General features: G+C 48.7%; 9 protein-coding genes and 1 non-coding gene across 19 annotated transcripts; 6 read left to right on the top strand and 4 right to left on the bottom strand.

The window, feature by feature from the left end:
- Positions 1-3527: 3527 nt before the first annotated feature.
- Positions 3528-19465, bottom strand: OPN1SW (opsin 1, short wave sensitive). The gene is made up of 6 exons (XM_032866593.1): positions 19179-19465; positions 6606-6952; positions 6140-6308; positions 5465-5630; positions 4824-5063; positions 3528-3697 (listed from the first exon to the last, which is right to left on the bottom strand). Exons 1-6 carry the CDS (start codon positions 19463-19465, stop codon positions 3578-3580), a joined length of 1329 nt encoding a protein of 442 aa, XP_032722484.1. The 3' UTR covers positions 3528-3577.
- On the top strand, positions 13259-13330 carry TRNAP-AGG. Its single transcript has one exon. It is a non-coding gene; the product is annotated as a tRNA-Pro (tRNA).
- On the top strand, positions 19397-46688 carry CCDC136 (coiled-coil domain containing 136). Of its 4 annotated transcripts, XM_032869684.1 has the most exons (19): positions 19397-19515; positions 20290-20397; positions 22437-22685; positions 22763-22837; positions 26630-26953; positions 30129-30240; positions 30823-30991; positions 31262-31402; positions 31738-31896; positions 32201-32371; positions 32786-32971; positions 34633-34827; positions 35319-35540; positions 36219-36227; positions 37181-37675; positions 38008-38235; positions 39262-39543; positions 40223-40528; positions 46347-46688. In XM_032869684.1, the coding sequence occupies exons 1-19, from the start codon at positions 19464-19466 to the stop codon at positions 46455-46457; spliced, it is 3594 nt and encodes a 1197-aa protein (XP_032725575.1). In that variant the 5' UTR covers positions 19397-19463; the 3' UTR covers positions 46458-46688. The 4 variants fall into 4 exon arrangements, with proteins under 4 accessions (XP_032725575.1, XP_032725585.1, XP_032725559.1 ...); XM_032869694.1 differs by lacking the exons at positions 39262-39543; positions 40223-40528; XM_032869668.1 differs by lacking the exons at positions 34633-34827; positions 35319-35540; positions 36219-36227; ... (2 more) ...; positions 39262-39543; positions 40223-40528 and adding an exon at positions 42339-42445 and having other exon boundaries at positions 46347-46452.
- A 4912-nt stretch (positions 46689-51600) lies between these two features.
- FLNC (filamin C) lies at positions 51601-78285 on the top strand. Of its 2 annotated transcripts, XM_032869591.1 has the most exons (48): positions 51601-52292; positions 56726-56974; positions 58525-58622; positions 58772-58922; positions 59018-59136; positions 59342-59419; positions 59619-59781; positions 59939-60139; positions 61290-61427; positions 61808-61934; positions 62077-62213; positions 62402-62595; positions 62688-62801; positions 63408-63551; positions 63756-63879; positions 64075-64235; positions 64444-64534; positions 64629-64798; positions 65016-65133; positions 65223-65485; positions 65864-66461; positions 66901-67074; positions 67197-67359; positions 67660-67820; positions 68460-68627; positions 68712-68835; positions 69333-69489; positions 69565-69754; positions 69938-69961; positions 70074-70321; positions 70770-70844; positions 71124-71223; positions 71484-71624; positions 71857-71985; positions 72077-72250; positions 72635-72796; positions 72887-73090; positions 73527-73679; positions 73764-73886; positions 73994-74236; positions 74413-74682; positions 74777-74914; positions 75198-75313; positions 75835-75967; positions 76064-76240; positions 76419-76637; positions 77429-77638; positions 77756-78285. In XM_032869591.1, the coding sequence occupies exons 1-48, from the start codon at positions 51938-51940 to the stop codon at positions 77941-77943; spliced, it is 8157 nt and encodes a 2718-aa protein (XP_032725482.1). In that variant the 5' UTR covers positions 51601-51937; the 3' UTR covers positions 77944-78285. The 2 variants fall into 2 exon arrangements, with proteins under 2 accessions (XP_032725482.1, XP_032725473.1); XM_032869582.1 differs by lacking the exon at positions 70770-70844 and having other exon boundaries at positions 51602-52292.
- A 3587-nt stretch (positions 78286-81872) lies between these two features.
- On the top strand, positions 81873-84365 carry ATP6V1F (ATPase H+ transporting V1 subunit F). Its single transcript, XM_032869654.1, has 2 exons — positions 81873-82104; positions 83901-84365. Exons 1-2 carry the CDS (start codon positions 81947-81949, stop codon positions 84100-84102), a joined length of 360 nt encoding a protein of 119 aa, XP_032725545.1. The 5' UTR covers positions 81873-81946; the 3' UTR covers positions 84103-84365.
- A 112-nt stretch (positions 84366-84477) lies between these two features.
- ATP6V1FNB (ATP6V1F neighbor) lies at positions 84478-87490 on the top strand. The gene is made up of 2 exons (XM_032869640.1): positions 84478-85351; positions 86976-87490. Exons 1-2 carry the CDS (start codon positions 84634-84636, stop codon positions 87083-87085), a joined length of 828 nt encoding a protein of 275 aa, XP_032725531.1. The 5' UTR covers positions 84478-84633; the 3' UTR covers positions 87086-87490.
- On the bottom strand, positions 86832-92867 carry LOC116874714 (collagen alpha-1(VII) chain-like). The gene is given in 10 exon segments (XM_032869627.1): positions 86832-87404; positions 87488-87612; positions 87615-87881; positions 87975-89123; positions 89432-89499; positions 91086-91189; positions 91539-91606; positions 92346-92507; positions 92585-92671; positions 92739-92867. Coding segments are annotated over 10 exon segments (2259 nt in total). The 5' UTR covers positions 92865-92867; the 3' UTR covers positions 86832-87301.
- Positions 92868-94570: 1703 nt separating this feature from the next.
- On the bottom strand, positions 94571-119324 carry KCP (kielin cysteine rich BMP regulator). Of its 2 annotated transcripts, XM_032869614.1 has the most exons (42): positions 119197-119322; positions 117298-117464; positions 116555-116744; positions 116389-116465; positions 115589-115673; positions 114044-114111; positions 113790-113886; positions 113573-113655; positions 113233-113326; positions 112275-112357; positions 109523-109616; positions 109300-109379; positions 109130-109223; positions 108705-108790; positions 108550-108631; positions 108174-108326; positions 107965-108071; positions 107794-107887; positions 106923-107096; positions 106694-106776; positions 106505-106598; positions 106223-106411; positions 105773-105943; positions 103949-104125; positions 103195-103280; positions 102836-102926; positions 102625-102707; positions 102443-102536; positions 101443-101616; positions 101120-101202; positions 100371-100491; positions 99409-99488; positions 99094-99193; positions 98484-98572; positions 98042-98144; positions 97809-97951; positions 97349-97521; positions 97155-97266; positions 96955-97056; positions 96126-96290; positions 95145-95451; positions 94571-95013 (listed from the first exon to the last, which is right to left on the bottom strand). In XM_032869614.1, the coding sequence occupies exons 1-42, from the start codon at positions 119273-119275 to the stop codon at positions 94763-94765; spliced, it is 5058 nt and encodes a 1685-aa protein (XP_032725505.1). In that variant the 5' UTR covers positions 119276-119322; the 3' UTR covers positions 94571-94762. The 2 variants fall into 2 exon arrangements, with proteins under 2 accessions (XP_032725505.1, XP_032725495.1); XM_032869604.1 differs by having other exon boundaries at positions 113233-113655; positions 119197-119324.
- A 13604-nt stretch (positions 119325-132928) lies between these two features.
- On the top strand, positions 132929-148113 carry IRF5 (interferon regulatory factor 5). Of its 4 annotated transcripts, none has more exons than XM_032869551.1 (9): positions 132929-133263; positions 142467-142672; positions 144494-144683; positions 145086-145198; positions 145636-145669; positions 145853-146125; positions 146366-146758; positions 146844-146962; positions 147263-148113. In XM_032869551.1, the coding sequence occupies exons 1-9, from the start codon at positions 133251-133253 to the stop codon at positions 147509-147511; spliced, it is 1590 nt and encodes a 529-aa protein (XP_032725442.1). In that variant the 5' UTR covers positions 132929-133250; the 3' UTR covers positions 147512-148113. The 4 variants fall into 4 exon arrangements, with proteins under 4 accessions (XP_032725442.1, XP_032725432.1, XP_032725451.1 ...); XM_032869541.1 differs by lacking the exon at positions 132929-133263 and adding an exon at positions 135043-135185; XM_032869560.1 differs by lacking the exon at positions 132929-133263 and adding an exon at positions 138100-138205.
- A 1839-nt stretch (positions 148114-149952) lies between these two features.
- Positions 149953-232823, bottom strand: TNPO3 (transportin 3). 2 transcript variants are annotated; one of them, XM_032869528.1, is made up of 24 exons: positions 232531-232644; positions 220634-220794; positions 207011-207211; positions 205974-206047; positions 204351-204507; positions 193922-194065; positions 190525-190700; positions 189915-190053; positions 188146-188292; positions 185889-185996; positions 184087-184178; positions 181751-181890; positions 178991-179182; positions 175991-176082; positions 175041-175117; positions 173487-173547; positions 171574-171714; positions 167636-167752; positions 166269-166363; positions 164755-164911; positions 163197-163364; positions 158682-158794; positions 151839-151930; positions 149953-150273 (listed from the first exon to the last, which is right to left on the bottom strand). In XM_032869528.1, exons 3-23 carry the CDS (start codon positions 207131-207133, stop codon positions 151870-151872), a joined length of 2574 nt encoding a protein of 857 aa, XP_032725419.1. In that variant the 5' UTR covers positions 207134-207211; positions 220634-220794; positions 232531-232644; the 3' UTR covers positions 149953-150273; positions 151839-151869. The 2 variants fall into 2 exon arrangements, with proteins under 2 accessions (XP_032725419.1, XP_032725411.1); XM_032869520.1 differs by lacking the exon at positions 220634-220794 and having other exon boundaries at positions 232531-232823.
- Between the last annotated feature and the right edge of the window lie 12147 nt (positions 232824-244970).

Raw genomic sequence — 244970 nt, 5'->3', positions numbered from 1 at the left:
ATCCCTGTGCTGTCAGAAAGCTTGGCTCGACTTGATTTCGTTCAGTTTTTTCCTTCCCAGTAGGACTAGCTGTTTGCTAATTTTGCCAGGCACAGCTGTGGTGGGAAGAGTTAGGGCCAGTGTCTTGAAAATCAATCAAGTGAGTGTGATCTCTTTACAGAGCTATACATAGAAACAGCTGGAAAACTAAGGGAAAAATACAAGTGTTTTCAGGGCACACACTTTCTTTTGGGTGTGCATCTGTTGCAGTGCTCAAGACTGTCTTGCCTATTGAATCACTGTGAGTGCCCCGTTCAGCTCCTATTTCCCCAGGTGTTCCTAGGAATTAATCTTGCTTTCACTACAGTTAAAATGTACTCCTTTCCAATTATGTCATTTCATTGAAAGTGCCTTTAATGAGAGAAATGATCACCAAATGAGGGTTTTCTTGAGAAACCCTGAGATGAAATAAAGAGTTTATTTGGGCCACCTTATATGACACTTACAACCTCCCAATGTGTTGGGGATTTTTTTTTTTTTTTTCCCTTCTCTTCCCTTTCTTTTTCAGACAGTGGTTAAATAGCAGTATTAGTTAGGAGCTTGGTTGCAGTGTTCTTATCTTGTGGGCTGGTTTCCAAAAACCACATGCTGCTGAACTTACCAGGGATCCTCATACCTCAGAATGCTAACCACTTACTACCAGGCCTATTTCTGTGTCAGCTGAAGAGCTTGAACTCAGACTCAAAGATGAGAGGGCCTACTGAGAGGACTCTTTGGTTTGAGGACCGTAGCTCAACCTTCTTGCCTTTGACCCATGGCCCCCTCTCTGCGCTGCCCCCAAAAAAGTTTATCGTGGATCAGCAGGTTGCCAGTCCTTGTCAAAGAGAGGGACGTTGTAGAAAGAGCTGAAGAAGCCGCCTTCTGTTCCCAACTCACCTTTACCCATAGTTTATGTAACACGAACTGTCTTTTTTGTCCTTTTCTTACAGATGGACCTCTTTTGAGAAGAATTGTATTCCAAACCTTTTTAGCCCTCAGGTTACTAAGATAAATATATGTATATCTAACCTTTATTATTTCATATATCTTTCTGGATAATACATTCAGGTGGTGCTGGGTGATTATTATAATCTGAACCTAGGTGTATCCTTTGGTCTTCCATGATCATGTTGAAGTGGACTACTTGGCCTGGTTAAAAGCCAGACTATAATGTAATTTGATCCTGGCCTTTGCATTGAGCTCTTGAGAGTGGATACACTCTTTTTAACCCCAGTATAGGGGAATGTAAATTCTCTGCTCTCCAGATTCCCCATTTTTATCATTCAGAAGATCAAAGATGAGAACATCAACCCAGGATTAGAGAGGGCACATCATGAACTGTGCAGCAGGAGGGCCTTGCAGCTCCCTAGGTACAGAGAACCCAGGCCTGATGTTAAAGTTACACACTTAGAAAGCAAACCTTCATATGCTGAAATGGCAAGTTCTGGATACTGGGTGCTCAGCAGCAAGCATACTCTAACCTCTGATGACCCCGGATTATCTTTTTGGTTTCAGTCAAGCCTGAGGCTGGTGAACAGTAGCTACACACCCACATTGTGTGTTCTGTGAATGCTAGCTCTCTTAAATTTGGATACTGGTTATTTTTTATAGAGTGTAAACCAAGTTTTATATTCTATAATGCAAACAGGTACCTATCTGTTTCTAAATAAAACTGTTTACATTCATGGTGGGGTATGAGTATGTCCTTTATTCTCTTAAGAAATGGAATTCTTGCTTAGAAAGATGGGTGCTATAAAATGTCAAGAAAAGGAGGTCTAGAAGTTTTACCATGCTTCCTCCCCATCCCAGAGAAGTTCTGCCTTCTCCCAGATTAGCTATTCCTTTTTTATTTCTGAAATTTTCTAGCATCTTTCTCACTACAGCTGTAACCCTTCTTTCCCTTCTTTGCTTTCCTTGGGCCATATGACTGGAGAGGAGTCCAGCTGCTCATTACATAATTATCTGATACCAAACACAAGCCATTCCTGAATGTACACACAACATTTATCTTGACTTTTATTTCAACAAGGCTCTTTTTCAGGGGGTGTAGAGGGGAAGCATAAAGTAAAACAGTTTTTTTAACATTTTGGTATATAGCTTATAAATGATATTAAGAGGTACATAGACATTTTGAGAACATGAAGGGAATTAACTGTTAACTTTACTAAATAATGGAGCTTAAGACAGATGTATAAGTTTAGCCAAATTTGGTGGGAGGAGCTCGAATAATTAATGCTGGCTCAGGATCTTCTGGATATGGCTGTCCCTGCCAGAACTATTGGGTTATTGGCTGTGGTGGCATAAAGACAGTCTTTCAAACTCATATTTTGGGCCTACTCAAGGTTTTGTTTTTTTCTTTATATCTCCCATTTCTAGGGTGTTTAAGTTTGTTCTAATTCCAAATGTATCATCTCAGAACAGATCCCCCAATAAGGAAAAAAAAAATCACAAAAAAGGAGATAATTTTTTTATTTTTTTAACATCTTAATTTTATTTTATATTTTTCAGCGTTCCAACATTGTTTATGCAGCACACCCAGTGCTCCATGCAATATATGCCCTCCTTAATACCCACCCCCAGGCTCACCCATACCCACCCCCAACCCCCACCAAAACCCTCAGTTTATTTCTCAGAGTCTATAGTCTCTCATGCTTCATCTCCCCCTCTGGTTTATCCCAATTTCACTTTTCCTTTCCTTCTCCTAATGTCCTCCATGTTATTCCTTGTGCTCCACAAGTAAGTGAAACGTGTAATTGACTCTCTGCTCGACTTATTTCACTCAGCATAATCTCTTCCAGTCCTGTCCATGTTGTTAAAAAGTTAAGTATTCATCCTTTCTGATGGATGCATAATACTCCATTGTATATAATGACCATATCTTCTTTATCCATTTGTCTGTTGAAGGCCATCTTGGCTTTTTCCACAGTTGGCCATTGCTGCTATGAACATTGGGGTACAGATGGCCCTTCTTTTCACTACATCTGTATCTTTGGGGTAAATAACCAGTAGTGCAATTGCAGGGTCATAGAGTAGCTCTATTTTTAATTTCTGAAGAAATCTCCACACTGTTTTCCAAAGTGGGTGCACCAACTTGGATTCCCACCAACCGTGTAAGAGGATTCCCCTTTCTCTACTTCCTCTCCAACACTTGTTATTTCCTATCCTGTTAATTTTGGCCATTCCAGCTGGTGTAAGGTGGTATCTCAATGTGGTTTTGATTTGAATTTCCCTAGTGGCTTATCCATACACTGAAAAACCCATACTCCTTTATAGTGGCCTCATACTTAATCAGTTCTCCAAGTGCTATGAATGATGCCACTTAGGCGTAGAAATTGAGGATTGTTGACATGGCCTTTGGAGTGACCTGAAGTAGACCCAGTTGGAACAATAGCTTTGTAGGTAGGAAAGGAGCAGTAGGAAAATGGAAAGTTGACTCCCTGAAATCCCATTATTCCCTTCCCATCTTACTCTGCATTTGTTAGTTTGGTGTTTGAGAGAGAGAGAAGAAATTTCTCTAAATGTAAAATCCTAATTGCTGCAGATAAGCCAGTATGGCTCCTTAGTTGGGGCCAACTTGACTGGGAGAGACAGAAGAGACTTCTGTTTTCTGGGAGCTGGACATTTCAGAATCATCTGTCATGGGCTTCCCACACACCATCTCCATGATGCAGGCTCGGAACTGCAAGGAAAGGGCAGAATTGGAGCTAGCCCCTTGTGACCAGTACAGAGGAAGTGACATCAAGAAATATGGGGGACAAAGAGATCTCTTTGTATTCCCAAAGCCTTGTGCAATACCTTATACCCAGGATCTCCTCCAAACATGGTTTGTTTTTTGTTTTTTGTTGTTTTTCTTTTAAAGATTTTATTTATTAAAGAACGAGTGGAGGGAGGGGGACAGAGAGAAAAACAGTCCATGCTGAGCGTGAAGCCTGACACGGGGCTCTATCCCAGGACCGAGAGATCCTGACCTGAGCCAAAGGCAGACGCTTACCTGAATGAGCCAGCGAGGTGTCCTCTCCTCAGGTGGTTTTGAATACAAATGCCTAATCCTTAGAGCTATTCCTGGGTCTACATTAATAATTCCTACATATTTTGGCTCAGAGGCTTCACTGTCAGGAAACCTCCAAGCAGCACTTGCCTCATCAAAATACTCAAAAGCAAGGCCAGAGTAGGCCTGCCCACCCACCCCACCATTATTAGGGGGTGCTCCCAGTTGGAAGGAATTGCCAGTTTTGTTCCCATCCAGAAGTTTTGAATCCGTCTTTGTGGACTGAGGAAACAAAATAGCTATTAATTCTCAAAGCAGGGAGTTTGCCCCACAAGAGAAGAACTCTCTTAGATTCATCTAAGTTTGAGTTTTTATTAGCTCAGATACAGAATTTGGGATAGGAGGCCACTTGGTACCTTCAGGTGATAAGCTGTGTTAGAGATTTATGAATGTGTTGGATTCCTGTGCTTTTGTATACCCTCTTGCAAGCTGGCAGTTGGAAGGGAAAGGATTTAGAGCTTCTGAAATGGAAGGAGTAGGAATTTAGGAGAATGATTATTAGTTTTTCAGAAAAACTCCTTTCGCTTCACATCCTGCCCCTCGGAGCAAACTGATTTTTATGGCTCAAGTTCTGTTTTCTCTGGATTCTATTCCTTTGTTTCGGTAACCACACCCATCTCCCTGTGCTTACCAAGGGCTTCCCTTGTTCACCCCTCAGAACCTTTTGAGTGGAGTCTAAGGTGCTCTGAATCAAAAGTTGTTAGAAAAGAACCAAGTCTTAATGGGGTTTCATAGGAGTGTAAATAGAGAGCTTTACCTGCTTATTCATGAAGCAATAGATGATGGGATTGTAGACACAAGCACTCTTGGAGAAGAAGGCAGGAATGGTGACCAGCCGTAGGTCCACCCCGTGGTTCCGGTTGTTGATCAAGTACATGGCCATCGCAGCATAGGGCGTGTAACAGAAACAAAAGGACCCCACCATCACCACCACCATCCGGCTCACCTCCCGCTCAGCCTTCTGGGTTGAAGCAGACTCCTGTTGCTGGGCTGCAACCTGGGCAGAGCACAGAGAAATATTCTCTTCTCCCTGGCCCTTAACTTCCACATCTCCACCCTTTCCTACCAGGGGGGCATCCCCTCCAATGGCCGCTCTTCTGTCCCAGCTTCTGGCCTAGTGCCTCTTGCTCTCCTTCCCTGAGGAAGGCAGGTGGAGATGGCTCTCTGGTCTATGACTTTGGAAGGGATCACACGAATCTCTTGCCACACATTTGAGCCCTACTCTTCCCATCATTCCATCATACTCCCTGCCCCCACTTCCTTCACTACTTTTAGATATCCCCTCTACCTGGCTGTGGACGTTTCCAGATGTCTCCTGTTCTAAAGCCCTCACCCACTCTTCCCGCTCATTTGGAGCCCCCTGACTGCCCCCTCCCTAACCTCACAAAAATCACTCACAGCTCGAAGGGCTCCCAGCAGCTGCGAGTAGGAGAAGCAGATGAGGGAGAGAGGCACAATGAAGCAGAAGATAAAGAGGAACCAGGTGTAGTACTCGCTGCGGTATTTGGTGCCCACGGTGTACCAGTCGGGGCCACAGGAGCACTGCAGGCCCTCAGGGATATACCTGCAAGGGACCAAGCACTCACCCACTGGACAAGCACTTACCCACTGCGGGGCTCACCACAAGAATGAGTGGAGTGGGAGCTGAGATTCTGGACTGTGCTCTCCACTTAGAGGTTGCTCCAGGACTCCCTGCAGGGGCAATTTCTGCCCTTACCAGCTGAGGCTATAGCAATTCCAACTGCAGGGTGAATGTTAGCACTTGCCTCCCACAGCCTCACCTACTCCACCGGCTCTTTAAAAGTGGAAGTTAGGGGCGCCTGGGTGGCACAGTTAAGCATCTGACCCTTGGTTTTGGCTGGGTCTCAGGGTCATGAGACTGAGCCCCACATCGGGCGCCACATTCAGGGCAGAGTCTGCTTAAGACTCCCTCTCCCTCTGCCCCTCCCCGACCCCCGCCCTCTCTCTAAAAGAAATAAATTTTAAAAAGGTCAAAGACTAAGGTCATACCCAACTCTTTCCACCCACACCAACTGGAGCTCCTAGCTCAGCACCATTGTCCTACACCCTCACCGGCTCCAGCCAAAGAAGGGTGGGATGGAGACGCCAATACCAATGGTCCAGGTAGCCAGGACCACCATCAGTGCATGCTTGGAGCTGAAGCGGAAGTTGCCGAAGGGCTTACAGATGACCAGGTAGCGCTCAAAGGCCAGGAAGGCCAGTGACCAGCCTGTCACCAGACCTGTAGTGAAACATGAGAGTAATTGGGGTAGACAGCCCCACCCAGCCTGGCAGGCAGAGTGGCTTACAGATGGTGGAGCAAGAAGGGGTAAAGAAGGGATTGAAATGATGGTTGGTGTGGAGTTTGGGACTCAGTTAAACTAGTCCCGGCTGCTTTGTACCCCAATGATAAAGAGCACCAAACTCCTTTTTCCCCGGGCTCCTCCTTTAGGGGCCCACTCTAACCCAACATTCTGGCCCCTGCTTCCGATCCTGAAGCAGTCCTTTGTCTCCCCCAAGTCTCCTTCCCTGGCAGTACCTGCTGTAGTGCCCAGGAAGGCCTCCAAAGCACAAATATGGTGCCCAAAGATGAAGTATCCGTGACAGCTGGCGATGAAGACGCTGGACACAGAGATGCAGTAGATGAAGCCCCCCAGGGACACATTGACCAGAATATAGTTGAGTGGCTGTCGCAATTTTTTGTAGCGGAGGGTGGCCACCAGCACCGTGGCATTGAGTGGTGTCCCTGCAAAGAAGACAAAGCCCATGAAGACTGCCTGGAGGCGGAAGGCCCAGACCGGGGCAATGTGGTACTGAGGCCCATCCCATGGCCCCACCAAGGAGATGTTCTTGAACAGATAAAACTCCTCCTCCCCTGACATCTTACTCACGGGATGTCCCCCACCCTTTCTGATTCCTCTTATAGGTTACCGTCCCACCACCATTTCCCCCGCCTCCAAAGCCCCTTTCTGGCTCCCTGAATGATCAGTACTGACCCTAAGCCTCCTAAGGATGAAGTTTGAGATTAGAGATGTGCAAGCCCCCACGATAAACCTTTTGTGGCCCCAAAGCCGATTGTGTGTTCTGGAGAGGATAAAAGACTGGACTCAGAATCGACAGGCAGTGCTGGGTGCTGGAATGAACAGGAGTGGGCTCACGGCAGCTGAGTGCTAAATACGTGCTGACCCATATTTAGCGGAGAGGTGTCCACTTCCTGTGTGTGTGTGTCCTTTCAATGGAACTATTGAAGGTCCGCCTTTCCGTTTGGCTTCTGGCGTGACTATATCCCCATACGTTTCTGTGCCCTTCTGCTCCCTTGTGGAAGGTGCCCCCTGAGGGTGCCCCCTGAGACTACCCCTCCAGAGATCTTGGGCTCACAGCCAGCCTGGGAAGCAACCTTGGGCCACAGAAGGACCAGGGAATGGGGAGCACCCAGGGTGGGAGCACCTCAGTGAAGGGCCTTCACAGATCAGTACAGGGGCAACGGGACAATGCTGCCGCTGTTTCTTAATGTGGAGTCTACGCAGGGAGGTTTTCTGCTCAGAAATCCCGACTCCCAGCCAGGCTGAGGTTGGTTGGCTCTCTGGCCCCCCACCTTGAACTCGGCAGTGCCCAAGTCGCCACTGTGTTGCCCTGTCTGGTCTCCAGTCCTGCCCAGCTCTCACAGCCTGACTCAAAACCTGGCCTGTGCAGCCTGCCCCAGCGAGGCCAGCTCTGCCCTTAGTCCTGTAAATGTGTCCCCTGCCCCACCTCAGCGGTCCCTGAGCCCAGAGATAAAAGCGATGCACTTTAAATACAGGTATAAGGGGAAGTGAAAAGTGGCCCCTGTTGGCACCGTTGTTTGTATCCCATGAATCCCCCCACAGGGAAAAATTATAAACAAAATATGAAAAACGACTCCTGGAAAGCACGATCAAGTACCCCAAGGCAGGGCAGCAAGGGAAAGGACCCAATCCTTGATTGAATGAAGGGAACCATCTACGTGCAAATGGATTATTTACTGAGGGCACTTCCCAGTCTAAAGGGGCAGGAGATGGCTGAAACTCCAGTGGAAAGTCCCAAACTTTTTCCCCTGAAGAGTCAGAGGACAGAGTCTGGGACTCCAGAGTAGCTGAAGATGGAAGGTGGGTCCCCTGGAAGAAAGGATGCCCCAGAAGAGGAAGCCTTCAATTCCGAACACAAACTCCCCTCCAATCCTAGGCTGCCTGCCTGCTGAGCTATGCAAAGAAAAATGTCCCAAGAGCCCAGCAAAAGGTAGGAGCTGGGGCGTCTGAAAGCTGAGCAGAGGTTCGGGCTGCTATCCAGGGCCATAGAGAAAGAGTCTGAGTTCGATTCCTCCATGTTAGAGGAGCAGGGCAAACCCTTCTGGCTTTCCATCTGAAATTCCAAAAGGCCACACCTTAGGACTAACATCTATGTTTCTTGAATCCTGAGCTAGACATGGCCTCTCCTAGGTCCATCCTGAAACCTTTCCAAACAGTCCCTTCCCACCTTATGACACCCAACCTCAGATAGAGGGCCAAGGGGCCCAAGCTGAGAGCAACTCAGCCCTAGGTAAGATGGGGCTGGTGGGAGGGGTGGCGACAGCTCAGGCCAGATAGAGCCTTACCCAAGTATAGGGTCTTATTGGTACTGACGCAGGAGACAACAGACTTTCAGAGTCAGTGAAGCCATGGAGTAGAGAGCAGGAAGATTTTGAGGATGGGGCATAGGGTAAAGGTGGAGGGTAATGATACAAAAACGGGAGAAATTTTGAGTACATTTGACATACACAGTGCCCTTTTCAGGTTTAAAGTCACTTTATTAGTTTGGGAAAGTGATAATATACGAAGGCTTTACAAAAGATTATGTCAGAGAGATTTAGACCAGGATTTCTCTTCCTCCACACTAGTGATACATTGGATCAGACAATTCTTTGCTGGGGGAGGGCATGCGGCCGTCTTGAGCATTGTAGGATGCTTAACAGCATTCCTGGTCGCTACCCACCGGATGCCAATGGCACCAGCACCGCCTCAGCTGTGAGAAAGAACCAAAATGTTTCCAGACACAAATATCCCCTGAGAGGCAAAATCATCCCCTTTTGCCCCCTCACCTCCAGTTAAGAACCACTGACTTAGGGGCGCCTGGGTGGCTCAGTGGATTGAGCCGCTGCCTTCGTCTCGGGTCGTGGTCTCAGGGTCCTGGGATCGAGCCCCACATCCGCCTCAGCATCCCTGCTGAGCGGAGAGCCTGCTTCCCCCCTCTCTCTGCCTGACTCTCTGCCTACTTGTGATCTCTCTCTCTGTCAAATAAATAAATAAAAAATCTTAAAAAAAAAAAAAAAGAACCACTGACTTAGGGGCGCCTAGGTGGCTCAGTGGGTTAAGCCTCTGCCTTCGGCTCAGGTGCTGATCTCAGGATCCTGTGATGGAGACCCACATCGGGCTCTCTGCTCAGAGGGAAGCCTGCTTCCCCCTCTATCTCTGCCTGCTACTCTGCCTACTTGTGATCTCTCACTCTCTCTGTCAAATGAATAAATAAAATCTTAAAAAAAAAAAAACAAAACACTGACTTAGATTTAGACATATAAATGTCCTGAACCAAATGGAAGAAACGGTCAAGAGGGCATTTGTTTTCCCAGTCATTCTCATTGTCTAGAAAAGGGGAATTTTTATAAAGACTTATTTTTTCATTTTATTTTTTTTTTTTCAAAGATTCATTTATTTATTTGACAGAGAGAGATCACAAGTAGGCAGAGCAGCAGACAGAGAGAGAGAAGGAAGCAGGCTTCCCACCGAGCAGAGAGCCTGATGCAGGGCTCTATCCCAGGACCCAGAAACCATGACCTGAGCCGAAGGCAGAGGCTTTAACCCACTGAGCCACCCAGGCACCCCGATTTTATTTATTTATTTTTAAAGATTTTATTTATTTGACAGAGAGAGAGCACAAGCAGGGAGAGCTGCTGGCAGAGGCAAAGGGAGAAGCAGGCTCCCCGCTGAGCAAGGAGCCCCATGTGGGACTCAATCCCAGGACCCTGAGAGCATGACCTGAGCCGAAAGTATACACTTAACTGACTGAACCACCTAGGTGCCCCTATTTTTCCATTTTAGAGAGAGAGAAAGAGAGAGAGGAGCTGGGGAGGGGCAGAGGGAGAGAGAGAATCCCAACAAACTGTGCTCTGGGCACAGAGCCTGATGCAGGGCTAGAGCCCACTACCCTGAGATCATGACCGGAGCTAAAACCAAGAGTCGGATCCCCAACCGATAGAGCCACCCAGGAGCCCCAAAAAAGAGGATACATTTTGAATAGTTTCAGTGTTTTGGTTTTTCTTTTTTTCCCCTATTCTCTTCAGGAGTTCATTCATTTATACGCCTACCTTTTCCAAAAGTAATTTAAGGGAAGTTTGTGGGAATCTATGGAACACAACAAGAAGTCATGAATCAAATGTGGGAGCAAAAAGAAGAGAACAACAGCGGGGAGTTCAAAAGTCAGGAATTAAATTGAAATATGACCACACGTTCATGCTTTCTAACTGCTAGAGTGGATTACAGGTATGTCCAGGATTGAATATTCAGAAAGTACAAAGGAATATACAGTGAAAATCAGCTTATCTCGCAACGCAGTTCCCCTCTCCCAAGGCAACCAGTGTTGGCTTTCGCTGTGTTGTTGATACGTAGGAGGTGACAGTGAACTTGAGATTTGTGTTGTGACAATGTTAAATCTGTTGAATACAGACCCATAAGGGTTCTCCAGACAAATGAGGAGATAAGAGAAAAGGTCTACATTCTGACATGGATATAAGGAATCATCAGAGGATTTTTGCCTGACCAAAAGCCACCCTCTCTTGGGAGGAAAGGGAGGAAGCTCTGATTTCTCTCCAGAGAATTCCGTCTATGGCTTGTTAAGCGCAGACAATCAAGTCATTGAAGGCCCAAGGGCCCAGTGCCCACCGCAAGGCCACAGTAATTTTAGCCTGAGGGGAAAAGCATATGGCAGGAGCCAGTGGATTCCTCTCCCCAGACCCCTGCCATCCTGGAGGAGGCGGAGTGTGTTGGGGGGGTGGTTTATGACTGTCTCGGTGGTGAAGAAAGGATTACTGGTATTTAGTGGTCAGGACACTTCCAGACAGGCCACACAAGGAAGAACGATCCTGCCTCAAATTCGAACAGCACCCCCTAGAGAGAAGCACTGGCTGGAATCCAAGCCCCGTCTCATCCCTGAAACATTCTTAGCCCCTAGGAGCCTCTCTGGGAGCCACCTCACTTCCTGGCACATTTACCAAGAGGAACAATTTAGGGAATGCTTGCTGAGGTAATGGAATGACGTGTTGTCGGCAGTGCTATTATTTATAAGGCAGTTTAGAGCTGGGGAACAGCTTCCCAAAAAAGTCTCTTTGGTTTTAGAATAGATGAGCTGTTGCCTTTGTCCCTGGCCACGATGAGTTAGCAGAACCGGTTGTCTGGTCCTGCCCTCCTGGATCGAGACCATGAAACTTCCCCAGATACAAACGAATGCTGGCCAATCCTCTCTCTAAAAAAGTGAGGGGCCATTCTTCCTGCCTATCCAAGAGGGGGCTGGGCTCATGAGGAAGCCTGCTTTAAAAGGATGGAAGGCAGGAGGCTTTCTTTGGGCTTATGGTTTCCACTCAGAGCCAAGAGATGAGAATCAGCCCAAATATTTGTTGCCACGAGTGATGTTTTTTGTGTACTCCCCTGAGACGTTTCTTTCACATACTCACTCACTCATTCCACAGACATTTGCTAAGTGATGTCTACACTAACGGTCGTACTGAGAAGATGAGATTAATTTGGTGAAGTGATTACACAGAGCCCAGCGCATAGGAACACTTGGGAGTCTCTTGTCAGCAGGACTGCTAAGTGCCAGACACGAGGCTAGACCCCAAAGACCAGCAAAACAGGGCTCTGCCTTCTGCGGCCAAGCAGGGCCCGGGGGTAGTAGGTGGGGAGGCGAAGTGATGGCTATGGTACAATCAAGAATGAAAGACAGACCCTGGCAGGGCCCACTGGGTTCGCCCACAAGACCCCAGTTTCTGAACCTCCTCCTCACTCTCACTGGGAAACTCCCAGCCAGAAGGAACCCACCCAAGCCACACTTAGCCTGTTGGCAGGTTTTTTCCCTGCAGCCTCCTGGGCAGGATGAGCAGGGCAGGCTGGGGTGTGGGAGGGAGTGTGAGTATTTACAGGATGTATTCCATCTCTAGTTTTCTAGAAAGTCTGGGCAGCAATGTCTACTGTGTTTAAAACAGCCTTCGGATTTAGATAAATGTGCCTCTTGTAAGCCAAATGCAGATTGATTTCCTATTCTTATGATGGGGACAGGACCTGTCTCACACGGTTGTTATAAGGTTAGATAAGATCTGCAGAGCAAGGACACCTGGGTGGCTCAGTTGGTTAAGCATCTGCCTTTGGCTCAGGTCATGATCCTGGGGTCCTGGGATTGAGACCTACATCAGGCTCTCCGCCTGTTTCTCTCTCTCTGCCTGAAATATATAAATAAAAAAATCAGCGAAGCACAGAACCCACCACTCAGCCCATATTAAGCATTAAAGAACAACTCTCCTATTGAGTATTTCCCCCCACCCTCCTCTCCTTTGTACAGCATCTTACAATTTGCAGACCGCCTTCACTTCACGGACATCATCGTGCCTGTTCCCCAAATTACCCTGCAAGGCACACAGGACAAGCGTTCCTTCCCCCACTGACAGATGAAGAAACTAAGTCAGCAAATGTCTTCCAGTCAAGGTGATGTGGGTCAGGCTTCTCCTTCCTCATCCAGGAGGCTGATGATGTAGAGGTTTTATTTTCTGGTGGTCTGATCATGAGGAAAGAAAGAAGGGTTGTTCTTCACGGGGTGTGGGCTCCCTCTGACCTGGGGATCCCTGGGAAAGTAGAGGTTGCTGGACCCTGGCTTCTTCTCTGCCTTTTCTCACCAGCACCCCCACCAAAGTCCACGTGGTAGCCCCGCGGAAGAACCGGCTAGTCCTGGGGAGGGGGCCCTGCCTGGAGCTGGTGCATGGCTCCACAGTGGGCCAGGGAGGGCCGGAGAGAGCCAGGAGAGAGGCAAAGCCTGCTGGAGTGCAGCCTGCCTGGGCTGGTTGCCAGCCTGGGAGAACATTCCACCTCTAAGAACCACAAACCGAGCCTGCTGCTGATGTGGCAAGGAAGGCACATCTGGCCAGACATAAGCATCAGTGGCTCGTTGGTCTAGGGGTATGATTCTCGCTTAGGGTGCGAGAGGTCCCGGGTTCAAATCCCGGACGAGCCCTTATTTTCCCGATTTCTTTTTCCTGCACCCCAACATACACTGCCTGCCCCTTTTAGGGTTGAGGCATAAAGACAGCCTAGTGGTGAGTGGATAAAGGACCCTAAGGACAAGCTGCCAGTCATTCTCCCCATTAGCCATGGCCCACATACACCCCATTATTTCCTCTGAGGCCAAATGGAGAGGGAGGCTACTGGCATCAGGAGCTGAGCTAGAGAAGGTAAGAGTCAAAGAGTTGTATTATGTTAGGCAAAAAGAGCCTTTTGGAGGGCCTCAGATGAAGGGTAAATAATCAGGACAATTTGGGGGGTGGGTCTGAGCCCAAAGTCAAGAAAAGACAAGCTCCTTGTATAAAACTCAAGCTATGAAATGCGCTGGATTTGAAGTCCAAAAGGTAGGATTAAAGTTACAATTTTGAGTCTCAGGTTTCCCATTGGTAAAATGGGGACAGTAATATTTTTTTCTTAGAGTTTTTGGGAGGATTAAAGCAGAAATTATATTCGAAAATCCTTTGTAAACTAAAACTATAATGCACCTTACAGACATAGGGATTATTTTAAATAATGCTAAAGATAAAGTAAATGTAGGGGCACCTGGGTGGCTCAGTGGGTTAAAGCCTCTGCCTTTGGCTCAGGTCATGATCCCAGGATCCTGGGATCGAGCCCCACATCGAGCCCCACATCAGGCTCTCTGCTCACCAGGGAGCCTGGTTCCACCTCTCTCTCTGCCTGTCTCTCTGCCTACTTGTGATGTTTGTCTGTCAAATAAATAAAAATTTTTAAAAATCTTTAAAAAAAAATAAAGTAAATGTAGAGACCAACTCTGGAAACACAACAGACTAAACTAACGTAGCTATCTCCTCACCCAGTGTCCCTAAAACACACACACAGAAAGGTTGAATACAATAGGATTTAAAAATTAGTATCAGAGTGCCTGGCTGGCTCAGTTGGTAGAACATGTGACTCTTGATCTCAGGGTTATGAGTCCAAGCCTCACATTGGGTGTAGAGATTACTTTAAAAATTAAAAGAAAAAAAGAGCATTGAAACAAAATTAATATTTGGATGGGGCAAAAAATTTTCTTTAAAAAAAAAAAGAAAAGAAAAGAAAAGAAATTTCCTGGGTGGCTCAGTTGGTTAAGCATCCAACTCTCCATCTCAGCTCAGGTCTTGATCTCAGGATTGTGAGTTCAAGCCCCACACTGGGCTCCATGCTAGGCATGAAGCCTACTTGGAAAAAAAAAAAAAAAAAAGGAAGGAAATTCCCAGATATCAGAATTAAAGAAGGAATACAAAGCCAAGGAAAAGAGAAGTAGGGGACTCTTGGGTGGCTCACTTGGTTGAGTGACTAACTCTTGATTTCAGCTCATGTCATGATTTCAGTGTTGTGGGACCAAGCCCCGAGTGGGGCTCTGTGCTTAGTGTGGAGTCTGCTCGAGATTCTCTCTCTCTCCCTCTCCTCTGCTTCTCCCACCACTTATGCTTGCTCTCTCTCTCTCTCTTTCTCTCTCTAAAAATAAAATCTTCTAAAAAAACAAAAGAGAAGAGAAGAGGAAGCTGTCACAGTGGCCCATGGTGGGTTTCAGAAACAGATATAAACCCAGGGACCTGGAGCTGTGTTTTAGTGCTTCTAGTTATAAGATACATTACTTCAGCCCACCAGAGACGAGAAGCTGGGTCTGAATCCCCTACACAAAGCTTAGAACATCAAAGATCTACTTTGTCCATGGAAAAAAGATGAAAAATGATGCACACCAGTCCAAGGAACCAACGAAAAGGAATAGAAACACAAGTCATCCCAGAAATTAAAGTCTTGAGCCTGAGCAGATGCTTGTATTGCATTGGATTTATGTTATCTATATGACACTCAATCTCCAAGCAGAGAAATTAAATCTAAACCTGGTTCAGTACACTTGGAATACCGTATAGCCTCACAGAAGCAAGAGAGATCTCTGTCATTGAGACACCTGAGTGGATCGGTTAGTTAAGCAGTGACTCTTGATTTCAGCTCAGGTCGTGATCTCAGGGTCCTGGGATAGAGCCCTGCACTTGGCTCCATGGGGAGCCTGATTGAGGATTGTCTCTTTCTCCCTCTGCTCCTCCCTCTGCTCTTGCTTGCTCTCTAAAATAAAAAATTCCTTTTCTTTTTTAAAAAATTAAAAAAGAAAAAAAGCACTCTGTTGCAATGTTTCATAACATAGGGCATTGGAACTCTCACTGAGGAAACAAACACCTACTGAAGAAGTGTTCACAATAAAATATCAAACTAGACAAGGAAGCAATCCACCATAAGGAAGAGTCAGCAACATAAGGAAACAACATGAAAAACACTATATAGTAAGTATACTTAAAATTATTAAAGACAAGAAAATAAACCATAATGAAAATGTTGCACTGTTAAAAAAAAAAAAAAAGCACCTTATTTAGGGAAAAAAATAAAACACGAGGAAAGACACACCATTGAAATTAGACTCAATGACGCATTAAAAAGTAAACTAGACCCAGCTGATAAGAGAATTGGTGAATGGAAAGATAGAGCTGGTGAAATCACTCAAAATATGGAGAGGGGAAAGTGATGAGATATAAAATATGGAAGAATAGTTAAAAGATACTAGTGAAAGCATAAGACAGCATTAGCAACAAAAGACTATAGAAAAAAAGAGAATATCTTCCAAAGGTCAAGAGAAAGCTGTCAATCTAAAATTCTATGCCCATTACATTTCTATTTAAATTGTATGAAATAAAGACATTTGAGAATGTTCATCAAAGACTTTCACTGAAATGCTGCTAAAATATACCCTTCATAAGAAGGGAACAAATAAGGAAGGAGTGAAATGCAAGAAGGAATGGTGAGCAGAGAAATTTATAAATACATTAGTGACTTTAAACGAGCCCTGAAAGCTACTGTTAGTGGAAGGTAAATTGGTCCAATGGCTTTATGGAGCCATTTGGTAAAAATCAGTAAAGTTTAAGGTGCACATATTCCATGACCCAGAAATTCTACTTCTCGGTATCTACACTAGAGAAGTGCTTACGTATATGCCAGAGACACAGGCACAGCACTGACCACTAAAACATTGTTTTCTTTTTATTTATTTATTTATTTATTTATTTATTTGAGAGAGCGAGCACCTGCAAGTGGGGCCAGGGGAGGGGCAGAAGGAGAAGGAGAGAAGCAGCCTCCCCACCGAGGGCCAAGCAGGAGCCCATGTGGGCCAGTCTCGCAACCCTGGGCACCTCTGAGGTGTTGTTTTCTAACACAGAAAAATTGGAAACAGCCTGGATGCCCATTAGCAGAAGAACGAATAAATTGTGATATATTCAAACACTGAAATAATATTCAGCAGTTAAAATTCATTAATTAGTGCTAAATGAAATACGGATGTATGCTTAAAAAAATGTGGAGAGAAGAAGAAAGTTTGCAGAATGTTTATTTATTTTTAAGTTATCTCTAGGCCCAAAGTGGGGCTCAAATTCTGGACCCGGAGATCAAAGGTCGCATGACCAACCAACTGAGGCAGCTTGGAGCCCCCAGAGAGATTTTTTAAATACACGAATCAATATTTTGTTGTTTGTGGATACAAACATATAAAGTAAAACTGTAAAACCATAAATAGAGGGGCTATCTCTGAATCAAATACATGGATTTCAGTGGTAAGTACATGGCTATTTGTTGTTATATTCTGTACTGTGCTTTTCTGCTTGTTTGAAATATTCACTTTCTTTTTTTCTTTTTTAATGGGCCTTTCGAAATAAGGGTAAAGGGAGATAAATGGCTGCATTGATCCTCAGAGGGGATGATCTGATGGGATGGGATTAGGGGGAGGCTGAGTCCAGAGTACAGGGATTACAAGGATTAAGTCAGATCATCCCCCCTAAACTGATTACCTGGCTGGCATCCCCACCACTCCAGGGCCCTTCACATATGCATCCCTGGACCACAGTCCCCTTCCACCCATGCTAGCTAAGTCTTTACCTCCTGCCTCCTAACTTCACCCCCACCCTCAACCCAGTACGGATCTGGCTGGGATTTGCCCAAATTTGGGTCCTGAAAACAGAGTGGTTCAGGTCTCTCCTGAATGCTCCCCAAATCAAGGGTGAACAGTGACCTGCACCCCAGGAGCCAAGGAGAGATTAGTCCTAATACTCAGGATCAGAACTCCCTGAGGAAAGCCTAGATCACTGGATGTCATAGTGGACAACTTCCTCTCCTGCCCCTCCCTCCATGAACCAAGAAGTTGACAGTCAAGGTCAACTGTTAACTGAACTTGCTGGCTGAGCCAGGACTACAATGGGCTGTGCTTGGGAAGAGCAAATAGCCATTGCGCTTCCAACCTTCCAGATTGTCAGTCTCCAGAGCTCTATGCCCCCATCTTGACACCCTGCCACCGCCATGCCAGCCATGTTTGAACAGGCCCGATATTCGCAGCAGACTCCCTGAATGGGGTCTTTGTGGGCTTGTTCAACAGCCTTTCCCCACACCTAGATCACCATGACCACAGGATCTGGGGTGTAATCCTATCTTCTGAGGAGCAAATGAAACCCTCTTGATCTGAGCTCCTCATTTCTCAGAGCACCAAGCTGGGGGTTTGAGAGGGAGGAAAAAAAGAGGTGGGGGGAGGGAGACATTTATAGGGCAACATTATGCTTAATAGGTCACATTTAACTCCATGTGAAATCATATATTGAATGTTAAGAGCATTCACTGGGTAGTTGAGAGATTTACCTTTCTCATTCATTGTGTCAGATACTTCGTCAGATGCTGGACATACAAAAATGACTAAAGTACTTCCCAATCTTCCAGAAGTTGGGCAGGCACAAGAGTATACACCTGACCTTGACACCTGAAAGTGACAGGGGCTGCCCTAAAAGGAAGGATGGGAGGGGCACTGCTGGCCTCTCTACTGGTCTAAGGGTGGGCATCAGGGAAGGCTGCTAGGGGTGACTCCCCATGGATGGCTGAAGAATAAGTAGGGATGTCCCTGCAAAAAGGGCCTCTTTCCTGAAGAATATGGAGGGCTCCTGAACCTGGATGCCCGTGGGCGTGAACACAGACAATGTATGTCCATAACCTGGTGAGTGGATATGGAAGGAAAGGGATTGGTGTGTGTCCCTGGCTCAAGCATCTCCTAATACATTTCTGGATGTGTTGGGACTGCCTGGTTCTCGAGTGTACTCACTTCTTTACTGGCTGAGACCTGGAGAGACGTGAGAACAATTGCCTCCTTAAGATCGCACTCACCAGGTAGATGATGTTCCCTGAATGAATGACTAAGTGAAATAAGCCCTCTGGTTTCCACATCTCCTTCGTGTGAGAGCGAAAATCAGTAGTGCTACAGAGGCAGGGTGAGTAGGGGTGGTGGCTCGAAGCTCAGAGGGTGTGGGGCAGGGTGGGAAGGCAGAGCGGTGGAGAGAAGAGGTCTTCAGGCAGCGAGGAGTGCGTGGGGCCAAGGAGCGGCCCTCCTGAGAGAGTCCCTGGTTCTTGCTTGGTGGCGGCGCGAGGAAAGCAGAGAGATCAGGGCCCTGCAGTTCACGGATCTTCGCCTTGACTTCCCTTCTCCTGCCTTCACGCAACCCTGGGACGCAAGAGGCCACCGCACAGGAATGGGGCTTGGTGGCCTGGGGTCCGCGTCCATTGAGGAGGTGGAGGACTCGGGTCCTGCTTGGTGGGCGTGTGTCTGAGCGTTTGGAGGAAACAGGACCAGAGGATTCGTCCCGCTCTGTCCTCCTCCCCCATCGCTGCGCGGGACGGGGCTCTGACACGGGGCGGCGAGGGGTCCCCCCGAGAGCAGCCGACTGGGGGCAGGACCCTTCGCCAGAACCAGGGGATCTTGTGGCCACTCCTGGGGCAACCTCAAGCCCCGAGTAGCTCCCGTCCGATCCCCCTCTCCCACGCCCGGGCCCTGGGGTGTGTCGGGGGACGGGCTCCCTTGGCCTCTCTGCGCCGGCTCGCCTCCACCAGGTCCCGGAGCTCGGTGCAGGGAGGGCTTCCGGGCGGGGGCGGTGTCAGGTGGCCGGCCAGGCCCCGCCCCCTCGGCCCGCCCTCCCTCCCCCTGCGCACCCGGCTCCGGGTCCCCGGCCTGGAGGCTGCGGCGTCTCCTACCTGCGGCGGCGGCGGCGGCGGCGGCGCGAGCGGTCATGGAGGCGGGCGCCGGGGCCGGCGCCACGGGCTGGAGCTGCCCGGGCCCAGGTCAGAGCCGCCCCTCCCTCACCTCTCCGCCGCCACTCCTTCCTCTTCTCCATCTCTCCTCCCTCCAGACCCCCTCATTCTCCCCCCCACCCCACCCTCCCTCCGCTGCTCCCACCTTTCCGTCCCGTCTTCCTCCCTCCATCCTGCCCCACACCCCGGGCCCGGTCTCCATCTTTCCGGGTTGGGTCTTCCCCACACCGGTCGCATCCTCCCCCGGCGGTCCTTCGCCCCGAACCGTCCAGCCCTGGGGGCCCCAGACCCTGCGCCCACTCCGGACCGAAGGCTTCAAGCGCAGGGCGAGGTTGGGGTGGACGAGGTCCAGGGGGAGAATGGACAGGAGGGGAGCGGCTCCGGCCCGGAACCCCTTGCCATACGCCCCTCCCTACCCACCGCATCACCTCGTTCCCCTTCCACGCGCCACCTCACCCTTTCAGCCTCATCTTCCCTGGCCCTTGCCCTCGCTTCCATCCTTGCGGGTCTCCTCCCTGTCCCCTCCCCGCTAAAGAGACACACACCCTTTCTCTCCGTGCTGGGAAAGGAGCCTGGAGCAGGGGATGCTGCGAGGGTTGGGCAGCACAGGGCGGGGTCCCCTTAGGCCCCGCTCGAGAGGCGGCTGAGGGAGGAAAGTCGCAGCCTGGGCAGAGTGAGTCAAGCACTCACTTGGGATAAAAAAAGTCCGGGGCTCCAGAGGGCTGGAAGGCACGTCCCCTTCTCTCTCCTGGGCAACCCAGCCCCCCAGGCAGCCCACCGCACCTCCTCTCTCCTTGCTCACAGGACCCACAGTGACCACTTTAGGCTCCTATGAGGCATCTGAGGGTTGTGAAAGGAAGAAGGGCCAACGCTGGGGGTCTCTGGAGCGGCGGGGGATGCAAGCAATGGAGGGTGAGTTTTCCAAAAAAAGCTTTGTTTCTCTCCCCTCAGCCAATTGCCCCTCCCTCCTCCTTACCCCATCTGGTCCTTAGAACTCCCAGCCAGGAAAGAGCCCTTTCTCTATCTCACCTGAGCCCCCTCCACCCTTTAGGTCTGAGTTCTACCCCTCCTCAGCGCTCAGGCTTTGAGGGAGGTTCTGGGCACATCCCTTTGGGGCCCTAATCACCAGCTAACCAGGTTGTGGGTCCTGGGGGAGCTGCCAGACAGAGAAAGAGGCCTCGTTGGACAGGGCTTTGAAGCAGCCTTTCAGCAGGGGGTTTGTTCTCACTGCCACCCGACCCAGATCCCAAGCTGTCTCATATTTTTGAAAAGCAGGGAAGTGAGCATGTGAAGTGAGCATTCTCTTTCTGGTGCCACCACCACTAACTTTGAATGTAAGCCTTTTGGCTTTGATTCTCTAGGATCTCTTCAGGCCTGAAAGAATTGCCTGGGATGGGGCTGGTGAGAAGGCCAACCTTCCACACTCACATATCCCCACCGCACCCCTGTGACTTGGCAGTTGCTGCCAACACCAGGCCCCTGAGAGGATGCCGGTCCGCTTCCTGGGACTTCTTGTGAAGTGTCCCGAGGTCCACGTGCACACTGTGTGGGCAACCCTGCTCCCCTAAGGGGGACAGATGACGCAGACAAGGGGTCCCAGATGAACCTTGGGCTGCTGTTGTGAGACCAGGGATTCAGAATTGTAAAACAAAGCAAATAATCAGTGTTCTGATAAAATGTTGCTATTTCAAGGAACTGCATTGCAGCAAAGGAGGGGGTACTCACCAACCAGAGGCTAGGGACCACTATACCCCAGTTTCTTGTGCATTAAAATGGTAGGCTTTCTTTCTTTTTTTTTTTTTTTTAAGATTTTTATTTATTTATTTGACAGAGAGATCACAAGCAGGCAGAGAGGCAGGCAGAGAGAATGGGGGAAGCAGGCTCCTGACCAGCAGAGAGCCCAATGCAGGGCTCGATCCCAGGACCCTGAGATCATGACCTGAGCCAAAGGCAGAGGCTTAACCCACTGAGCCACCCAGGTTCCCTGGTAGGATCTCTTTTACACACAAGTACAACCTTGGACTTGAACGTGAAAACTGCCCTATGGTCAGCGTGGAGTGAGGGGCTTCATAACAGTCATGGAAGGGCGAGGCCTCCTGACACTCTGCAGAGAAAAGAAAGGTGGACCTTGCAGAAAATTTCAAAAAGGCTACGTGAAAATACATTTGAAAGGGCCCCAAGGGCGGGTGCCTGGGTGGCTCAGTGGATTAAAGCCTCTGCCTTCGGCTCAGGTCATGATCCCAGGGTCCTGGGATCGAGCCCCACGTCCCACGTCGGGCTCTCTGCTCAGCAGGGAGCCTGCCTCCACCTCTCTCTCTGCCTGCCTCTCTGCCTACTTGTGATCTCAGTCTGTCAAATAAATAAATAATACATAAATAAATAAGAAAGGGCCCCAGGATTTTTCCGTTGAAATACTTAGAATCGTTTCATTCAGATGTTTTCTTTTCTCTAACTACTGATAGGCAACTAACTCTTTCTAATTATGGAAAGGCTAATTTTTCCCAAGCCACCTGGATAACTTTTTAACTTTGGACAAACCTCGAACTGTGACCCTTGCCCCATTCAGCCTAAAGACATACCCAGTGTCTTGAATCCTTTCTTGAGTACTTGTCCCACACCGCAGGGACCACCAGGACTGGAAGAAGCAGGTATCCTTGTGCCAGCTCACATGGCTAACCTGCCCCCAGCTGCTCAGTTTGCCCGAAGGCACTGATAGGAGGCCACCTGGTACAGTCCCGGTCCAGAAAGAGCCTGGGCCAGGTGGAGGCTGGGTGACCTTCCACCTGAGGACTCATCATGAGTGCAGGTCCTGCCCAGGGGCTCCTTGGGGGACACCAGGTGGCACTATTATACCATCCCTGCCCTGGGACCATGAGCTTTCCAGAGTTCCTTGAAGGACTCTGGAAAGGAAGTCGATGCTGAGCGCCTGGTGGGGTGGGTTTCTCCTCCAGGGGAAGTGTTGCTCCCCGCTCTCTATGAGGAGGAAGAGGAGGAGGAGGAAGAAGAGGTGGAAGAAGAGGAAGAACAGGTGCAGAAAGGGGGCAGCGTGAGCTCCCTATCCGTCAGCAAGCACCGGGGCCTGAGCCTCACGGAGACAGAGCTGGAAGAGCTGAGGGCTCAGGTGCTACAGCTGGTGGCAGAGCTGGAGGAGACCCGGGAGCTGGCGGGGCAGCATGAGGATGACTCCCTGGAGCTGCAGGGTAAGCGCCCGGGAGGGGGCCGGAAGCCCTGGGCTCCCTGGATCCCAGGATCACGCCTGCTCCCCCTCTCCCTGCAGGGCTCCTGGAGGATGAACGGCTGGCCAGCGCCCAGCAGGCAGAGGTGTTCACCAAGCAGATCCAGCAGCTCCAAGGTAATTCCCAGCACTCGGGCTGGAGGGCAGGCGGCCATCCGAGTGCTTCTGTCCTGAGGGCTTGGCTGAAGCCTAGCAGACAAATGTAAACTAATTCAGTCCTTTCTCCTCATTTTCTGCTTACTACTCTCACTTTTTTCTCCTCTCTCCATTCTCTTCTCTACCTAATAGCTGCTCTTCTTTGCATCACTGCCTGGCTCTTCTGCCCTCCCCTGCCCTTTCTTGCCCTCCTATTTCACATCTTCTCTCTCTGGCTGACAAGCTCCCTTTTCTCTCCTTCAGCTTCCTCCCTTCACACCTGTATTCCTTTCCCTTTGTTCTGGGATGGGGGGGATCAGGTAATTAGGGCTGAACACCAAACCAGACTACTTTTCCCTGTCCATACAAGGACACCATGGGAAGAGCAATGAGCCAGTGAGAGGGGACTGAAGGGGACTCTGCATCTTTTAAGGGAAGCAGAATGAGAACTTGCTCCCTAGGACCAAGCTTATGGCCCCAAATCCCTTTCTTCTAACACCCACATCCCTTTGTCTCTGGAAAGCAGCAAGGCAGGTGTCCCATATTCCACTGCATCACCAAAAAAAGAGGCAGCTTTTGTTACTTCCATGGGCTTCCAGAAGGTTTAGGGGAACTGCCCTAGAAAACAGCAGGGACTCTCCCAGGAGAACTGAGATGAAACCAAAAGAGAAATATAAATGGAGAAAAAAGCAAGGCTGGGAACCAGGCCTGGGGAGGAACAAGCAAAGGTGTAGGAAGGGGAGGAAAAGAAAAGCGAAAGATATAAGGCAAGGTAAATGCAGGAGAAGTAGACAATGAATGGGAAGAGGGTGAAGGAGAGAAATGGCTGGAGATGTGTTGTAGCTGGGAAAACTGTGAGCATTGGTCTCGGATCACCTAGATTCTTGGGTCCAACTCTGCCATGTAACAAGCTTTAGGATCTCAGCAAGTCACTTTTTCTTTTTCTTAAAGATTTTATTTATTCATTTTACAGACAGAGATCACAAGTAGGCAGAGAGAGAGGGGGAAGCAGGTTCCCCACCGAGCAGAGAGCCCGATGCTGGGCTCGATCCCAGGACCCTAGTATCATGTCCTGAGGCTTTAACCCACTGAGTCACCCAGGCGCCCCCAGCAAGTCACTTTTATCTTTCTGAGACTCAGTTCCTTATCTGTACAATGGTGCTAATTTATTTATCATTCATTTATTGAGTGCCTATATACTTGGAGGACAAGCTATGAATAAGACAGACCAGATCCCTGCCTTAATGGAGAGTACATTCTAATGGGGAGAGGCAAAAAATAAACAACATAAGTTCAGGTGGCAATAAATGCTATGAAGACAACATAACAATATGATATAGAGAGATGGAGTGAGATGGGAAAATTTTTTTGATGGGGCAGTTAGAAAAGTCCTCTTTGAGAAGGTGACATTTGAGCTAATAAGACTTGAATAATGAGAAGGATCTGAGGGAAGAGCATACCAGGCAGAAGGAACAGCAACTGCAAAAGCTCAGAGGCAGGAATGAGCTTCATGTGTTTGAAGGACGGAACAAAAGCCATTGTGGCTGAAGCAGAGTGCATGTGAAGGGCCCTGGTAAGAGAGAGTTCTGAGAAGCAGGCTGAGGCCAGATTACAAATGGCCTTACAGGCCGGCCGGGAGGTTTGGTTTTTATTCTAAGTACGGTAAAAAAGACATGGGAGGGTCTTATATTGAAGGTGAAGCCCTCGGGACTTCTGATGAATGGATAAGGTGGAGGGTGGGGGAGGAGTGGGAATAGGAGAGATGTGAAAGATGACTTTGCCTTGAGAAACTGGATGGACAGTGTTGTCATTTACTGGAATGGGGAAGACTTGGCAAACAACAAGTTTGAGGGCTCAGGGAACCACTGAAGACATCTTTTTACATGTTGAGTTTGAAATGACTATTGACATCTAAATAAATATGTTATAAGGAACAGCTGGATATATGAATCTAGAACAGGGGAGAAATCAAGGCTGGAGATATACATTTGGGAGGCATTTGAATCCCTGAGAGATCACCATGAAATCACAGGGAGAGGTACAGGAAGAAGAGAAAAAGGCCTAGTCCCAGGGATATTCCAATATTAAAGGTCCAGTAGAGGAGATAGGAACAAAAGAGACTAAGGTAGGAGGGACCGGCAGAAGCATTTCACACCCTGGCCACCACGAGGAGAAAGTGCTTTAAGGAGATAACAATCAGTGTCAAAAGTTGCTAAATCAAATAAGATGGCCATTGGATTTGGCAAGATGGAACGCTCTGAGGTATTTCAATGAAGACAGAAACCTGATCGGATTGGGATTAAAGTGGAAAGGGGAGGAAAAATAGAGAAGGTTAGTATAGATCATTACAGCAGTCGTATTTTGAAGACAAGCAGAGAAATAAGGGGAATGGAAATGAAGGGAGAGTTTGTTGGGGGCGGCTTTAAGATAGGACTCATTACACTAGATCATGTTTGTATGATTGAAGGAAACGATCCAGTAGAGCAGAAAAAGACCTTCGCTTGGGGAAGGGACATACTCCCTTACAAAGAGGAGGTAAGTTCGTAGAGAGGCAGGTAGGCAACTACTTGGGAAAACAAATTCTGGAGCGACTCCTTACTCAGTAGGGTTGTTTCTATAGAGCCTTAAGCAAGCTAGGGGCTGCAGGGCTGGTGAAGACGCCCCCAAGCCCCACCCCGCAGGAGGAAATAGAGACCGTCCTTGCGCACGCGCGTTGCCCGTTTCCGCCAAGAGGGGGCGCGCGCGGCCTCAGAGGTAGCTGGTGTAGACAGGCCGTTCCGGCCGGCACAGCCCCGCGGGGGCCGGGACCGGCCGGCGACGGGGGGGGCCCCCAGGGAGACCGCTTGCAGGGGGGCCGACGAGATGGAGGCCATAACCAGTGAGTAAGAACCCGCTTCTCTGTCCCACAGCCCGTCTCCCGAGCCCTCGGCTTCGGCCCGACAGACCCACACCCCCTGTCAACCGGCGCTGGGTCTTCGGAGTCCGGGACCAGCCTTCCCAACTCCCGGTCAGGGTCCGCCCCGCCCAGTTTTCGACAAGCCCCTCCCCCTCGGGCCTGCAAGCCCCGCCTCTCCACCCTGGGCGGGCTCTGCCCCTTTGCGCTAAGAATTGTGAGCTCGCTTGGGGGTGGAAGACTTTCCTCCATTCTCCAGTGGCTCTGAGAAAGCCGTTTTTATAGGGCCAGACCTTAGAGGGGAACCTAAGGGAAGTTAGAACCCTAACGAACAAGGATGTAGTAGGAAAGTGAAGGACATAACCGTGTTTGGTTACCATTTGATGAGCCTACATCACACAGCTGAAAAGCTGTGAACTCAAAATACAATTTAGGGGCTAGTACTTACCACACAGGAAGCTCATGGGAGCCGTGAGGCTCCGTGATTTCTAAGCTTCCAGACCGAAGAGATGAGAATAGCCTGTGTAAATTTTTTTAGTCGGGAAATTTTTGGAAAGACTCAGTGCATCGTAAAATACTGTACATGAGTTTCGGTCTTCAACGTAGAAGCACTTAATACTTTCTGTTTGCAGTAGCCCAAGGTGTTGCTTTGGTGCCAGAATCTACTTTTCTACCGCACCTCACTACATGGAGTCCCTCCATTCTCTTCTTAGGTATTCCTTTTATTCCATAGCGGATGAAGCTATACTTCGTTGATGGGGTAGAGAGACTAGAGAGACAGTAGTTTCCAAATAATAAGTCTGCCTTTAACTTTCTGCCTCTAGAACATGGTAGATTCGTTCGCTTAACCTCTTGACCATCCCAACCTCTGGGCTTTGCAGGTGAGCTGCGGTCTCTGCGTGAGGAGATTTCCCTATTGGAGCGTGAGAAAGAAAGTGAACTTAAGGAAATAGAACAGGAGTTGCACTTGGCCCAGACTGAGATCCAGAATCTGCGGCAAGCAGCAGAGGATTCCGCGACCGAACATGAGAGTGACATAGCATCCCTGCAGGAGGATCTCTGCCGGATGCAGAATGAACTCGATGACATGGAGCGCATTCGGGGAGAGTATGAAATGGAGATCACCTCCCTCCGTGCAGAAATGGAAATGAAGAGCTCTGATCCATCCAATAGTTTAAATCTTTCCGATTACTCTGAGATGCAAGGTATGAGAGGGCAAGTCTTTTTCCTGGTCTATCAGTAGAGCCAAGCAGAGGGAGTTTGTCTCCAAGAAGATGGTCGAAGGTGGTCTTAGATCATGAATTGGGAACCTCTAGAGAAAACCTCCAGGTTGAATTCAAGACTATAAGGGTGGAAAACGTACCCAGACGTCTCATAACCAGTCAGTGGTGGTATAAGAAATAGCACTGCGGGGGCACCTGGGTGGCTCAGTGGGTTAAAGCCTCTGCCTTCGGCTCAGGTCATGATCCCAGGGTCCTGGGATCGAGCCCCACATCGGGCTCTCTGCTTAGCGGGGAGCCTGCTTCCTCCTCTCTCTCTCTCCGCCTGCCTGCCTACTTGTGATCTCCGTCTGTCAAATAAATAAAATCTTAAAAAAAAAAAATAGAACTGCGGAGATGTACCCTGAGAATTTTTCTCAGAGAGCCATTGATTTGTTGATTTGACTGTGGGAAAGCCCTTCCTAAAAAGGTCTCCAGTTCCAGGATGGGAGGGTAAGGTACTGGTCACCTTGGGAGACTCCTACTGCTCTGGCATGGCAGTTTGCCTGGCCCATGTTTCTTTTTGGGGGGTGGGAGCTCCAGTCCTCCTTCCAGGTCCCAGGATGCTAATGCTTAGGCTCCTTGAGCCCTCTCCAACGTAGAAGCTTTAGGGACCAGCAAATCAGAGCACAAGACAGCTGGAGAGGAAGAGAGGTTATTTCCAGTAATACATGAGATACCAAAAAGCTTAGAGCTCTGCTTTCAGACAGTGAGTCTCCCAGCTAGTTGCTAGGATTCATGACATCAGAGAGTCTGCCTTTATTCTGAGGCTAGATTTATGATCTGGGTATAATGGGAGGCCCTGTATTAGGCCAGGTCAAGCAGAGGCAATCAACAAGGAATCAAAGAACTGCAAGTTTTCTCAGCTGTATCAAGCTTCTCAGAAGAACCTTTGGACTGGTGGAGCCAGGAGAGTGAGGCCAGCACAGTGGGAAAGCTTGGGTTGAAGTTAAACAGACCTGCGTTCAGAATCTCAGTTGTGCTAATTAGCGGGATGAACTTGGCCTGGTTATTATCTCTCTGAAACTTAGTTTCTATATCTGTAAAAATTGGTTAATAAAACTTTACAGCCAAAGGGGATCCTTTAGGGAAAACAGGAGAGAAATCTGAATAAAATGTTGAGTTTAGTTAACAGTAATGTATGAATGTTGATTCCTGAGTTGTGACAAATGTACCTACGGTAAGATGTTAACAATCGGGGAAACTAGTTGAGAGCCCTCCTGGGGACTTTTGCACTATCTTTGTGAATCTAAAGTTATAAATTAAGAGTTTATTTTAAAAAAAGAGAAAGAAAACCTTACAGGGCTATTTTCAGGATTAAATGAAATGCCTAGTATGTTGAAGTACTCACAGACTAACTGAATGTGAGGCTGAAACCATCAAGTCTAATGCTTAGCACGTGGTTGGCTTGTATTAAAGATTAGTTTCCTTCCTTCCATGATAATCTGCAGTATTCCAAGAACTTTTTTTTTTTAAGATTTTATTTACTTATTTGACAGACAAAGATCACAAGTAGGCAGAGAGGCAGGCAGAGAGAGAGGGGAGGAAGTAGGCTCCCCGCGGAGAAAAGAGCCCGATGTAGGGCTCGATCCCAGGACCTTGAGATCATGACCTGAGCCGAAGGCAGAGGCTTTAACCCACTGAGCCACCCAGGTGCCCCCCAAGAACTTTTGATTGGAATAAAGAGGGAACATTAGACATGAATTTCAGGGTGTTGAATCTTAGAGCAGATAAGATAGGCCTTGTGTTAACTTGGAGCAAGTTAACGTTCTTTAAATATCAGTAGAATTGGTATTCTAAGAGATATAATTCTTTTTTTTTTTTTAAGATTTTATTTATTTGAGGGGCACCTGGGTGGCTCAGTTGGTTGAGCGTCTGCCTTTGGCTTGGGTCATGATCAAACCCCACACTGGGCTCTCTGCTCCGTGGAGAGCCTGCCTCTCCCTCTCCTTCTGCTTGCTGCTCTGCCTGCTTGTGCGCTCGATCTCTCTCTCTCTCTCTGTCAAATAAACTAATACAATCTTAAAAAAAAAAGAAAACAACTATTTTTAAAAAAAGATTTTATTTATTTGAGAGAAGGAGAGAACACAAGCAGGGGGAGCTCCTGCTGAGCAAGGAGCCTGATGCAGGGCTTGATCCCAGGACCCTGAGATCATGACCTGAGCCAAAGGCAGGTGCTTAACTGACTGAGCCACCCAGGCTCCCCTAAGATAAATAATTTCTTAATCAGGAAGAAACAATAGTTGGGGTGTTTATATGATTGCAGCTTTATTTTTTTTTTTAAGATTTTATTTACTTATTGGAGAAAGAGAGCATGAACATGGGGAGGGTCAGAGGGAGAGGGACAAGTAGACTCCATGCTGAGCAGGGAGCCCGATGCAGGACTCGATCCAAAGACCCTGGTATCATCACCTGAGCTGAAGGCAGTCGCTCAACCGACTGAGCCATCCAGGTGCCCATGATTGCAGCTTTAAGAAGTATTGGTACCTGGTACTTAAGAACATGTGCTGGGGCATTTCAACAAGATCTGTGCCGATGATTGAGGATGATATATGGGTCTGGTTGGGATGGGCTCTTCTGTCAGCAGATAAAAGATCATTAGAATTCTTGACCACATGCTGGCTAGTGTATTTGGTGTGGTGATAGAGTAAGTAAAAGGATGTTTGAGATGCCGGTGTTGTCTCCAGAGGGCCAGGACTGGCAGTGTGACATCTGGCAGTTCACATCCCTCAGATCTTGTACTAAAAGAGTAATGGGAAGGTAATCATAAACAGTTCAATGGAAAGTTAAACTATGATAACCCAGAAACTCAGTGGAAACCTTCACAAGCTCCTAAAATCTCAAGACTCTGCTTTGGTTGAGGTTTTGAAGATGGGCACCCGGGGCAGATCTTCTAGGCAGATGAAAAGAAGGGCAGCTACCTGAACGAGGACACAGACACAGAGCAGTGTATAATTTTGGGGCCTTGTCTTCCAAGCCGCTGCACATGGTGTCTCTTCTGTCTTTAGGAAAAGAGAAGCTATTCAGCCTTCTGTGGTCCGATTTTTATGCAGGCAAATTAGGGGCTGATTAACCAGTGCTTCTTCCCTGGGATCTCGCATGTCTCCATTGTCCCCTGCAGAAGAGCTGCAGCAACTGCGGGAACGCTACCGCTTCCTGAACGAGGAGTACCGGGCCCTGCAGGAGAGCAACAGTAGCCTCACGGGGCAGCTTGCGGATCTGGAGAGTGAGAGGTACAGCCAGCAGGCTGGGGGTACTCTGCAGGACTCCATTTTGGGCTTGTCTCTTGAGTAGAACTAGTGAAGGCAGATGTCCGGCTAATGACTGTCCCTCTGCTCCTAGACAGCGGTCCTTTCCGTGGTATTATTCAAAGGGTACAGATGCCACCTAGAAGCAGGCATGGAGATCCAACTGTCTCGGACTGGGGTGCTAAAATGTAGTTTTCTTCCATTCTAGAGATTGAGGTTTGGTTTGCTCTGCCCTAGAGTTGATCAGAAGTGGTTCCTTCATTATCGGCACAGCCTGGATTCAGTCTAATAGTGTAGGGCCTCCAGATTAGAGCTGGCTCGACACAAGGTCCAGCCTTGAGCCCAAGTAGACTAACACTCTTAGGTCTCCCAGAGCCAAACATGCCTTGATTGAGGTGCTGGGACCTTTTTCTTTACCTTCTTAGTATGTTTATTTGGGAGATAAACCACAGTAGAAGGCTCTTTACCATCTTTGCCTAAAATAAAGACATCAGGACCAAGCACACTTAGCAGGTGATGCCAGGCAGAGCCCTTACCCAAACATGGCTCTGGGGTTCTGGATCATAGGACACGAAGAGCAACAGAAAAGTGGCTGGAGTCCCACATGCTAAAGGATATGATGTCAGCAGAGTCTCAGACTTCAGAAGTGGATTTTCTAGAACCTGATCCTGAAACCCAGTTGTTGCGACAACAGCTTCTGGGAGCTGAAGAGCAGATGCATGACATGCAGAACAAGGTAGGGGAAGGCAGGCACCTTGGTTGTCTCTCTTTTACCCTCTCCTGGCCTGTGGTAGAAATGCCTCCTTAGACACAGGGCTGGCAAAGGGGGCATGCACTGTGGCAGGCAGAAGCACTCTGGGGTTTCGCTTGCTTGCCTGATGTGAACATTCCAGTGAAACGAAGGTCATATTCTCTCCAAGCTGTTCTTTGCCCCCTGCCAAGCCTGTTCTCAAAGGGCACATGGCACCTGTCCTCAGTCAGCCTTTCCGTTCCGTCTCCTGCGCAGTGTAAGGAGCTGTGTTGTGAGTTGCAAGAACTACAGCATCATCGTCGGACCAGTGAGGAGGAGCAGCGGCGGCTGCAGAGGGAGCTCAAGTGCGCGCAGAACGAGGTGCTCCGGTTTCAGACTTCCCACAATGCCACACAGGTAACCATGGCCAGGGGACGGGCGTCTGGGGAGGGCAGAAGGGCCTCCGTGGAGTTGCGGCTTCAGGGAAGGATGGACGCAGGGCAAGGCTATGCTCTGCTGACTCTTGCCCTCAACTGAGGGTACAGTCTGCTGGAGACCAGCTGGAGAAGTCATGTAGCGCTGCATTCTAGAGATGGTAGTCATTACCGAGTGTCTGCCTCACAGAACAAACCTGACTGTAGACCTGTTGGAGCTCCTCAAGATGTCTGCGTCTGGAAAGGACCCAGACTGGTCTGTGGAGGGGTCTGCTGTTTCTCGAGAGTAACTGTTCTGCCCACATCCTCCCACCACAGAACGAGGAGCTGAAGACCAGACTCTGTGCCCTGCAGAAAAAGTATGATGCTAGCCAGGATGAGCAGAATGAGCTCTTGAAGGTGCAGCTCCAGCTTCAGTCTGAGCTCCGGCAGCTCAAAGTCTTGAAATCCACAGGCGTAGAAAGCCCAAGTGAGAAGGTAACAACAAAAGGAGGTGAGGGGCAACTGAGATGCTAAGAGGTTTTGGGGAAGGTGGCCCAGAGCGGAGTTAGACTAAGGGCGGCTGCCCGCCGGGCCGCACCCCCGACAGGGGCCTCCAGCCTCCCGCGAGTGCTGCGCCGGACGAGAGGACAGCCGGTAAGCCAGGGGCAGGGAGAAGGCAGGCCTTAGACTGGCCGTGCCCGAGCGGGGCTCGGGCGGAAGAGCGAGCGGGTTGCTGACCCCCGAGGTGCTGCCCGCGGCGGGCCCGCTGCGCCCACTGCCACAGCCCCCTCCACCGCAGGAGTTACTCTGCCGGCTCCAGAAGCTGCAGCTCCAGTACCAGCACATCACGTGTGAGAAGGATAAGCTGCTGGAGGTGCAGCGCCAGCTGTGCGGGGACCTGCACTACCATGAGGCTGAGGTACAGCGCCTCAAGGACATCGTGGCCTCCTTCCAGGAGAGCAGTGAGAAGGTAAAAGAAGCTCCAGGTGAGGGAGAATGTAGCCAGATGGAATCTTCTGTGAGAGCAATAGGACTGAGGAGGGGACTTTGTAGGAGTTCTGTGGTCCAGTCCTTGGTGCGGGGGACAAAAAGGTATCTAACAGAAAGGCGATCTCGGAGAGTCATGACACTCTCCACTTCCTTTGATTTTAGATCAGAAACTCAGCCTATAAAAAGGTAGCTCTCTTTCTTCCCCACCTGCCTGAAAAGGAAACCCCAGAAGGTCCCTGTGTAGAGCCTGTTAGGGTCTCTCTCTGGAAGCCCCCAGTGGGATGAAATTGGGACCAGAAAGGACCAAGCAGATCCTTTAGCCCCCGTCTGAGAGGAGAGAGTGCAGCTGCAGGGGCTCCTGGGATGATGGCGGGGCCTGCCTCCCCTACCCCAGAATGCAGAGATGCACGCCCAGCTTCAGGAGATGAAGCGGCTATACCAGACCAGCAAGGAGGAGCTGGAGCGGCAGAAGTACATGTATGATCAGCTCGAGCAGGACCTCCTGCTCTGCCAGCAGGAGCTGAAGGAGCTCAAGACCACCACACCCATCCCAGAGGACAAGGGGAAGTGTGCTAATAAGGTAATTGTACTTAAGAGAGGTGAGATCTCCTGGGTACTTCCTCTGGAGAGAGGAGGTGTGAGGGCAAAAGGTGAAGTCATCTAGCCAAGGGGCTTGATGAGCTCCCTGTCCAGTCACAGCTGAGTGTGCCAGTCAGGAAACGGAGGCAGAGTCCCACCGTTAGCTGTTAACTTTTAAACAGTTTGCCTTGATCTTGACTTTGGGACCAAGCTACAGCTTAGTAGGATCACTACAGCTGGATCCAGTCTGAACACCTGAAGATTTTGCACTTGATTCCATGTGTGTCGACATTTATCCTTCATTATTACAACTTCAGTGATATCTTGTCATTTGTGGAGAAGGACATACACAAAAGCCCACATATACAGCTTTTTGCATTAGACCCAGAAAAAGAAGGTCCAGGTTTCTCAGGCAGTTGCAGATGCTCTTGTCAGATGACGTGGTCTTGTGCCCTGAGTGCTGATTGGGTGTTCAAAGGACTTAGGTGCTTCCAGGATTTACTCTCTGACTTCAGAGGAGCGAATTTCTCTAAACTTGAGCTTTACCCTTTTTAAATTGAACAGAATACTATTTTCTTTGCACTTGGCTTGTAGTAATAAATCCTGGTAGTGATAAGTAAGGCCTTCCTTATTCATTTTCTTTTCTTCCGTAGCGTGTAAAATGCAAGCCATTATCAGTTACCCTGTGTTGAGTACTTTCAGCTCCTGATCACTGATAGGAAATGGAAGGTGTTGAAACATGATGGAGAAAAGGCACAAGATTCTCAAAAGATGGTGGAGCAAGTCACCTCCTGCCAGAGTACTCAGTGGCTCCTCCTGCAGCCAGCAGCAGGCTATGTCCCTGGGGAAGGGCCTCTGGAAGACCCAGAATGGAGAGGTGGTTTTGACCACTCCCAACAGCCCGCCTGCCTTTCCACACCCAGGCTCACGTTTCCACACCCAGGCTCACATTTCCTTCTCTCCCTGCTCAGTGTAGAGGCCAGAGTGTCCGTGGCTTTGCTCATGCCCTCTGCTCCTAGTAGAAGCAGCTGCGGAGCAGGAGAAGCAGGCTGACACGGAGCCAGCTTTTCCCCTTGTCCTAAAAACAGCATTGAGATGAGTTTGATATTAGAAGGTCTGAGTTCTTGGAATCATGGGATAATTTAGTCTTCTCAACCCAAATTCAGCAATAGCCCATATTCTTCTGGAGATTTAAAAAGACGATTATGAAAACAAAAATGGGAACAGATCAGGTGACGTTTTTATTGGTAAGGAGTATAATTAGGTATATAACCAGTTGGGGTTGATGACAGCGACAGGAACTAGAATTCCCAGCAGGGCCAGAGAATGGTGTGTATCACAGGGAAGGGCCAAAAGGGCAGGGGTCATGCGAAGGGAGGGGTGTTGGTAACACCGCCCTCACAGGGCTCTCAGAAGGACCAGTAGATGAATCTGTAGCACAGCCAGACGGTCCTGAGCAGCCTGCTGGGGTTTCCCAAGTTCGGCGTCTAAACCTGTATGGGCGCGGCGTGGCTTGGGATGGTCAGTCCGAGGGGACTGTACAGGGAAGGAGCCCCCGGTGAACCACAAGGGCCAGGAGGGCACAGGAGGGCTCTGCCGGCTGGACGGTGCGGAGCAGTGGCTCATCAAGTAACCGCCCCTCCGCGTCCGCCCCGCCCACAGTGTGACGCACTGCTGTCCAGACTGACAGAATTGCAGGAGGAGTACAAGGCCAGCCAGAAGGAGATGGGGCAGCTGCAGATGGAGCAGTGCGAGCTCCTGGAGGATCAGAGGAGGATGCAGGAGGAGCAGGGGCAGCTGCAAGAAGAGCTGCACAGGCTCTCGTTCCCACTGCCCAAAGCTGGGCTCCTCCCGAAGGTAACCCTGGCCGGGGAGCCGTGGCTAACTAGGGAGAAGCTGCTTGGAGAAGGTTCCATGGTGTGACTACGCCTGGGAAAAAGAACAGGGTGGGGACTGAAGCTTCTCCTTGCTGTCTCAGCCCCTCCTTGTCACCAGTCTCTTTAAACCAGAAAGTTCAGTATATCTGATTAGTGTTTTAAGTCTTAAAATACATAGTATAGTCTGGAATCTGTCCAGCATTTTCTCTCTAGGTATTTAGTCCCTCTGGAGAAAATATACTTAGAGAGAACTTTGTAAACTACAGGATACCTGCAAACGCATGAGATCGTGGCTACTCACCTAGCAGGTTCTCCATAAAAGACCGCTCCCCCGCTGTGACCCGTCCCAGATGGCCGTTCAGAGCCAACCCAGAGACTCCTAAGGGAAGGGTTCCCCAGAGGAAGGAGGCACGGGTCTTCCCCTGTAGCTACCACAGTTCCTGCCCGCTTCCTTCCCACTCCACCTCGCAGAGTCAAGAGCTCCTTACAAAGTTACAAGACCTGTGTGAACTACAGCTGCTCTACCAGGGTATGCAGGAAGGGCAGAAAAAACTGGTGCAGAATCAAGAAAGCGTGCTCAAGGAACAGTCAGCTCTGCACGAAGAGCTGCATTTTTTCAAAACGTCTCGTTTCCGGGATGTGTTGGAGAATCCCGATGATTCCAAATCACCTAAGTCCTCCAAGTGTGACAAGGTAACAGAGCAAGAGGCAGGGAGACGGTTCTGGGGCCAACAGCATGGAAGGGCAGAGGGCTCCAAGGACGGGTCAGAGTTAGGAAGGTCTGTCTGACCAAGAGTAAGGATGAGACTAAGGCCCCCTTCTTCAGCCATGACCACGCATGGGCTCATGAAGATGTGGCTTTAGCTATGGCCTGAGGCCCTCAGTCAGATACACACCCAGCTGAAGCTCTGCGAACACTGAGCACCAGGCTGACTCGGGAATCTAATCGCCTCATGATTTGATGCCCCTTCAACATCATTTTCCAGATTTATACTATCAACTTAGTGTTTGTCTGGATTCCTTGAGACCAACTGTAGGCATATCATCCTTTTCTCATGAGCTGGTTGATAATTGAGAAGTACACTTTCAGCCATCAGAATCTATAACCTTTTGGTGTTCTATCTGAGACAGATCTGGGGCCGTTCATTTCCAAGGGAAGAATTCCTAGCCTGTGGCATTCCTGCTACTGGCCACACTGTCTTCATTGGAACTTTGATGGCAGTAACAGCCGGGTCAAGAGCGTTAGACTAGGGAATCCATGTATTGCAAGCACCACGAAGGGGTCATGCCCCTGAGGTCACACTGGTAGAGATTTCCCCATAAGTCTGGGGCTGGGGGATGCATTTGGTCTGAGGTCTCAGGGTAGGCAAGGAAGAGCAGGTACACAGTTTCAATTTTTTTTTTTTAATTTATTTGACAGATCACAAGTAGGCAGAGAGGCAGGCAGAGAGAGAGAGAGAGAGAGGAGGAAGCAGGCTCCCTGCTGAGCAGAGAGCCCAATGTGGGGCTCGATCCCAGGACCCTGGGATCATGACCTGAGCTGAAGGCAGAGGCTTTAACCCACTGAGCCACCCAGGTGCCCCCACAGTTTCAATTTAAGGACAGCCCTATTCATTCAAATATTAGCCTGGATAGGGAGAACCAGGGAATTGCAGAAGTCCAAACTGAGACTTGATCAGATTCCAGGAGCCTCAGATTTCAGCCTGGATAACACAGAGACCAGGAACCAGGTATAACTATTTCCTTAACCGATCAGATCTCATCCTGGGCATCAGCAGCCAAGAAGCCAGGCCCAGAAGCCCTGGGAAACATGCCCAGAGGCCAGATTCAGAATTGGGGCAGGAGGTACAGGAACTCGTAGTGAGACCTTAATTCCAGGTTCACATCTTCTGAGGGAGGGATTCTTGCAGGCTCACAATCAAGGCTAGAGCTGATTTTAGAATTGGGGGCAAGGGAAGGGCCTGAGCCCCAAGGTCAGGATAATGGGTATGGCCTGACTGTGAAGAGGGTGGGGTAGGGAGCCAGAGTGTTGTTGATACTCTTCCAGCTCTGCCTCAAGGAGAGAGGGACGTACCACGGTTTAGAAACCAGCAGAAATGGGAGCCTGGAAATTGCACATTATCTTTCCTGAGTGGATTTTCCCCCATGAGCAAGTGTCTGACACGTGCCAGTAGCTGCAGGCAATTACAGACCTAGGCTCTGGGGAGACTGGGGTGTAGGCTTGCCAGTGTCTGACGCGGGCTCTCACACATCCGCCCCAGGAGGGGTGTGTCGAGAAGGACGGCAATGTCTAGAGTAATGGTAATGTCTCCCCACCCACCCCCACCCCGCAGTCCAAGCTGATCATCGCCCAGATGCAGGCTCTGCAGGTGCTCTACGAGGGCACACAGGCTGAGCAGGAGCTGCTGCTACAGGAGCAGGGCAGGCTCCTCGAGGAGCGGAAAAGGCTGCAGGCCGACCTGCAGCTCTGCCTGGAAGAAATGCAGCTGCTCCAGGTCCAGTCCCCCTCCAGCAGAATGAGCCTGGAGAAGAACTATGGCAGCGTGGCCTCCAGCAGCGAGAACTATCGCAAGAGTTACGGGAGCAGCATCGAGGAGAGCGAGAGCTATCACAAGAGCTACGGTAGCACCCAGGCCAGCAGTGAGAGCTTTCTCAAGAGCTATAACAGCAGCAGCAGTGCCCAGGAGAGCAGTGAGAAGAATTACGGCAGCAGAAGCAGCAGCGTCATCTACAAGAAGAGTTACGGCAGCAGCACTAGCTCAGACACCGGTCACAAGAGTTATAGTAGCAGCACCGATGGTGAACCCAACGAGCCTGAAGACATGGAGGTAAAAGTAGCCAGTTGAGAGGTCAGACAGGGAGAGAGAAGCCTCCCATCTTACTAAGAGATAAGTCACCAGGGAAGGGTTCGAGAAGTGAGGAGGGTGGCAGGGTCAGAGCCAAGCTGTGTCACCGGCAATGGATGAGGCACCCCGTCTGTCTAACATGGAGATGCTCCCATCACAGCGATGGTGCTTTACAGGAACAAACGCAGAATTAGCCCCAGGGCGGCTTCAGATCCTTGCCGCATTGTTCCGTACCCAGGATGGGGCCTAGGGAAGCGAGTGGGCCGGAGGGCAGGTCCTTCTCCCCGCGGTCATTACTCCTTCGCCCTCCGCAGCGCTGTGAGGACATGGTCGCCAAGGTGGTGATCAAGCTGCAGGGTGTGCAGGCCATGTACCAGCTCAGCCAGGAGGAACACGACCGGCTGCAAGACCGGATGCAAAAGCTGGTAGACAGGCAGAAAGAGCTGAAGGAAGAGCTGGCCGCCTGTGAAAAGGAATTCAAGGAATGCATGGAAAGTCTTGAGAAGCCCACTCCCTCCCCCAACGACAAGGACAAGAGCGAGGTAACTGCTATCTGGGAGGCAAGGTTTCTTCTAGGAGTCCCTAGAACCAGAGCAGGCCACAGGCCCTGGCCATTTCAGGGAGGCTGAGGAAGGAGGGCTGAGAGCCCACTGCCTGCTCTGTGTCGTTGCTGCTGCCTTCTTGGTCAGAGCAGGGGCGGAATCCTGGGGGGCCAGGTGCCCTGCCGTAGCCCTGGTGGGCGTTGCTCAGGTACTTGCTGTGTTCAGGTGTACTCGTCAGCAGGACTCCAAATAATTTTTCTCTTTTTCCTTTTGCCACTTCTCTCTTTGGCTGTGTCCCAGAGCACTTCTACAGAGATGTATTTTTTCACCTTTAGTTATTTTGGGTGTACTTGTCTCTTCAACTGGACTGTAAGTACCTTGAGGGCAGAGCCTCACCTCCTTTCGGATCCCTTACGATGCCGAGAAGGGTGCTCTGCCTCCGTGAGGGATGGGACAGAAGGCGTGCTTTCTGCCCAGGAGTAGTCCACAGTCCAGCGGGACTCACTGTGTGCACGGGAGAGTTCGGACCACAGTGAGTCCGAGGGCCTCGCTTGCTTAGTATTGTCACCTACCAGGGAGACTGTGATGCCGGGAGTCAGGGAAGACAAAACCAGAAATTAGGGAGCAGGGTTGGAATTTGCCTCTGTTTCCAGGGTGAGGTACAGGAACCCAGGCACAGTCTCAGGAGTGGACCGCACATTTCCTCAGGTAGTCGCACCTGGCAGAGAAATAGCTTGGGCGAAGTAGGGGCTTCCATCAAAAAGCTGTCCAGACAGGTCCCAGTGGAAATGTAATTTAAATCATCCTTTTTTGACCCCATTAGATGTAAATCGTCAGCTACCTCACGTAGAAGCTATTTCTGAAACCGCCTTAGAGGCTCATAGTATCCTACAGTTTAATGTTTCCTCTCTTGTCTACTGCCCCGTGGGCCTTAGCAGGGCAAACTGTGAGGCAGGGACCCAAGGGCAGGGCCTCGGCTGACCGGCCGGGCGGCGCTGGAGGTGACCGGCCATCCGCCCCCCGCAGATCAAGGAGCTGCAGGCCAAGCTGCGGGAGCTGCAGCTGCAGTACCAGGAGAGCATGGACGAGCAGGGGCGGCTTCTGGCCGTGCAGGAGCAGCTGGAGGGCCAGCTGCAGTGTTGCCAGGAAGAGCTCCGCCAGCTCAAGGAGAAGAAGCCCTCCGTTGCCAGAGAAACCAGGGGGAAAAGTGGCAACGAGAATATGAACAAAAATGCCAACGGGGTTAAAAATAAAAAGGGGACCAAACCAAGCCTGGCCGATTCTGAGGGCAGCTGTGAGAACGAAAAGGTGAGTGATAACCTTAGGAGCCTGATAAGCAGAAAGGCAGAGGAGATCTTAGAAAAATCACCACCACCACCATCCCGGCCAGATGAGGTATTTGTAGAGAAGCTTCTGGTCTCTTTCCTGTAGTAGGTAGTTCCTGCTTGGTAGCAATTCCATACACCCTTTTCCTATGAAGTTAAGGGGAGTGGAACACAGACCACTCATACCTGGGGACACAGCCCCAAAGGACCACAGCCCCCAGGATGGACGATGGCTCGCATGAGCTCAGCCCCATCTCCTGGGCCCCTTTTCTTCCCGGGTTACATGCCCAAGACGGGGGCCAAATGCATGAAGGGAAGGAGCGTATTCGAAGCAGTGGCGTACTCAGACGCGAGAAGTGAGGAGGAGAAGGGGAAAGTAGGAGTCGCCATCGCCCTGCAGGGGTCAGAGTCGGTGGTTGAGGGCAGAGCCCAAGATTGTAGCTCTGGTGGCTGTCCGAAATGGCCAGTGGCCCGACGGCCATGTGGGTCCAGAGAGGCCGGGCATGACTGCCCTCACACGCTGCACAGGGAGAGACGCGGTGCCGCCTGCGCACTGTGCCAGGCTGGGGACCCGAGCGCTCTTGAGCTAGCCCGGCTTTGTCACGAGGGTAGGCATCTTCGCGATGACTGCAGCCCCCATCCTGCCCTGCCTCCACCCACAGAGTCTGGAGGTGGTGTTGCACTACAAGGCCAGCCACACGGATTTAGATGGTCTACTACAAGAGGAAGTAGAGGAGGAAAAGGAGGAGGAAATCAAAAAGGACACGAAGCAGGACTCCTGCAATGAACTGGTTTCTGTGCCGTCAGAGCCTACGGAGATGAGGTCCCCAAAAGCTGAGGAGGGCTGTTACGAAGAGTCCCAAGAGCAGGAGGGCAAGGAAGAAGACCGCAAAGATGAGAGCGACAATGACACTTGCCCTGAAGCTTCAGAGGGAAACAACCCCCTCAAGCTTTCTGAGAGCAAAAAGGTAACCACGGTCGGAGGCTGGATCGAGTGGGAAGTGGGCTCTGGGCCTCAGGTGCCCTGGTGTGGCGGGGTGACCCGGCCCGAGGACAGACTTCTGCAGGAGGGTCCAGGCCCGCCAGCCCTGAGGCCCCGCGCTTGGGAAGAGTGGAGATGGAGCCGGGAGTGCTGGAAGTGGGCCCTCCACGGCCGGTGGTGGGCTGAGAGCACTTTGCTGTGGACCCATCTCAGAGATCACCTTTTCTGGGAGCCAGGGTGGGGCCGTTGCAGTCCTCCCTCCTTTCGCCTCCAGTCGCCCTCGTTCCTTCCATCAGGAGGTTCCTCACCCCTTACTTGGTGCTGCACCGAGGAGCCCACGGTGTGGGGCCCGCTTCAGGCTCTTGGCCAGCCTGTGTCAGTCGCTCGGGCCTGCCTCCTGGAGCTGCCCTGCTAGGTTGACCTTTGTTGGAGTGTGGGGAGGCAGGTGTGGCTCAGGGCTCTGTGGATTACAGGGCGTGGTGGGGGGCTGTCCGAAGTAATAGAATGTTTTAGTCTGCACAGCAGGGGCATGGGCCAGTCTGGGGAGAGCAGCCAGAGCCCTAACCCTTTACCTGCTGGATCTGAGAGGTTGGGATGAGAGTATTCTGGGTAACGTACCAACCGTACAGAAGTATGTCTATATTTTAACTACTGGTACTTCCGAATTCCTGCACTAGTTGAGGTTGACTGGGGGCTCTGATTCCCTGAAGAGTGAGTACTTCCTGAATCTCAGTTTTGGTACAGGCTCTTTGCGTCTCTCTAAACACAGGGGAAGAAAATAAGTCTCTTGTGGTGGGATGTCCCAGTCAGCTCTGAGGCTATCTGGAATTTTCCGGCAGCTTAGTCTGCGGCAGTGGCTAAGGATCTAGCGTGCAGTTCTCTGTTAACCTTGTGGCAGAGGACCATTACTTAGGATGTAAAAAGTAGGAGCAACCGCAGCCTCTTCCCCAGTGCTCCTATTTCTTCGAATTCATCATATTTCACCACAACTGGTTCAGAGCCTCTGCAGTCTCCTTGCCTTGGGTGCCACATTTCTGAACGCCAGGTGGATCCTTGTACTTCAAAGTCAAGCGCATTCCTTGTGTCTACACGTGGAGGCATCCCTTTGCCTCCTCGGGTCCTGCATCTTTTGCGGGCCGCTCTAATGGTGTACGTTACTGTGTGTGAATTCACTTTCTCTCTGGAAGATCGTTGCGGTCGAAGAACTAGCACTTCTCCACTGTCAGCCTGTTCTAGTGCATTTTGTCTCACAACAACAGCATTAGACTCCTCGGGGATCGCAGGGACCAGGGCCCAGGACATGGGAGATTTGGTGGAGAGCGGCCAGAGCATGTGGGCTAACGGAGGGACAGGTGGACAGGCAGGAGACTGAGTGACCCAGGAGAAGTATACGTCCTCCTCATCTGGAGAGCCCGGCTTCACTCTCGGAGCTTCCCTTTTTCAGAGTTGCTGACCTGTAAGAACGGAATAGTGCAGATCACCCCTGCTTGACAAGATGTGCGAGGGGTGTGGCAAGCCAGGGGACTGGCCCCACCACCTGGTTTGGCCTGAGCAGCTGCTTAACCCATTCAGGTCTGCATTCTCCACAGGCTGCCAGTGGGAAGATCCAGGCCTGGGCACAGAGGAGAGATATGGCTGCCCTCACTGCCTGTTGTTTAACCTCTTGATCTCTTTCTCTTTTCCCTTTGTTTTCTCATCTTCATTATCCGTTGGACTCATGTGTTGCTGTCTTTTTATACCACCCCCCCCATCTCCTGGCCTCTCCTTGTGCTTCCTTCTCATTTGATATGTTGCAGCCATCCCCTGCCCCCGAGCCCCCCATCTTCTCCTTGCCTCTTGTAGGCCTGGTGGTCATATCGGCTTTGCTCTGGTGCTGGTGGGCTGAGACGTCGTCCTAACACAGGTACTGGTATCGAGTCCTCTCCTTCCGAGGGGTAGAGGGAGGGTGCAGGTTGCCCTGGCCTCTCCTCTTTCCCGCTTTCTCTCACTTGCTTACTTCTTGCTTTTAGCGTTTGACAACAGGATACTCAGGGCTGAAGTTTAGCCTTGGTTTCTCCTTGGGCTACTGCAGAGCCCGTAGCACCTCTGAGCATGTCTTCCTAACATACAGTGAGTTAGAATGCATACTGCTGACACGGTTTGAATTTCTGTCCTGTGGCTGAGAAGACTTTGGATGATCTCGGCACTGTTGCTACTTTGAAAAATGCCTGATCGCTTCTGATGAGCTGATGTCTGTCTGTGAGGCTGCCTGAGTGCTCTTTGTCTTTGGCCCCAGAACCAAGCTCTCACTACCTTCACCACCCAGGATGGCAAAACAAGGCATCACTGCCTCCCCCGTTGGTTGAGAGAGGAATTCTGGAGCACTGTGACCCAGCCGCAACCCTAACCCCTGCCCAGGGGCTGTGTCTGAGGGCAGGCTCCGTTTGTCCTCCAACGTGGTGAAAATGGAACAGGGACCACTACCATGTTGTGTTCTTTCTACTGAAAAGTTCTCTGGTGTGGGGCTTCTGGTCTTCAGAAGAATCAGGAAATATTTTCTAGTTCCCTTTTGGGTCCAGACTCTATTGTAATTGCCTGCCCAAGCCAGGCTCTCTGGACAGAGTGTGGCACTGGGGAAAATAAGGAGACGCAAGTTTTCTCAGGGCACCAAGGCTGACATATTCTGGGCACCTTCCATTTGGCCTCGGTCCATGTAATCTGGTCTGTCAACAGGATACCAAGTTTAGGAGACAGAATGTGGTCTTGGGGCCCAAGATAGAGCCCTAGGGCTCTTCCACCTGTCTTTGGAACCCATAAAGTATTCTCTCCTGGCCTGTTCTGGCTCCTTTCTCCTGCTCCCCTGCTCCCTGCCTCCACTTCCCTCCCTCCCTTCTCACCCCTGCAAATGGAGTGCAGCTGGCTTAATGCACAGGTTGGGGCAGTGGCTGATGCGTATGTTGGTAGCGCTCACCAGCCTCCTTTTCTCCTTCCTTCTCCTATTTTTTCCCCTCTTCATCCTTTCTCCTCTTTAAGACGTTCCACTTACTCCCCAAAACAGTCTGACTCCTTTAGCAATAGGGTCCCTCCCTATACCTGTTCTTACCCAGTCTGCATCTAGATTTCTCAGTCCCTAGAGGAGGAGACCCAAAGCATTAGGCTATAAGCTTTCTGCTCCTCAGCCAAGCCCACGCAGCGTGAGAGAAGGAGCTCCAGAGTTAGGGTGCTCTTGGGAAGCCTGGCTGTGCCCCACTCTGCAACTCCCAGTCTCGGAACTAAGGCAGTGTAGCGTGTAGGAAGTGTGGCTGACAGGTGAGAACCTGGCCCTGTCTGTCTCTGCCTCTTACCGCTTAGTCCCAGTGGGCAAAATGCGGAACGGGAAAATTAACTTCTTCAAATGACAGCAAAGAATGGTAAAACCTCTGCCTTCCTCACATGAGGATCACAGGAATTCATGTTTATGAAAGTGCTTCATAAATGATAAAACACCTCGTAAATGATTTAAAAAGCCTATACTTACATTCTACATACTATGCACCTGGCACTGTTCTAATCACCCTACATGTATTAACTCATTTAATCTTTGCAAGAACCCAATGAGGTGGCTTTTGTTATAATTTTATATGTGATAAAGCTAAGGCATGGCGAGGTCAGGTCATACTGCCAGTGAATCGTGAATTGGATTCTAAGGACTAATGTTAGCAACAACTAAAATTCCAGCCTTGCTTCCCCCTTGCTGTCTCTCCTCAGTTTGAACAGCTTTCCATGGTTGCTTCCACGTAATTAGGAAGACTCCACACTTCTCTTCAGACGGTCTCCAGTGGCATCAGCTCTCTTGACAACTAATGTCATGTTGTTAACTCTCTGCATGTATTGTTTATAAGGCCCCTTTGTGTATCGCATATGCTAAGTGTCCTCTCCCCATTCTCTCCCTGCACTTGACTTTTTGGATCTGAGGCAGAATTTTTTATTCATTCCTATTAGGTATACTAACATGTGGAGTTTGGGTTTGTTTTTTCTTTTTTTAATCTTGACCTTGTAGTTTCAAATTATTCATTTCCCTGCCTGCTCCACATCCTCCTCAAGGGCAACCAGCCTACCTTCATATGTTCATGTGCATTTTTTAAAAAGTTTTATTTATTTAAGTGATTTCTACACCTACCTAGGACTTGAACTCACCACCCTGAGATCAGGAGTCCATACTCTTTCAACGTAGCCAGCCAGGCCCCTGTTCATGCACATTAAAGATGAGGGCCTAGCCTCTGGGGTGTTGTCTCTCCAGGCTCTCTTTTATCCAGTTCACTGGTCCCCTAACAAATGGTCACACAGCCGCCTGTGCTGGGACCATACTCTTACTTCTTCTCCTCTCCAAGGAGATCATGGAAGATCTGTCAGATGTCTTGATAAAATTCAAAAACATTTCTTTTATCTGTCAACTTAGTTACCTAGTCTAAAGGAAAGCCTGATGTGATTTACACCTTTGGGACCAGTCCTCCACTCAGCCATCCGGAACTTGCCTCTGACTGGTATAAAGGGTACCAGTTCACATTTATAGGTCTAACTCTGTCCCTTTTTAAAAAAAAATTAATTTTATTTATTTAAGGAGGGGGGCAGAGAGAGAAAGAGAATCCCAAGCAGGCTCCATGCCCAATGCCGGGCTAGACCCTGAGATCATGACCTGAGCTGAAATCCAGAGTCAGATGTTTAACCCAATGAACCACACAGGCGCCCTGCTTTGTCCTCCTTTAGGAACACCGGAGTGACGTTTTCAGCAGTGTGCATTAGGACATACACATCTGAGCGTGTAAATGCTTTTTCTAGCTTCCTTTCCAGTTATTATGTAAATTACTCTGTATATCCACCTCTAGCATTGTTTCGCTTTCCATTTCATTTGTGCTGCTCTTTTTAGTAACCGTTTCTACAAACGTAGACTCCTTTGCTCTTTGTAGAGGGGTTAAAATCCTCTTTTTAGTTCCATTATTCTCTGAGCAAATGCCTTCTTAGCATCAGTACTCTGCTCTGCTCTCACCTAAAATCATCCTTCTGTTAGTACGCCATAGCTTACGACTCAGCCCAAATCCCGTCTTTCAAGTAATACAGTAACGAAAGTAATAACAGAAACTATTTCCCCAAGTAGGTATTGCCCACAATTTCATGTTCCCTAAAGGATGCTACTTTGTTGTCCCACGAGTCAGCGGGATTCGCTGTGGCCTGAAGTGTCTGGAGGCCTCAGCACACCGGCCCGTGCTCAGGAAGTCCGTCAGTACGGTGGTGCCTAGGGGTCTTTTAAGGCATCTGTCTCCCATGGCCGGTGATTGGCTTCCTTGAGTTTCCTCAAACCAACATCACTGTCCAAAAAAGGTTTGGGCTGCCCAAGAACCTCCTGTTTGCCTGCGCTCTGTGGCGTGCTTTCTTTACCGCCCCCTGGGTCTTATCCTTTTGACAGAGCTTGTGGCTCCTGCAGGAAGCCGTTCAGGCTTTTCCCAAAGGCCCCAGTTGACCCTCTTTGTCTTGCCGTGGCGCTCAGGCCTTTCTCATTGCAACCATCGGATGCTCTTTGGTCTGCCTCCCGAGCTCGCTCCTGCACCCAGGAACTGGTATTGTCCTCATTCCACGGGGCAGGAGCACACACAGCCACCTCCGGTGATACTTCCGGGTACCTAGCTCCGCCAGAACTAAGACCACATTGACTCTGGTTTCCCAGGAGGTGAGGGAGACCAGACTGTGAGGTCTCTGATGTCTCTCCAGTGCTGGTAGACAGGGCACTCTCTGGCTTAGGGAAGGGTTCCAAAGGCCGGGCACTCACCATTTGTCTTTGGTCCCCACAGAACATGTTTGGGATGTGGAAGCCTATGGTGTTCTTGGCTATTGCGGCTGTGGCTCTGTATGTGTTACCCAACATGCGACCGCAGGAGTCAGAGTTCTGCCTCATGGAGTGATGGCAGACCTGGGCCAGCCGAGGGGGCAGATCCCCAGTGGCCACTACCCTCAGCTTTGGGCAGGACACACTGTGCCAGAGCCCCCACCCCACCCATGTGTCCCATGTGTCCCCCATCTCCTTAGCCTCAGTCACCCAGGCTGGAAAGGTTATGGGGAGCTGCTGGCTGCCATCTCCTGCCTTGTATAAGAACCTGGGTTCTGTGTCATTAAATATCAACCTAATTACCTGAGACTCTGTGGCTTTTTCTTTGTTAAACACCTCAGAACACAATCAGGACAGAGCGGTTCCCCTTCCACCAGGGATCTCACGTAAGGATCTGGTTCCTCAATATTTCTCACCCTACAGATGACCTCAGGGATTGGGGGGACAGTCCTTGTGCTGCCAGCCAGATTGCAGACCCACTGGTCTGCACCCAGAGACCCTGTCTCCAGGGTCTCTTCCAGGCACAGGAATGGAATGAGCTGGGTTCTCTGTGTGAGGGGGGTCAAATGACTTGCCCCGGGGCCCATGCCCACACCCATCTGCAGTGAGAAGAGCGCCCTGAGAAGATCTGCTTGCAAGCCTTCGTGGCTCGGTCCTTGTGACTCCCCATGGGATCCTCAGGACTTACTGATCATGTAGGGTCACACAGTGAAGAGGTGACACACTCAGCTTGAACTTGAAGAGGGCTTCTTGAAGGGACTCCGTACATAGGAAGAATTAAGAGAACCAGCAAGGAATAGTGAAGTCCCCGGGGCACCAGCCAGTGTCTCCCATCCTGGGCCCGAAGGGGGGTGGAGGAAGCAAGGCCTAGAGGCCTGGAAAGGGACCCCAGACCCACAGGGAGGGAGGTACAGCCCTTGTCAGGGCCTGACACCCTCTCTTCCCACCTGCCACATTCCTCTTGACCCCTCTCACTGGCTAATCCCAGATGGGAGCCAGAGAGCCCAGGTGATGTCAAGTCAGTCCCCTGGAATTGAGAGCAGGGCAAAGGATGGAGAGTGGATCAAAGTGGGGACAAGCAGAACGATGTGGATAACTTCTGAAAGTCCTCGTTTGCCTTCCTTTCTGTGGAACCCCTTGTGATCTGCTGTTCCGTATGAATGCTTCCATAGGAGAGGCCCCAAGGGTATTAATAAGCCACCGTGGGCGAAACAGCTCTGTGACTGCTGCTTTCCTAGAAGCCTTCTCTCTGCCTCTTTGCTGCCTGGCGCCAAATGAGCTTGTTCTATCAGCCCAAATACCCAAAGCCACACATACCTATAGGATGAGGCACTGTGGTGGGCACCGCTAAGCAGGAAATGAATTCACTTCTTGCTTGGCCTTTTCCTAAGGGGCCTGGGGCCAGTGCTAACATCGTGACCAGCCCCTATAAACATGGCTGCCCCCGGGGCAGCCTTTTGCTTCCCTTTTAATGACTCCTCTTGGAAGACCGTACTGATTTAGCCTCACCTCTTGCTGCTCGAAGGGTGGTCCACACACTAGCATGGTCAGCTTGTTAGAAAGGCAGACCCTCAGCCCCCCTCCCCAGACCTCCTGACACAGAATCCACATTTTAACAAGATCCCCAGTTGATTAGTATGCACAGCAAAAATTCGAGAAGAACTGCACTCGGTCACGTTAGGTGGTGTGTTCTCAGTTGTAACCTAAATTGGAGAAATTCTTTCACAGCCCACTGGGTACCACTGGCCTCTTGCTGTTGAGTGTAGTGAGACCCTGTTTCTGTTTTTTTTAATCCACTTTACTCCAGCCGGAAGTTGGCTGGAGAACGTGTGGTGGAAAGGGCTGGAAGATTACCTACCAGTGAGGATCAGTGACTTCACCTGGAATTAGAAACCAAGACGGAGGTCATGGTCTGGTAGGTAGTTAGCCTCCAGTTGGGACTTTATCTGTTCCTTCCCAGGCTTGAGCCAAGAGCCTGAGCAATGGAGGGAAAGTGGTCCTGCTTTTCCCCAGCCTTTTTGCTTAGAATACAGAACTTTTCCCATTAGGACACTTGCCCCACTGGCTCATTTTAGAAAGCTGTCCCCTTCGTCACTGGGGGCTTTGTGCCTCCTGGTCCTGTTGATACACCATTGCCAGAGTAAAGAGGTCTCTCTTCACATGTTACCTCTTTTCATCTTTAATTAAAAACAAAACAAAACAAAAAACCCCTATGAGGGTACTACTAACTCCATTTTACAGATGAGAAAACTGAAGCCTTAAAGAATTCTATGACCTGGCCAAGGTTGCAGGAGCCAGAAGTGAAGAGGCTAGAACCAGCCTCTGGCTCTTTCCAGCCTCCCGCAGAGTCCCTGGCACGTACGCAAGGGCCACAGTTGGTATCACTGATTGATCAGAGTACCAACTCTGAGTCTGGCCAACCTGGTATCATCCCAGGTGTCTATGGAAATGACCCTGGCTCCAGAAAAACAAGATTTTCAGACATGGCCCATTAGACCTGGTCACTTCGATTCCACTCAGCCCAAGTTAAATATGGCCAGTGTCGGTGGCTGGTGTCCCTTGATGGGAAAGGCAGGGGCAGGTGAATGGCCAGGCAACCTGGTCTCCTGAGACAGGTCAGTGGGTGGTGAGTCAGGGGGCTATAAACGGCCTGTGGCCCCAGCCAGCACTCCCCAAATACTCAGCTGATGAAACCCCCTGTAAACCCTCTCTGGGCCCCTGCCTGCCTCAGGGAGGAGCACATCAGCCCTTCTCAGGGAGGGGGGCCTCACTTGGCAGGCCCCAGGACCAGCATTGTGCACGGTCTGTTCCAGCTTTCATGGCTGGGCCCAGGCTCATGGGCTATATTGGGGGCTGAGTCACCAGCCTGCGCCTGGGTCAGGCTGACTGTGACTGGCTGGCTGGGGCCTGAGTCAGGCCCCAATTTATCCTGGAGAGCAACAGGTTCGGGTTTCTGTGGGAGGGGGTGAGAAGGATGCCGGGAACCATCCTTGGCACTGGGCACCCTTGTCTGCCAACCATTCACTTACTCCCCTGGAGCCACACACTAACCTCTCTTGTACAGAGGGAAGGAGAAAGGGGAGAGAGAGGAGAGAGAGGGGAGAGAGGGGGGAGGCTATACTTGGGAGTTCTTTTCTTCACTCACTGGCTTCCCCTCTGAAATCCCCCCGCCCCTTAAGAGGTGCCCTTAACTTACTGGGGGACCTCAGGTAATGCCCACAAAACAGGACTGTGAGCCAGTAGAGTTTGTAAAGAGCCTGTCTGCTCCAAGCAAACCCACCCTACCCCTTCCTCTCCTCCCCAGGAGCGATGTCTCAGATCTGTACCTTAGCTTCTTCATCAGGGCTTCAAAGACAACCTCACTGAACCCTGAGCTGGCACCTCAGACCGGGTATCAAATGTCTACCTTTTTACACACACACGCGCGCGCGCACACACTTCACTGTGAAACCCAGCTATGTGTCATGTGTCTCCAGCTGGGCATCCCTCCACAGGAGAGCTCAGCCTCTCAAGCAGACGGTCAGCACTGATGCCCAACGGTTGGTTTTGGACAGGGGACAAAGGTGGCATGGGGGAATGAGCGTTCTGGAGATGGGGGGTGCCAACAGGAGAGTGGAATTCCTGAGCACCTCGTCACAGGCAGCCGACAGAACATGAGCCGCAGGGCCCAAGCTATTTATACCTCGCCTGTCACTATCAGGGCCCCCAGAGCTTCCCCCCTCCCAAGTCACACACAGCAGTTCCCTTTTCTGTTTCTGGTCCCTTCTCTGCTCCTCCCCCTCCCTACCTAATGAAAACGGATAGAAATCATTCATGGACACCTTTTACCATAAGCACTGCCCCCCACAAAACCCCTGAACTTGTTTCTGAGCTCCGGAACAGGGACTGCCTTCATTCTGCCCTTGAAGAGACAGCCCTCAAAGATATCCTCACTCCTCTTTTCATGATGCCTGGGGGTAGAAGAGGAATAAGAATGATTCACCGAAAAGGTCCCAGAACCTTCCCAATTCCAATCACCACACAGTCTAAGTTGGGGACTATCTGGCCCAAACTTACTGGGTCAAGAAGGATGGGGCAGCTGAGGAAGTTTGGCCTAAAAGGGGCACCAGGCCATATGAAACGCATGTACGCTACAGAACTGCAGACCACATATTCTCCACACAAGTCCGTTCTGCGGCGCTTTCACCTCGCTCCAAGCAGCTCTGCTGTCCGAGTGCCTCAGTTTCCTTGCTATCACCATACCGTAGGCCTCCAGCTACCCTTGACTTACCCTGAGCCCAGTCCTGCCTAGGCTTTCTGGCTAGCTTGCTTGGGCTCTCCCTGCCCACCAGCCTTGTCACGTTTCCCCTTGGCTGTTCTGGGCTGGGTCTCCCTGTTTCTGTCTGGCTAACCCGCCCTTTTGCTGGAAGGATCTGCCTATGGCCCAAATGGGCACATTGCCCAGGGGGCTCCCTGGCACAATGGGGCAGAGTCTCTCACTGCCCTCTCATCACCTTGGTTGAGTCAGACATGGGGGGAGTGGGGGTAGACACAGTCTGACTCACCAGGTACTCTTTTCCTGAGCTCAGCTTCATTCTGAGAGGATGAGGCCAAGCGGGCTGGTGACAGGGACACTGAGTCAGGGGCAGCCTCAGTCTTCCCCCTGGGACCCTGGGTTTGGGCTTCAAACGAGGCTTTTCTACCTGTAAAGTGGAGCACCCCCAAGCCTTCTCCCTGATTGGCCTGGGCAGTGTCACTGCTTCCTCTCAGTCCATCTGTACACAAGCACACACACTTCCTTTCCCCTGCAGGTGGACAATAGCCTGGGCCAAGAGCCAGGACTCCCAGGCCCTGTCAACGGCCCTGCCACCAATTCATCCAGAAAAGTCTGTCAACACTAGTTCAGTGTGTTTGGTTCCAACCACTGGCCTCAGTTTCCCCATTTATCTCTTTGGTTCCAGAGCCTCTGAAAGGGGTGTATTTCATCTCGCCCGGGGCAATGCTTAGTTTGGGGGTACTGCGTGCTTTCACCCCTCGCCTTCCATCTCTGCGATCCACGTCCACAGCGCGGCAGTGGCGCGGGGACCGAGCCCCGCCTGGGCCGCAGACCCAGGCCAGAGCGGGGGTAGGGGGGCCCGAACCCCTCCCGCCACCACCGGGACCGCGTGGGGGAGGGGAGGCAGGAGGCGGGGCCCGCCCGCTCGGCGCGGCCCCCACCCGCGGGCCGGGCGGCATTCCTGGGAGGCCGGCGCTCTGACGTGGACTCGGGGGCCGCAAGCGCGGCGTGGGGGGGCCGCGGCCCCGGGGGCTTCTTAAACCCCCCGTCCCGGCCCGGCCCGCACTTCCCGAGCACCGCTCCGCCCCCGGAGGGAGAGAGAAGGAGAGAAAGAGAGAGCGCGACCGAGGAGCGGAGGAGGCCCGCCGAGTCCCGCCAGCCAGAGCGCAAGAGAAGTTGATAGCGCAGCGCAGAGCAGCGTATCCCGCGGTCGCGCCCCGACAGCGCCCCGACAGCGACCCGGCCCGAGCTCAGCCCCGGCCCAGCAGGCAGCCCAGTCCCCGCCCCAGCCCCGCGCCAGCATGATGAACAACAACGGCTACTCCGAGGCCGCGGGCCTCGGCCTGGGCGACGAGGTGGACGACATGCCGTCCACGGAGAAGGACCTGGCGGAGGACGCGCCGTGGAAGAAGATCCAGCAGAACACGTTCACGCGCTGGTGCAACGAGCACCTCAAGTGCGTGGGCAAGCGCCTGACCGACCTGCAGCGCGACCTCAGCGACGGGCTGCGCCTCATCGCGCTGCTCGAGGTGCTCAGCCAGAAGCGCATGTACCGCAAGTTCCACCCGCGCCCCAACTTCCGCCAGATGAAGCTGGAGAACGTGTCCGTGGCCCTCGAGTTCCTCGAGCGCGAGCACATCAAGCTCGTGTCCATCGGTCAGTGCGGGCGAGCAGGGCGCGTGCACGGGGGGGAGGGGGACCTGCCCCGAGGATGGGCAGGCCCGTGGGGGCGGCGGACACAGGGGGTAGGTGGGCGCGGGGAGCTGAAATGGAGCAGAGGGAGACAGGGACAGGTCGCTGGCCCTGGCTTGCTTCCCCACCCATCCACGCAGGCCACAAGGGCACTGCTGCACACAGGTCTGTCCCTATAGCAGCGTCCAGGGGTGTCCAGGTGCCGGGGGTCCCGACCTTACCGTTCCTAAGTCCTCCAGCTCAGCCTTCCCGCACACACTCCCATCAACCCGACTGACTCATTGTCCCCTTTCTTGCCATTGGGCCATCCCAGCCCATGCTTGAGAAGACAGGGTCGGTGCCCAATTACTGATTCCTGGGGGTGTCTACTCCCTAAACAAAACAAATAGCTTCTTTGCCTCCCAGCACCTCCACAGGGGAAGGACCCGGCTGAAGACAGGTCCCAACCACTGCGCATCCAAGGGCTGGGAGGCAGAGGGAGAGCTGGTGACCAGGCAGGCATGGGGCTGGGGGCCCTCTGTAGGCATGTGCTCAGCAGCTGGGTTCAGGCCCCTGGGCCGGGGCAGGCCGGGCCCAGCCTCAGAAACCTAAAAAGGCACTGAGCGAGTGCAGAGAATCTTAACCCCTGCCTGTCCACCTCCTGCTTCAGCCTGCCTGGGAGGGTGCTCCCCCAAGTCCGTGCCAGGCCCCAGCCCACCCCCTAGGCCCGGATTGGCTGCAGCTAACCGTCTGGGTTGAGGGGAGGGAGGAGAAGGCCTGTAGAAGGGAGGAAGTCATTGAGTGTAACCAGATTTGGAAGGTGTATCAGTGCTGGTGGGGGTGGGGAGGCACTCCAGGCTTCCAAGCCCAGCGGGGGATCTAAGGGTGGCTCTGAGTGGCCCGAGGCTGCTCCTCCCCTTCCAGCCCCGCGGTGCTCCCTGCTCGATTGAAACCTAGGAAGACCCTTACCCTCTACCCCTGGGAAGACCCCCTACCTCTCACCCTGTGGTGAGCTCTTCCTAGTCTTGCTGTGATTTATAAGAAAGGGCCCCTTGGGGTGCATCCCAGGGCCCCAGGAGAGGAGATTCACACAGGGTCAGGTGCCTTCCCCCACCAGGGTACCCCAGAGACTTCTCTAGATAATTGAATGTCTGTCCACCCCCACTCTCCGTCAGGGCATCTCGAGGCCTCCTGAATTAGCAGCTGAAGTCAGTCCGGGGCCCTTTGCCCTGTCCAGTCCCTTCTCTAGGCCTTACCCCTCCTGCCCCAATACTGCCCCCTCACCCCACCCTCTCTGGCCTGGAAATAGCCCTGCCTCCGTGACACAGCAGATGTCTCTGAGCTTTCCAGAAGGACAAGCCTGAGGACAGGGGGTGGGGGAGGGGGCCCTGGTGTTTGTAGTGGGGCTGAGGGATGCATGAGTGTGTGTGTGTTTGGGGGGCATCAGACAGTGTGTGGGGGAAGTCAGAGACAAGTCCGCTCTGGGGCTGTCATCCCCCCTGAATGCTGGGATTTGATGACGGGACTGACTGTCCCAGGTGGGGTCTCAAGGGGGGTGCCTGGGGCCTTACCAGGACTTTATAGGAAACTGCAGCCTTCCCCTCCCTTCCCCACTGCGGGGGTGGCGGGCCCCTCTCCAGGCCTCATCCTTCCTAAGCACACCTCTCCCCTCCCCCATGACGGTGCCTGGCTTGGGCCCCTTGGCTCAAGTGTGGAGAGGCCGGCTCAGAGTAGAGGGGGAAGAAGCAAAAGATGGTTTGGGGGTGGGAGGGACACTCCTCCGTTCCCGCTGAGAGGAAGGGGAACTGTTCCCCATTTGGGCCAAGTGGCTGACTCGCACTGATGAGATAAGCTGTCAGCAATTCGGGGCCGGGCCTGAGGCTAAGTGAGGGGGGAGGGGGCACCGGCAGTGGGGCTGCTCAGCCCTGCGGGGAGATGTAAAGGGATTCCCCATCAGGGGTGGCATTCTGCTTCTTCTGGTTCTCTCTGGCCCACGTAGTGGTGGGAAGGGACTGGCCGGGGGGGTGGGGGGGTGGGGGGGCTCCGCTGGGCATTGTCTCAGGACTGAAATGGAGCATCTGGGCACCCGGGAGGGGGTCAAAAAGACTCCCCACTTATCTTTCTAGGACTAGCCTGGGATCTGGGAGCCAAGAAGTCCACCTGAGGAAGGGGTGCTCAGCCTAGGTTGACGAGCTGTGTGCCCTTACCCCCGTACCCCGACCCGGCCCCCACCACCCCCTCGCCCCTCCAAACAAAGAGGCCTAATGAGCTCTGTGCCACAGCTGTTCCACAGTTGCTATTCCTTCTAGAGCCAACAGCTGAGGGAGGGGCTGGAGGGGGCAGCAGCTGTGCCGGCCCCTCCCTCTCCCAGGCCCTCTCTCCTCCCTCTCCACTTGAGGCCTGGGGTGGCCTCGGGGACTGGCTGTCAGGTTCCTCCCACACCCTTGGGGGTGTCCCCAGGCCGGAGACAAAGTGGTGGCTCCGGGTGTGAGGGAGGACTCCTGGCTTGGTTGGAGCTCCCCTCTCCTGCCTGGCCTGGGGGGCGGGGGCGGGTAGGGAGGGGAAGGTCATTGCTTCTGAGCGAGACTCCAGGCCCCTCTCCTGCCTCACGCCAAAGTGGACCACTTGCTGTTTGGCCCAGGGCCAGTTCCTGGGGAGAAACTTCTCCCTGAAGCAAATATGAATGACACCCCCTCCCACCCCAGCAACCTCAGGGCCTCCCTCCCAGAAACCTGGCCCCAGTTTGCAAGAAATGCTCCCGGGTGTGTGCGCACTGGCTTTGGAGGCTGTCGGGGTGGTGAGAGGTGGCGGGGCACTGGGTGTCAAGACTGTGTGAAAGTCTTGCGGGCCGTGTGTTTGTGAGAGCGCCGCCGGAGCACCGGGAGGCCGAGAGGGAGTGTGTCATGGAATCTGAAAGCTGCCAAACCATTGTGCTGCGGCCGAGCCAGGGTGGGAGTGGGGGCGGGCTGGGGAGCTGCCGGGGAAGGAAGGATGAATCAGTGAAAGGGTGGGGGAGCCAAGGGGGCTAGAGCTGGGGGCCAGAGGGACACACAGGCTGAGATTCTCCCTCCCGGGGGAGGGGGGTGTTGGCGGGGGGGGTGGGGTGGGGGACTCTGGAGTTCCACAGGCCTTTGGTCTCCTAGCTGCTTTCTCCCAATATCCAGAGGAGAAGGAAAAGATGTGTTAAGGGGCGGGGGGGGGGGGGGGCCCCCCCCCCCCCCCCCTATCTCTCAGGCAACACCAGTAAACAAGGCTGACTCTCCCCGCCCCCGCCCGCTCCTAAGTGGTGTTCAGGGAAGCTGACGATTTCAGTCCTGCATTGTCCTTACATATAAGCTGGTTTGCAAAGATCTATGCTCTAGTCTACCTTGGCTCCTGGATCTTTCTTTCTGACTGTGGAAGGAGAACTAGGTCCCCCAGATCTTGGGGAGTGGGTTCTAGCATTCCCCCAAGGAGGGGATGGGTGGGGAGTCTGAGCTTCCCAGACTTAAGTCCACATGGGTGACATTCTTCTGGCTCGTATGAAACCCACCGGCCCCAGCATTTAAAAACATGATTTTCAAGCCTTACCCGAGTTTGCACTGTACCCCCTCCCTCCTTCCCGAACTTTGTTCCAAACACCTTTTACGGTGTTCAGAGGAGAGTTTGGCTGGAACCAGGTCAGCTTTATTCCCCTCCAAATTAAGTTTTTAAGATATGCATCCATTCAACCAGTATTTATTGAGTATAAGTAAATACTGATAAATAAATAAATACAGCTGAGCATAGAGTAATAAAATACTATCTAGTGTGAAAGAAGCCAGACAAAAAGAGCACATACTATAGGATCCCATTTGTATAAAACTCCAGAAAATGCAGATGAATCCATAGTAACCAAGGGCGGACCACTTGTTGCTTGGGAAGGAGGGACAAGAAGGGGCAGCCGGAGGGATCACAAAGGGTCTCGTGTGAGGAAATTTGGGGAGAGATGGGTATGTTTATGACGTGGTGATATCGTTAGGGGCATGTACAGTTGTGTACTCGAATATGGGCAGTTCGCTGGGTGGCAAGCATACCTTAAGAAAACTGTTAAAAAGTGAAACAAAACAGTGTTCTGCCCCCAGGAGGCTTACAATCCCTGATAATCTCCCAGGTGCCTGCAGGCTGATGGAGGCCTGTGTCCCACAGGTGAAAGTACCTGTTGCGGGAGCACATTGGGAAGCAGCCTCACTGAGAAGGGAGGGACCAGGCAATGTTAGGCTTCTGGGTCCGGCCTCCTCAGAGGGTGAGACTTTGGTAGGCAGAGAAGAGGGCAGTTTCCAGAATCAGGCGTTCCGGCCCCTTGCCCCCAAGCCCCCAGGGCTCTAAGGGCAGCTTCGGGAGCCGAGCTGTGGAGGGCAGCGCCCTTGCTGAGCCCCGCTGTCCTCTCCGCTCTGCAGACAGCAAGGCCATCGTGGATGGGAACCTGAAGCTCATCCTTGGTCTCATCTGGACGCTGATCCTGCACTACTCCATCTCCATGCCCATGTGGGAAGACGAGGATGACGAGGATGCCCGCAAGCAGACCCCCAAACAGCGTCTGCTCGGCTGGATCCAGAACAAGGTGCCTCAGCTGCCCATCACCAACTTCAACCGCGACTGGCAGGACGGCAAGGCTCTGGGTGCCCTGGTAGACAACTGTGCCCCTGGTGAGTGGGCCGGCAGGCCCATCATGGAGCCCTTTGCTGGTGGTGGTGAGGCATGTGCTTGTCGGAGTGGTGGTGTCAGGGCTGGGGGAGTCGGAGCGCCTGGGGGGCTTGCCCCCTGCTCCAGCCGAGAGTCCTTGCTGGTGTCAGGCCCTTCGTGACGGGTAGTGTCAGATCCCGTAGCTGCAGTGAAAGGTTCAGCGTTCCTCCTTTTACAGACAGGGACACTGAGGTCCAGAGAGGGCCAGTGACTCGTCCAAGATCACACAGCTTATTTGTGGCAGAACCAAGCTAGAGCCCAAGGCCTCAGCTTCCTCCTCCATGAGCTTCGTACTTTGCCACAGGGGTACCATTTCTGCTGAGCTGAGAGAACAGAAGTGTGGTAGAACTTGTAGCAAGAAGGCCAGGAGCTCAACCCTGGTTCTTCTTTGTGAGACCCCAAGAGACAATTGAGGGGGAGCCGAGGCTGGTGGGGCACCCCCTGGTGGCCAGTGGCCCGGCCCTGCCCTCTCTCACTGTAGGCCCTGGCCTAGTCAGGTGGGGGCAGCTCAGGGCCCACGAGGATACGGAGGCATCACAGAATAGTGCCCTGCCCCACAGGCAGCTCTGTCTCTGACCGTCACCTCCCAAGCAGATAGGTCATCTTCTAACTCGGCTGGATCAGCTGAGCTACTAGCCCCTTGGGAGAGTCCTCCCCCAGCCTAGGGTCAGCCTGGGAGCAGGGGGCGGGAAGTGGGGCCACTAGCCACTTGGGAAGCATTCCCAGCTGCTGAGCCATTGCCCACAGCTGGTGAGGCCGCCAGCAGTGAGCTCAGCTGTTCCGGCGGTCATGGATTCCAGCCTTTGAGCCGGCCCCCTCCCAACCAGTGAGCATCACCTCTTCTCCAGCTCTGGCCCAGACCAAGCACCCCCTCACCTCTGCACCCCTCGACAGGAGTGATCTGGAGCCACCTTAGCATTCTTCCCATCAGGAGGAATGGGTCTTGGCTGGCCAGAGAAGAGAACCCATTCTCTGAAAACATGCCCTTAAGTGCCTCAGTTTCCCCAAGTGCTCAGTGAGGAAGGAGAGGGTGTCTCTTGCCCTAAAGCTGATGTGGGAAGTGCCTGGGACTCTAGGACTTGAGGCCGGCTGTGAGAAGGCCTTCTGGGGGGACAGGTCCAGGGCATGTGCAGGATGGGGCCTCTGACCTCCCCTATGCACTCCCGGGGCAGCTGGGATGAGGGGGAGTCCTCACAGGGTCTGTGCTGAGACCTGGGCAGCCAGGAGGCTGTCTGGCAGGGCCGGTGCCAGGCTGCGTCAGCCAAGGCAGAAAGGCCTCATTGTTGGTGCTCGGGGTTGCGGGGGGGGGGGTGTGTGCCTCTCAACAGTGATGGGCATCCCAGCCGATGGACCCAAACATAAGGGGTCAGCAGGAACCTGGCCTGTCAGGGGCCTCAAGCCGCGTGGTCGTGGGTGTGACTCTGTAGCGTGTGAGACTCTCGGATGTGCAGATGCTCTGCATTCTGGCTGGCTGCTCCCCCGTAATCGTCATCTCCTTCTGCCATCTCTCCAGGCCTCTGCCCCGACTGGGAGGCCTGGGATCCCAACCAGCCCGTGCAGAACGCCCGGGAGGCCATGCAGCAGGCGGACGACTGGCTCGGGGTGCCCCAGGTACATGAGCAGATGGGGTGGGGGGAGAGTAGAGGGCCAGAGGGCCCCGGATGCATGTTGGGTCTCTGAGGAGGCCCAGTCAGGCCATGGGAGAGAAGCAAGGTTGCTAGGCCAAGGGCACCCTCTAACCCCCTTCCTCCCTGTGGCAGGTGATTGCCCCCGAGGAGATTGTGGACCCCAATGTGGATGAGCATTCTGTCATGACTTACCTGTCCCAGTTCCCCAAGGCCAAACTCAAACCTGGGGCCCCTGTTCGCTCCAAGCAGCTGAACCCTAAGAAGGCCATCGCCTATGGGCCTGGTAGGTGCTGAGCCCCCTGACCATCTTCTTGGGTGGCTGGGGACACCCTAGGGTGGAGTGCCCTAAGTACCCCGGCCCTGCCTTCTGCCCTTCAGGCATCGAGCCCCACGGCAATACTGTGCTGCAGCCCGCCCACTTCACCGTGCAGACGGTGGATGCCGGCGTGGGAGAGGTACTGGTCTATATCGAGGACCCCGAGGGCCACACTGAGGAGGTATGGAGAGCCTCTGGGGACAGGAGGGATTGGCATGGGCTTGGAGCCAGAGACCACAGGCTAACAGGGATGGCCTGGAGTTGGCTACCAGCACTCGCTGTTGTGCTGGGGACTCGGGGAGGCGTCGCCATGGGGGGCGCCAGGCACTGTGGAGGCAGGAGGGGCTACGGCCACTGTGACTTCCAATCTTTTTCTTTCCCAATAGGCCAAGGTGGTTCCCAACAATGACAAGAACCGCACCTACGCGGTCTCCTATGTGCCCAAGGTCGCTGGGCTGCACAAGGTAGCTCCCAGCAGACCCTCCCCATTCCAGTCACATGCTTACCTTTGGCTGAGTGGACCCCCCTCCCCACAGTTTGCACCATCCCTCCCCCCAGCACACCCAGAGGCCCACCTCTCCCCAACCTTGGCTCCGCTCTGCCTGCCCACCCCCTCTCAGAGGTGCTTTCCCCAAGAAGCTGAAGCTTGCGCCCTGTCCCCAGGTGACTGTGCTCTTTGCCGGCCAGAACATCGAACGCAGCCCCTTTGAGGTGAATGTGGCCATGGCCCTGGGGGATGCCAACAAGGTGTCAGCCCGTGGCCCTGGCCTGGAGCCTGTGGGCAATGTGGCCAATAAACCCACCTACTTTGACATCTACACAGCAGGTAAGGACGGGCCCCAGCAAGGTGGCGGCCTGGCAGTCCGTGACCACATGGGGTGACATCGATGGGGACCTGGGGCAGAGGGGGTTGGGTGGGCCCAGGGCAGGGGAGCTCTGTGTGCCCGGAGTAGGGGTGCTAACAGCCTCTTTATTCCTGGCAGGGGCTGGGACTGGTGATGTTGCCGTGGTGATCGTGGACCCGCAGGGCCGGCGGGACACAGTGGAGGTAGCCCTGGAGGACAAGGGTGACAGCACATTCCGATGCACATACAGACCTGTGATGGAGGGGCCCCACACTGTGCACGTGGCCTTCGCCGGTGCCCCCATCACCCGCAGCCCTTTCCCTGTCCACGTGGCAGAAGGTAAAGGCCCTTCATCCCCATAGTCCTGCTCACTGAGGCCAGGACATAGAACTGCCACCAAATTCTGGGTCGGAGTGCTTATGGGAGAAAGGAGCAAATCCAGGGATGGGACGGGAGAGCTGAACCTTTGAAATAGGTAGAGAAGCCATGGTGGGGGGGAGGGGGAGGCGTAGATCTGGAGAGGCCTCGCCCGCATCATCTCTCCACACACTACCCCTGGAGATCCAGGAGACCACAGCAAAGCTTGTCAGACAGGGACCACCTTGGGACGGTTGCAGAGGCATATGCGACAGGCCTCAGGTGGGGACTTCTGCCACTCGGTTCTCTCCCTGCCGCTCAGAACCTTTGTTGCCAGTCGACCGCTCCATGCCCATCCTCCCCCAGGCTGAGAAGGTGGTGGTACTATCCGGGAGAGGTGGGGTCGGCGTGGCCATAGGTGACCCGCCTCACCTGTGCTGGGGGACAGGGCCCAGGCAGTGTGGAACTGCCCCCCTTCCATGGCATTCTGTGCAGGCCCCAGGTTCCATGCCATTGCCTGTGCCCCATGCCAGCCCCCCCACCAGGGGTTTGAGTCCAGTTTATGTTCCGTGGCAGGCTGAGATTGCCATTCTTTGGCCCGTGTTTAGCAGCGAGATTTGGGTTCATTGCCATTGGTAGTCTTCTGTGGCAGGTTGATCTCCATGCCTTGCCTGTGATCTGTGGCAGGCTCCCTGTTTCGTTGGTGTCTCCTGTTCTGGGGCCTTGCATAATGTTTTGGGGCATGACTTAGTCCTAAAGCTGCTGTGGAGGGTCTGACTGGGAAGGCTCAGGTGGCTGTGGGTGGGTGCCCTTGGGTGGTTTGGGGGCCTTCCCCTAGCTCTCTTTGCCCCCCTCTCTGCCCAGGCTCTGCCATGTGTTTGTCCCAGGCAACACTGACTCTGAGAAGCCCAGCGGGGACGGTTTCTTATAGCTGGCTCCCTGTCCCGGCATGGCTCCCAAAGGCCCCAGTTGTGTCAGGGGCTCCAGAAGGCGGACAGCATGAGGCCCGAGCCCATGCCTTTGAGGATGTCAGGGAGACTATGCCCAGGGAGGTGGGGGGGAGGAGTGGTGAGAGGCTGAGGCTCTATCTCAGGCCCCTCAGCAACCCTGATCTTCTCTCTCGAACCCCCAGCCTGTAACCCCAATGCCTGCCGTGCCTCGGGGCGGGGCCTGCAGCCCAAGGGTGTGCGTGTGAAAGAGGTGGCAGACTTCAAGGTGTTCACGAAGGGTGCTGGCAGCGGGGAGCTCAAGGTCACAGTCAAGGGGCCAAGTGAGTACCAGGGTCCAGGACTGGGGAGTGGGAGAGCAGGGAGGAAATCTGGTCAGTGGGTCTGACTACCTGAGGGCAGTGATGGCCAGCACCATGCCTGCCACCCTGGAGAGACTCCAAAAAGAGGCTGACCAAAGGCACCATGGAGTCTTAGGCACATTGTCTCTTCTCTTGCACCAGTTTCCCGACTACAAGCCGGGAAGGATCCTCTCGCCCCTCCATGCTACCCTGGGGGTTGTGCAGAGGGAGGACATGTGATCTCTGCCTGAGCTTCAGCTCTGCCCCCTAGTAGCAGTGCCCTCAGGCTAGGCCTGGGTCCCCAGGGCTCCTTGAGGGGACTGAGGAACTCTGACCCCCTTCTCTTCCCCCCATCTCCTCAGAGGGCACAGAGGAGCCGGTGAAGGTGCGGGAGGCCGGGGATGGTGTGTTCGAGTGTGAGTACTACCCAGTGGTGCCTGGGAAGTACGTGGTGACCATCACATGGGGTGGCTATGCCATCCCCCGCAGGTAAGCCATGCACCCCGTGCCTTCCTGTCTGGGCCCTAACGGGGTGGGAGGAGGACGAGGGGCTACCTGGTACTCTGAGGGGAGGGTGGTACCTCTAGTAGAGGTACTTCCTAGCATGGACGCCAGATTCCTCTTTGCCCAGCCCCTTTGAGGTACAGGTGAGCCCAGAGGCAGGAACACAGAAGGTTCGGGCCTGGGGTCCCGGCCTAAAAACGGGCCAGGTGGGCAAGTCGGCCGATTTTGTGGTGGAGGCCATCGGTACGGAGGTGGGGACACTGGGTAAGTGGCTGGATTGTAGCAGGTGCGAATGCTGGGGAGTGGTATATTGGAGGGACGTGGGAAGTGAATGGGGGCACAGGAGGTGGGAATGCTGGGTAGCATCAGTGGGACACTGGGGCGACGGAGGGAGTGATGGGAGTGTCCGAGCTGCCTCTCATGGCCTCTGATCTTCCCTACCTTGCACACAGGCTTCTCCATTGAGGGGCCCTCACAGGCCAAGATCGAGTGTGATGACAAGGGGGATGGCTCCTGTGATGTGAGGTACTGGCCCACAGAGCCCGGGGAATATGCCGTGCATGTCATCTGTGATGATGAGGACATCCAAGACTCGCCCTTCATTGCCCACATCCAGCCGGCCGTGCCCGACTGCTTCCCAGACAAGGTGCGGTTGGGGACCTGCATGTGGGCCCGGGATGGGGCCAGGGGGCCCTCCTCCAGTCCCTGTCCTAGCTTTCTGCTCCTCCCCCTGCACAGGTGAAGGCCTTTGGGCCTGGCCTGGAGCCCACTGGCTGCATCGTGGACAAGCCTGCAGAGTTCACCATTGATGCCCGTGCCGCTGGCAAGGGAGACCTGAACCTGTATGCCCAGGTGGGGCACCGCCCAGCCCTGTCACCCCCCACTGTCCTGGGCAGGAGCCCTGGGAGGGTGGGGGCAGGTGAGAGGCAGAGGAAACTGTAACATCTCAGGACTGACTCTCGTGGATCCAGGAGAACTATGCAAAACTGAAAATTGTGTGTTTTCTGATGATAATCTTAACATATTTTACCAAAAGTGTATTTGGTTGCACTAATAATTTTTCATTTGAAAGATGATTTGATTCAGACATCGGCTTCCCAGATCAGTTCCTCAAACCGGTGTCCACCAACCCCTAAAGTTAATGAATGTATTCTTGGGTCCAAGAGGATGATTTTTCTTTAAAGTGTTCATTGTTCAACTTTAGAAACGTGGATTTAGCCCAGCCTCTAGCCTACTAACACCTTTCAGCTGCCTAGGCTGGGAGGTGAGGGGGCCTAGATGGTTTCCAGACAGATTCCAGGCTCCCTGGGTGTGCTCTGTCCCTGGGCTCTCTTGGCCTAAGGTCTGCTGCGAGCAGCGTTCGGCGATGAGTAAGGAGGGCGGCCTGAGGCCAGCAGAGGGCGCCAGTGCTCTGAGGAGGCCTTAGCACCCTGAGACTCTGCTTGGTGTTGCCCACAGGACGCTGACGGCTGCCCTGTCAACATCACGGTTATCCCCAATGGTGACGGCACCTTCCGCTGCTCCTATGTGCCCACCAAGCCCATCAAACACACCATCATCGTCTCCTGGGGAGGTGTCAACGTGCCCAAGAGCCCCTTCCGGGTGTGTCCTCCTACCCTGCCCCTTGACCCTGGGGTCCCAGAGGGAGGGTGGAGGCCTGGGCAGGAGATGCTGGTTGTCCCTGGGTCCTTGTCAACACTCTCCACCCACGGAGGCCAAGACTGGTCCCAGGGCTAGGCTGGTAGTGCTGGGGAAAGAGACCTTGTGGGAGGGGCAGTGTGCTGAGCATGGACCCTCTCCCCACAGGTGAACGTGGGAGAAGGCAGTCACCCTGAGCGGGTGAAGGTGTATGGCCCAGGTGTGGAGAAGACGGGCCTCAAGGCCAACGAGCCCACCTACTTCACGGTGGACTGCAGTGAGGCTGGGCAAGGTGCGCCGGGCTGTGGCTGGGGACGGGTGTGTGCGGCCTGGGGTGGGGTCCCAGGCAGGGTCTGCGTGGGTCTGTGTTGGTGGGGTACCTGCTCTGGCTAGATCCTGTTTCTGGGCAGAGTTCAAGTGGGACTAATTAAGTGGGGGTGGGGGCTGTTGGGACCTCACTCATGGCCTCGTGCCTGCCGCCCCTCAGGTGATGTGAGTATTGGCATCAAATGTGCCCCCGGTGTCGTGGGCCCTGCAGAAGCTGACATCGACTTTGACATCATCAAGAACGACAATGACACCTTCACAGTCAAGTACACGCCCCCAGGAGCCGGCCACTACACCATCATGGTGTTGTTTGCCAACAAGGTACCCTACCTTGGCTTTTGGCAATCATCGGCAGCCTGCACCCTCCAAGTCTCAGCCAGTGGCTTGACATGCTGTCATTTACGGACAAGATCACAACCATCGCTCAAGCCCTTCTTGTGTGCAGGCAGTGTGCCTTAGAAGGCACAAAGCGGAGGGCTTTTTCAGAAGCTGCCTTTGCCTACCCTCACCAAATCTTTCTTCCATCCAGGAGATCCCTGCCAGCCCCTTCCATATTAAGGTGGACCCATCCCATGATGCCAGCAAGGTCAAGGCTGAGGGCCCTGGGCTGAACCGTACGGGTAGGTGTCTGGGCAGGGGCCGGGCCGGGCTGGGCTGGAGTTGGGGCTGCGTGTCCACCAGACCCTCACCACCATCTCGGCTGGGTCCCCCCAGGTGTGGAAGTTGGGAAGCCCACTCACTTCACGGTGCTGACCAAGGGAGCTGGCAAGGCCAAGCTGGATGTGCACTTTGCTGGGGCCGCCAAGGGTGAGGCTGTGCGGGACTTTGAAATCATTGACAACCATGACTACTCCTACACTGTCAAGTACACAGCTGTCCAGCAGGTGCGTCCCACCCCTTCCCTGCCTCACCCATCCTGGCTGACAGGGTCCTGCATCTCCTTCCTCCAGTCTCCGAGGGCCACTTCTGAGTGTTGGCCCCTTTCCTGCCACCCCTGTGCTATGGCTGTGCCCCTCTGAGCCTCGAGTCCATGGCCTCGGGCATGTTGCCAGGCTCTGTTGTCTAAGCCACCCAGTTCTGACCTGCTCTTGTACCCAACAGGGCAACATGGCAGTGACAGTGACCTATGGTGGGGACCCTGTCCCTAAGAGCCCCTTTGTGGTGAATGTGGCACCCCCGCTTGACCTGAGCAAAGTCAAAGTTCAAGGCCTGAACAGCAGTAAGTGGGGCAGGAGTGGACCTGGAAATGACAGGGATCATGGGGTGGGCCGGAGCCCCTGTTCACTGTGCCCCTCGCCCTCTCCGCAGAGGTGGCTGTGGGGCAAGAACAGGCGTTCTCCGTGAATACCCGAGGGGCTGGCGGTCAGGGCCAGCTGGATGTGCGGATGACCTCCCCCTCCCGCCGACCCATCCCCTGCAAGCTGGAGCCCGGGAGCGGAGCTGAAACCCAGGCTGTGCGCTACATGCCCCCCGAGGAGGGACCCTACAAGGTGGACATCACCTATGATGGTCACCCCGTGCCTGGCAGCCCCTTTGCTGTGGAGGGTGTCCTGCCCCCTGACCCCTCCAAGGTGAGGAGACAGGAGCTGGAGGGAACTGGGATTCAGGGGTTTACAGGGAAGATGGAGGAGTCACAGGGGCAGAGGCCAGATGGCCCCTGTTTCTGGAGTGAATACCAAGGGGATACCAAGGTACCCCCCCTGGCCCCGGACCTGCCTCTGAGATAGCGTAGTTATTAAGAGTGTGGCCTTTGGTCGCACCTGGGTTTGAATTCCAGGGATAAATGATTTGGGCTGTCTGCCTGCACTTCCTCACCTGGAATTGTTCTAAGAAGGACTCAATCTGTGGTGGTTGCTCCATTTGAAGGGGCAGAGCTGGGTGGGGAGCCATGGAAACCAAGCATGGGAGGGGCCCGAGGTAAGAACATCATATCTGTGCTCCTCTTTTAGGTCTGTGCTTATGGCCCTGGTCTCAAGGGTGGACTGGTAGGCACCCCGGCACCCTTCTCCATTGACACCAAGGGGGCTGGCACAGGCGGCCTGGGGCTGACCGTGGAGGGCCCCTGCGAGGCCAAGATCGAGTGCCAGGACAACGGCGATGGCTCATGCGCTGTCAGCTACCTGCCCACGGAGCCGGGCGAGTACACCATCAACATCCTATTTGCCGAAGCCCACATCCCCGGCTCGCCCTTCAAGGCCACCATCCGGCCTGTGTTCGACCCAAGCAAGGTGCGGGCCAGTGGGCCGGGCCTGGAGCGTGGCAAGGCCGGCGAGGCAGCCACCTTCACTGTGGACTGCTCAGAGGCGGGTGAGGCTGAGCTGACCATCGAGATCCTGTCGGACGCTGGCGTCAAGGCCGAGGTCCTGATCCACAACAATGCCGACGGCACCTACCACATCACCTACAGCCCCGCCTTCCCTGGCACCTACACCATTACCATCAAGTACGGCGGGCACCCCGTCCCCAAGTTCCCTACCCGCGTCCACGTGCAGCCTGCTGTCGACACCAGCGGAGTCAAGGTCTCGGGCCCCGGCGTGGAGCCTCACGGTGAGTGAGAGGAGGAACCGTGAGGGAGCCATGGTCATCAGCAGCGGGGAGGGAAATGGGGCTGAGGGCTTAGGGAGGGCCACGGTGGGGGTGAAAGGAGGGTTTGGGGGCAGCCGTCAAGTCCTGAGGGCTCGGATACCCCAGGGAAATGGCTAGGCATGGGGGTGTAAGGTACAGGGAGGCAGAAGACCCAGACATAACCCTTGCAGCTATGGGGCACCTGAGGTGAACAGAGGATCATGGGTTGGGGGTGGGCACAAGGCAGGGGCCATGGGAGACAGGCCTGGAGCACACAGGGATGCAGAGGGAGGTTGGGCTCAGGCTGGGAAGTAGCAGGTGTCTGGAAGGAAGAGTCTGGGAGCTGGGTAGAGTGGAGGCGTGAGTGCCCGTGGGAGAGCTGCTCTGGCCCCACACTGAGTGCCCCTCTCCTGGGCCCCAGGTGTCCTGCGCGAGGTGACCACCGAATTCACTGTGGATGCCAGATCCCTAACGGCCATGGGTGGGAACCACGTGACCGCGCGTGTGCTCAACCCCTCGGGGGCCAAGACAGACACCTATGTGACGGACAACGGGGACGGCACCTACCGGGTGCAATACACAGCCTATGAGGAGGGTGAGGGCCTGGCGGAGTGGGGCGGGGGTTGGGGGGCTGGGGATCTGATGACACTGCTCCCAGCACGGTTGCACCCTTGGGGCCGTGCACATCCCGACCTGCTCCGTGTGGCTGGCTTCCAGGCGTGCATCTGGTGGAGGTGCTGTATGACGAGGTCGCTGTGCCCAAGAGCCCCTTCAGAGTGGCTGTGACAGAGGGCTGTGACCCCACCCGTGTGCGGGCCTTTGGGCCAGGCCTAGAGGGGGGCTTGGTCAACAAGGCCAACCACTTCACCGTGGAGACCAGGTAACCTCCCCCTTGCCCGGACACAGAGGCTGTGGTCACCCTGACCTCCGCCCCTTGCCCTTTTCCTCTGTCCTGTGTGTACCTCATGCCAATCCCCTCTCAAGGGTGACCAGGAGCAAACCTGTCCTCCCCTAAGCTCCCTCCTGCCCCAGTATCTCAGATCAACCCCTGTAGCTGGTCCCTCTTCAGCAGGGCCCTGGCGGCCTGCCCCCCTTCCTCCACTCCCCCCATTCAGCCGCTCTTCCCTCTCCCCACTCGCTCACGGTCACTAGCAGAACTGAGGAGGGTGTCACCTTGCAGGGGAGCGGGCACTGGAGGCCTCGGCCTAGCCATCGAGGGACCCTCGGAAGCCAAGATGTCCTGCAAGGACAACAAAGATGGCAGCTGCACCGTGGAGTACGTCCCCTTCACAGCCGGGGACTATGACGTCAACATCACCTTCGGGGGGCGACCCATCCCAGGTGCGTGTGGAAAGAACTGCAGGACCGTCCAGGGGCTGTGGTGGGCTAAGCAGCTCCCGTCCACGCTGCTAATACAGTTCCCAACTCATTTCAGACAGACAGAGAGCGAGAGCATTAGCAGGGGAGAGGCAGAGGGAGAGGCGGAAGCAGACTCCCCGGTGAGCCGGGAGCCTGATGCGGGGCTCCATTCCAGGACCCTAGAATCACGACCTGAGTCGAAGGCAGGCGCCTAACTTTATTTGAGCCACCCGGGCACCCCAGAAGTGGATTTTATTTTTTAAAATCCATGTTTTGCATTTTAGTTAGGACTTTTTTTATTACTTTTTAAAAAAATTAACATATAGTGTATCATTAGCCCCAGGGGTACAGGCCTGTGAAATGTCGGGCTTACACCCTTCCCATTGGCAGGACTTCTTCCAGGCGGGTGGCTCAGCTAATGAGGTTTGCCCAGCCTCAGTCTGCAGCCAAGTTTATCTGTCCCTGTTTACATTTTCTTAGCAAGTTCTTAAGTGTTTGCACACGTTGGTCTGGCCTCCCTGGGGCATTTCGGAGGCCGGGAAGACCTCCTCCTGCCGGCCTCTTCAGTGTCTGTGACCCTCCTGGGCAGGTGGACAGGGGCTGATGTCCTTCTCCTTGCAGGGAGCCCGTTCCGGGTGCCGGTGAAGGATGTGGTGGACCCTGGGAAGGTGAAGTGCTCGGGGCCAGGGCTGGGGGCCGGCGTCAGGGCTCGGGTGCCCCAGACCTTCACAGTGGACTGCAGCCAAGCTGGCCGAGCTCCGCTGCACGTGGCCGTGCTAGGTCCCACAGGTACAGAATGTCAGGGCAGGGCAGAAGAAGGGATGGGAGGATGGGGTGCTGGGAGGCTCTGCTGACCCTGCCCCCCTTGCCCAGGTGTGGCAGAGCCCGTGGAGGTACTAGACAACGGAGGCGGCACCCACACGGTCCACTACACCCCAGCCACCGATGGGCCCTACACGGTAGCCGTCAAGTATGCTGACCAGGAGGTGCCACGCAGGTAACTACTTTGGGGCTCCCATGCTGTGACCGAGCTGGGGGGGCCCTCCTCCTGGGGCCATACTTGCGGGCCCCTGCCAGGGCCCTGGGGGTGCCCCTTTCACCTGTCTTGGTCTCAGCTGGTCTCAGTCACCCCAGCCTGCTCCTCCGTGGGGCTCCCTACCTGTCACCACAGAGAGGTAACACAGCCCCTGGGGCTCTCCTTGGCCCAGGCTTTCCCACCGCATAGCTACAAAATTAGTGCCTTGGGAAAAGACAGGTGTGGGGAGAAGGCAGCCCCTGGCACCCTCCTCTTTAAACTGACCCCAGCATCTTCCTGGGGAATGCAGAAATGCTCAGGGTCCATCCTGGGCGTCCTCAAGTGACCCTCCCACAAAACTCAGGATGTGGTCTGTTCCCTTCTCCCTGCCCCAGAGAATCCTCCCTCCTTATGTGTGTGGGGAGGACTCCCCCCCCCCCAGACCCCCAGCAAACTGTGCATCCTTTCTGCCCCTCAAGCCCCTTCAAGATCAAGGTGCTTCCTGCCCACGATGCCAGCAAGGTACGGGCCAGTGGCCCCGGCCTCAATGCCTCTGGCATCCCTGCCAGCCTGCCTGTGGAGTTCACCATTGACGCCCGAGATGCTGGGGAGGGTCTGCTCACCGTCCAGATCCTGGTGAGTCCCTATGTAGCTTGTCTCCCCCGCTAGGGTTTGGCCACAGGCAGGGCCTGACCTCTGCTTCTCTCCCAGGACCCCGAGGGAAAGCCCAAGAAGGCCAACATCCGGGACAATGGGGATGGCACGTACACTGTGTCCTACCTGCCAGACATGAGCGGTCGGTACACCATCACCATCAAGTATGGTGGCGACGAGATCCCCTACTCACCCTTCCGCATCCACGCCCTGCCCACCGGGGATGCCAGCAAGTGTCTTGTCACAGGTGGGTGTGCGCCCCCCACGCTCTGCCCCTGCTCACCGTCCTGTACCCCTCACAGCTCTTCCAGGTCCCTGGCCTAGTCCCTAGGGGACTGCCAGTCAGAGCGGCCCCCTGCCCTGCCCCCCCTCCCCTCGCCCCACCCCTCACCCCACGGCTCTGTGGCCTCACACTTTTCTCTGTTTCCAGTGTCCATTGGAGGCCATGGTCTGGGTGAGTGCCCTTTCTCTTCTCACTGTGGGCTGAGGTGATGAGGGCAGCTGGGAATGGAGAGGGACCGGGCACAGCTCCCACCGACCCTCAACTTGGCTCTTCTGGGTGGCAGGTGCCTGCCTGGGACCCCGCATCCAAATCGGGGAGGAGACCGTGATCACAGTGGATGCCAAGGCAGCAGGCAAGGGCAAGGTGACGTGCACAGTATCCACACCCGACGGGGCAGAGCTTGACGTGGATGTGGTGGAGAACCATGATGGTACCTTTGACATCTACTACACGGCGCCCGAGCCGGGCAAGTACGTCATCACCATCCGCTTTGGAGGCGAGCACATCCCCAACAGCCCCTTCCACGTGCTGGTAAGCTCCATGGCCCCGGACAGTGGTTGGAGAGATGGGCCCTGTTAGCAGCAGCAAGGAATCCCAGAACCCGCCCCTGTCTGATGGATTCTGGGCCCAGAACGTTCTGGAGTCAAGCCTTTGGTTTCCCACAGCCTCCCAACTTGGGAGTTGAGCACAGCCCATTTTCTGGCCTCCCCAGTGGTCTGTCAGTTTTCTCTGGAGGAGCTGGCCGTGTAGTTCTCCAACCCTCGGGCCCAGAGTCCCTCGACATTCCCCACATCCCCCGCCAGGCGGCCCTGCGGGATGATGTAGCCCTCCAGAGGGAAAGCTCACAAGATACCCATCCTACCCCAAGGGCGGCCCAAGGTCTCAGGTCCCTGGGCCATTCTCGGAGGCAGCTCCTGAGCGCTCGGGCTGGCGTGAGCTGGCCTGCCACAGCCCGTGCTCCCCGTGCCTTGCCTCCCAGGCGTGTGACCCCATGGCCCACGTGGAGGAGCCCTCTGATGTGCTGCACCAGCCCAGCACCTACCCCGCACCCTGGGTACTGCCGCCTCCTGCCCGGGCTGCTCCTCGCCCTCCTGCTGCTGTTCCACTTCTTCCTTCTAGTCCTCCGTGGCCAGGGCTGGGGCTTGGTGTGGGGCCATGCTGGGGAGCAGGCGCGTCCCCGGGCTGAGCACGGCACCTCTTCTCTTGCGGCCTGCCGCTCCGGTTTCACCATGAACCATCTTGTTCTTTCCCCCCTTTCTCGGACTTCTGTTGGGACTCAGGCCAAGCTCTGCGGGCCGTCCCTGGCAATGACTGTTCCTCTCCCCTGCCACAGGCCACCGAAGAGCCAGTGGCGCCCGCAGAGCCAGTGGAGCCCAGGCTGAGGCCCTTCAACTTGGTCATCCCCTTCACCGTGCAGAAAGGGGAACTCACAGGTCGGGTCCGGGGCCCCGAGACAGGAGGGCTGGGGAAGCCCGGGGAGGAACCAGCTCCTCCAGGCCCAGAGAGGGGAAGCGAGCTACCCAGGGTCACAGAGCCAAGTTGGGCATAGCTGGAACTCGGACTCAAGCCTTCTCTGCCCCAGTGCAGGCTTCCTCTCACTGCTCGGGGCTGTCTCTCGGGGCCTGGGGCAGTAGGGAGTGGGGGGCTTGCTAGGAAAAAACAGGGTCCCTTACATAACTCTGCTACCCCGCAGGGGAGGTACGGATGCCCTCCGGGAAGACAGCCCGGCCCAACATCACCGACAACAAGGACGGCACCATCACGGTGAGGTACGCGCCCACCGAGAAAGGCCTGCACCACATGGGGATCAAGTATGACGGCAACCACATCCCCGGTAAGTTGGGGCCGGGTGGAGAGGAGGCCGCTGTGGCTTCGTCCTCACCTGCCTTCTTTCAGTAAACATTCATTGAGCACCGACTGTATACAGACACTATGGGAGGCAGACTTTCATCAGTCGGGCCCCCCACGGCAGACAGGGCAGCTGCAGGAACGTCCAGGGGCTGTGGTGGGCTCAGGCAGCTCCCGTCTGCCCTGCTGACACAGTCCCTTCTCTCGGTCTCCTTCAGGAAGTCCCATGCAGTTCTACGTGGACGCCATCAACAGCCGCCATGTCAGTGCGTACGGGCCAGGCCTGAGCCACGGCATGGTCAACAAGCCGGCCACCTTCACCATTGTCACCAAGGACGCTGGGGAAGGTGAGGAGAGCTGGAGGCAAAGGGCTGGGCTAGGAGGCCAGGTGCAGGGCCGAGGGCAGGACCTCTGATCTCACCCTCCCTCCTCCTCCAGGGGGTCTGTCCCTGGCCGTGGAGGGCCCCTCCAAGGCGGAGATCACCTGCAAGGACAACAAGGATGGCACCTGCACCGTGTCCTACCTACCCACGGCGCCCGGAGACTATAGCATCATCGTGCGCTTTGATGACAAGCATATCCCAGGGAGCCCCTTCACAGCCAAGATCACAGGTGGGGCAGAGGTGGGCCCACGAGCCGGGAGGGCAAGCCCAGCATGTCCATGTAACCTGGGGTGAAAGGGTGGGGGCCCCTCTGGGTGTAAGGGGTCATCTTTGGACAAATTCAAGGAGCCCTCCATTCCCTAGAGCAGATGGGAGGTATCCGCCCACCCCCTGTGCTTTCAAACACCTCACCTCATATTAGGTCACTGAAGTAACTCTGGAGAAGTTAGGGTACTGCTAATCTCTTCTGGTAGGTGAGCAGGCCTAGAGAGGCTAAGCCACTTGATCAGAGCCCCATGGCGGCCAAGGAGTCTGTGTCCTCTGCTCCAGTCTTGTGTTTCGGTTCCATGAAACCATGTGATTAACCATCTGACATGTCAAACTCCCCCACCAGGTGACGACTCAATGCGCACGTCACAGCTGAACGTGGGCACCTCCACGGACGTGTCCCTGAAGATCACCGAGAGTGATCTGAGCCTGCTGACCGCCAGCATCCGTGCCCCCTCGGGCAACGAGGAGCCCTGCCTATTAAAGCGCCTGCCCAACCGCCACATCGGTGAGTGCGGGCTGTGAGGAAAGGCTGCCGGAGGGGGAGGGCTGCTCTGCCAGGCCCAGGGCCCAGTGCCTGACCACCCCCCCTCCACAGGCATCTCCTTCACCCCCAAGGAAGTTGGGGAGCACGTGGTAAGCGTGCGCAAGAGTGGCAAGCATGTCACCAACAGCCCCTTCAAGATCCTGGTGGGGCCATCTGAGATCGGGGACGCCAGCAAGGTGCGCGTCTGGGGCAAGGGTCTGTCCGAGGGACAAACCTTCCAGGTGGCGGAGTTCATCGTGGACACTCGCAATGCAGGTGCTTCTCACCTCAGGGACCACCGCCCCCCCGCCATTTCAGCTGGTGCTTCTAATGAGGACTTGGAACTTTCCTGCCCACCTCCCCCCCCCCCCCACAGGAACTTCCTGGCCCAGTCTCTGGGGATTCACATTCCAGGGGAAGGGGGTAATGCATGTTCCAGGTCACCTCTCTCAAGTTTGGAAGCCCAGCTGTCCTGAGTTTCTGACTCTCCCTTACTCACTAGAACCTAAAAGGCCCACTGAGGGACTTTTCCAGACTGCCCCAGCCCTGGCCTTCTGGTTCAGTGCCAGGCTTATCCCTCCTCCCGCAGAGCCTGCTGTCATTAGTGGTTATCATACATGTCGGGCCCCTGGTCCAGACAGAGCCTGTAGCATGGGGAGGGGACAGCAGAGTGGCAGGGCCTGAGGGAGAGGTGTCCTTGGCTTCCTGCCAGGTTACGGGGGCCTGGGGCTGAGTATTGAAGGCCCCAGCAAGGTGGACATCAACTGTGAGGACATGGAGGACGGCACGTGCAAAGTCACCTACTGCCCCACTGAGCCCGGCACCTACATCATCAACATCAAGTTTGCGGACAAGCACGTGCCCGGTAAGCTCTGGGCGATGGCTGGGCAGGGGGAGGCCACGAGGCTGGGGGTCTGAGCCAGCTGACGGCCCCCTTCTCCCGTTCTAGGAAGCCCGTTCACTGTGAAGGTGACCGGCGAGGGCCGCATGAAGGAGAGCATCACGCGGCGCAGGCAGGCGCCTTCCATCGCCACCATTGGCAGCACCTGCGACCTCAACCTCAAAATCCCAGGTGCGAGCCCGGAAGAGCCGAGGTGGGGCTCCAGGGAGGGCGCTGGGCCCAGAGCCCACCCCAGGGCAGTCCTGGCTCGCTCACCTCGGTGGCCCCGTGTCCCACAGGAAACTGGTTCCAGATGGTGTCTGCCCAGGAGCGCCTGACGCGCACCTTCACCCGCAGCAGCCACACCTACACCCGCACGGAGCGCACGGAGATCAGCAAGACGCGGGGCGGCGAGACCAAGCGCGAGGTGCGGGTGGAGGAGTCCACCCAGGTTGGGGGCGACCCCTTCCCTGCCGTCTTCGGGGACTTCCTGGGCCGGGAGCGCCTGGGCTCCTTCGGCAGCATCACCCGACAGCAGGAGGGTGAGCGTGGCTGTGCGGGGCCAGGGGCATCCTGGAGCCTCTGAGAGGCCGGGACAGGACCGGGAGGGCACGGCAGCTGGCCGCGGGGGCTCTGGGCAGAAGCGGAGCTTCCGCGGAGGAGGGAGGGAGGGCCCAAGGCCGGAAGCAGTTGCCCTGACGCTCCCCACTCCCTGCAGGGGAGGCCAGTTCTCAGGACATGACCGCACAGGTGACCAGCCCGTCAGGCAAGATGGAAGCCGCCGAGATCGTCGAGGGAGAAGACAGTGCATACAGCGTGCGCTTCGTGCCCCAGGAGATGGGGCCCCACACAGTCACTGTCAAGTACCGCGGCCAGCATGTGCCTGGTAGCCCCTTCCAGTTCACTGTGGGCCCACTGGGTGAAGGCGGCGCCCACAAAGTGAGGGCTGGAGGCACTGGACTAGAGCGAGGGGTGGCCGGCGTGCCAGGTGAGGGGCAGGGGCCAGGCAGGGGGTGGCGGGGTGGCCAGGGGGCTGGGCAGGGTACTAACGAGCTGCCTCTGCGCTGCTCCCCTATCCCCAGCTGAGTTCAGCATCTGGACCCGAGAAGCAGGGGCTGGGGGCCTGTCCATTGCCGTGGAGGGCCCCAGCAAGGCGGAGATCGCCTTTGAGGACCGAAAAGATGGCTCCTGTGGGGTCTCCTATGTTGTCCAGGAACCAGGTAGGTGTCCATGAGGGAGGGGGAGGCTGAGCCTGCCAAACCTTTCAGACTGGGATTCTGCTCGCCAACCAGAGCAGAGAGAGAGGCCCCAGAACTCCCCCTTCACCTGGCGCCTGCTTTTGCTCTGCCCCATCTCCCTCCACCCCGCGAGGCTGCAGATGGGAGACCCTCTCTAGACCTGAGCCCTGACCCAACGAGCCTGTCCTGGCATGAGGCGGGCCGGAGGTGCTGCCACCCCCATCTCTTGTCCAGGGGCCTGTGCTGACCAGCCTTCCCTCCTCAGGTGACTATGAGGTCTCCATCAAGTTCAACGATGAGCACATACCAGACAGTCCCTTTGTGGTGCCTGTGGCCTCCCTCTCAGATGACGCTCGCCGCCTCACCGTCACCAGCCTCCAGGTATGTGCTCGGGGGTAGGACCTGGGCAGGAAGCAAAGGCAGGTCCATGTGTCCAGGGGCTTAGCAGTGGCCTTGGAAGAGACATTCAGCAGGGGAAAGCATGCCTCACCCCCAGGTTCATCTTCACATACTCCCATCCCCAGTTGGCCTCCTTGTGCTTCTTCCAGTCCTTCCCATTGATCCACCTTCTCCAGGGTGGGTCAATGGGACCAATCTAGGCCACTCTTCCTTCCTCGTCTGGGCCTCTGGGCCATACAGCATGATCAGGCACTGGCCTGCTTTATGGTGTAAGTCTTACCCCTCAGCCAGGACAAGGTATGTCATCTCATCCCCCCACTGTGCCCAGCACAGTCAGGTGGGCCCACCTCCGGGCAGGTAGATGCCAAGGCCACAGGCCCAGCCCCTGCCTCCCACCTCCCTGAGCTGGGCAGCAGGGGGTGGGAGCCTCTAGGCTAGTCGGGCAGCAAGAGCAGTGCTCCAGACACTTCCAGGAGTCTGAGCACCCTCTGTGGCCTCTGCAGGAGACAGGTCTCAGGGTGAACCAGCCGGCGTCCTTTGCAGTGCAGCTGAATGGTGCTCGGGGCGTGATCGATGCTCGTGTGCACACGCCCTCGGGCGCAGTGGAGGAGTGCTACGTCTCTGAGCTGGACAGCGGTGAGCTGGCCCTGGTCTTGCCCCCCATGCCAGGCCCTTCTGAGGGATGGGGAGGGGGAAGAACAAAGGCTTACTCACTAGCCCTCTGCCCAACAGACAAGCACGCCATCCGCTTCATCCCCCATGAAAACGGCGTCCACTCTATTGATGTCAAGTTCAACGGTGCCCACATCCCTGGCAGTCCCTTCAAGATCCGTGTTGGGGAGCAGAGCCAGGCTGGGGACCCGGGCTTGGTGTCAGCTTACGGTCCTGGGCTTGAGGGAGGCACTACTGGTGAGTGTCTGGGTCTGGGGAAGAGGGCTGGATATTGGGGTGCTCGGCTTCTGGTCCTGTACTGCCCTGACCCGGAGGGCGGAGTCCCTGCAGAGGTCTGCTGTGGGAGCCTGGGGCTTGGCCCAGCCCTGGGCCCCAAGCCCTTCCTGCCTATAGCCTTGCTACCTCCAACCCCCAGGCGTGTCATCAGAGTTCATTGTCAACACCCTGAACGCGGGCTCAGGGGCTTTGTCTGTCACCATCGATGGCCCCTCCAAGGTACAGCTGGACTGTCGGGAGTGTCCTGAGGGCCACGTGGTCACTTACACTCCCATGGCCCCTGGCAACTACCTCATTGCTATCAAGTACGGTGGCCCCCAGCACATCGTGGGCAGCCCCTTCAAGGCCAAAGTCACAGGTGAGTGCCCTGGATGGGTGGCATCCCTCCGGCCCAGCCTGGATGACTCCAGTGGCCATTCACATTGAGTCACAGTCTGACGCGAAAAACCACGGGCAGCTTAGCAGGAACAGGCGGGTCTGCCCTCACTCTGCGCTCCGTATGTGCAGCCACAGAGAATCAGTTTCGAAGATCGAATCCTTCTCTTTACTGTTGCCCGTCACTTGATTTTCTGCCCACCTGGCTTCTAGGTATCTGGGTTTCTAGAGAGCAAAACTCAGTAAATAGTTAAGCAGGCTTTCCTTTCGGAAGCAGGGTGAAGTAGAGTAGTTGGATCTGTGATCTTTTCATTTATTTATTTATTTTTAAAGATTTTATTTATTTATTGGACAGAGAGAGAGAGATCACAAGTAGGCAGAGAGGCAGGCAGAGAGAGAGGAGAAAGCAGGCTCCCCGCCAAGCAGAGAGCCCGATGCAGGGCTCGATCCCAGCACCCTGGGATCACGACCTGAGCCGAAGGCAGAGGCTTAACCCACTGAGCCACCCAGGCGCCCCAAGATCTGTGATCTTTTTAAAGCAAGACTCTTACCCTGTGACTTGGGTTTCCAGGCCAAGCCAGGGTGAGGGCTGGAGCCACCCAAAGCCCAGAACTTCAGGATGCAGGAGCTGGCGCACGCAGCTGGGCTCGCTGGGTGCCACAGCAAGAGAGGGGACACGGCCCATGGGACTGTCAGCGTGGGGCCGAGGGCCTGCAGCTCAGGGGAAGGCAGGCCTCTCCCCCAGTCTGTGCTTACCCCAACTCTGTTCCTTAGGTCCCCGGCTGTCTGGAGGCCACAGCCTTCACGAAACATCCACGGTCCTGGTGGAGACTGTGACCAAGTCGTCCTCCAGCCGCGGCTCCAGCTACAGCTCTATCCCTAAGTTCTCCTCAGATGCCAGCAAGGTGGTGACACGGGGCCCGGGGCTATCCCAGGCCTTTGTGGGCCAGAAGAACTCCTTCACTGTGGACTGCAGCAAAGCAGGCATGCTGAGGGAGGAGAGGGGTGGTGTCCCAGGGTGGGCCAGGGGACAGGGAGATGGGGTCGCTGAGGGACCGTGGGCCCCTGGGGTGACCCAGCCCTTTCTGTCTCCTTCTCCAGGAACCAATATGATGATGGTGGGTGTGCACGGGCCCAAGACCCCATGTGAGGAGGTCTACGTGAAGCACATGGGGAACCGGGTCTACAACGTCACCTACACTGTCAAGGAGAAAGGGGACTACATCCTCATTGTTAAGTGGGGTGACGAAAGTGTCCCTGGAAGCCCCTTCAAAGTCAATGTGCCCTGAATCCCAGAAGTGCCTCCCCCAGCCTCGGCCCCCACCTCTGGCCAACGCACTCACACACACAAACACACACGCAAGTACCACACCTAGAAGCACACGCAGAATCAGACCACTAACACCTGCCTGGGGTGTGGGACGGGCGGCATAGCCTCCCCACCCCGCCATGCCCCCCGGGCTTGGAGGGCCTCACCTGTCTCAGGGCAGTGTTCCTCCCATCGAATGTGACACGAGGGTGGGCTAGGGGTTGGGAGGGGGTGAAGGGAAGCCCCGAGTTTTCTGGTGGGGCTGAGGCCAGCGGGAAGCATGTGCTTGGGGGGGTCTGCGTGTGTGAGAGGTCACCCTCAAACCGCTAGACCACCTTGCTGCTAAGGACTGTGTCTGGCCCCTCTGGTGGCCACAGGAATTGGAGAAGAAAGCACAATCAGAGGAGAAAACAGACCCAGACCCAGCAGCAGCGCTGGACGTGGCCTGGCCCTGGGCGACCTTTAGCTGCCCAGCCAGGCTTCCTGGAGGACTGCTTTCTCTCTCTTTTTTTTTTTTTACGGTTGCACAGCTCTGCCCCATGGGGGGCCTTTTTTACACACTGCGAGGCCCAGCTTTCTGGGGGGACTTTTGCACATACCATGCGGCTCTGCTGGGAGTCGCTTTCGTGGAAAACTCCAAATAAAGTGCGGCCTGTCGCGGAGGCTGGGCTGTTGTGCGTGTGCTTTCTATGGGTGGCCGCCATCCGTCTGGGGAGGGCTGGGGCTGTGGTGTGGGGGTACCTGGAAGAACCAATGACAGGGCCCTCCAGGATTAGTCCTCCAAACTCTAGAGAGCTGGTGGCTGGGACAGGGAGGTGAATGCTGCTCTGGAAGACTGTCCTAGGGCTCCTGGGAGGCCAGCTTCCCTTCGGCCTGATCTCAAAGATGTTGAAAAAATTAGGTCCTTAGAACAGTGAGCACAGACTCAAACAGGAAATGTTCCTCACCCAGCAAGCAGGCAGAACCCCACACAAACCCAGGAACCTGCAATCCAGCTAAGGCCAGGGTCCGGTCTGGATCCACTCTGGCCCCGCCAGCAGTTCTGACCTCGCTTAGGACCCCAACCAGAGCCAGCCTCCTCACTGGTAACCCTGGCCTGAGCTCTTCCCTTGGTCTCCCTGGCCCACGAGCATCTGCAGGCAGCACCCACGGCCCGCCCTGCTTCAGGATCCCCAGCTCACGGACCCCTGAACTAGTCTTGGAGGCCCACCGCCGCCGCAATTGGCACCCCTGGCCCACCACCAGCCTCTTCGTGAACATAACCTCCCCAGCTTACAGACCCCTGAACCAGCCTCCCTGGCCCTACAGCCTTTTCACTTAACTTCCCAGCAGCCACTCACCTGAGCCTCCCCGCCAGGCTTGCTTCCTCTACTGGTCTCCCTGGCCCGCCAGCCTCTCTCCCCGCAGTTGCCCTGGCCCGCTGGCCTCTCCTCCACCCCCCGCCAGACTCCCTGGCCTGCTAGTCTCTCCCTACAGCCTCCTCGGGCCACCAGCCTCTCCCCCCAGCCTCCCTGGCCCCAGACAGTTCTCTCAAACCCACCCTCCACCCTGCAGCCCGAGAGGCTCACATCTAAAGGAATCTGCCCTCTCTGGTTCAGGGCCCTTCTGCAGCTCCTGCTGCTTCCAGGCTAACGTCTAGTCTTCCTAACAAGGCCTAAGTTCACACACCAGCTTCCCCCACCAGTTCACGCAAGAAGTCCTGAGTCAGCGCGTCCACTCCACACCACACCCTCCACTCCAACCCCACTTCACAGCTTCTAGCTTCCTGGGTAGCCATGCTGCAGTTTGGGTCTGTGCCTGGGAACACCCTTGCCTCTCCACCCTCTGCATCTTCCCGGCTCCCTCTCTGTCCCTCCTGGATCTGCCCCCCACCAACTGCCCCAGGACACATCTCTGCATCACTACACTGATCTGTGACTTCTTATTTACACACCCCTCCCCCAGCCTGAGCTCCCTGACTCTGGAAGGTCTAACACAGACAGGTGTAACACATGAATAAATGAGTAATTCAGTAGCCAGAGCAGGACAAAGAGGCATTTCACACAATTGACCCCCCAACTCTAGACCTGTCCCTGGACATTCAGTACATAGTGGTGAGTCAGGGAACAACACCCTCCTCACCTCTTTACTCAGTAGCCTATGTGCCTCTGGGCTCTTTTTAAAGTTTCTTCTTCCCTTCCCTACCTCCTCGCTCTGAATCCTGCTCCCATAAGACCCTCCAGGGCCTCTCTTGGGTTTGCCTCCCCATCTTGCAGGGAGCTCCTTGAGGAATGAGATCATATTTTATCAAGCTTGTGTCCTCAGCCTCCTCGTGGCCACATGTGATAAACGCTGGTTGAATGAATGAGTGTATGGTAAGTGTGCCCAGCTCTTTAACTGATAAAACCCCTGAAGGCAGGATCCATTCTCTTAAGTACCAATCACCTGTGACCACTGTGGACCAATTCTGTGCCAGGCACTAAACCAGGTGCTTCTACACACACCCCTCCTCATTCTCTACCCTCTCACTCCACTCACCCCAGGTGTGAGCGCTTTCCTGAATGGCCTCTTGGCCCGCTGCTCAGCATCACCTGCTTCCCACCTGTTTATAGACATCCAGCCCAGCTGCTCTTCCCCAACCAAAGCATGGCCCTGGGTGCTGAGCACTTATGGGCTCTAGTCACTTGAGCCCATAACCCTAACAGCCTTATCAAGGGGGTGAACATACTACTATCTGAAGAACTTGAGGCCTTGAGAAATTTGGGTGATAAATCCAAAATCATACTTCTAAGTAGCAAGGCCAAGATTCAAACCAGGTGTGCCCAAGCCCCAAGCCCATCATACAAATAACCACCAGCTGAGACCATCTGGGTGTCTCAAGCAGTCTAAACTCACAAACCACACGCTTAACACCAGGACTCCTGTTGGCTAAAATGGAGGAGGAAAGAGTGGCCCTTTCCCTTTCAGTCTGTATCTCACAGAGCTCACTCTCTCAGGGATGTTACTGCTATCCATCTAGTTGCAATGGCCAGAAGCCTGGGAGTCACTTGGGTCTCTGCTTCAATCCCCAAACACATCCAATCTGAAAACCAGTTTTGTCCATTCTGCTCTAAATAGCTCTTGACTCCATCTCCTCCTCCCCATTCTCACTATCACAACCGGAGTTCAGACCACCATTATCTTACTGCAATAGTATCCTTCCAGTCTTGCCTCTGCACACAGCACCGTGACAGCACTATCTTTAAAACATACATCTCACGACATCATTTTCCAGCGACTTCAGGATACTTTGTCCTCAGGATAACTTCATGATTCTTTACCTTTGCTTGAGGGCACTTATGCCCTCTAGTCACTAAGCCTTTGCATATGCTGTTCCTCTTGCCTAGGACGCCCTCTTGTTCTTATTTCTATCTCCTGAATCCTTCTGGCCATCTTCTTTGAGCACACCCTCAGCCCAGTGGGCTAGTTACCCCTTCAGTGGATGCTTCCAGGTCCTGCTCACGTTTTAGCAATTAACACAGTGCTTTGTAATTGCCTGTTCACTTGAATCCCTACCTCACTAGTCAGAGTCACAATTAACATGTTCAATCTTTTATCCACTAAACAAATATGTACTAGCTGTTAACTCTGTGCCATAGTTAAATACTTACATACAAGATACAGAGCTGGACATTACCCTGGAGAACAGAAACCTCACCTTCTCTTTCGGGCTCTAGATTTGTCTCAGCAGGAGGCTCAACAGGTTTATTGAACCAGCGACGGAATGCGCTTGCGTGAGACCGTGTTGCCGCGCGCACTTCTGGGAATCGTAGTCCCCAGGTTCGGGCCTCTCTTTATGGCGCAGGCGTATTCAGATTGAGACCGTTTTACTATTGATGCGCATGTCCCGGGAGGCGGAGTGGCGAACTGCGCATGTCTAAGGGTTGGATGTGCAGTCGAAAAGGCGGCGCACTGCGGAGGTGGGCCATCGGTGACTCCCGGCCGTCGGGGACCTGCCTGCGAGAATGGCGGGTAGGGGGAAGCTAATCGCGGTGATCGGAGACGAGGACACGGTGACTGGCTTCCTGCTGGGTGGCATAGGGGAGCTTAACAAGAACCGCCAGCCTAATTTCCTGGTGGTGGAGAAGGATACAACCATCAATGAGATCGAAGACACTTTCCGGTACGGTAGCCCGCGAGGCCTGAATGGGACCCTTTGCCTTGGGTGGGAGCGCGGAGAGTAGGCAGGGGCGGCGCGGGGACCCGGCGGCCGGGCTGCGCTGGGCTTCCAGACCCCGACGCCGAGGGTCAAGGAAGGTGGTCCGGCAGCCCTTCTGGAGGAGGCCTCTGTGTTCCAAGTTCCCTTTTGGGGCTTGGGGAAACCCGGGCTATGTCAAGTCCTCATCTTCACATGACTGTGTCAGGAAAGAAGGGGAACAGAGCTCGTGACGGGCGCCGCCCCAGGGTCCCGTCTCAGCTCCGCCCACGTTCGCCCCCAGCCTTGCTAGCACTCGGTTCTTGCAGATTGGCCTCTAAATGAACCATGCACTCATCGGGAACACCTAGGCAGTGGGGTCGGGGTCGGGGTCAGGGTCGGGGTTTTTTGTATTTTCACGTCCCTTAGAGGCTAACAACAATCCTGTAAGGTCGGGGTTATCGTTCTCCTTTACAAGTGGGAAAACTAAAGCTCAGGGAGGTTACCTACTAAAGTACGTACCATTTGGAAGAGAGGGAGAGGGGTTTGAACCCAGTCCCAACTCTCTTAAGCCAAGTCCACGCTTTGCTTGTACAGTTCCCTCACTCTTAGAATTTCCCATTGTCCTGAGCACAGCAAGCAGATACTAGGACAGTGTCCTATTTTCTGCTAAGATCTTGCATTTGAAGTTCTCATTTCTTGCCCTGGGACAAGAGTAATAGTTTCATAGTGTGAATGCAGGCATGCCCCTTAAACCAGGAAGTGAGACTTGAATTGAGAATGCCAGCCCCCTATGCTTTCTCACCCCTTCTCTAAGGCCCCTGTTGCCAAGTCTCAGGGACAAACCACGTTCACCTGTTTTTCCCTACACAGTCAGCGCTGAGATGCAGGCTCAAACTGGTTCTTGCTGCCTGGGGTATGAAAGGCCCTCAACTGGTCTGATCTCTAAGCATTCTGGCAAAGTGACCCAAGTTACCATGGGAGAAGGACAGATTTTACTCCAAGAACTTTCCATGCTTCTATCCAAAGGGACCCAGAGATCATCAGGTCTAACCAGCTGTAGTGCCTGGCACAGAGCAAGCACTCAGTAAAATTAGTTTTTAATATTTTAATTAACTAATGTATGGGTGATCACAAGGAAGGGAGATCCCAGTCTAGGCTCTCTCTCTGGGGAAAGTATGATTTTCCTCCTTTTGTCTGTATTCTTGGCTCACACCAAATTTCCCCTCTGATCCATCCACCAGCCTCATCAGCATAGACCTTACGGCCTTTAGTGGTCTCATCAGCCTCCTTAAAAAAAATTGTTTTCCTTTGAAAAGTTAAAGTATTCATGTGGTTTGCAAATTAATATTTAAAAGGTATACACATTGAAAAGTCTTATTCCCATCCCACCCCGTCTTTTTCCACTTCATTACCTCCTTTCTCTACCCCTGTAAACACTTAGTTGCTTATTTACCTTTTTCTGCTTTTTTTTCATGTACATATAGAGGGACAGACATGCATATTCTTACCCTCGTAGCATACAGAATATGCCAGCATGTGCCCTAATCTTCAGCACCAGTTCACGTGGAAGTCTTCCAAGCAGGGGAGGTAGAAGCCAACCCTGACAGCCAGGGCCCTTAGATTTTTTAATGAAGTTGATCCTGGTTAGAATGGAGAGAGTTTAGCTAGCAACCTTTGCCCTTGAACTCTGCGGTTTCTGGGTCAAACCCATTCCCCTCTACCGCCCAGCCTCACCACCTCCCAGTGGACTGCCTGGAATCCCCTCTCCTCTCTCTCAACAGACAGTTTCTAAACCGGGATGACATTGGCATTATCCTCATCAACCAGTACATCGCAGAGATGGTGCGGCATGCGCTCGACGCCCACCAGCGCTCCATTCCAGCTGTTCTGGAGATCCCGTCCAAGGAGCACCCCTACGATGCCGCCAAGGACTCCATCCTGCGCAGGGCCAGGGGCATGTTCACGGCCGAGGACCTGCGCTAGGGCCTTCCCCACAGCCAGGCAGCTTCTCCCCAGGCTTGCTGTCAGCCCTTCTCTAAGTTGTGAGCCCCAGCCCCCTGCCCCTTCCCATTCCACTAAGAGGCTAAGTGAGGGGCTTCCAGGTTGCTGGGGCTTTGCCATTAAAGTCAAGCCTGGTTAGGGAACAGGAAGCCTTGAGTGTTTTCTCTCCACTACCTCTTCCCTGTGCTGTTACACAGTGTCATTGTTGGTGTTAAATTAAAAAAGTAATGTTCTTGTTTCTCTCCAAACTGAGGCTGGGTGCTGCAAAGGACACGCATGGGATGAGGCCCTTGGGGGGATTAGATTGGCAGGGCTGGGAAGGGTTTGGCCAAAGATAGAGGCATAGCAAAGTTGGACCAGGAAGATTGTGCCAGGAGGTCATAACTCAAGGATAGGTCTTTTGAATCAACAGTGACTGCTCTGGTGGGGAGGAATGGGAGAAGGCTTGTGCCCAGGCCCTTGGCTCCCCGACTTCAGTCTCTCTTGGGCTAGGAAAGGACCTGACCCCAACAGATGGAAGCAGAAACACGGGAAACCCAGAAGCCTGTGGTATCAGACCGAGCCTGGGTCCTGCAAGAGGCTTGGAGATCAGGGGTCTTAGCCGATGGGCCCTGGCCTGAGGTTGCCTCTGGAGTGAGGCGTGTGAGGTCTGCTCCAGGCAGGGCGAGTAGAACCCTGGCCCTGTGTGAGGTGAGGCCTGGTTGCCAGGTGACTGCCTGTGGCGGCCCCTGCTGTCAGAATGACTATGCTTGCTATTGCTCGCCCCTCGGGGACAGACAGCCAGGTACCGCTCCTTCCCCTGCTACCATGTCGCGGCAGCTCAACATGGATACGCTGCGGCAGAACTTTTGGAAGGAGGAATATCTGCGGGAGAAGATGTTGCGCTGTGAATGGCACCGCAAGTATGGGACAATGGTGAAGGCCAAGCAGAAGGCTAAGGCTGCAGCGCGCCTACCCCTCAAACTGCCCACCCTGCACCCCAAAGCCCCACTTCCACCTCCACCGGCCCCCAAAGCGGTGCCAACCAAGGCCCCCAGCCCTGCGCTGGAGACCCCTACTATTCAGTCAGAAATGTACCCGGTCCCGCCCGCCACCCGGGCTCTGCTGTATGAAGGCATCTCCCACGACTTCCAGGGGCGCTATCGCTACCTCAACACCCGAAAACTGGACATGCCAGAGATGCGCTACTTCTTCCCCATCACCACCAGCTTCACGTATGGTTGGCAGCTGGGTGAGCCCCAACCTCTCCAAAATCATTCCCCTCGTGAACACGGAGCCCCTGCCCTGAGAGCCAGGCCATGCTGTCAGCACTCGGCACGCGAGACATGGTTGGGGGTGTCCATTCTGGGGGGGGGGGGTCCAGGCCGTGAACATAAGACAAAGGACCCATTAGAGAAGGTCCAGTTCCACGATGAGACTAGGGAATGATGGGGGAGATGGCAAGGGATGGGTGAGGCTTTAAGCTGGATTGTCCAGACAGGCCTCTCTGGGGACCTAACAGAAGTTAAGTGACACAAAGGAGGAAGTTGGATTTTATCCAAGTGGGAGATGAAGCCACAGAGTGTTTTAAGCCTGTGAATGGTACTGGTAGGGTACTAACTATTCTGTAAGTAACAGCCTTTCCTGAGAGTGAACTCTAGCAGCTGAGGTCTGCATCTGTTGGATCACCCTGGCAGGAGAGGACGATGGCTTGGGTGAGGGTGATTAGCAGTAGAGCTGAGGGACATTCAGGCTATGTTTCGGAGGAGTCATGAAGCCTGCTGATGGACTGAATGACAGAAGGGGAAAGGAGGCCATGGCAAAGCCTGGGTGTTGGGCCCAAGTGCCTGGACAAAGAAGATGGGGAGGAGCAGGGCTGGAGGGTGTGTGAAGACAGGTGGGCCCTGGCCGTGCTGGAAGGGCCAAAGAGGCGGCTGTGTACGGAGGTGTCTGGAGGGAGGTCAGAGCCGAAGATGCAAGTTTGGGGGTCATTAGGATGTAGGTGCTATTTAAAGCCTGAGGTTGGGTGGGCTTACCCGGGGAACTCCAGGAGCTGGAATGTGACATGAGAGACAGGGGGCACAGAGAGGGTTAGGGAGATGATGTTGGTGGGAAGGCTGTGCATCTGGACCGAGTCTGCTTTCTCGGTGAGGCTGAGAGTCAAGGTGGTCCACCTGGAGGAGAGGGGGGAGGCAGTAGTGTAGCTGGAGATGTGGAGTTAAATGGCACAGGAAAGGGAACATGCCCCCAAGCGTGGCAGGACTGCTGGGTGAGGCCATGTCCTTTGCTCTATGTGCTCCTGAATTGCAAGTGAGGCTGCTCAGTCATGGGTCGCCTTCCATGTGTGTCCATATGTGTCGTCTTTGTCGCCCCCTGCCCACCCGCGTGCTTGAGTGCCTGGGCGAAAAAGGTGGATGGCTGGGGATAAACACAGCTGATGTTTTGCCTAAAAATTTCCCCCACTTTCCTTAGGGTCCCAAAGGGGAGGGGAAAAGAGGAATTTTCCCACAAAAGCAGGAAGCATGTCCCAGGAGAGCAGGAGTTAGAAGGAAACCCTCTCACTCCCAGAGCCGTCTAGCTTTGTCTGTCCCCATGACCAGCAGTGCTGGTGTCCTGCCACCTGCTCTGTGGAGGAGCCTGAGGTGGGAAACAATGGCACGTGGCAGACTGGCCAGTTCGGCCATCCCTGCTGGTCTGGACCCCCAGCTGGTTCCGTTTGCCCACAGCCAGTGTTCCTCAAAAGTACCTTTTATTCCTTCACGCTTCCAAAGTGGATACAATACAGGCAGATTCCTAGGGCTTCGTAGGCAGGGCTCCCATGCTCTGCAAGTTCCCTTTCCCAGGCCCCATTCCTGGCCTCTGACATCTTTTCGCAGGCCCCCCACTGAAGCAAGAACTGGTCTCCTGTAAGATGTGCCGCATTGAATCGTTCTTCCGAAAGAATGGGGCCTTCTCGCTGCTTGACCCTCAGGACCTGGCTCTCTGATGGTGGCCAGGCAGTGGACTTAGCGAGGGAAGAAGAAATAACATGCCTCCTGGTGGGGCTGAAGCTGCTGTGTGTGTCCGTGTGTCTGGCCTCCCAGGCCCTGAGGCAAAGTTCTGGGCCTTTCTTGGAACCACCTCTGTTCTGCCTTTGCTGGCCTGCAGTTTGCTGGCTTGCTTTTTCCTTAATCCCCATCTCTTTCATCAACCATTTGAGGATTCAGCAACGACTCAAGGGGGCTGGGAAGGGTGGGCGCTCCTCTCCAGGCAAGGGCTCCTCAGCACCAGGAGGCCACAGTAGCTGCTGGAAGCTCTGGGTGTTCCTGGGTGAGAGCGACCTGTCATCCCAGAGGCCAGAAAAAGGGAACAACCCCCGCCCCATCAGCGTCCCTGGCCTCCCCCTCACCTGGCCCCTATGGCCCTCAGCCGCCAGGTCCTCTCCTGGAGCCCTCGCTGCAGCTGCTCCCGCAAGGCCCGTCGCTGCCCCACCTCGTCCTCCTGCGTCGGGGCCGAGCGCTGAGTCCCCGGGCGCCTGCTCTGCGGGCCCCCCCGAGGGAGCCAGCGGGAGGCAGCACCCGGCAGACGCGCCCCTCCCGCCGTAGGTCCGCATCGGTGCCGGTGCGAGACGGAAGGAACCCGGGAGGCGCCCTCACCCACTCCCGCCCGGGCAGGATCGCGGGGCCCCCGCCGTCTTCTCCCGGGAGTCTTGCCTGTGGCGGGAGCTGGGCGGGGCTGGGTGGGGGCCCCAGAGGGTGCACCCGGCAGTGGCGGTTCCAGACGAGCCGGAGGCGTTCCAAGACCTGCGGGAGGCGGCTGTCAGCGGCCACGCAGCCGCCCCTCGTGTTCCTCATGCCCCTCGTGCCCCAGGCTGGCCGGCGCGGTGCTATACGCACCCAGAGCCGCTGCTGCTCGCGGGCCTGTCGCTGCCGGCGCCTGGCCGCGCCGTGCAGCTCCAGCAGCCGCTGCAGGGCAGTCTCCTTGTGCGCCGCGCTCACGGCCGCCGACACCTTCTCCCGGCCCGGGAGCCTGGGCCACGCGGCTTTCGAGGCCCCGGGGGCTTCCGCGCCACCCCTTAGCTCCCCGACGGTGCCCAGAAGCCTAGCAGAACCGCCGGGCACCTGCTCCGCCGCGCCCGGGCTTCCTTCCAGGTCCTGAAACCCGTGTGGGTCACGCACCGGCCCTGGGCGCCCCGGGAGAGCCACGGGGTGCTGCTGCGGGCCTGAGCCCCTGATGCCTGGGGCCGCTAGCGCCTCGGCCCCTGGGCCTGGGAGCCTCGGCGGTGGAAGGGGAGGCCACGCCCCCTCCTGCGCGGCCCTGGGGTCTCCTGCGGCCGGCTTTGGGCCGTCAGTTTGGTCCTGAGTCAGCTGGGTGGTCGTTTCCCCGGAGCCAGGGCTCTTCCTCCCCACAGGCTGAGGCTTCTGTTCTCCTGGTGACCTGCAGAAATCCCTAGAAATTCCCAGGGAGCCGCCTTCCTCCGGGGGCAGTGTGGGCGCCTCTCCCTCGGCCACCCCCCAGGCTTGTGAGACTGGGCCTGGGGAAGCTGGAAAGGTCTTCACTTCCCGACCCTGAGTCTCCTTCTGCGGCTCCTGCAGGACCTCTTCTCTCTGGCACTCAGGGCTGTTGTGTCTTTGACCTTGAAGACACTCTCTCCTCTCACTCTGGGGAGCCTTCCCCCCAGGATACACGGAGGCTTCCTCCCTCAGAGCCTGAGTAGCCTCCCCACTCTGACCCTGGTGTATCTTCTCTCTCCGACTCAGAACTTCCTTGCCCTCCCCCCTGGGGGCCTCCCAACTCCGACCCCTGGGGCGCTCTTTCTGCTCTCTCTGCCTCTGAGGAATCTCAATCCTCAGCAGTTTCTGAAGTTCTGCCCTCTCCTGGCCCAGGCTCCAGTCCAGCCCCTCAAGGGGATCTTGGGGTTCTGACAGGCCCTGGGAGGGCAGGCCTGAGGGTCTTGGAGACACGAGCTTCCTCCCCCATAGGCTTGTGGATGGCCTTTGGGTTGTGGGTCGGGCTTGTCTTCTCTCTCCTCTCTGGGCCGTGTCCTGGGAAGGAAGAGCATTTGGGCCCAGGCTTGTGAGGGAATCCCCATGTCAGGGCCACTTTCCCCAAGTGACCCTGGAGACTTCAGAGGCTGTCCCAGTGGACCTCATTTCCATTACAGCCCTTGCCTGATTCCTGAACTTGTTAAGCCTACTGTATGTAGTGTAAACGGTGCTTCAGGGAGGGCCCCTTCTTCTACCAGCCTACAGGAGGTGGCATCACCTCCCCCCAGTAGCCTCCTCCAAGGCAGACCCCATCCCTGCTATCTCCAATCTGAGAGGGCCTTTGCCCAGAACATTTTGACTCTCACCTTGAACTCAGAGCTTCCTGGGTCCCCAAAGCTACTGCTGGTGGTGGGGTTCGGCTCTTGTAAGCCACCTGAGGGAGAAAGACCAATGTCAGGAACCCTCTGGTCATGTCCCAGCCCCTCACACACATTCCACCTGAACTGGAACCAAGAAGCCTAGGGAGTCCCCAGCACATAAGGGGAAGGGGATGCCCTGACGACTGATGTTTGAACTTAGCGCTGTTGCAGCTCATTGGTCCACCTTTCTTCAAATTCCCTGCCATGTGCCGGCTTGTTGGACTGGCCTGCCAACAGCCCACCACACCTTCCTCATCCTCCCAGCCAAGGCAGAGCACCTCAGAGGAACGTGAGCGGAACCTGCGCACCCTTGTCCTCAAAACCTCCACGGGATGCCCGGGGGTGGGGGTGGGGTGGGGGGAGGGTCTGTTGGCCAGGCTTGTCAGTGCCTTATAAGGGCACCCCACTTCCTCCTGGTGGGCCCATCTAGGCCCATCGAGAAACCCACTGTATGCACCTTACTTTGCTGTTATTAAGAAAAATCCTCTTTAGGTCTTTCTTGGTTGCTGACAGTAAAATCAAAAGAAACTCAAGAAATGAAATTTTAGGCTGAAGCCTGCCCTAAAAACTGCAAGTTTCATAATTAACAAAAGAACTCTAAAAATAAAGATAGGAAACGTCTCTGCTCCCGTGCAGCTGTGAAGGAAGGAGAGTCATTCTGCATCCCTAAAACTGTTAAAAGAACTTGATTTCTTAAGATCCTAAATGGAGAATGTTCACAAGAATATTTCATCTATGCAATGTGGATGTGTGAATATTCACAACAGTAACCAAATGGGTATGTTCTTTGTGAAAATGTCTTTCAAACAAAGGAGTCTGATAAGACTCCCAAGCCTTTAGAAACGATTGCCGCGAGCAGGGAACATAACCCCAATCCCTGTCCCCTCACAATTCTAATCTGTTGTCTTACTCGATAACTTATTTCTCTGGTTATAAAGTTGTAACTGATGCTTCTGTATTCCCAAGAGATCTTTGCCTTGGAAAAATCTCTGTCGATCAGAAAAACAAGCGTTGGCTCTTCGCTTTTTCTCTCACGTGCATGATGCGACAATGAGAGGCTTATGGCTCAACTAGGTTTATTTAACCAAAAATTTGAGAGTCTGTTTCATTCAAATTAATAGGCCCAGGGTTCACAGCATCTATCCCATGGGATTCTAATTGCTTGTTTATGGTTATACCCTCACTAAGCTGTGAGCCCCGCAGTGACAGGGACCAAATAATGAGGCCAATGAGGCCAACATGCTCTGTATGTTCCCAGTGCCCAGCGGGGAGGGGGAAGGGGTGGCAAACAGGTGACATGTGCTGCTGTTCCATCCCCTCCTCCCTGGGCCATTGCACACGGTCATTGCCAGCACTCCCTCCCCAGAGCCCCAGTTTAGCTTCAGAATCCTGGACCCAGTGCCTGAGACAGCTGGTACTGAACAGGTAGAACTGGGACATAAAATAAAACCTACTTCTTGTCCCCGGGTGCTCCTTGGCACCCAATAAGAAGTATGAGATGAAGAATGACTGAGAAGGGGACTGGAATCGGGGCACTTAGGATGAGGACTTCCCACCTCCTCCCCATCTTGTCTGGCCACCAGCCAGGGAGTCAGCGTACCCGGTGTAGGCTCTGCAGGCATGGGAGGTCTCTCCCACTGGGGGTCTCTGTCACTCCTAGCTTCGCCCAGATCCAGGGCCCACGATGGGTCTACTGCCTGCCCCCTGCAGGGGTCAGAGGCTGCCTCAGAATCACCCTTGTAGCCCATAGGCTCTGGAAAGGGGAGGCAGCCTGTCTGTCTCCCCACCCCAATGCCTGAGCCCAGTCCAGGGTGGTCTCTCCCAGCTCTGTACCCACCCCTGGGTCCCAGGAGCTGGAATTCGGGGGTCACCCTTTCCAGGGGCTGTGGGGTAACCCTACGGGTACAACTGAGTGAGAACCCCAAGAGGAATGTTGGGCATAAGGAAGAAGTGCTGGGCAGGACTGTGGAAAGAGATAGGAAAAAGGGTCCAGTGTTTGGCCCTTTTGTGTGGCAATACAAACTGGACAGATTTTCCTGGGAGAAAGACTCACCTGTCTGGAAGCTAGTGGGTCTGGCTCAGAGAGTCCCCAGCCTGAGGCAGTGGGCATAGCCTGGAAGTCTGGAAAGTTGGAGGGTGCCCCAATCCACAGGGGCTCATCCCCTGTGTGGTGGGCAGCCTTGAAGATGGCCCACGATCAGCCCTCCTCCTGGTGTCCGTGCCTATGTATGACCCTGCTCTCTTCCCCTCCTCGTGAGGAAACAGGTCACTCCCACCCATTCGAGCCTTCAGATGAGACTTCCGTTCTGGCCAACAATGCTGGCTGGGCCCTCCCTTAGCAGTCGTCCGCTAACAGCCCCGCTCGCTACAGTTGAGGATGCCTCAGCTCTCAGAGGGGGCTGCCAACCTGCCCCAAGAACCTCTGACCATTGGTGACTGAGACCCCAGGCCTCTGGGCCTCTGGCCTCAGGAGCCAATCCAGGCTTGCTTTCCTCCCATGCTGTAGCCATGTCTAAAGCCTTCGAGATGTCATCACACCACTGATTTGATCAAGATGGTCATTAATTGTGCAACAGTAACATCAGGCTGTAAGTAATGAGCAGGTCCTGGGCACTAGGCAACATGCAAAACCTTCATGTGGATGAGTTCACTGGAGCTCCCTCCGAGTAAGATCGATTATCTTCCCCATTTCGTAGCTGAAGGAACAGAGGCTTACATTCCCCAGGGAGCATGGGTACAGAGACAGAATCCAGGCCCATCTGTGTCTGAAACCCCTACTTCTCCCACCTCCTTCATGACCACCATCACCCTAATGTCACACTGACCGCCCCCCCTTGCCTCCAGCCAGGCCCCTGCTCACCTTGCTGGCCCACCGCTCAGGGCCTCCACCTGTCCCACCATGCGGCTTGCTGCGCTGGCTCCATACACACTGGGCCTGGCCCCTCAGACCACAGAACTGGGCCCAGGGGGGCCAGAATAGGCTCAGCCCTGCCCCAGTCAGCAGCTCCAAGTCCCACAGGAGCTGCAAAAAGATGGGGTGCCAGGGTGGGAAGGGGTGCCCACTCTGCCCTCTGCCACGCCCCTTGGCCAGCCCCCTACCTGCTCCTGGGCCCTCCGGCTCCACTCCATCTCCAGCAACACAGTGGGCAGCTCCAGTCCTGAGCGACAGGCCCGACTCTCTTGCACCTGGGGGGGACAAGATGGAGTCAGGCCTCCGCCTTGCCCTTCAGAGGCCATGCCCCACCTCCCTCACCTGCTGCAGGGCAGCCTGGAGCTGGCCCAGGGCCGCAGGGCGTCCAAAGAGGTGCTGGTACAGGGCTAAGGCCTGCCTGTGGCTGCAAGGGAGCCATGGGACCCCAGGTGCGGCTGTCTGCTCCATGGGGAGGGGGCACCAGAGCAGATGTCCCCTCCCTCCCTCCTCTCCTCTGCTGCAGGAGCTGGGAGAGGGGAGGGAAGCTGGGAGAGGGGAGGACAGGGAAAGAGGAGGAGACAAAGGCTCCCAAGCTCAGTAATGCAGGGGACCTGACATGTGAGCCGGGGCCTGGACCCCAGCCAAGTCTCAGGGAGCCTCGGCCTGCCTCTGACCTGGGGTTCTTGGCTGTAAGGGGCGGCAGGGCGGGGCAAGGCCTGTGCTGAGAGCATGCGTTGTATGTGTACATATGACCCTGGCAATGGCGCTCCATCCACATAACCCGCCCCACGGGGGCCGCAGCCACCGACGGCGCACTTACTGTGCAAAGTGGGTCCCAGCCTCCCCATCCCGTCTTACGGAATCCAAGCTGCCCCACAGAGGCGAGGTGCCCTAGCTAACGTGGGGTGTTTTCTTCCTCCTCAGGAGGCAAGTGGCCTTGATGAACTGGCTGGGGGCAAACGTGGTCTGGGGAGGGGGCAGGAGCCACCACAGGCAGGACAAGGGCGAGCACTTCCCAGGTACCTGCTCCAAGTGCAAGGTGCTGGCCCCGGGTCACTCTGCTGACTCATCCGACAGGAGATGCAACAGGTTGAGGGCATGGTTTATGTAGGTCATGACAAGGGCAGGGACAAGGACATGAGCTGGTCTGTCATTGCCACGTCCCCTGCTGTCCTGAGCAGCCTTGCCTGGTAAGCTGCTGCTTTGCAGCCGCTCAGCGAGAGCCCAGGGCCGCCTCTGCTCTCCGGGCCTTGGCACACATGGGCTGAGCTGGCCAGACGGCTAGTCTCGGGTCAGTCCAGCTCTCCCTCCACTGCTGCTGAAAGGTTAGGGAGCTGGCAGTAGAATGGGGTACCCCCTCATCTTTTACCCAAGGCCCCTATATCCCCAAAACAGAGTCCTTTTTGCAAAGAGACTTTTCAAAGAAATAGACTTATTATTCTATTCCCGAACCAATGTTCTTTCCCCTACAAGGATGTATGCTGCTCACACGATCATCCAGGGTGGATGTGGCTGTGAATGCACACAGGGGCCCACGCATGTGCTGCATGTGTTTACCTGGGTTTCTGAGGAGTGTGCATATGCACGTGGGTGCATACGTGTGTGTTCATGTGTGTTTTGTGTGCATGTGTGTATTATGTGCATATTATGTGTGTATTATGTGCATGTGTGTGCGTGTGTGTGTGTGTGTGTGCCTGTGTCCATATTTCCTCATGGTCTGTTGTGTCTCCTGTCCCCCATCCCAGGCAAGGAGTCCCTGTCACCAGCTCTTAGAGAGGCCTTGGATGCACCTAGCCTCCCCAAAGAGGAGAAGGAACACCACGTGAGGACTGAGCCCCTTTTCTATGCTCCTCAGCGCCCCCACAGGATTCTACATGAACCACCAAGGGACCAGCATGGGGACCATGGGCCACGCTTGAGACATAGTGTGAGCACAGAGCTGAGACCGAGATACTTAGGTCCTCCTGCTGTCCCATGCAGGTTTTCCCAGGCAACCCCAGGGTATGGCAGGCATGGGCAGCCCAGGCAGCTGTGAGAAGTGAGCAAGGTCCAGGGCTCAGTTCCCACAGCTGCCACCTCTCGGATTCGGGGGACACAGACCACTGGACCCCATGTTCCAAGCAGCCCAAGCCACCATCTAACACCAGGAGAAAACACACACACACACACAAGTATGCCTTAGGAGAGCCCCCAATTTTACTTCCTCTTACTGAACACACTGAGGTCTTTGTGTGACACAGGCCCAGGCTGGGGCCTGGATGGGGCCCTCTGTCCACGGCTCTGGCCACGATGGGAGCCATTCTTCAAGGGGAGGCTTTTGACCTGATGAGTCCTGGTGTCATCCTGGCTCTGGGTGATCCCTGGGACTACTGGCCAGGGCTGGGCAGAGATCTGGGGGGCTGGTCCCCAGTGAGTTGGACAGGGGGGCAGGCCTCGGGTGAGATACAGTGGGCCTCGTGCTCCACCAGGCCCGCAGGGCACTGGCAGCCAGGAACGCAGGGCCTCACGCAGTGGGCTGCCAGCTCTCCCAGGGGAACGTGCTGGTTGAAGCAGGTACGGGGACAGGGCGGGCCACACTCATCGAACACGAAGCCACGGTCCAGGGGACAGCCCACCACTGCAGGTGGAATGGAAGGCAAGGTCATAGGCGAACCCCGGCGATGAGGCCCTCCTGCTACCTAACCCCGTCGAGACCTGAGCCCCCTGTGCCACCCTCTTCCCCAACTCGTACTGGGCATCGCCCCTCACCACAGAGTGTGGGGCCCCTCCAGGCAGGCGTCACCCCTGCCTGGCGGCAGTGGCTGGCGTAGGCCTCCAGGGCATCACAGAGGCAGGCATCGGCCGAAGAGCCGGGGCCACAGGCACATAGGTCATACACGCAGGCGGCGAAAAAGGGCTCCGGTGGCACAACAGCGTGGCAGCGACTGAATGGGGAGGACTTCAGCACCCCACACCGGGCGTTGGCCTCACGCCTGGCCCGGTAACCCGATGCCTTGCACGGATCCACCTCGCGGCCCTTGAAACATGGCCGGCTAGGTCCCGGTCCTTCTGGGACCTAGGTGGGAAGAGTGACCCTGATGGGACAGCATCCACTGGCAGCTGACCTTTGTGTGCTACGTTCTTCAAAACACTTTCCACCAAATATTTTGGTTTAGCTTCAGAAACCTCCCTACAGGGCGCCTGGGTGGCTCAGTGGGTTAAGCCTCTGCCTTCAGCTCAGGTCATGATCTCAGGGTCCTGGGATCGAGGCCTGCATCGGGCTCTCTGCTCAGCGGGGAGCCTGCTTTCTCCTCTCTCTCTATGCCTGCCTCTCTGCAGACTTGTGATCTCTCTCTCTCTGTTTCAAATAAATAAATAAAATCTTTAAAAAAAAAAAAGAAAAGAAACCTCCCTACAGGAACAGCAAAGGAAGTACTGGCAACTTTCTCCTTGTCCCCATTTTACAGATGGACAAGCCAAGGCCCAGAGCAGGTAAGGGATTTATTCAATGTCACATAGCCGGCGAGTGGCAAGGCAGGGCTTGCGGATTTAGGTGATGCCTCTTTCATCAGGCCGTCCTGCCCCCCACCCCCGCCCCAGCACCATGACAGGCCAGAAGCCCCCAAATCATCCTGCAGTGGCCAAACCCATTGGTGTGTCCCCCCACCCCCGACTTCCCATGTAAGCAGGCTGCTCTAAGACTCCCACTCAATGTGCCTCCCTCAGCCGCCCAGCTCCTGTGCCGCTCACCTGCCAGCTATTCCCAAAGGCAGCCTCTGTAGGCAGGAGCAGCCCCTCAGGGCCCTGCAGGTCATCCTGGGCAAAGCCATTGAAGTTCCCACAGAGCCCGCACATCTGGCCCCGGTAGGAGCCCGGTACGCTCACCTCCACCTGAGACTGCCCGTCCCACAGCACCTGTGCAGAGAGCCTGGGATTGGGGAGTGGGGAAAGGTAGGGACCCCATCCTGGCCCCAGGCACTGTCAGCACCCTCCACACTGTAGGGGAGGAGAATGCGTGGAGAGAGGCTCCCCCGCGGAGATGGGCCCCTGGTGAAATGCAAACCCGCTTCCAGAGGGTCACTTTCTCGTGGGCATTAGGGCCTTACAGAGAATAAAGCAAAATTCGAGTCCAGATCACAAGGGTAGGTAGACAAGCCTCCTTTTAGAAATTTACAAAGTGTACTTCTTGCCAAAGGCAGGGAGAAATTTACTCTCTGGCATGGGAGTTGGAAGGATCTCAGAAGCCACCTAGGAGACCTTAATTGACATCCCTCCAAAAATCCGCACCCCTCCCCCTTTTTTTTTTTTTTTACCAGTGAGAAAACAGGCCCAGAGGGGACCTAAGAGCCCCACCGTGTTGGTGGCTGAACCAAGATTAGAAACTAGGCTCAGATCTCCTTTCATTCCACCCAGGATGTCTGATCATGATTCCTCTCCTCCCCTCAGAATCCAGCAGAACCTTCTCACCTCCCTGGCCTGATCTGGCCCTGGCCCTAGCTGGAATTCCCACTGCCTCTCCAGATAGAAGGCCTGAACCGGCCGGGGGCTCCCACACCCTCACTGGCCCTGGCAGCGGCACCTGGAGCCCCGGCTGGGCGTGCAGGATCACCGTGCGTCTCTGCAGCTCCACGTACAGCAGCGGCTCCTGCAGGAAGGGCAAGGCCACGGGGCGCCCGTCCACCTGGAGGAGGGAAGCAGGAGGAGGGGCAGCCTCGGGACTGACGAGTGGACGGCGGACAGCGCAGGACCGACCTTCCCCGGGTCCTCAGCTCTGCTCACCGTGACCGCTCCACCCTGCAGCAGCCCCACGGCCACGTCTCCGAGCTGCACCGCCACCTCCTGGGTCCAGGCCACACCCCTCCGGCCCCGGTTGGTGTTGGTCACGTGCACGCTGTGGAGGGAGAGGCCCAGGTGCAGGGGGTCAGCAGGGACAGGTGTAGGGAATTAGGGAGGAGGCACGGGGGTCTGCGCACCTGAAGTCCCCACCGCGGCAGTCCTTGGCCAGCACGTAGCTGCAGCTGCCCTGAAAGTGCAGCAGGCGGCCGTCGAAGGTGCGGTAATGAGGGTCTCCGAAGGCCATGCAGGAGGCGGGTCGAGGCAGGCAGCGGGGGCAGCAGCTGCCGGGACTCAGGGCGGGGGCCTCATCCTGGCCTCAGCCCCAGATCCCGTCAGCAATATCGCCCTCCCCGCCATGCCCCACGCAGAGATTGCCCGGGAATCTCCAGGGACTCCCGCTCGGCTTCCGGACTCACCGCGAGCGGGCGCTGGGCGCCACCTTGTGGCCACACCTAGGAACTGCACGGCCCCGGGTACTCCCGGCTCCACCGCTCGGCGACCGCTCCCTAAGCCCTGCCTCCTTCCTCCCGCCTGGTCTCACCCGGGTGTCGGTGCCACGTGCCCACTCACCCCACCGCCCTCGACCGCGGCACTCACGGGGCCACAGGACAGCGGCGGGCAGCGTTGGCTCTGGCAGCGCACCGTGCCGGCCACGCAGGAGCAAGTAGTGCAAACGTCCACGGCCCAGCGCTCCCCGGAGGCCACAGCCCGGCCCTGGTGCGCGCACGACTGGGCGGGGGCTGAGGGGACAAGAAGCGGGGTAGGGTCAACTGCCCGTCCCTCGCACTGGGTATCGCTCGTCCCCAATCCCCCGTTGCTCTGGCTGGCACCTTGGCATCGCTCACAGCAGCGGCCGGCCTCTGTTACCTTCGCCCAGCCCTGCGGGCAGGAGAGAGCGGGGCACTCCTCCAGGTCGCACTCCACGTGGCCCCCCTGAGGAGGAGTCATTGCGCTAAGGACCTCCTGCAGGACCTGGGGGCCCTGGGCCTCACACATCTGGGGGCCCTCTGGGTCACAGTCTGAGGCACCCACCCCTTCTCTCTGCCCCTTCCCCAAAAGAACACCCAAGTCATGTTCAAGTAGGGGATGAAATCAACCCTTAGTTCTTGCCCCAGCACACGGGTGCCGCTGCCCGCTCTCACTCAGAGGGGCCGCCTTTTTCTAATTACCTCAAAGACCCCATATTCACTGGTCCAGTGTCCTGAGACTCCTCTGTTCATCCGTCTGTAAGACCCTCCGCCCACCCCTGCCCGCCCAACGACCCCTGCTCACGTGGCAGGTGCACGTAATGCACGGGTTGCTGGGGTCCTGCCAGCTCTCTCCATCTGCCACTCTCCGGCCCTCGGCCTCCACCACACACTCTAAGAAGGAAGAAGTGAGGACGCGGGAGCACTGTCCTTCCAGCTACATCCTCCTCTCTGGAGCTCACCCAGAAGGCCCATAGCAGGGGAGTGCCACACACCGCCCCCCCACGGGCACCCTGATGCTGATTTCCTCAACCAGTATCCGGATGACCTACTGGATGCTAGGCCCTACCCCAGGGCTCAGGAAGCGGAAATGGCCCCAGAAGCCAAAGAGCCAGAGGCTGGAAACTTCCCATGGGCCAGCTGCCAGCTCACTGCAAAGCCTGGTCAGTGGGCCCGGGGTCCCTCAGCCCACCGACAAGTCTCAAGTGAGGCCTCGAGAATCCAGACTTCATTCTCTGCTTTTCTTGGCTTTCTGCACCCCCATGAGTAACCCTTTATTTCTCCAAAAGAATGAAGCCTGCGTTTGGAGTATAGACCCTAGGTTGTCCATGTAAGCCTTCGGATGCCCCCCTGCCTGGCTCCCCCGTGGGCTCAGGCTCAGAGGGGGAGGTCAGCAGGTCAAGGCTGGCACTTACCTCGGCACATGGGGCAGCAGCTCCCAGGGGGGGTATGGCGCTCTGACAGGGGACAGCTGAGCTCGGGACAGGCCCGGTGAACGCAGAGCCATGTCAGGTCCTGTGGAAGGGCGTGTGACCACCACCGGCAGAGATCAGCAGGGAGGGAGCACGGTGTCATTGGGAGCAGGCCTAGGCCAGGTATGATGTCCCAGACAAGTGGGTGGATGTCAAGGTGAGTGGGGAGCCTGGAGCTGCTGCAGGGCAGGGGGCGCTGCCACAGCTTACAGAGGAGGAAGAGAGAGCTTTGGGAGTCCCCGAGGCAGAAGGGCTCACCTGGCACTGGCAGGTGTAGCAAGGGTCAGGCGGGGCCAACTCAGAGCCCAGCAGGCCTTCTGTGCAGTTACTCAGTGCCTCTGTGAAGACAAGAACTCTGTGTTGGGGGGAGAAGGGGGCAGCAGGGGGCAAAAGCCCACCTACCCACTATGTCCCCAGACATCGTAGGCCTAGGGCCTACTCCTATCCCCAGCACCCTGCGTCCAAGAGAAGTCCTCTTTCTTCTGGGGTCAGCAAAAAAAAGTTTAGACTTTTTAAAAAGAACATTAACTAGAGTGGAGCACCTGGAAGTGGACAGGGTGTGGTTTCCTTAGCCTGAGGTCCCTAAGGACCATCAGAATGCCTCCCCGGCTCCTTCTGCTACTTCCTTTTATGTCTCCTGGCAAAAATGGCACAAGGAAGCCCAGAGAGCCAGGTAGGTACTCCAGGTTCTAATCCTGGCTTCAGCATTAGATTCAGCATTTTACAGATGAGAAAACCTCTGTTTTCTCATCTGTAAAAGGGAACAACAATACCTCTCACTGGGCAACCGAGAATTAAATGGGATACTGTTTATTCAAAGCACCAAGTACAGTGTCTAGCATGCAGGAGATGCATAATAATGTCAGTCCTCTTCTCCTTCCCTGAAGCACATCCTAGCAAGTGTTGGTAAGAACAACTCCCCACCTCTGTAGCCCCTCTGGTCTCCCTTTGGTGCTCTCAAGAAGCCAGAGGAGGGCAACACTCCCGCCCCCACAGCGCCACCTGCTGGGCAAGAGGCCCCATAAACTGTGTGTTGCTTCAGTCAAGGATCCCCAGTTCTCCCTGGGGGCTGCCTGGCCAGCGCATGGGCTTCCATAAGTCCATCAGACTCAAGAAAGGGTGAAGGCTGGGGCTGCTGAGAAGAGCAGGCTGGTTCTTCCAGTGTCACTCTGGGCGTGGCCATCCTACCCTTTTTTTTACCCCCATATCCAGGGACTCACGGGCACAGGTGGGGCAGCAGTGCTGGGGCCCAGGGGGCAGGAGCTGGCTGGTGGGACAGCCCACCAGGCTGGGACACTGCCGTCGATGACACTGAATGCTGGGGGGTCCCTCAGGCTGCAGCTACAAAAATGAGTGAGCAAAGGGGTTGGGTCCCAGGCCCTGGCAGCCGAGACACACTCTTTTCCCCTGGACTCCAGGCTCTTCCATCAGCCTGCTGCACCTCCCCCGGATACGTCTTGGGCGATTAAACTCCCGTCTGCAGAGACTTACTGTCTCCCCAGGTTGCTTCTCACCCTGCGCCCTAACACAGAGGTGATGTCCTCTTCTCGCCAGTTACTCAGGCCTGACCCTTGATGTGACCACTGATCCTCCCGCACTCTCATGCTATCCTCCCCCTCCTTGCCAGGTCTCCAGACATGGGATGTCATATGTCTGCTCACCATTACCTTCACAAGGGATTCTCTAACATCCCCCCACAACCGCTTCCCAGGTGTCTCCCCCTACCTCCCATACACACCCACACTACCCTCCAGCCAGAAGGCCTTCCCACTGCCCCCACACCCACATCCCCACATCCCCACTCAGTGCCTGTCCCACCCACACTTCCTGGCCCCGCTTAGCTCTTCACTTCACCCCAAGTCCTGCCTCCCCTCCTGGCCACAGAGGCACAATCCTCTCTCTGACCCTCATAGTGTTTGTGCCCCCCAGGGTCCAGGCTTCCCCACCCCTCAGCGATGCCGTCACCCACCTCACAGATGCACACTTCACAGGGGTCTGTCCCAGGCTGGAAGCTCTCCCCTGGTTCATACTTGCGGCCCTCATGCTCACAGTCTGGGGCGGGGTGGGGGGGAGGGTAGGAGCAGAACAGGACCAGGGAGCCTTTAGGCTGGCAGGAACACCAGGGGGTGGGGTTCTCTCTCCCTGCAGTGACCCCCAGCTCCAGGGACTGGAGTGTGTGCAAGAATGGGGCCACTTCTAGAACAGCCCGGCTCTGCTGCCCAGCCCCAGAGGGAGATGTGGACCAGGTGCTGCCTCCTTGCCTCCCCCACGCTGGCCCCAGGTTTCCAGTACCAGAGCATCGAGGGCAGCAGTCATTGAGCCCTTGGTGGGGCCGGGCGCAGGAGCTGACACACTGGAGGCGGGCACAGGTCACGACGCCATCATGACACATGCAGGAGGAGCAGGGGCTCTGGGGGTCCACCCAGCTACTGCCTTCAGGGTGCTCCTCCCCACCAGCCAGGCAGCCTGTGTCCCAGGTGGGCACGGGTGAGCTCTGAGTTCTGGTTCTGCCGGTATGCCCTTTTCCCCCCAACCCTGGGTGCTCGGCAGGGCATGTGGGTGCCAGGAGCGGGACCTTCAGGGAGGAGGTGAGAAGGTGGCCTGGGACAGAGCTCTTGTGCATGGTGGCGGGGAAGGACCCTGGCTGAGGGCCACAACCCCTGGGTTCTTAATCCCATTCCATGTCTGCTTGCTTTCTAGACCAAGGGTTACAATGAATAGTAGACCAGTACCAGCAATGGCAGTTGGCATGCAGTAGGTGTGTAATAAGTGCACGCAGAAAGAATGAAAGGTTCCATCGCTAAGCATGTGCCCCAGGTAACAATATGGAGCCAGATGGCTAAGTTGCAAATCCTGACTGCCACTTACTAGCTGCATGACTACAGACAAGTTATGTTTACCTCTCTGTACCTCAGTTTTCTCATCTGTAAAATGGGAATCATAACAGTACCTATCTGATAGTGTGTGGGTTAAATGAGATATGTGTCGAGTGCTGAGCTCAGATGGGATGTGCTCAGCAAATGTGAATCGTCATTATGATGATGATGACCAGAGTGTGGTGAGGAAGGGGGCAGTTTTGAGGGGTAATGGTCTTGGCGGGCCAGGGGCAGGGAGAGGTAGGAAGAACTGAAGACCGACAAGGAGGAGCGCTCAAGAGCCAGGGCGTGAGAGGGCCAGGTGGTGTGGACAGGGAGGGGGTGGCCAGGGGAGAGCTAAGAGAGGGAGGTGGGGTGGATACAGGGCATGGGGCCAGGGGCAAAACAAGGAGACAGCCCCATGGGGCCAGGCATACCTCTGCAGCGAGGGCAGCAGCTGCCTGGCTCCGTGACCTGGAGCGGGCAGGACAGAGGAGGGCACGGCAGCCGCGCACAGCTGACCCGGCCGGCCTGCAGGAGATGCCCTCTAGGCCAGGTGCCCCAGAGGCACTGTGGCCCTGTCCCCACCCTACCCCACTCTGCCCCCTCCCTACCATACCTGACACCGACACCACTCACAGCTGCCTGGGGGCCCCCCGAACTCTTCCCCGTCCTGGTGCTCCTGGCCCTGGGAGAAGCAGCCTGTGGGAAACACATTTCCTGGGTGAGAGGCTGTGCCAGCTTGCCCTGTCCAACCACAGGCCTGGCGGACAGAGGCGGGGGGAGGGGAGAGGAATGAGGGGGAGCAGGGCATGTGGAAAGCAGCTCACTGTGGCAAACAGGGCAGAAGCAGGGTCCTGGAGAGGGATGGGGGCAGAGAGCTGGAGGACAGGGCTTCTTCTGGCACTGCACAGAACCTTCCTGAAGGAGAGAGGTCACACTGCCACTTCTTGACTCCATGCTGTCACCACCTCCAAACAGGCTACACATTGCCCCAGGGTAGGGTGTCCCTACTGAGCCTGCCAGACTCCAGCCCCCCTCCCTTGGCCCGGGAGACCCGAACCAATCCTCTTCCACCAGATGGTACCCCCGGGAGACGGTGGGGTGGGTGGGCTGAAACAAGGTCTTCCTGGCCAGAGAGGAGGACTAAGCGATGAAAGGTTACCAGGTTTCCAATAGGCCACCTCACCTGGCAGGTGCAGAGGGAGCAGCCGGGGTCAAGTGGGTCAGGAAGGGTCTCTCCAGGGGCTGCAGTGACTCCATGATAGAGGCATCCTGGCAGGGCAGGAAGCACAGCCAAAGAGTGGCCATCAGCCCAGTCCCCCACGGCCTTGCGTGGCTGGGCCCGGGGACCTCTGCCATGGCTGGGGGAGATGGCAAGTGCGGCCTGCCATGGCCAGTGAGGGGAGGGTGGGAAGACAGCCTCTGGCTAGCTGCAAGTGGGGAGCCCCACAGGCGTGAAGGGGGAGAGGACTGGAGCTGGGGTCAAAGATGGCGGGCAAGTTGCCATCTGTTGAGGTCCATGGGAAGACGAGGTGAGGAACAGGCACTCCTGGAAATGAAGGCTAGATGTGGGCCGGGCTCAGTCAGGATCGTGGCCAAAAGAAGCCAGGAGGGAAGGAAGCTGCCTCTCATGACTGCTGACTCAAGGGCCTGGGAGCCATCGAATGGGTCTGAGTCTGGTAATGTGCCATTTTAGGAAGGCAATGAGACAGTTTAAGAGCAGGAAGTTCTGGAAGCACAAGGCCCAGTTATTTGATGAGCACAACCGTGAGTCTTAGGGGATAGCAGGGACAGACAGGAGGGCACAGGCGTAGTTTGAGGAGAGCACAGGGTGTGGGTTTGCCTTGTGGCTCTCTCAGGGGAGGGGTGATGGTGGCAAGGCCTGGTGACAGGGCCCCTGGGAGCCCCAGAAGGGGCAGGGAGGGCAGGTGCTGTCCTACCCTGGCAGGTCGGGCAGCAGTGTCCAGCCGGAGTGAGTGGGTGGCTGCAGCCTAGGGGCTCGCAGGGCTGGCGGCCACAAGTCACGAAGCCTCCGAGGCAAGTACACAGATTGCAGGGCTCTCGGGGATCTGGGAACTCCTGGCTGCTCAGGTAGGTCTCCCCCAGATACTCACAGCCTACAAGAGAGGATGGCGAAAGGGAGGACAGAGGGCACAAAGGGTGAGAGGTGAGCAGTGGTCCAATTCCCTGCTGGGGCCTGAGCTGGGGTGAGGGGAGGGCTCGAGCCAGGCAGGGGAAGCGGGGCAGAGGGGTCTGGCGTGGGGTTGCTGGCTGAAGGGCAGACTTCCTTCCGTTTAGCCTGCCGTCTAGTCTATCGGGAAAGACCCACACAGAATCTGTCCGCAGAGATAAACACTCAGCAGGCCCCTGCCCAGCCAGAAGGCACCAACGTCCCCAAGCTGAGGAGAGCTGGAGATAGCCTGAGATGGCCCAGGAGATGTGGTTCCAGCCCTCTGATTAATCAGGGACGGGGAGGGTGTCCCAGAGTGGTGGCAGCCTGACCCAAGCCGCTCTCCGACTCTTGCTGACCACCTTTTTTTTTTAAAAGAAGGGGCTCTTCAGGTCATAATGTGTCAGTGTTGGCTCATAAAATGCCCTCCTCCAGTGGGGGCACGTGGGAGGCTGTGCAGGTGCAGGGACAGGGGGGACATGGGAAACCTCTGTACCCTTCTCTCACTTTTGCTGTGAACCTAAAACTGCTGTAAAGAAAAAAATAGACTTAACAGGAAAAAAAAAAAAAAAAAAAGAGGCGTGTCTGAGTCTCAAAGCCTTGGCAGGCAAGTGTCAGACTCAGATTTAATGTTTTATTTTTAACTGCATTAATATTTATGGTCACCTTCATTCCTGGCAAATCGAATTCATTTACAGTATGCTATAAAGACTCTTTTATAAAAAGGTTTAAATTTAAAAGTTGATTTGAAGAAAGTTCATTGGGGTGCCTGGGTGGCTCAGTCACTTAAGCGTTTGCCTTTGCCTCAGGTCATGATCCTGGAGTCCCTGGATTGAGCCCCGCATGGGGGGGGGGGTCCCTGCTCAGCGGGGAGTTTGCTTCTCCCTCTTCTTCTGCTCCTCCCTCCCACTAGTCTTCTTGCTTTCAAATAAATAAAATTGAAAAAAAAAAAAAGAAAAATAGTTACCTAAATAAAATTACAGGTGGTAGTGTCTGTAACAATATTGCTAAGATAGTACAAGGGTGACCAAAGACTGGGGAACTGGGTTTTGCTCAACCCTCTCTTGTTTACAGGAACTAAAGTTAGAGTTACACTTAAAAATGGTTAAGGTAGGGGCACCTGGGTGGCTCAGTGGGTTAAAGCCTCTGCCTTTGGCTCAGGCCATGATCCCAGGGTCCTGGGATCAAGCCCCACATCGGGCTCTCTGCTCAGCAGGGAGCCTGCTTCCTCCTCTCTCTCTCTGCCCGCCTCTCTGCCCGCCTCTCTGCCTACTTGTGATCTCTGTCTGTCAAATAAATAAATAAAACAAACAAAAAAAAAGGTTAAGGTAGTGAATTTTACGTTATATGTATCTTAAAAAAATGCACATTTTTAAAATGCATTTTTAACTAAAAAAAAAAAAAGGAGGCCCAAAGAGGTTATGTAACTTGTCCAAGGTCACACAGCCAAATGGCATCAGTGGCAGGAGCAACTCCAGGTTTTAGTCCAGTGTTCATTATTATGTGATAGATGTTGTGGATCCACTGTGGGCAGTAAAGGTGATGCTGACCCCGCCCTCCCAGCCCCTCATCCCCACAGTCCCCTGCCCCTCACCTTCACAGACAGGGCAGCAGTCACCCCTGTCAGGAAAGGGGCACTGAGCAGGGGCACAGGCCCTGGGTTCACAGCGGACGCTGCCCTCCCAGCAGAGGCAGACGTGGCACGAGGCGCTGGGTGAGGGGAAGCGCTCCCCACTGGCAAACTCCTTCCCCTGGTACAGGCAGCCTAGGGGGGCAGGTGAGGAGGGCAGGAGCGGGGGCTGTCTGCCAGGCTCACAGCCTCCCAGGCCCTGCGGACTGGGCACTGTCTCCCCAATTCTTAGTGGGAACCAGGAGGTGGGAGGGGTGGGTTTGGAAGGAGGAGGATGCTGGGATGGCACAGCGTCAGGGGCTGGAGAAAGGGTGCTGCGGACTAAGAGGGCGCCAGGTAGGGCGAGGGTGTGGGACAGAGTGGGAAGGAGCAGGGGGCGGGGGGGTGGCACTGGGGGCGCCGCCGGGGCGTTACCATCGCAGGAGGGGCAGCAGGGTCCCTGGCGCGGGTGGGCGCAGGGCACAGGTGGGCAGGGCAGCCGCTGGCAGGACACGGAGCCGTCGAGGCAGAGGCAGCGGTGGCAGGGGTCTTCAGGCAGGGAGAAGTGCTCCAGGTGGCGGGCAGGGACCCCGCCCCCCGGCCGCGGGCAGCCTGAGGAGATGGCTGAGCAAGAGAAGAGCATGTCAGGGGTCCAGGGAGAGGCTGCGGAGCCTCCCCGCTCTCTCCCGGGCAGGTCTGCCCAAGGGCTGTGCCTACCGGGGCACTGGGGGCAGCACTCTTCGGGCAGCAGGACCGGCTCTGGACAGGGCAGCGGAGGGCAGCGGCGGGTGAGGCACTGCATGCTGCCGCCCTGCAACAGGGGGCCACGGGCCAGGGCTTCTTAGCGGTGGGGGGCAGAGGAGATCCCCCTCCCTGGGAGGCCTCCTCCCACGGGGACAGACTCACCAGACAGCGACACTGCCGGCAGGGGTCAGAGGGGTGGGGGAAGTCGGCTCCATTGGGGTACTCTTTCCCACCAAAGGCACAGCCTGGGGGAAGGGGCAGCTATAGTAACGGGAGGGGCCCTGCTCCTCCCTGGGTATGCCGCCCTTTCAGCCCTGAAAGCCCACAGATGGGACCAAGCCATCCCAGGAGACCACCCCCCACCCCCCTTTCCCTATCCCCTCCACCTCACCGTTGCAGTTGCTCTGGCAGCAGGAACCAGGCAGTGGGTGGGCACAGGGGGCAGGGGGGCAGACCCGAGGCTGGCAACGGGCATGGCCTTCCCGACACTGGCACTCTTGGCAGGGGTCTCGGGGGTGGGAGAAGCTCTCTCCATCCACAAATACTTGTTCCTCCAGGATGCAGTCTGAGCATGGGGGCAGGGGAAGGGGCACAGTAGGGGCTGACAGTTCTAGAGCTGTGCTGGTAGCCCATCGATGCTTGGAGTCCAGAGACACTGAGGCAAGGCCAAGAGGAAGCCCCATGGAGAGAGTGGAGGAGGGGCCCATGTAGGCGGGTGTGGGTATCTCTCTGAGCACACCCTATGTGTGCGTGGGCACACACATGTGCATGTGTGCATGCGTGTGTGTGTGCGCATGTTTGTGTGTGTGTGTTATTTGAGCCCATTTACCTGCCTCTGAGAGGGAAGAGCCCGGGAGCTCACGCGTGCAGGTGTGTGTGTTTGTGAGACACACCCTGGCACAGACCCTCCACTGGGGCAGATCCAGGGAACGTGGCACGCCAGCACCCAGTATCTGCATGCCAGACCCAAATGTTTGTGGCATGAACCTGCTTTATACAGAAAGATATGCAAATATACCTGACTGGTGGGGTAGGGGATGGGAAGAGGACATACATAATGGGAGGGACGGGTCCTGGAGTAGCACAAAAGGAGAAACAAATCTCTACTCTCCCTCCCGCCCATACTCTGTGAGTTCCAGAGAGTTCCAAGTTGTGTCCGGCTGGAAACAATTCCAAAGGTGGTTGCTTTCTAAGGTATCTGGTGAGCCCAGAGGGTCATGGGAGAGCTGGGTCTAGGGCCCCCAGGTGCAAGAAGCACATACCTGGGCACCTGGGACAGCACTGGCCGGGTCTACTCTGGGGCCTGGCACAAGTTGTGGGAGGGCAGTCAACCAAGGAGCACCTCACAGTCCCCTCCTGGGAGCAGGGGAAAGGGCAATGGGGGTGGGCCCCAGGAGGGGCTCAGCAGGGCAGCAGCGAACCCGGGGAGCTACCTCGCAGTGGCAGGTGTGGCAAGGGCTATCTGCGTCTGTGAAGTTTTGCCCGTTGGCATACACTTGGCCATGGTAGGTGCAGCTCTCACAGCTGGGGCAGCAAGAACCTGGGTGGGACAGACTGATCAGAGCCCAACAAACTGGGGGTGGGGGGAGCTGGACAAAGCAGGGGATGGGGGAAGAAAGCCAGACTGGTGTGGAGCACTCACCAGGGGGCTGGGTAGGGTGCTGGCAGAGGGCTGGGGAGCAAAGCACCGCCCCACACATGGGCACGCCATCATGACAGGAGCAGGCTGTGCAAGGCTGACCATCAGGCTCCCACTGGACCCCCTCAGCAAACTCCTCTCCATCAAGCACACAAGCTACAGTGGAGTGGGGGGGGGGCTGTCACCGGGGCAACTGGGACACCTCCAGCCATCCCTGACCTTCCCAGACCACAGGAACCTGACTTTGCCATCCCCACGGTGGTCTCTGAACCCACACCGGAATGGGAGGTGGCCCCGGCAATCCCCCCCTTCCATCTGTGGCGGCTGGAAGCAGCCCTCCTTTGAAGCTTTTCCTCCCTCGCCCCCTCCCCACACATACCTGGGCAGAGTTGGGGGCCAGAGGCAGGCATTGCACAGGGGGCAACCGGGCACTCCTGCTCCTCACAGGAGACCTCGCCAGCCTAGGAGGGACGCTGGCTGAGGGTCCCCAAGGGCTGACTCAGATCTGGGGTGGGAGAGGGCTGGACTGGCTACCTGGCAGGAGCAGCGGATACAGCGCCCACTCTCTTGGAGTCTAAAGGTCTCCTCACTCTGATACTGGTGTCCCTGGTACTCGCAGCCTGGACAGGAGAACAGGAGGACCGGGGGGTGGGGACAGAGCAGGAGGTTGACGGCGAAGCCTCACACCACCTCGAGGCGTCCACCGCCCACCCTGATGCGCCAGGCTCCCCCACCTCCAGGATCTCGGGCCCCACCTTGGGGCCCAGTTTGCCATGAGAAGGCAAGGTGAGAACATGCCCCTCACCCGTGGTGACAGGAGCTTAGGCTTTTCAAGGACTTCTCCTGTACTATAGTCCAAGGGGCTTCCTATAGGTCCGAACCTCTGTGCCCAGGCACCCCTGGAGCCTCTCTGGGGCCAGTGCTTGCCCCCCTCCAGGTGACTCAAGCCCCCAGCTCACCATCACACACTGGGCAGCACTGCCCAGGGATCCTGCCTGGGTGTCTGCAGGGCACAGGAGGACAGGGCAGAGGCTCGCACTGGACGCTCCCGTTCTGCCGATAGGGTCTGGTCAGCGTCCGAGAGGCAGGCCTGGGAGCCAGCCCCTCCCTGCCAGGCAGCCACACTCACAGCGCAACGGCAGTGCGAGCAGGGGTCTCCAGAGCCCACCAGCTCTCCTCGGCGGTACTCCCGCCCATTTAGGAAACAGCCTGTTGGGGAAGAGGGTGCCTCAGACCCTTCTCAGGAACCCTGCTCCCCCTGCTGCCTGTCCTGGCTGGCCTTCGTGGGAGACTGCGCTGGGCCATCCATGAACTTTCTGCACCCCTGCACCAGGCGCCACTCACCGACTCACCATCGCACAGTGGGCAGCAGGTGCCTGGCAGGGGCCGCGCAGGGTATGGGCACAGGCTGGCACACTCTCGCTGGCGGCACTGAATGTGGCCCTCCTGGGAGGGGGGGCGGGCAGGGGAAGGTGCCGTTAGAGCTCCGTCAGGTGGCAGGAACAGCAATTGAGTCCCTGCAATCCACTTACTAAGCACTGTTATGGGTTGAACTGTGTCCCCCCAAATTCATATGTGGAAGTCCTAACCCCTGGGACATCAGAATGTGGCCTATTTGGAAACACGGTCATTGCAGATGTGATTAGTTAAGATGAGGTCATACTGGAGTGGGGTGGTGGCTCCAGTAACTATGTCTTTGTAAAAAGGGGAAATTTGAACACACACATGTGCATGCACACACACACACACACACACGCACACAAGGAGAGCAACATGTAAGGATGAAGGAAGAAGCTGAGGGACACCAAGGATCGCCAGCAGACCACCAGAAGTCAGGGGAGAGGCCTAGAACAGATTCGCTGTCACAGCCCTCAGGAAGAACCAACCCTGCTGACATCTTGATCTTGGATTTCTGATCTCTTGAACCACAAGATGATACATTTCTGTTGCTTAAGGCAATCCGTCTGAGCTACTTTGTTATGGGGGCCCCAGGAAACCAATACAGATGTATAACCCATCATGTTACTGAAGCGTTCTGTGACTCAGTTTACCCATCTGAAAAAAGACAGTAATAGTTCTGTCCTCGGGCACCTGGGTGGCTCAGTTAAGTGTCTGCCTTCCGTTCAGATCATGATCCCAGGGTCCTGGGATTGAGTTCTGCATCCAGCTCCCTGCTCAGCAGGGAGTTTGCCCCTCCCCCCTGCTCACTCTCTCGCGCGCGCGCTCTCTCTCTCTTTCTCGCTCAAATAAGCAAATAAAATCCTTAAAAAAACAATAGTCCTGTGCTCACAGCCTGTTATGGGAATGAAATGAGATGCCCAGCCTGGTGTGACACCCACCTCTGGGAGCTGGCAATCAAGCCACAGCTGCCGCTACTCCCCGTGGCCCCTCCCAGACAGATCCCACCCCTTGAGCTCACACCTGCATCGGGGCTCCACACTGCCAGTCCCTTAAGTGGACGGCCAGTCACTCTTCTCACAGATGTTGGGGAGAGTGGTCCGTGTGAGCAGGGAGGGGGAGCACATGGTTACAGAGGGGAAGAGTCCAACCATTTCAGTTGCTGTAGTGAAATCCCATAGGCTGGGGGGCTTATGAACAGCGGAAATTTGGTTCTCGTTCCGGAGGCTGGGAAGTCCAAGAGCAAGTGCCAGAAGGGTCTGGCAAGGACCTGCTTCCAGGTTCCTAGACACCTGTCCTTTCTCTGTGTCTTCATGTGGCTGAAGAGAGGAAGAGCTGGCTCTCTGGGGTCCCTTCTACAAGGACACTAATCCCATTCATGAAGGTGCCACCCTCAGGACCTAAATACCTCCTAAATGCCCCACCTCCTAATACCATTAGGATTCAATATAGGAATTTGGGGGGTGGGGACACAAACATTCAGTCTCTATCACCTGGAGTGTCTTTCCTCATTTCTCCCTGCTTCAATTCTACTCACCCTTTAAGACCTAAACCCACCCCTTCCATGATTTTCTAGATCTGTGCTGTCCAATAGAAGCATAATACACGTCACAAGTCCCTTTAAATTCTCTAGTAGTCAGGGGCACCTGGGTGGCTCAGTGGGTTAAGCCTCTGCCTTCGGCTCGGGTCATGATCTCAGGGTCCTGGGATGGAGGCCCCCATCGGGCTCTCTGCTCAGCGGGGAGCCTGCTTCTCCCCCTTTCTCTGCCGGTCTCTCTGCCTACTTGTGATCTCTCTCTCTGTGTCAAATAAATAAATAAAATCTTTTTTTTTAAAAAGATTTTATTTATTTGACAGAGATTTTATTTATTTATTTGACACAGATTTATTTATTTATTTATTTATTTGACAGAGATTTTATTTATTTATTTGACACAGAGAGAGATATCACAAGTAGGCAGAGAGGCAGGCAGAGAGAGAGGGGGAAGCAGGCTCCCCGCTGAGCAGAGAGCCTGATGCGGGGCTCGATCCCAGGACCCTGAGATCATGACCTGAGCCGAAGGCAGAGGCTTAACCCACTGAGCCACCCAGGAGCTCCAATAAATAAAATCTTTTAAAAAATTTCTCTGGTGGTCAAATTTCAAAAAGTAGAAAGAAAGGGGGAAAAAAGGGAAAAAAACGAAAATAGAAGCAGCTAAAATGACTTTTTAAGATATTCCATTCAACTCAATCTATCCAACAGTTATTTCAAGATACAATCAACATAGAGTATTAATGATATATTTTATATTCCTTTCTTTCACAGTAAGTCTTTAAAATCCCATGTGTATTTTATGCTCCAGCCCAAGTCAGATTGAATGGCCCCATTTCCAGGGCTCAGTGAGCACACGCATTAGTTCACAGATTGGACAGCCCAGTTCTAGATGTCTCTAGGAAATCTCCCCAGAACTGATGCTGCCTTTCCTATCCTGCACTGTCTCACTCCTGGAGCTTGCAAGCTCTTTGAGTTACTTCACAAATCCATGCTGCACACCTGCCGTGCTCAGAACTTGGCACGCAGACAGGCACAGCCCCATCCCCCCGCCCCAAGTGCCCAGCATCAGGTCTTCTCCAACTCTGTCCCCTCCCAGTGCCTATGGGATGTGCTCAGTGAAATGAAAGAATGAACATGGGGGACCTGGGGTGTGGAGTAGCAGCAGGGCTTACCAGGCACTGGCAGATCCGGCAGGGGTCCCCAGGGGCAGTCCACTCTTGTCCGTGCTCCCAGTGAGAACCACCTTCCGTGCAGCCTGGTGTGGGGTGAAGATGGGCAGAAAGGAAGCCTGGTGGGAGCCAGCCTAGCTGCCGGCTCAGCCTGCCCCTATCGTCCTCCACAGGCCCCCTGGGGGCTCTCTCCTGAGCCCAAACCAGACTATGTCATGCCTTGGCCTAGACTCTTAGGGGCTCCCAAGGCCCAGATAGGGTAAGACCCAAGCTCCTTAGCCTGCCCTTCCAGGTATCCCAGGACCCAGTGTGGCCACGCCCACCTGCCCCTGCTCTGGGGGGGGCCCCCTCATCTCTCACCATAGGCTTTGGCCATTGGTGCATGCTTGCAGCTTCCCGCTAACACACCCACCTCACACTGTCTGTCCCACGCCTCTGTGCAAGCTGTCCTCTCTCCCTGGAATGCCCTCTGGCTTATTCCACCCATCACCTAGCTAACTGCTCTCCATCCTCAGGGTTCACCCAGAACACGCTGTCTCCAGGACGCTCTCCTTCCTGTGTCCAGGCTGGACTGGGTCTCCTTCCTCTGAGTTTCCGCAGTGCCTGGCACCTGCTTCTCAGCCTGCCTTTGCCATAGTACTGCTGTGCAACTCGGCGTCCCCCTCTAGGGGTCCGCCTGGATGGCCCGCCTGTGTCTTCTGTGCACAGAGTGGGTAATGGTGGTCAACATTTATCAGGGTACAGAATGTCATCATCCACCGCTCACAAATGGGGAACTGAGGCACAGAGTAGCTCCCTGAGAGGCACGCAGCCATGACGTGGCAAGGGCAGAATGCAAGCCCAAGCACCTCATCTCTGGAGCCAGCTTGATGGGGCATTGCTCCCCGACTGAGCAAACCCCCCAGGTCAGGGTCAGCAGAATGGGTTCCGGAGGGGAAGAAATGGTGTAGCAGCCTCTTACCTTGGCAGGTTGGGCAGCAGTGCCCGGGCCTGGGAACCGGCTCAGGGCAGGAGCTGGGCGGACACCTCACGGGCATGCAGCGAACCAGGCCGCTCTGTAACGCACCGAGAGCTATGAGAAGCAGCCAGGCCCGGGGCTGGCTCCCAGAGAGGACGGGGTGGGCAGGTGTCTGACACCCTTGGGGGACGGGCCACAGGGCCAGGATGGAGGGGAACCTCACCGGCAACAGGTCTTGGAAGGTACGTGAGGGGATGAAAGAGCAGCAGGTGTGGCCCAAGGTAGGGGCAGGGGTTGAATAAGGAGGAGCAGGGCCTGGACCAAGTGGGGGGAGGGCACTCACCAGGCAGGAGCACTGGAGACAAGGGTTGGAGTTGGACAGGAAGCTGGCCCCGTCTTCGTAGGAGTGGCCCTCATATTCACAGCCTGGGGAGGGTTGCCAGGATGACAGGTCAGCAGACAGCAGGGCAAAGGGACATCACCCAAGGCAGGGCATGACCCCGAACAGGTACTGGACCGACAGGGGGGCTGGGGGATGGAGTGGCAGGGCAGGAGGTCACCTGGCCGGCACACGGGGCAGCACTCCCCAGGAGGGGTGTAGCTCTCCAGGCAGTTGAGCTCCGAGCACGAGGGTCCCTGGCACCGCATGGTCCCAGCCTGCAAAGCGGACACTGAGCCCTCCCTCCCTCTCCACTGCCCAAACTGAGTTACTCTGCTGGCCTAGTGTGCCCAGCAGGCTGCAGCCTCAATTCCTGGGGTATGCCGAGCATCAGGGATGTGTATGGTGGTCGGGGCTGGGCTCTGATTCCCTTACCTGGCAGGTGCAGATGACACAGGGCTCTGGGTGCCACGTTTCCCCAGCCCTGTGGCCTCCAGGGCAGCCTGCAAAACCGGGGCCAGGCCCCCACATGAGAGACCCATAGTACCGAAGCCAAAGTACGCACAAGGGTACCGCGTCCAAGGGCACCATTCAGGTGAGAACCGGAATTCCTACCACTTCCCAGCAGATGGCAGTCAAGTGTCTGATGTAAATGTTACCAGTAGATTTCCATTATTTTACCATAGAAGCATTAAGGAAAGGGTGCTTTTTTACAAAATTTCACCAACGATATACGAACTAGCAGTGGCCTCGAGGCACCACGTATCCTGAGAGTTCTGTGTGTGCGTGCGTGCGCGCATGTCCCTTTTCTCTGAGCTCCACCAGCTCCCCAGACCACTCCCCAGCCCAGGCCACGACTCCCAGGTTCCATTTCCAGACCCCACTGGTCTCCTGAGCCCCTGACCCGCCCTTCACACTACCAGTTGATATTCTGCTGCATAAAATACGGGATGCTCAGCTGAATCAAATTCCATATAGACAATCTATACTTTTTTAGTGTAAGTATGTTCCAAACAGTGCATGAGATGTACTTAACACTAAAAAAAGTATATGCTGTTTAAATTCAAATTTAACAAAGCATCCCATATTCTCTTTGCTAAATCTGACAGCCCTGTCCCTGACTGTGAGCTAGTAGCGTCCCCGGGCAGAGCTACTGTCCCCCCACCCCCGCTTCTCTTCACGTCCCTGGCACCACTGCCTTCTTAGCTTCCCACTATTCCATGGTACCTCACCAGTCACCAGCTCCTGCCCCTTCTTTAGAAACAGCACCCCCTCTACAGCCACTGCCATCCCTGGCCTCCTGGCTCTATGCCTAGATGACTACCGTACTAGCCCACTAATTGGTCTCTTGCATCTAGCCCAAACAGATGAATATTCCTACAGTACTCCTTTGAACAAGCCACATTCTGGCTCTGCATCCTTCTATGGCTCCCCATTGCCACAGAGGGAAGTCCAACTGCAAGGCTTACAGCAGGCTGCTTCCACTGGGCCTTTCCAGCCCGATTCACGGCAACACACATCTCCCCACCCTGTTCTTGTGCCGAAAGGGCCACAGATAACTGTCTCCTGCTGGTGAAATCTCACATTCTCTTGAAGATGTGGCTCAGGTGACCAGCCATGACACAGTCTTGAGTGGCTCCCCCTGCCTTCCCACCATCTGCTCTGGCAGATACCCACACGATGCCCTCCTGCAGTTCTTTTAATCTGGTCATTGGATCTTAAATCTTGTGTTACATTAACTTTCAGTTTATCTTCTCAACTAGGTCAGAAGCCCCCTGAGGGCAGGAAAAAAATCAGACAGAGGCTCTGGCTCCGCCCCAGGCCAGAGAGCACATTTGCTGGCTGTGCTTCCCTTCTGAATTCCCCGGAATGCCAGAGTGAGTAGGCAGGTGCCCTCTGGGCACGTGGTAGGTGACACACCATGGCCCTGGGGGCCAGAATGAGTGTAGGAGGTGGGGCCGGGGCTGGAGGGAGGCTGACCTGGCTCACAGTCCGGACAGCACGCTCCTGGCTCTGGGCAGGGTTCCCTTGGGCATGGCTTCTGGGTACAGGTTATTGCTCCTTCCTGTGAGGAAGCCAACAGGGGTGCTGCACGGGCCTCAGAACCCTGAGGGCCCGGCCTCCGGAACCCAAAGCTCACCCTGGACCACGACACAGTGGAGGAACAAGAGGCCAAAGCAGCTCAAGGTACGTGGGCTACCCTCGGGCTGAGGTCAGAAAACAGACAACCTACCCCCACCCCCATCTTCTCCTGCTGCTCCTGAGCCCCAGAAACCATCTCTTCCAGGTGCCAGCAAATTCCCAGAACCGAGAGATCATAGGAAGGGACCTGAGAGCTTCCTAAATGGAAAAGTGAGGAAGGAAAGGCTGGAAGAAGGTAGATGTGGAGCCAAGGGATGGAGACAAGGCAGGTAGATGAGGGGGACAGATAGATGAGCAGGGTTAGGGAGGGTCCACAGGTGAGGGGGCGATGTAGGAAGACAAGCAGCTCCAGCCCCTCCACCCTCCATGCCACACCCTCTGAGTGCTATCATTTGGGCCCCAATCAGACGGGCTGGGGGACCCCCACCATGTGCATGGGGGAGGTTGAGCCCCAGAAAATAGAGCTAGTTGGAATCATCTGGAGCCACTAGTGGCGAGGCTTTGGGGGAGGGGCGGGCAGATGGCACTGCTCACCTTGCGCACCAGGCTATAGTGAGAGGTAGCTTACACGAGGCAGGTGAGGGGGATAGGTATGGGATCCCCATACCTGGATACCCAGGTGGGTCTTGGGAACTCACCAGGCAGTGGCAGGTGGTGCAGGCGTCCGGGAAGAAGGTCTCGCCATTGCGATAGGCCTGACCATTGTGGCTGCAGCCTGGGGAGGAGATGGTGCCATCACTCAGGCGCTCAGGGCCATCCCCAGGTGCCCAGGTGGGCCTGGCGGGGAGACAGGGCAGCACTCACCACGGCAACGGGGCAGCCCGGGCTTGGGCTCACAGAGCGCAGCCCCCTCCCGGCAGACACAGGCTGTGCAGGGCTCAGGCTCCCAGCGAGCACCCTCGGGCCAGGCCCGCCCCAGTCCCCAGCACTGAGCAGAAGGCGGACGACATTCACAAGACTCCAGCTGCCTCACCCTGGCCTCCAGCTCCTTGTTCTGTGGGAAAGAGGCGGAGGGGAAAGCAGGAGGTGCTGGCTCAGCTCTGCACCATCTGACACGCCCAGCAGATTTGTGGCTCATGAAGCCTGACCAGGGAGAGAAGGAAATCTGATGCTTCCAGGGCAGAGGCAGGTGGGTCCCCTCCAGACAGCGGCCCACTTAACCATGGTTCTCAAGATCTGGAGTCTGGACAGTCTCCCCGGGGGGGCCCCCGGGCTCCCCAGACCTCTCCTTTGGACAGAAGTGGACCCAATCCCTCCCCTCAACAACTGAAGACCTTTATCCATCCAAAATCTTTTCTGATTATGTATAATATGTGCAGTAGGTGCTCCATCTAAATTGATGAATCAGTACTCTGGGGGTTCTTCCTTTGTAGGAAAGAGTAAGTATTAAGAACTGTTCCTATAAGAACTTCTCCACGTGCATTTAAAACCAAACTCTATTTTACTGTTCCCTCCCACACCCCCCCCCCAAGGCGCAACCCTTCTTTCCTTTAACGGCGCACCGCCATTCCCTAGATCGCACACACCCGCCCCGCCTCCCTTGCTACCTGCTCTCTGAGTGCTATCATTTGGGCCTCCAGCCTTCCCAGCCGTTCCTCCAGGAGGCGCCCCTGCTCCTGAGGGGCCCCAGCAGGGGCTAAGGGGTGGGCTGGCTCCTGCTGCCCGGAGTCGTGGATGTCCGCAAGCTGAGGGGGCTCCCTGAGGATGACCCCACCTGAAGGGGACAAGAATCCAAGGTGGGCCTGTAGGTGAGGGGCTGCCAAGGCTTCCTGGGTCCTGTTTTCCAAACCCTGCAGGGGCGGGAGTGGGGCAGCCTGAGCCCCAACCCGTCCGCCTGCCCACTCACCTTCCAGAGAAGGAGCATGTGCACAGGGAGGGGCGGCTGTTCCCTCTGCTCCACACCCCTGAGTTTGGGCCTGGAGTTGGGACAGCCATTTCCACCCCACTTGAATCCCTCCCCAGCAGTCAAGAAAGTAAAAACCGTGGGTGGGGGGTGGGTATAAGCTGACTCCACAGACATCGAATAGACCAGATGCCTCCTCTGGGTTGGGTTGGGCAGTGGAGGGTCTGGAGGAGGAAGAGGAGGAAGGAGAGGGGAGGGTCTTCCCCACAGAGGTAGCAATTATGAGGCCAGGTCTGGGGTGGCTAAAGGGGTTTCTAGCAGACACTAGTCCTGTGAGGCAGGGGACTGTGTCACCCATTTCCCACCCCCACTCTCCCAAGGGAGGATTGGAGAGCCTCATTTGAACCCTAAATTGTCTTCTTTCTTCCAAACCTGCTTTGGCCGGAGTTCCTTGGCTTGGTTCCTGCCATCCCCACGGGCTCTGATATCTGGGGCTCAGTTTTCCTCTTTTGTGTCCCCCCAACCCATCAACCTCTGGTCTCATCCAGTTGTCCCCAGCCCACTCCCCACTCTTCTCTCCTGTTTCTCCACTCAGGAGGCTGAAGTCAGAGCCGTCTTCCCTGCCCCCATCCTCCCTGTCCCCACCTGCTGGTCTCTGGCACCACTTCTCTATGTCGCACATCTGAAGGTCCCAGCGCCAACTCCAAATGTGACCTTTTGCAAACGCCACCCACTCTTTTCAGGCTGGCCTGCTACTCCCCACATCCAGGTGCTAACACCCCAACAAATGCCAGCCCCCAAGCCTCTTGTGCACATTCCCATCCCCTCTCTAGCGAGGTATCTTGTTACCTGGAACTCCGTAGGGCTCCTGTAGGTGGCGCTCTGCCCCGCCCTCCGCAGGGTCCCCTGAGGATGAGGGCTCAGCATCTTAAACCCTCCGTCCCAGCTTGACACCCCCACGCCCACGGTCCCTCCTCTCAGGCCACGCCTACAGGTCTACTTCAGGAGGCACAATAAGGGAGTCAGAGAGAGGGTGGGGGTCCTTTGGGACCCTCAGGGAAGATAGGGCCAGTCCTTTGCCTGGAGAGACCAGCAGAAAGCGCTCCGGCTCGTTTCACAAAGCCTGATTGCTCCCCATGGAACTGTCCTCGGCTCCCCTCTCCCCAGCCGGCTGCCAAGTGCTTGCACTGACCCCTCAATTCCTGCCTGCACCCCCCACCCTCCAGGAGAAGACCAGACACAAACTCCAAGTCAGCTCCCATGGCGGGCCTCCTTCCCCGCCCCCCTTCTCAAGACAAATAATTAACTTCAGACTCCCGGATTCCAGGACAGCCTCTCCCCCACTGCTGCCTGCAGGAATGCCTCCCGAGGCATTGCAGAAAGCCCCCAGTCTCCTGGGCCCCGGGCCTCAGCCTCCGTGCGCGCCCCCACGCGCGCTCCTCCACCGACTGGGAGGACGGAGACTGGCCCCGGAGGCGCTCGCACCCCGCGGCGGGGGTCGGGAGAGACAGCCTGGCCCCAGCTCCTTACATCGGGCTGCGCTGAGTGAGAAACGGGGTCCCCCGGACCGCCCCCGTCCCGAGGCTTCGGCGCCCGGACGTACCTCCGCCGGTCACCGAGACCTGGGCCAGGATGGTGAGCTGCAGGACGAGGGGCAGCAGGGCGGCCCTGGGCCCCGCCATGCTCGCTCCGCCTCGCTGTCTGTGGTCGCGGCTCAGCAGTCGCCGGGGGAGGCGGGGTGGGGACACACCAGGCCGCCTCCCACCCAGTCTTTGTTCAGGGAGGGCTTCTGGAGTCTGTCATCCTGCCTGCTGGCGTCTGCCTCCCTGATAGACTCCTCGAGCCCTGGACCCCAGCTCTGCCCTGACCCCAGCCCCGTGCCAGAGGGGCGGCGGCTAGAGAGCCTCCCGAGCCCGGCAGGAAGCTGGGACCATCTCCCACATATGGTCCCTGGTGGGGACCCTGACAGTAAACACAATTTATCACTCTGAGACCCTAGGACAGTTGGTTTTCCTGCTCCCCCACTCCCTTGGGGTCAGTCCATGTGCCCTAGGGTTCCCAGTTCAGCTTCTTCCTTGCTTACAGGAGAAAAGGATGGGGCTGGGTTTAAAACCCTATTTAGCCGACTCCACGTGTCCTTAGGCAGAACCCAAACTGTGCTTCAGTTTGTTTGCAAACTGGGGATTCTGATACCTACTTTATAGACTGGCAATGAGAGTATACAGATAGGGCAGTGGTTGGCACACACTAAGGGCTCAGTAAATAACAAATTGCACCCAAGGGGCTGTTCCAGGTCTCTGAGATCAAGGTCTCCAGCTTTCTTCCTCCTTTGTCCACCTATGCATTTCCTTCCTGGACTCCAGTCACCACCCCTATCCATACCAGCAACCCCAGGCTTGGCCCTAAATGCTAAGGCCTCCCTTTGCTGGCTGGTCCCTGCCCATTTTCCAGTTCCTAAACTCAGACCTGGGAGCGGGGGTGCCGGGACTGGGAGCAGGGCTGGGCCCTGGGCTCAGCAGGCAGAGGGGGCCAAAGGGAGGAAGTGAGGAAAGCTGGCCACGAACTCTCCTCAGTGCAGCTGGGAAGCAGGGGGAGGTGGGGATGGCCCCGGAGCTCACAGCAAAGGGACATTGAGGGTGGAGCCATGAATCCTGCCAAAGCAGTCTCCCTTCCCACTGTAAAGGCCAGCAAGTCAGAAGGCACCCTTCCCCCAAGCCCAGGCAGGAGCTAAAGTTCCCCCTCCCCTCCCTGCCCACTCTCCATGCACCTTAAGAGAGGGCAGCATCTCTCCCAGGAGTAGGGACCCCTAAAAAGGCCTGAGCAGTTGGCAGCAGGGGGAGGGGTGACCGTGAGCCACTGCTGAGAGGGGCTTCTGCAGGCCTGGAGCTAGGCTCATGGGGGCAGAGGAAAGTGAGGGCCAACAGGCCAGAGAAAAAACCAGGAAGTGGTAGCTCTAGTCCCACCAGGGTTAAAGGAAATGGTGCCTGTTATAAGGCAGGTCCCCTGGGATACTGGGTGGAGCAGAGGCTAAGAGTAGATGCTGGTGAGAGCTGCCAGACTTTCTCCTGGTGACCTCAGGCAAGTCATTTAACTTCCAGTGGCTCATTCTTCTTAGCCATGACCTGTTGCTCTAAGGGCACCCCCTAAGAAGTGTTTTGTGAAGCGTAAGTGAATCAGTGGCTGGAAAGAGCACATTCTTTATCTGCAATAGAAGGTAGAGAAGCTTCTGGAAAACTCTATGAAATAAAAACCCAAGGCCCCAAGGAAAGGGTATTTGAAGAGGCAATTGAGTTCTACCATGACTAATCACTGTGAGTCTCTTTTGTGCCAGGCATCAAGCCAGATACAGGGATATAGCAATAAACGAAACATCGTCTTTCGTGGAATGCCCCATGCAGGCCAACGGAAGGGGGATAGGGCTCCTGGCAGAGGCGGAGTGTGAGCGGGGCATTGTAAGTGCACACAAGTGTCAGGCTTGGAATACACGGCTCTCGTTTCTCTGCCAGACGCTGCTAACCTGACCAACACCGCTCTGTTCTTTAGAATTCTGGGTATTCTGGCTGGAGAATGCAGGAAAGACTCAGGCTTGGGTCCTTAACTGGGCAGCATGACCCGACATACAGAGTGGTGTGTGGGAGGCAGGGGGATGTGTGGGCAGCAGAAGGACTCCTCGGAGTCAGTGAGTTTTGAGTTCAACTCCAACTCCACATTCAGCGGTCTACACTGTTGGTTCTGCATTTCTTCCCATCCCCATTCATTCTCCCCACTCTCAGCCCCTACAGACTGTAGCCCCCCCTCCCGCTTCCTGTTGGGTCAGCCAATGAGAGGCAGGAAGGCAGGCGAGGAGAGTGGTTGAGGATATTTCTTCCCTCCTTCTGCTCACCTGGGCTCCCGTGATAACACTATTCCTTCCCCTTGTTCTCTTTGCCCCCCAGGGGTGGTGCTGGCTTCCTGCTATTTTTAGTCCCTGGTGTTCATCATCCCTTGTGGATTCTCTTACCGCTGAGTCTGCAGGTCTGTAAATAGTCCCCTTCTTTAAGTTCCCCTGAACTAGGGGCACCTGGGTGCCTCAGTCATTAAGCACCTGCCTTCAGCTCAGGTCATGATCTCAGGGTCCTGGGATTGAGCCCTGCATCGGGCTCCCTGTTCAGCAGGGAGTCTGCTTCTCCCTCTCCCTTCATCCTACCCTCACCTTGGGCACGTGTTCTCTCTCTCAAATAAATAAATAAAATCTAAAACAATAGGTTCTCCTGAGCTAAACCCTTTTGATGGGAATTCTGTTTTCTCCTGGGTCTTCTGCCAATAGGCAAATCTTACTAATTATTTCACTAAATTACTCCGTCTCCTTAAGCTGAAATCTTTCACCTGTAAAATGAAGTACTAACCCTATGGCAGGTGGAGAAAGTTCCATGAGGATGTGTGCCTGACAGAGTGTGGCGCCTGGCACACAGAAGACCCCAATGTAAGTTACCTCCCACACCTTACCTGCTTCAGGCTGTACTGCCAAAAGTTGCCAGGTTGATTTTTCTCTTTGGATTTGCTGGCTGGAAGCAAAAGGTCTTTGCGAGGAGGGAGGGACAGAACGGATTAGTAAATGATTACTTTTTTGTACTTTGCTATCTTTCAAATCACAGCGGTTGTAACAAATGCAAGGAGATACCACAAAGGTATGCAGACAAAACGCATCATTACGTCTGTTCCTGCCCCTTTTCTTGCCCAGCTCCTCCCGCCCTGTGACCAAGGTTAATGGTCTGTTCTTCTGCACCCTTCATCTGGGTCACACAACCAGAGGCGAGCATGCCTACACCACGTGACTTTGTCTGGCGAAGGCATTTTGCGGCTGGCTGTGTGGGATCTCACGCCCCCAACCCTACCCCGACAATCCTCTCCAGCTTGCCCTGGAGTCAGCAATCTCAGTGGCTCCTGTCTCAGCCTCGCAATTCCCCCAGAGCCGTCCCTCCCCACTCACAACATCAGGTCCCCCCCCCAGGCAAAGGTCACCCCTGGCGGACCAGCTGAGCTGCCGTAGCAGGTGGGGGCTGTGTTGTTGGTCATACCAATCCCACAACTGTTTCCCTTCCAGCCTGGCTACCCCTCCCCCATGTTCAGGGTAAGCAGCCCACCAGTTGCCCTCCGGGAAGGTCATCCTTTGCCTGTCCTTAAGGTGCCTGCCAAGGTGCCACCTCCTGATTTTCCAGGCTCTGTCCCACGCTGTGGCATGTCTGCTCGGTACAGAATGCCAGTCCACACACTTGAACAACACTGCTCGAAGATTAAAACTCACGGTTGGAATACTTCCTTGTTGGATTGAACCTGCTGGGGTTTTAGGAGGGTGCGTGCATTTTTTGTTTGGCTTTTGGCACAGAGAGACTGATGCCATGTAATTGCGTATCTGAACCCCGCAGCAGAGAAAGGACCTAGGGGGTGGGCAGAAGGTTTCCAGGCGCCCACACAGGGACTGCCAAGCCTTGAACTTCTCCAGCCGGGAGCGGAACTTGCCCATCATTTTTGTGCCTATTCCCACCTAGGGCTTCTCCAATCTCTTTTGTGACTTTCTTTTCTAAAGGACTGACCCCTGGGGATCCCATGAGGGCTTGGAGAAGCTAAGAGGGTGGGGAAGGGAGGTGGAGATACAGCGGTATAACTTCCTGCCGACAATCCTCTCCTCTCCCTAACCCACCTCTTTCTCTTCTTCTATCCCTCACAGCCTTGACAGGCAAGGAAACTGAGGTTTGTGGAGTTTACAGCCTAAGGAAGCTCATTCCGTTGGAGAGTGATGGAAGTGGCTCTCCCCCACCAGCTCTGATGCCTAACCGCTGCGGAGATGTCTGCTGGCTCTTCTCTCGCCCGCCTGTGACTCCTGCACATGGGGAACTTTTGCTTCTGGTCGGTTCTTCCGCAGCACTGGGAATTCATGCAGTTACAAGATTTAGGCATATTCTCCCTTGCACGGAGGACTGGGAGCACCCCTCAGGCAGGGGGGTTGCTCAGCAAGTACCAGTGGGTGACACACACAGGGATCTCTCTTGCCATTATAAAATCCAAGGATTGGGTTGAGGGTACTGAGTCTCAGAAGTACCTTTGGACCCTATTCCTGTGATCCTGGATCAGGGCCCTAGAATTCAGATTCCCAAACAAAGGCAAGGCCTATCATTAACAGCCTCCCTCAGAACTGACCCAAATCACCTGGGGCTCTGAGGAGCCAGATGGAGGCTGGTGAGTGGGGGGCACTGCCCACACTTGCCCAGGGCCCTCTGTTTGGGGTTAGCTCAGAACCCCTTGGCAGTTGGGCTCTGAGAGGCCCACAGGCTCTCTCATGGGCTGGCCAGAGGAGACACTGTCTCACTGGAGCTTGGGCCAAGACTGGCCAAAGGGGCTCTAGTCAAACAACTGGTCTCACCCAGTCCCAGCCCACAGTTTTAGAGAAACACGAGACCTAGGACGGTGTAGCACGAAGAGAGGGATCAGATGACAAGGGGGGGAGGCCAAGGAATCAAAAACCACAGCTGGCCCATCTTGAGACACCAGATGTCCTGGCACCCAGTAGTAACCTTGGGTTACCTTTTTTTCCCCCTGGTAACAGCTTTATTGAGATATAATTCACATATCCTAGATTAACCCATTTATAGGGTACCGTTCAGAGCTCACAAGATGGCGGGGCGGTGACCTTCCCGGGCTGCTGGGCCTGAGCCTGCCCCAACTTCCCACCCAGGTGCCAGGTGTGAGCCTGACCCCTCTCCCCACCAACCCTGGGGCACCAGGTGTATGATGATAAAGACTACAGGAAAACTCAATTTGTAGGTTATCAGAAAGGGGTGAATGAAAACTTGGCCAACGATTTGCTAGCTGAGCACCTCCTGAGTGAAGCTGAAAGTGCTGGGATCACGTGTGACAGCAGCGGGGCGGCTCTCGGCCACCCGAAAGTGTATATAAACCCGGACAAAGAGACATACATTCACAGAGATACATTCACAGAGCGGTGCACCCATTAGCACAATCAGCTTCAGAACATTTCAGAAGAATCCCTCTACTCTTTCACAGTCACCCTCTGTTTCCCACCACCCCCTTCCCCCAGCTCTGGGCAACCACTCATTTACACTTTTTTTTAAAAAAGTCTGACTTCTTTCACCGAGCTTGTTTTCAAGGATCCTCGGTGTCATGTATCAATACCTCATCCCTTCGTTCTGCCACATGATATTTCATCGTAGGTATACACTGTATTTTGGTTATCCACTCATCGGTTGATAGACATTTGGGTTGTTTTCACTTTGGGGCTATGATGAACAACGCTGCTATGAATATTTATGTGCGAGTTTTTGTGCGGACCATCGCATTCATTTATCTTGGGTGTATGCCAAGGACTGGGATTGTTGCATCTTGTGATAACTCTGTCTTTAACCTTTCGAGGAACTGCCAAACTGTTTTCCTAAGTGGCTGCTCTGTTTTACCTTTCCACCAGCAATATATGAGGCTTCCAATTTCTTCACATCCTCTACAACACTCCTTACGAACTAACTTTTTTATTGTTTCCATCCTAGTGGGTGTAGAGCGATATCTCATTGTGGTTTTGATTTGCATTTTCCTAATGACTCATGATGTGGGGCATCTTTTCATGTGCTTGTTAGTCATTTATATGACGTCTCTGGAGAAACAGCTACTCGAATCCTTTTCCCAGGTTTAATTAAGTTGTCTTTTTATTATTTAGTTCTAAGTGTTCTTTATATATTATAGATAGGAGTCACTTATCAGGTATATGGCTAGCCATTATTTTCTTCTATTCTGTGGGTTCTCTTTTTTGATAGTGTCCTTTATAGCACCAAAGTTTTCAGTTTTGATGAATTCCAATTTATTTATTTTTTTTCTTTTGTAGCACACTTTAGGTGTCATAGTTCGGGAACCATTGCCTAATCCAAAGTTAGGAAGATTCATTCCTCTGTTTTCTTATGAGACTTGTAATATTAGCTCTTACATATATAAGTCTTTGATCTATGAGTTAATTTTTGTATACAGTGTGAGATATAGATCTGTTGTTAGGTGTATATATATTTATAATTGTCACCTCTTAAATGGATTACACTTTTATCATTATAAAATGTACTTCTGAAACAAATAATATGTCTGGTATAACACAGCCAAATGTAGTCAATAATATTGTAACAACTTTGTACAGTGATAGATGGTCATTAGACTTATTGTGGTGACCATCTCATAATACAAATAAACATAGAATCACCATGTTTTATGCCTGAACCTAATACAATATTGTGTTCCGATTATTCTCTTTCAATTAAAAAAAAACATGATGACACATATATTAGAAATCCACTAGTTAATTTAAATTCACATTTATTATCTATATTAAACATAAATTCAATTTTGTTCTCTACACATTAAAAAAATTGGATGGGATCTGATATTAGTATAGCTTCTCCAGTTTCCTTATGGTCACTGTTTGCATGACATATCTTTTCCTGTCCTTTTACTTTATATCTATTTGTACATCATTAAATCTAAAATGTGTCTCCTATAGACAGCATATTGTTGGATCTTGTTTTTTATTTTTATTTTTTTATTTTTATTTTTTTAAAGATTTTATTTATTTATTTATTTGACAGAAATTTACTTATTTATTTATTTGACAGATGGAGATCACAAGCAGGCAGAGAAGCAGGCAGAGAGGAGGAAGCAGGCTCCCGGCTGAGCAGAGAGGCCGATGCGGGGCTTGATCCCAGGACCCCGGGATCATGACCCGAGCTGAAGGCAGAGGGTTTAACCCACCGAGCAACCCAGGCGCCCCTGGATCTTGTTTTTTAATTTGGTCTGGTGATCTCTGCCTTTTGATTGGATTGTTTAATCCATTCATATTATTATTATAGTTGTGTTTGCCATTTTACTAGTGTTCTAATTATCTCATGTCTTTTTTGTTCCTCTATTTCTCCCAGACTGCTTTCTTTTACATTGTGAATATTTTCTAGTATAAAATTTAAATATCTCCTTGAATGATTTTTTTTAAATTGTTTTTTTTAAAGATTTTAATTATTTATTTTGAGAGAGAGAGAGAGAGACCAAGCAGGGGGAGGGGCAAAGAGAGAAAGGGAAAGGCAGAGGGATGAAGAGGGACAAACAGACTCCCCACTGAGCAGGGAGCCAGACATGGGGCTTGGTCCCAGGACCCTGAGATCTTGACCTGAGCTGAAGTCAGATACTTAACTGACTGAGCCACCCAGGCGCCCCTTACTATTTTTATTTTTAAGTTATTTTCTTAGTGGTTGCTCTAGGCTAAGCTGTAGACAGCTTACTATACTGTCCTCCTGTTCCATCCAGGTAAGCTGTCCCTAGGAGAGGTCCTGGGCAGAGTGTGTGGGCAGGAAAGTTACCTAGGGAAGGATGGCCTTGGACAAGGGATGCCGCCTGCAGGAGGACTGAGGCACTGAGATGGCCACACGGTGGCCCTAGTGAGCAATACAGAGGCTGCAGCTTTGACAGAGCACTTGGTGGGGGCTGCACAGGCCTCGGGATCAACTCCAATTTTATGAGTCAGATGTTCAGGCCCAGGAAACACGTGTCCTAGGGTCTGGGCGCAGCCCATTGGTAGCCCTGTGGTCAGGCTCCCCTGGCAACTGCCCTCGCTGCTCCTTCTTGCACCTTGAGTACACCCCAGTCTAACACTTGAGCTAGTCCACATTCCCTTCTATCCCCAGGAACGAGCAGGCTGTGAGGCCAGGGCTCAGTGGAAATGGTAGCTATCCTCTGCCCTTTCCCTAGAGTATCCTAAAAATCAAAGACTGAGCAGAGCCAGGCTGGAGGGCAGACCGGGGGAGGACACCTGGAGTGGGGGATCTGACTGCGAGGAAGTGTGAGCAGCGGACAGCTGCTGAAGGCTGCTGCCTTTCTGGTTCAACCAGCAGCCCTGCTAAGAGAACAAAGCGTGCCTGTCAGCACATCTGGAAATCTCTGGGAAATAGACTTGGGATCAGAGAGCACGTGGAACGCAGGACAAGTTGAAAACCAGGGTCACCCTCACACCAGGGATTGGCTCACTCACTGGGGCAAGGGCTCCCCGCCCCTACTCACACATCTGTGGGGACCCAGACCTCGGGCTTTGAAGGTCAGAATTCAGCTCCTGTCTGGGGAAGGGCAAAGCTGAAGCGTAATGAGGAGTGTTCTGCCTTCGAACCCCCATCCCAAGCCCCCCGTCCCTCATCCCAGGTGACTCCCAGTATCAGGATTCACTGCCTTTCCAGCTCCAGTCCAAGGTAGAAGTGGGGGACATAATGTCTGAGGACCCCAGGAGAGACTTCTCAGAAGGGGTCCTGCCGTAGGCCCCCCTGCAGTTCCCCCTAACCCTCACCCCCACCCCAGCACTGGTTCTTGGACCCCAGAGACTGAACCCTCATGAGTTCATCCCTATGAGATTTGGGGGTCCCCACCTCTCTGCCTCTGCACCCTTGGACCCACACAATAGCCTTCACCAAATGCCCACCCCAAGTGAAGGAGGCGCAGGGTGTGTGTCTAGGACACAGAATGCACACATACAAGTGTGCGCCTGCCCAGCACAGGGCCAGGCCCCTCCAGAAGGGAGAGCCTCTGTCACCACATCAGTGGCCTCCAGCCCTACCTCCCAGGGTACTCAGAGAACATTCGAGGTCCCAAGGCCAAGCTCGGCTCCTCCCACCAGGAGGCTTGCACTGGGGAGCATGGTAGCTGCTGTGCAGGGGTGCATACTGCAGTAATCAGGGTGACAGGTCCTTCGGTCTCCACCCTGCGGTCCCTCCCCTCCCCTGCAGCAGCCACACCTAACTGAGCCCTGAAGCCAGCCCTGAGGGACCCAGAAGGAGGAGGTGAAAGTTTGGGGGTAGGGGTGGGGAGTTGAGGGGTAAGGGAGGTAGGGGGTAGGGGTTAGGGGTAGGGGCTGGGCAGCCCCATGAGTGTGTTTCCAGTGAGATGGAGGAGCCAGGCCTCACCAGCAGGACGCTGTAGGCTCCTTCGTGCCTAATGGCACCTGTGACCTTGCCATGACCTCTGTTTCTCTAGCTCAGGGTCCTTTCTAGGCCTTGAAGTGGCTCCTTAGGAAACATACCTTCAAGGTCTAGATGGTGAAATCTAGGTGAGATCCTGGGGAAAATGATCTACCTTGTTCTCAGTGGCCAGTAGGAACCAGCTTCTTCCCATTCTACTGTCATTCTTCCGTTCTCAAATTCGTCATTCATTCATTGACTCACCCGTTCATTCAGGAGCTCCCATCCCAGAGAGGAGCTGGGATGCCTGCCTTTCGCCCGGGAGAGAAGCCTGGGGTGACTGTGGGTGCCAGGGTGTGCCCCTATTCCCCCATCGGATCCCTCTCTTCCGGGTTTCTCTTCGCTTGCCACCCCTCCCCTTCCAACCTCCGCTTTCCTCCCTGCTGCAGAGAGGCTCACTTTCTCAGCCTGCGTGCCCCCGGCACCCTCGGCCTCTGGATTCTGGGGGGATTTGGCTAATGGGAGGCATGGACAAGAGACGGGGGCAGGGATAGGGAACAGACTGCGCCCCTCACCTTGCAATGGTCACAGGTCCCGGAGGGTGTCCCTCAGAGGCTGATAATTGCTCCCCCTTGATGCTAGGCCTTGGGTGCCTGGACACTCCCCCCCTGGCTTTTGTGATCCTGTTCACGCATCTGTAAACTTGCCTGCATTTGATGGCACCTGTGTCCTGCCAGGACCCTGAAGTGCACACCTGTCACCTGGAGCCACTCATGGAGGGGGGAGGGCAGGGACAATCAGGAAGCTTGATAGAAGTCAGAAAATGGCCAGCCTCCTGAGAGCTGAGAGGAAGTCTAGAGAGGGGCAGCAGGGCCCCCAAGACGGTGGGCTGGAGGGAGGGAGAAACAGAGAGCATGGGGGCAGGGGCCGCCCCGCCTGTCTGTGAAGGATGTGTTCTTTCCCTTTGCTTTGGTTTTTGTAGTTACTTAGAATTTTTTTAATAATTTTTTATTTTTTTATTAACATATAAGTATTATTAGCCCCAGGGTACAGGTCTGTCAATCGCCAGGTTTACACACTTCACAGCACTCACCATAGCACATACCTTCCCCATAACCCACCACCCTCTCCCTACCCCCCGCCCCCTGTTACTTAGAATTTTTGTTAGATTTATTTAAGAAGTTTTCTAAGACCTATTTATCAGACATCGGTCTTTTGCTTGCCTAAAAAAGAAATTAAAAACTCAATAAATATGTTAAGCTATCCCCCAAACTTCTTGACATTTAGTATTTGGCTCTTATGAATCACTTTTAAAATTTTTATTTGTCATTTCCATGCAATAAAACTCACTCTTTTTAGTGTACCCCCCACTGTTCATCTTCCCACCAGTACAAGCTGCTCCTTTGTGGTCAGCCCCTCCCTGCCCCTACCCCCTGGTCTGTTCTCTGATTCTACAGTTGTTGTTGTTTTTAAGATTTTATTTATTTATTTGACAGAGAGAGACACAGTGAGAAAGGGAACACAAGCAGGGGGAGTGGGAGAGGGGAAGCAGGCTTCCTAGCAGAGCAGGGAGCTCAATGAGGGGCTCAATCCCAGGACGCTGGGATCATGACCTGAGCTGAAGGCAGACACTTAACGATTGAGCCACCCAGGCACCCTGATCCCACAGTTTTAAAGATTCATTTATGTATTTGAGAGAGAGAAAGAGTAGAAGCAGGGGTGCAAAGGGAGAGAGAGAACCTTAAGCAGGCTCTATGCTGAGGCTGAGTGGGGAGCCCAAAGCCGGGCTCGATCTTATGACCCTGAGATTGCGACCTGAGCCGAAACCAAGAATCTGAATGCACTCAACCAACTGCACCACCCAAGCACCCCCGATCCTGCAGTTTCTCATGGAATGTCCCTGAGGGAGAGGGTGGAGGCAGCTGGAGAGTGGGCAGCCTCTCTCAGAGGCACCTTTTCTACACAGACAACAAACACCCTGGGGCCTGAGCACCAGGAAGGAGGCCCCCAGCTGCGACTCCTTCTATCTTCCCCCTCACTTCGCATCTGGCAGCAGCAGAAGGAAGGACTTGGGGGCAGGTGAGGGCGGTGTGGCCTAGGATGGGGGCAGCCCCAGGGAGCTCTGGGCGGCCCGGGGTGCAGGGATCTGAGTGCCTCCCCTGCTCTGCCAGCCCCCACCCACCCCGGGACTCCGAGAGGACAGGTGGTTACAGTGGAACGGCCACCCGGAACCGGCAAACCGAGGACATGCTCTATGGAGTCACTGCAGGGTACGCTTATATGATGATCATTTCTTCAGCTGTGCATTAGTCTCTGGGCTAGACCTCATCTTCACCCCAAACAACAGTGTTTTGTTGCTGCCAGGTTAGTACTGACCCTGTTTTATCAGCGAGGACACGGAGAGTCGGAGAGGCTGCTCCCCAGGTCACACCGCCAGGACCTGGACCCAGGTCTGTCCCACTCCAGAGTGATGAGGTGTCACTCACGGTTTAGTCTAGTGGCTGTGTGCCTTCGGGTGAACTACCCAGCCTTTCTGAATTTTAGGGTCTTCATCTATAAAACAAAGGCAACGTATACTCCTGCCTTCTAGGGCTGTCGTGAAAGTCAATAGTGACCCCGGCATTTGACACAGAGTAGGTTACGCATTAAATATTGTTAGAGGTTGAGTTGTGTTCCCTCAAATTCATATGTTGAAGTCCTAACTCCCAGTACCTCAGAATGTTGTCTTATTTGGACATAGGATCATGGCAGATGTAATTCTTTTTTTTTTTTTAAGACTTTATTTATTTATTTGACAGAGAGAGACAGAGAGAGAGAGGGAACACAAGCAGGGGGAGTGGGAAAGGGAGAAGCAGGTGCAGGCTTCCCGCCGAGTGGGTTGCCTGATGCAGGGCTTGATCCCAGGACTCCAGGATCATAACCTGATCCAAAGGCAGATGGTTAACCAGCCGAACCACCCAGGTGCCCCTGGGTGACTTTAAGTTAAATCAAAGTCATTTGTGTGGGCTCTAGTCCAATATGACCGATGTCCTCACAAAAAAGAGGAAATCTGGGCACAGAGATACAGCGCAGGGAAAGTCCCACTTGAGGACCAAAGCAGAGATCAGGGTGGTGCTTGTACAAGCCAAGGATAACAGCAAGACTACAGAGAAGTAAGTAGAGTAACTTGTTCAAGTTCACCAAGTTAGCAAGTTCCTCAGCGTGCTTCTTTGTAAAGGGGGATACTGATAGCATCCACTTCGTGTTTGCTGATCGAGGCAATTAAATACAGTAACATATGAAAAGTGCTTAGTAGTGTCTAGTAGGTGTTAAGGACTCATTAGTATTATCTGGTTGTCTTTGCTCCTCAAGTCAGCCCAGTCTGGGGCCTGCCCCCTCCCCAGCACATCCATTTCCATCACGGCCTTGAACCAACACACCCCCTTGGCTGTGAGCTGCCCCCGGGCCTGTGGTGACCACTCCTGGCTCTTCTCCATAGCTCGGGATAGGTCGTCCTCTGCAAGGCACTGTCCTCTCTCCCTCCCCTGAAACCCGGGCCCCGATTGAACACACTTGCTTTCCAGATGGCCAGTTCCGGGGGGGACTCAGGATCCCTGGGCTCACTGTCCTCTTGCCCAGTTCTGGGCACTCTGTGACCTGCTACTTCAAAGCAAAGCCTTTTTGGTGAGTTGGGGCGGGGGGTTGGCCCCCTGTGAGCCCCTTCCTGCCTGAACAGGTACCTCTTGTCTTCCTGTTCTCACGATGGGCATCGGATCAGCTGTGAAGCCATGTCAGCCTCCCTGCAGCTTTCGAAGTGCTGCCCCCAGAAAGAGGGAGGAGGACAGGCTGAGAGAAACAGGATATACGTGGCCTGAGCTGACCCAGATCTGTGGAGACGCCTGGATCCCGCAAGCCCACCAGCACCCCTATGGCTCTAGTTGGCCCAGCATGGGACTTGGGTGGCCATCGGGGTTCCCTCTGGAACCACTGGCTGTGAACCACTGGGGTTCTACAGCACTGGCCTGGTAAGAACCAGCCCCAGACTCCCCTCCAGAGAGGCCTGGCAGCCAGCCTCCTCCTCTCCAGAGCAGAGTGGGCTCCCCAGGGCCTTTCAGGCACTAGAGCAATCTTGCTTTCTTAACTTTCCACCCCTGGCATCAGAAGCTACCAGAGCAGTAGAGCAGCCTGAGGGACACCCCACCTAGGGTCCCCCAGAGGCCTCACCCCCCATCTCTCGGAATTGTAGCCCAGGAGGACCTGGCTGGCAGGAACTCAGCACCAGTTCCCACAGCTCTGTTTGGCTTCCAAGAGCACGCACTCCTCCCTCCACCGTAAGCAGGAAATGCTCAGCCCACAACCACAACCCCCACCCAGCCTGCCCCTGAGAAGGCCTAAGAGAAGACAGCCGCCTTCCACGGTGAAGTGTTGAGAGGCCGTGTAAGGGGAAGGTCTTGCCCCTGTGCCCCTCCCAGGACCTCCTGCTTCAGCCACTCCAGGCCAGAGAGCCCCTCTTCTGAATTCCCAGAGCCAACCCTGCACCCTCTGTCATCTGCCCACCACCCTGAGGTCCTGATGTGAGCTGAGGAGCGCCCCCTATGCTTCTGGGCTGACCCTGACCCCCTGGACAGAACTGACTCCTCCCTCGTGTCTCCTCCCAAAGGACATCAGTCCTGCCCCAGGCAGGATCCCAAGCCCTGGCTTCAAGGGCCAGGGGCTTCAGATGGATCTGGCTGATAAGCCCACTGGAGCCTGACTGTCGGGCCTCTTGCACCCCAGCCAATGATAGGTGGGCCTCGTGCTCCTGGATGGGAACCCTGTCCCCAGTAGGGACACCTACAGACTCTGGGCATCAACCAGGTTTGTCTGGGACAAGAGAGGACACTAAGGTCCACAACTCAGTCCTGTGGGGCCGAGTGGCCTCTGTCCCCATAAGGCACAGTGCAGGAGCCTAGAAGGCTTGAGTTGCTTCCTCTTTCTTTTCCTTCTTATCCAGGTGCCTCGTGCTCTTCAGACAGGCAGGAAGAATGGAGTCCTCATCCCTTCTCTGACAGGGCCCAGTTGTGGGGACGGAAGTGGTTTGAATGAAACGCTGAGTTCAGCAGATTTTCTGAGCGCTTGAATCATGGCAGGCAGGGGTGGGGGGGTGGTATCAGGATGTCTGGGCGAGGCATCCTGGCAGTCTAGAAGGAAGATGTAAGTGGGGGAGGGGTCAGCAGAAGGACCAAGGATGAGGGCACGGAGAGGCAGGGCAGCTCTGATGGCGAGGTGGGAGGGGTGGGGGTGGAGGGTTGGGGAGTGGCAGGGGACAACACTAAGGCACTGAGCTGAGCTAGGAGAGTCTCCACCACCTTTATTTGAAGAACTGATGAGAGGGGCTTCTAGGCAGCTCAGTCGGTTAAGTGTCTGATTCTTGATCTGGGCTTAGGTCATGATCTCAGGGTTGTGAGATGGAGCCCCGAGTCAGGCTGGCATGGAGCCTGCTTAAGAGTCTCTCTTGTTAGGGAGCCTGGGTGGCTCAGTGGGTTAAAGCCTCTGCCTTGGGCTCGGGTCGTGATCCCAGGGTCCTGGGATGGAGCCCCGCATGGGCTGTCTGCTCAGCGGGGAGCCTGCTTCCTCCTCTCTCTCTCTCTCTCTCTGCCTACCTAACTCTCTGCCTGCTTGTGATCCCTGTCAAATAAAAAAAAATAAAATCTTAAAAAAAAAAGAGTCTCTTTTGTCAGCTCCCTCTGCCCCTCCCCTCTCTCGCCCTCTCTTAAAATAAATAAATAATGAGTGAGCAGTTGAGAAATCCAGACAATAGGGCTACCCTGGGATCTGAGAGTTTATTCAAGAAAGAGATGTGGAAACTGGAGTTTCTGAGCTATTCCTGGGAGCTCCAGAGCCTGCTTGTACCGTGGGACCAAGGTCCAGAGCAGAGTCCATGGAAGAGGAGCAGAAGCCAGGTTGCCAGGGGTCGGGGCGAGGGAAAGTGCTGAGCACAAAGGAAAAGGGAAGTAGCCTCTGTTCTTAGAAGGGCCAAGGGAGCAGAGAGCCAGGACCTGGGATGGCGACAGCACAGCTCCTGAGACCTCAGGCCGTGGGAGGAGGTGAAGGGAGCAGCAGATTGCGGGGCTACGTGGGGATGTGAGGTCTAGGGGTGTGCGTGTGACAGTGCTAGCCCAGTGGGGGACTTGCAGGCCATGCCCTGGAAAGCTCTGAGGGGTGACAGTTGGTAAGAAATGGGGAGGCCTCCCCAGGATGGCCTTCCTGGGAATCGCTCATAATAAGGCTACCATGTGCATGTTTACAGGAGCCGAGAGTGGCTCAGCCTGAACAGTGACCCACAGGGACCCCTCATTTTGTGATGTAAGCACTTTCGCTCTCCCTCCACAGAATGGAAGCTCCAGGAGGGCAGGGGGCTTGTCCACTGTTTCGTGCTGGCCTGTAGAAGTTGCTCACTGAGCACTCACTGAATTCAGGCCTCGCAGCCGACCTGTGACAGAGATGTTATCCTCATTTCACAGCTGGGAAATGGGGGCTCCAAGAGAGTCTGTGGTTAGGTCCAGGTCACATAATGCCTCCGTGGCTGAACCAGGGACTGCCTCAGGCCTGTTCGACTCCAGGGCCTGACGTCTAGTCAACATGTTTCCAGAAACAGGGGGTACCTGGGAGACAGGTGAGCCTGGGGGAATCCTAGGGGCTGAGGCTGAGGGGGTGGGTCTCTTGGAGGGGAGGTAAAGGCAGCCATCCTTCGCATAGTCCTGCCCTGAAAGGGGCAGGTTCAGAGTTGGGGGCGGGTGGTTCTTGTCCCACTGCGCCTTGCACCTCTGTCCTCTGTCCCTACCACTCAGACTAGGCTTCTTTCAGTTCCCTTTGGTAACATGGCTCCCCCCACCCACACACCCATGCTCCCCGGCCTCTACCGGAATCGGGCCTCTCACCGCACCCTCAATCTGCCACCCTATTCAGGGGAAGTGGGGGCGGGGGCAGGGGCTGGCTCACCGTTGGGAGTGAGGGGCCTGGACACATATCTAGGGCTGTGGAGGCAAAGTCTCCCTGTTCCCATGTGGCCAGGGCCTGCTGGGGGTGTGGGGGTGGGGCTGGGGGGCCAGGAGTGATTGTGTGGTCTTGGGGTAGCCTCACTTCTCTTTTGCTTTTGCTTCACCACAGACAGCATGGGGAGGCAAGGGGACCCTTCTGTTTTGGAAGAACCTGAAGGATGAGCTCTGCCACTGCCCCTTCCTCCCTAGGCCATGTCTCTGGCCCAGAGTGCTTCTTGGTTGAGGTTCCCTTGGTCCCAAGGCAAGACTCCAGGGGAGCAGAGCTCCTGCATAACCCCTGTCACTGGGGCCTCATACCAATGCTGTGAGTTCAGTAACCTCTTCTCCCCTTCACAGACAGAGAATGAGACTCACAGGACCTGCTTGAGGTCACTTAGCACCAGATATGGATGCCTGCTCAAGTGTGGTGAGCTTCCTCAACCACAGCCCCTGCACACTTCTTAACGAAGTTTAGAGTCTCTAAGAGTAGGGACCTCCCCTGAGCAAAAGGGACAGTACATAGGGGGCAGGGGGCAGCATCTTAGAATTTCATGGTCCCTCAGACTGTGTGTGGGACATCTGACAATAAAAGAAGTCTCTTGGTGGCTATTACTCCAGATATATTTTCTGGATTGACATATAATATCTTTTCTATCGAGCGTAACTGATCTCCGGTGGAAAAGGGTTCCCATTTTGTGGCCACTTTCTATTTAATGGCAGTTTCATTTTTACAGAAGAAAAATATAAAACAATCTACCTATCCACGTTTTTCCCATCCACACTTTAAATTTTCAAAAATATGAGAGAGCAAAATACTCAGCAGAATACAAATAATAAAATACTTATACATAATTATATTTCCAATTTATGTTAGGGCTTGGGGTTGGGGGAGAGGGAGAGAGATGCAGAAAAGATGAAAAAAAGACACCACACAGTAAGTAATGATACAGATTTGAAGATACAGAAGATTTGAAGATTTGAAGATACAGATTTGAAGAACAACACAGGCATTCCTAGAGGGAAAAGGAGAGGAGGGAAAGGTCAAAGTTCTGATTCATCAGCTAATACTGGATTTGGAGAAAACATAGGAACCTCTGAACTTTAAGGGCAAATAATACTATCAAAAATGTATATATTTTGGGGCACCTGGGTGGCTCAGTGGGTTAAAGCCTCTGCGTTCGGCTCAGATCATAATCCCAGGGTCCTGGGATCTAGCCCCACATCGGGCTCCCTGCTCGGCAGGGAGTCTGCTTCCTCCTCTCTCTCTGCCTGCCTCTCTGCCTACTTGTAATCTCTGTCAAATAAATAAATAAATAAATAAATAAATAAATCTTTTTAAAAAATATATATTTTTTAGTTGCTATCTAAAATTTAATCAATTAACTGGGAAATTTTCTTCATTTAAAAATATTTTTATTAAAAATTACTATAGGGGCATCTAGGTGGGCTCGGTCAGTTAAGCATCTGCCCTCCGCTCAGGTCATGATCCCAGCGTCCTGGGATCGAGCCCCACATCCGGCTCCCTGCTCAGCGGGGAGCCCACTTCTCCCTCTCACTGTCTACTGCTCTGCCTTCTTGTGCTCTCTGTCAAATAAATAAAATTTTTTGAAAAATAAAAATTACTATAGAAAACAATGAAAAGACAAAAATAGTCCCTGAGTAAGCTGATTCCAATAGGGATCAGACATTAAAATAAAAATTTCATAAGTGAAGCCAGTGAGGATGAGCCTGGGAGTTGAGAAACCCGACCAAGGATCCCAAGTCGAGGTAGGCTTTCCAGAAGAGATGATGCTGAAACAAAATTCCGAGAGCAGTCATTATCAAGCAAAGAAGGCTTTCAGGAGGAAGAACAGGACATATGAAGGTTCAGTTGGTGAGACCCATTTATGGAACCGAAAAACGTTCAGGACAGCAGGTAGACAGTCAAAGTAGGGCTAAGTGTGACCCTCAGGACAAGAGAGCAGGCACTCACCCCGAGAGGTCCCTAGGGCGACCAGAGAGGGAGAGCTGGGGCAGGCAGGTGCGAAGGTTGAGACTTAGAAATGGACAGAGTGGCTTAAGGAGCCCTGTCTGCAAGCACGTGGAGGAGGAGGAGGTGTCCGAAACCGGAGGCCCGTGGCTTGGCCGGGGAGAGACCCCCGAAGGAGCGCGGGCGGGGCGAGGTCCCGCGATTTGTCAGTCGGCCCTGCGGCGCGCTCCTTTGCACTCTGTTGACTGTCTGTGTCTGCCCGGATCTTGAGCTCCCGAAGGGCGAAGGGCGCGGGCTGGGGAAGTTCCCGAGCCCCGCGGTGCACTTGGGCATCATGAGGAGGGGGTCTGGGGTTGGTAAATGACTGTCTCGCAGTTCCCGAATGCGGAAGGAGCCCAGTAGTCTGCCTGGCGTCTCCTTGGGGAGGCCTTGGGCTGCAGGGGAGTCCGGCCGAGCCCGATGCTCAGGGGCCCTCCGTCCCGCGTCAGCGTGGTGGGGGGCGGGGGCAGGGTGGTCCCGAGGGGCAGGGCGGGGCGCTGCGGGCGCTCCCAGGCTAGGCTGCCGCGGCCCAGGGGCGGGGGCGGTTGATGCGGAAGTGCCAGGCGGGCGCAGCTCAGGGAGAGCGCAGCTCGGCCCCGCCGCCCGGCCCGTGGTCCCGGGCGCAGCCACGCGGGCGCACGTAGACAGGTAGGTCCCGACCGCCCGCGCTCCTTTCCGCGCCCTCCCGGCACCTGCCGGCGGCGGGCGACGGACTGGGGCAGGGCGGGAGCGCGGGAGGGGTCGGCGTCCGGCTCCGCCAGGTGGTGGAGCTCCAGAGGGGTGTTGGGGTGGGGGTGGGGGTTGCGCCTACTGCAGGGCGCGCCCCTCTGGTCTGGCGGCCTCCAAGGTGCTTCCTACGTCCGGATCAGCGCTGGATGCGCCGCACCCGCAGCCTCCGTCCCGCAGGCACCGGGAGAGCCGGGAGGCCGGGACGGCGGTGGGGTCACCAATGCAGGGGCGCCAGCTCCGCTCTTCTGTCCTTCCCTCCGCAAGGATGGAGAGCGCCGGGGCGCCCCACGGCGGTCTGGCTTGGGTCTTAGAGGGGCGAGCCCCTAGTCCCCCTTTCGGCGCGCTTTGCAGCCACCCTGTCGGTTAAGAGGATGAGGCTTCAGGCACTCGTCTTCCCAGGACCTCAAGGGCAATGGCAGGAACTCGGGCAGATTGTGTAGGAAGATGGTGTCGGGTAGGGGCGCCGTCTTTTGGCTCGCGACGGACAAGAGGCTCTGACTCTCCTAGCGGAGAAGCCTGGGAAGAATTCGTGGACGAGTTTCTTTACGCCCTTCCCTCGAACTTAGGAACAAAACAAGTAAGAGTCTGAAAGTAGAGGGAAAGTGAGATGGCTGGGGCCGCGACGCGGGTAGAAGGTGTTCCCCACCTCTTCCCCGCAATGAGTAGGGTCTCTAGGCAGTCGGGGGAGGGGGCGCGAAAGGGTGGAGAAGAGACTGGGGGCGCCGTGGGCGGGAGGAGGGCTCCCGAGGCAGAACCCGACCCCGAGCCCGCGCCCCGAGCGAGGATAAGTGACCGGGACCTGCCAGGACGCAGGCGGGACCGATGGAGGAGGCTAGAGGTGCAGCGGGGGCCAGAGGTAGAGTCCCCGCCCTCCCTGGAGTTTTCCGGTCGGGCGCGGAGACTTCTGTCAAGTCGGAGGCACCGGGAATCCACTCTTTTGTACCTAAAGGTCTTGCTTTGGGGTTTCCCCCTGCACATCGGCCTTCCCCTGCAGGAAGCCGAGAGAGGCATCTGCTGCCTCAGAGCCTCGGCTTGGCTCGGGATGTGTCAGCCCACCCAGAGGGTGTGTGGTTAGGGTCATACCAGGTGCAGCGAACCCTTTGCCTTCTTCCGAGTTCAGTGTGGGGTCTGCGGGGAGACAGTGTGATTCAGACAAACTCCACAGGTGGCAAGGGCTTGAAGCTCTTCCCACGAGGGGGCTGCCCAGCTTCCTCCCAGGTCCCAGGCCCTGGTCCCCACGATGTTGCAGGTTCCTCAGGTGGTTGGCTCCTGGAATTTAGGGCTCTGGGGTGAATTGTGGGGCTTCCCCACCTCAGCAGAAGTTCCTGAGCTGCTCCTCTAGACGCTTCACTTTTATACAATTCACCCATGAGGGCTTCCTCAGGTCCTCAGAAGCCTCAACTCTTTTCTTCATTTTTTTTTAAAAGATTTTATTTATTTATCTGACAGAGAGCGAGCACACATACAAGCAGGAGGAGGGGCAGGCAGAGGGAGAGGGAGAAACAGGCTCCCCACTGAGCAGAGAGCCCCATATGGGGCTCAGTCCCAGGACTCCGGAATTAATGATCTGAGCAGCAGGCAGACCCTCAACCCAGATGCTCAGCCGACTGAACCACCCAGGCGCCCCTCCTTTCCTCATTTCCATGGAAACTGATGCCGGTTTTTCTGGCTTTCCTCACTTTCCAGGGCTCAAACCCTAGGTCTGGGAGCTGCAGAAATGTCACCCCAAGTCTCCAGACCTCTGAGAAGGCAGAACTGACTGGGCCTGCCGTCTATTGAAAAGTCAAGTCCTCACAGCAAGGGGAGGGGGGGTAGAACATGGGCCTTCTGAGGTGGTGCCTTATTTTCCAAGGTCCCCCGGGAGTGTAGGTGACTGTTTCTACCTGGAGACAACACAGGGATGGGGCACAAAAGGGTCGAAATTTAGAGCTCTTGGCCTTAGGATAGTCTGAGATCTAAATCCACCTCTAGGCAGGAGGCAGCCTGTTTGGGAAATACTGAGCCTGATCCTGGTGCACCTAAGGCTGAAGACCTTTCTTTGGCCTTCCCGACACCCTCCCTTGGCCCTGGCCGGACTTGTTACGACAGCCTCTTCTCCATACCCCGCTCCTTAGCTGCCCAGAGCGATTGTACCCTACTGACATGAGTAATTTCAAAATCTTTGTCTTGAACAGCCCCACTGGGCCAGGCTAGGCGGCAGAACTCACCCTGACTTCCTCCTTGCCCTGGGCAGAGGAGGAGGCCCTCTCTGGTCTCCCAGTTCCCACCACCCCAGGCACAGTTGTGGGCCTGACCATGTGGAGGGCTGGCTGTCAGGGTAGCTTACCTTCTCCTTCGGGTCGAGAGAGCTTTCCTCTGTCCACCCTCACGGAGCCACAATTGGCAGCTACCAATGACTGTCACTGGTCTGTTCTAGGACCAAGGCCTCTGGGCAGAGGGCACAGGTGGGGACTATAAATAGCACTGCGGTGGGCTAGGCTCTAACCCAGGGCTGTGAACCGCACCAAACGTATAATGACCCTCAGCAAGGCTTGGGGATTGGGGAATGAGCTACAGGGTAAGGGATTGAGAATTTGGTCTTGGGGACCCAAATGTCAATTTTTCCATGTATCTTCCCTCCCCCAGTTCACAGTGAGTCAGATTTCCGCGTTGTCTTGTCTGGCCACTTTCATTTCCCCTGGGACTGGGTGGAGGTTGGTTCAGAAAGGGGAACTGAGCCACCAGTCTTATGAGGCCTGGGGACAGGGCTGGGGGCTCTCCCACTCTCCCTGTCCTAGCCCAGAGCTGGGCACTGCTCTGAGGAGAGGTCTGCGGATGGAGATGTCTTCGCAGCGGGAAGGTAGCACTTAGCGACTCCAGCCCCAAAAGATACTGGGCAGGGAATTTCTGGGGAACTGAGCTCCAAGCAAGCCTGGAATGATAGGGTCCACACCTGAGAGATCGTCTTGTTCCAATCTCCCACCTAAAGTGGGCCAGGAAGTCCCCCGGGCTTGAGTACCCCCAGAAAACAGTTGCTCCCAGGCCTACCCTAGTAGTTCCATGGTTTTAGCTGTTATAAAGTTCTTTTTCGATCTGGGTCTAGTCTGCCCCGGTGGAGGCTGTCCAGATGTTGACTCAAACCCTAGCCCTTTTGTCCCATGTTGGTACCACAAATGTTACAGAGAGTTCTGGTCCCTATCCACCAATCCAGAGGCTCCATTTCCTTCAGCCATTCCTTCCATGATAGGCCCAACCCACCGTAGATCCCTGCCTGTGTCACAGCCCCAGCGGCCTTCCTCTGACCTCTGGTCTCACCCCACTCTGAGTCAGAGGAGGATCCCAGAGACAGCAGGGCTGGTGGTGGGGAGAAACAGCTGGAGGACAGAATCTTCCAGCATCTGGGGTATATCAGTTAGCTGGTATTTCTCAAGTCCCACTTAAGGCCCCTATCCTGGTGACCAGGAGGTAGACCAAGGGGGCCGATGGGATTTCTCTCAAGATGTCTAGATGTGGGGAAGCTTCAGTCCTGAGGGAAACTGAGGAGGAAAGGAAGCTCTGAGGAACGGGTGTGGGAACCCTCTCTTCATTCCCACACTATGACTTGCTCTTTGGCCAGGTTTCCTAGAAGGTGACAGAGCGAGGGAATTCTCAGGACAAAGAGAGGAAGGGCAGAAGGGAAGGGAGGGAGGCAGGGTGGGCAGGAGGAAAGCTGAGGAAAGAGGTGGAATGGGCTGCACTGGTTTGCTCCACCCGAAGCAAGGGGGCTGGCTTTTTGTCCCTGCGTGTCAGTCATTCGTCAGCTGTGGGCAGCCTAGCCCTGGAGCAGCTCCGTACCTTTGTGGCCTTCCAGCCTCACAGCAGCTGGGGAGTCGATGCCCCACCTGGTACAGCATGTCTGGGGTGGGGGGAGCACGCACAGCATCCCCTCTCTCTGTAACCCCCTTCTTCTCCCCTCCCACCCTCAAACAAAAAGCACAGACACGGTGACCCTATGACAAAGAGGTTGATGGTTGGAAAAAGGAATTGACTGGGAGCATCCGGGCAGATGGGAGACACTCCAGCCCCCAGTGCTGGGAGAAAGAGAAAAGCCATACTATCCCTGGCTTGGACCCCCATGTACTCCAGCCCCCCATCTTCCTGCTGCAGGGAGCGTCTATCTGCAAATCTTCTGATGACTAATGACCCCCTCTTTCTCCCACAGACCCCTTTGCCATGAACCAGCCTGCCTCCAGGGCCCCCCCTCCGCCCCGCCGCGTGCGACTGAAGCCCTGGCTGGTGGCCCAGGTGAACAGCTGCCAGTACCCAGGGCTGCAGTGGGTCAATGGGGAAAGGAAATTCTTCTGCATCCCATGGCGTCACGCCACGCGGCACGGCCCCAGCCAGGACGGAGACAATACCATCTTCAAGGTAAGCTCCGGGTGGCGGTGACTGCCTGGACTTCCGGGGCACCCTTGCCCTCAAAGAGGATCCCCATACATCTCACACTGACACCTCTCCTGGCCGCCTGGCCGTAGGTGACCCCAGGCTCAGACCCGGGGATGTGTCTTTTTTTTTTTTTTTTAAGTTTTTTTTTTATTATTTATTTGTCGGAGAGAGAGAGAGAGAGAGCGCACAGGCAGAGTGGCGGGCAGAGGCAGAGGGAGAAGCAGGCTCCCCGCCAAGCAAGGAGCCCGATGTGGGACTGGGATGTGTCTTTTTTAACCTACCCCCAGCTGTGTCTTTTTTAAGCTCTTGCCCAGAGCAACATAGGCAACATAGGCATGGAAAGGTCCACCCCCGGGAGACCTTCCGCCTCTTCCCTTTTCTTGTCTCATTCTTACCACCCGAGAGTACGGGTGCAGCGTGCGTGTTTGGTACGTGTTGGATCTAAATGGAAACCACAGATTGCCCCCGTGATGGGAACACAAGGAGCTAACTGCATTTGCACTTTTCTGTATGTGCATCGATAAAATTAAAACGTGAAATCGTTGTTTTGCATCCTGCATTTTCCAGCCAACATCAGAACCAGCTTTCCTCTGCCACGAAGGCCACGTCACTTTCAGCGACTGCTGGAGGGGTCAGCAGTTTAGTTATCCAAACCCTGCGTTTGGACCCTTCCCGTTCCTTCTAGCGTCCCGGTGTTGATGCTCTCCTTTGTCTTGGCAGGTTGATATTTACCCTTTGAAGGTTCTTTTCAAATCTCTCTCTTATTTTTGAATAGGTACCGCAATTCAAAATTTAAAAAAGTGTAATATGGTTTGCAGCAAAGAAAAATCTCCCTCCCACCCCAAAAAAGTCTCCAGCCACCCCCTCCCTCCCCAGAGGCAATTAGTATTGTCATTTTCTAGTTCATCCTTCCTGAGAGATTTTTGTGCATACACACAAATAGGTACCTATCTTCCCCCTGCTTTTCACAAAATCATAGATGTAGATGTACCTTTCTGCATCTCCCATTTTTTGAAGATTATAACATGTCAGGATATCGAAAACGTCTTCCTTTTTTTTTTCTTGCTGCCCAGTATTCCATTCTAAGGATTGGCTGTAATTTAACCAGTTCCCAGGGATGGACATTTGTTCGGGGTCTTCTGTTTTTACAAATAGTGCTGCAGTGAGAAACCTCGTAGGTGCAGAATTTTGTGTGGCTGCTTCTGTATCCCGACGATAAATTCCTAGAGGTCGAATTGCTAGGTTAAGGGGAAGAAATATTTGTAATCCTGCTATCAGCCAACTTACCCCCCAAAATAATACCAACAGCTAAGGTGTATGGAGCCCATCCAAAAGGCAGGCACAGTTCTGGAAGCTCTGTGGGCCCTGGAGTCTTCACTACCACCCTGTGAGGTGGGCACTGTGATGAGGATGTTATGGCAAAAAGAGGCAAAGTGACGTGCCCCTGGCACACAGCTGGTGGTTGGCTGTTTCCAGATTCAAACCCAACCCCACTGCAGATCTCATGCTCTCATCCACCATGTGACACTGTCCTCCTTAGAGACTACCTATATGTACCCTGGCAGGAGCAGTGAAGGAAATGCCTTTCAAAGCCCTTAGGTACTTCCTTTCCTTTGTCGGAGTCCTGAGGGTGGGGAAGGACTGCAGTCCTATCTCCCACCTGGCAGAGGGAGACTCAGGTCAGGCTCCGTGTGTCCCTGAAGTTCTCACAGCTCAGCAGTAACTCCCATGAGCCAGGAGGGGCTGGGGCTTTGGCGAGGACGGAGGTTCTCTGTGGTTGCCTATCTTTTCTTCCTGCCTCAGGCCTGGGCCAAGGAGACAGGCAAGTACACGGAGGGGGTGGACGAGGCGGACCCGGCTAAGTGGAAGGCCAACCTGCGCTGTGCCCTTAACAAGAGCCGTGACTTCCGCCTCATCTACGACGGACCCCGGGACATGCCGCCTCAGCCCTACAAGATCTACGAGGTCTGCTCCAATGGCTCTGCTCCCGCAGGTATCAGGCCTGGCCCTGTGCGGGCTCCCTAGGAGGCTGTTAAGGAAGGCCCAGGGCCCCTCCAGGATGCAGTGGCGAGGGACATGCTTCGAAGTCGTGACACCCCAGGTTCCTGGGAGTGGCCCGCGATGGATCCTGTGCTGGGGCCCTGAATGACTTGGCACAGACCGGGCTTTGTGTCTGTCTTCCTCAGCTTGTCCCTGTTCTTGGCTCTTGGTTCCACGGCGTGTAGGTCTAGTGACCTGAGGAGCTTAGTGCCATGGGGTCAGGGAGGTCCCTAGCGATTTCTGGTGGCTGTGTGGCCTTTCACCTCACTGCTGGAGCTGTCCTACGGAGCCCTGGTGGCCTTCCTTCTCCTCCCCTACTGACTCCCTTGCTTTGTGTCCTCTCCCTGCCCAGCAGAGTCACAGCCCAGTGAGGACTACACTTTTGGTGCAGGGGAGGAGGAGGAGGTGGAGGAAGAGGAAAACGCGAGCTCAGGACCGTTCTTGGCGGCATCCGCCTGTGCAGATGTGGTGGGTCTTGTTAGGGCCTTTCTGCTGTCCTGCTCTGCTTTCGGGTTAAGCGGTCCCTTTCCTCCAGGGCCCTGCTGCCCTTTTTATAGCTCTTCCTTTGGGTTTGTTCTTGGGGTTCTGAGGCTAGCCTAGACCTCCTTGGGGCTTCGTTGGTACAGAACACGCCCACATGTTGTCTGGCACACCCTCCTGGGGCTGAATAGGCACTACGACCTGTAGGTCCATGAGGACACCACGGCACTGAGAGTCCACAGAGCTGCCTGGGGGTGCAGAGCTGGGACCAAAGGCAGGGTCCGGCCTTGCAGAGCTGAATATCGGGGAATTGCCTGTGTGGTTCTCATGGGTTATTTCTTTAGCATCTGATCAACTCATTAACCTGTCCTCCCTTCTCTTTCTCTGGCCTATTCCCTCCTCCTTTGCCTGGGTCTTCCCTTCAGCTCCAGAGGATGTTACCAAGCCTGAGCATCACAGGTGGGGCCGGGAGGCGGGTGTGGTTGGGGGCCTAGTATACGGAGAAGCTTTAGGTCCCCTCAGTTTCTGGGAGGGGGCTGAAGGGAGGCTGCAGGGTGGGTGCCCAGGGTTGAGAGTAGGTGGGCCTGGGAGGAACGTTCTCAGAAGTGGCATTAAAATTCTGCCTGCCTCCACCCTCTGTAGAAGCTGTGCAACCTGGCCCCCCCATGGCACCCTATTCTTTACCCAAAGAGGAGGTCAAGTGGCCACCTGCTCTCCAGCCACCTGTGGTGCTGGGCCCTCCTGCACCGGACCCCAGCCTCCTGGGCCCCGCCCCTGGCAACCCTGCTGGCTTTGGGGAACTTCTCCCTGAGGTCCTGCCAAGCCTGCAGCCTGGGCCCCTTGCTGCTGGCCTGCCCCCCACGGGTGAACAACAGCTCTTGCCTGACCTGCTGATCAGCCCCCACATGCTGCCTCGTAAGGACCCTCAGGAGGGCTGGGCCGGGTAAAGTGGGCCTGGCGGGTTGGTTTGCAAGAAGGGTAGTGAAGGGCGAAGATGCGCAAGCCAGGCCCTCCCTGGGTGGTCGGGGGGAAGGAAGTGGGAGAGCCGACTAGATGGGCTGGCTGCTACTGAGCAGAGGACAGAGCAAGTCAGGGGCTGCAGAACAAGGAGGCGTGGGGCTCACAGACTGGCCGGGCCTGCCCTCTGCCCCACAGTGACTGACCTGGAGATCAAGTTCCAGTACCGGGGGCGACCACCCCGGGCCCTCACCATCAGCAACCCACAGGGCTGCCGGCTCTTCTACAGTCAGCTGGAGGCCACCCAGGAGCAGGTAGAGCTCTTCGGCCCCGTGAGCCTGGAGCAAGTACGCTTCCCCAGCCCCGAGGACATCCCCAGCGACAAGCAGCGCTTCTACACAAACCAGCTGCTGGACGTCCTCGACCGCGGGCTCATACTCCAGCTGCAAGGCCAAGATCTGTATGCCATCCGCCTGTGCCAGTGCAAGGTGTTCTGGAGCGGGCCCTGCGCCTCGGCCCACAGCTCACACCCCAACCCCATCCAGCGGGAGGTCAAAACCAAGCTCTTCAGCCTGGAGCATTTTCTCAATGGTGAGGGATTTGCGTCGTATTCCTTCTGGCTTTCTCTTGTGCAGGTGCATGGTTCTAGCCTCTAAGGCTCTTGATCTTGCTGCAGAACTCATCCTGTTCCAAAAGGGCCAGACTAACACCCCACCGCCCTTTGAGATCTTCTTCTGCTTTGGGGAGGAGTGGCCTGACTGCAAACCCCGGGAAAAGAAGCTCATCACCGTACAGGTAGACCACCATCTCCTCTCTCAAGCCCCTGCTCTGCTTTGGCTTGAATATTGGGGGAATCCTGGGGCTCAGCCCTTGCCCTAGGGTGGAGGCTTAGGGCTCTCTGAGCAGTGTGGACTTGGCAGCCAGAGATAATCAAAGCCTGGAGATGCCCACACATACACAGCCTTTATTATGAAGTAGAAATTGGTGCCCCTTCTTCCTGGTGGATGAAGTCCACCTGCCCCGTGGTGGATGCCTTGGGAACAACTGGATTTGACAATCCAGCCAAGGTTCTCCCTGTCCCTCTTTGCCCCCCAGGTGGTGCCTGTAGCAGCCCGGCTGTTGCTGGAGATGTTCTCAGGGGAGCTTTCTTGGTCAGCTGATAGTATCCGGCTACAGATCTCAAACCCAGACCTCAAAGACCGCATGGTGGAGCAGTTCAAGGAGCTCCATCACATCTGGCTCTCCCAGCAGCAGCTGCAGCCGGTGGCCCAGGCCCCTCCCGTTGCAGGCCTCAGTGCTGGCCAGGGGGCCTGGCCCATGCACCCAGCTGGCATGCAACAATGAGACTGCAGACAGGGACTGGTGCAGGCTTCCCAGGTGGCTGTGTGGGCTCATGTGAAGGTATGATGGCCCCTGTGGGCACCTGACCGGCTGCAGGGCCCTCTACCTGGGTCTCCTGGAAAGGGATTTGCACCGAGAGGGAAGAGAGGTCCCAGCTCCAGGCTCTCTCTCATAGCACCTGAGGGAAGCTGGAAGCCAGTTTTGCTTTGAGGGCTATCTTCCTCTATGTGCCTCTCCTCTGCTCCCCCTGGAGGAACTGAGCTATTAGCCCCAGTGAGCAGAGAAGTTAACTCCACCAACCCTGGGGGCCTAGTTGAGGGAATTGTCCCATAGTGGCCCACTCTTGTGGTTGTCCCCAATTCCTCAGGCAAAAAGAGACAAGTACAGTGGACCATGCCCCCTCACCAGGACATGGGTCTAATCCGATGTTGGGGTCCCCTAGTTTGAGCCTCACTTCCTCACATCTTTCTCCCTCCGAGATAGACAGGCACTTGGGTATCATACCAGATCCTTAAGGCCAGCAGCTACCTCCTCCTTGAGAGTCTAAGAACACAGGCAGAAGTAGAATTTTATGTATTTTTCAATTAATAAATATGAGAAACAGATTCAGCTATTTACTTTTTCCAGTACCAGTTGCTTCCACGCTGTTCTACCAGACCTTATTTCTGATATTCGCTGGCCCTGTTTCCCCTAGCACCTACCCTCCATCTCCAGGGCCACAACAGGAGGGCCTGCCTTTTCAGGCTGATGAGTCAGTGGGGCTCCATAAGCACTCAGTTGGCCAGCTTTGCTTTCTAGGAGGAAGCTAGCTAAAGTAAGGGCGTGGGTCTTTAATTGTGTGCAGTCTAAAATCCTGTCCAGATCAAATTCTGAGTACAACTGATGTTATGCAGAAAGGTTTGTTTCATTGATTCCAAATACTATACAGAGCTTCGCAGTCAAGCTTATTAGCTCAAAACCCAATACTGTAGCATACTGTGTGACCCTATTTATATAAAACTAAAGAGAATGCAGACTAATCTACAGTGACAGAAAGCAGATCAGTGGCTACTAGAGGATGGTAGGAGGCATGAGGAAACTTTTGGGAGTAAAGGTATGTTCACTATCTTGATTGTGTTCATGGTTTCATGGGTGTATCCTATGTCAAAGCTTATCAACTACAGAACTGAAATCCGTGCCGCTTATTCTATGTCAATGATACTGCCAATACAGGTTTCTTTTTCTCGAAGACCAAATTCTGCACTCACTGGGTTACCAATCAGTCTAGTTGGGCGGCTGTTGAGAAAGAATACATACAGCACGTTTCTGTTTAACATGCTCAGGGACCCATGGAAGCTATATGGAAGGATAAAATGTAGCATGAGGAGTTTTAGGGTGAACTAAAATAAAAGATGCCGAAAGAGCCGCTCCCCCGAAATATGAAGGGCCCGTGGCATCAAGGGCAGGGCCCGCCGTCTAAACTCCATCTGCAGCTGTCTCCCAGGTAAGGGCTGAGACTCGCTCACGTTGTCTAGCCATCATTTCAGAGCTCTGAGGCAGTGAAAGGAAGGAGAAACAAACACTGATTAAATTTTAAAAATTTATTGTTTTCTTTTCTTTCCTTTTTTTTTTTTTTGTTGTTGCTGTTGATTTGTTCTTGAGATGGCTACAACACCAGACAGAACAGTGCCCTCAAATCTAATGCCTGTGCAGGGCTGCAACTCCATTAAAACAGTACGATCTGGTTTGGGCTTCCCTCTCCCCCCTCACTCCCCCAACGAAGTCAAATAATTTCCACATTTTTTTTTAGTAAAATACAGTTAGCCCTGTAAACACTTTCCCCCATAATCCCACCCTCTTTTTTGTCTTCTCTCATGTCTGTGGGTGAAAAATTAACTAAAAAACACAAAAATCTTTTAAAAAAACCCTAAAACTCAGAATATACATTTATATCCCACTCACCCTAATTTTGGCTCTTCTCTCCAAGGCTGATGATAACCCAACGTGGATTGGAAATGGACTGAGAGACTGGATAGGGTCAGGGCTGGGAATATATATATGAATTTTGGCCCTGGCAGGTCCCATTATCACTGATGTGACCATGATATAAAACGAACAGGTTCCTCCTTGTCAGAACAACTCTAGAGGTGGGAAGAAATGTTGGGACAGTGGGAGAAATTTCTACTCATTTTTGTGAAAAGAGGAGGGGAAAGGGAAGAAGGGAGGGTGGGAGAGAAAAAGAGGAAAAAATAACAGAAAACCTTAAGAGATGATCCTGACCCTTTTCTTCCAATTGCAGCTATTTCATCTGAATTCCCATTTTCCCTAAGTAAACGGTTTCTGTTTCACAAAAATTTGTACTTTTATTTTGTGTGCACATGCATGTTAGCATGTGTGTGTACGTGTGTGTGTGTGTGTGTGTGTGTGTGTGCGTGCGTGTCACTGCTACCAAGTGAATGTTTCAGTTCTGGTTTTAGTTTAGTTTTCCTTTTTTTCCTTTTATTTCTTTAAAATTATTTTTCCTTTGAAACAAGTTCACCAGGAAACCAGCTCCCCTCCCACCACGCCGGACAGGCCGCAGCCATCTCTTTTTTAAACCGCGCTGATTTTCCCTCACACCCCCAAACAGGAACTCCTCAGGATGGCCTCGGAAGGCTGGAGTCTCTCCCTGTCTGGCGGGACGCTGTGGTGGCGGTGAAGGCCCCTCTGCCACAGTGGAGGTTTCTGATTGTGGGACACAGTCTGGTTTTTGTTTTCTTCCTGTCTTCTAATTAAAAAAGACATTCCTGACAAAAGAGAGAAGACAGTCAATAACTATGCTTCAGAAGATAGTAAACTTCAAAGTCAAGGTAGAAGTTTTCCTATTTGCTCAGGTACCTTATTCAGGCCTCTGCTGTAAGAACTCAGCAAAAAAAAAAAAAAAGTTGGAGTATTTACTTGTGAATCAAGAGCGCTACGGCTCTAATGATATTGTCTGAAGTCCTTCTCTGGGTGTGCTGTGAAACTAGGGTAATATGTTGGGGGTTAAGAGTATGCCAGCAGGTCTGGGCTGCCCACCCCAAACCAACCAGAAAATCTCTATTTTAGTCCATTTAAATTCTGGGGTTTCAGGCAAGTTTTCTGAAGGAAGACTTTGCCTATCATCTAAAGTTTAAAAATCACTGATTTAGTCTGTATGAAAGGGTACTACGTGAAAGCATGAAGTAGAGTAGTTAAAAGGACCGACTCTGGCACCAGAATACCTGGTGTGTGAATTGTGGCCTATCAATTACTGACTGTACATCAAGCAAATCGTTTAACATCCTGAAACCTCTATTCCCCTATACAGTGGAACTAATAATGGTAATAATCCAGAGAACCACCTGAGGATTATCTTAGTTAATACAGGCAAGTACTTAGAACAGTACCTGACACAGTTAGGGCTCCATAAATGTTAGCTATGAGCATCCATAGCTGTCCACCAATAAGCCTATGTGTACCAATGATACCTATTACCGATGCTGCAAAATTCAAGAATCCCAAATGGTATCACTACTCACTAAAGAAGAAAATTTAGAAATAATTTCTGGTGTGAGTGACGCACTGCTGAAGAGGGGCCTTCATCCACTAACACATTAAATGACAGAAGCTACCAGTGAGGAGCTACACATTGAGAACTGCCTCGTGGGAGAATAAATTCCGCCTAAGACCTCTAAAGGGGGTGCGGGTGCTTAAGAAAGCTGCCTTTCTTCTCTCAGTCAAGAAACTGGCACCCACATCCTACTACCCAGTTCTTCCTGTCCTCAGCTAAGATTCCTGCTTTGCTGCAGAACCAGGAGTCAGGAAGCACATGGAGAAAAACTGGTGATCAGGAGCCTTTCCTCTACCTCCTGCCTTGGGCAGAACCTGGCATTTCAGTGTTCTGATAGCAAAAGTGTTCAGAATAATCATCTTTGCTCATTAAATCTAAAAGGTCAGTTTTAGAATGGTGTTACTGTAATCACGGTCTGCTTCAGGTCAGCATTGTTTTCGCCAAAGTAGCCAGGTTAAAAAATACTTGTTTACTAACATACACACTTACCATCCTAAAGTGTAAGTAAGGGGATACGAGGAGGAATTTTTTTTTTTGAGATCTCCTACAATAATAACTTTTCCATGGGGGTGAAGATGGTATCCAGACGCAGCTAACAATCATCTGGCTGCCTGGGCACAAGCAAACCAGGGTCCTGCATTTCTTAATCTGAACAGCACTTTAACTGTTAAGTCTTTCCCAAACTAGCTATAGTACAAGTCCCATGACGAGCATTAAAACCTATGTCATCCCCAAGCGCTCCGAACAGCCAGGGAAAAAGCCGGGACTGTAACCACTCACCTGGGTGACAGGCACAGTGCAGGAGTGTGAGCTATCGAAACAACCTGGTGAAGTCTCTCAAGGCCCAGCAAACTTGTTTACATTCCTCAGCACTAGAAAAAAAAAGGTAGGTTGGCCCCTGATGAGAAAGATACAATATGGTGAAAACACCACAACACTGAGGTCCACTGAGAATTATCCTAGCTCTGCTTGAAGCTCTCTCCATTGTCTCGACTGTTTCTGATCTTTCTGTAACTAAAAGGCAAATATTAACTATTGCATGTGAGAATAATTATAAGCTGATGGTCTCTAAAAAGAGTAGCTATGGAGAAAAGCTGCTTGGGTTTGAATCTTGGCTCTACCACTCTTGGGCAAGTTACCAACCTGCTTTTGTTGCCGCATCTGTTTACCTACCTTACAGTGTTTGGAAGAGTAAGTCAGTTCAACACTTCATTGGGAGTCCCTGACACAAACACAAGAAAGCCAGAAGGCCCAAATAAAAAAAGCAAGCATATTCTACCTAAGGCTGATAACTTTAACTCTATGAGCTGAGCTAACTTAGGTACCCTGGTTCCTCATTCTCTTCCAAAGGCAGATTTTGTTGACCAACCCCATTTCGGCAACTAAGTCTCTATCCGTCATTGATATTCTTCGTTCTTTTGTGTCAGTCTTCAGAGCAGGTTTTGGTAACTGAACATGAAGCTAAGCTAAAAACAGTAGAAGAGGAAGAACTTCCGAATGTGCCCATTCTTCTGTGGCCCTCTCTCTGGCTCAGAAAAATTCAGGGACCAGAGCCTATTACCTAAGATTCAATGTTAGAAGAAAGAGCCTTCTCCTTCTCATAATGTTAAACACCAGGGGAGGAACTGCCAACACTGGTTCCACAGAAAAGTAGGTGAAAGGAGAGCTCTCTCCTTAGTGCCTACATCTAGATTCCCCTACCTATTACAAGGTCTGGAAAAATCATTAAGAACCTTGAATCAGACCCCAGGATTTGATTCAACAGAGTATCCCAGAAACTTTCTCCAGTCTCTCTCCATCCTAAAAATGTAATAAAAATGATAAAGTCTTCTGGTTTTATTGAAATTCTGCCATTTCTGAATTTAACATGCTTCAATACAACCAATACCTTCCCTCGGTCTATTTCCAAATCAATACTGACTATTAAGGAGGCAGTTGGGGGGGCGAGCACAGATCACTCATGCTTCCAATGTCACAAAGGAAGAAGATATATTATCCAAGAGAAGCCACCATGTGGCATGTTATCATAAGGAACTACAACAGTAAGAAACAGTTAAACGTGAGGTAACAATGAAGACTTAAGATTCTACCCATGGTTTAATCCAAAGAGAAATGATAACTCCCTTCTTCACCTCTCTTGTGACACAGGAGAAAAAGTGCTGAAATCAGAATGCAGGTAGAGAGAACTGTGCGAGCCAGGGTGAAAGAGCGGTAGGCTGGCATCCTGAGTCAGCTCAGCTCTGTTCCAGTCCTGTCGGCAACTGCTCTGGTGTCCAGAGCCTCAGCCAAATGATTAATGTGTCCTTGACTAGGCCCAAAGAAATGGATTTAAAAAAACCCAAAAACCAAACTTATAAGCTACAACTATTTTCTGTTTTCCGCCTCAGTCCTTCTGGCATTTATTTCCCATTTCATCTCACTGTATTCGCTGGGGAGCATGGGTGGCTCAGTTGGTTGGGCGTCTCTGCCTTTGGCTCAGGTCATGAATCCAGAGTCCTGGGATGGAGCCCCACATCGGGATCCCTGCTCAGCAGGGAGTCTGTTTCTCGCTCTCTCCCCTGCTCACACTCTATCTCTTGCAATCTCTCTCAAATAAATAAAATCTTAAAAAAAAAAAAAAAAGTTCTAAAAAAAAAAAAAAAGAAAAAGAAAATGGCCACTATTTTTCTAGATTCTATTTTCTGGCTTCTAGTCCCACAACCCCGATCCTTTTGCCATACTTTTGAATACATTTATGGTGATCATCTCGAGCCTCATAATCCTAGTGGTATGCTGAGAAATACAGCCCTTCTCACCTCATGTTCATGGATAATGCAGAATAACCAAGCTCTAACTAACGACATGAGCAAGAAGACACCCCATCCTGGCCTCTAACTCTAGAGTCAGTGCTTCCTTTACTCAACATCTTCTGACCTTGAGATTCTCATGCCGGTGTTAAGAATCCGAGAATAAACATCAACAAAGAGAAATAGGAAATGATGGCAGGATTTCTTCTAGTCATAATTAGTAGTGTTTGGAGAGCAAGAATGATGTTTCAGAATGAAAAACCTCAGCTTTCTTCAAGTTGACCAACGAAAAATGTTAGGGAATTAATTACCAGCACCATTTGAAAAACAGGCTTGGACTTGCTGAAATGAAACTGAACCAGTTTGCCCTCCCTGTTAGAATGGCAAACAAAGCAGCACGTTGAGACAGGAATTACAGGACCTTACAACCAAAAGGGAGACTGAGTCATGCATGGAACAGAGGGTTCAAGAGCAAAACTCGTACTAGAGAAAGAGAATTACTACAAGGAGGTGAGCAATCTCAAAGCTTTTCTCTAGTACCTCGACATTACCTCTTCTGTTCATTTCCCAGCACCGTGTCATCACAGCCTACTACAGGAGGAGCTGCAAAACTTGTTCCACAGTGGGAGATCAAGGAGGCCAGGCTGCCGGTGCACCTTATTTCCCAATATCACAGGGCAAAGATCACAGGTATTTTTGTTTGTAGCCTTGCGTTATTTACGTTCCTTTCTGTGCCACTTAATTTTCCTTAAATGGGGGAATATCCATGACTTTTCAGACTTATTCTACAGTTCTACCTATCATAGACTAGTTCAGATAAGGGAATACAGGTTTGGTGGATACTTATTCTAGAATGTGTGGGTGGTTGCCTTAGAGCTGGCAGGAGACATGCTCCAGCTAGCTTTGCAAATGCATTAACAACATTCCAGCAGGTTCTTTTCCAAGGAGAAAGTTAACATTCACTGATCACCTACTACATACCAAATCTTTAGATTTCCACTTGATATCTCATAATAACCCCTTATGAGTAAGAGAGGTAGTACTAACCCTATTTTACAGATGAATAGGCCAAGGTTCAGCAAGTAGCAAGATTCATGCCAGTATCCCTGACACTAAACCTAGTTCTCTGAGGCTTCTCTCCAGGCTTCCATTTGCTTTAAGGAAATTACAGCCAATATGATCCTGCCCAATACTAGATGGAAAAGAACAAAACAGAAGCAGAAAGAAGCTACTACACTCTTTTCCCTGAGACTGCTTAGAGGTGGAATACTACTACTGGGAAGAGTCACCGTAAAAAAAAGTAAAACAATTTTGTGAAGTCATCCCAGTCAATATACACCTACCTAGAGAAGGGGAAATTCCCTTCTAGCAAAATATATCATGAAAGTAGTCACATGCCATTTTTTTGGTCATGCATGTCACTTGATCTATGGCCAAAAATCAGTTACTTCTGGGACATGAAGTTAAGCCACTTTTAGTAAGCTACAAAATGACAGCACTCATAGGTTTGGAATTTTAACAAATTCTTTAGCAAAATTATTGAAGAGACTCTGGGAGATGAGAAAATAAGCCATTTTGGAAAGTAAGATTAAGAAATTAAGTCTCAGAAAAGATGATCAGTTATTGAACCACCACCTACAATTTATCCCCCCCTTTTGCCCTTTTATTTTTTTAAAGATTTTATTTATTTGAGAGAGATGGCATGTGCGAGAGAGAAAAAGAGAAAGAGCACACACGTGCACAACCAGGGGGAGGGGCCGAGGACAAGGGACAAGCAGTCTCCCCACTGAGCATGAAGCTGAGGAGACTGAGAGATCATGACCTGAGCTGAAGTCAGATGCTTAATGGACTGAGCCACTCAGGCATCTCTCTCCTCTTTTTAAAAACTAGGTCTGGTTTTAATTATAAATGTGTACCACATGCTTAGAAAAAAATGAAAATATTATAGAAAGTTATGAAATAAAACTGAAAGTCCCATCCTGGTCCCAGTTGTCTTCAGAAATTTACTATGCATATATATAACATATATAATAAAACAGCTTTTATTTATTTATTTTTATAACAAGTGCTCTCCATTTTTTTTTTTTTTAAAGATTGTACTTATTTATTTGACAGACAGAGATCACAAGTAGGCAGAGAGGCAAGCAGAGAGAGAGGAGGAAGCAGGCTCCCTGCTGAGCAGAGAGCCCGATGCGGGGCTCGATCCCAGGACCCTGGAATCATGACCTGAGCCGAAGGCAGAAGCTTTAACCCACTGAGCCACCCAGGCACCCCATAAAACAGCTTTTAAAAGTGCAAGCTGGTTTATTTACAACAGCATCAAAAAGAATGTAACATTTAAACTACAAAATGTTGCTGAAAGAAATTAAAGACACCAAAAAAAAAAAAAAAAAAAAAAAAAAAGACCTCTCCTGTTCATGGACTGGAAGACTTAATTTTGTTAGGACATCAATACTACTCAAAGTGATCTATAGATTCAATGTAATTGTTTTCAAAAATCCTGACATTTTTTTTGTGAAAATAGGAAAATATATCCTAAAATTCATATGGAATCTCAAAAGACCCCAAATAACCTTAGACAAGGAACAAAGATGGGGGTCTCACATTTCCCAATTTCAAAATTATTACAAAGCCATAGTAATCAAAACAGTATGGTACCGACATAAAGACAGACATGGAGATCAATGGAATAGAACAAAGGGCCCCAAAATAAATCCCTCACATATATGGTAAAATGATTTTTTTTAAAAAGATTTTATTTATTTATTTGACAGAGAGAGAGAAAGAGAGAGAGAGAGAGGTCACAAGTAAGCAGAGAGGCAGGCAGAGCAAGAGGGGGAAGCAGGCTCCCAGCTAAGCAGAGAGCCTGATGCAGGCCTCGATCATAGGACCCCGAGATCATGACCTGAGCCGAAGGCAGAGGCCTAACCCACTGAGCCACCCAGGGGCCCAGTAAAATGATTTTTAATAAGGGTACCAAGACCATTCAGTGGGGAAAAGAACACTACTGGGAATTCTTTTTAATCCAAAGGAACTGAAAACAAGGTCCTTTTTTTTTAAAGGTGGGGAGGGGCAGAGAGGAGAGAATCTTAAGGAGGCTCCATGCCTAGCAGAGCCAGCCCAACGCCGGGCTTGATCTCACAACCCTGAGATCATGACCTGAGTAGAAATCAAACATTGGGACACCTGACTGAGCCACATAGGCACCCTAAATGCAGGGTCCTGAAGAGATATTTGTATACCCATGTTCACAGCAGCATTACTTACAACAGTCAAGAGGTAGAAGCAATCCAAATGTCCACCAATAGATGAATGAATAAATAAAATATGGTACATAAAGTGGAATGTTATTCAGCCTTAAAAAGGAAAAGAAATTCTGACACACGCAACAGCATAGATGAACCTTGAGAACATTACAGAGAGTCACAAAAGGATAAACACCGTATGATTTCACTCATAAACAGAAAGTAGAGTATGACTGGTGGGGAATGGGAGAAGGGGGAGTTGCTGTTGTATGGGTATAATTTTAGTTTTATAAGATGAAAAAAATTCTGGAAATTGCACAACAGTGTGAATATACTTAACACTACTGAAGAGTATACTTGAGAATAGTTAAAATGATAAATTCTATGTGTATTTTATCACAATAAGAAAGTTAAAAAAATTATCAGGACAAGTTGGGTTATATGATACTGTTATTTTTTCCATTTATAATATACCTTACATATATTTCTGTATCATGACACTTATATTCTTGCTCCTTCTCTTCCAGTGCCTAATCATTTAGTTATACTCTGTTAATCATTTAATCATTTTCTATTAATGAGCAATTAGAGTATTTCCAGTGTTTTTCACTATTACCAAACCTTACTCAACATTCATTCTTGGACCTGTAAGTCATTCCACTACTATATGAATATAAGCCAATGCCTAAAATTTAGGCAAAATTCTAGAGATTCTAGATATATATAAAGGTGTATGAGGGCAAGGTAGCACACAGTTACAAAACACACTTTAACTTGCTACCATTAACACTTAATAGCCATAAAAATCCCATAACCTTTGAGTCAGTGATTGCATTTTAAGGGAAATAGTCAAAAGAAGGAAAAGGCTAGAGTTTTAATATTACCCATAATACTAAAAAAATAACTGAAATGTCTACTAATAGAGGCACTGTATGGAAATTAAGCAACACCTTTTTGGCTATAAAGCAGTAATTAGGAAGACTATGTAGCTACACTTAAAATGGTAACTACATTCACAATAAAAAATATACTAATGTATACTTAACACTTTAACTAAGCTGTAAATAAGCAGCTCATGGACTCAATGCATCTCAGAGAGATATTTTGTTTGGCCTGCAAGAAATTAAACTTCAGTATCTTTAGGCACAGTGAAAATTTTCCAATTCACTGAAGTTTACATCATCTATGTTTTACAACTAATGCTTCACCTATTCACATCTGCGTGCCTGATCCCTGACTTCAGAAAGATAAAGACAGATGCCGCGAGGGGTAGCGGGCTGATGAATGCATTTTTCTTTTGGAAGAAATAATGCTTCCACTTACCCATTAAGACCTTATACCAGTTAATAAATTTGCACAGTAAAACTGATGTACACCTAAACAACATGGTGGTATTTCCCCTCAGATTGGTTTCTAATGTCAATTTGTGCAATTCAATGCTAAACAGACAAACTGTGAATTAATGAAGGCACACAAGAAACATACTCCTGGGTAAATCTGGTATAAGAAACAAAGATATATTTTTTCTGCACACTCATTTCTGTTTATATTTAAAAAAAGCAACAAAACCAGAAAAGTCCCCCATCACTCACCTAGTGACTTGTTTGTGGAAATCTGTAAGTTGTTTGTGTGTCACTGTGACTGCTCCCACGGTTGTCTCCTTTGGCAAACCTTTCAAGGAGTTCTCTAACCATCGACAGAAAGTCTGTGCAAAGAGACAGTAAGAGTTTTGAGAGGAGGCAGGACTTACTCAACTGGACCCTACAAGTAATAACAAAACCTGCAGGCTTTTCTTAGCACCATCAGCTCTTCCAGACTTGGAAGTGAGTAAAAGAATTAACAAAAGCACTTCTATCTTTAGGCCTTCCAACCCTCTGGGGTTTGGAACAGTCTACAAAGGTAAACCTAGACTTCCCATCAAAGGTGTGGCAGGCATCATTTCAGCAAGCCCTTCTCTACCTTAGAAGTGAAGTGTCTTCTGGATGAGACTATTGCTCTGTTTCTGTCATTAAACTTCTGTAATACTTCAAAAATTAAACAGCTGCCAGAAAACTCTAGAGTGTACAGATCACAGGCAACCTACAGCAAAGGTTCAGTACCACAAAGAGTAAGAACAAAAGGTATAGTTAAGTAAACTTGTCAAAGAACATATATATAGTATGAATCGAGGGTCAAAGGATTTTAAGGTCAACTCTCAGTAGAATATTCATATCCAGTCAGCTCCTTTGTGATGCCTGCCTGTTCTCTGGGTCAGAAAATCTTGTTGCTCACTCTGGTTTGCTATTTAATAAAATACTAATGGGGCGCCTGGGTGGCTCAGTGGGTTCAGCTGCTGCCTTTGGCTGGGGTCATGATCTCACGGTCCTGGGACCAAGCCCCACATTGGGCTCTCTGCTCACTGTTTCTCTCTCTTATGCTCCCTCTGTACTCTCCCACTCTCTTTCAAAAAACTAAATTTTAAAAATCTTAAAAATAAATAAATAAAAGAATACTATTGGGGCGCCTGGATGGCTCAGTGGGTTGAGCATCCCACTCTTGGTTTCGGTTCAGTTCATGATCTGATGGGTTGAGGGATCCAATGCTCAACAGGGTGTCTGCTTGGGATTCTCTTTTTCTCTCTGCCCCTCCCCCGACTTGCATACTCTCTCAAATAAATCCTTTTTAAAAATGTTGTAAAAGAATATTATTTATATCTAAGCATAATCTCTTTATGCCTTTTAAATGCACAAAAACTGTCTACCCATCCTTCCCCCCTTCCTTCCTCTTCAAACTAAAAATCAAATCTAGAGACTTCCTCTGGGTTACTTTCAGTTGAACCCTTCTTTGAGCTAGCTCTAATTTTCCATGCCTTTCTTAAGTAGGGTGTACACTTTGGTTGTAGTTTTCAGCAATAAAATAACCTTTACAACTAAATTGTTTTATATTATATATCCCGTTATGTTAATTTATGGTAACAAACCAGAGCAAAAGTAAATATTACATTATAAATGCTTAGGAAGTACTGCATAATTCTCCAAATGTTGCCCCCCAAGGAAGACAACACTCTACTAAGACAAACACGGAAGGGCAAGAGATTCAGGAAGAACCCTTACTTGATACAAGTTTTGGCATCCAAAATAGCCTGTGAGTTAACTACAATGTAGCCCCAAACAAGAACATTAAGAAATGAAACTAAAAAGCAAAATTAATCAGCTAGCACACAAAGGAATCTCAGAAATCTGGTTGAAAACATGAATAAATTTGCCACAGATGGGTATCCAACAAAGAAGTAAGGGTTTATTTATTTTTTTAAAAGATTTTATTTATTTGACAGAGATCACAAGTAGGCAGAGAGCCAGGCAGAGAGAGGAGGAAGCAGGCTCCCCGCTGAGCAGAGAGCCTGATGCAGGGCTTGATCCCAGGTCCCTGGGATCATGACGCACGAGCCAAAGGCAGAGGCTTTAACCCACTGAGCCACCCAGGCGCCCCAGAAGTAAGGGTTTAAATAGTATATTCGAGTCATGTGACAAAGCTGATATGCCATCTTCTATTGAAAAAATCTCTGTGTTCACTTTTGAAAATGGCATGATTAAGAAAGTGCTCAAGAATGAAAATTTTCTTTCAGCCTTCTATCCCTAGAATTTCAGTCAGTTTACAGGGTATGGACAACCCGTATTTATATAAAAGTTCCTCTACAAAAGTTCGGTTGTAAGCTAATGTTCATAGAAAACAATCACTTTAAAACTGCTTGACACCCATTCTGTGGGTATCTATCTATATAGTAAACACTTAAAAGCCCATGGCTACCTGGTTTCTGTTCCTGCCTCAACTTGCTGTTCTAATTTTCTTCCTCTGTTAGCACTTAATCTTATGTTTACAAATTAAGAATATTTTTATTTTTATTTTTTTAAAGTTTTTTTTCTTTTAATCCACTTATTTGAGAAAGAGAGGGAGAGAACAAGCAGGGAGGAAGGTCAGAGGGAGAGAGAAGCAGACACCCCCTGCTGAGCAGGAAGCTCCACATGGGGCTCGATGTCAGCACCCCGAGAATCATGACCTGAGCCAAAGGGAGCTGCTTAACCGACTAAGTCACCCAGGTGCAACAAGAATGTTTTATGAAGTTAAATTTACATAATAAGTTTTCTGCCACCTGGGAACCAAGTATGCTTGTAAAAAAGTAACAGTATAGAAATTTTATTTCTCAGGTCAAGGACTTTTTCTTTTTTTTTTTTTTTTTAAGATTATTTATTTATTTATTTGACAGACAGAGATCACAAGTAGGCAGAAAGGCGGGCAAATAGAGAGATGGGGAAGCAGGCTCCCCTCCGAGCAGAGAGCCTGACATGGGGCTCGATCCCAGGACCCTGGGATCACGACCTGAGCAGAAGGCAGAGGCCTTAACCCACCAGTGCCACCCAGGCACCCCAGGTCAAGGACTTTTGTAATCAAACTTGTTGGCGCTCAGGGGTTCACTGAGTAGTTTCTTTAGAAAAACACAAAATACAGCCATATTAGATTGACACAAGAACACGCTGAACAACTAGGGAACTGCAGGTACTATTCATTCCTGAAGCACTGAGCTTATGTGGAAGAACTGCAGAGCTACCTGATGAAACCCAAGTCACACAGGAGCCTCACGAGTTTGCTATAGAAGAAATAGGCGTGCCTAGTCAACAGTCAGTTAAACGTCCAACTCTTGGTTGGGCTCAGGTCGTGAGACTGAGCCATGTCGGGCTCTGCACTAGGCTCGGAGTCTGAGATTCTCCCTCTTCCTCTGCCCTTCCTATTTGTGCCCCCTCTCTCTCCAATAAATAAATCTTAAAAACAACAACAACAACAATTAAAAGTTCATGCGGCTGTTCTGGAAGATAAACCTAAAGAAAATGTAGAAATTTATCAAGCATCTGCCCTGCACGTGACCACCTTTCATTTCAGCCAAAGATCAAGTAAAAGCATATGCTCACTAAAACAATATAAACTAATCACTGAATTTTGGAGATAACACACAAATCCAAGGAAGAACTTTTGGCTCAGTACATCAGAATCTAACACTAGACGTGTACTCTGCTTTGTGAAACTACTGAAGTTGAGGCTAACAACTGTCATCAATGATACAAAGCAAGAGACAACATTAAGATATATGTGGACTTAAAATTTACAATAAACTTGTGCATCTGGATTTTTCCGTGGTTCTGGAAGATAGCTTACTTTAACTAGAACCAACTGTGCACTTTTCTAAACTGCTTTTGTATTAATATTAAAAACTATAAATCCTATTTAAAAAATAATGTATAAGCTATATATACTTTACCACTATGCTCAAAACTTCCACACAGTACACATAACCTCATTTATGATCATGGCCCAGTACTGAAATTACTCGGACTTTACTGGATAGCCTAAAAAAACCTTCCATGCTCAGGTGATAAATGACCTGGATCAAGAACTGAATCAAGATGCAAATTAATCCAAAGGAGAAATCCAAGTGTATATTGTGAGCTGATTTTCTGCTTCTTTATCCCCAAATGTTCTGGTGAGACTTATTACCAAGGAAAACCATACAATGTTATCTAAGGAGCTTGGAGTGAATTCCCTTCTTGAATAACCTGTACCACTATGTAACTGATATATGGGCATCTCTTACAAATGAACAACAAATTACTCACTGGCCAGCCACACAGCTGAATTCCATGCTTAGTATTCGGTATATAAACCCTATGACAGTAACACCAACATGCTTTTAAAAACCTAATAATGCGGGGCGCCTGGGTGGCTCAGTGGGTTAATCTCTGCCTTGGGCTCAGGTCATGATCTCAGGGTCCTGGGATTGAGCCCCACATCGGGCTCTCTGCTCAGCAGGGAGTTTGCTTCTTCCTCTCTCTCTCTGCCTGCCTCTCTGCCTACTTGTGATCTGTCAAGTAAATAAATAAAATCTTAAAAAAAAAAAAAAAACCTAATAATGCATTACTGGCCTTCTATAGGCCCCTTCATCTAATAATTAAACTTAGCAATATGCCTAGATTAGGTACCATGGAGATGCAACAGAGCTGGTTTCAAAGTTATAGTCTGCCTCCAGGAACCAAAGTTTAAGGACTGTGAGAATGGGTTCTTCATGAAAACAATCTTACCGGTCTGTCAACCTGCATGATCTCCCAGAGGACTTCAGCCACATCAGGTAGGGTATAGGGAGGGAGACAAAAGCAGCATGTGTGGAGCAACTGGCTTACAAGTTGCTGTCCAAGCTGGTTCATCACCTGTCCAATAAGTTCTTTCCGTAATTCAAAGTCTTCTTCATGCTGTAAGGAAACAAGAGCAAAAGATGAATTCTAATTTCAACTCTCCACTCTAATAATTCCTCCTTCCTGGAAAAAGAAGTATATATAATACATAACAGCAAGATTTACAGACTCCACTAAAATGTTGTCCTTAGGAAGATAATATTAAGAGTTTAGTATCAAGGAAATGGGCATGGATTTCAGCTGAGATTAACCTTAACCTTTAGAATAGAGAGCAGAAGAGAAACAATGACTAAAGGTTACAGGTAGCAGTTTTAATTAGAACACATAGAAAAATGTGTTCCTATTTCCTTTTTTAAAACCAAGTGAATAAACAAGAACTTCTATCAGATACCTAATCTTTTGTATAAAACACACACACACACACACAAAACCCTTATTTTCTTCTTGGCACAGAATTACACATTGGCACTTCTTGAATATATACTAGAATATACATATATTTCTAGTATCTTGGAAAAAAATAACTTTTTATAAACTGCTTTTCACATCTAGTTTACTTCTTTCTCCTTTATGACCAAACTTCTTAAATAATTAGCCCATTAACACAGTTGCTTTTTTCTTCACCATTCTCTATTAACCTTAAATAAACTCTATTCCACATTTAGCCAAATCTACCTCTGAAAATTTTGTGGGGCTCCTGGGTGGTTCAGTGGGTTAAGCCTCTGCCTTCTGCTCAGGTCATGATCTCAGGGTCCTGGATGGAGCCCCGCATCGGGCTCTCTGATTAGCAGGGAGCCTGCTTCCCCCCTCCCCCTGCCTGCCTCTCTGCCTACTTGTGATCTCTCTCTGTCAAATAAATAAATAAAAATAAAATAAAATAAATAAAAAAAAAAAAAAAGAAAGAAAACTTTGAGAGTCATTTTACTACTCCAGCCAACTAGGTCTCTTAATTGTCTAACATACTTAGTACTATCCTTTCTCTGACTATGAATTATGCCCCAGTTAAGACTGTCCTTCCCTCTCTAATCCATCCAAATTCTACCTATATCCCATGGGCCCAGTGAAGTCCATCTTCTTCCAGAAATTAATCCCAATCCACTTCTGACCAAGGAGCTTTCTCTGATCTCATAGCAATCATGACTTTTATCACTCATCTGGCAATCAAATACTGCCTTCTTATTGTTACTTAAATCTTTTTATCTCTGTTTATCTCTTCTACTAAATCCTGGATGATAGGGGAGCAGAAATACTTTTAGACTGTTTCATATAGCTTTTAGCACTTAGTAGAGGCTGTCTGAAATCTAATAGTTAATGTTTTGGTTAGTGAATGGTATGTACCTACCAATATAGATCAATTAAGGAGAATCTGGTTTACCCCTAAGAAATGAGGAAGAGATATAAAAAGGTGATAAGGTACAAAGCGGAAAGGTACAGTGTTTATACTTACATCATTGGCTACCCCTGTATGGATAAGGTCTCGCAGGAACCTCATGACACTGCAATTGGCATCCCGGTGGTCCAGGGTAGTAGACGCAATGGCCCACTGCAAGATAGGGATGACCACTTGGCTCCTCAGCAAGGTGACAGGGCTACGCTGAATAAACCTGGTGTTTTGGAAAGACAGGCTAGGTATAAATGAAAGGATTAGGCTCCAAAGCACCAGAGTAAAAGGCAAAACAAAGGATGGAGACAAAAAGATCAGTGGTTGCTAGAGGTGAGAAGGTGAGGGAAGGCTGAACAGGTGGGATACATTGATTTTCAGGGTATTAAAACTATTCCGTGTGATATTATAATGGTAGATACATGCATTATACATCTGTCCAAATCCACAGAAGGTACACCACCAAGAGTGAATCCTAATGTAAACTATGGACTTTGGATGATAATGACATGTTGATACAGGTTCATCAATTCCAACAAACAGACTACTCTGGTGGGGGATGTAAACAGTGAGGGAGGCCGTGGGGTTGTGGGGGGTAGAGCAGGGGTATATAGGAACTCTCTAAACTTTCCACTCAATATCCTACAAGGTTACCAACCCATTAACATACATAGAGACTCTCCACAAAAAAGACACAACATTTTCCAAATTTACTTCATAATGCTTATTTAGCAAAGAGCATCTCAGGGATGTTTTTCAAGTAACACACGCTGGGTAAACAGGGACTGGAGTCCACCCAAGGTTCTCTCGTATCAACAATATCAACAACAAAGGTGTTTCTAACATGTCAAAAAATTAACCAAAACAGCATTCAATATTCAATCCTGAAATTGTTAATATTACTTTGCATTTTTAAGTGATAAAATATATAGTAAGTGTGTATTTACATATAATAATCTATTTTACATAATTTTTAAATGCTTTTATGTTCACTAACTGATTTGGTTCAAATTCCTTAGCTAGGGACTAAAGAAGGAGTTCAAAGGTTTGACAATAATATAGTCAGTGTTACTGGTAAAAGGAAATTTAAGTAAAAACTGGGGTGGAAAGCTAGGGGTAGAACCAGGAAGGGCAGAACAAGATAACTTCTAAGGCACCTTAAAATCCTAAGAATTTTTTACTCTGAGATATGATTATTATCTAAAGGATGCCAAGTTTCCTAAATGAAAAAGCTGAAGTGAAACATGTCATCAGAGCAGCACAGAAACATAAAACTACAGGGGATTCTACAGATTTTCTAATCAAATGTTTTTACCAAGCTGGTTTTAACGGTCTTGCGCATGTTCCCTCCTTAGTGACAGAAACCCAGCCCAGCTGCTTTACCCTGCTCCCATCCAACTCCTCTTTCTCACTTACAGGGATATTCCATTCATGATTTAACTATGGGCTATGAGAATCATTAACCTACCTATACTCCACTAACCTCATTTTATAGAGAAACAATCAAGCGTTACAAGACAAGATGAAGCAGTGATGGGGAAAAGCAACAGAAGAAAGGGTTGCTCTTCAGAAGGACTGACCTGGTGGCCAGCCTGAACAGGTCATCCACAGTGTCGGGGTGATTCTGAAGCCCATTTTGCTGTTCCAGCAGCTGAAAGGTAGGGATGCACAGTGCCTAAAACAGAATAGTGATTTTAAATAAATACTATATACTAAATCCAACAGCATTCAGACTTGCTAAATATCACAACATATACAAAAGGTACAAAACAGGGGAAGTACAGATGGGAAAAGAAAAAAACTATGATGAGAATCAGATCAAGAACAGGAAGAGAGAAATCTTTCTCAACTGATAACAGTTTTCATATATGAAGTCTGCAGTTCAGAAAGGGTTGAGGGTATAAATTTTAGTTGATGAAACTGGACAGATGTTATCTCAAAGTTTCAGAAGTTTCTGCAGGGGCTTTGGTGGCTCAGTTAAGCGTCCAACTCTTGATTTTGGCTCACGTCATGATCTCAGGGTCATGAGAGTGAGCCCTTTGTCAGGCTCCACGCTAGGTGTGGCGCTGAATTCAGATTCTTTCTCTTCGTCTTCCCATGCTCACTACCCCCTTACCCCACCTTGTTCTCTATCTCTCTCTTTCTCACAAAAGTTGTAGAAGTTTCTGAAAGTAAAGACTGCTTGTGTACTAGATATGGTCAAGTCCACTAAAGGAGTAGATGAAGGATTTTTTTTGAGATTTTAAAATAACAGTATGTTGATTTTATTTTATTTCTGAGAGCGTGAGAAGGGGCAAAGGGAAGAGAATCTTAATCAGACTCCATGCCCAGTGTGGGGCCTGATGTGGGACTCGATCTCACAATCCTGAGATCATGACCTGAGCCCAAATGAAGAGTCGGACACTTAACTGAGTGAGCCACTCAGGTGCCCCATGAAATGTCAGTTTTAAAGGGTAAGACATCTTATGAAAAGGAGCATGATAAACTCCCTAATATATTTTCTTCCTTATGACTAGGAGGGGAAAAAAGCAGTATATCAAGAGCCTTTTCCAATGCCTGCTATTTACCCTAAGACCAACCCTGCTAATAAGTGAGCTAGTACACTGGTTATTCCAGACAAGAAACTAAAAAAGAATTATCCTTGAGTTTAGAGATCCTTTGTTTTATATCCATTTGTTCCCTTCTCCACTTCTCAAAAAACCATCATCTCTAGAGAGCATACATTTGGCAGTAATAGCTGTAATGATCTTTACAGTCATATGGTCAATCTCTCTTGCATACTCCCAGGCATGTCTGTCCAGGGAACAACTGGCAAGTTTCTACCTCCCTGTTATTAGTAAATCAACATGCCTGGAGGACAAACATAGAGAAGAGAATTCAAGACATGGTGAATAACAAACTGCTCAGGCCTTTAGTCCCTCCAAGACACTCCCCAGGGAAAACAAACCTGGAGCATGTCTAGGAGTCCCTGCCGACAGCCCTCCTCCATGCCATATTCATCCACAAGGATACTGCCAAGGTACAGGAAACAGGAATGCTGATGTACGTGGTACACATTCACCATCTGCCAAGGGAGAAACCAGTTGTTCAATTCTTTACCCCCCCAAAAGTTATCAACTTAGGAAACTGTCTAGAGGAAGAAATTCAGACTGATTTCTTCTCTTTAAGACAACATAGTAAAGCTTGTTGGCAACATTTTTTGAAACACAGGGCTCAATTCTTCAGTAATTTTCAAGTACTCTCTTTAGAGTCGAGTCCTTTCAAGCCTTTGATCTTTTACCTTCCCAAAACAATGCTGTAAAAGCTACATAATACTTCAAGCTGGAAGCCATGAGTTTGCTATCATCCAAGCTATTTGCAGATTCCTAGCATAAATCCCAATACCTAAAGGTTGTTCTTATTTGCATTCAAGATTAACTCTTAAAAAAAAAAAAAAAAAGGCACATAAAGCTACAGCAGGGCTAAAAATACCAAATACTCTTATCCTGAAAGAGGCCATGAAAGCACTGTTTGAATTCTGAGATGTTTCTAAACTCCTCTAGTTAAACGTTTTAGTAAAAAAACAGTGTCTCTTATCAAGATACCCAGATCTACTCATGGAATAAAAATGTTAATACACATATTTGAATTAAATGATTTCTTTAGGATTTTTTCCCTATTCTCCTCCAAAATGTGTACATTCATCTACTTAAAAATGCCATCACAACACACATATGTTTTTTTAATGCAGGGCTTGAACTCATGACCCTGAGAGTAAGACCTGAGCTGAAATCAAGAGTTGGATGCTTAACTGAGTGTACTGGTTTTATTATATAAATTCAACTTAATGAGTGTGGGTGGGGGCTGAAAGACAAAGTGACTGACTCTTATTACTAACACCTACCATGGAATGGGCATGTGATGAGAGCTATGAATCTATTCGGTGTTGTACACTCAAAACTATATGCTCTAATTAATGCATGATTTAAGTCAGGAGCTGGTAAACATTTTCTTAAAGGGCCAGATAGTAAAAATTTTAGGCTTTGCTGGTCATATGATTTAGCTATTCAACTTTGCCACCATAGCACAAATGACCAATACAAAATATATACATGAATAAGCATGGCAAACTTTTAGTAAAACTACATTTACAAAACCAGGTAATAGGCCCACTGGTTCTAATTTGCTGACTTCTGATTTGTGGATTTTAATAAATACTTATCATTTTTTCACATTTACTGACTTTAGAACACATTTCCTATACAAGGTACTCAATTGGGTTGGTCACTACTTAATTAGCAGGATTAAAAAAAAATTAAAGTCATGAGTGTATCCTCTAATAGCAAAGGGACATTAAATCAAATTATGTTAGACCTAGAATATATTACACTGAAGGGGACACATAACCAAAGGTGTAAACATATGCAGTACAAACATATGGTGTCCTCAGGGTACAGAAAAGGTAAATTTTATTCAAATCTGTAATATAAAGGATACAGGGCTGTGCATACGTCAACTGATACCGCATTAGCATGACTCTACTTGGGGGTGCGTGCTTCCCTAAGAATGAGGCGCCCAGGACAGAGAGGCAGGACAGGGTCACACCTCTGGGGACAGTCATCACCAACTTTGCTCTCCATCCTCAGGAGCGGAATTGTAAATAAATGCTGGCCTCTGCCCGCTGCTGTCTGTCCTCACCCTGGCTGTTCTGGTCTCTCTGACCACTCTGCACAGAGTGAGCCCAAGTTCTGCTTCACACACAGCTGCTGCTCTCCCCTGCTTGCCCCACTGGCCCGGCTACCCTGCCTCCCACAAGCCACCAAGGAACCGATGCCTTCAAGACCAGCCTCCGTTTGATCCTTCTCAGAGGCAGAGTTGCCAGGAAGAAGCTAAACCTGGCAAGAATAAAGGTGTCATAAAAAGATGCGCCTGATCCATAAAGAGATTCTGATCCAAACCCTATATACTATATAAATGGACACTGTTCCTAATCAGAGGGGTGACTTACTTTCATCATCGTTTTTAATTTTTCTTTTTTTAAAATATATTTTTAAAGATTTTTATTTAATTATTTGATATATATAGAGAGAGAGCAGGAGCAGGGGTAGGAGCAGAGGGAGAAGCTGGCTCCCGGCTGACAGGGAGCCCAGTATGGGGCTCATCCCAGGACCCCAAGATCATGACCCAAGCTGAAGGCAGACGTATAATAGACTGAAACACCCAGGTGCTCCTTTAATTTATTTCCTTATGGGTTTATGATTTTGAATTTTTCTTGTTTGAAAGACAGAATTTTGATTACATCAAGCTGAGTTCAGCCTGTAAAAAGGATGTTAAGATGAAGAGAAATATATTATACAAATTCCATTTTAAAAAAAGTGTGTGGGGTGCCTGAGTGGCTCAGTGGGTTAAAGCCTCTGCCTTCAGCTCAGGTCATGATACCAGGGTCCTGGGATGGAGCTCTGCATCAGGCTCTCTGCTCGGCAAGGGGCGTGCCTCCCTTCCTCTCTGCCTACTTGTGATCTCTGTCAAATAAATAAATAAATACATAAATACATACATACATACATAAAATCTTAAAAAAAAGGCGTGGAGAGGGGGTTAACGCTTGGGTGGCTTAGTCGGTTAAGCATATGCCTTCGGCTCACGTCATGATTCCAGGGTCCTGGGATCGAGTCCCAATTGGGCTCCTCGATCAGCAGAGTCTGATCTGTCTGCCATTCTCCACTCTCTCTCTCACAATTCAAAAAAACAAAAACAAAAACAAAAATATGTCTGGCTCAGTCAGTGGGCCATATAACTCTTAATCTCAGGTTCGTGAGCTTGAACCCCACACTGGGTGTAGAAGTTACTTTAAAAAAAAAAAAGAAAAGAAAAAAGAATGAGGTACCTAGGGTGCAGAATTTAAGAGGGCACTCACCGTCAGGGTCAGATCCTTGGAGGGTTTGCCTCCTTAGAATCTGTACCATGGATTCACTGTTCTGGTAGACAAAGGTCATTTCAGGCTTTTGGGTGTGGCCCAGCCTGGAGCTGTGCATTTCCCTCAGTGCATGGAAGCAAAATTTTAATAAAAGGCACTTATGCCAAGTCCTACAAATGCCAAGACTTACATTTTGCCTTGCCTCAATCTAGTTCTGGCTTTGCTGTAAGGTTAACATCAAATTGCTTAGTGATCCAAGTCACTAGTTATAGGCATCTCATATAGAATAGTTCTTGATGTGAGTATGTTCTTAGAGAACCTCATACACTGAGTCACACCATCATAATTATGTATCAATCTTGGTGATTATAAAAGAATCAAATCAAGCATTTCTGTTCAAATAACAGACTTATGTTACCAACTGTGACAGATATAGAAAAAAATTCCCTTGGGCCAAGCAACAGCAAAATTTGACATGACACGTTTTAAAAGAAAAATTAATGTAAAAATGCTCAGCGTTGGTATATGAGAGCTGGGCATTAAAGTCATTCTCTTAATTTTACAGTGAAATGTGTTATTATTTAGACTATCACAAAACAGATTATAGGCAGTTTCCTTCAGAGACAACATACCACAGGCACTATTTATCTCTTTCAAATATTTTGGAGTTTGTATTTAATAAATACAAAAGTGTTTCATTTCATCAGCAAAGTTTTTGTTCTAAAGAATCCTATTTCAGGGATGCCTGGGTGGTTTAGTAAGTTAAATGTCTGCCTTCAGCTCAGGTCATGATCTGAGTCCTGGGATCCAGCCGTGAGTTGGGTGCCCTGCTCAGCGGGGAGTCTGCTTCTCCCTCTTCCTCTCCCCGCTGGTCAGGATCCCCCCATTCCTCTCTACTCCAAATAAATAAAATCTTAAAAAAAAAATAAATAAAGACTCTTACTTCAAATTCTGTACACTTCACATTTTCCCTCAAAGGAAGAACTTACCTGCGTAACTAGTGGCTGCAGCAGGGCTGCAGATCCTTTGCCTACACAGCGAACAGCAAAGCGGAGGCATCTGCAACAACGCTCCACAATCCGATTATCAGCCCGGTGTTTATTTAGAGTCTCAGATAAAACTGGCCATATCTGAATCAAAAGTCAAAGAGCACAAGAAAAAAAACAATGAACAACTAAGAGCTGAAAAAAATGCTCCCAAGTTGGTAACACCTGATTTGGTTTTCAAATAATTTGGAAAAAGCTTTCTTTAGAGAAAAACATGTAGCGTGAACCTGGTGTGCATGAATGCACGCATGCGTGCATACGTGAGTGTGTAGTTTCAATATGCTATCCAATTCTAAAACATAACCACTTCTTAGGAAAAGTACAGTGACAGGGTGCCTGGGTGGCTCATTGGGTTAAAGCCTCTGCCTTCGGCTCAGGTCATGATCTCAGGTCCTGGAATCGAGCCCCGTAACAGGCTCTCTGCTTGGCAGAGAGCCTGCTTCCTCCTCTCTCTCTGCCTGCTTCTCTGCCTACTTGTGATCTCTGTCAGTCAAATAAATAAATAAAATCTTAAAAAAAAAAAAAAAGTGCAGTGACTCTTTAGAACTGGAAGAAGAGCATGTCTAACTTCACTAAAAGATAAACTCTGGAATTCCTGATTTAGGATGAAAATAATTAGTATGATTTATAGAGGAATAGATACTTAAAAACAGTTCTGAGCTGGAATACTCTGAACAAAAGGACATAGCTAATGAAATGGCATTATTTGATACTGTCAAACACTTAAGGTACAGTCTGAAAAGCACTTCTCAAAACATGCCTTTTGATCCTATTACCCTCAGTGAAAAAAGAAGTGTGTTTCCAATGGGAAAACAAAAGCCATGAGGGATAAACAGCTTTGTCAAAAAAAATTTTGCTTGCAATGTCCACAACAGCCAAACTATGGAAAGAACATAGTTGTCCATCAATAGATAAATAGATAAAGATGTGGTGTGTATGGGGCGCCTGGGTGGCTCAGTGGGTTAAAGTCTCTGCCTTCGGCTCAGGTCATGATCCCAGAGTCCTGGGATCGAGCCCCACATCGGGCTCTCTGCTCAGCAAGGAGCCTGCTTCCTCCTCTCTCTCTCTGCCTGCCTCTCTGCCTACTTGTGATCTCTGTCAAATAAATAAATAAAATCTTTAAAAAAAAAAAAAGATGTGGTGTGTATATATACAATGGAATACTATGCAGCCATCAAAAGAAATGAAATCTTGCCATTTCCAATGACGTGGATAGAACTAAGAGGGCATTATGCTGAGTGACATAAGTCAATCAGAGAAAGACAATCATCATATGAGCTCCCTGATATGAGGAATTTGAGAGGCAAGTGGGGAGTTTGAGGGGTAGGGAAGGAAAAACTGAAACAAGATGGGATCGGGAGGGAGACAAACCATAAAAGACTCTTAATCTCACAAACCAAACCAAGGGTTGCCTGGAGAGGGTGGTTGGGTTATATGGACACTGGGGAAGGTATATGCTTGGTGAGTGCTGTGAAGTGTGTAAGCCTGACGATTCACAGACCTGTACCCCTGGGGCAAATAATACATTACATGTTAATAAAAAAAAAGATATGCATAAAAAAAAATTTGCTAGTATTAATCACACCTCCTAGCAACTCCAGGATTCACATAGTTAATCACTCTCTACTTCTCTGGACTTTGAGTGCATTTCCCCACAGGGTGTTTTCTTATCAAATCTGAGGTAAAAAAATATTTATTTGAATGGTTCTATTCTATTCACTGAAATTTAAACTATATCAAGAAACTGAATCTTCCTATGAACCTAGAAGACAATACCTCCGCACTTTAGTTACCCACAGCCTTGTAAGGAAAAAAGGAAGGAAGCCTTGTTCCACAGGCGTCCATTAAGCACTTACTTCCTGTATAACTTTTTGGCACGGATGAGTTTGTCCATTTTCCACAATGGGATTGGTGTGTCTGGGAAAGGCAACAACCAAAAATAGTAAAAGAGCAATTTAAATGAAGAGCCATAGCCCCGAATCCTGCTAGCTTACATAGTAACATTGTCACCACATAAAGAGTATCAAAATAATAAAGTTATTTACAACTCAACACTTTTCCTTCTATTCCAGTCAAACAAACACAAGCACATAATTTAAAACATCCCCCTCAGGGGCGCCTGGGTGGCTCAGTGGGTTGAGCCTCTACCTTGGGCTCAGGTCATGATCTCAGGGTCCTAGGATCCAGTGGCGGGCTCTCTGCTCAGCAGGGGGCCTGCTTCCTCCATCCTCCTCTGCCTGCCTCTCTGCCTACTTGTGATCTCTTTGTCAAATAAATAAATAAAATCTTTAAAAAAAAAAAAATCCCCCTCACCCTTTTTTTGCCACCTTTAAGCCACTTCCACCAGAGCATGAGAACTCAATCTAACTCTGGCTTACATAGGCTGTGCAGCACTCTAATTATTTTTTTCATTCCCCTCTCTTTAAAAACCAGAATATGTAAACTCTTCCAAATTAATAAAAAATATTAATTAAAAACCAGGTTATCTAAATCCACTATAATAAACTAAGTACTGCTCTACTCTCAACATTAAAAAGGCAAAAGTTTCAGGAATTCTACTCTACCCAAGATGTTTCTCATGGTTCTAGTCTGAATCCAATGATATATAATATGGGCCCACTCACAATATATCAAATCCAATTAGTTGCCTTGTTCTAGAATCCACTAATTTGAAAGAAAGCAGAAAAAAAAAATCCTGTATGATTACCTTTTTAAAGGAAATAATTCTTTAATTTCAATAAGCTCAACAGCAATTTAATAAAAATCTCATTTTCTTTTACACAACTACTCTGATAATCCAGTTCCATCTATGGGTCTGACAAATTATAAATTATATAACTCAGTAAGGATTCACTCTTTCAACATTGTCACACAAATGCTTTATTAATCATTAGGCTCCTCTTGATTTCAAAGAAGGATTAATTTCACTCGATCAATAAAAAGTCTTCATTATTTTTTTGCATCCTTATAAGACACAGCAATAGTTCTGAAAGTGTGAGCCTTGGAATAGCAAGCAGCAGCAATAGCAACACCTGGGAACTTACTAGGAATTCTTGGGTCCTACCCAAAATCCAACTGAAATAAACACTGTGGGTCTAGGACCCAGCAATCTGTTTTGATAAGCCCTCTGGGTGGCTGTGGTGCATGTTAAATTTAGTCTGATAATCACCAATCTAGAGACCAAAAAACTTAATTACATATTAGAGGATCTTTTGACAAAGGTCTACCAAGAACATATTCTTAGAATTTGTCTTTGCTCCAAAATTTCAAGTAATGGGCTTATCAGTCTCCTAACAGAAGAGATTATAGGAGGTACCTGGAAGTTTCGTGAAAAACACTTGCTTTCTTTAATACATAATGGTCTTATTTGAGCTGTTAACCCAAGGCAGGCAAGCAGTCTCCCTTCTTACCTAAATATTACTGCAAGGCGATCTAAGAACACAGTGGGATCTGAGGATATACCATTGCTGGGCTCCTGAGACAACAGCTGATGAGACAGAGAGGTATCAACACTGTGTTGTTACACATACATCCCTACAGCAAACACTGCAGATATACACCCTTAAACATCCACCTCCCTCCCAATCTCTGCTTACTTCCTTATAAGAGATTCCCAATAGTTACTCAAATGGTGCAAACTTTTAAATTCATATTGTCAAATTACTTTCCTTCATCTTACTGCATCATGGCTAAGACTACATAATACAACACTTTTACTACATGATCACTGTGGAGTGGAAAACAGTATTATTTAATGTTTTCCCATTTACTTTCATAATGACCAAGACATTATATACATATTACAGTACAGACAACAGGTAACATTATTATATAATCTGTATCTTTGTTTCACTTTCTATTAGGACACTTTTTTCCTTTCTTTTTTTATTACACTTTAAAATAACTAAGGCTTCACAATGTATTTTAAGAGATACAGCAAGTTGCTTCTTACTCTTTCCTAAAATTTCTTAAATGCTCCTACCAGCATATGATTAGAGATAAACTTTAGAATCATTATGTTGAATTCTCCTATTACTGCACTATAAATGTAACTTGAGAAGAGCTGACATCTTTATAATATTCTTGAAGGAAATATGGTAGGTTATGGTTTTGACTCCTAACTTGAATGTTATTTTCCCCATTATATCTTCTAAATTGATTACTGACAGTGAAAATCTACTGATTTTAGAATACTTATTCCTTGTATGCAGCTCCTTTGATAGACTGATTAATTTTAATAACTTTTTAGTTCATTCTCTCGGCTTTTGTAGGTAAAGAATCACTTGTATATTCTGTCTTTTCCTTTCTAACATGTAAACATCATAAGTATGTACTAAACCCCTTTTCTAATCGGACTCACCTTTTTCAATGCCATAACCTGAACAGAACATAGTTCACTAAGGCATTCAGTAATCTTATCCAAAGGTAACCTGGCTAGGACAAGTGCTGTCCCTGTAAGACAAAGAAAAATACAAGTAAAATAAATGCTAAACTGAGGTAATTCACTGGTCTCCATCATTTGACTAACAGAAAAGGTTGGCTGGTTTCATTCTTTTAAAAAGCTCAACACTGCTTTTTTAGTTAAAGTATTTTGTTATTTAGGCTGGTTTCTCTTTATTTGGCTTAGACAACAAAGTGACCTTCACACTAACATTTATAACTGAAGTTAATATTAAATTCTCTCTCCTCAGCATCTATGGGTTTCAAGATGTTTAAATACAACTCCCTTTTAATTCTTCAAATACTTAAGAAAAAAAATCTCCTTTACAAAGCCAACGCCAAAGCTATTTTTATATAGCATAGCATAATCGTTCTCAAACTTCCCAGATGTTTAAGAAGAGCCTTTACTTTTAATAAGTACCATAGGCAATTCTTACCATCAAAGAGGTTTGAGAAATAGACACATTATTATCATTATTTTTTTTTGTAAGAATGGGCTGAAATTGGGGCACCTGGGTGGCTCAGTGGGTTAAGCCTCTGCCTTCGGCTCAGGTCATGATCCCGGGTCCTGGGATGGAGCCCCGCATTGGGCTCTCTGCTCAGCAGGGGGCCTGAGTCCCCCCTCCCCCTCTGCTGCTTCTCTGCCTACTTGTGATCTCTCTCTCTCTCTGTCAAATAAATAAATAAAACCTGCTTTTTTAAAAGGTAGACCCAAAAAAAAAAAAAAAAAAAAAAAAAAAGAATGGGCTGAAATTAGAGATTGGATTCTAGTTATACCATAACAGAATCTATCAGCCAGGTAAGGTATTATCTCTGGGCCTCAGTTTCTTTATCTGTAAAATGAGTGCTTTGAACAGAAGAAAAAGTTAAGTTTGCCTTTCATTTTTTAAATAGTTGCAAAAGCCTCCACCACCTCTTTTTTTTATCCATGACTGGTTTTTTTCATCTTCCATATTTCATTCAACAGAATGGTAATCAATCCGTAAGTATTCAAATATGAATTAAAAAACTAAATGATTTCTCCTGGTAGTCTATAAGCCATGGGTGAGTTAGACTTATTTAAAACTATAGGGGAGAATCTAACTTAAATATGCTTTTTCTTTTTAATTTATTTCTATAGAAAAGAATGTTAATGAAACTCTTTTTTTTTTTTTAAGTTGTATATATGGGGCGCCTGGATGGCTCAGTCAGTTAAGAGGCTGACCCTTGATTTTGGCTCAGGTCATGCTCTCAGGGCTATGGGATGGAGCTCCAGGTCAGGCTTCCCACTCAGTGAACAGTCTGCTTGGAATTCTCTTTCCCTCTCCCTGTTCACGTGCACTCTCGCTCTCTCAAAATACATTTTTTTTTTAAAGATTTTATTTATTTATTCGACACATATAGAGAGAGGTGTGAAAGAGAGAGCACAAGCAGGGGACAGAGGAAAGGGGTGAAGCAGGTTCCCTGCTGAATAGGGAGCCCACTATGGGGTTCAATCCCAGGACCCTGGGATCATGACCCGAGCCAAAGGCAGATGCTTAACCAACTAAGCCACTCAGGCCCCCCATAGTTATATCTTAAAAAAAAAATTTTTTTAAATAAAAAGTTTTCTTTACTGAGAAGGTATCACTGATAAATGAGATGCCATCTAACTACAGGTTAGGTGTCACTTCAGTATCAAGGTTAAATTTCACTAGAAAATTACAAGATGGCAGAAGTAACCACTAGCAGTAGCTCAATAGTAGGAATATTTGACTCCGATTCAATGTCTTATTATCTGTGCCTATGAATGGAAACAATAAAACCCATGCTACAGAAAGAAAATCTGTCTTGGAAAATGCAAATACACTAGCTGGAAAGGAACTTCATCATAGATATAGGAAAGAACAGTTAGTTCCCACACAAGGTCATCCAATCTAGCCAAGACTAACTTGTTTGCTACTCACAGAGGCTTAAATGATGCCACAAAGGTTGTATTACCCAGTCTTTTATTTGATATATCCTCAATCCCCTCTCACTGCCAGCTGTAAAGATTTCACTACCTCACAGGGCACCTCAATCTACTTTCAGAGTTTAGTAAGAAAGTGTTTTCTTTCTAAAAGCCAGTACATGGGGCGCCTGGGTGGCTCAGTGGGTTAAGCCTCTGCCTTCGGCTCAGGTCATGATCTCAGGGTCCTGGGATCGAGTCCCGCATCGGGCTCTCTGCTTGGCAGGGAGCCTGCTTCCTTCTCTCTCTCTCTGCCTGCCTCTCTGCCTACTGGTGATCTCACTCTGTCAAATAAATAAATAAAATCTTAAAAAAAAAAAATCATTAAAAAAAATAAATAAATAAAAGCCAGTACATGTCAACAACTGACTACTACTCATAAATCTATTCCTTCTTTTATAGGATAATCTTTCAAATATTTAAAAATAGCCATCATGCTTAAAGTCTCTTCTTTTTCCTAGCCCTAATATCTCTAGTTCTTCTTTGAACTTCATCACCACTCTCGCTACTTGCCTCTGAATAGGAAATCACTGAGCGTAAAGCTGATTCGTAATGGTTAAAGAATACTAAGACACCAAGTTTCTATGGACAGGACTGATCCACACAAACTACCTTTAAATTTCCACCTACTGCTTTGGTATGGCAATGCTATTTGGGCTCCTTTTTTTATTCTTCCCCCAACTCTAAAAGAACTATATTTAGTTCAAATGTGTCATCACCACCCCAAAATTTAAGTCTGTGCTATACACACTGTAAGCAGGCTGAAGTAGTTATACAGCCTTAAAGTATTTTAAGAAAAGAGTACATGTATATATCAACACCCTCCCCTGAGTGGAACGGTAAACTTTCTCCATCACTAAGTATACTGCAACTGAAAAACTGGGATATGATTAGTATAAGATAACCCCCCAGAAGGGCTTAGAGATGTTCTTGGTTAATATCTGAAGTAAATACCTTTTAGCAAGCCCACAGCAGCTTCTGGAGACAACATGAAGGAATCAAGGGAACGAGCAATCTCCAGGAGTCCATTAAAGTGCTGAGCCATGTGGTCTCGGCAGACAGAGCAAATGTTATGAATGGCTTTGGCTGCAGCAGAAGCCAGAGGCTTTTCACACAGGCCCTTCATCAAATAGCCCAACACAGGGTCTAAGGAGAGATACCACACAGTAGAGATTACAGGTCTAAAACTCAAGGAAAACTTGTAGATCCTTATAACAGAGGTTTATATTCCTGCCCCCACCCCGCCTTTAAGCAAAAGAACCATTTAAAAAAATGAAATGTGTTCAAACCCCAATATATAAAACATAAAAAAGGAGCTGATCTCACTGACATAGTGTCAGGGAGCCCTGAGTCCTATCTATTCACCTTCTATTTCTTTCCTCATGGCTAGTACTTCACACAGCATAGTTTGAAAACCACGGGTGGATAAGGCCATCCATGTATTAAGAATAAGGTAATATAAGAAAGAATATAAAGCTCAGAGAGCTACCATTATTTATACTCAGAGATGAGTCACTATGTAAAAAACAGCCTATGTTAATCAGGACGACAGTTATCTAAGTGGACACTTTTATACTTGCTTCTTTATAGTTAGAAAAGGCCTTAAAAACATGCAGATTGAGCTTTAGTACTTCTGGAAAAACTATGCTTTACTTTTGTAACAAAAATAAGTGTTCCAAAGAAACTGATCATAAAGGTGAATTTCTATAAAGCACATTCTTCTTATCTTTTACCTTACTTTGTAAAAATCAGAATAATTTTCTATGGAAAAATCACATATGATTAAGGAACACTTTGAAAGTACATCAGAATAATCTCATACCAAACCAGAAAAGAAGTAATATAATAATGTCGTAAAGCACATTAAAACGTTATCTCCATTTCCCATCTAATGACCAATATAATGCCCCAATCAGCATGAACCCCTGGTCCCCTCCACAAAAGCAGCCTAAAACTTTTAAGCTTAGGAATCAGAGGAACTAAGTATAGAGTACAGGGAACTATAATGCTGTAAGCTTCTGTGATTCTCAAATGGGATATCCATTGTTTTAACTATTCTAAAGTAAGTACAAATATGGAGCAATTTGTCTTACTGCTGATGCATGTATTTAAATGAGATACTGCATGGTGGTACTGAGTGATAAGGTTTAACAAACAAACCCGCTTTAGTTTCTTGTAGAAGAATCATTCAGAAAAGAAAGTCAAATGTTGAGATAGATTACAGAAGTAAACAATCTAATCATTAGAAAACAGGTATTCTGAAAAAATTTTTCAATGGTATGTTGAACTTGAAAGTGTCTCAGCTATAATGTGAACATGTCTATCATACGCTCTATACACAGAAATAAGAAAAAAGAAACATCACTTTTTAAGCAACAGTTTTAAAACAATAAAAAAGATCATATGTAAAATAAAATCAAGCTAAAAGTGGGTAATAGATGTATAATCCAGTAATTTCACTATTGGGTATTTACTCAAAAGAATACGAAAACACAAATTTAGAAAGATATACACACCCCTATGTTTAATGCAGCATTATTTACAATAGCCAAATTACAGAAGCAACCCAAGTGTCCACTGAAAGACACATGAATAAAGAAGAGGTATAAACACATGTTCACATACATGTGCGTGTGCGTGAACACACACACAGATATCACTCAGTCATAAAAAAGAATGAAATCTTGCCATCTGCAACAACATGGATGGATCTAGAGAGTATAATGCTAAGTGAAGTAAGTCAGAGAAAGAGAAATACCATATGATTTCCAAAACAAAGGAAAAAAAAAACCAGATTCTTAACTATAGATAACAAACTGATGGTTATCAGAGGTGGGGTGGATGGAGGGGATGGGTTAAATAGGTGAAGGGGATTAAGAGTACACTTATCTTGATGAGCACCAAGTAATGCACAGAACTGTTTAATCACTATATTATACACCTGAAACTAATACAGCACTTATGTTAACTATACTGGAATTAAAAAAAAAAAAAAGATGGTAACATAAGCATAGAAATATATCAAACAATATGATAGACACAAGTTTGGCGGGGAGGGTTCTTAAAATTCTTAGAATGTATCAGTCCTGAATATCAGGGAGGCTTAATATATACTACCTTAGATAAATTATTTACTCTCTTTGGATTTATCTGCAAAATGAGAGAGATAAAGAAATGATTTCTTCCCTTACTTTTGATTCTAAAGTTACTTTGTATAATCTTTAGTTATTTTTTTCAAGCCAATAAGGGCATCCAAAGTTGATATAATTCAACATTCTTTTCATTTTAATTTGTACTTATTTTGTCTCAAATGATAATTCTTGGTTTTTAAAAAAGAGTATTTAATGCTGAAGAAAAACCTTTCCTTTGCTTTAGCCTATTAATAGCATCTAAGTTAGAACTATAGGGAGTCTGATTAATTCAAGCATGTGCCAAAGACTAACAGAAAAATTCATCCCAAAGCAGACTACTAGAAGCAAACTGTTTCCCTATCTAGAGATCTAATCTTTAAAGATCCCTCTTCCAAGAGATGACCAGTTTACAAATGTGTCAACTACGCAACAGCTCATAATACAGTATTTACTCTCACTGTCTAGAAACATTCTACCTACCAAGAAAAATAAAGAACAAAAGAACAAGAGTGAAAGTAAGAAAGGAAGAACAAAATCAGAAAAATCACTCTCAATAGCTGCAGAAGAGTGAGCTCACACATACCAAGGAACTGAGGATTTCGATCAACCACTTCGCTCATCTCTCCAACCAATTCAATGCTGGTGTATCGCACTGCTGTATGTACAGTCTCTGGAAGTCGGACGACTCCTTCTAGGACCTCCACCAGTGTTGGATTGTTCTCCCTAAGTACAAAAGGTAAGTACTCACAGTTACTGATTTCAGAGGTTAGATTCTGGCCTAATAACAGGCTGTAAAAAGACAAATCATTGCTAAAGGACTTTTTTCTAAACACATAACCATTTGGATGAAAGTGCTTAACATTTGGTATGAAAGTTTTTTAAATCCTCAAAAAAAGGCAAAAAGATAGAAACAGCAGATACTGTTTCACAAGAAGCATGCTGCTCCTTAATCTTCTAAATGCCAATAAAGTATCTAAAGACACATCCTGCGATCAGATTATGTTCTTCAAATTGGAGAGGCAGGCATTTACTATGGATGCATGTCTTCTTTTAAAGAATCCATTTTAGTTATTCTTCTAGCTGCAGTACCTAGAACAGTGCCTGGCACACAGTGGGCACTCAATAAATATTGCTGCGTGGCTAAATGAATGAGTGAATAATTCTCACAGACCACTTGCTTATTAGTTCTTCTCCGAAATATTTCTTATAGCTGGATACTGGAAATTTTAAGCACAGGTAAGTACAGGTGGGCCAGCTCACTAACTAAAGGAACAAGAATACAAGCCGCAGGAACAGGTAAAGGTGACCTGACTTGGAACATGAGGGAAAATTAAAGTTAACCAAATACTCTCCATGGCTCCAAGAATTTCTTTTTCCCCTTTCCTTGTCTTTTTTCCACTCCCCCAGAATACTGGCTGAAATTCTTTATGCCCCCATAGTGGTAGGCTATAATACAGAAACAAAAGATGTTTAAAATCTAAATAATGTCCTGGATTAGAGCAAAAGCACTCCATGCTGATGAACTAAGTCTAAGTCTAAGTCCATACACTAAAAAAAATTATAATCATGCAGTTGGCTTCAAATGTGGATTAAAAAAAAAAGCCATAATGTAAAACCTTCTCATTTATGTTATGTTTCCTGAGAGCACTAAGCTAATTTTTGAGACTCTCTACCCATCCTTTTTCACACCAACACATATCAGAATAGAAGTAATTTTAATAATCCTCAGACTATCACTGAAGGTTCCAAAAGATACCAAAATGAATGTAAGAGCAAACAATATGGTATGTAATTCAGGACCAATACATCTTTTTTTTTTTTTTTAAGATTTTTTTCTTTAAAGATTTATTTATATGAGAGAGAGAGAATGAGAGAGCAAGAGAGAAGGAGAAGGGGAGGATTAGAGGGAGAAGCAGACTCCCCAATGAGCAGGGAGCCCAATGCAGACTCGGTCCCCGGACTCCAGGATGATGACCTGGGCCAAAGGCAGTTGCTTAACCAACTAAGCCACCCAGGCATCCCACCCGGGACCAGTACATCTTAATAGAGAAAAGCAAACCTACTCTATTCTCCTTGAATATTTACTGTATTAGAAACAACGTAAGATTTCACTGACTCAAGTCTAAAAGGCAGCTAAGTAAGAAGCACTGTACTTTTCATAAATACATGCCTTAACCATCTCTCTAACCAAGGCTTGGAAAAGAGCTCAGTTGCAGGTATCTGATCACAATACAAGAAAACTTGATAGATATTATCATCAATTTATAAACTCACAGCACGAAGTAAATTCTGTTTTTAGGAATTCATATTAAAATCATAAATAAAATTTCTATGCTACTCAATTAGAAATTAAATTCTGGTAAAAAAAAAAAAAGAAATCAAATTCTAGTAGCTTAAAGATTTCCCATGGCAATAACAAAAATAATAATTGCTCCTTAGATTTTGCTACTCTTTTAAGGTGAAATGGTACCTATCTTGCCTTTCTAAAACTCACAAATGATTCTCTAAGGCAGACAAAACAGAGAACAATATGATGAAGTATTTGTGAGGATCACTTACCCAAGGTCCAAAAGCAGATGAGAGCTAATCAGTGACTATTCAACTGCTTTTAAGCAAGCACCAACAATTTAACAGCCTAACAATTTTTTTATTATATCAACTTTCATAAGGGAGCCTCAGCTGGAAAAATAAATCAGCATTATCTTCCTAACATCAAGAACAAAATAATTTTAACTCTAGGATATGTGGTTATGGGTATCAGCAATGCATGCTACTCTGGAATAAACTCTAGAAGTCAGACGACTAGGCAGCATTATAGAAGTTCTAAGTATTTCCAAACATATAGCACAGGAGAAAAATGGTATAATTTTCCTTCCTTTGATATTCAGAGTTCCCGCAAAAGACTTATTAGACACTCACGGATCAACACTCTTTGCTATAGCAGCCATGATAAAGAGAACCGCTTCTGTCACCTCCCAGGGTGGGTTGCCTTCTTTCAGAGTAGAATATAACTAGAGAAGAAGAGGTGGATTATGGATCCATTAAAAGGAAAACAGAATAGAATTCCAAAACAAACAAAACAAAAAATCCTTTTAGTTAAAATAAATCCAGCCCCTCGTTTCTAAATCGAAGTATCTCTCAGAGCCAGGGGAGAAAATTAACTCCTTTTTCACATCTTCACTAACTACAAGTAACTGCTATTTTAATATCTGAAATAAAACCAGTTAGATTCCCCAGGAATGTATCAAAATTATCATCTGCCCCGACAAAATGAGTATTATGGAAAAGCAAACATATTACATGAGTGTTTTTTTGTGATCCCTACAATAACTGATAAATACATAAATACACTTAAAATTGAAATACTATGTAAATTTCTTATATATGTATTGATTTTAACATTTCTACTGTTTTAAAGACTTATCTGCATCAACACTAGTAGTACAGATTAAATTCTTAAAAAGCAGCTATTTAGAATACCATATCCAAGCAAGGGGAGGAAAAAAAGGAGACCGAGCAGAATACTCAAAGATGCTCTAGTCCAGAAATTTCCCAGCATATATCCATCTGATTGGGTGTTAGTCTAAGTAAGATTTCTGTAGTCAAATAACAAACACTGCTAAGTAAAATAAAACTAAGTAATTCTCTTGTTGTAGGACTTTACCGAACCTTTAATACACTGTTTAAGTCATTTCCCAATGTTAATTGAGGATTCTCCCCTGACAAAGAATATCTCATATGACTGGTGTTCCACAGAATACATCTTGAACAACACTGACAATTTAAGTAAATTTGTAAACTGAGATTTGAAGAACAAGTAACTTGCTCAAAGCCACATAGCAAATGACAAAGAGCTGAAATGTGAACACAGGTCATCTGCCTGTGATCTGGTGATCTCACTGAATCTGCTTTCTAAGAATCTCCAACCCTTGGTAATTAGATCAATAAACACACTTTGTTTAATATGAAGAAAAACAGATATAATTTAATTAAGACTTTCCAAATCAGATTATACCCCCAAATATACAAAATGGCTGGGTTACCAAAAAAAATAAAATAAAATAAAGGTTAGTTCGGTATTGCTGATAAAGTATCAAAACTACTGTATTTCTGAGCTTAGAGTGTGATCTAGGAATATGAAAACTGCCTGAAATTATGCTAACGTTAAGTGATGTGGAATGGTGATGATTGCAACCTTATGAGGTAAAATATTACTCACTGTCAGGAAAATCACAGGACTATGAATCTTCTACTCTAGTATAGTCACCTCTGGGATGAAACTGCACAGGAATCTAACCATAAGTGTGGACAAAGGAAATGCCAAATAACTAAGAGAGTTGCCAGGATTCGGTACATAATTAATAAAGCAGAAAAACTTGCCTATTTTTCCTGGCTAGGTCCAAGTTCCCTATAAATACCTTGGGGTCTTAAGGTTTATCTATGATTTTCCACTCCGACTAGACAAGCAGAACAGCTTTCAACAGCAAGAATCATAGGAGTAAACCATAACTGAACCATCCACAGACTGCAATTGGCTTGCTTGTTAAGATAATAAATAAACCAAGCTACTATATGCCAGGCAGTGTGCTAGGCACCTGCATATCTACTGTCCCAATGAGCCATTAAAATTTAAGAAAAAGGTGGAATATTTATAGGAGACACCGAAGTGAACAAAACTCAAGTGATCAGTAAAACTGGTAAGAATCTCCAAATGGACTTACCTGAGCAAAACACTCCATAGACCCAATCAAGAAAATCAAGTCTTTCACCAGATCTGATACCCTCATCCGAAACTCTCCAAAGTCATCAGTCTCCTCAGGAACCCCCTCCTGAAATTTCAAGTCAAATAACATTTCTTTTAAACTTATCATAAGGCTTTAACAGACCTCTATAAAAACAAGAATAAAGAAAAAGCCATTAAACAGTTCAGTCCCAATGAACAAGAGATAAGTTGCCTAAATCAAAGGTTATTTTAATATACAGGGTCTCTTAAACTTTTAGGTATGTCAAGTCAATACAACCTAACCTCTACCTTTACTATGAGAAACTGTTCTTCCTTTTCCCTCATATTTCCAAGCCACACATTGCTCTGTTGTTGAAAAATTTGAGTGGTCAGAGTGGGAAGTAACCTGGAAGAGGTGATAACTTAAGAGTTTCTAAGTTTATCTTATTTTTAGTACTGAATATGCCCCTGAAGCTTCATGGGTCAATATTTACCAGAATCAGTAATTATCACAACAACTAGATTCAGAATAGAATTTTAGACTTTTAAAAAGAGTATTATATAGGTAGACAGATATATAAAAAAACACAAGTATAGTACAACTTAGGTATAGGTATACAAATAGTCAATATAAAATTTTCACCTTTGCCAAACATTTGAAAATTTTCATTAAAAAATATAGAGATTGGGGTGCCTGGGTGGCTCAGTGGGTTAAGCCTCTGCCTCGGGCTCAGGTCATGATCTCAGGGTCCTGGTATTAAGCCCTGCATCAGGCTCTCTCTCTGTCTGCCTCTCTGCCTACTTGTGATCTCTGTCAAATAAATAAATAAAATCTTTAAAAAAAAATAGAGAGAGATCATTTACATTTCATGCTTTCAATTGGGAGATGGTTAAGGGCATGTATAAAAAGCTTTATCCATGACTATCTGGAAAACAGCCCTAATACTACTGAGAACTGCTGATCTAGTCCAAACTCCTTGCTTTAAGATGAAGAAATTAAAGTCAGAGAATGAGAAGGAAATGATGGCTATCCTGAGATAGGGAATTATAAAGTACCCCACAAGGACACCTGGGTGGCTCAGTCATCAAGTATCTACCTCCGGCTCAGGTCAGGATCCTAGGGTCCTGGGATTGAGCCCTGCACTGGGCTCCCCGCTCAGTGGGAAGCCTGCTTCTCCCTCTCCCACTCCCTCTGTTTGTGTTCCCTCTCTCACTCTCCTTCTGTCAAATAAATAAAATCTTAAAAAAAAATAAAATAAAAAAATATAGCACCCCACATATTACAAAGCACTCATATATCCACAAGTATAAGGAACTGCCACAAGGGAACTGGCAAAAGAAGAATGGGATCAAGCCAAGTACAGCCAACTGAAAGCAGAGGCCCTACTTTTATTTACCTATCAGGCTTCCATGTAAGATGTAGATGAAGACAGAATTCCTCAGTTAAATAACAAAAAAATAAGGATGAAAATCCCTACACTAGACCATCACTAAGATTCTTTGAAGATGCAAAATACCATGAATCAACAATGTTAATGTTAAACTGAAGAGAACAGAAACAGTTATAGTTTTCACATCAGATCTAATAGTGAGCAATGAGAAAAAACTCTCTTCAAGTCCTGAGTAAGAAGAATTAGAACTAACCAACCAATCAAAAGGATGCTGTAAGATTTAAGAGACTAAGCAAAGAACGAAGGTTAAAGGGTTTTCTAATTGACTATTTTATGGTATTTCTAGTATGTATTCTTCTAAGCAAGTAGATTATTTCTCTATATTCTTTTTTTAAAGTTGTTTCTTTTTTTTTCTAAGGTTTTATTTATTTGACACACAGAGAGAGAAAAAATTTGCTAAATTTTTTTCATTTAGCAAATAGCATTGCTATTTCAAGTCATTATTTTGCATAATGGTCCATCAAGCTGCAACATCCTAATTTATGTAACTCTTCTTACATTGTTGTACGTGAGTTTACCCTTTTTTTACTTTACAGATAATGCTTTATACCTAAAAGAGCTATTTTTTTCTCTTCAGCAGAATTATTTAAGGTGAATTTCTAGGAAAAGAACTTACTTCTTTCTATATAAGCCTTATACTCACTCTTCATTACACTGGTGTTGATTTCTTTAGTGTACGCTACACAGTGACAGAAAACCTGCAAATTCCATTAGCTTTATTTTCTTACCTTTTTAGTTCATTTTTAAATTAGGACTGAAAAGAGTAGGAAATTAAGATCTGAAGAAGTGGAGAAGGGAACTTACATGGTCTGGTTCTAGCTGGCAGTGTCGAGCCAAGGCGTGAAGCAGCCTCTGAATGTAAGCTTTGAAGATTCCATGAATAACTTCATCATTAGTTTTGTACAAATGCTCCCCGAGTCGGTACCAAAAGTTAAAGGAAATTTCTACTACCTGTCAAATTGAAAAAGAGAAAAGGAAAAGAAAGTTAATTTTTGATTCAAAGAAGGAATGGCATATAAAGACAGTTTTATTAGTAGAACCATACAGGAAAGAAGACATAATCTAAAATAATACAAGTAGAATCGGTTAAGAAGCCACCTGTTCTCTAGCAGATTTATTACTATCCTACCCAACTATCTTCCGATGATAGGCCCCAAACTCCATTTACGATAACTGGGAGTACAGTCCCTCTTTAGCTGATAAGTTCTCCAGCAACAGAAAGGATTCTGAATTTAGAGAAACAGATACAGAAATGGGAAGTCTCTTTTAAATATTTTTTTCTCAAATCAAAAATCATTTCATGTTTGAGATTAAAACACCTCTTGACAGGGTCACCTGGGTGGCTGAGTCAGTTAAAGGGCTGCCTTCGGCTCAGGTCCTAATCCCAGGGTCCTAAGATAGAGCCCCACATGGGGCTCCCTGCTCAGCTGAGTGTCCGCTTCTTCCTCTGCCCCCCAACCCCATGCTTGTGTTCGAGCTTTGAGATAAATAAAATCTTTCTTTAAAAAAGAAGAAAAAGAAAAAATACCTCACCTCTTGACAGACAAACCATCTGCAAATCCCTGAACATACCAACCTTGTATCATTTTTACTCACCTACTTTCCTGAGTGGGACTGAAAAGGAACAAAAAGTCTGGGACTTTATCCACAGCTTATCTTACTTATTGCACTATTTAAAGGAGTGATAATCATTACACAGTGTACACTGGGAGTGCTACTCCCAGAAATGTTTTGTGTTTCATCCAAATCTAGATACCCTCATGAGATCAAGTCAAACAAATAAACATTATTTGAATGTTTATTATTTGAATAAGAGAAAAAGAGATACAGGGCTGTACTCCTCCCTAATAAGAGAGGCCTATCATCCTTTTCCCATCAAAGATCCAAAATAGACCTATTTAAAATAACCCAATTTGGGAGTTCTTTCTCACTTCTTAACTATTAAGAGGAGGTAAAACTTCTTGAATACACAAGAGTTTAAAAAATCTAGCTTTTTTTTTTTTAAATCTAACTTTTTAAAGAGGTAGGGTGTTGTAGAGATTTTGGAAAAGAGTAGACTTTTAAATCCTTTCAATCCCTTTCTCATTCCCATTCACAATTTGGAGAAAAAATTCTGGGTATTAGGACTGGTACAGTTAAGATTTTATGTGGTTTTGTTTTGTTTTTAGCTACAACTACAAAGTTCCAAAAAGAATAGCTGGACCTAGAGAGGGGGCTCAGTTAAAAGGTAGGAAGCTTTCTTCCTAATGGGTTCCCTGAGGTGCCGATAGCAGTCAGCCCGGCTAACTGGGTAAGAAAATAGAGAATAGAAATTTTTTTTAGAATTAGAATATTTCTAATTTTTTTAGAATTAGAATATTTAGAAAATAGGAAAGATTCTATAGAATAGAAAAACCCAAACATAATTTAAAAAGAAAAAACTAATACAGAGGAAACCATCACATCACACTAATTAAATATAAGACTATAGTCTCCCACAAATAAAAAGCTATGACACAAGGTGTCAATGGAATATAGGTAATACGCAGCATACAACTTAGAGAAAAATGGGTTTAGCATAATATAAACACTACCTCATACTGAGGATGTCCTGCACAAATAAGCAGCAGTTCCAGAGTTCGTAGGTCGCCAAGACCTTGGCCTGGAGTACAAACAATTTTTTCAAGAAAAGTTTCACATAGTTCAGTGAAAATACGGCAGTAATTCAGAACTCTGCAGATGAAAGAGTAATGAGAGCACCGAGTCAGAAATCTGTATATGTACATACTCACAGACATACTTAAATAAGTAAAAGGATCCTCAGCCTAAGGGACATGTAGTGATTATTAGCTACGCTGTATCAGAATCTCTGTAACAGCCACCTTTCCTTATCATATATTTTTATACATATAAGCAAATGACTCATAAGTCAGTTCAAATTCTCAATTACTAAAACATATGAATAAAATCCTTATCAAATTACACTTGATACTCCAAAGTTCATCCCTAATTCTTAGAGCCTTTTCCTTTGTGAGTGGAAAAAATTACTACTTTCTATGATTTCAACCTCTCCTGCATCCATTTTAAACTCCAGATTCAGTCAAGAACAGAGCATCTTTAGAATGTGGTGTCTGTATTTACCCAGAATCATTAAAAAATCATGAAGGATGGAATCCAGGGCTACTGCCTTAAATAATCACTCACTTGTCTAAATCTTCACGTGCCACAGCCATGTGATAAGCAGTCTCCAATGTTAGGACTCCTTGAAAAAGCTGCATGGCTAATGGCAAGTTAGTCTCCACATTCTCAATGGCATAGAGAGCTGAGCACACACAATCTGAAGCAGCTTCGTGTAGGTTGGACGAGGTCTTATCCTGTTGCTGGGAAATGGCAGGAATAGGGAAATAAGATGTATGATCATTAAGCTGAAAACCAAGTACTAGCAAACAATTATAGCCTGTTTCTGAACATGTACTTTAAATGCATAAAGCCTAAAAGGTCATGGCCTTCAACCAGATAATATTCATCAGTCTTCCCTATTTCCCTATATGCCAAACAAATCAGCCTTTTTGTACCCCTTTCAGTCACATGACTTCTAAAATTCCATGGTTGTTTTTTTTTTTTCCCCCACACCAGCCCCTCCAAATGTAATGCAATGTGTTCCCTACCCTGTTTTAGTCTGTGAAAATCTTTCCCATCCTTTTTTGATATTCAAATACTATTTAAAATGAAAGGGTCTGGGTTGTCTGGGTGGCTCAGTTGGTTAGGCGCCCGACTCTTGGTTTCACGTCATGATCTCATGGCTTGTGGGACTGAGCCCCACGTTTGCTTCCACACTCAGTACCAAGTCTCCCTGGGATTCTTTCCCACCTCCTCCCCCTCTGATCTTCCCCTCACTGGCACACATTCTCTTTCCCTAAAATAAATAAATAAATATTTTTTTAAAAAATAAAAAATAAAATAAAATGAAAGGGTCCAACAAGTCTCAAATACTCACACCTACCTAATATATCAACATAATATTTCAGAATACCAAGGTTCAAAAGAGATTCTTAAAGCTTCTGGGAATGAGAGAAGGTAACTTTGAAAGGAGCAAATCAGTTATTTAGATTCTCATTAGCAATGATGCCTGCCAGTAGATGAGAGAGAAAGACCTTGGAAATCTTGAAAGAAAACTGAACCTAGAACTCTATACCTAGTTAAACCACAAGTTAAGAATAAAAGCAAAATATAAATATTTCTCAGGAATACAAAAACTCAAAGTTTATTTCCCACATATCTTCCTGAGGAAGGTATCTGAGGACATTCAAAGAAGTTAATCCAATCCGGAAGCATAGTAAAGAGAAGTTTCAGAATGACAGCTGGAAAGTAGATCTCAAGAACAACTGGGACAAAATGGAGTAGAGTTCAAACAGCGAGACCTTCAGGGTTTCTATTTAAAAGAGTACAGTTGAGAGAATGGATAAATTTAGTGAAGGCATATTAGTCTTTTATGAAAAAAACAAGGACATTTAGAATCGTTAGGAAGGAACTATACAAGCAGGGTTGGGGAACACAAGGATAAATGCAAATTATTCATTAGATTATTCTTAGGTTTACAGGTGGATTCAAAAATACTTATTATTATTAGTCTGTTTTAAAAAGTTAAGTAAATGGGGGTGCCTGGGTGGCTCAGTGGGTTAAAGCCTCTGTCTTCGGCTCAGGTCGCGATCCCACGGTCCTGGGATCGAGACCCGCATCGGGTTCTCTGCTCAGCAGGGAGACTGCTTCCCTTCCTGTCTCTCTGCCTGCCTCTCTGCTTACTTGTGATCTCTGTCTATCAAATAAATAAATAAAAATCTTTAAAAAAAAAAAAAGTTAAGTAAATGTCCATATTTATTCTTTTGTATATATATCCAGCATTACATTTGTAAAAGCCTTAAAAAAAAAAAAAAAAAGAACTATGGGAGAAAAGGCTATATATCTGTAACAGAGATGTGGTCCAAATATAAAGCAAACTAAAATATGGCATGATTTTGAACCACTGAATGCATGTAAGAATGAGAATATATTTGACTCTGACTCTAAAACCACACTTCTGTTAAGTGGCAGAGGAGTCCTGACACTGGATCAGTGGAGAAGATAATATAATCCTGTCGCACTAGTTCGCTTGTTCCTTATCCTTATCTTAATTCCCAGAAGTAACCACTGCATTGAGTTTGACATGTATTCTAAGCTGCCCTCCCTTCATATGTAATCAGTCATAGTCATAAATTTTTAAAAAGATTTATTTAGAGAGAGAGAGTGCACATGCACGAGCAGGAGGGGCAGAAGGAGAGGGAGAGGGAGAGAGAGAATCTCAAGCAGATACCCCATGGAGCACAGAGCCCAAAGCAGGGGTCAGTCTCATGACCCTGAGATCACAACCTAAGCTGAAACCAAGAGCTGGCTGCTCAGCTGACTGCACCATCCAGGTGCCCCTCATATTCATAAATTTTTAAACAAAAGTGGGATATTAATTTATTTATACTGGCTACTCTTCCAAAGACATGAGACAAAGACAGTGAATAGCAAAACAATTACCAGAGTCTAACTTTTCTGTCTTAGCTCCTGATGCAAGAAAGCAACATAAATACATTAACAACAATGAAACACCGAAATGCCTCCTAGAAGAATGTTTTCCTTTTCTTTAATTCACAGCGATATCAATCCATTATCCATTATCATGCTACCATCTTCTAAATAACAGTGCACCAGCATATAACCAGTACACACAGAGCTTCTATATTAATATGACTTCATGGAAGGAGACTATCCAGGAAAACGAGACAATGTCACTCTCATCTCCAAAGACCTGATCAATATGTGCTTGAGATTGCTGTTTCTTGTTCTAAAAACTAGTCTTATTCTATGCACTCAGTCCTATCTACCAAGACAAAAGAATGTATTACTAGATACTATTATTTTAAAGCTTATGGAAAACATGCCCAAGTATATAAAAAGATACTACTTTTTATCCCATTTATCTAAAAAGCCTCAAATCCAACCTGTACATACCATGATGCTTAAGTAAACTATCACAACTACAAAGACAATATTCTGATCTGTAATTGTCTCAAAGACCCAATGACCATTATTCTATTTTTATTTTTTTATTTTTTTAAAGATTTTATTTATTTGGTAGAGATTACAAGTAGTCAGAGAGGCAGGCAGAGAGAGAGAGAGAGAGGAAGCAGGCTCCCCGCTGAGCAGAGAGCCCGATGCGCGGCACAATCCCAGGACCCTGAGATCATGACCTGAGCTGAAGGCAGAGGCCTCAACCCACTGAGCCACCCAGGCGCCCCCCATTATTCTATTTTTAAAACAAGAAAAAAACCCAATGGTTTTTTACTTGTTTAATATGTAAATCATTGATCTACATGTAAAACTGCTTTCTTATTAAACTTAATTATACTCATACCTTCATTTGATACTTGGTAACAAGGAAGAGACACTGCCACTTTCTTACTATACACCTTTCAATCACTATATAGAAATCTGAAAACACTACTATGTCCCAGAAGGTTAGTTACTACTGTGACTACGTGGTAAAAATACTTTCATAAACAAAGCCATTACTTACCAAAACCTCAAAAAGGAGTGCTAGTAACTTATTGTTAGCCATGAAGTTACTGTCCAAAACTCCTAGGTTAAACCAACTTCCTAAACAGCGAAAGACCTTCATAAGCATTTTCTCATCTGTTCCTGCTTTTTCTACACAGGTCATCTGAAAAGAAGGAAAAAAAAGGTAAAATAATGCCAAACTTTATATTTAAACCATTATTACAATCACCTCTCAGGTATAATAATGAGAAGGAAAATAATACTAACAGTTAAGTGCTTTCTTTCTTTCTTTTTTTTTTTTTTAAAGATTTTATTTATTCATTCGTCAGAGAGAGAGCAGAAGCATGGACAGCTGCAGGAAAAACAGGCAGAGGGAGAAGCAGGTTCCCTGCTGAGCAAGGAGCCCGATGGGAGACTCAATCCCAGGACCCTGGGATCATGACCTGAGCCGAAGGCAGACCCTCAACAGACTGAGCCACCCAGACATCCAAAAAGTGCTTTGAAAGTACCAGATGGTGCTCTCAATACTCTTAATTCATTAATCCCCACTAAAACTACAGTCAGGTACTATCTCCACTTATTCAACTGGGAAGTGGAGTACACAGAGACTGTAGACTTGCCCAAAGATAGTTCTGTTTCAGAAGTAAGGGTTTCTTAGATCCCTCTTCTGCATTAATGTAATCTCACCGAAGAAGTACCTTAAAGTAATATTCATCTACACAGTTGATTTTATAGAAAAACAAGATAGTCCTACTACTGTAATTCCCCATATGAAAAGCTGATGTTTCAGCTTCTGTGCTTGAATACTCCAGCAAATATACCATTCCACAGAAAGTGACACTACTATAAATATGGTAGGTTGATAAAAGAGATAAAATGAAAAGTCAGATGAAAACTCAGTTTCTCTTTGCGAATTGTTTATGTGATGTATATTTTTTCCAAAGTAAAGTGTAATCCAACTTTTTTGGATTTAAAAAAATGTCTAAAAATAATTTCTACAAGCAATGGGTCAGAAACATCATAATTGCCGTGGGGTTTGGGAGGCCTGTGGTGGAGGCATGGGATTATAGAATCCCACAGTGATCTAAATGTTGACTCTTATACTTCTAGGTAGCCACGCTCCTCCTATATTTACTGTATCAGGCTATTATGATTACGTTCTTCTCAATTAGTTTGAATTGTACTGAACTGAATTGAAATGAAAGAAGAAAAACAAGAATGCTTCAAGTACATTCATGGCAACCACACACATACTTGAATCTCTGAAGCTCTGGATGTGAAATTACACAACTGTTTTGGCCTTTATACTTCCTGAATGACATTTCAGTTTACTAAGATATGATGTTTACAAATGGAAGGACCAGACCATACATTCTAAACTTCTGACTCAAACTTAGGAACAGAATTTTGGAAAAAGCCTACATCTAAATCTAATTGCTTTGAAGAGAAAAAAAATTCTGCTAATTAAATCAAACACATACCATAAAGCTTCAGAACTAAGAGAACGTTACCTTGAGTTCCTTTTTAAAAACTGTATTGTTAAGAACTCTGTCTCTTAAAACAAGGCCTCAAAGCTGAAATATAAATGCCAGAAGAGTTCCCAGTAAAAATACAGCAGAGGTAAATAAGAATAGATCTTGGATTAACAAAATGAAGAGTAAATGAAGGGAGAAAAATATATTAGAGGACAGGCTCAAAAGTTCAACACAATGTTTAGGAAAGGCTCCATTCTAATAGACCACAAAAGTATAATACTGACAAAATGGGATGGAATAGAATGAATAAGAGGAATGTGGGGGAAACAGCTAGCCTATTTCCCATGGCAATTCTGGACTATTTCATTTTCTGGGTTCTGTAACATGACAAGCTATAGGACAGAACTACAGACCTTATTAAGTACCGCTGGGACAAATTTTTCAGATTTCATTACAACAAATCAAGCTATTGCCTGTTGTCAATTATGAGGAAGTGTTAAGTCAAGCATATGCCTTGGAAGTCCAAGTGGCTGCTGCACTTGACCACTGTGCCAGTAATGATGCCTATGAGGACTGCGGTATTGACCGGATTCTTTTGGCTTCACTTCAGTCCTTACAAAAAGAAAATAACAAGCTCAGGTCCCTTAACTCAAGTCATAGTCTGAGAACCAAAGCTTCCACAACCGCTCTAAATGAGGTTCTTATTTTGAGTAGCTCCAGGGCTGATATTCATATGCATAATTTGTGTGGCTTGCTAAATTATAAACAGCTGCATTCACAATCTCAACAAATTTCTCATGTGAAACTTAAGAAACTGTAAAACATGGAATTCTGAAACTTGAAAAAGCGACATCTGGTGTCTGGACCCTAATGGAACAGATAATCTTGAACTCCCAAATTACTGAGTCTCTTACCAGTAGATGTAGTGTGCCTTCCAGTGTCCGAGAAGAATAGGCTTCTTCAGTTTGAAAGCCCTGTAATTACCTCCTCTGAGACAAGTGCCTTCACAGGGGATGGGATGCCCAATCTCTTCAAGACTTACCACAACCATTTCCTGTGCCACCACAACTATGGCCAAATCTTAGCATCTTTCAGGGGGGACAGGTATATACAAGAGGAAATAACTTATCAAGAAAAATGTAACTTTGCTAACATGTATTTGAAGAAACCTGGGGAACATACATGGGAATGATTTTAAGGGTATCGGACCATGGGAGACTGGAATATACCACTAACTTGAGTCAATCTCATTGACATGAATGTACTTCCTAGAGATTCTGGATTTAATGAGTACATGGCACCTCTGGGAAGTACCCAGGAAAATGAAGAGTACAGATATCTAGGATCTGGGAGCAAATCTGCACTTTCTTTTGATTATTCTTTTGAGAAACACCTTCTGGCTTGCTACTAAACCTTGGTAGAAACTGAACATCTATCCACAGGACATCAGGTGATCACAAGGCCTGAGCTTCTCATCATGAACTGAGTACTGTCTGAACTACCTAAATATGGGCATGCATAAAAGCAACCTATCATCAAACACAAACGGAATAAAAGAAACTGAGTTCAAAAAGGTATAAGAAAGCTGCATGCACAGGTAGGTTAGATTCCTTTGACAAAAACTCTTCTTGCATTGATTCATTTCCCTCAATCCGTGCCTACTGCCTCCTATCTCCTGGATGTTTCTTACAACCTAGATAACTAAAGAAGAAAACTCAAGCCCAAATTACAGAATGATGTACACAACATGCTGGTACCACCTGAAGGTGGACTGCTGCACAATTACAGACCCATAAGGGCAGTGAAGGACAGTGAGAGACAGTGGTTGTAGTGAAAGGACAGTGGTTGAAGGAAAATCCTAAAGGGCAGAACTTCAAGCAATATAATTGGTTGTCCACCACGTATGGAGTGAGAGGTGACCCAAAACATGGATCTATACTTATTTATGGACAATTTTCAATGATTTGGACGACCAGATATTTGGAAGAAGCATGATTAAAAGTTTGGTGACAAGGAATTCTGAGGCAGAAGTATGTATGAATGGTATATAAATAGGCACAGGCTGTGGAGAAATTTCTGTCCTGTGCGAATACCCACCAGAAGATATCCACTACAGAGGAATCTTTCAACGACAGATGGACAAAATGAGAAACTCTATAATTGCAGCCTCTTTCCCCAGCCACCTTGCTCAAGAGGCTCATAAACAAAATGGCCATAGTAGCTGGGATAGAGGTTACACAAGGATTAACAAGGACTTCCACTAAGTAAGTTAAAAACTAATGATGAGTGTCAAATCTACCAGCAGCAGAGACCAATACTGAGTCCCTAAAATGGCACCATCTACCAAAGGACCAGGCTGATTGATTACATTGAACTTCTATCACAAAGGAAGCAGAGATTTGTATGGAAAAACAAGACTCACAGGAAGAAAGAGACTTACATGCTGGATATGGATTTGCCTTCTCTGCTTTCAGTGCTTCTATCAGCACGGTATTAATCACAGGCTCACAGAATGTCATATCCAATCATAATGGCATCCTATGTAATCCAGGAACTCATATCAGAATAAGGGAAATACAGTAATGAGCAACTCTGACCTCTGTTGGAGATTTTGGTCCCCAAGGAAGGAAAGCTTCTACCAGGAAATATAAACATGATGCAAGTGAACTGGAAGATAAGTCAACTACCTGGACAATATGGGCTTTTTATGCCACTGAACCAATAGGAAAAAAAGGGAGGAGGGTGTTAATCTCTAAGATGGGAGTTACTGATCCCAGTAACCAAGGAAAAACTTGAGTTCCGGGGTGCCTGGGTGACTCATTTGATTAAGCGTCTGTCTTTGGCTCAGGTCATGATCCCAGGGTCCTGGGATGCAGCCCCGCGTTAGGCTTCCTGCTGTTTCTCCCTCTCCCGCTTCCCCTGCTTGTTGTGTTCCCTGTCTCTCTCTGTGTCAAATAAATAAATAAAATCTAAAAGAAAAAAAGAAAAACTGAGTTCCTCCTACACAATCGAAGCAAAGAGTTCTCAGTGTGGAACCCACAGAATTTTCTAGAGAGCTTCTTAGTACTTCCATGCTTAACAATAAATGTTAATGGAAAACTACAGAAGCAACAACCCAAAAAGGCAGGATTATTGAGGGCTCATACTCTTTGGGAATGAAAGTTAGGGTCACTTCAAAGAGTAAAGAACACCAACGAGCTAAGGTTCTGACCAATGCAGGAGTCTTAGTCCATTCAGGCTGCTACAACAGAGTACAATAGGATGGGTGGCTTACAAACAACAGAAATTTATTTTTTACAGATTTAGAGGCTGGGGAAGTTCAAGATCAATGTACCCCCTAGATCCAGTGTCTGGTGAGGACTGGCTTCTTGTTTGATAATCAAGGACCTTTCATCTATGTTTACACATGACATAAGAAGGAAGGGAGCTTTCTGGGCTTGGGGTCTCTTTTATAAGGACACTAATCCCATTCACGAGGGTCCCATATTCATGACCTAATCACCTTCCAAAAGCCTCTTCTAACACTACAACGTCAGGCACTAGGTTTCAACATATAAATATATAAATTGGGGCTGGGCACACACACAAATATTCAGTCTACAGCAACATATAAATTTTGGTGGGGGGAAAGGAGAGACACACAGATATTTAGTCTATAGCATCAGGGGAAAGATGAAATGAGTTCTGCAAGAAAGCCATACATATGAATTATAGAACTCCCGTGATAAATACACACATGAGGGCTGTAGTGGCTTTGCATATTTCCTCTTTGCTTGTTATGCCATTGCATATGAGTGTTTTTTTTTAAGATTTTTATTTATTTGAGAGAGAGCATGAGAGAGAGAGAAAGAGTGGGAGTGCACACAAGCAGGGGAGAGGAAGAAGCAGACTCCCTACTGAGAGCAAGAAGCCCAATGTAGGCTTCAATCCCAGGACCATGAGATCATGAACTGAGCCAAGGCAGATGTTTAACCAACTGATCCACCCAGGGGCCCCTGCACACGAGTTTAAATGTATGTAAAAGAGTTAACCAAACAGAAAGCTAAGCTAGTCGAACAGGAAGACTAAGGCTGGCTATAGATATATTGTGTCCCAGCACCAAATTCACCCTTTTAGATTACTCTGTAAAAATGGCCCTTTAAATTAATTTTTTCCTATGCCAAGCAGCACTGACTTTTTGTCAGAAGGCCACAGGAGAGAAACAAGAGGAAAGGAGTTCTGCTTCCCAGTGGTTAGCGTGCTCACTTGGTAGCCTTCTACAGAACGTGCAGCTCCTCTAGCCCCAGACTCGTATTTCCTCTGGTGCCTGCCTCCTGCAAGGCACTGGCCACCAGCTTCCCTGGCATTTCCCCCACTCTCTCCAATGGATTTATAGCAAAGTGCTTCTGGCTCCTAAAGAATTATTTCTCCAGCACCGGATTCAGTGTGCTCAGTTTCTCCAGTGTCTGCAGTACATAGTGGCCAGTGGCTTCCTCTGGTACTGCCACACCAAGGTGATTTCGTGGCAAAGAGACACCTTCCCTGAATAGCTTTCTGGGCTTCTTAGAAGACAGATTTCCAGCAAGTTCAAAAAGACTAATTTTCAGCAGCACAGAGTGCCAAAATGACTTCTCCACAATACTGTGCCTTCTCTAAATAGGGTCTGGATCTCAGCCCTGGGAGGGGGTAACCTCCTCCTCTCTTGGGAACCCTATCTCAGCCTTGGGGTTAATGTCTGCTCCTTCTATCTGTTTTATGCCTATATTCTTTAGAGCTCTCTTTCCTTCTTACTAGACAATCCCTCATCACTGTAACCTCCTGTTAGAATTAATCACTCTTTATATTAAACACTCCTACATGCTACTGTGTGGTTTCTCACTTCTGACTAGATCCAGACTGATACTAAAAGAAACCAAGGATTATAGATCTGGGGCAAGGAGGTACCAAGGTGAGTATTAGTAATTTTTTTGTTAGGAAGGAGAGAAATGCTCTAGTGGCCAAAGTTATAATATTTTAAGCATCAAAAGAATGATTTTACTTGAGACCCTAAATCAATGAAAATCCCTGAGTCCTAACACTCCATAAAGAGATGTCAGAAAAAAACAGTGACACTTGAGGCAGGTTTAAATCAAAACCTTATTTTGCAAACAGGAAATTAAAAAAGAATTTAAGATTTATAGTGCCTTTCTAGTGGAAGAATGCCAGACTACTCACAAGAATGCCGACTAATACATACACAGAAAAAATGACAAAATTATTAAAATATTATTTTGTAAACCATAATGAAATTATTAAGACAATGATTACCAACTAGAATTTAAAATCCTTAGACAGGGGCACCTGGGTGGCTCAGTGGGTTAAAGCCTCTGCCTTCGGCTCAGGTCATGATCCTAGGGTCCTGGGATCTAGCCCCGCATTGGGCTCTCTGCTCAGTGGGGAGCCTGCCTCCCTTTCTCTCTCTGCCTGCCTCTCTGCCTACTTGTGATCTCTGTCAAATAAATAAATAAAATCTTTTAAAAAAATAAAAATAAAAATAAAATCCTTAGGCAAAAGTTGATATGGAATTGAACACTGTTATTCTACAAACTATCATCATACAAATTGCATTGTAAGAAGGAAAACAAACTTTATAAATGGAAGAACCAGACCGTCATCATCCTAATCTAGTTAACCCTAACATCACTAATGGAAGGTCACCCAAAAGTATTTTCTCTTCTGACAGGATGCCACGTGAGATATCTATAATGTATTCCAGTAAAAAATGTTTAACCTTTTGGGGCATCTGAGTGGCTCAGTTGATTAAGTGTCCGACTCCTGATTTTGGCTCAGGTCATAATTTCAGGGTTCTAAGATCAAGCCTAATGTCAGATTCTGCGCTGGACATGGAGCCTGCTTTAAGAGTCTCTCCCTCTCCGCACCACCCCCTTAAAAATTAATAAATAAAATTTTTAAAATCTTTAACCTTTTAAAATCGATCATTAAGACTTTCTTTCTCAACCAGGATTCTAGAAGGAATAAAGTCTTATAGAAAATGATTTGGAGGTGCCTGGATGGCTGAGTGGGTTAAGCCTCTGCCTTTGGCTCAGGTCATGATCCCAGCCAGGGTCCTGGGATCAAGTCCCACATTGGGCTCTCAGCTCGGTGGGGAGCCTGCTTCCTCCTCTCTCTCTCTCTTTCTCTCCCTGCCTCTCTGCCTACTTGTGATCTCTGTCAAATAAGTAAATTAAATTTAAAAAAAAAGAAAAGGATTTGGGTGACTGTTTTCTCCATCATCTTAAAGATAGTATACTCGTACCATTATTAAATATAGGAGAGTATCTGTTCACACCATGGATGCCTTAGGGTATTAAGGCTTAATTCTCTAGAGGAATTCCTACTGGGAAGAGCTGTTTTGGATACAACTTCCAATTAAAGGAAATACAGAGAACAGAAAAACAAACTAAATGAAACAAAGACAAGGCAACCAGAAAATCCAAAAGGCAAGACAGTCTATAAAATAATTGGTCCAATCTCAACTCAAAACAGTGTTGTTTTGAAAAGAGGTGGGAGAGGAGCTGTGATTAGGAATCATAATAAACTGATATAAGGCATGGTGCTAGAATGAATACTGATTTGGAAAAATGCTGTTAAGGATATTTTAGGATGGGGCACCTGGGTGGCTCAGTGGGTTAAGCCTCTGCCTTCGGCTCAGGTCATGATCTCAGGGTCCTGGGATCGAGCCCCATATCGGGTTCTCTGCTCAGCGGGGAGCCTGCTTTCCTCCCTCTCTCTCTGCCGGCCTCTCTGCCTACTTGTGATCTCTGTCTGTCAAATAAATAAATAAAAATCTTAAAAAAAAAAAAAAAGGATATTTTAGGATGAACTTGGGAAATGTGAAGATGATCTGGGTACTTATTAGAGGATATAAAAATTTACTGAAATGAAAGGATGAAGCTGGATGACTGAAAAAGAAACTTCAGGAGGATAGGTAAAATATAATCTCATTTGTATTTAAAAAATTTGTCGGGGCACCTGGGTGGCTCAGTGGGTTGGGCCTCTGCCCTTGGCTCAGGTCATGATCTCAGGGTCCTGGGATCGAGCCATGCATCGGGCTCTCTGCTCAGCAAGGAGCCTGCTTCCCCCTCTCTCTCTGCCTGCTGCTCTGCCTACTTGTGATCTCTCTCTCTCTCTCTGCCAAATAAATAAAATCTTTTTTTAAAAAAATAAATAAAAATAAAAAATAAAAATAAAAAATTTGTCGTATGTTCATAGAGGATATGTACTAAAAGGTTAATAGTGTGATCTCCAAATGGTTTGAATATACTCTGTATTTTCTAATTCTCAATAATACTATTTCTTTAAAATAAATGGTAAGTTGAAAGACGCATTTAAAAGAATAATTTTCGGGGCGCCTGGGTGGCTCAGTGGGTTAAAGCCTCTGCCTTGGGCTCAGGTCATGATCCCAGGGTCCTGGGATCGAGCCCCACATGGGGCTCTCTGCTCAGTGGAGAGCCTGCTTCCCCCTCTCTCTCTGCCGGCCTCTCTGCCTACTTGTGATCTCTGCCTGTCAAATAAATAAATAAAATCTTTAAATAAATAAATAAATAATTTTCCAGTGAATTTCTAACACCAATCTGAACACAGTTTTAAGTAAAAAATGTCTTTTCAAATAAAAAGTTCTATGATGTTGCAAAAGTACTGAAGCAAATCCCTGAGAAATAATCTATAACCACATTACTGAAAAAAGTGACCTGGGCTATAAAGACCTAAAATGAGATGTGGGCTAGATAATTTAATACAATCAAGTTCAAGAAGTAGCAAATATTTTCTTTAAAGGGCCAAAGAATAAACACTTTAAATTTTATAGACTATATGTGGTCTCTGTGAAAATTATTCAACTCTGCTACTTCAGCTCAAAATTACAGACGTACACAATATATAATGTATGTATGAACATGACTATGTTCCAGTAAAACTCTATTTACAGAAATACGTGACTAGCTCATAGACTATAAATTTACCCATCACTTGTCTATAGCATTAAAATGTCTACCTAGTCAAAAAGGACCTAATCACATTTAACTTTTTATTTTTATTTTTAATTTAATTTTTAAGTTTTTATTTATTTATTTGACAGACAGAGATCACAAGTAGGCAGAGAGGCAGGCAGAGAGAGAGGAGGAAGCAGGCTCCCTGCTGAGAAGAAAGCCTGATACGGGACTCGATCCCAGGACCCTGGGATCATGACCTGAGCTGAAGGCAGAGGCTTTAATCCACTGAGCCACCCAGGTGCCCCACATTTAACTCTTTTTTAAAAAAATGGTGTAGTATTATCTCATTTATAATTGTGGTATTGCTCAAAGGTCAACTAAAGACCTGAACCACTTATCAAAATCTCAACTGATCCTTAAGAGAGGATCCTTTCCTTAAGTAAATTTACACATTAGCATGGTCCTTTGTCAAGAGCCAACAGTTTGTAGCATGAAGTAGTAGAAAAGCAAGGAAGTGTAATCAGAAAGCCTGAATTTAAATTCTGAATTAGCAGTTGTATATGTCTAAAGCCTATATATCTAATTCATAAAATGGAAATAACATCACCCTCACAGTGTTACTTACAAGCTCAAAAAGTACAGTTTCTTGGGCGCCTGGGTGGCTCAGTTGGTTGGGCCGCTGCCTTTGGCTCAGGTCATGATCCCAAGGTCATGGGATCAAGTCCTGCATCAGGCTCCTTGCTCGGTGGGAAGCCTGCTTCTCTCTCGGCCTCTGCCTGCCTCTCTGCCTGCTTGTGCGCTCTCTCTCACTCTCTCTCTCATAAATAAATAAAATCTTTAAAAAAAAAGTACAGTTTCTGAATCTGAAAAGTATTTAATTGTAGTGTTCTACAAATGTCACAGTATTATCATTGCCAATTTTTGCAAAGAAATCTGTATTTCACAATAATGCAATTGAATTAGAAAATAACCACCATGGCTTTTTGCCCCTACAGAGCAACTTAGTAATTTCATACTTACTCACCAATAGAGATACCACTGTACTAGAGTAGAAGGCCAAATCTTCTATAATTTCTGTGCGCCGGTTAGCCCCAATTCGTAAGGAACGACTATGTACTTCTTCAGGTAACACTGTAAGGATCTCCAGTAGAAAAGGCAGAGAAGTTACATCATTGCTGTATCTGGAAAAGGAAAGGGAGAGATGGAAGTTATTTAGAATCAGAAAATACACAATCACATAAGGTAACAACAAGCTTCAGAATAACCTATAACAACAAAAGCAGCATTCTCACTACAAAAACAAAACTTTTTGGAAAGGTATCTGGAAATCAAAATTTCAACTTGCATCTTCTGTGACCCAGCAACTCCACTTACAGAAATTTCTCTCTCAGAAAAATCTCACATACACATGCAAAGTATACAAAAATAAGAACTGCAATACTTTTTTATAGTATCAAAAACACTGGAAAATAAAAGGTCTTCCATAATTAGGATACAAAAGGTTACAAACAGTTATACAATGGAACATACATAGCCATTATAGTGAAAGAAGCATCTATGCCCTAACATAAGATGTCCACAATGTACTAAGTACAAAAAGTGCATGAAATATGTTACATATGAGTGAACAAATACATAGGTATATTAAAATATATATGCACTAATTTATTTTAAAATGCTTAAAGTCTGGAGGACTACAGAGTTAACCATTAATAGTGGTTACCTAATGAAATACAGAAATACGAAGAGAAAAAGGCTTTTACTTTGAAAGCTTCCACACTATTAGAATTTTTTCAAGGAACATGTGTTAATTTTCTTAATGAAAATTTTCTAAAAAAAACATGAAACTATCCATATAAAGGCTTTAATAACACATTATAGTTGGAGGTAAAAAGGACATCCACTTTGTTAAAAAATAATATCCTAACCAAATGCCAAAATGCAAGCAAATATCAAGATTATCTGGCCAAGACCATGAGGAAATGCTTTTATTCAAAGTAGCAGGCTCTGTGTATCTAAAAATCATATTGTCCCTTTGACAGATATGAAACAAATCCCAATTAGTAAGAACTTTTACTCATAATGACTTCTAATTTAATATAATCTTACACATTCTGACAATGTTTTGTTTTTTATTTTTTGTTTTTAAAGATTTTATTTATTTATTTGACAGACAGAGATCACAAGTAGGCAGAGAGGCAGGCAGAGAGAGGAGGAAGCAGGCTCCCTGCAGAGCAGAGAGCCCGACGTGGGGCTCGATCCCAAGACCCCGGGATCATGACCCGAGCTGAAGGCAGAGGCTTTAACCCACTGAGCCACCCAGGTGCCCCATTCTGATAATGTTTTTATAGAACTGCTGACATATCAGTTAGTGGGAGTGATCCACAAGACAATGAAAGACTTTGCTGGAGTTAATTCAAAAAACGTGTGTATAAATTATGAGAGTCTTTTATGTTCCACAAAACACACTTCTGTAATATTTAAATTTTCAATTATTTTCTTTTTATCTAACAAAAGTTAATAATAAATAATTCTTCGTTAAGAGTTTGGGGAAATATTCCAAATATCTAGCTAATGCTAACAAATTTCTCTTTGTAGGTTAACAGCAATTCCAAATGCTAGAATATAATTAATACAAGTTACTTACTTTTCCACCAATGTTTGTACACACCCCTTCCAGGAAGGCATCTGTAGGGCAAGGTCTGCTATTGCTAAAGCCAGCTGAATAAGAAGAGAGATTAAATAAATGAATAGAACGCATGAATAGGGTCACCATCAATATTAACCGGAAAGCAAAGAAACTGAACTTTATCCAAACAATATGACAACAAAGACTGACAACCACCCTACCTCTCCTCACCTCCACAATTACATATAGAATGTAAACTCTTCTGGGCTAGCTACAAATTGTTAGTATTTAAGTTAACCTCTAAAAATGAAAAACAAAACCAAAAACAACAAAAAGAAATCAGAAAGAACAGACTATAGATCTTCCTCAGAATATATCAATACTTACTTTTATTTGGCAATACCACAGAACTTCATGGACAGATAAATTACACTTTGCCAAAAGGCCAAAGCTACTGACAAAGTCAGCCCTTTGATTCACTCCTCAAGTAATGGAATGCCATTTCCCTTCTCTTTCCATTTCTCATCTTGAAGCCTTATGCAAAAGCCTCCTTCCTCTTCAAGGGCACTTCTATGCCAGGCAGAGAACACACATTGAGTATGTATTCAAGGAAGCCTCCAGTTTTCCTTTTTAATGTATTTACCAGTCTAAAGGGGGAAAGGCCAGATGCTGCACTATTTCATTCATGAGACTTTAACTAGCCAACTGGTCCAGAAATGATTTTTTTAAAGGCAAGAAGGCAGACATCTGACCCAGAACAGTACAGTATACAGTGTTTTTACCACCTGCAATTTTAATGGGGGGGGGACACATATGCCTGCCTGTGAAAATCTATACTCACCTCCCCCACTTCTGGTATTTAAATTGGTCTGAAATCAAATAAACTCTAATATTATCACAGAAGATTTTCACTTTCTATCCACTTAAGAATATAGCAGTAAGTCCATAATAAAGTTGTTAACAATACTTCACATAACCTAGCAATGTCAATCAAAATTAATTTCACAAATCCAAATGGCCTTATAAACTTTCCTGATGAGAAGCACAGGATTTACCTGCGTTACAATGACAGGTGACAAGTCTTTCAAGTTCTGGATATGGGTTAGTAATGAGTCCCGTAAAGAGGCATGAGAGTCTGTGGGGAGCTCATAAAATGAGGTTTGAATCTTCATTTTCATGGTCTGTGCAGCAAAGTAGCATGATTCCACATCCTGTCGGATCTGTAACAACTGGTCTGAAATCTCCCATGCATGAACCTAAAAGAAAACCAGACAAAATGTCTTAAAGACTATTGTACTAAGTAATTTTAATGTTACACCTCAACATATATAAAGACATATGTAGACCAAAGTTAAAAACCTGACAAGCTAAATTACCCACTAATTTAGCCAATACCTCAAACTATATATTTAAAGGCCCTGTTCAACAAAAGTATTACTGAATCCTTCTGACTCATTCTAGGAAGACCTGCAAGTTATCAATCAGATCAACAGATCTAATCTTGCTGATTAGAATCATTAACTGTATGGCGTGGAGAATATGAAGGAAAAAGTCCCAAAAGCTCCTACTAAAACTAAAACGTCACTGTGTAACTTCCAACCCCATCTATAGGTTGGATATTCTTTTCCACTTAAAATAAATAAGATTTTGTTCACTTTAAGAATTGAATCTGAGAACCATTTTAATGTATCTATAAATAGGTCTCAGTAGGCCTACATTTCAATCTTCAGTTCCTTTTAGCAGAAAAACCATCTCACCCCAAATGAATATTTCATATACTTCTATCATTTTCTAATGTATTTGTCTGGCAAAGTGCTTTATATACATAATACTAAAATCATTTTCACAGGAGAAAATAAATGTATCTCTGGAAATAATAATGGAATGAAAGCATAGGATTTGGTCTCTAACAGCTAGTCACAGTTACAAAAAAGTTCTATTTTGAAAGATAAGTTTGGGAACAAAGTTGTGCAGTACACAGTAGGCAACAAATTAAAACTGATTAATTTTAATCCAATTCTACCAAACTGCCTCTTCTTGGAACAGGCTAAAATAGGTTGGCAATAATGAAATGAAAAAAAAAATTTCAATCTCAATTCAGGAGCAGAGGCAATAGTAGGAGATCACGAAGAGTTACCCAGTCAATTTCTTATGAAGCTAGAGCACTTCACGAGTAATACAAAATGATTAGGGATCTTTCCACAGATAAACAGGAGTCAATAAAGAGAAACAGGCAGAATAAATGGCCTGTACAAGTTCCCAAAGTAAACTGAAAACAAAGACCCTGAAGGTTATTAGAGGTTTATTAACATAAAACTTAGCTTTCAATCAGATAAGATGGTGGAAAATAACCTAAAACATTATGTCACACAAAAAAATCCTCCAGCCACATTAGTTTTTAGCTATTTAGTAACTCAAGCACACCTGTAGTTTAATATGCCATCAAAATGTATTTTGTGCAAATTGGTATTTTATGATCTAGTTTTTTTGTTTTTGTTTTTAAGTAAGCTTTATACCCAACGTGGGGTTGAACTCATGACCTGAGATCACAAGTCACATGTTCTACCAACTGAGCCAGCCAGGCACCCCTCTAACTGCTATTTAAAAAAATATAATAGCAAAAGATTCTATGAAACCTTGGAATCTCCATAAATGCCCTCATAAAAACACAGCAAAGAGCAAAACTAAAGCACTATGGGCATTTACAACAAAACCAGGTATTATCTAGTTATGTCTAAGAACCCCAAAATATAAGTGATTGGGAAAAAACCAGTGACATCTGTAAGACCTGTGTAGTTTTAGCTTCAGTAAAAGCAGAAGCAGAGGAAAACAACAAGGTATCTAATGGATGTAAGGGCAGAGGAACACCTAAAGAGCCAAAAAGCATTCAATGGGAAGAACACAGAGACAATTTCAGGACTGAAAATAGAAAAGGTGTTGTCAGATCTGAAAGCAGGTGAGTAGAAGAGGTGAGTGGAAGAGGCCTACATAAAATCTAAGGAGATGGTATAGTCTAGCTTCTATAAATTCTTGAAGTGGAAGGACAGGACTCCAAACTGAGGATAAAATGCTGTCAAGAGAATCAATATTATACAGGATAAGTAAAACAGAGACAAAGGAAGAAAAGAAGAACGTAACAAAACCAGGAAATCTTAGAAATCAAACCACATTTGTAAATACTATCAGACAACAGAAAAGGAAGTTCTTTGAGATGAATATACTACTCTTAGCCATGCCTCCTAAAGTTCAAAAAAGACTAATTTCACACAAAAATAAGCAAATGAGGCCAAATGCTATATACAGATATAGGAGGAAAAAGAAAATAATGAACCGAATAATATCTCTACAACGCAAGCAGGCCAGAAAACGCATTTTTAAAAAAGTAGTCTACCAGAAAAATATAGAGATACTAGACATCCATCTAAATAAACTGGACATGATAACATTAAGCAACGGCAGTATCTAAAACAACAACAAAAAACAGTCTAAAGCCCAAAGGAATAGAAGGCAACCTGAAAGAGCTCAATGGACGAAGATAAAAAACCTGGTGTAAGAAAATGGACTGTACGATAGTACTGGATTACAAACTCAAAAATAAAGCAAATGCCCACAAGTCCAGACTGATGTGAACAATGATCAAATAACTAACTGCGAAGTTATTTGTAAGATGTAAGACGTCATTTTTACAGAAGAATGCTTAATTAATAAAGGTAAGAAGAAATGAGAAAAATAGACAATTACTATTTCAGCACCACAGTAATAACTGCTACAGGCGATATTCATGGATGGGGATAAAGTGAGTGGGTGAACTTTAAAAAGAAACAGGATATATCAAAGTGTCTCCCTCAAATATTTATTGGTCTTAATACATGTCCACAAATTCTTGGACAGTTACTATTTAAGAACTCCGATTTTTCTTTGGAGAGACAATGTAAAGAAACCTAAGACTACATGGAAAGCAAGAGGGGTCCAAGTAAGTCCAGCCTTCCAGCCATGTCTATCGGTGTCAGGCATGTAAATGAAGCCATCTTAGAATCTCCACACCAGCCCACCCACCAAACTTCATGGAGCAGAACTATCAGCCACAGAGGCCCACTCGAATCTATGACCTACAAAATTGTGAGATACAATGAAATGATTTTTTTTTTTTTAATTAGGTTTTACACCCAATGTGGGGCTTGAGCTCACAACCCTGAGATCAAGAGTTGCGTGCTCTACTGACTGATACAGTTGGGTGCTCCTGAAACAATTTTTAAGTCACTAAGTTCTAAGGTAATTTGTTTCACAATGGATCATGAGAACAACCAACCAAATATTATGTGCATCCTGACAAAAGAACAATGACAGGATCAAACTTCTGACTCATCAAACCTCTGGATGTAGCCGGCAATTTACAGGATATACAGAGCTCGGAGACTAGAGCTGCATCGTAACTACACATATGGCAAAATCCACAATGAAGAGTAAATCAACAGGTCAAATGGCCCAGATTCCTCAACAGTTAAAAAATCTAGAGAGAGAGAGAAAGAAAGAGAGAGAGAACTTACAGGTTAGAAGACACTCAAAAGGCGTATTTTTCAAAACAACAAGACTAAAAACTACAAAGGAACACAAAGAAAGGATTACTATGAAAGGATAGCGGTTACTTTCAGGGAGAGGGAAGCAGTATGTCAGAGCAACGAAGACTTCTGGAATGCTGAGAAAAGTTCTATTTCTTGATTTGGGTGGGTAGCTATGAGGACACCCATATACAGTAATTTACCAAGTTATAAATTATACATTTGCACCATCCCATTTTCTGAATCAGTGTTTAAGAAACAAAACAGAACAAAACAAACAAAAACTCCAATATTGCTGCTTGTTAAAACTGAACTGTAGGATGTCTTTCTCCCAAGTGAAATCTGTCAACCTACCAGATCAGAACTCTGGTAAAAAAGTTCATTGACTGCACCGTGTCAAGTTGTGCTTTAATCTGAATGGAAGAAACTAGTAAAAATCTTTATTACTGATTTAAATGTTTCCACCTCCTTAAAAGTAGAGATGTAGAGGTGTGCCTGGGTGGCTCAGTCGGTTAAGAGTCTGCCTTCAGGGACACTTGGGTGGCTCAGTCAGTTGGGTGTCTGCCTTCCCCTCGGGGCATGATCCCAGAGTCCTGGGATTGAATCCCCGCATCGGGCTCCTTGCTCAGCAGGGTGCCTGCTTCTCCCTTTGCTTGTGCACATGCGTGCGTGCTCTCTCTCTCTCTCTCTCTCTGACAAATAAATAAATAAATAAATAGTCTGCCTTCAGCTCAGGTCATGATACCAGAGCCCTGGGATTGAGGCCCACATTGGGTTCCCTTCAGCTTCTCTCTCACCCTCTCCCTCTGTGTGCACCTCCTCCACTCTCTCGAATAAATAAATAAATAAATCTTTAAAAAAATAATAAAAATAAAATAGAGGTCTCAAAAAGGAAGGGTAGAACCAAAAGTCAAAACAAAACAAAAAGCCCATTTCCCTCTGAACTGTTAAATGTAGGGGTAGGGGGGAAACCTGGGTGGCTCACTCAGTTAAGAGTTTGCCTTTGGCTTGGGTTGTGACCCCAGAGTCCTGAGACTGAGTCCCACATCAGGATCCTTGCTCAGCAGGGACCCTGCTTCTACCTCTGCCTGACACTCCCCCTGACCTGAACTTGTGCTGGGTCTCTCTCTTTCTGACAAATAAATAAATAAAATCTTTAAAAAATAAAACAAAAAAAGTAGGGATAGGGATGCAAGCAGTTATTTTTCAAGCATCCTTTTTCCTTTAGATTTCTCTTTAAGATTTTATTTATTCATTTGACAGAGAGAGAGAGAGACCGTGTCAGGCTCTCTACTCAATGGGGACCCTGCCTCACCCTGTCCTCCCCACCTGTGCTCTCTTTCACTAACGCACGTGCTCTCTCTCTCAAACAAATAAATAATATCTTTTTTTTAAACTATAAAACATGCTGAAAGAAATTAAAGATGACCTCTATGAATGAGAAGATATCCTGTGTTAAAGGACTGGAAGACTAACTATGGTTGTCAATACTATGCAAAGTGATCTACAGACTCAATGCAAGCTCTATCAAAATCCCAATTACGTTTCTTGCAGACATAAAAAAATCCATCAATGAAATCCATATGGAGGGGGGTGCCTGGGTGGTTCAGTCAGTTGAGTGTTCAACTCTTGATTTCATTTTGGAGTAAGTTCCATGTCAGGCTCCCCACTTAGCAGGGAGTCTGCTTGAAATTCTCTCTCTCCCTCTGTCTCTACCCCCACAGTCTCTCTCTCCCAAAAAAAAGGAAAGAAAAAAAAGAAAATTCATATGGAGGGGCATCTGGGTGGCAAAGTCAGTTAAGCATCCAACTCTTGACCTCAGCTCAGGTCTTAATCTCAGGGTCATGAGTTCAAGCCCTGTGTTTCACTACTCAAAATAAAATGAAACAATATAAAATGAACATAACTGAGCATACTTTATAATGAACATATTCTATAATAAATAGAACAAAACAAAGAAAAAGGACAAAAAAGAAAATCCATATGGAATCCCAAGGACCCCCAAATAGCCAAAACAGTCTTCAAAAAGAACAAAGTTGAAGGTCTTCCATTTCCCCATTTCAAAATTTATTACAAAACCAGAATAATCAAAACAGTACAGGACTGCCACAAAGACAGATATATAGACCAATGTAACAGTAAGAGAGACTAGACATACACCCTCACAAATATAGTCAAATGATACTCGACAAGGGTGCCAAAACTACACAATGGGAATAGGAGAATCTCTTCAAACAGTGTTGGGAAAACTAGATACTTCTATACAAAAGAAAGGTGGACCTATGTACAGAATTTACTCAAAATACATGAACACCTAAATATAAGACTTGAAAACTGCAACTTTCGAAAGAAAACATGGGCCGGGGGTGGGGAGGGGTGACAGCACAACACTGAACTTGATGGTGAATTCATGGATGTGACACTAAAAGCACAGAAAACAAAGGCAAAAATAGACAAAAGGGACTATATCAAACTTTGAAACTTTTACACAGCAAAAGAAATAATCAACAGTGGAAAAGCAACCTATGGAATGGGACAAACTATCTGTAAAGCATATTTCTGATAAGGGGTTAACATCTGGAATATATAAAGAACTCCTACAAGTCAATTCAAAAACCCAAATAACCCAATTTTAAAATGGACAAAGGATTTTAAAAGATATTTCTCTAAAGAGGACATAAAAATGGCCAACATGCTTATGAAAAGATGGTCAACATCACTAGCTATCACGGAAATGTAAAATCAAAGCACAATTAGCTAACGCAGTATGGAAGTTCTTCAAAAAAACTAGAAACAGAATTAGCATACAATCCAGCATTCCACTTCTGGGTATATATCCAAAAGAATTAAAAACAGAATCTTAAAAAGGTTACACACCCATATACACTGCAGCTTTACTCACAAAAATAGTCAAAAGTTAAAAACAACTCAAATGTCACCTGACAGATGAATGGATAAACAAAATGTGTCTATGTGTATGTGTGTGTGTGTGTGTGTGTGTGTATAAAACAATGGAATATTACTCAGTCCTAAAAAATAAACGTTATATACTATAAAATGGATAAACCTTGAAGACATTATGTTTTGTTTTGGTTTGGTTTTTTGAGGACATTGTTAAATAAAGTCAGTCAGTCAGTCACAATAAGGCAAATGCTACATTATTCCACTTACATGAAGTACCTAAAGTGGTCAAACTCAGGGCTGGGATGAGGGTTAAGTTGGATGTTTTTCAGTGAGTACAGAATTTCAGCTATGTAGAATGGGCGGGTTGTTTTCAAGGGATCTATTACTCAACAATGTACACATGGTTAACAATATTATACTGTTCTCCTAGAAACTGTTGAGAAGATAAATTCACGTTATGTGTTTTTTGCCACAATAAAAAAGTGTGAAAAAAAAAAAGTGTGGTACTAGCATAGAGAGAAACACAAGACCAATAGAATAGAAAAGAGAATCCAGAAATCCAGAAATAAATCCTTACATATATGGTCAAATGATTTTCAACCAAGACAATAGGACCCTTATTTTACTTCCTATACAAAAATTAACCCCAAAAGGATCACAAACTAAATTTAAGATCTAAAATTATAAAACTCTTAGAAGAAAACATGAGGGAAAAGTTTCATGAATATCAGATTTGGAAGTGATTCTTTGATCAAAAGCACAAGCAACAAAGGTAAAAACAGATAAACTGGGCTATATCAAAATTCAAAACTTCTACTTATCATCGATAAATATGAAAAGGCCACCCACAGAATGTGAAAAATATTTGCAAATGATAAATCTGTTAAGAGATTCATGCCAGAATATTTATAAGAACTAAACAACAAAAAACCATCAAACAACCCAACTAAAAATCAGGCAAAGGCCAGAATAGACATTTCTCCAAAAAGATATACAAATGGGCAATAAACACATGAAAAGATGCTCAACATCATTAATCATTAGGGAAATGTGAATCAAAAACCACAATGAGACAGCACTTCACTCTCTTTAGGATAGCTACTATTAAGATCAGAAAGTATGTTGGTGAGGATGCAGAGAAACTGGAAAACTGCACTGCTGACGAGAATTGAAAATCGTACAGTCACTATGGAAAATAGCATGGCAGTTGCTCAAAAAATTAAAAATGAAATTACCATGTGATCCAACAATTCTGCTTCTGAGTATATGACCAAAACATCGGAAAGTAGGGACTCAGATATTTATACACCAATGTTCATAGCAGCATATTTCAAAAGAGCCAAAAGTTGAAAACTCAAATGCTAACTGAAAGATGAATAAACAAAATGTGGTACACACATTCAATGACTTTTTTTAAGAGATTTTTATTTATTTATTTGATAGACAGAGATCACAAGTAGGCAGAGAGGCAGGCAGAGAGAGAGGAAGAAGCAGGTTCCCTGCTGAGCAGAGAGCCCAACACGGGGCTCAATCCCAGGACCCTAAGACCATGACCTGAGCGGAAGGCAGAGGCTTTAACCCACTGAGCCACCCAGGCGCCCCACATACAATGATTATTATTCAGCCTTAAGAAGGAAGTACCATTACAGGCTGTAACATGGATGAACCTTGAGGACATTGTGCTAAATGAAATATACCAGACACAAAAGGTCAAATACTGTATGATTCCACTAATATGAAGTACCAAGAGTTAAATTCATACACACAAAGTCAGAATTTTGATTACCAGACAGTGAAAAGAGAGGATAATTGGGAGAGTTACTGCTTGATGGGTACAGAGTTTCACTTGAAGAAGATGAAAAGGTCTGGAGATGGACTGTGGTTATGGTGGCACATTAATGTGAATATATTTAATGTCACTAAATGTACACTTTAAAATAGTTAAAATGGGTGCCCCTGGGTGGTGCAGTTGATTGAGCAACTGATTCCGGGTTTCGACTCAGGTCATTTAAAGGTCCGGGGATCAAGCCCCACATCAGGCTCTGAGCTCAGCGAGGAGTCTGCTTAAAGTTTCTCTCCCCCCCATACCCCTTTCCCATGCACACGTGCAAATGCTCTCTCCCTCTCAAATAAATATTTAAAAATAAATAAATAATATAGTTAAAATGGTAAATTTTGTGTTATGTATATTTTATCACCAAACAAAAGAAAGAAACAGTTTAGAATCTGCTCAATCTCTGCTTGGATTAAACAGATTTGGTCCAATTCTAAAGACCTGCCAGAAGCAAAAGATATCATGTCAGTAGGAAAACATCATTTATTATCCCTTCAACATTTCATAAACAATATATCCATTATCAAACAAAAGCAAGATAAAATAACAACAAAGGGAAAAGAGACAATCGAAAATAATGTACTTACATAATGGAATAAGGGCTAAAACAACTATGATGTCTTAACTCAAGTGACAAAACTTAACCAATAAGGGAACAAATTTTTATACTACTCCTGACATGTTTCACTGAAAAAGAATTATCAACCAAGTAGTATTCTTCCAAAAAATGTTTTACCTGAATGAAATCATGAGAAAATGATGAGATAAACCCAAATAGTGGGGCATATTAAAACAGACAAAATGGGCCCAGATTTGTTTTTTAATGTCACTATTATAAAAGAAAAACAAAAATACCCTGAAGAATTAAAAAGACCAACTATAAGCAATGTATTTTCCTTAAATGGATCCTGGATTAGGAAAAATTTAAAAAGTAAAAGCTATTGGGAAATCTGAATATAGGCTGTGTATTAGAGAATACCATTATGCCAAAGTTAAATTTCTAGAGAGCAGCAATGGTTTTAGTTTAGAAAAATGTCCTTGTTCTGAAAAGAGATATGTCAGTGTTCAGGGGTACAGCATTGTAACGTCTTCACTTCACTTCCAAGGTTAAAAAAATACACTCAGAGAAGGACAGAAAGAGAAAGAGAAGCAAATGGAACACTGTCAAAATGAGGAGAAGGGTTATCAGTATTCACCCTACAGTTTTTTTCAAGTTATGAACCTTTCAAAATACATAGTTGGGAAAAAAATTAAGTAGGTGATTAATTTATTTGAAGAATTAGAAAACAAACTGGAGAACGTCCATTAAGAAACGTAATCTACAGGCACCTGGGTGGCTAAGTGGGTTAACCCTCTGCCTTTGGCTCTGGGTCATGATCTCAGGGTCCTTGGATCTACCCATGCATCAGGCTCTCTGCTCAGTGGGGAGCCTGCTTCCCCCTCCCCCTCTCTGCCTGCCTCTGCCTACTTGTGATCTCTCGCTCTCTCTGTCAAATAAATAAAATCTTAAAAAAAAAAAAAGAAAGAAAAGAAATGTAATCTATAAAAAAGAATCAAACTGAAATTCTAAAACTGAAAAATTAGTAACCGAAATTAAGAACCAAATGAAGGGCTAAAACTACAAATTAGACAACTGAAGAATAGATTACTATGTTAGAAAGAGATCAAAAGGAAGTAACAAGACCAAAGCACAAAATCGAAAAAGGAGAAGTGAAAGAATGGAAAGAATCAGAGTGACATGTGGGAAACAGTGAAAAACTTTAACATACGTATAACTGAAATCCTAGAAGGAAAAGAAAAAATGGGGCAGAAGCACTACAGATAATGGCTGAGAAATAGCCAAAGTGGTAAAAGACACCAACCCATAGACTTAAGAAGCTCTGTAAACCCTAAGGACTGAAAAACCAGACCCAGGCACATCAAAGCAACATTGTTAAGAAGCCAAAGAGGAGGGGTGCTTGGCTGGTGCAGTTGGTTATATGTCCAACTCTTGGTTTTGGCTCTTGGTCATGAGATCTTGGCCCTGCCTTGGGCTCAGCCCTCAGGGTGGAATCTGGTTAAGACTCTCTCTGCACCCTCACCACTGTGCACACACACTTGTGCATGCTCTCTCAAATAAATTAATAAATCTTAAAAAAAAAAAAAAGCCAAAGAGGAAAATCTAAAGGACCAAGAATAAAGAAAAAAAGATATATTACCTTTAAAAGAACAACTAGACTGATAGCTGGCTTGTCAACATTAACAATGGGAACCAGTATCTTCAAAGTACTACTATCTTCAAAGTACTACTTAGAAAGAAAGTAACTACCAATCAGTTATTTTATACCAACAAAAAACTCTTCCAAAACGCAACAAAATTAAGACATTTCTGACAATCAAGAAAGGGGTGCCTGGCTGACTCAGCTGGTAGACCATCTGATTCTTGATCCTGGGGTCATGAGTTCAAGTCACACGTTGGGTCTACTGCTTGTTTGCTTATTTGATTGTTTGCTTGCTTTGCTTACTTACTAGCTAACTAAAATAAATAAATAAATAAATGAAAATTTTTTAAAGAGAGTAAGACAGCTTATGACCAACATACCCAAAAAGAAGAAAATACTAAAGGATGTTCTTCATGGAACAGGAAAGTAATTCTGGATGGAATGTTAATAGGAAGAAATGAAGAGTCATGGAAAGATTAAGTACATGAGTAAATCTTTATGGATACTGACTATATAAAGTAATATCATCTTGTGGCATTTAAAACATGTGAACAAAAATACCTGAGAGGAGGTACACCTGGGTGGCTCCGTCAATTAAGCATCTGCCTTTGGCTCAGGTCATGATCCCAGGGTTCTGGAATAGAGTCCCACATCAGGATCCTTGCTCAGTGGGGAACCTGCTTCTCCCTCTGCCTGCTGCTTCCCCTGCTTGTGTATGTGCTCCTGCGCTCTCCCTCTCTGACAATAAATAAATAAAATCTTAAAAACCTGAGAGGAATTCTATATCTAAGATGTAGCAAGTCAGAAAACACTGCTTTTGAGTTAGTAATAAACAAAAGCAAATAAACTACAAAATAACTTCTTTTTCTTTAAGATTTTATTTATTCATTTGACAGAGAGAGAGACAGTGAGAGAGGGAACACAAGCAGGGGGAGTGGGAGAGGGAGAAGCAGGCTTCCTGCCAAGCAGGGAGCCCGATATGGGACTCGATCCCAGGACCCTGGGATCATGACCTGAGCAGAAGTCAGACGCTTAAAGACTGAGCCACTCAGGCTCCCACAAAATAACTTCTTAAAACGCATTAGAAAACTCAGGTCCCAGGGCAACCAAGCAGGCTGAAATCTAAAAACAGACCTCCAAGGAGACAGGAGGCATGCACTGGCTCATCTGTAACATGACAAATGAAGACAAGAAACAGGGTACCACATAACCAAGTAATAAAAATTCTGCTAAAGTTATCAACAAATTGATAAAGGCTGCCTATGGATAGCATGAAAATATAAAACCTCTGGGACTCAGAGACACAAGGGGAGTTCACAACCACCCACAGGCTCTTCTCCACAGACCTCCCCCAAACATTCAGAACAAAGACTGGAGTTAGGGCGAAAGACCAGAGAAAACCTCCTTTGGTTGGATGCTCCTGGACAGAAACCCTCAAACGTATAGAAAGCACAAAAAGATCCTCTCCCTTACTGAACAAAATCCTCAACCTGTGTGGGGGCATTAAATCCCGTCACCCTCATGGCACAGGTTAAGACCTATTGCTGTTACAGAACAATGCTAAGTCTCCTAACGCTGAGGGAAGGGCAAATAAAGTATCCTGCACGAGGCCTGTCAGATATAAGGTAAAGCAAGAATCCCATAGCAAGAATCCCATAGAATCCCAAGTGATCCCATGACCACTGAGAATGCAAACCCCACCACTGAGAACAGCAGCACTGGAAGTAAGACTATGGTAGACCAGGGAACAGAGAACATTCTTGTCCCCCACCGCCCCCACACACAAATAACCACAAAACACATATTTAAACTACTGAAACACAGAGATAACAAGAAAATACTGGAGGCAGGAATCTTTTTACTTGGGTTCCATAACAGCTCAACTGTAGAACTTTGTACTATAATTACTTGGGCCTTTGTTCAATTTTTCCAATAGACTGTGAGCTGTTCAAAGGTAAAGAACTGTAACTATCTCTACATCTCACAAAATCCTTTGGCCGTAAGAGGTAAAGTATGTATTAAATCATAATATGAAGCAAAATGACAATATATTATAATCTCCTAAGTTTCTAACACCCCTTTGTTTTCCCAAACATAAAAAGCCCATCCTTCTACTACATAGCTAAATACTTACGGATTGGGAATCAGCTCTAAGAACAGAATCCAAAACATTTAGCAAGAGAAAGGGCAACAGAGAATAAGCAAATCAGTTCTTTACAGATAAAGAAAACAAAGGCCCTGAGAGGATGAGACATTTTTCATTCAGAATCCTCATTTGTAGAACTTTGCATGCCTTGCACAGATGGGAGCCTTGGTTTTGTTTTATTTCAAATATAGATTTTGTTTTAGCAGTGAGAAGCAGCTCAATAATTTCCTAGCTAAAATCCGAAGATTTAGACTTTTCAGAAAAATTTCAGTGAAGAGAACCTTAAAATTTCCCTAAAACGGGAATCTTCTGGAATGAGCTGACTTTAAAATATTACCAGTATTTCTGAAATAGGAAAAAAGAGAACAGCACTTAACTCCAAGCAACTAAATCACATATAAAACTTGTATCTTTTAATGCTCATTATGTAATTATCCAGGGTTTTGTTGTTTTTTTTTTTTCACTAAACTAAAATACAGATGGCAGCTATCTGAATTTCACAGGACGCTTCTATGAGAAACTGGTCTTCAGAAAATTCCCAAATTGCTCTTTGTGTGAAAGTATCAGGGAGAACCAAAGTAAAGAGCCATCCTCTCATTTTAACCATCCTTATTTATCCTGATGCTGCCTCACTCAATGGTCAAATGTGCCTCTCTTTTCAAATACTTATCTTTCAGAGTAAGAATAAAATATAAGAGTGATCTCTAAAGAAACCTGGCAAACTTAAATATCACAGCTACTAAGCAGACTGTCAATGAAAAATTACTTGGGATGATACTGCCAGTACTATATATTAAAGGGTCATAACTTATCACTTTATTTTAAATTCTAAGAGGGTTTAAGAACTGTTGACATCCAAAAACAAGTAATCTTATTTTGGTCACTGAATCATAAAGAAAATGCAACCAAATCCTGATATCCTAGACACTACAGTACATTGCTCATTGTACTTCCCCTCTGCTGAGCTGCAGACAGAAGGAAGATAAGGAAGGAAGGAAAAGGGTTTCTTGACAAGGAGAGAATAAAGCACTTACACTTCATAGGACTTTCTAGCCACAGATGCCAGGTGCTACCCACTGAAATCCAGGCTTGGACTAAGCTCCACATTTCTGAAAGGACCATCTCAACCGAAGCCTGGGGCTCAGAGTCAGCAGGAGGAAGCTGCAGCTCCCACCAGCAGCACATTTCAAAGAGGCTGCAACAAGAGAACATTTTCCATTTAAGCATCTAATTCCAATCTCCCATTTCACAAAGCAGTAGCAGAACAAGCCTTTATATCAGTCTTTTCAAAAGATATTTCCATGACTATGTGATGAATATGAAGCAGGCTATGGCCCAGCAGTCCTTTCACTAACATTCTCTAAGTCTTTCATTACACTTCACAGCAGATCCTAAAAGTACTTGCCCTTTCCTTTTCTTTAATGGTGCTCTGTTGCTAGAAGACTCCCTTCTACACCAACAGTTCTAAAACTGCTGAATCAACCTAAATCACTGAGCAGGCGGGCTGTCAACAATGCAAGCACATACCCAGACAGGAGCCTAAGGATCCATTAGCTGCTAAGAATTGGAAACGGATTAAGGCTGCTAGTTAATCCTACAAAAAAAACTCCTCAAATTAAGCAGAATTACTTAAAATACTTCACTGAGGACAGAAGAGCTCTGGCAAATAGAAAATGAAGTTCTAGAAATATAAATATTCCAGTGAAATTTGAAAAGTAACACGAAAGTGTCAGGTTGCTGTACTTTCTTAAGCATTTCAATTAGTGAATAATGTATTTACTACATAAAGACTTTTAAAGATTTACAGTACATTGGGGGAAGAGACTAAGAGTAAAAAGACAAAACCCCCCCAAAAAACTATCAGTCCAAGAACACAAATCTTTAGACATATACCCTATAACAATGTGGTAAAGAAGTAGAAAACCAGAATTTCCCAAATCAAGAAAAAAAAATCATTCCCATGAGACAGATTAAAAAAAAAAAGAGTAAGTCTAATTTACTTGAAAACAGAGAAAGGAACTTTTTAAGTTGGCCAACTATCTTGAGTCTTTGTATCTAATGTTTTATGAGGATTTTACAAATACAGGACAAACTGCTAGGTCTGTCACAAGTTACTTTCTGATGGTTTTCTTAGCAGGGAAAGAAAATGATTTGAAGGAGTATTAAGAAGAACTATGGCGCCTAAAAGATAATCATTACTACCTAAAAACTGTATTTTTCAAAATAACGTGTTTTGTAAGATGGCCTGAAATGCAGAAACCAAATGAAATGAACTTAGCTAAGTCTACGACCATACCACCCTGAACGCGCCTGATCTCGTCTGAACTTAGCTAAAATCTTCACCAAAGCAGTGATAAGTAAACAACTCCCATCTTTAAAACCAGAGTGTAAATGAAATACAGTCACATAAAGCCACTAGCCAGCTCCCATACCCACAGAATACCCTTGTGTGCATTAAATAACTTTTCTAGAAGCGAAAAGGCTTATGTATAAAGACAAACTCAGTCAATTTAAACATTTTCACAGCTATCTCCACAATAATTGAATAAATAATTAATAGGGAGATACTGTTTCCCTTATGGGAGGGAAGAGATTCCTAGCTAAAAATACTTCTTTAAAAAATCATAAGCTATTTAAAGTCCACAAGAAACTTCCAAAGACTCTTCAAGTCAACTTTCGGAAGACTGCAGCATTCATATGCACTGTTCTATCTTGATTTCAATGAAGGGAATCAGTAAGACCAAAGGACAGCACTGAATCCTGTGGCCTCCTCAGTTTCTGACGAGATCCCCCATGTTTCTGGGACAAGCATTTTCGAATAATTCTGAGCCCTAATGAACACTGTCAAATGAAATCTGGCTCAAATATGTGACTGTCAGTCACGCATAATATGGTACTAAGAAATCTTGCCAAAATATTTTCATGACAAGTGTAAGAAAATCCCTATCCAGGATTTAAAATCCTCAATAACCTAAGTACGTGAACATTAACCTCAAGAATGGCCCTGAAAAGAGATAAACCTGGATCCATAAAATCAACTTTGCAAGTGACGAAAGCATGCATTCCTTAGTAATCATTTTACTTGCCTGCTTGCCGTGGGCCTTACTAATTATACTAGGTAGTCCTACTTTAAAAGTAGGAAATGCTGGGGCGCCTGGGTGGCTCAGTGGGTTGAAGCCTCTGCCTTCAGCTCAGGTCATGATCTCAGGGTTCTGGGATCGAGCCCCGCATCGAACCCCGCATCGAGCCCCGCATCGGGCTCTCTGCTCAGCAGGGAGCCTGCTTCCCTTCCTCTCTCTCTCTACCTGCCTCTCTGCCTACTTATGATCTCTGTCAAATAAATAAAATCTTTAAAAAAAAAAAAAAAGTAGGAAATGCCAAGCTTGAAACCATGTGAAACAAAGCTGAGGTAAGTACTTCCTAAAAGCCAAAAATATAGAAAACGTATTTCCTTTCATCACTGGTCTCTATTCCTGCCCATGTGAGCCAAGTTTTATAACAACTCGTATAAACCAGAAGAATGAGGACATTATCAGACATGTTAAGCATATGTTAACACTACGCTAAAGATTCAAGTTTTTCAATCTTATATGAATGTGAAATGTCTAGCTTAAAGTATTCTTTACAAAAAAAAAAGTACTGAAGTTAGAAAACTCTGAATCCTTACATAAAAAACATGTATATTTTCAGGTCTAATTCCAAATATATTCTTCTATTCTAGGGCTATTTAAGTATTATAATACTATGGCTGAAACAAAATACAAGAAAACAATGAATACAAAGGAAAAACTGAAAAGAACTGTGGTATGGGCTTGAGACAAAAATAAGTAAATACATAATGTAAACTCCATTAACAGAAAATTTCTTACCAGAAGAAAAAAAAACAAAGTTTCATAATATTGTCATTTTGGAAACTCGACCAAAAAGGAAAATTAAGTCAGTATTTTTAAGGAGTTCTACATGCCAAACGCTACAAAATTTTCTCCTTTAGCAACACTATGAACTTCCAATAAAGAGAAATAAAGCTTCTATTTGAGACGTCACCTGTGCAGCAGTAAAACACTCTCGGGCAGTTATTTCAGTACCAGGGTGCACGCTAGAAAAATACAGGAGAGGTAATCTGAGCAATCTCGACTTCCTATGAATTAAATTTGTTTTTAAGTTCAACAGAGCTTAGAATTCTGTTAACATCTGGGAAACAGTATGGCAGTTCCTCAAAACAAACAAACGAGAAAACAAGCAGAATTACTGTATGACCAGCAATTCCCTTTCTGGATACATAACTGAAAAGAACTGAAAGCTGGACTCCAAAAGGTCTTTGTATACCCATGCTCATAACAGCATTACTTGCAATAGCCAAAAGGTAGCAGCAACCCAAGTGTTCATTGACAGATGAGTGGATAAACAAAATGTGGTATGTACATTATTATTCAGCCTTAAAAGAGGATGAAATTCTGACAAATGATATACTATGGATGAACCCTGAGGACATTATGCTACATAAATAATCCAGTCACAAAAGTTGAAATACTGTATGATTCCATATATATGAGGTACCTAGAGTAATGAAATTCAGAGAGATAGAAAGCAGGTTGCTAGGGGCTGGAACACAGGAAGGGGAAAATGGGGAGTTAACTGTATTTAATAAGTAGAGTTTTATTTTTACAAGATGAAAAAGTTTGGAGATGGATGGCGGTGATGTATGCACAACATGAATGCACTTAAACCCATTAATCTGTACACTTTAAAGTGGTTACATGGTGAATTTTATGTTATGTAGATTTTAATGCAATTTTTAAAAAGGAATGATCATGAATGAACCTTAAAGACATGAATGAACCTAAGTGAAATAAACAAGACACAAAAGTACAAACAGCCTAAGACTGTACTTGTGTAAGGTACCTGGGATAATCAAATTCATAGAGACAAAAAGTAGACTGGTGCTGCCAAGGGCTGGAGAGAAGAGGGAATGGACAGTTATTATTTAATAGGTATAGAGTTTTAGTGTGGGAAAAAGTTCTAGAGTGAAAAAGTTCTAGAGACCAGTGGTGGTGATGGCCGCACAACAACATGAACGTACAATGCCACTGCACTGTATACCTAAAAATGGTTATTTATGTCATGGATGTTTTACCACAGTTAAAAAAATATATATGCAATCTATTTTCCATCTTCCTTACAGATATCAGTGCAATCAACATGAAAAAAAAAATGAAGAACTATCTGGAAAGCTTTGGAAGAAAACTGTGTTATAATTAGAAAATGCAGCACTACCCTGATAATTTTATATCCTGAATCGCACTACCAACTCTGGTCCAAAGCCTGGGGAGACAAGAAATAAACTAATCCAAACATGGATGAATGCCACCAGCTAACAGACTACCATGCCAACATAAATACCATCACAAATTCTCACTCACAGTCTCCAATACACCAAAGATATGAAATATCTGTATTTGCACTAAGACTTGGAATGTGGCAAATAAGGAACTGATTTTAACTTTTATTTAATTTTAATTCATTTAAGTAACCACAATAGCCATCTGGCTAAGGGCTACCATAGTAGATGACCCAGCCAGATTATTAAACTCTGGAATAAAGGTCTCTGGTTTTTATCATTTATGTGTTTCCAGTTTTCAGCAATGCAAGACATATAGTATTCTTATTCATTGAATTAAATGACCCACAGAATCTGTAGACGAGGGGCGCCTGGGTGGCTCAGTGGGTTAAAGCCTCTGCCTTCAGCTCAGGTCATGATCTCAGAGTCCTGGGATAGAGCCCCGCATCAGGCTCTCTGCTCAGCGGGGAGCCTGTTTCCCCTTCTCTCTCTGCCTGTCTCTCTGCCTACCTGTGATCTCTGTCTGTCAAATAAATAAATAAAATCTTTAAAAAAAAAAAAAAGAATCTGTAGACGAACATTTTGTCTTTTCTAGAAGGCTTTCCTTTCAAAAGCATGCCATGTTTTAAGAGTCACTTAACTGGAGGATGAAAGCATAAGCATAAAAAAGCCCAGATTTTCAGGTAAGTCAAGTCAATAACTGCAATTGCTAAAAGAAAAACCAAAGACCCTAGGTTTTTTGAACTACGCTAAAGAATCAAATTCCAGAGAGGAAAATTATTAAGAAAGAAATGTGAAACTGACATTCCATGACCCATGACTTTCCTGACAGGATATTTAGAAGAAAATTCCCAAGGATATGTGACAAACCAAACATGACAATGTCAACTTAGTCCATCAGAGCATTTCATTTGATTGATGCTTTTTATGATTTCATCATTCCTTTTCAGTTTCCAGGCTGAATATAAAATTTTTGAGGTAGGGGCACCTGGGTGGCTCAGAGGGTTGGGCCTAGGCCTTCGGCTCAGGTCATGAGATCATGAGTCCAGCATTGGGCTCTCTGCTCAGCGGGGAGCCTGCATCCCCCCTCCCTCTCTGCCTGCCTCTCTGCCTACTTGTGATCTCTCTGTCAAATAAACAAATACACAAATCTTCAAAAAAAAATTTTTGAGCTAACCTCTGACCAACAGATTATCTCTATAACAGTCTCCTTATAATCTAAATTACAAAATTAGAGGGGCACCTGGGTGGCTCAGTGGATTAAAGCCTCTGCCTTCGGCTCAGGTCATAATCTCAGGGTCCTGGGATCGAGCCCCGCATCGGGCTTTCTGCTCAGCGGGGAGCCTGCTTCCTCCTCTCTCTCTGCCTGCCTCTCTGCCTACTTGTGATCTGTCTGTCAAATAAATAAAATCTTTAAAAAATAAATAAATAAAAATAAATAAATAAATTACAAAATTAGAACAAATGCACAGCATAATTCATTAGCTGTACAAAGAGATGGTCTTACCTTCTGTTGCTTGCTTTCTACATGGTCTCCTCACTTGGGTTACCAGAGCGGACAAAGTGTTCAGAACGGTTCCCTGTTAGATAGGCTTTTTTTAAGATCTGTCTCAAAATAACTTGCTTTATTTTAAAATACTCTGGATATTAGTGATACCTGCCTATCTCACACATCAAAACAACGGCTTTAGGCTGTTTCCAAGAATTTTGTCAGAAAAAAAAAATTTAGAGTAATGAATATAGATTCTTTGGCAAATGGTTATTTTATATAAATACCAGAAAAAGAGAAAAGATGCTAACTTATAGAGCATGGACTAAACCACATCTAAATTATATCCTTAAACCAAATCTATAGTCACCACGTCATTAGAATGCTACTAAATGACTTTAAGATTAGTGAAGGGAGAGTTAGAGGGAAGTGATACATCTTTCCAAAATGTGTATTCTTCAAAACGGCTTTCCAACAAAACAGGCAAATCATTCCTTAACAACAAACTTAAAATTAAAACACTATGCCTGTTACTACCCTAGAGCAGACTTTTAATCTGTATTTAGTGACTACTTCGAGAAAGCTTTATTGAGTCAAAAAGTTCCTCCCCCTTTCTGTATCCAAGTCTTTTAAAGAATATTTATTCATTTGAGAAAGAGCAAGAGAGAGCATAAGTGGGAGGGAGAGGGAGGAATAGAATCCCTGCTGGGTTCGATCCCAGGACCCTAAGATCATGACCTGAGCTGAAGGCAGATGCTTAACCAACTGAGCCACCTAGGTACCCCTCACAAAGGTTGTTTTTTGTTTTTGTTTTTGTTTTGGGGAAAAAAAAAAAACGGATGGAAACACTGAACACAACCTCATAGGAGGCTGAATAATATTGTTTATTTTCAATTACTCATGGGTATGGTAGAGAGAGGCAGTAAAAATAAATGAAATCCATAAAGACACATTTGAGATACCAACTAATCCCTTCGGAGATACCTACAAGCAGCTATTCTTTAACACACATTTTTTTTTTTAAAGATTTTATTTATTTCTGAGAGAGCAAGCACAAGCAGGGGAAGGAGCAGAGGGAGAGGCACAAGGCAGACTTCACACTGAGCATGTGGGGCCCTGAGATCATGACCTGAGAAGAAACCAAGAGTAAAATGTTTAACCTACCATCCAAGTGCCCAACAACACACTTTTTTTTATTTTTAAGATTTTATTTATTTATTTGACAGAGAGACAGATATCCCAAGTAGCAGAGAGGCAGGCAGAGACAGAGGGGGAAGCAGGCTCCCCTCTGAGCAGAGAGCCCGATGTGGGGCTCATCCCAGGACCCTGAGATCATGACCTGAGCAGAAGGCAGAGGCTTAACCTACTGAGACACCCACGGGCCCCTCAACACACATTTTTAAGAAACTTTGTGTCAGGCATCTTGATCATGCTTTCTTAATAACCATTAAAGTATTCCCTCAACTGTATCATATATAAAAACGATTCTACAATCTAGTAGGGGGAACAAAACAGATTTTCAAAAAGGTAAAAAAAAATTACAAATGCAATTATATAAAGTGCTCTAGGTGTTCAGTGGAGGCAGAAATTATCTTTATTTGAAGAGAATCAGTTAAGGCTTCAAGAAGAAAGAATTCAGGCTGGGCTTTGAAAAGATGGATTAGTTTCTTCATTAGAAGACAAGATTGGTAAAGAGTAAAACTACAGAGGTACGAAAGAATTAAGGAAATAACAAAATTGGACGGAGGAAGCATTCTCTACCACCTCCCTTCTCCTCCCCACTATAACCATTTGCTTACTGTGGGAAATACTACAATTATGTGAATCCTGATAGGAAGGACCCAGTCAAAAGGGAATCTGAAGATGCAAGTGATAGAATAACCAAGAGATCAAGGTTCCTAAGAATTCAGAAAATGAGATGCAGGGCACCTAGACCTGACAGGAGAAGGGAGAAGCAGTTGGCTATACATGCTGAAGTTTTACCAAACCAGAGGTGAAGGGCTGATGGTATAGTATATATAAGAAAATTACTAAATGACAGACATTGTAATCCAAATCAGACAGAAGTAAAGACAAGACCTAATGAAGAAACAATAGGAGCCAGTCAACTGAATAAGGTTTTCATGAAATTCAAGAACTAATTCAGGGATTTGTTTAACATGATTGAACTGACTGAACACCTTTGTTTGCCCACAAATCTCTTCCAAAAAATCCACTAAGATCAGAGTAAAGAGATTTTTAAAAAATGCGGGGGAGAAGGGACACCTGGGTGGCTCAGTTGGTTGAGCAGCTGCCTTGGGCTCAGGTCATGATTCCGGGATCCTGGGATCGAATCCGGAATCAGGCTCCTTGCTCAACGGGGAGCCTGCTTCTCTCTCTGCCTCGGCCTGCCACTCTGCCTGCTTGTGCTCACGTGCTCGCACGCTCTCTCTCTCTCTCTCTCTCTCTGACAAATGAATAAATAAAATCTAAAAAAAAAAAAAATGGGGGGCGGTGCCACAAGGACAGAAAGAATGGAAACATGACTGAAATTAACAAAACTGTGAAAACCAGAATGCTAATGGAAGAGTTAACCATCTTAGTAGGTCTGAAAAAGTTGAAATTTTTCAGAGGAAGGACAGGATGAGAAAGGGGAAGCCAAGAGGGCAAAATGATTCATGTAGCAAATTCCAGTTATGCTCAGGAATTAAAAGTACCAGGTACATCTGAAGGCAGATGCATAGGTGGAACAAAAAACAAAGGAGTGGGTTCAAAATCTCTATGAGCAGTTAGACTGAGATTTTCCTCCATGACTGAGTGGCCAGGCTACCATCCTCCCACCATCACCGAAGATTCAAGATTTACTTTGGAAAGATTGATGCAGAGGGACTCTGGACTCTTAGCCAACAGACTCACCTAAGGACAAGAATATCATATTGAAAATAGATTAAATTAAAGCCTACATATTTAGTGGTAAGATCCATACCCTGATTCATTCTCCCACCTGCCACTGGCAGCCCCAGTTATATCCAGAGAATAGCTCCAGGACAAAAGTGATTCAAGAAAAAAAGACCAACAGAAATACAAGGGAGAAGGAGTAAAAGTTCCCTTCTCAACTAGCCATCAAATGAGGGAGCAATCCAAGAAAAGATCATGAGATCCAGGATTCAATGCATCTGACACAAGAAAGAGAAAATAATTCCCCAGGAGCGTTAAACAGAAATCCCAGGACAACAATTATGCAACAGACCTGGAGAATAACAAGGTCAGACTGGAGCAGGAAGATAGAGACCTCTAGGGAGAGGTTTCCTTCTACCAAAAAAGGAAGCAGATTACCAACGTGAACACAGTAAGAGAATATTTACATACTCAGAGAGTTTTGAACAAATTATTATAGATATATAGAAGATGAAGCATATGTGAAAGAAAAAGGTAATGACTACCACCAGGAAAAGAAAACTTGCACAAAAAAAGAAAAATTACCATGTTATATATGCTATGTGGTTCACAATGCATGTTGTGTGTATTTAACCAAAACTGATAGACCTATGTTAGAGAGATGCAACAGGCCTTTTTCTTGTAAAGTTACCACTTTATAACTTTTAAAAGTTTTAAAAGTTTATTTTAAAATATTTTAAGTTTTAGGGGCGCCTGGGTGGCTCAGCTGTTCAGCATCTGCCTTTGGCTCGGGTTGTGATCCCAGGGTCCTAGAACTGAGCCCCATGTCAGGCTACCTGTTCCTCGGGAAAACCTGCTTCTCCCTCTCCCACTACCCGTTTGTGTTCCCTCTCTTGCTCTCTGTAAAATAAATAAATAAAATCTTTTTAAAAATAAAGTAAAATAAAATATTTTAAGTTTTAAAATATAACTACTTTTGGGGGGGGATTTCTGTTTGTTTGTTTTTAATTGAGGGAGCATGTGAGTGAGGGGTCAGGGTGCGAGGAGAGAGAATCTTAAGCAGGTTCCCTGCCCAGTGCAGAGCCCCACGCAGGGGCTGGATCTCACAACCCTGAGATCATGACCTGAGCCAAAATCAAGAGTGGGAAGCTTAACTGACTGGGCCACCCAAGTGCCCCATAACTTTTTAATTTTGATAGAAATTAAAATTATAGATTTCAAAAATTTTCAAAAATTATAGATCTCAAAAAATGCCTACAGGTTACTTGAATTCTTAAACCAACAAACTGGAAGAGTGGGTTGTGATCAGAGCAGATACCTGAGTTAGTGATGTAGGGGGCTGGTGATTTTTTTTTTTTAAGTAGGTTCCACACCCAGCATGGAGCCCAATGTGGAGCCCAACTTGAGTTTTAAACTCAAGACCCTGAGATAAAGACCTGAGCTTAACCAACTTAGCCAGCCAGGTACCCGCCCCCTCCATTATTTTAAGTAAGCTCTACACCAACATGGGTCTTGAGCTCATGACTGCAAGAACAAGGGCTGCATACTCTACCAACTGAGCCAGCCAGGCACCCCCCAGGCTGGTGACTTTCCAAAAATGACAAGATTCAGGGTACCACTGTGTGACCATGTGGCTGAGTTAGTGACTTGAGGGGTTGGTGACTTTTTACTAATGAAAAGATCCAAGATGTGACACTGTAACCCTCAGGCTGAGAAAAGGAAGTAAAGGAATTAGGGGCTGAAATGTCAGCTGAGTTGTGAACCCGGTTGCTGAAGTTGCCTAAAAATGATGTGGGAATGCACTAGATGTTTTCCAGATCCACTTTTCCACTCTTCCTTATTGCTTTTCGCCCCAGTATGTTGACCTATGTGGACTATATCAACAGGTTCTGGTGTCCCCAAGCTTTTGGTTGGGTTTACTCAAAGAAGAATCCCAGAAGTGTAGGGGAATAAGGTCAATATATTTATTCCTCCAGCCCCCTCCTTGAAAAATCACTGCTACTCCTCTCAAGGCAGCCAACTCTGCTCAGTGGGGAGCCTGCTTCCCCTCCCCTCTCTCTGCCTACTTGTGATGTGTCAAATAAATAAAAATCTAAAAAAAAAAAAAAAAGCTTGGGAATATAAAATGCAAAAATAAGAAAGGTAAAGTCAGCAAGATCACCAAGTATACACACACACTTATATGTATACTTCACCAAGTATACATATAAAGCACAGAAAAACTAGGTATGAAATTTAGAGGAAAATGGGGCACCTGGGTGGCTCAGTGGGTTAAGCCTCTGCCTTTGGCTGGGGTCGTGATTTCAGGGTCCTGGGATCGATCCCCACATCGGGCTCCCCCTATTCTGCTAGGAGCCTGCTTCCCCCTCTCTCTCTGCCTGCCTACTTGTGACCCGTCAAATAAATAAATAAAATCTTTTTTAAAAAATTAGAGAAAAGAAAGGCACGTGAATCAAAGAATGCAGAGATACAATAGGTTTACCAGGGTGAAATTAAACCCCTAAACCCCTCACCGGATGTTCACACAGACATATGGAATAATCAATGCAGGATCTTACAAAGAATCTAAAAAGGGGGAAAAAACAAGGTTAGAGAACAAACGTGCTGCAAGATGTGAACTGCAAGGATTTTCTGAAACCAGAAACTGGTATTTTTTTCTTTACATCACGTTGTACTCCAAACACGGAGGAAATTCACGTGTAAAAGAATCTAGAAACCTGAGAAGTTTCGAGAATAACAGACCCAAACTATCACTGTTCCTTAGTGAAAAATCAGTAAGGCACAATGAAGTGCAAGGCTAGGACTAGGATGGAATTGCCAGACCCCAACACTGGGACACCAAGAGGAGAGGGATAAAGCATCCGTTAAGTGGAAGATGGAGAAAGATCGGGACTGGATTTGACTGAAGGAAGCTACACGGGAAAGCAGGGCCTAAGAAGCAAGCAGCAAGCGTAAAACTTAAAGAGAACCAGATCGTTGCCACAAGCGAGTACGGGACCTACAAATCAGGTTGTACGGGGTGGGGACAGGGCCAGTTCGCGACCGTCCAGCTGAGACTCGCTTCCGAAAAGCGGCGTAAATGTAGCCTCGCAGCCCCACCCCGCGGCGGCAGCTCCTCCCTAAGGAGCATCTCACGAGGCCAACCGCCGGGTTCAAGCTCGAGCTCGAGCCTAGGACCCACCCCGCCCTTGCCCCGCGGCGCAGAACGGCCTCGCAGGGCCCCTCACCGAACGCTGCAGCTCCCCAAGCCAAAACGAGGCGCGCTCCTTTCCGCTGGGATCTGGGTCGTGGTAAAGCGCCTGCACTGCCTGGTATACGAGCTGCAAAGTCGGCTTTGCCCCTTCCATGGTGGTGGCAGTGGTAGCGGCAGCGACGGCTTTGGCTGTTCTCCCGAGGCTTCTCCGGTTGCTCCGCCTTCAAGCTTCCTCACTGTGTCGGCCACGGCCGCTCCCTGACTGGCGCCATCTCCTCTTTGGCCGTTACCAGGGCAGAGGAGTTCCCGTGCAAGTTGCCCCCTCGGAAACAGAGGTTAGATTGTATTCGGGTTCCTTGCTTTTTTTCCTATCCTCCCACTAGACTCCAAACTTCTGAGTTCAGACGCCAATACTCGCCTCCTCACCCACTGAATTGCCCTCAGAAGTCTGTCCCCGCGCCACACAAACCACGCAGTATACCCAAGGCGCGTTAACCCGGACCGGAAGCTGAAGCACCAATATCTTTGGCACACTTCCGCCGGGTGCAGCTCAAACGCCCTCCTTCCCAGCACGCCTCCTCTTGTCTCCCCGCCCCCTCCCGGAAGTGTCCCTGTAGGGCCAGAAGCCGGGAAGAGGCAGTCGGTTGTGGTTCTCTCAGTAACTTGCTTACGACTGGAGCGGTATGACCCACGTGTGTTCCATACCTGAGCCGCTCTTCCGTCCTTGGCAGTGGGTCCGAGGTCTGTCCAGGGATCTTTTCTGACGCCCTTTGACAAGGCGGCTCAACTAAACCATCCGTGCAGTGTCCACAGTACTGAAATGCAAAGATGACTGAAGACAGGGTGTCTGCGGACTCTGGTGGATGAGACAGACACGTAATCAAGCAATGTGCAAAACTGAAAATATGTGCTATACTGAGATGAATCCAAAACGCCTACAATCCCTGCTCAGCCCCTTGTCTACTAAGTTCTTAACCCAAAAAAGTAGTTTATTCTATTGCTCAGGACACTCTGAACTCCAGAGTATTTACATACATCTTTAGGGTCATTTATACATTGAATTGAATTTTTGTGTATGTCTTTCCGAATCAAAAATCAATGCTCTAACAGTTCTCAGTTCACAAAAGAAAATAGGAATCCTGGAATCTGCATGCTGAAGAAATTTTGGACAAAAGTATTGTTACTGGATTTCAGAACATTGCTGCTAGTCCTTTTCAATAATAAATGCACTATTTGATGAATGCTTAAAATGTGTAAAGCACTGTAGTTAAAAGATCTGATAGAATCCTTTTGACAGCTGCACCAACTAAATCCCCATTTTATTTCTTTATTTTTGAAGATTTTATTTATTTATTTGACAGAGTGACAGGGAGAGAGAACATAAGTAGGGGAAGCAGGAGAGGGAGACGCAAGCTCCCTGCTGAGCAGGGAGCCAAATGTGGGGCTGGATCCCAGGACCCTGGGATCATGACTGAGCCCAAGGCAGACACTTAACCAATTGAGCCACCCAGGTGCCTCTAAATCTCCATTTTATATAATAAGAAGTAGGTAATGTACTTTGCCCAAGGTTACACAGTTCTTAAAGTCAGGATTTGACTGCAAATCAGTTTCACTACCACAAAGCCTATTAAATAATACAATTCCTATCAGCCTGTGTATTCATTTCTGAATTGTTATTGTCAACATATCTGAACTGCCAACATCATAATGGAAACAGTGTTACTGCACAGAATTGATATGATTTCAGAGAAAAAAGAAACTTGATACTCTGGCAACCTAATTCATCCATTCATTCAGAAAAAAAATAGATCATTTTGGTCTCGGTCCTCATGGAGTTTATAGTCTAATTGCAATTCAATTCAATTCAAAACAATTTAAAAGTTCTGTGAATATTCACAAGCTAAAGAATGATGTTGAACCTACCTTGCACATAAATGAAAAAATAAATCCCAGAATCTAAATGTAAGAGCTAAAACTATAAGACCCTTGGAAGAAAATAGGACTGTATCTTCATGATCTTGGATTAGGCAATAGTTTCTTAGATATGGCACCAAAAGTGCAACAACAAAAAGAAAAATAGATAAATTGTACTTCATCAAAACTAAAAACTTTTGTGTGTCAAAGGGCACAATTAAGAAAGTGAAATAAGGGGCCTCTGGGTGGCTCAGTGGGTTAAAGCCTCTGCCTTGGGCTCAGGTCATGATCCCAGGGTCCTGGGATCAAGCCCCACATCGGGCTCTCTGCTCAGCAGGGAGCCTGCTTCCCCCCTCTCTGCCTACTTGTGCTCTCTCTCTCTCTGTCAAATAAATGTATAAAACCTTAAAAAAAAAAAAGTGAAACGACAATCCACAAAATGCAAGAAAATTTCTGCAAATCATGTAACTAAAGGATTACCATCCAGAATATATAAGGTACTCTTACAATTCAACAACGAAAAGACAATTCAATTTTTTAAATAGGCAACGGATTTGAATAGATATTTCTCCAAGGAAGGTATACAAAACCATAATAAGATCCCGCTTCATAGTCCCTAAAATGGCAAACAAACAAACAAACAAAAAGACATTAGTGTTGGTAAGAATGTGGAAAGACCAAAACCCTCACACACTGCTAGTAGGATTATAAATTTTTGAATTTGAAAATTTGAAAAACAGTCTGGCAATTCTTCAAAAGGCTAAATTTACCATATGACCCAGCAGTTCCACTCCTAGGTGTATACATACATACACTTGTACTTGAATGTTCACAGCATTATTTATAATAGCCAAAATGTGAAATCAACCCTAAGCCCACCAACTGATAAATGAACAAAATGTGATATATCCATATGACAGAATATTAAATATTAAGGGAATGAAATACCCATCTGCAAGCCAAGGAGAAAGGCCTCAGGAAAATTTGGTCTCATCAATATGCTGACCCAGGACTTCCAACTATGAGAAAATAAGTCTATGTTATTTTAATTTAAAAAATAAAGGAATGAAAATAAACAAAATCTTTAAAAATAAATAAATAAAGGAACGAAATACTGATACAAGCTACAATGTGGATGAACCTTGAAAACATACTAAGTGAGGGGTGCCTGGGTGACTCAGTGGGTTAAGCCTCTGCCTGAGGCTCAAGTCATCATCTCAGGATCCTCGGATCAAGCCCCACATAGGACTCCCTGCTCAGCAGGGGAGCCTGCTTCCCTCTCTCTCTCTGACTGCTTCTCTGCCTACTTAAGATTTCTCCCTCTGTCAAATAAATAAAAATAAAATTTTAAAAGAAAATACTAAGTGAAAGCAGCCAGACCCTCCCCCACAAAAAGGCCACATATGATATGATTTCATTAATTTAAAATACTAGAGTAGGCAAATCTCTAGAAACAGAAAATATATTAGTGGTTGCCAGGCGGCAGGGACATGAGGAGAGACAGAATATTCTGGAGTTAGTGGTGATGGTTGCACAACTTTGTGAATATAAAAACCATTTTTTTTAAGATTTTATTTATTTATTTGACAGAGAGAGGGATAGTGAGAGAGGGAGTACAAGCAGGGGGAGTGGGAGAGGGAGAAGTTCCTGCTGAGCAGGGAGCCTGATGCAGGGCTTGATGTGGGGCTCAATCCCAGAACCCTGGGATCATGACCTGAACATAAGGCAGATGCTTAATGACTGAGCCACCCAGGCACCCCTAAAAACCATTTTATACATCTTTAGGATGAATGTTATGGTATGTGAATCATATGTCAATAAAACCATTATTTTTAAAAATTTTGTGATTAGAATTCGTAAAATACCACGTAGATATTTGGCCAATATTTGCCAAAACAAACAAACAACCCCACCCATAGTGTTCTACTCCTCTTCATGTCCTCAAACCATTGTCTAATATACAGTGGGTATATAGTAAATGTTTTAAATAACTTGTCTCCTTGCTCTTTAGTCGGAAAAATCAATCTAGTTGGAACACTAAGTGGGTGAGGGGGCAAAAACAGAAGTAAGAAACTTGTAGGGGCACCTGGGTAGCTCAGTCAATTAAGCATCTGCCTTCAGCTCAGGTCATGATCCTGGGGTCCTAGGATCAAGCCCTCACAGTGGGCTCTGCACTCAGGGGGGAGTCTGCTTCTTGATCTCCCTCTACTACTCCCCCTGCTTGTGCTTTCTCTCTCTCTGTCAAATAAATAAAATGTCAAATAAATAAGATGGTTTAAAAAAAACAGCTTGTAGTAATCCTGGTGAGATGTGGTGGCCTAGAGTGACACAGCAGTGCTGAGGGAAGGAGACATGGATATTTAAGGTAAATACGAAGAACTTTGATATGGTGATTGAGCTTTCAGTTGTGAGGACAAGAAAGTGAAACCAGGCTTCTGAGTATGGAACCCAGAAGTAAAAACAGCTTTTGTAGTAGTGGGGAGGGGTGCAAGGGTGGAGATGATGAGTTTCGTCTTAGCTACATTGAGCACTGAGGCATTTATGAATGAGACAGTAGCATGTGTGAGACTGAAGGCAGGGACTGGGCTGAAGATACAGATTTGAGAGTCATTATTATATATAGGTGGTGGGTGAACACAAGGAAATGGTTGAAATGAGCCAGGGAGAAGAGGAACTAAGGCAGAGCCTTACAGATAATCCCTAAAGGATTGGCAAGGAAGTAGAGGTTACAAAGGAGTAGCCAGAGAGGAAAGTGGAGAACCAGGAGAATGTACAGCAAAGGGGTCATCTCTGAAGCAGCATCAAATGCTCCAAAGAGGTCAAATACTGTTTGAATAATACATCTGAAATAAAAGTTTAGAAATATTTGAAATACCTGGGGCACCTGGCTGGCTCAGTTGGTAGAGCATGTGACTCTTGATTTCAGGGTTGTTAAGTTTGAGCCTCATGTTGGGTATAGAGACTACTTAAAATCTCAAAAAGAGAGAGAGAGAGAGAGAGAGAGAGAGAAATATATAAAATACAGAAAGCTCTACAACTTCTGTCCTAAGGCACAATGGCCACCCTAGGAACACTGAACTCTGATGCAAAGTTCCATGGGCCTGACCCCACTTCCAACAAAAAGGTCCTCTTCTTCCTCCAAGCAAAGAAATGTGTTTTTCTGAAGGGAAGAAGGAAAGAGAGGGTGTTTCTTTTACTCACTCGTGGTGAGCTTACCCAAAGGTGGAATATCATAGGTCAATAAACATCTTCCTCTCTACTCCCAGCCAGTTGCTGCCATGGGGACATCCATGAAAGCTTAGATCTGCCATGGGATGGTACTTGTGACATATGGTGAACTTCAGTGACACCAAGCATAGATCATGGCCCATCCGGTTCTCCTTAGTTCTCTTCTCTCATTCCCTGACCCCTACTCCAAACTCCAAGGTGAGGTGAGCCACTGAACTCTGGGGATAAGCTGTAAACGAAGCCTGGCAGAGGCCAGTGGTTTCCCTCAGTACCTATTCTTTTCTTGTTTGGGTTGTTCAACTTTTCCTAGGGTTCCCTGAATGAATACTTTTTTTTTCCTCGCTGATTCAAACTGAGTTTCTGTCACCTGTCATCAAAAGAGTTTTGATTAAACACTCTGCTGTCTTACTTCATTCAGGCTGCTATAATGCAACACCACAGCCTGGGTAGCTTACATGACATAAATTTATTTTCTTGCAGTTCTGGAAGCTTTCTGGAAGTTCAAGGTCAGGGTGCCACCATGGTCAGGTTCTGGTGAGAGCTCTCTCTCTGGCTTGCAGATGACCAGATTCTCACCACGTACTCCATACAGAGGGAAAGACCTTGTGATCGTCCTCCTTCCTATCTTTTTTTTTTTTTTAAGATTCTATTTATTTATTGGCAGGGGGAGATAGAGAGCACAAGCAGGCAGATAGGCAGGCAGAGGGAGAGGGAGAAGAAGTAGGCTCTACACTGAGCAGAGAGCCCAATGTGGGGCTGATCCCAGGATCCAGGGATCATGACGGGAGCCAAAAAAAAGCCGCTTTACTGACTGAGCCACCCGGGCTCCCCTCTCTTCCTCTTCTTCTAAGGTCAAAGTCCTATTGGAATAGGGCACCACCCTTATGACCTCATTTAATCTTAATTACCTCCTAAAAATCCTATCTGCAGGTGCAGTCACAGCAGAGTGAGGGCTTTAACAAATGAATTTGGCAAGAAGGCGATTCAAAACACAACATCTGCCTCTGCTTGGACCTGGAGAGCCAGGAGAACACTCTCCTATTCATACAAAAGTGCCAGATAACATCAGACTTCTTTGGCACACAGATGATAGTAAAAACTCTAGCTGTGCTGATGCTCCAGGACAGAGATATGCTATGCTTAGCTAGAAGACAAAGGCCTCAGATTGGATTTCATAGCTTCCTGCTAGGAACAGGCCGCCACAATTTTCTCAGGTAGTTAAAGAACACTTGTAGGGTAAAAAGGGGCATGCATAGGAATGTTTATCCCCGTGTGGTTTGCCCTCGTGAAAAATGAAAATATCCTAAATTTCCATTGATAAGGAACTGACCATTAGGGTATATGCATACCTTAGATCCCAAGGCAGCCACTGAAAATCGAGTCAGAACTATTGTTAATTTTATTACGTATCGGTGAGGGACAGGAGCAGAAAAATGTTCACCTTTAGCCCAAAAGGCTATCCTATAACCTGCAGAGTTCTGATAAGGATAAAACGTGTGTTGGTTGCTACATTCTAAAAAAACGACACGACTGCCTGTGCATCTCACCAATAGTTAATATAAGGCTGAATGAAAAGCACCAGAGAAATCTTGCAAAAGTAGTTTTCTGAGTAGGAACTCAAAGACATTTATGATCAAATATTCCTTGCACGTCCCCTCCTCCTTGAGCACTACATATATAACCACCGGCTTCACACAGCAAAAGTGCAGCTCTTTCTGCCCACGGGTCCCATTTCCATGCGATAGTAAAAGCGCCTTCTTGCATGGAAAACGTCTCAAGAATTCTTTCTCGGTTCACTTCCGGTCCCGCTTCACATATGATAGTGGTATTTTGGTTAAACAGAAAAATGTCCTTATATATTTAGAAATACAGACTAAATTATTTAAAGGTGATATGGTACCCAAAAAAGCGCATATATCTGGTCTTTGTCCCCAGTTCCTGTTATGGTACTTAAAAAAGTCTTGGAATTTCCTAAGTGATAAGACCGTCTTTGTTATTATAATGAAGGGACTTACGGTGGCCCTTGGGGATGTGGGTTGGTCACCACAGAGACCAATTCAAGCTTTGTAACTTTGGGCCCAACTGACCTCCTAAAAGGAAAAAGGAGCTAGAAACTCAGTTCAATGATATGACCACTGATTTAATCAATCATGCCTAGTAATGAAACCCTGATCAAAACTCTGGACATTGAGGGGTTCCTGGGTGATACCCCAAGCGTCTGACTCTTGATTTCACCTCAGGGTCCTGAGATCAAGCCCTGGCTTGGGCTCTATGCTGGGTGTGAAGCCTGCTTTAGATTCTCTCTCTTTTGCCCTCTGCCCCTCCCCCACCTCCCTCAATGAAAGATAAAAAACAAACAAAAAAAAAACAAAAAAACTCTGGATATTGACTCTCAGGGGAGCTTTGACAACATTGATGTGCCTGACTCCATGGAGAGTGGGGCATGGCAGCTCAGTCTTCCTCTCATGCTTCACCCCATGAAGAATATAATAGAACTTGAATTGTGAATATTGCACTTTCCTGAGTTCTGTGAGTTGTTCTAGCAAATTACTAAACCTGTGGGGATTATGGGAACCCCTAAATTTGTAGCCAGTTGGTCAGGAGTGCAGGTGGCCTGGACTGCAGCGAGGCTGACATCTGAAGGAAAGGCCGTCTTGTGGGAGACCAAGCTTCAGCCCCTGGAGTCTGATAGTAACTCCCCGTGGTTAATGTCAGAATTGAATTCTGCATCCTGCCCCCCCCACCCCCCCCACCCCCCATCCCCGGCCACACACACACAGATGAAGGAAATACGGCAACACATGTTAACAATTGTGGGTCGCCTGGGTGGCTCAGTCAGTGAAGCGTCTGCCTTTGGCTCAGGTCATGATCCCACCGGGATCCTGGGATCCAGCCCCATGTCGGGCTTCCTGCCCAGTGGGAAACTTGCTTCTCCCTCTCCCTCGGCTCCCCCGACTTGTGTGTGCTCTCTCGCTTGCTCACTAGCTCTACCTTAAATAAATAAATGAAATCTTTTTTAAAAAATGTTAACAATTGTTAAATGGAGACTGGTAAAAGTGTCACTCTATCATTCTCTCTACTTTCTATATGTTTGAAATTTTCCAAATTAAAAAAAGGAAGTCGAAACTGGGGGAAAAAAATCAAAGATGTCAGAAAGTCTTACTAGAGCCTCTGCCTTCAGCTCGGGTCATGATCCCAGGGTCCTGGCATTGAGCTCTGCATCGGGCTCCCTGCTCAGTGGGGAGCCTGCTTCCTCCTCTCTCTCTCTGCCTGCCTCTCTGCCTACCTGTGATCTCTGTCTGTCAGATAAGTAAATAAATAAAATCTTTAAAAAAAAAAAGAGAGAAAGAAAGAAAATCTTACTAGAAACAGAAGCAGGAATGCCCGGGTGGTTCAGTTGGTTAAGTGTCTGCCTTTGGCTCAGGTCATGATTCCTGGGCGCTGGGATCAAATCCCGAAATGGGCTTCTTGCTCAGCGGGGAGCCTGCCGCTTCCTCTGGTGCTCCCCCTGCCTGTGCTCTCTTTCTCTCTGACAAATAAATAAATAAAACATTTTTTTTAAAGTTAAAAAATAAAACAGAAGCAGGTTGTGCTCAGCATGTGAAAATACCCATTGATATAAAATTATATCTCTATTTGTGTACAGGCAAGAAGACGGGCCTACGAGGATATTCACCAAAATGTGAACAATGTTTTTTTTCTAGTGATGGGATTTTGAGTGGTTTATACTTTCTTATCACCGCTTGATATATTCCATATTTCTTCATTTTTTTGGCTACTCCTTCCATTAACATGTAGGCTCTGTGCAAATAGGGACTCTGTTTTTTTGTGTTTTTTTTTTAAGATTTTATTTATTTATTTGACAGACAGAGATCACAAGCAGGCAGAGAGAGAGGGGGAAGCAGGCTCCCCGCTGAGCAGAGAGCCCCGATGCAGGGCTCAATCCCAGGACCATGAGATCATGACCTGAGCCGAAGGCAGAGGCTTAACCCACTGAGCCACCCAGGCGCCCCAGGGACTCTGTTTTGATCACTGTCATACCCTCTGTGCTTTTTTTTTTTTTTTTAAAGATTTTATTTATTTATTTGTCAGAGACAGGGAGAGAGAGTGAGCGAGCACAGGCAGACAGAGGCAGAGGGAGAAGCAGGCTCCCTGCCGAGCAAGAAGCCCGATGTGGGACTTGATCCCAGGACGCTGGGATCATGACCTGAGCCGAAGGCAGCCGCTTAACCAACTGAGCCACCCAGGCGTCCCCCCTCTGTGCTTTAAACGCTGGCAAATGGCACACTCACAACAATTATTTGTTGAATGCATTAATAATGATTATATAAATTGAATTTTCTTTATATGATTATTTACATTTTTAACCAACATATTTTATCAAAAACAACACAGCTGGGGTGCCTGGCTGGCTCAGTTGGTAGAGACCCTTCATCTCAGGGTCATGAGTTCAAGCCCCAAGTCAGGCAGGGAGCCTACTTAAAAAAATAAAATAAAATAAAGTAAAATAAAATAAAATAAATAAAAATACGGGGGCACCTGGGTGGCTCAGTCATCTCAGTGTCCGACTCCTGATTTCAGCTCAGGTCATGATCTCAGGGTCCTGAGACGAAGCCTCACATGGGGCTCCACTCCCTGCTGGGAGTCTGCTTGAGATTCTCTCCCTCTCCCTCTGCCCCTCCCTGCCCCTCTAAAATAAATAAATAAATATTTTTTAAAATAATAAGAAATGTAAAAATTTTAAAAATTAAAAAAACAACACAGCTGCCTTTCCCCCTCCCCGCCAAACGATGACACTATATAAACTCAAAGAAGTCATAACCATCAGGGACCAGTGTAGATTAAATCTTGGTGGCTATTTGCCAAGAAAAAGCTGCACATCATGAGCCTCTCCTGGCCCTTCTCCTGACTACTCAGCCCTTAGGACACATGTTCTAGACCAAACGCCTTCAGCTTCACAACCTGAGATAGCCATAAACCCAGCATTGGACAAATCTCTTTTCCCTCAATTAAACCCACATTAAGGGCTTGCGTGCTGAGGACAGCATCTGACTTTGGCTGGCTCTCCACTCAGAGTACCTTCAGCCCTGGCCAGCTTTTCACCCAATTTCACTTGCCAAGCAAATTCAAGCTGGTGGAAGAGGCTGGGAGAGGGGGTTGTGAACAGACATCATGAATTTCTTTTTTCTTTTTTTTTTTTTTTGATATCATGAATTTCTATGGAAAGATGAGAGCACACATAAAGTGTTCACAGTCTGAAGGAACCTTGTTTAAAGATGTTCTGAAGAGAGGTTCTGATATAATGGGGTGGGAAAGCATTGAGCAGGTTTGAATTTTTCTTAACATTAACAAAGTGAGATTTGTTTTATTTAATTTATTGTTGCTGTTGTTGTTATTTTGTGCCTGGTATCCTGCAGTTCAGATACCAAAAAAGAGAGATTTGTTTTAGCAAAGCACATCCACTACTGCTCAGAGAACCCAGGGGCAATGGAGAAAAAACATACACAGTTCCGGAAGGTTCCACCAAACTCCCCCAGCATCCGCTCTGCTTTCTCTTACAAAGTCTTCCTTCCTCTGTTGAGCTCTTCTCTTTGGAACCCAGCTTGGAGTAAGGGGAGTAGCTTCCTCCCGACAAGATTAATTTTTAGAAGACATATTATATCCACATTTATTGACACTTAGCCCAGTTTTCCTTCAGGTTTTTAAACAATGCATTGGGACTGGAGTGATCCAAATTGTTGCCCAACCAGGCTGAAAGGAAAATGCGCTTCCCTCACAAATGCAGAAGGCCCCCCAGTTGGCTATTGGAAAAGAAAAAGAACTTTCTCTTGTGTGGCATGGTGGAAAGAGGTTTGTCCTAAAATCAGACCCGGTGCCAATACCAGCACCATTTTTTTCTAGCCAGGTGACTCTCACCAAGTTAACTGCTGTCCTAAGTTGGACTCTCCTGCCAAACGGGGTCCTGAGAGTTACCAATAAGCTCAAGCAGGACCCAGGAAGATCAGGTGAAAGTGCTTTAGAAAGGCTTAGTGTAAACAACTGTTAAAGTTATTAAATACTGTTTTACAAATATGTGAAGTCACGCAGTCTCTTCTGGTTTTATGGAGAAACTTAGAAACCACAGGTTTTTACCCCAAACCAACAGGCTTTGCAAATACTGGAGGAACCGTGTGTTTAATGAGCCGCCTAGGCAATAAGTAAGCCAGAGGCTTGGTTACCTCACCAGCTAAGCCCCTGTAACCATTGTCACACGGGTCATGCTGTCTGTCTCCCCCTGCCCCACTTCCCTGGGCTCTTGCTTCCTGAAGAACTTAGGTGTTTATTTTTTGTTAAAGATCTTATTTATTTGACAGAGAGAGAGAGAGATCAGAAGTAGGCAGAGAGGCAGGCAGAGAGAGAGGAGGATGCAGGCTCCCCACTGAGCAGAGAGCCTGATGTGGGGCTCAATCCCAGGACCCTGAGATCATGACCTGAGCTGAAGGCAGAAGCTTAACCCACTGAGCCACCCATGTGGCCCAGAACTTGGGTATTTAGATCCACCTCTGACTCTCACCTTCTGGGCCACCCTGCTTAGCAGGCGCTGAGAACATACCTGTTCTGATTCCAAGCAGGTGCCTCTAGGCTGCAGGGCCTCTTTCCAAATGAGGAAACCTTAAGACTTCATCCTCATCCTCCAGCCTTCTAGATCGCTCTACAGCCTCAGACATTCCTACTTCCCTCTTCCCCCAAGGCCTAAATAATTCACCTTCCAGGACTCCAACTTCCGTGGCTGATCCCTCTCTAATTGTCACGGTCCTGTCAACCCAGATGCACTTTATTTATTTATTTTTTAAAGATTTTATGTATTTATTTGACAGAGATCCCAAGTAGGCAGAGAGGCAGGCACAGAGAGAGGAGAAAGCAGGCTCCCTGCTGAGCAGAGAGCCTGATGCGGGGCTCAACCCCAGAACCCTGGGATCATGACCTGAGCTGAAGGCAGCGGCTTTAACCCACTGAGCCACCCAGGCACTCCTCCAGATGCGCTTTAATTTTGGCCTGGGGTACCTCCTTAGACCAGTGAAGTCAGAAACCCTGGGGCTAGGTCTGAAGGTCTAATTGAGGCACTTTGAGGTTCCCAGGTGATTTTAAATATGCAACTCCGTTAGTAGTCACGCCTTCATTTTGCTACAGAAGTTTCTCAGCAGGGGAGCTACTGACATTTGGGGAAGGACAATTCTTTGTGTAGTTCTGACCCAACTATTGTAGAATGTAGCATACTCATCACAGTGACAACTGGACCTGCATCAAATACCCCCATTTGCTAGTCTCGCCTCCTTTTTTGCACGCCCCCCC

This window comes from Lontra canadensis, unplaced genomic scaffold (assembly GCF_010015895.1).
Source record: "Lontra canadensis isolate GAN:19392208 unplaced genomic scaffold, GSC_riverotter_1.0 scaffold2, whole genome shotgun sequence".
Taxonomy (NCBI): Eukaryota; Metazoa; Chordata; class Mammalia; order Carnivora; family Mustelidae; genus Lontra; species Lontra canadensis.
The sequence above is the reverse complement of the archived record's forward strand: the minus strand, read 5'-3'. Positions and strand labels throughout refer to the sequence as shown.

Excerpts from the sequence above, each read along its gene's own strand:
- ATP6V1FNB (XM_032869640.1), top strand. The coding sequence starts at position 84,634 with ATGGAAGCAGAAACACGGGAAACCCAGAAGCCTGTGGTATCAGACCGA. Across the intron at positions 85,352-86,975 it reads CACGTATGGTTGGCAGCTGG|GCCCCCCACTGAAGCAAGAA; the intron begins GTGAGCCCCAAC and ends ATCTTTTCGCAG.
- OPN1SW (XM_032866593.1), bottom strand. The coding sequence starts at position 19,465 with ATGACCGCTCGCGCCGCCGCCGCCGCCGCCGCCGCAGGTAGGAGACGC. Across the intron at positions 6,953-19,178 it reads GGAGCTACTCGGGGCTTGAG|TAAGATGTCAGGGGAGGAGG; the intron begins GTTGCCCCAGGA and ends ACATCCCGTGAG. Across the intron at positions 6,309-6,605 it reads CTTCCTGGGCACTACAGCAG|GTCTGGTGACAGGCTGGTCA; the intron begins GTACTGCCAGGG and ends GTTTCACTACAG.
- KCP (XM_032869604.1), bottom strand. The coding sequence starts at position 119,275 with ATGGCGGGGCCCAGGGCCGCCCTGCTGCCCCTCGTCCTGCAGCTCACC. Across the intron at positions 98,145-98,483 it reads GCATTACGTGCACCTGCCAC|GGGGGCCACGTGGAGTGCGA; the intron begins GTGAGCAGGGGT and ends ACTCCTCCTCAG. Across the intron at positions 97,057-97,154 it reads TGCAGGGTGGAGCGGTCACG|GTGGACGGGCGCCCCGTGGC; the intron begins GTGAGCAGAGCT and ends TCCCTCCTCCAG.
- CCDC136 (XM_032869684.1), top strand. The coding sequence starts at position 19,464 with ATGGAGGCGGGCGCCGGGGCCGGCGCCACGGGCTGGAGCTGCCCGGGC. Across the intron at positions 19,516-20,289 it reads CTGGAGCTGCCCGGGCCCAG|GACCCACAGTGACCACTTTA; the intron begins GTCAGAGCCGCC and ends CCTTGCTCACAG. Across the intron at positions 31,403-31,737 it reads CTTCCCACAATGCCACACAG|AACGAGGAGCTGAAGACCAG; the intron begins GTAACCATGGCC and ends CTCCCACCACAG.
- IRF5 (XM_032869541.1), top strand. The coding sequence starts at position 135,152 with ATGTTTCCAGAAACAGGGGGTACCTGGGAGACAG. Across the intron at positions 142,673-144,493 it reads GAGACAATACCATCTTCAAG|GCCTGGGCCAAGGAGACAGG; the intron begins GTAAGCTCCGGG and ends TTCCTGCCTCAG. Across the intron at positions 146,126-146,365 it reads CAGCCCCCACATGCTGCCTC|TGACTGACCTGGAGATCAAG; the intron begins GTAAGGACCCTC and ends TCTGCCCCACAG.
- FLNC (XM_032869591.1), top strand. The coding sequence starts at position 51,938 with ATGATGAACAACAACGGCTACTCCGAGGCCGCGGGCCTCGGCCTGGGC. Across the intron at positions 59,137-59,341 it reads CCGAGGGCCACACTGAGGAG|GCCAAGGTGGTTCCCAACAA; the intron begins GTATGGAGAGCC and ends CTTTCCCAATAG. Across the intron at positions 62,214-62,401 it reads TACGGAGGTGGGGACACTGG|GCTTCTCCATTGAGGGGCCC; the intron begins GTAAGTGGCTGG and ends CCTTGCACACAG.
- ATP6V1F (XM_032869654.1), top strand. The coding sequence starts at position 81,947 with ATGGCGGGTAGGGGGAAGCTAATCGCGGTGATCGGAGACGAGGACACG. Across the intron at positions 82,105-83,900 it reads GAGATCGAAGACACTTTCCG|ACAGTTTCTAAACCGGGATG; the intron begins GTACGGTAGCCC and ends CTCTCTCAACAG.
- TNPO3 (XM_032869520.1), bottom strand. The coding sequence starts at position 232,650 with ATGGAAGGGGCAAAGCCGACTTTGCAGCTCGTATACCAGGCAGTGCAG. Across the intron at positions 190,701-193,921 it reads CACTCCTTTTTGAGGTTTTG|CAACAGGATAAGACCTCGTC; the intron begins GTAAGTAATGGC and ends GCCATTTCCCAG. Across the intron at positions 158,795-163,196 it reads TCATGCAGGTTGACAGACCG|ACTTTCTGTCGATGGTTAGA; the intron begins GTAAGATTGTTT and ends CTCTTTGCACAG.